General features: G+C 45.9%; 1 protein-coding gene and 1 non-coding gene across 3 annotated transcripts; one reads left to right on the forward strand and one right to left on the reverse strand.

Moving 5' to 3' along the window:
• Positions 1–14,446: 14,446 nt before the first annotated feature.
• LOC138638768 (cytochrome P450 2K4-like) lies at positions 14,447–241,088 on the reverse strand. 2 transcript variants are annotated; one of them, XM_069728338.1, is made up of 11 exons: positions 240,951–241,076; positions 240,547–240,653; positions 225,244–225,459; positions 191,239–191,401; positions 183,454–183,603; positions 161,782–161,942; positions 160,502–160,675; positions 157,239–157,380; positions 82,319–82,503; positions 15,662–15,803; positions 14,447–14,804 (listed from the first exon to the last, which is right to left on the reverse strand). In XM_069728338.1, the coding sequence occupies exons 3-11, from the start codon at positions 225,415–225,417 to the stop codon at positions 14,611–14,613; spliced, it is 1,485 nt and encodes a 494-aa protein (XP_069584439.1). In that variant the 5' UTR covers positions 225,418–225,459; positions 240,547–240,653; positions 240,951–241,076; the 3' UTR covers positions 14,447–14,610. The 2 variants fall into 2 exon arrangements, with proteins under 2 accessions (XP_069584439.1, XP_069584438.1); XM_069728337.1 differs by lacking the exon at positions 240,547–240,653 and having other exon boundaries at positions 240,951–241,088.
• TRNAV-UAC (transfer RNA valine (anticodon UAC)) lies at positions 226,994–227,066 on the forward strand. Its single transcript has one exon. It is a non-coding gene; the product is annotated as a tRNA-Val (tRNA).
• Positions 241,089–277,865: the final 36,777 nt, after the last annotated feature.

Here is a 277,865-nt window from a genome sequence, read left to right on the forward strand (position 1 = left end):
TTTGGCTCATCCTGGTCGGCCTGGGGGCTCTGGTGAGGGTTCGGTGACCCCTCCTCAAGGGGGGGTACTGTTGTGAATTCTGTTGTCGGGCTCCCTCCTGTGATCATGAATGGTGCTTCGGCTGGTTCTGTCCATGGACTTTCTCTGGTGGGTGTTTCTGAGTTTCCTTCCACAGGTGACGAGGTTAATTCGTAAGCTGGCTGCTCTATTTAACTCCACTTAGATCTTTGCTCCATGCCACCTGTCAATGTTCCAGTATTGGTCTAGTTCACTCCTGGATCGTTCTTGTGACCTGTCTTCCCAGCAGAAGCTAAGTTCCAGCTTGTATTTCTTTGGTTTGCTATTTTTCTGTCCAGCTTGCTATTTTTATTGTTTTCTTGCTTGCTGGAAGCTCTGGGACGCAGAGGGAGCGCCTCCGCACCGTGAATCGGTGCGGAGGGTCTTTTTTGCGCCCTTTGCGTGGTCTTTTTGTAGGTTTTTGTGCTGACCGCAAAGTAACCTTTCCTATCCTCGGTCTGTTCAGTAAGTCAGGCCTCACTTTGCTTTATCTATTTCATCTCTGTGTTTGTATTTTCATCTTTACTCACAGTCATTATATGTGGGGGGCTGCCTTTTCCTTTGGGGAATTTCTCTGAGGCAAGGTAGGCTTTATTTTTCTATCTTCAGAGCTAGCTAGTTCCTTAGGCTTGCCGAGTTGCATAGGGAGCGTTAGGCGCAATCCACGGCTATTTCTAGTGTGTTTGATAGGATTAGGGATTGCGGTCAGCAGAGTTCCCACGTCCCAGAACTCGTCGTATATTATCAGTAACTATCAGGTCATTCCGTTTGCTCTTAACCACCAGTTCCATTATTGTCCTGACCACCAGGTAATAACAAGATGGTATACAGGCAAGCACGGTAGGTGTGTCTGGTATACAGGCAGGCACACCAGGTGCAGACAGGTACTGATGGTATACAGGCAGGTAAGGCAGGTAAACAGGCAGGCACTGCAGATGCAAGCAGGTATGTCTAGCATACTGACTGGCACAGTAATTGAAAGCAGGTTTGGCTGATATACAGGCAGGCACGGCAGGTGCAGGCAGGTTTGTGTCTGAAGACATTTTAGAATATCCAACACACCCCAAGCTCAGTACCCAAGAGATCTGTTGGGCATGCATATACCCCCAAAGGCAACAGCTAAAAGAGGAAGCATGTGCAGAGGGCCAGGTCAGTGAAAGAGATGTCATCCCTGCGGTGGCAAAGGGAATGGGAAGCATGCATGGATGCAGACACTACAATCCCATTTGCACACTTGTGGACAAATCATAAAATTACTGTTGACATAAGGCACCAGTGATGCTGAGCCAGTGCGCACGAGCAAGAGAGAAGACAAGGTAGACAGGAGGTTCGAGGTCAGATACAGTGCCTTGCGAAAGTATTCGGCCCCCTGGAACTTTTCAACCTTCTCCCACATATCATGCTTCAAACATAAATATACCAAATGTAAATTTTTGGTCAAGAATCAGCAACAAGTGGAACACAATTGTGAAGTTGAACGAAAATTATTTTTTATTTTAAATTTTTGCGTAAATTCAAAAACTGAAAAGTGGGGCGTGCAATATTTTCCGGCCCCTTTAACTTAATACTTTGTTGCGCCACCTTTTGCTGCGATTATAGCTGCAAGTCACTTGGGGTATGTCTCTATCAGTTTTGTACTTCGAGAGACTGAAGTTCTTGTCCATTCTTCCTTGGCAAACAGCTCGAGCTCAGTGAGGTTTGATGGAGATCGTTTGTGAACAGCAGATTTCAGCTCTTTCCACCCACAGATTCTCGATTGGATTGAGGTCTGGACTTTGACTTGGCCATTCTAACACCTGGATACGTTTATTTGTGAACCATTCCATTGTAGATTTTGCTTTATGTTTGGGATCATTGTGTTGTTGGAAGACAAATCTCCGTCCCAGTCTCAGGTCTTTTGCAGACTCCAACAGGTTTTCTTCAAGAATGGTCCTGTATTTGGCTCCATCCATCTTCCCATAAATGATACACATTTTCCCTGTCCCTGATGAAGAAAAGCAGGCCCAAACTATGATGCTGCCTCCACCATGTTTGACAGTGGGTATGGTGTGTTCTGGGTGATGAGTTGTGTTGCCTTTATGCCAAACATATCGTTTGGCATTGTTGCCAAAAAGTTTGATTTTGGTTTCATCTGACCAGAGCACCTTCTTCCACAAGTTTGGTGTGTCTCCCAGGTGGCTTGTTGCAAACTTTAACCCCTTAATGACCGCCAATACGTCTTTTAACTGACCTGAGATATAAGAGAATAGCCTCCCCATACAGGTGACAATCCATCATCTGTCGGCTGTACACTATAGCTGACAACTTGCTGCACCAGCCACGATCAGTATTTGCACCATCTAAATCTGTTTAACCCCTTAGATGCTGCTGTCAATAGTGACTACATCATTATAAATGGTTAACAGAGTGTGGGGGCTTCTTTTTTGTCCCAATTGGTACCCTCATATCATGATTTTGTTGTCCTGATGTTTTCCATGGCAATTCATGACCAAAGAGTGGCCTTAGGGTCTGACGGCTGTAGTAATCTGTTTAGAAGTTAGCAACATTTAGGTGGTAAAAATACACATTTTCATTTCTGTCATACCACTTTGCATTAATTCCTGTAAAGCACCTGAAGGGTTAATAAACTACCTGACAGCAGTTTTCAATATGTCAGGGGGTGCTGTTTTTAAAATGGTATCACGTTTGGGGGTTTCCCAATATATGGGACCCCTAAAGTCACTTCAAACATGGATAAGTCCCTAAAAAAAAAAAATTTTGTAAATTTCTTTGAAAAAATGAAAAATTGCTGCTACATTTTTAAACCTCCTAAAATGCTAACAAAATAAAATAACATTTTACAAATGGTCCTGATGTAAAGCAGACATGTGGGAAATGTTATTTATTAATGGTTTGCTGTTGTATGACTATCTGGATTAAAGGGATAATCATTCAAATTTAGAAAATTGCTAATTTTTTAACATTTTTCTCAAATTTTTGATATTTTTTATAAATAAACACAAAAAATGTTGAACAAAATTTACCATTATCATAAAGTATAATGTGTCACAAAAAAACAATCTCAAAATCACTGGGATTTGTAGAAGCGTTGCAGAGTTATTACCACATAAAGTGACACTGGTCAGATTTCAAAAATTTGGCTCGGTCACTAAGGGGTTAAATGACACTTTTTATGGATATCTTTGAGAAATGGCTTTCTTCTTGCCACTCTCCCATAAAGGCCAGATTTGTGCAGTGTATGACTGATTGTTGTCCTATGGACAGACTATCCCACCTCAGCTGTAGATCTCTGCAGTTCACCCAGAGTGATCATGGGCCTCTTGGCTGCATCTCTGATCAGTCTCCTCCGTGTTTGAGATGAAAGTTTAGAGGGAAGGCCGGGTCTTGGCAGATTTGCAGTGGTATGATACTCCTTCCATTTCAATATGATCTCTTGCACAGTGCTCCTTGGGATATTTAAAGTTTGGGAAATCATTTTGTATCCAAACCTGGCTTTAAACTTCTCCACAGCAGTATCACAGACCAGCCTGCTGTGTTCCTTGGTCTTCATGATGCTCTCTGTGCTTCAAACAGAACCCTGAGACTATCACAGAACAGGTACATTTATACGGAGACTTGATTACACACAGGTGGATTATATTTATCATCATTAGGCATTTAGGACAACACTGAATCATTCAGAGATCCACAATGAACTTCAGGTGTGAGTTTGCTGCACTGAAAGTGTCGTGGTCGTCACGACAATACCCTTCATTCACCAGTCATCCCAAATTAGACTATGAGCATTGGTACCGGGTAAGAATGAGTCAGACAAAGTGCTGGTTCAATCTCAGTGCATGCTCGTGCTTCTACAAGTATTTGCAACGGTCACAGCAACTGAACTTTATTTCCTGATACACAGCATTATGTAGTGTATTAGGGGAAGGCGTACAATAGGTGGGGTTAGGTGAGGTTTAAGCAATATATGTCTAGTATCCGGTCTTTCTGGTTAGTCCTGACGTCATCTGGTGGATCGTCCTCTCTCCACGTATCTCAGGTTTCGACTTCAGCAGAAACGATACTTAGCTTCTCAGAAACGAAACTAGGGCATAGGTGAATACTGGCAGCCATTTTAAATACAGTTACATTTGCATCAGCAAGCAAAGGGGAAAACTTATTGTTTCACAGCATAAGGATATAAAAGTACAAAAAGTGTATAAAGATATATCTTTTCACCTTGACAATCCCCCTAAACACTAAGTTTTCCCCTAAAAAGAAAGATCCTTCAAGACTATCCATGTGATGGGGAAAGGGGAGGTGGATTTCTTCATCCAGACACCTCAGAAGCTCTCCCCTTGCGAGAGGCCTCCAGGCAGCTGAACCCTTCACTAGCCTCACATAGAGTTCTCCCGCTGTCCCTAGCGTAAGTCTCTTAGCTTCATCTGAGAGTAGGGGGTACTGTCTAATTTCTTGAGGGGGGGCGTACTTAGGGATCTCCCCTGGATCAGTGCCATCATACTCTAGTGGGTCCAATAACCTGACACATACCACCCTGTGCTGCTGTTAAGTAGTCCAGTACTACAGTGTATTGATTAGTGACTATGATAAGTTGGTTTTGGACAGCAGCAGTAGTATTAAGTATATCCAATATATCCCAAATTTGATCATTGGATAATCTGTGGCCCTAACCAATTTATCCCACATTTGTGTAACTGACAATTTTATTGGCTATACCCATCTGTACTACTAATCTTTCATGATATTGTACAAACTTATTATTCAAGGATGTTGGAGAATTTAGGCTGTCCCATGCGGTTACCAATATTATTAAATGGAAATACGAAAAACTAAAACATTATGTCCCCTTATTTGCTACTAGTCTGTTTGACCAGCTTGCAGTGCGATACGTGGATCCACGTCGGCCTTCCTTCCAGCTTTACTGACATAGGAGTAATGAGGAGGACTTGGTAGGGACCATCATTCAAGGGTTCTAGTCCGTGTTTTCTGACATAGCTTTTCACGACCACAAAATCACCAGACTTCAAGTTGTGACAAATATCGGTTTCTGCTGAATCTGGAAGGGAAGAAGAAACTAAAACATGGGTGTTAGCAAAATTTTTACTAAGCTGAATAACATATTGAACAGCATGGTCAGTTTCTTCTGACAACTACTGAGGCTTGAAATTTGCAACTGAGGGCCTAGCACCAAACAGTATCTCATATGGGGACAGGCCATGTTTTGCAATAGGGGTAGTACGAATGTGTAAGAGCCCTGGCCATGGAGCCGTAGTCTCCTGCATGATTTTGGTCAATTGTCCCTTCAGTGTGCCGTTCAGCCTCTTAACTTTCCCACTAGATTGTGGATGGTACAGAGTATGGAGGGCTACAGTGGATCCAAGCATTGTCAGAACCTCCTGATACACATGAGAAGAAAAGGCCGGGCCTTGGTCACTTTCATCAACTTCTAGAACACCATATCTGCATATAACTTCCATCACCAGTTTCTTTGCTGTGGTTTTTTTGCAGTCATGTTGGTAACGGGGAATGCTTCTGGCCAACTGGAGAACATGTCGACAACCACCAGACAATATTCATACCTTCCAGACTTAGGCAACGTGATGTGGTCCACTTGGAGCCTTTGGAAAGGATAGTCGGGCTTAGCAAGATGCTTCGGGGGTACAAGTTGAAGTTGACCGGGATTGCAGGTCTGATAGATATTACATGCACGGTTGAGTGCTGTCAGGACTGTAGAAATACCTGGAGCCCAGTAGAATTTTTGTACCAGGGCTAGGGCCTGTTCTTTCCTCGGTGTGTGGGCCCATGTGCCCACATGGCAATAGCAGGGTACATCCGCTTAGGGAAACACACAAGTTGGTCCTTTTTCCAGAGACCATGTCCATATATGCTCCATCAGCCTTTCACTGCTTCACTTCTTCCTTTGGGGACATTCTCTGCATCGTCATTAAACGGTCTCGTGGGGTCGACAGAAAACCTCAGTCTGTTGTGGATCATCAGGTTCCTATAGAGTCAGTGTTTCTTGTAACTGTTTACGCAGAGAGCGTATGGTCACCATAGTTGGTATGGTAAGTTCAACGGGTAGGAGAGCAGCAGCTTTTGCTTGCATATCCGCAAAGGTGTTACCAACAGTCTGTGGACTGTTCCATAGTACCGTGCTCCTTAACTTTGATAATAGCCACCTGAGTAGGTAATTTGATTGAGTCCATGAGGGTTTTAACAGCTTCAGCATTCTCCACTGGAGTCCTGGCAGTAGTAATAAACCCTCCATTGGCCCATAGGGCTCCGAAATCATGAGCAATATCAAATGCATACTGTGAGTCCGTGTATATACAGTGGGGCAAAAAAGTATTTAGTCAGTCAGCAATAGTGCAAGTTCCACCACTTAAAAAGATGAGAGGCGTCTGTAATTTACATCATAGGTAGACCTCAACTATGGGAGACAAACTGAGAAAAAAAAATCCAGAAAATCACATTGTCTGTTTTTTTATCATTTTATTTGCATATTATGGTGGAAAATAAGTATTTGGTCAGAAACAAACAATCCAGATTTCTGGCTCTCACAGACTGGTAACTTCTTCTTTAAGAGTCTCCTCTTTCCTCCACTCATTACCTGTAGTAATGGCACCTGTTTAAACTTGTTATCAGTATAAAAAGACACCTGTGCACACCCTCAAACAGTCTGACTCCAAACTCCACTATGGTGAAGACCAAAGAGCTGTCAAAGGACACCAGAAACAAAATTGTAGCCCTGCACCAGGCTGGGAAGACTGAATCTGCAATAGCCAACCAGCTTGGAGTGAAGAAATCAACAGTGGGAGCAATAATTAGAAAATGGAAGACATACAAAACCACTGATAATCTCCCTCGATCTGGGGCTCCACGCAAAATCCCACCCCGTGGGGTCAGAATGATCACAAGAACGGTGAGCAAAAATCCCAGAACCACGCGGGGGGACCTAGTGAATGAACTGCAGAGAGCTGGGACCAATGTAACAAGGCCTACCATAAGTAACACACTACGCCTCCATGGACTCAGATCCTGCAGTGCCAGACGTGTCCCACTGCTTAAGCCAGTACATGTCCGGGCCCATCTGAAGTTTGCTAGAGAGCATTTGGATGATCCAGAGGAGTTTTGGGAGAATGTCCTATGGTCTGATGAAACCAAACTGGAACTGTTTGGTAGAAACACAACTTGTCGTGTTTGGAGGAAAAAGAATACTGAGTTGCATCCATCAAACACCATACCTACTGTAAAGCATGGTGGTGGAAACATCATGCTTTGGGGCTGTTTCTCTGCAAAGGGGCCAGGACGACTGATCTGGGTACATGAAAGAATGAATGGGGCCATGTATCGTGAGATTTTGAGTGCAAACCTCCTTCCATCAGCAAGGACATTGAAGATGAAACGTGGCTGGGTCTATCAACATGACAATGATCCAAAGCACACTGCCAGGGCAACGAAGGAGTGGCTTCGTAAGAAGCATTTCAAGGTCCTGGAGTGGCCTAGCCAGTCTCCAGATCTCAACCCTATAGAAAACCTTTGGAGGGAGTTGAAAGTCCGTGTTGCCAAGCGAAAAGCCAAAAACATCACTGCTCTAGAGGAGATCTGCATGGAGGAATGGGCCAACATACCAACAACAGTGTGTGGCAACCTTGTGAAGACTTACAGAAAACGTTTGACCTCTGTCATTGCCAACAAAGGATATATTACAAAGTATTGAGATAAAATTTTGTTTCTGACCAAATACTTATTTTCCACCATAATATGCAAATAAAATGTTAAAAAAAACAGACAATGTGGTTTTCTGGGTTTTTTTTTCTCAGTTTGTCTCCCATAGTTGAGGTCTACCTATGATGTAAATTACAGACGCCTCTCATCTTTTTAAGTGGTGGAACTTGCACTATTGCTGACTGACTAAATACTTTTTTGCCCCACTGTATTAGCCCGCCTGTCTTTGGCCAGAACACATGCAGTAGACAGAGCCTGAAGTTCTACTTCTTGTGCTGACAGTGAGGGAGAGAGTGCAGCTGCGTGCACTACAGTGTCTTCCGTAGTAACAGTGTATCCTGTGTGGAATCTGCCAAAATCATCAGCATATCTTGAACAGTCTTTCAGGGCATTGTAGAGAGGTTTCATTATGCGGGATGCGTCCGGTATCCACTGTCAACAATAAGTACATAGTCCAAGAAAACGCTGGAGTTCAGTCTCATCTTTTGGGAAAGGAAGGGAGCTGACGGCTATTTTTTTTTTTTTTGTGAGGTGTCTGGCACCCTGAAGGAGACAGTGACCCAAAAATATCACTTGACCAAGGCAGAACCGAAGTTTCGAGGCCGAAACTCGACAGTTCAGATCTGCCAGATACTTGAGGAGGCTAACAGTGGCAACAATGGCATCCTGCTCTGTTGTGCACACAACAAAAGATTACCCACATACTGAAGCAGCGTGACATAAGGATATTCTAACTGCCAGGGTTAAAAACACTCGCCCATATTTTTTGCAAACTGATTGGGAAAGGGCGTGTAAGATACACATCTCATTATGTTCATCCGCATAGGGGTTATAATGTAAGGACCATCTGACCATCATCTTGGAATTGTATTCTGGAGTGGAACTGTGATAATAAATCTGCCCCCAGTAAATTTACCGGACATGAGGGAGAGATTACGAACTTAGCAGTAACTTCAGGGAAAGGTCCCACAGGGATGGGTTTTGTGAGAGTATATTTATTGGGTCTGCCATCTACTCTAATTAAAACAAGCTCTTGATCTGAGAATTGACATGGCAGGGCTTGGGAGGGAGATTTCCAGACATAGGGTCAAAAAGGGATATTGGAGTATGGGACTGGATTTGTGTAAGGCAGGAGGGCTGGAGCTGGAGTCTGGGCCACTGATAAGGAACCAGCTGTGTCCTTGCAGCTGTGGGGGGGGGGGGGCTGAGATTGGAGCAGAAATCGCTGTGGCTGCTGATTTAACCCTTGATTTCCCTGTTGATGCAGAGTGGGTTAAGTTCTTCTGAAAACTTTGTACTACTTTTTTCAATGCATCGTCCAGAATGGAAGTCTCACTATCGGATCTGACTGACATTATTGCCTCTTTCAATTCAGATTTAAGGCCGGACATCAAAGCTACTGCAAAAAGGTATGTATGGGCTTTATTATACAGTGAAAACCCCAGATCTTTAAATACTACCATAAGACGCCCATAGAACTTCTCGGCAGTCCTGGATATATTGGTGCTTTGGGGTTAAGGGGCATAGGACTTACAGTCGGGAGAAGAGGCTTAATTTCCTGGGGAGGGACCATATTACCTAACAGGGAGCCCCCCTGTTTCAGGTTATTGTTTTTAATTATTTTTCTTTCGAACACATTACCCTCAATCACTTTCTCAATTCCTTCTTGCACCACAAACATCCAGTTTTTGTCATGGTAATAGACAACTTTCCTTTTTCAACGTAACAAAAACAAATCAGAATTCACTTCCTCTGTTAATCCTTAATTAGCTATATATCAACCATTCAACTTGAAGCAGATGAATCTTTTACCAATCTTTCAATTACACTGATAACCAAACTATCAAGTTTCCTTCTAAAACAAGGTGCCATTTTTTACTTTAAACTTACAATATTTCTTTCTAATTCAATGCAATATTGTTGTTTTAAACAAAACACAGATCTCCCAGCGCGTTCTACACCAAAAACATAAAATTCCGAGAGAACGCAGCGACTTGCCCCCTCCATACCAGAGACACAGAACAGATAAGAACATCACATCCTCATCTAACTTGTGGGGCACGGACTTCTTCTGCTTTAAGAGATGCAACATGACTCACAGAATACTACGCCCTGCTGCAGCTCAGGCCACTGACAACGACAATCAACACTGTGTCCTAAAGCACGGAACCTCGCGTTCAACATACTATGAATATAGAGCCTCGCGCTCGATATTTCCTGTCCCTAACCTGAACAACAGTGATTACAGACTGTCCTGTCATGATATTCCAAACCGTTGGGAGGCAGTCTCCTAATGAGAGCCCTCCACTGAAATACAGGTGGTCCCCTCTCGGGACGTCTTAGTTACCTATCTATACAATATCACAGAGGCTGCTTCTCCTATCCCTTTCTCTAAGCCGCCCCCCAATCTATAACTTTCTCAATCTTTCACTCTATTTCGCTACTAGACAATAGTCACGGGTAGGGTGGTTGAATAGAGTGCGATGACCGGTGAAGGAGGTATGGTGTACACGAGGATGCGCAGAATGCGATGTCTCTCAGTTGCTGGTTCGAAGCGTGGCACAGGATCGCGCTCGGTCTCACCACTCGACCGGTCACCCCTCGGACCCAAGGAGACCACAGACAAACCAATAACGGCTGAAACACTAGCAAGTGTGACACATACAGAGTATATGATCTCCACTTACCGTGTTTGGAGGGTGATCAGTCCTCGAGGTCAGCCACTACGGGTGTCATCCACAGACATCCAGGGATGGGTCCAGGGGGTCTCGGATCGCTGGCCACGCCCCACGTTGGGCGCCAAGTTGTCGGGGTCGTCACGACAATACCCTTCATTCACCAGTCATCCCAAATTAGACTATGAGCATTGGTACCGGGTAAGAATGAGTCAGACAAAGTTCTGGTTCAATCTCAGTGCATGCTCGTGCTTCTACAAATATTTGCAATGGTCACAGCAACTGAACTTTATTTCCTGATACACAGCATTATGTAGTGTATTAGGGGAAGGCGTACAATAGGTTAGGTTAGGCAGGGTTTAAGCAATATATGTCTAGTATCCGGTCTTTCTGGTTAGTCCTGACGTCATCTGGTGGATCCTCCTCTCTCCACGTATCTCAGGTTTCGACTTCAGCAGAAACGATACTTAGCTTCTCAGAAACGAAACTAGGGCATAGGTGAATACTGGCAGCCATTTTAAATACAGTTACATTTGCATCAGCAAGCAAAGGGGAAAACTTATTGTTTCACAGCATAAGGATATAAAAGTACAAAAAGTGTATAAAGATATATCTTTTCACCTTGACAAAAGTTTTTGCATTTCCACAAAAATGTAAAATAACCAATAAATTTTGTTCAACTTCACAATTGTGTTCCTCTTGTTGTTGATTCTTCACCAAAAATTTACATTTGGTATCTTTATGTTTGAAGCATGATATGTGGGAAAAGGTTGAAAAGTTCCAGGGGGCCGAATACTTTCGCAAGGCACTGCATCAGAAGGGCTCATAGTACAGAGGGGTGAGACAAAGGAGTAACAGGTAACAGTACGGGGTCAAATGTCAGGAGGGTAGGTCAAAACCAGGAAATATAACAAATGGATAGTCAGAGGTGCAAATCTGTGGTTAGTTACCTGAATTCAGAGAGCGTTAACGCAGAAGTGATAATCTGCAAGAGTAGTTACAACAAAATACAGGGTTATCAACAAGATCAGATCAGAGCTGGAGGCTCTATCAGGAGACAGGCCTGTACACCAGGAGACATCGGGGGGGCCATAGGAGGGCAACAACCCAGCAGCAGTACTACTACCACTGGCTTTGTGCAGGGAGGAACAAGAGGAGCACTGCCAGAGCCCTGCAAAATGACTTCCAGCAGGCCACAAATGTGCATGTGTCTGCACAAACAATCAGAAACCAACTCCATGAGGATGGTCTGAGGGCCTGATGTCCACAGCTGGGGGTTGTGCTCACAGCCCAACACCGTGCAGGACGCTTGGCCTTTGCCACAGAACACCAGGATTGGCAAATTTGCCTCTGGTGCCCTGTGCTCTTCACAGATGAAAGCAGGTTCACACTGAGCACATGTGACAGACGTGACAGAGTCTGGAGTTGCCATGGAAAGCAATATGCTGCCTGCAACATCCTTCAGCATGACCTGTTTGGCAGATGGTCAGTAATGGTGTGGGTGGCACTTCTTTGGTGGGCCGCACAGCCGTCCTTGTGCTTGCCAGAGGTAGACTGACTGCCATTAGGTACCAAGATGAGATCCTCAGACCCCTTGTGAGACCATATCCTGGTGTGGTTGGCACTGGTTTTCCCCTAATGCAGGGCAATGCCAGACCTCATGAGGCTGGATTGTGTCAGCAGTTCCAGCAAGATGAAGGCATTGAAGCTATGGGCTGGCCCGCCCGTTCCCCAGACTTGAATCCGATTGAGCACATCTGGTGTCATGCCGATAACAGTGATAAGGGGCAGTATGGGGTACGGGGACCCGCACCTGTCCCTGCCACTATAAGGGGCCCTGGCTTTCCCTTATCTCAGGGGTATCTATGATGGTTAGGAGGCCTGAGCCGCCAGAGTATCCCTGTCTCCTGTGCAGGCCCTATTAGTGGCCCCCTCTCCCCCCCAGGGAGGAGGACTGCACCAGTGTATAAATATAACAATAAACAGGGTATACAGACAAGGCAACTTAAAGTCTCAAACTCACCAAGTGCTCACACAACTACAGAGGTAACACAGAGAAGGGAAGAGAAGGAAAAAACTAGGAAGGAAAAGAGGTTTAACATGCAACCAAAACAGCAGACACCAATCTCTGTAAATAAACCTCCAAGCTCCAAAACACCACTCTCCTTCAACCTCCAAGCCAGGCAGCAGAACTGATCACTGATAACAGTTGAAGACAAAGCTGAGTCTATATAGGAGCGGTGATTACCAAACCCTAATCAGCTGAGAGACCTAGCTCTCAGCACCTTCAGTAACAAGGTTTATCTCCTGCCCTGCTGGCACAAGACAGCCAGGTCAGAACTCTTCTGTGTGAATGAGGCTCAGAGCGCTGCGGTTCTCTGGAACCTCTCTGTCGCAGTAGCCCCATATGGGACATCATGTCTCGCTCCATCCACCAACGTCACGTTGCACCACAGACTGTCCAGGAGCTGGCGGATGCTTTAGTCCAGGTCTGAGAGGAGATTTCTCAGGAGACCATACACCACCTCATCAGGAGCATACTTAGGCATTGTAGGGAGGTCATACAGGCACGTGGAGGCCACACACAATACTGAGCATCTTTTTGTTGTCATGAGGCATTTCCACTGAAGTTGGATCAAACTGTAATTTGATTTTCCACTTTGATTTTGAGTATCATTCCAAATCCAGACCTCCGTGGGATATTCATTTTGATTTACATTGATAATTATAATGTTTTATTGTTCTGAACACATTCCACTATGCAATGAATACAAATTTGCAACTGTAATATTTCATTCAGAGATATCTAGCATGTGGTATTTTAGTATTCCCTTTATTTTTTTGAGTGGCATATATATATTTATATACATATGACCAATACCTGGTCTTAAAGTATTTTAGGATGATAAAAAGCTACCTGATAATAAGCAGCGAGAGCGCAGATGCAAAATACTGATAAAATAATCACACACACTTGCCAATCATGGGGGTTTGATTGTCTAACATTCTTAATGCAAATATATATGGCTTATAAAGGGTGCCAGTTACATAATCTATGTAACTCCAGTATATATCTGATATGCTATATATGGCTTCATTCAGCTAACAAGTTCATCCTTCCAATTTTAGAGTAGCATACCCACATAGAGATGAGGAAATTTCGTGGTTATGCCTAAATTGATAGGGAAAAATGCACCTAGGGTTTGCATATAGAAGGGCTTGATTTAATGGGGCTATTATTTGTGATCACATGGCAGTTTTAATAATGACTACTACAGACAGGCTTGGCTTTAGCCCTTTCATTTACCAGATCCCTGGGGTTCCCTGGCCTTACACATTTTACTTTTGTTTAGGGATCGGTACTTACACAGGGTTCCCTGGGTTGGGGCCATGGAGTAGATAGTTGACTGGTGGTGCAGGCTGAAAAGGATTGTTCAAGTCACCAATGTAGAATCAGGAGGGCAAAGATGGTACAAAATTGGAAGGCAGAAGAATCATTAGGAAAAGGTCTGACATCAAAACAAGTGTAACACTGGTTTAACATGCTGGAAAAGAGATGTAGATAAGGGCTAGTAAAACTATATCTTGCAGATACTCGCAGTAAACTGTGAGTATTAGAAGGGTGTTTTTGTCCCAATGGCCAAAGCAGGGAGGGACAGAATACACAGTCAAATTTCCAGACTGGACAGCATTACAGGTCCAACTTCTCCATCACCAGCGATGCACACAGAATGAATATGATGACAATGGTCTATGAAAACAGTGACTATGTTCTGCACCTTCTAGGAAATAGCATCATTCCTAAAAAGGCCCACTAACAATTCACAGGAATCAGTTTCATTTGTCTGTTTTATGAAAAGTTTTGGTGTACCTTGAGATTTCATAACACTGAACCTTCTCCACTGAAAAATCCTTTTAAATGAAGATTATTTAGAAATTTGCTTAACTTAGCATTTATAAAGCGATTGCGCAATGAATAGAGATCTGTGTGAGGATGATCATGGCCTTTAACATCAAAAATGTTTAATGGTTAACACAGCGTGGCATTCATTTTGCTTTACAACTGTACATCACACATAGATTACAGAAAAGTTCAATTTTTCTAGATACTGTATCATTCACAAATATTCCCATGTATTTTATAACTAGCTTTCTATGCATCTTCTTGGATCCGTGGAATAGCACAAATCTTTTGAGGAACTGGAGCTCGAGTAAATCGAACAGTTGCGGTTAGATTTGCCTCACTGACCCCAGGAGGAAGTCGGAAAGTAAATTTCTGTAAAAGACTGGTAAAAACGAGAAAAAGCTCCATTCTGGCCAAATTTTCTCCTGCACATACTCTACGACCTGCAGAATAAAGCAAAGGCAATAAATATGAAGTTAACAGCAAAGAAATGATTGCATTGCTTTGCAGATACAGTGAATCCTTTAAAAGTAAAAGATGGAGAGATGCGAAAGATAAATATGAGATAGATAGATAGATAGACTTTCTTTGTCTAGGTTACTCTTAAAGCTATTAAGGACCTCTTATGCAGATCTAAAACTATAGAGATTTCCCAATCTGGAGAAACAATGAATTAAAAGTTTATGAATTTTAAAGGGACTCTGTCACCTGATTTTGGCGGGACTGGTTTTGGGTCATATGGGCGGAGTTTTCGGGTGTTTGATTCACCCTTTCCTTACCCGCTGGCTGCATGCTGGCTGCAATATTGGATTGAAGTTCATTCTCTGTCCTCCATAGTACACGCCTGCGCAAAGCAATCTTGCCTTGTGCAGGCGTGTACTATGGAGGACAGAGAATGAACTTCAATCCAATATTGCAGCCAGCATGCAGCCAGCGGGTAAGGAAAGGGTGAATCAAACACCCGAAAACTCCGCCCATATGACCCAAAACCAGTCCCGCCAAATTCAGGTGACAGGTTCCCTTTAATGATCAGGAACCCACTGTTCCCATGCTTTACATATACTCTTTCTTCCTTCATAAAAATTCCCCCCTTACGATGTGTCTTTCTTGTAGTGAGATATGTGTATGTGAGACAAAATAGAGAAGGTAGTGGTGTCAAGATATTGGCGAGGTTACCTCTGAAAAATTCCATCTATGCCATGTAAATCTCATGTCTGGTTATGATGTCCTCCTCTAGACTTCCATTTGGCTAATGGCACCTAATTGTGACTGGAACTAAAGAAATGTATGAAGCGAATACCTGCTGAAAATGCCAAGAAGGCTTCATTCTTCACGAACTGCCCATTTGAGTCGAGGAAATTATTTGGGTCAAATTCTTTTGGGACTTTGAATTGTTTCTTGTCATGTAAGACAGATGTCAGCAATGTAATGACATACGTACCCTATAAAAAAGGCATGACATATATGATATATCTCTTATACTTGCTAACATTTATGACTATGGAATTTTTTATTTACTTAACTCTTTGTCGTACATTTTTTATGATTGGTCATTAAGGAAAGTATGGAGCCAGCCCAGGAGCTAAGTCTGGTTTATTTGTGGCAGATGTCTGCTGGGTTATGTTTATGATAATGTAGCCTACTCATGCCAAAGTCTTTGTTATCTTTAACCTAAATCTCTAAGAGTAAGGAGACACCCAATAGTCTCGCTGTACTTCTCTATTTTTGTTTCTTTTTTACCACTACTCGGCAAGATATCAGTCCTTGCCATAAGAAGTTTTTCTGTGTTATTAGAGAACCTACCCAAAGCAAGAAATGGTAAGAAAATAAGAAAATAATAAAAGAATCTGCGCTTCCCAATTTACTTTGCTGCTTAAATGCCATATCATTGTTCATCCAGCCACTTTTAGTGCACATACAGGCGCCTCTCACAAAATTACAATATCATCAAAAAGTTAATTTATTTCAGTTCTTCAATACAAAAAATGAAACTCATATATTAAATAGAGTCATTACAAACAGAGTTTTCTATTTCAAGTGTTTATTTCTGTTAATGTTGATGATTACGACTTACAGCCAATGAAAACCCAAAAGTCATTATCTCAGTAATTTAGAATGCTTTACAACACCATCTTGAAAAATGATTTTAAAATCTGAAATGTTGGCCTACTGAAAGGTATGTTCAGTAAATGCACTCAATACTTGGTCGGTGCTCCTTTTGCATCAATTACTGCATCAATGCGGCATGACATGAAGGCAAACAGCGTGCAAACAGGGTGCGACGTATCAATAGACAACCCTGACACAATAATACCACTAAAAAGCTCCGGCAACTGTCCAGGGTTGCAGAGCGGCATTGGAAGAAAACACATTGGCAAGACAACTTCACTGCATTCAAACAGGCAACACTCGCTTTTAAATCTGCTCTCACCTCTGCTAAACAGGCCTACTTCACAACCCTCATATCCTTCCTATCCTACCACCCCAAACAGTTATTCAAAACCTTTAACTCCCTCCTCTGCCCCCCACTGCCCCCTCCAACCTCCCTCATCTCTGCTGAGGACTTTGCCACACACTTTAAAAATAAGATTGACCAAACAATGCAAGTCTTCATTTTTCAACCACCACAACCCCTTTGTATACCAGACCAATGCCCAAACCCCATAACCTCCCTCTCCAAGATCACTAAAGGGGGCTTAATTGTCTCTTCTTCAAATCGCACCTCACCACCTGTGCTCTTGACCACACCCCATCCTACCTCCTCCCCAACCTCACCACCACACTTATCCCATATCTAACCCACCTCTTCAACCTATCACTAACATCTGGCACCTTCCCTTCTGCTTTCAAACATGCCACAAACACGCCTATCCTTAAAAAGCCAACCCTCGACCCAACAGCTATGTCTAGCTATCGCCCAATATCGCTGCTCCCATCCGCTTCCAAACTCCTGGAGCAGCACTTCCACGCTGAACTTACCTCCCACCTCTCATCTAACTTGCTCTTTCACAATCTACAATCTGGTTTCTGCCCCATCTCTCAAATGAGACAGCTCTGACCAAAATCACTAATGGCTAGTGTTGAGCGATACCTTCCAATATCCTTAAGTATCGGTATTGGATTTTATCGGCCGATATTCAAAAAATATCAGATATCGCCGATACCGATACCAATGCGAGTCAATGGGACAAAAATATCGGAATTAAAATAAACCCTTTATTTCCTTGTAGGTTAATTCTACATGAAGGAAAACAACTAAGAATAATGTAGGATGTATTGGGGGAGGTGGTGGAGACATTAAAGGCATAGAGGTTTAGCCCAATCAAATGGAATAGCAGGAATTAATGTTTTTTTAAGACGTTCGGAGTTACAAAGATATTGACTATGTTAAGATTTTTTATATTTTCTCAGATATTTAGGTTTCACTACTTCCATGCTGTTCACCTTCTTTTTAACTTCTCCCACTCTTTCTTATTCATCATCTTCAGCAGCATCATCTTTTCCATCAACTTCTCCTTCACCTTATTCATCTTCTTCTTCTTCACCTTCTTCGTATTATTTTTTTTTTTACATTCTTCATATTCTTTTTATTCAACTATTATTCTTCTTCATAATCAACTACTTCTTCATCTTCTTCACATTCTTCTTCTTCATCATATTCTTATTTGTGACAGCCAGGCCTTCCTGTAGTTGTTATCTATAAAAGTTTGAAGATTACACCTTCTGTTCTGCCTGTCAAAATAGATTTACAACAGGATATGTCCACATTCAGTTTGGCTTGCAGCAGCAGGTTTTTTCCAGGGGCACCACGAGGAGGAACGGACTGACCCCCATACACTGCTTAGTCTTCTTCTGCTTATAATTTAGGTAATATCTTTTGCTCTGATTTTTAGTCTTATGCTTAATGTTCTTCTGCTTTTTGTTCTGCAGCTTCTTGTTCTTCTGCTTCTCGGTCTTCAGGGTCGTCATCTTTAGGGTCTTGAACTTGGAAATGTAGCAGAAGGTACAAGAGCAAAAGACCCTTCTGAGAACCAGCTGATGGTACTGGAACCCGGATGGCTAGCCGAAGGTACAAGAGCCAATGGAACAACCGAGGACCAGCTGACATTACTGGAACCTTGTTACTAAGCAGGAGGTACCCGTGCAAGAAAGCAATACCAAGGACCACCTGACGTTGGTGGAACTTGGATACCCAGAAGGAGGCACCTAAGCCAAAGGCTCTGCCTGGAACCAGCTGACGGTACTGGAACAAGGATGGGGAGCAGAAGGTACAAGAGCAAAAGACCCTGCTGGGAACCAGCAGACAGCACTGGAACCCGGATGGCTAGCCAAAGGTACAAGAGCCAATGGAACTACCGAGGACCAGCTGATGTTACTGGAACCTGGTTACTAAGCATGAGGTATCCATGCCAGAAAGCACTACCAAGGACCACCTGATGTTGGTGCAACTCGGACACCCAGAAGGAGGCACCTAAGCCAAAGGCTCTGCCCGGAACCTGCTGACGGTACTGGAACAAGGATGGGGAGCAGAAGGTACAAGAGCAAAAGACCCTGCCGAGAACCAGCTGACCGTACTGGTACCCGGATGGCTAGCCGAAGTTACAAGAGCCAATGGAACTACCGAGGACCAGCTAACGTTACTGGAACCCGGTTACTAAGCAGGAGGTACCCGTGCCAGAAAGCACTACCAAGGACCACCTGAGGTTGGTGGAACTCAGACACCCAGAAGGAGGCACCTAAGCCAAAGGCTCTGCCTGGAACCAGCTGACGGTACTGGAACCAGGGGGACCTATTCAAGCTTGTGTTCCTAAGAACCAGCTAATGGTGCTGGAACTCAGATAGGCAGCAGAAGGTCCACAGGAAAAAAAAAATTGCTATGCCGCGAGCCGCCGTAGTTACCGAAAACCCACAGTCCTACAGGGGGAGCTTGTCCTATTGGCACAACGGAACCAGCCTTCATTGCCAGTTCCCGCAGCCCACATAGAAATCACCTAAACTCCAGGCACCATAGAGTTGGCTAACCAGACCTCAACACGACAGGACAACGTATTGGAGGCAACGTGACCTTGACACTACCCGGAAACAGCTGGCATGCTGGAATCGGGTTGGGCAGGAGGGAGTACCCGTGCCAAAGACACTTCTGAGCAGCAACTGGCAGTGTTGGAGCCCAGGGACAGCAGGAGGAGCAGAGTGTAGGCCGAAGCCTGCACTCGAGGCAGTTTAATATCTGTTGTGTCAGCGTGGCGGTCGCAGGACACATTGCAGGATACACAGCTGGGGATCAGCTGACATTACTGAACCCCACTAAAACATGAGCGAGTGGTTTTCTCTGTGCAGACAGCACTTCTGAGCACCAACTAGCGGTGTTGGTGCCCAGGGTTAATCAGGGTGTAGGCCGAGGCCAAATTGGAGCCAGTTTATTATCTGTTGTTTTGTCAGCGTGGTGGTCAGAGGACCCATTGCCGGATACACAGCAGGGGAGCAGCTGGCGTTACTGAACCCCACTAACACATGAGCGAGTGTTTTCCTCTGTGCAGTCAGCACTTCCGGGCACCAACTGGCGGTGTTTGCGCCCAGGGAATCCAGGAGCAGCAGAGTGTAGGCCACGGCCTGCACTGGAGGCAGTTTAATGTCTATTGTTGTGCCAACGTGGCGGTCGCAGGACTCGTTGCCGGATACACAGCAGGGGAGCAGCAGGCATTACTGAACCCCACTCACACATGAGCGAGTGTTTTTCTCTGTGCAGCCAGCACTTCCGGGCACCAACTGGCGGTGTTTGTGCCCAGGGAATCCAGGAGGAGCAGAGTGTAGGCCGAGGCCTGCACTGGAGGCAGTTTAATGTCTATTGTTGTGCCAGCGTGGCGGTCACAGGACACGTTGCCGGATACACAGCAGGGGAGCAGCTGGCGTCACTGAACCCCACTAACACATGAGCGAGTGTTTTTCTCTGTGCAGCCAGCACTTCCGGGCACCATCTTGCAGTGTTTGTGCCCAGGGAATTCAGGAGAAACAAAGTGTAGGCCAAGGCCTGCACTGAAGGCAGTTTAATGTCTGTTGTTGTGTCAGTGTGGCGGTCACAGGACACTTTGCCGGATATACAGCAGGGGAACAGCTGACGTTACTGAACCCCACTGACACATGAGCGAGTGTTTTTCTCTGCACAGCCAGCACTTCCGAGCAACAACTGGCGGTGTTGAAGCCCAGGGAAAGCAGAAGCAGACTTTAGTTATTGACGCACAAACAGCAGGGGAGCAGCTGACGGTACTGAACCCCAATAACAGAGGAGCGACTGTTGACTGTGCAGACAGCACTTCCAGGCAACAACTGGCGGTGTTGAGGCCCAAGGAAAGCAGGAGGAGCAAACTTTAGTTATTGCCGCACACACAGCAGGGGAACAGCTGACGTTACTGAACCCCAATAACAGAGGAGCGACTGTTGACTGTGCAGACAGCACTTCCGGGCAACAACTGGCAGTGTTGAAGCCCAGGGAAAGCAGGATGAGCAGACTTTACTTATTGCCGCACACACAGCAGGGGAACAGCTGACAATACTGAAACCCAATAACACTGGGTCATGTGTTGACTGTGCAGACGGCACTTCTGAGCAGCAACTGGCGGTGTTGGAGCCCAGGGATTACAGTTCAGGTGGTAGAAACATGAACACAACAGGAGACCTAGATTCTGTTGCCAACCAATTATTTAATCTGGAAGAGGAGTGGCAAATTCCTGCGAGATCCAGGCCTTCTTCATTTTCAGAAAAGTAAGCCGGTCAATGTTATCGGAGGATAGTCGCATGCGACGGTCTGTTAGTACACCACCTGCGGCACTAAAGAAGCATTCCAATAATACACTAGCAGCAGGGCAAGCCAGCATCTCCAATGCATACTGGCTTAGCTCTGGCCATGTATCCAGCTTAGAGACCCAAAACTTGAAGGGGGAATAGCCGTCTGGGAGTACACTGAGAGGGCAAGCCATGAAGTTGGTCACCATCTGACAGAAACGCTGCCTCCTGCTGACTGGAGCCGTATGTGATGGTGTAGACATTTGTTGCGGGCAAACAAAACTTTGCCACTGTTCTTGCCTTGTGCTGAGGCACTGCTTCTGCTCCCTCTTTGTGCAGAGCTTCCTCCACTGCCTCGACACACTGAGCTGCTTTGTAAAGCACTAGCAGCACTGCTCTCGCTTGGACTGGAGAAGATGATGGACTGCACCAGTGTGTACTCCCGCATTTTACGCTCCTGGTTCAACGGTGTTATGAGGCTTTGAAAGTTGTCCTGGTAGTGAGGATCTAGGAGGGTGTACACCCAATAATCAGCCGTGTTGAGAATGTGGGCAATGCGGCGGTCGTTTGTCAGGCACTGCAGCATGAAATCAACCATGAGCTGCAGACAGCCAACTGGCCAAGAAACGCTGTCCCCTGCTTGAGGCGTGACCTCTGCCTGCTCAGCATCACCCCACCCTCGCTCTACACACTGACAACTGGAGAATTGTGTAACTCCCTCCTCTGGATAGATGTCTTCCTCCTCAAAAGAATCCTCATCCTCCTCACAAAGTGTCCCCTGCCTAGGCCTTTGTGAGGAACCACGTCGCGCAGACTGTCCAGAAGCAGATGGCATTTGTGACTCCTCATCCTCCACCTCTTCCACAACATCATCCCTTAGTGCTTGCAGTGTTCTTTCAAGCAGGCAGATAAGGGGGACAGTCATGCTGACTAGTGTATCATCTGCACTCGCCATCCTCGTGGAATCATCAAAGGCACGCAAAACCTGGCAGATGTCCATCATAGTGGCCCACTCAGTGGTTGTGAAGTCTGAATGGCGTGCAGTGCGACTTCTTTGCACCTGATGCAGCTGGTAATCCATTACTGCTGGCTGCTGCTCTCACAACCGCTCCAACATATGTAATGTTGAATTCCACCTGGTGGATAGGTCACATATGATGCGATGTTCCAGAAGGCAGAATAGGTGCTGCAGAGCTTCAATGCGCGATCTTGCCAAGCTGCAATGCCGCAAGTGAGCACACTCTAGGCGGACCTTGTGCAGCAGTGCATCAAGATCTGGATAGTCCCTCAAAAAACTCTGCACGACCAAGTTGAGCACATGTGCCAGACATGGGATGTGAGTGAGGTTGCCTAGGGCCAGAGCTGCCACCAGATTTCGGCCATTGTCACACACTACCATGCCTGACTGGAGATTCGCTGGCCCAAACCACACGTTGCTCTCCTGCTTGATGGAATTCCAGAGCTCCTGCGCTGTGTGGCTTCGATTCCCCAAAGAAATTAATTTCAGTACGGCCTGTTGATGTTTGGCCACGGCTGTGCTCATATCGGTCATAACAGTGGACAGTGGATTCACGGGTTAAGGTGGAGGTAGACCGTGATGGCTCCTGCAGCGATACTGGATTCCTATAATGCCTGGAGTTGGCAGAACACATACAGCGCCACTCGCAAGATCTGTACCCAGCTCCACAACATTGACCCAATGGGCAGTGAGGGAAAGGTATCGTCCATGTCCATGGTGACTGGTCCACGCATTGGTGGTGAGGTGGACCTTGTTACTGACGGCGTTTAGTAGTGCATGTTTAATGTTTCCCTCCACATGCTTTTGCAGGGCAGGGACGGCTTGCCTGCTGAAATAAAAGCGGCTGGGTATGCTGTATTGTGGGACTGCCAATGCCATCAAGTTACAGAAGGTGTCAGTCTCCACCAGCCTGAAAGACAGCATTTCAAGGGACAGTAGTTTTGCAATGCCAGCATTCAGAGCCTGTGCTTGGGGGTGTTTTGCCGAGAATGGCCTCCTTTTCTCCCATACCTGTGCTACCGATGGCTGTAGACTGGGATGGGACTGTGAGGATGACTGGGAACGTGGTGCTGTGGGTGGAATTACACTGGGTCTCTGGACAACAGTGCCAGAGGTTCTTCCATGGTGATCCTGTGAAGAAGCCGAACCAGCTGTGTGTGAGCTGGAGGAAGAGGCAACAACACGAGCTGAAGATGTAGTAGGTGCCGCTGTAGGTTGGCCTAGGTCTTCAGTGTGTTTTTGTAACTCCACCGCGTGATTGGTCCGCACATGTTTCCACATATTTGTGGTATTGAGGTTGCTGACACTTTTCCCTCTTTTGACTTTCTGATGACACACCTTGCATTTGACTAAGCAAATGTCATGTGCAACTGTGTCAAAAAAGGACCAGGCACTGCAAGTCTTGGGAGCGCCCGTTTTGGTTTTTGGAAGAGGCATGCTCCTAATGGGTGCTGAAGTGGAGGCTACTAGGGTTGAGCAAAACGGATCAGACAAATTGAAAAATCGCCGACTTTCGGCACAGTTGGGTTTCATGAAACCCGACCCGATCCTAGTGTGGGATCGGCCATGAGGTCGGTGATCTACGCGCCAAAGTCGCGTTTCATATGACGTTTTCAGCGCCATTTTTCAGCCAATGAAGGAGGACGCAGCGTGTGGGCAGCGTAATGACATAGGTCTCAGTCCCCACCATCTTAGAGAAGGGCATGACAATGATTGGCTTGCTTTCTGCTTCGTCACAGGGGCTATAAAGGGGCGTGCACGCCGACCGCCATCTTACTTCTGCCAATCTTAGCATAGGGAGAGGTTGCTGCAGCTGTATCAGAATAAGGGATATAGTTAGGGAGGGATTAAGCCCCGAAACTGCTTGTGCTGTAACGATTTCCACTGTCCAACACCGCCTTTTCTTTGCAGGGACAATGGAGTTCATATTTTTGTGCATCAGCACTGTAGCTTATTAGGCTGCCTTACAAGGCTCCATAATAGCTGCATTGCTGTTTGTACGCTGCTGTGCAAACCAACTGCTTAAAAGCAAAAATCCTGTTGCTCCTTTCTGCACAGTTATCTTGTTTATTTTTCCACACTTTTGTGTGCAGCAGTCCTTTTTATTGATGCCATACTTGTCCTGAGATCATTGTAGGGAGATTGAAATTGTACTGCAGTCCTTGTATTTTTTGATATATCGTCCAGCCACGTTCTGCCACTTGCATTGTGTAGTGTTATACACTGTGCCTGAGTTTTGGTGCAGTCTCCCCCCAAAAAAGGGAGATTTAAATTGGCACTAAGTGGATCTACGTCAGTTCTGTTTGTCGTATATCTTCCAGCCACGTTCTGCCACTTACATTGTGTAGTATAATACACTGGGCCTGTGTTTTGGTGCAGTCTCCCCCCCAAAAAAGGGAGATTTAAATTGGCACTAAGTGGATCTACGTCAGTTCTGTTAGTTTGTCGTATATCTTCCAGCCACGTTCTGCCACTTACATTGTGTAGTGTAATACACTGGGCGTGAGTTTTGGTGCAGTCTCCCCCCCAAAAAAGGGAGATTTAAATTCTCAACAAGTTTATAAACACCTTCTACCTTGTTTTACAGTACCATATAACGGTTGTTATTTTGGTTAGATTTTTCCAAAAATTAGGAAGTCTGGTGGAAGAGGCCGTGGGCGGTCGTTGCCAGCTGGTACTGATGGTGGTGGTGGAGCATCTGGTGGTAGTGGGAAAAGCAAAATAGCACCAAAGGCTCAAGGTGTTGAGCCAGCGTCATCGTCTGGTTATCCAAGGCCTCGAAGGCTCCCTTATCTGGGAGTAGGAAAACAGCTTTTAAAGCCGGAGCAGCAGGAAAAAGTTTTGGCATTCCTTGCTGACTCAGCCTCTAGCTTTTTCGCCTCCTCTTCAGAAAGTCAGGTCAGGTCGGTCAAGTACAAGCCGCTTCCTTGTGTCCTTCAGCCAAACCAAAAGTGAAGGATGCGGCAGGCGACACTACAGTTTACTCCATGGAGCTTTTTACACATACCGTGCCTGGGTTAGAGAGGGAAATTGTTAACAGCCCATTACAAGATGAATCGGACATGGAGTGCACAGATGCACAGCCACAGATAAATTATTATGCTGTTCCATTGACTCAGATCACTACATTGCCCTCGCAGTGTACTGAGACAGAATCTGACCCTGATGAGACTATGGTGCTCCGTCACGAACGATATAGCACCTTACACGGTGACACAGAGGAAAGTGCACATGACATTGAAGAGGAGGTGATAGATGAAACAGTTGTTGACCCAGATTGGCAGACATTGGGGGAAGAGGGTGCCACTGCCAGTAGCTCAGAAGCGGGGGAGGATGATCCGCAGCAGCCATCTACATCGCAACAGCTTTCATCTGGCAGGCCCGTATCTGGCCAAAAACGTTTGTCAAAACCAAAAACAGTTTTAGGACAGCATGGCCATCCAGTGAAAGTAGCACAGCGTGCAATGCCTGAAAAGGTATTCCATAGTAGGAAGAGTGCAGTGTGGGAATTTTTTAACCAAGATCTGAATGATCAGTTCAAAGTTATCTGTAAGAAATGCTCAAAGACCTTTAGCAGAGGGAAGAATCTCCAAAATTTAAATACAACGTGCATGCATAGACATTTAACCAGCATGCACTTGCAAACCTGGACTAACTACCAAACATGCAGTACTGTTGGTGTACCTGCTCAGAATGAAGGTAGTCAGCAACGCTACATTTCTTCCCTCACTGTAAGCCCACCGATTAGGACACCACCAGCAGCAAATGTGGAGGTATCATCGCAAGGCCAAAGCAGTCAGGGAATCACAAGGTTCTTGGTAGGAAACACTGTATATAGGCCAACATCAAGAATACTCTCACCAACCCTCTCTCAATCTGCCATGTCCACCACCACCCACGCTAGTTCCACCATATGCAGCTCTCCAGTCCAGCTAACCCTGCAAGAGACTCTCGTTAGGAAAAGAAAGTACTCATCCTCTCATCCGCGTACACAGGGTTTGAACGCCCACATTGCTAGATTAATCTTGTTAGAGATGATGCCCTACTGGTTGGTCGAAAGCAAAGCTTTCAAAGCCCAGATGGCCTACGCAGTACCACGCTATGACCTACCCAGTCGACACTTCTTAGACCACATTGTCCATGCACTGAGGCAATCAGTCAGTAAAAAGGTGCACCTCACAAAAGATGCATGGACCAGTAAGCATAGTCAGGGTTATTACGTGTCCATCACGGCGCACTGGGTTAATGTGGTGGATGCAGGGTCCACAGTGGACAGCCATTGTTGGACAGTTCTGCCTAACCCACGGTCTAGAAAACAGTTGGCTGTAGGCGTTCAATGGGGGAGCATAGTCGGCAGTGAGTGGAGGCCAGGAAAACATGTACAGTGCACATTTTAATGGCAAAAACATCCATTCTTGTTACTGAAGCTTCTCAATCTTAATTTACCTTATAATAATAGTAAGGCATTGGAAATTGGGGGTCATTTGGCTAAAGTTGTGGGGGGTAGGGCTGGTTCAAGTATTTAGTGGGCCCAGGAAATCTGGACCACATCACGGCAGTGGAGCAGGGAGAGGTAAGTATTTCAACTTTGCAAGTGCTGTGATCCTGAGCAAGCAGGGGGGGCCCACTCGTTGGCATTGGCACTGGCAGAGGGCCCCTCAAAGTACGGCGGTGTGTTTGCACGGCGGGGGCGCCTCGCACCGGCAGCGACACTTTTGCGTACTATGAGGGGCCCTGTGCCAGTGACGTCGCCAACGAGTATTCCTCCCCCTACCTGATGAAGGAACCTGCACTTTCATCTGCACCTTCCTCTTTGTCCCCGTGTAAGGTGGTATGGTATGCGGGAAGAGGAACCTGACTTTCAGCAGGGTCACAATCTTGCTGTGTAGCGTGCACGGGGAATGTTGCGTTATGGTTCAATGTACCAGCAGACTCATCTATCACTGGCTGGGCAATGGGCAGGATGAGGAGGAAACACAGATATAGGCCCAAAGAATAAAGTGGGCTAAATGCAGTTCAAAATTGGTAGCAGGACTAACCAGGGGGCATTGCAGTGGAGGACAACTGTAATGAGAGGCTGACACAGAGAGTAGGCCCAAATCAGTAAGTAGTCTAAATGCAGTTCAAAATTGGCAACAGTAGTAAACAGGCGGCACAGCTTTGTTCAGTGGAGGAGAACAGCAAGGAGCGGCAGACACCGATAGTAGGCCCAAACCCAAATAGTAGGCCAAATGCAGTTGTTCCATTTAACAACTATTTAACAAGAGCCTGAAGATAGAAGCCCAGGAAAGGTAACCTGGAGAGCACCTTGGAGCGGAAAACACCGTCTCTACAACCCAGACCCAACTTGTAGGCCTAATGCAGTGTTGTTTCAACAACTACTGAACGAGAGCTAGAAGATCGAAGCGATGGAGAGGCAACCTGGAGAACACCTTTAAGCGGCAGACACCGTCTCTACAACCCAGACCCAACTTGTAGGCCTAATGCAGTGTTGTTTCAACAACTACTGAACGAGAGCTAGAAGAACGAAGCTATGGAGAGGCAACCTGGAGAACACCTTGGAGCGGCAGACACCGTCTCTACAACCCAGACCCAACTTGTAGGCCTAATGCAGTGTTGTTTCAACAACTACTGAACGAGAGCTAGAAGATCGAAGCTATGGAGAGGCAACCTGGAGAACACCTTGGAACGGCAGACACCGTCTCTACAACCCAGACCCAACTTGTAGGCCTAATGCAGTGTTGTTTCAACAACTACTGAATGAGAGCTAGAAGATCGAAGCGATGGAGAGGCAACCTGGAGAACATCTTGGAGCGGCAGACACCGTCTCTACAACCCAGACCCAACTTGTAGGCCTAATGCAGTGTTGTTTCAACAACTACTGAACGAGAGCTAGAAGATCGAAGCTATGGAGAGGCAACCTGGAGAACACCTTGGAGCGGCAGACACCATCTCTACAACCCAGACCCAACTTGTAGGCTTAATGCAGTGTTGTTTCAACAACTACTGAACGAGAGCTAGAAGATCGAAGCGATAGAGAGGCAACCTGGAGAACACCTTGGAGCGGTAGACACCATCTCTAAAACCCAGACCCAACTTGTAGGCCTAATGCAGTGTTGTTTCAACAACTACTGAACGAGAGCTAGAAGATTGAAGCGATGGAGAGGCAACCTGGAGAACACCTTTAAGCGGCAGACACCGTCTCTACAACCCAGACCCAACTTGTAGGCCTAATGCAGTGTTGTTTCAACAACTACTGAACGAGAGCTAGAAGATCAAAGCTATGGAGAGGCAACCTGGAGAACACCTTGGAGCGGCAGACACCGTCTCTACAACCCAAACCCAACTTGTAGGCCTAATGCAGTGTTGTTTCAACAACTACTGAACGAGAGATAGAAGATCGAAGCTATGGAGAGGCAGCCTGGAGAACACTTTGGAGTGGCAGACACCGTCTCTACAACCCAGACCCAACTTGCATGCCTAATGCAGTGTTGTTTCAACAACTACTGAACGAGAGCTAGAAGATCGAAGCGATGGAGAGGCAACCTGGAGAAAACCTTGGAGCGGCAGACACTATCTCAACAACCCAGACCCAACTTGTATGCCTAATGCAGTGTTGTTTCAACAACTACTGAACGAGAGCTAGAAGATCGAAGCTATGGAGAGGCAACCTGGAGAACACCTTGGAGCGGCAGACACCGTCTCTACAACCCAGACCCAACTTGTAGGCCTAATGCAGTGTTGTTTCAACAACTACTGAACGAGAGCTAGAAGATCGAAGCGATGGAGAGGCAACCTGGAGAACACCTTTAAGCGGCAGACACCGTCTCTACAACCCAGACCCAACTTGTAGGCCTAATGCAGTGTTGTTTCAACAACTACTGAACGAGAGCTAGAAGAACGAAGCTATGGAGAGGCAACCTGGAGAACACCTTGGAGCGGCAGACACCGTCTCTACAACCCAGACCCAACTTGTAGGCCTAATGCAGTGTTGTTTCAACAACTACTGAACGAGAGCTAGAAGATCGAAGCTATGGAGAGGCAACCTGGAGAACACCTTGGAGCGGCAGACACCGTCTCTACAACCCAGACCCAACTTGTAGGCCTAATGCAGTGTTGTTTCAACAACTACTGAACGAGAGCTAGAAGATCGAAGCGATGGAGAGGCAACCTGGAGAACATCTTGGAGCGGCAGACACCGTCTCTACAACCCAGACCCAACTTGTAGGCCTAATGCAGTGTTGTTTCAACAACTACTGAACGAGAGCTAGAAGATCGAAGCTATGGAGAGGCAACCTGGAGAACACCTTGGAGCGGCAGACACCATCTCTACAACCCAGACCCAACTTGTAGGCTTAATGCAGTGTTGTTTCAACAACTACTGAACGAGAGCTAGAAGATTGAAGCGATAGAGAGGCAACCTGGAGAACACCTTGGAGCGGTAGACACCATCTCTAAAACCCAGACCCAACTTGTAGGCCTAATGCAGTGTTGTTTCAACAACTACTGAACGAGAGCTAGAAGATTGAAGCGATGGAGAGGCAACCTGGAGAACACCTTTAAGCGGCAGACACCGTCTCTACAACCCAGACCCAACTTGTAGGCCTAATGCAGCGTTGTTTCAACAACTACTGAACGAGAGCTAGAAGATCGAAGCTATGGAGAGGCAACCTGGAGAACACCTTGGAGCGGCAGACACCGTCTCTACAACCCAAACCCAACTTGTAGGCCTAATGCAGTGTTGTTTCAACAACTACTGAACGAGAGATAGAAGATCGAAGCTATGGAGAGGCAGACTGGAGAACACTTTGGAGTGGCAGACACCGTCTCTACAACCTAGACCCAACTTGCATGCCTAATGCAGTGTTGTTTCAACAACTACTGAACGAGAGCTAGAAGATCGAAGCGATGGAGAGGCAACCTGGAGAAAACCTTGGAGCGGCAGACACTATCTCAACAACCCAGACCCAACTTGTAGGCCTAATGCAGTGTTGTTTCAACAACTACTGAACGAGAGCTAGAAGATCGAAGCTATGGAGAGGCAACCTGGAGAACACCTTGGAGCGGCAGACACCGTCTCTACAACCCAGACCCAACTTGTAGGCCTAATGCAGTGTTGTTTCAACAACTACTGAACGAGAGCTAGAAGATCGAAGCTATGGAGATCCAACCTGGAGAACACCTTTAAGCGGCAGACACCGTCTCTACAACCCAGACCCAATTTGTAGGCCTAATGCAGTGTTGTTTCAACAACTACTGAACGAGAGCTAGAAGAACGAAGCTATGGAGAGGCAACCTGGAGAACACCTTGGAGCGGCAGACACCGTCTCTACAACCCAGACCCAACTTGTAGGCCTAATGCAGTGTTGTTTCAACAACTACTGAACGAGAGCTAGAAGATCGAAGCTATGGAGAGGCAACCTGGAGAACACCTTGGAGCGGCAGACACCGTCTCTACAACCCAGACCCAACTTGTAGGCCTAATGCAGTGTTGTTTCAACAACTACTGAACGAGAGCTAGAAGATCGAAGCGATGGAGAGGCAACCTGGAGAACATCTTGGAGCGGCAGACACCGTCTCTACAACCCAGACCCAACTTGTAGGCCTAATGCAGTGTTGTTTCAACAACTACTGAACGAGAGCTAGAAGATCGAAGCTATGGAGAGGCAACCTGGAGAACACCTTGGAGCTGCAGACACCATCTCTACAACCCAGACCCAACTTGTAGGCTTAATGCAGTGTTGTTTCAACAACTACTGAACGAGAGCTAGAAGATCGAAGCGATAGAGAGGCAACCTGGAGAACACCTTGGAGCGGTAGACACCATCTCTAAAACCCAGACCCAACTTGTAGGCCTAATGCAGTGTTGTTTCAACAACTACTGAACGAGAGCTAGAAGATTGAAGCGATGGAGAGGCAACCTGGAGAACACCTTTAAGTGGCAGACACCGTCTCTACAACCCAGACCCAACTTGTAGGCCTAATGCAGCGTTGTTTCAACAACTACTGAACGAGAGCTAAAAGATCGAAGCTATGGAGAGGCAACCTGGAGAACACCTTGGAGCGGCAGACACCGTCTCTACAACTCAAACCCAACTTGTAGGCCTAATGCAGTGTTGTTTCAACAACTACTGAACGAGAGATAGAAGATCGAAGCTATGGAGAGGCAGCCTGGAGAACACTTTGGAGTGGCAGACACCGTCTCTACAACCCAGACCCAACTTGCATGCCTAATGCAGTGTTGTTTCAACAACTACTGAACGAGAGCTAGAAGATCGAAGCGATGGAGAGGCAACCTGAAGAAAACCTTGGAGCGGCAGACACTATCTCAACAACCCAGACCCAACTTGAAGGCCTAATGCAGTGTTGTTTCAACAACTACTGAACGAGAGCTAGAAGATCGAAGCTATGGAGAGGCAACCTGGAGAAAACCTTGGAGCGGCAGACACCGTCTCTACAACCCAGACCCAACTTGTAGGCCTAATGCAGTGTTGTTTCAACAACTACTGAACGAGAGCTAGAAGATCGAAGCTATGGAGAGCCAACCTGGAGAACACCTTGGAGCGGCAGACACCGTCTCTACAACCCAGACCCAACTTGTAGGCCTAATGCAGTGTTGTTTCAACAACTACTGAACGAGAGCTAGAAGATCGAAGCTATGGAGAGGCAACCTGGAGAACACCTTGGAGCAGCAGACACCGTCTCTACAACCCAGACCCAACTAGTAGGCCTAATGCAGTGTTGTTTCAACAACTACTGAATGAGAGCTAGAAGATCGAAGCTATGGAGAGGCAACCTGGAGAACACCTTGGAGCAGCAGACACCGTCTCTACAACCCAGACCCAACTTGTAGGCCTAATGCAGTGTTGTTTCAACAACTACTGAACGAGAGCTAGAAGATCGAAGCGATGGAGAGGCAACCTGGAGAACATCTTGGAGCGGCAGACACCGTCTCTACAACCCAGACCCAACTTGTAGGCCTAATGCAGTGTTGTTTCAACAACTACTGAACGAGAGCTAGAAGATCGAAGCGATAGAGAGGCAACCTGGAGAACACCTTGGAGCGGTAGACACCGTCTCTAAAACCCAGACCCAACTTGTAGGCCTAATGCAGTGTTGTTTCAACAACTACTGAACGAGAGCTAGAAGATCGAAGCGATGGAGAGGCAACCTGGAGAACATCTTGGAGCGGCAGACACCTTCTCTACAACCCAGACCCAACTTGTAGGCCTAATGCAGTGTTGTTTCAACAACTACTGAACGAGAGCTAGAAGATCGAAGCTATGGAGAGGCAACCTGGAGAACACCTTGGAGTGGCAGACACCATCTCTACAACCCAGACCCAACTTGTAGGCCTAATGCAGTGTTGTTTCAACAACTACTGAACGAGAGCTAGAAGATCGAAGCGATTGAGAGGCAACCTGGAGAACACCTTGGAGCGGTAGACACCGTTTCTACAACCCAAACCCAACTTGTAGGCCTAATGCAGTGTTGTTTCAACAACTACTGAACGAGAGCTAGAAGATCGAAGCTATGGAGAGGCAACCTGGAGAACACCTTGGAGCGGCAGACACCGTCTCTACAACCCAGACCCAACTTGTAGGCCTAATGCAGTGTTGTTTCAACAACTACTGAACGAGAGCTAGAAGATCAAAGCGATGGAGAGGCAACCTGGAGAACACCTTGGAGCGGCAGACACTATCTCAACAACCCAGACCCAACTTGTAGGCCTAATGCAGTGTTGTTTCAACAACTACTGAACGAGAGCTAGAAGATCGAAGCTATGGAGAGGCAACCTGGAGAACACCTTGGAGCGGCAGACACCGTCTCTACAACGCAAACCCAACTTGTAGGCCTAATGCAGTGTTGTTTCAACAACTACTGAACGAGAGCTAGAAGATCGAAGCTATGGAGAGGCAACCTGGAGAACACCTTGGAGCGGCAGACACCGTCTCTACAACGCAAACCCAACTTGTAGGCCTAATGCAGTGTTGTTTCAACAACTACTGAACGAGAGCTAGAAGATCGAAGCTATGGAGAGGCAACCTGGAGAACACCTTGGAGCGGCAGACACCGTCTCTACAACCCAGACCCAACTTGTAGGCCTAATGCAGTGTTGTTTCAACAACTACTGAACGAGAGCTAGAAGATCGAAGCGATGGAGAGGCAACCTGGAGAACACCTTGGAGCAGCAGACACCGTCTCTACAACCCGGACCCAACTTGTAGGCCTAATGCAGTGTTGTTTCAACAACTACTGAATGAGAGCTAGAAGATTGAAGCTATGGAGAGGCAACCTGGAGAACACCTTGGAGCGGCAGACACCGTCTCTACAACCCATACCCAACTTGTCGGCCTAATGCAGTGTTGTTTCAACAACTACTGAACGAGAGCTAGAAGATTGAAGCGATGGAGAGGCAACCTGGAGAACACCTTGGAGCGGCAGACACCGTCTCTACAACCCCGACCCAACTTATAGGCCTAATGCAGTGTTGATTCAACAACTACTGAACGAGAGCTAGAAGATCAAAGCTATGGAGAGGCAACCTGGAGAACTGTTATGAAAGGCAGTTCAGTACCACAATGGACATAGCGGTCAGAGCACATACAGTGATCTGACAATAACCCAAAATCATAGAACGAGCTCTGAGACGTGGGAACTCTGCAGACCGCAATCCCTAATCCTCTCCAAACAACACTAGAGGCAGCCGTGGATTGCGCCTAACACTGCCTATGCAACTCGGCACAGCCTGAGAAACTAACTAGCCTGAAGATAGAAAATAAGCCTACCTCGCCTCAGAGAAATACCCCAAAGGAAAAGGCAGCCCCCCACATATAATGACTGTGAGTTAAGATGAAAAGACAAACGTAGAGATGAAATAGATTCAGCAAAGTGAGGCCCGACTTTCTTAACAGAGCGAGGATAGAAAAGGTAACTTTGCGGTCTACACAAAACCCTAAAGAAAACCACGCAAAGGGGGCAAAAAGACCCTCCGTACCGAACTAACAGCACGGAGGTACACCCTTTGCGTCCCAGAGCTTCCAGCAACAAATTAGACAAGCTGGACAGAAAAAATAGCAAACAAATAGCAAAGAAGAACTTAGCTATGCAGAGCAGCAGGCCACAGGAATTATCCAGGGAAAAGCAAGTCCAACACTGGAACATTGACAGGAAGCCAGGATCAAAGCATTAGGTGGAGTTAAGTAGAGAAGCACCTAACGACCTCACCAGATCACCTGAGGGAGGAAACTCAGAAGCCGCAGTACCACTTCCCTCCACCAACAGAAGCTCACAGAGAGAATCAGCCGAAGTACCACTTGTGACCACAGGAGGGAGCTCTGCCACAGAATTCACAACAGTACCCCCCCTTGAGGAGGGGTCACCGAACCCTCACCAGAGCCCCCAGGCCAACCAGGATGAGCCACATGAAAGGCACAAACAAGATCGGGAGCATGGACATCAGAGGCAAAAACCCAGGAATTATCTTCCTGAGCATAACCCTTTCATTTAACCAGATACTGGAGTTTCCGTCTAGAAACACGAGAATCCAAAATCTTCTCCACAATATACTCCAATTCCCCCTCCACCAAAACCGGGGCAGGAGGATCAACAGATGGAACCATAGGTGCCACGTATCTCCGCAACAATGACCTATGGAATACGTTATGTATGGAAAAAGAATCTGGAAGGGTCAGACGAAAAGACACAGGATTAAGAACCTCAGAAATCCTATACGGACCAATGAAACGAGGTTTAAACTTAGGAGAGGAAACCTTCATAGGAATGTGACGAGAAGATAACCAAACCAGATCCCCAACACGAAGTCGGGGACCCACACGGCGTCTGCGATTAGCGAAACGTTGAGCCTTCTCCTGGGACAAGGTCAAATTGTCCACTACATGAGTCCAAATCTGCTGCAACCTGTCCACCACAGTATCCACACCAGGACAGTCCGAAGACTCAACCTGTCCTGAAGAGAAACGAGGATGGAACCCAGAATTGCAGAAAAATGGCGAAACCAAGGTAGCCGAGCGGGCCCGATTATTAAGGGCGAACTCAGCCAAAGGCAAAAAGGACACCCAGTCATCCTGATCGGCAGAAACAAAGCATCTCAGATATGTTTCCAAGGTCTGATTGGTTCGTTCGGTCTGGCCATTTGTCTGAGGATGGAAAGCCGAGGAAAAAGACAAGTCAATGCCCATCCTACCACAAAAGGCTTGCCAAAACCTTGAAACAAACTGGGAACCTCTGTCAGAAACGATATTCTCTGGAATGCCATGTAAACGAACCACATGCTGGAAGAACAATGGCACCAAATCAGAGGAGGAAGGCAATTTAGACAAGGGTACCAGATGGACCATCTTAGAAAAGCGATCACAGACCACCCAAATGACTGACATCTTTTGAGAAACGGGAAGATCAGAAATAAAATCCATAGAGATATGTGTCCAAGGCCTCTTCGGGACCGGCAAGGGCAAAAGCAACCCACTGGCTCGAGAACAGCAGGGCTTAGCCCGAGCACAAATCCCACAGGACTGCACAAAAGCACGCACATCCCGCGACAGAGACGGCCACCAAAAGGATCTAGCCACTAACTCTCTGGTACCAAAGATTCCAGGATGACCAGCCAACACCGAACAATGAACCTCAGAGATAACTTTATTGGTCCACCTATCAGGGACAAACAGTCTCTCCGCTGGACAACGATCAGGTTTATTAGCCTGAAATTTTTGCAGCACCCGCCGCAAATCAGGGGAGATGGCAGACACAATTACTCCTTCCTTGAGGATACCCGCCGGCTCAAACAAACCCGGAGAGTCGGCCACAAAACTCCTAGACAGAGCATCCGCCTTCACATTTTTAGAGCCCGGAAGGTACGAAATCACAAAGTCAAAACGGGCAAAAAACAGCAACCAACGAGCCTGTCTAGGATTCAACCGCTTAGCAGACTCAAGCTAAGTCAAGTTCTTATGATCAGTCAATACCACCACGCGATGCTTAGCTCCTTCAAGCCAATGACGCCACTCCTCGAATGCCCACTTCATGGCCAGCAACTCTCGGTTGCCCACATCATAATTTCGCTCAGCAGGCGAAAACTTCCTGGAAAAAAAAGCGCATGGTTTCATCACTGAGCAATCAGAACCTCTCTGCGACAAAACAGCCCCTGCTCCAATCTCAGAAGCATCAACCTCGACCTGGAACGGAAGAGAAACATCTGGTTGACACAACACAGGGGCAGAAGAAAAACGACGCTTCAACTCTTGAAAAGCTTCCACAGCAGCAGAAGACCAATTGACCAAATCAGCACCCTTCTTGGTCAAATCGGTCAATGGTTTGGCAATACTAGAAAAATTGCAGATGAAGCGACGATAAAAATTAGCAAAGCCCAGGAACTTTTGCAGACTTTTCAGAGATGTCGGCTGAGTCCAATCATGGATGGCTTGGACCTTAACAGGATCCATCTCGATAGTAGAAGGGGAAAAGATGAACCCCAAAAATGAAACCTTCTGCAAGCCAAAGAGACACTTTGATCCCTTCACAAAAAAAGAATTAGCACGCAGGACCTGAAAAACTGTTCTGACCTGCTTCACATGAGACTCCCAATGATCCGAGAAGATCAAAATGTCATCCAAGTACACAATCAGGAATTTATCCAGGTACTCTCGGAAGATGTCATGCATAAAGGAGTGAAACACTGATGGAGCATTGGCAAGTCCGAATGGCATCACTAGATACTCAAAATGACCCTCGGGCGTATTAAATGCAGTTTTCCATTCATCTCCTCGCCTGATACGCACCAGATTATACGCACCACGAAGATCTATCTTGGTGAACCAACTAGCCCCCTTAATCCGAGCAAACAAATCAGATAACAATGGCAAGGGGTACTGAAATTTAACCGTGATCTTATTTAGAAGGCGGTAATCTATACAAGGTCTCAGCGAACCATCCATCTTGGCTACAAAAAAGAACCCTGCTCCTAATGGTGACGATGACGGGCGAATATGCCCCTTCTCCAGGGATTCCTTCACATAACTGCGCATAGCGGCGTACTCAGGCACGGATAAATTAAACAGTCGACCTTTTGGGAATTTACTACCAAGAATCAAATTGATAGCACAATCACAATCCCTATGCGGAGGTAGGGCATCGGACTTGGGCTCATCAAATACATCCCGGTAATCAGACAAGAACTCTGGAACCTCAGAAGGGGTGGATGACGAAATTGACAGAAATGGAACATCACCATGTACCCCCTGACAACCCCAGCTGGACACCGACATGGATTTCCAATTTAATACTGGATTATGGGCTTGTAGCCATGGCAACCCCAACACGACCACATCATGCAGATTATGCAACACCAGAAAGCGAATAACCTCCTGATGTGCAGGAGCCATGCACATGGTCAGCTGGGTCCAGTATTGAGGCTTATTCTTGGCCACAGGCGTGGCATCAATTCCTCTCAATGGAATAGGACACTGCAAGGGCTCTAAGAGAAACCCACAATGCTTAGCATACTCCAAGTCCATCAAATTCAGGGCAGCGCCTGAATCCACAAATGCCATGACAGAATACGATGACAAAGAACAGATCAAGGTAACGGACAGAAGGAATTTTGACTGTACTGTACCAATGGTGGCAGACCTAGCGAACCGCTTAGTGCGCTTAGGACAATCAGAGATAGCATGAGTGGAATCACCACAGTAGAAACACAGCCCATGCAGACGTCTGTGTTCTTGCCGTTCAACTCTGGTCAAAGTCCTATCGCACTGCATAGGCTGAGGTTTAAGCTCAGGTAATACCGCCAAATGGTGCACAGATTTACGCTCACGCAAGCGTCGACCGATCTGAATGGCCAAAGACATAGACTCATTCAAACCAGCAGGCATAGGAAATCCCACCATGACATCCTTAAGGGCTTCAGAGAGACCTTTTCTGAACATAGCTGCCAGCGCAGATTCATTCCATTGAGTGAGCACGGACCACTTTCTAAATTTCTGACAATATACCTCTATATCATCCTGACCCTGACAAAGAGCCAGCAAATTTTTCTCTGCCTGATCCACTGAATTAGGTTCATCGTACAGCAATCCGAGCGCCAGGAAAAACGCATCGATATTACTCAATGCAGGATCTCCTGGCGCAAGAGAAAACGCCCAGTCCTGAGGGTCGCCGCGCAAAAAAGAAATAACAATCAAAACCTGTTGAACTGGATCACCAGATCAGCGAGGTTTCAAGGCCAGAAATAATTTACAATTATTTTGAAACTCAGAAACTTAGTTCTATCTCCAAAAAACAAATCAGGAATAGGAATTCTTGGTTCTAACATAGATTTCTGATCAATAGTGTCTTGAATCTTTTGTACACTTGCCGAGAGCTGATCCACAAATGAAGACAGACTTCTAATGTCCATCGCTACACCTGTGTACTGAACCACCCAAATCTCTAGGGGAAAAAAAAAGGCAAAACACAGTGCAAAGAAAAAAAAATGGTCTCAGAACTTCTTTTTTCCCTCTATTGAGAATCATTAGTACTTTTGTCTTCCTGTACTGTTATGAAAGGCAGTTCAGTACCACAATGGATATAGCGGTCAGAGCACATACAGTGATCTGACAATAACCCAAAATCATAGAACGAGCTCTGAGACGTGGGAACTCTGCAGACCGCAATCCCTAATCCTCTCCAAACAACACTAGAGGCAGCCGTGGATTGCGCCTAACACTGCCTATGCAACTCGGCACAGCCTGAGAAACTAACTAGCCTGAAGATAGAAAATAAGCCTACCTCGCCTCAGAGAAATACCCCAAAGGAAAAGGCAGCCCCCCACATATAATGACTGTGAGTTAAGATGAAAAGACAAACGTAGAGATGAAATAGATTCAGCAAAGTGAGGCCCGACTTTCTTAACAGAGCGAGGATAGAAAAGGTAACTTTGCGGTCTATACAAAACCCTAAAGAAAACCACGCAAAGGGGGCAAAAAGACCCTCCGTACCGAACTAACGGCACGGAGGTACCCCCTTTGCGTCCCAGAGCTTCCAGCAACAAATTAGACAAGCTGGACAGAAAAAATAGCAAACAAATAGCAAAGAAGAACTTAGCTATGCAGAGCAGCAGGCCACAGGAATGATCCAGGGAAAAGCAAGTCCAACACTGGAACATTGACAGGAAGCCAGGATCAAAGCATTAGGTGGAGTTAAGTAGAGAAGCACCTAACGACCTCACCAGATCACCTGAGGGAGGAAACTCAGAAGCCGCAGTACCACTTCCCTCCACCAACAGAAGCTCACAGAGAGAATCAGCCGAAGTACCACTTGTGACCACAGGAGGGAGCTCTGCCACAGAATTCACAACAGAGAACACCTTGGAGCGGCAGACACCGTCTCTACAACCCAGACCCAACTTGTGGGCCTAATGCAGTGTTGTTTCAACAACTACTGAGCGAGAGCTAGAAGATCGAAGCGATGGAGAGGCAACCTGGAGAACATCTTGGAGTGGCAGACACCGTCTCTACAACCCAGACCCAACTTGTAGGCCTAATGCAGTGTTGTTTCAACAACTACTGAATGAGAGCTAGAAGATTGAAGCGATGGAGAGGCAACCTGGAGAACACCTTGGAGCGGCAGACACCGTCTCTACAACCCAAACCCAACTTGTAGGCCTAATGCAGTGTTGTTTCAACAACTACTGAACGAGAGCTAGAAGATCGAAGCTATGGAGAGGCAACCTGGAGAAAACCTTGGAGCGGCAGACACCGTCTCTACAACCCAGACCCAACTTGCAGGCCTAATGCAGTGTTGTTTCAACAAATACTGAACGAGAGCTAGAAGATCGAAGCTATGGAGAGGCAACCTGGAGAACACCTTGGAGCGGCAGACACCGTCTCTACAACCCAGACCCAACTTGTAGGCCTAATGCAGTGTTGATTCAACAACTACTGAACGAGAGCTAGAAGATCGAAGCTATGGAGAGGCAACCTGGAGAACACCTTGGAGTGGCAGACACCGTCTCTACAACCCAGACCCAACTTGTAGACCTAATGCAGTGTTGTTTCAACAACTACTGAACGAGAGCTAGAAGATCGAAGCTATGGAGAGGCAACCTGGAGAACACCTTGGAGTGGCAGACACCGTCTCTACAACCCAGACCCAACTTGTAGGCCTAATGCAGTGTTGTTTCAACAACTACTGAACGAGAGCTAGAAGATCGAAGCGATGGAGAGGCAACCTGGAGAACACCTTGGAGCGGCAGACACTATCTCAACAACCCAGACCCAACTTGGAGGCCTAATGCAGTGTTGTTTCAACAACTACTGAACGAGAGCTAGAAGATCGAAGCTATGGAGAGGCAACCTGGAGAACACCTTGGAGTGGCAGACACCGTCTCTACAACCCAGACCCAACTTGTAGGCCTAATGCAGTGTTGTTTCAACAACTACTGAACGAGAGCTAGAAGATCGAAGCGATGGAGAGGCAACCTGGAGAACATCTTGGAGCGGCAGACATCGTCTCTACAACCCAGACCCAACTTGTAGGCCTAATGCAGTGTTGTTTCAACAACTACTGAACGAGAGCTAGAAGATCGAAGCTATGGAGAGGCAACCTGGAGAACACCTTGGAGCGGCAGACACCGTCTCTACAACCCAGACCCAACTTATAGGCCTAATGCAGTGTTGTTTCAACAACTACTGAACGAGAGCTAGAAGATCGAAGCTATGGAGAGGCAACCTGGAGAACACCTTGGAGCGGCAGACACCGTCTCTACAACCCAGACCCAACTTATAGGCCTAATGCAGTGTTGTTTCAACAACTACTGAATGAGAGCTAGAAGATCGAAGCTATGGAGAGGCAACCTGGAGAACACCTTGGAGCGGCAGACACCATCTCTACAACCCAAACCCAACTTGTAGGCCTAATGCAGTGTTGTTTCAACAACTACTGAACGAGAGCTAGAAGATCGAAGCTATGGAGAGGCAACCTGGAGAACACCTTGGAGCGGCAGACACCGTCTCTACAACCCAGACCCAACTTGTAGGCCTAATGCAGTGTTGTTTCAACAACTACTGAACGAGAGCTAGAAGATCGAAGCGATGGAGAGGCAACCTGGAGAACACCTTGGAGCGGCAGACACTATCTCAACAACCCAGACCCAACTTGTAGGCCTAATGCAGTGTTGTTTCAACAACTACTGAACGAGAGCTAGAGGATTGAAGCTATGGAGAGGCAACCTGGAGAACACCTTGGAGCGGCAGACACCGTCTCTACAACCCAAACCCAACTTGGAGGCCTAATGCAGTGTTGTTTCAACAACTACTGAACGAGAGCTAGAAGATCAAAGCTATGGAGAGGCAACCTGGAGAACACCTTGAAGCGGCAGACACCGTCTCTACAACCCAGACCCAACTTGTAGGCCTAATGCAGTGTTGTTTCAACAACTACTGAACGAGAGCTAGAAGATCGAAGCGATGGAGAGGCAACCTGGAGAACACCTTGGAGCGGCAGAAACCGTCTCTATAACCCAGACCCAACTTATAGGCCTAATGCAGTGTTGATTCAACAACTTCTGAACGAGAGCTAGAAGATCGAAGCTATGGAGAGGCAACCTGGAGAACACCTTGGAGCGGCAGACACCGTCTCTACAACCCAGACCCAACTTGTAGGCCTAATGCAGTGTTGTTTCAACAACTACTGAACGAGAGCTAGAAGATCGAAGCGATGGAGAGGCAACCTGGAGAACACCTTGGAGCGGCAGACACCGTCTCTACAACCCAGACGCAACTTGTAGGCCTAATGCAGTGTTGTTTCAACAACTACTGAACGACAGCTAGAAGATCGAAGCGATAGAGAGGCAACCTGGAGAACACCTTGGAGCAGTAGACACCGTCTCTAAAACCCAGACCCAACTTGTAGGCCTAATGCAGTGTTGTTTCAACAACTACTGAACGAGAGCTAGAAGATCGAAGCTATGGAGAGGCAACCTGGAGAATACCTTGGAGCGGCAGACACCGTCTCTACAACTCAGACCCAACTTGTAGGCCTAATGCAGTGTTGTTTCAACAACTACTGAACGAGAGCTAGAAGATCGACGCTATGGAGAGGCAACCTGGAGAACACCTTCGAGTGGCAGACACCGTCTCTACAACCCATACCCAACTTGTAGGCCTATTGCAGTGTTGTTTCAACAACTACTGAACGAGAGCTAGAAGATCGAAGCTATGGAGAGGCAACCTGGAGAACACCTTGGAGCGGCAGACACCGTCTCTACAACGCAAACCCAACTTGTAGGCCTAATGCAGTGTTGTTTCAACAACTACTGAACGAGAGCTAGAAGATCGAAGCTATGGAGAGGCAACCTGGAGAACACCTTGGAGCGGCAGACACCGTCTCTACAACCCAGACCCAACTTGTAGGCCTAATGCAGTGTTGGTTCAACAACTACTGAACGAGAGCTAGAAGATCGAAGCGATGGAGAGGCAACCTGGAGAACTCCTTGGAGCAGCAGACACCGTCTCTACAACCCAGACCCAACTTGTAGGCCTAATGCAGTGTTGTTTCAACAACTACTGAATGAGAGCTAGAAGATTGAAGCTATGGAGAGGCAACCTGGAGAACACCTTGGAGCGGCAGACACCGTCTCTACAACCCAAACCCAACTTGTAGGCCTAATGCAGTGTTGTTTCAACAACTACTGAACGAGAGCTAGAAGATCGAAGCTATGGAGAGGCAACCTGGAGAACACCTTGGAGCGGCAGACACTATCTCAACAACCCAGACCCAACTTGTAGGCCTAATGCAGTGTTGTTTCAACAACTACTGAACGAGAGCTAGAAGATCGAAGCTGTTTAGAGGCAACCTGGAGAACACCTTGGAGAGGCAGACACCGTCTCTACAACCCAGACCCAACTTGTAGGCCTAATGCAGTGTTGTTTCAACAACTACTGAACGAGAGCTAGAAGATCGAAGCGATGGAGAGGCAACCTGGAGAACATCTTGGAGCGGCAGACACCGTCTCTACAACCCAGACCCAACTTGTAGGCCTAATGCAGTGTTGTTTCAACAACTACTGAACGAGAGCTAGAAGATCGAAGCTATGGAGAGGCAACCTGGAGAACACCTTGGAGCGGCAGACACCATCTCTACAACCCAGACCCAACTTGTAGGCCTAATGCAGTGTTGTTTCAACAACTACTGAACGAGAGCTAAAAGATCGAAGCTATGGAGAGGCAACCTGGAGAACACCTTGGAGCGGCAGACACCGTCTCTACAACCCAAACCCAACTTGTAGACCTAATGCAGTGTTGTTTCAACAACTACTGAACGAGAGCTAGAAGATCGAAGCTATGGAGAGGCAACCTGGAGAACACCTTGGAGTGGCAGACACCGTCTCTACAACCCAGACCCAACTTGTAGGCCTAATGCAGTGTTGTTTCAACAACTACTGAACGAGAGCTAGAAGATCGAAGCGATGGAGAGGCAACCTGGAGAACACCTTGGAGCGGCAGACACTATCTCAACAACCCAGACCCAACTTGGAGGCCTAATGCAGTGTTGTTTCAACAACTACTGAACGAGAGCTAGAAGATCGAAGCTATGGAGAGGCAACCTGGAGAACACCTTGGAGTGGCAGACACCGTCTCTACAACCCAGACCCAACTTATAGGCCTAATGCAGTGTTGTTTCAACAACTACTGAATGAGAGCTAGAAGATCGAAGCTATGGAGAGGCAACCTGGAGAACACCTTGGAGCGGCAGACACCATCTCTACAACCCAAACCCAACTTGTAGGCCTAATGCAGTGTTGTTTCAACAACTACTGAACGAGAGCTAGAAGATCGAAGCTATGGAGAGGCAACCTGGAGAACACCTTGGAGCGGCAGACACCGTCTCTACAACCCAGACCCAACTTGTAGGCCTAATGCAGTGTTGTTTCAACAACTACTGAACGAGAGCTAGAAGATCGAAGCGATGGAGAGGCAACCTGGAGAACACCTTGGAGCGGCAGACACTATCTCAACAACCCAGACCCAACTTGTAGGCCTAATGCAGTGTTGTTTCAACAACTACTGAACGAGAGCTAGAGGATTGAAGCTATGGAGAGGCAACCTGGAGAACACCTTGGAGCGGCAGACACCGTCTCTACAACCCAAACCCAACTTGGAGGCCTAATGCAGTGTTGTTTCAACAACTACTGAACGAGAGCTAGAAGATCAAAGCTATGGAGAGGCAACCTGGAGAACACCTTGAAGCGGCAGACACCGTCTCTACAACCCAGACCCAACTTGTAGGCCTAATGCAGTGTTGTTTCAACAACTACTGAACGAGAGCTAGAAGATCGAAGCGATGGAGAGGCAACCTGGAGAACACCTTGGAGCGGCAGAAACCGTCTCTATAACCCAGACCCAACTTATAGGCCTAATGCAGTGTTGATTCAACAACTTCTGAACGAGAGCTAGAAGATCGAAGCTATGGAGAGGCAACCTGGAGAACACCTTGGAGCGGCAGACACCGTCTCTACAACCCAGACCCAACTTGTAGGCCTAATGCAGTGTTGTTTCAACAACTACTGAACGAGAGCTAGAAGATCGAAGCGATGGAGAGGCAACCTGGAGAACACCTTGGAGCGGCAGACACCGTCTCTACAACCCAGACGCAACTTGTAGGCCTAATGCAGTGTTGTTTCAACAACTACTGAACGACAGCTAGAAGATCGAAGCGATAGAGAGGCAACCTGGAGAACACCTTGGAGCAGTAGACACCGTCTCTAAAACCCAGACCCAACTTGTAGGCCTAATGCAGTGTTGTTTCAACAACTACTGAACGAGAGCTAGAAGATCGAAGCTATGGAGAGGCAACCTGGAGAATACCTTGGAGCGGCAGACACCGTCTCTACAACTCAGACCCAACTTGTAGGCCTAATGCAGTGTTGTTTCAACAACTACTGAACGAGAGCTAGAAGATCGACGCTATGGAGAGGCAACCTGGAGAACACCTTCGAGTGGCAGACACCGTCTCTACAACCCATACCCAACTTGTAGGCCTATTGCAGTGTTGTTTCAACAACTACTGAACGAGAGCTAGAAGATCGAAGCTATGGAGAGGCAACCTGGAGAACACCTTGGAGCGGCAGACACCGTCTCTACAACGCAAACCCAACTTGTAGGCCTAATGCAGTGTTGTTTCAACAACTACTGAACGAGAGCTAGAAGATCGAAGCTATGGAGAGGCAACCTGGAGAACACCTTGGAGCGGCAGACACCGTCTCTACAACCCAGACCCAACTTGTAGGCCTAATGCAGTGTTGGTTCAACAACTACTGAACGAGAGCTAGAAGATCGAAGCGATGGAGAGGCAACCTGGAGAACTCCTTGGAGCAGCAGACACCGTCTCTACAACCCAGACCCAACTTGTAGGCCTAATGCAGTGTTGTTTCAACAACTACTGAATGAGAGCTAGAAGATTGAAGCTATGGAGAGGCAACCTGGAGAACACCTTGGAGCGGCAGACACCGTCTCTACAACCCAAACCCAACTTGTAGGCCTAATGCAGTGTTGTTTCAACAACTACTGAACGAGAGCTAGAAGATCGAAGCTATGGAGAGGCAACCTGGAGAACACCTTGGAGCGGCAGACACTATCTCAACAACCCAGACCCAACTTGTAGGCCTAATGCAGTGTTGTTTCAACAACTACTGAACGAGAGCTAGAAGATCGAAGCTGTTTAGAGGCAACCTGGAGAACACCTTGGAGAGGCAGACACCGTCTCTACAACCCAGACCCAACTTGTAGGCCTAATGCAGTGTTGTTTCAACAACTACTGAACGAGAGCTAGAAGATCGAAGCGATGGAGAGGCAACCTGGAGAACATCTTGGAGCGGCAGACACCGTCTCTACAACCCAGACCCAACTTGTAGGCCTAATGCAGTGTTGTTTCAACAACTACTGAACGAGAGCTAGAAGATCGAAGCTATGGAGAGGCAACCTGGAGAACACCTTGGAGCGGCAGACACCATCTCTACAACCCAGACCCAACTTGTAGGCCTAATGCAGTGTTGTTTCAACAACTACTGAACGAGAGCTAGAAGATCGAAGCGATAGAGAGGCAACCTGGAGAACACCTTGGAGCGGTAGACACCGTCTCTAAAACCCAGACCCAACTTGTAGGCCTAATGCAGTGTTGTTTCAACAACTACTGAACGAGAGCTAGAAGATCGAAGCTATGGAGAGGCAACCTGGAGAACACCTTGGAGCGGCAGACACCGTCTCTACAACCCAGACCCAACTTGTAGGCCTAATGCAGTGTTGCATTGCAGTCCAATGGCAGGGGATCACAAAAGGGCAAGCACAAAAAACAAAACAAGCTCTAGGGTGATGGAAACTGAGCTGACCGCGATCCTGAACCTAAACACACAACTAGCTGTAGCCGGGGAACGTGCCTACGATGATTCCTAGACGTCTCGCGCCAGCCGAAAAACTAACTTTCCCTATTAGAAGAAACACAGACCTCTCTTGCCGCCAGAGAAACACCCCACAGAAATAGCAGCCCCCCACATGTAATGACGGTGAAATGAGAGGAAAGCACATACGTAGTTATGAAAACAGATTCAGCAAAATGATGCCTGCTAAAGCTAGATAGCAGAGGATACAAAAGTGAACTGCGCGGTCAGCGAAAAACCCTACAAAAAACCATCGTGAAATTACTAGAACTCATGTTCCAACTCATGGAACATGAGGAGTAATATCAGCGCACTAGAGCAGGGGTCCCCAACTCCAGTCCTCAAGGCCCACCAACATGTCATGTTTTCAGGATTTCCTTAGTCTTGCCCAGGTAATAATTGCAACACCTGTGCAATGCAAAGGAAATCCTGAAAACATGACCTGTTGGTGGGCCTTGAGGACTGGAGTTGGGGACCCCTGCACTAGAGCAACCAGCAAAAAGGAATCACAAATCTGCAAGCTGGACTAAGACAAAAATTAAGCAAAACGTGGAACAGGAAAACCAAAAACTTAGCTTGTCCTGAAGAATACAGAAGCGGGAAGCAGAGGTAACAAGACACACTGATTACATTGATAGCCGGCGAGGAAATGACAAGAAAGCCAGGTTAAATAGGAAACTCCCATATCCTGATAGAACAGGTGGACACCAGAGACCGCAGAGAACACAAGTCACCCAGTACCATCTGTAACCACCAGAGGGAGCCCAAAAACAGAATCCACAACAGTTGTTTCAACAACTACTGAACGAGAGCTAGAAGATCGAAGCGATGGAGAGGCAACCTGGAGAACATCTTGAAGCGGCAGACACCGTCTCTACAACCCAGACGCAACTTGTAGGCCTAATGCAGTGTTGTTTCAACAACTACTGAACGAGAGCTAGAAGATCGAAGCTATGGAGAGGCAACCTGGAGAACACCTTGGAGCGGCAGACACCATCTCTACAACCCAGACCCAACTTGTAGGCCTATTGCAGTGTTGTTTCAACAACTACTGAACGAGAGCTAGAAGATCGAAGCGATAGAGAGGCAACCTGGAGAACACCTTGGAGCGGTAGACACCGTCTCTAAAACCCAGACCCAACTTGTAGGCCTAATGCAGTGTTGTTTCAACAACTACTGAACGAGAGCTAGAAGATCGAAGCTATGGAGAGGCAACCTGGAGAACACCTTGGAGAGGCAGACACCGTCTCTACAACCCAGACCCAACTTGTAGGCCTAATGCAGTGTTGTTTCAACAACTACTGAACGAGAGCTAGAAGATCGAAGCTATGGAGAGGCAACCTGGAGAACACCTTGGAGCGGCAGACACCGTCTCTACAACCCTAACCCAACTTGTAGGCCTAATGCAGTGTTGTTTCAACAACTACTGAACGAGAGCTAGAAGATCGAAGCTATGGAGAGGCAACCTGGAGAACACCTTGGAGTGGCAGACACCGTCTCTACAACCCAGACCCAACTTGTAGGCCTAATGCAGTGTTGTTTCAACAACTACTGAACGAGAGCTAGAAGATCGAAGCTATGGAGAGACAACCTGGAGAACACCTTGGAGCGGCAGACACCGTCTCTACAACGCAAACCCAACTTGTAGGCCTAATGCAGTGTTGTTTCAACAACTACTGAACGAGAGCTAGAAGATCGAAGCTATGGAGAGGCAATCTGGAGAACACCTTGGAGCGGCAGACACCGTCTCTACAACCCAGACCCAACTTGTAGGTCTAATGCAGTGTTGTTTCAACAACTACTGAACGAGAGCTAGAAGATCGAAGCGATGGAGAGGCAACCTGGAGAACTCCTTGGAGCAGCAGACACCGTCTCTACAACCCAGACCCAACTTGTAGGCCTAATGCAGTGTTGTTTCAACAACTACTGAATGAGAGCTAGAAGATTGAAGCTATGGAGAGGCAACCTGGAGAACACCTTGGAGCGGCAGACACCGTCTCTACAACCCAAACCCAACTTGTAGGCCTAATGCAGTGTTGTTTCAACAACTACTGAACGAGAGCTAGAAGATCAAAGCTATGGAGAGGCAACCTGGAGAACACCTTGAAGCGGCAGACACCGTCTCTACAACCCAGACTCAACTTGTAGGCCTAATGCAGTGTTGTTTCAACAACTACTGAACGAGAGCTAGAAGATCGAAGCGATGGAGAGGCAACCTGGAGAACACCTTGGAGCGGCAGACACCGTCTCTACAACCCAGACCCAACTTATATGCCTAATGCAGTGTTGATTCAACAACTACTGAACGAGAGCTAGAAGATCGAAGCTATGGAGAGGCAACCTGGAGAACACCTTGGAGCGGCAGACACCATCTCCACAACCCAGACCCAACTTGTAGGCCTAATGCAGTGTTGATTCAACAACTACTGAACGAGAGCTAGAAGATCGAAGCTTTTGAGAGGCAACCTGGAGAACACCTTGGAGCGGCAGACACCGTCTCTACAACCCAGATCCAACTTGTAGGCCTAATGCAGTGTTGTTTCAACAACTACTGAACGAGAGTTAGAAGATCGAAGCTATGGAGAGGCAACCTGGAGAACACCTTGGAGCGGCAGACACCGTCACTACAACCCAGACCCAACTTGTAGGCCTAATGCAGTGTTGTTTCAACAACTACTGAACGAGAGCTAGAAGATCGAAGCGATGGATAGGCAACCTGGAGAACTCCTTGGAGCACCAGACACCGTCTCTACAACCCAGACCCAACTTGTAGGCCTAATGCAGTGTTGTTTCAACAACTACTGAATGAGAGCTAGAAGATTGATGCTATGGAGAGGCAACCTGGAGAACACCTTGGAGCGGCACACACCGTCTCTACAACCCAAACCCAACTTGTAGGCCTAATGCAGTGTTGTTTCAACAACTACTGAACGAGAGCTAGAAGATCAAAGCTATGGATAGGCAACCTGGAGAACACCTTGAAGTGGCAGACACCGTCTCTACAACCCAGACCCAACTTGTAGGCCTAATGCAGTGTTGTTTCAACAACTACTGAACGAGAGCTAGAAGATCGAAGCGATGGAGAGGCAACCTGGAGAACACCTTGGAGCGGCAGACACCGTCTCTACAACCCAGACCCAACTTATATGCCTAAAGCAGTGTTGAGTCAACAACTACTGAACGAGAGCTAGAAGATCGAAGCTATGGAGAGGCAACCTGGAGAACACCTTGGAGCGGCAGACACCATCTCCACAACCCAGACCCAACTTGTAGGCCTAATGCAGTGTTGATTCAACAACTACTGAACGAGAGCTAGAAGATCGAAGCTATGGAGAGGCAACCTGGAGAACACCTTGGAACGGCAGACACCGTCTCTACAACCCAGATCCAACTTGTAGGCCTAATGCAGTGTTGTTTCAACAACTACTGAACGAGAGCTAGAAGATCGACGCGATGGAGAGGCAACCTGGAGAACACCTTGGAACGGCAGACACCGTCTCTACAACCCAGACCCAACTTGTAGGCCTAATGCAGTGTTGTTTCAACAACTACTGAATGAGAGCTAGAAGATCGAAGCTATGGAGAGGCAACCTGGAGAACACCTTGGAGCGGCAGACACCGTCTCTACAACCCAAACCCAACTTGTAGGCCTAATGCAGTGTTGTTTCAACAACTACTGAACGAGAGCTAGAAGATCGAAGCTATGGAGAGGCAACCTGGAGAACACCTTGGAGCGGCAGACACCGTCTCTACAACCCAGACCCAACTTGTAGGCCTAATGCAGTGTTGTTTCATCAACTACTGAATGAGAGCTGGAAGATCGAAGCGATGGAGAGGCAACCTGGAGAACACCTTGGAGCGGCAGACACCGTCTCTACAACGCAAACCCACCTTGTAGGCCTAATGCAGTGTTGTTTCAACAACTACTGAATGAGAGCTGGAAGATCGAAGCTATGGAGAGGCAACCTGGAAAACACCTTGGAGCGGCAGACACCGTCTCTACAACCCAAACCCAACTTGTAGGCTTAATGCAGTATTGTTTCAACAACTACTGAACGAGAGCTAGAAGATCGAAGCTATGGAGAGGCAACCTGGAGAACACCATGGAGCGGCAGACACCGTCTCTACAACCCAGACCCAACTTGCAGGCCTAATGCAGTGTTGTTTCAACAACTACTGAACGAGAGCTAGAAGATCAAAGCTATGGAGAGGCAACCTGGAGAACACCTTTGAGCGGCAGACACCGTCTCTACAACCCAGACCCAACTTGTAGGCCTAATGCAGTGTTGTTTCAACAACTACTGAACGAGAGCTAGAAGATCGAAGCGATGGAGAGGCAACCTGGAGAACACCTTGGAGCGGCAGACACCGTCTCTACAACCCAGACCCAACTTGTAGGCCTAATGCAGTGTCGATTCAACAACTACTGAACGAGAGCTAGAAGATCGAAGCTATGGAGAGGCAACCTGGAGAACACCTTGGAGCGGCAGACACCGTTCGTAGGCCTTACCGAAGTAATAGCCCCAATGCAGTTTTCATAGGCTGAAAACCAGACTATTGACGCTCAGCTTTTTTCAGAGGAGGACAGCTGTATTGAGTGGCGCAGACAGACACAGGTAGTAGGCCTTAAACAAAAAATGTGGCTCAATGCAGTTTAAAAAAGGTTACAGGGGTACACAGGCAGCATTGCTCTGGTCAGTGAAGGACAATTTCAATTATGGACCGCAGACAGACTTAGTACGCCTACAATTAAAAAAAGGATGCTCTATGCAATTTAAAATAGGTTCCAGGGGTACACGGGCAGCAGTGGTATGGTCAGTGGAGGACTATTGGAAGGAGGGACCGCAGACAGGCTTATTAGGCCTAACATAACAAATTTAGGCTGTAGGCACTTTAAAACAGGTTCCAGGGGTACACGGGCAGCAGTGGTGTGGTCAGTGGAGGACTATTGGAAGGAGGGACCGCAGACAGGCTTAGTAGGCCTAACATAACAAATTTAGGCTGTAGGCACTTTAAAAAAGGTTCCAGGGGTACACGGGCAGCAGTGGTGTGGTCAGTGGAGGACTATTGGAAGGAGGGACCGCAGACAGGCTTAGTAGGCCTAACATTACAAATTTAGGCTGCAGACACTTTAAAATAGGTTCCAGGGGTACACGAGCATCAGTGGTCTGGTCAGTGGAGGACTATTGGAATGAAGGACCGCAGACAGGCTTAGTAGGCCTAACATAACAAATTTAGGCTGTAGGCACTTTAAAATAGGTTCCAGGGGTACACGGGCAGCAGTGGTGTGGTCAGTGAAGGACTCTTGGAAGGAGGGACCGCAGACAGGCTTAGTAGGACTAACATAACAAAAGTAGGCTGTAGACACTTTAAAATAGCTTCCAGGGGTACACGGGCAGCTGTGGTCTGGTCAGTGGAGGACTATTGGAAGGAGGGACTGCAGGCAGGCTTAGTAGGCCTAACATAACAAAAGTAGGCTCTATGCACTTGGAATTATCTTGCAGGGGTACACAGGCAGCATTGGTGTTGTCAGCGGAGGCCGATTGTAATGAGTGTCTGCCAGTTAGTACTCACAAAAAATAAATAGATGTTAATGTCTCGCAATACAACAAAACCAAAAAACAAAAGGGTGGCATACTTAGGTACAGGGGTGGGCTCCTCTGCTGAGTTTCAGACCTAGTAATTTGGCGCAAAGTATTTACTGGTGTAAATATAGGACACTGCCCCTGACTATTTTAAGTAGCATCATACATGTCAACACATTGCTATTGTCAATGCCAGGCATTGAAGGATGTCAGCGCATAGACTAAACATTGGTGGAGCTGTGAGAGATAATTTTGCAAATCGTAGAGCACTGTTTGAGCTGGGGGGGGGGAAACTGTCTTGTGGCCGGCGGTACAGGCCCAGGGCCCCTCATGTTACAAAGGTGTGTCTGACGTTGGTTGCGCGCCACCACCGCCAGAGACACTTTATTGTACTATGAGGGACCCAGTGGCAGTGCCGTCGACCAAAAGCGTGCACACCCACCTCTTCAGACAAACGGCACTCTCACGGGTGCTTGCGCCAAGTGGCGAGACCACGGCCCCGTGGGGGGAGTTTGGCCATTTAGGGAGGTGTGAACATGTCGTATGCTGGACAAACAGCTGCTGCAAATTACGAGATTGGAAAAGTTAGTCAGAGCAGTCCACAAGCAAGGCCTTTTCATAGGAAAGCTAGGTGTCAGCTGGGAAAGGTGGGGCAAAAGAATTCGAAATCCAGTAGTGGTTCATTTTAATGAAGGTTAGATCATCAACATTTTGGGTAGCCAGACGAGTCCTTTTTTCGGTTAATATTGAACCAGCAGCACTGAATACTCTTTCTGATAGCACACTAGCTGCTGTGCAAGCAAGCTCCTGCAATGCATATTCTGCCAATTCTGGCCAGGTATCTAATTTGGATGCCCAGTAATCAAATGGGAATGACGGTTGAGGGAGAATGTCGATAAGGGATGAAAAATAGTTAGTAACCATACTGGACAAATGTTGTCTCCTGTCACTTTGAATTGATGCTGCAGTACCTGTCCTGTCTGCGGTCATAGCAAAATCACTTCACAACCTGGTCAGAAAACCCCTCTGTCCAACGCCACTTCTGATTTGTGCACCTCTAACACCTCTGGCCTGCTGCCCCCTGCAGCTCGTGTGATAACGATCACCGGCGCTGTGTGCTGGGAATGCCTAAATCAAACAGTCAACAAGAGTTGATTGTTTGGTTGCTAATATTTGTTCCAGGTTTTCATGTGGCATAATATTTTGCAATTTGCCTTTATAGGAAGGATCAAGGAGGCAGGTCAACCAGTAAGCGTCATCGGTCATCATTTTAATAATGCATGGGTCCCTTTTCAGGATACGTAAGGCATAATCTGCCATGTGGGCCAAAGTTCCAGTTGTCAAATCTGCGGTTGTGCTGGGTTGAGGGGCAGTTTCAGGCAAATCTACGTCACTTGTCTCCCTAAAAAAACCTGAACCCGGCCTTGCAACGCCACCAGTTGCTATTGGCCCCGGAGAAGCTTCCTCATTAAAAAAATACTCATCCCCATCATCCTCCTCGTCCTCCTCCTCCTCCTGTTCGCCCGCTACCTCGTCCTGTAAACTGCCCTCACCAGACAATGGCTGACTGTCATCAAGGCTTTCCTCTTCCTCTGCTGCAGACGCCTGCTCCTTTATGTGCGTCAAACTTTGCATCAGCAGACGCATTAGGGGGATGCTCATGCTTATTATGGCGTTGTCTGCACTAACCAGCCATGTCCATTCCTCAAAACACTGAAGGACTTGACACATGTCTTGTACCTTCGACCACTGCACACCTGACAACTCCATGTCTGCCATCCTACTGCCTGCCCATGTATGTGTATACTCCCACAAAAACATAACAGCACGCCTCTGTTCGCACAGTCTCTGAAGCATGTGCAGTGTTGAGTTCCACCTTGTTGCAACGTCGATGATTAGGCAATGCTGGGGAAGGTTCAAAGACCGCTGATAGGTCTGCATACGGCTGGAGTGTACGGGCGAATGGCGGATATGCGAGCAAAGTCCGCGCACTTTGAGGAGCAGGTCGGATAACCCCTGATAACTTTTCAGGAAGCACTGCACCACCAGGTTTAAGGTGTGAGCCAGGCAAGGAATGTGTTTCATTTGGGAAAGGGAGATGGCAGCCATGAAATTCCTTCCGTTATCACTCACTACCTTGCCTGCCTCAAGATCTACAGTGCCCAGACACGACTGCGTTTCTTTCTGCAAGAACTCGGACAGAACTTCCGCGGTGTGTCTGTTGTCACCCAAACACTTCATAGCCAATACAGCCTGCTGACGCTTGCCAGTAGCTGCCCCATAATGGGACACCTGGTGTGCAACAGTGGCAGCTGCGGATGGAGTGGTTGTGCGACTGCGGTCTGTGGACGAGCTCTCGCTTCTGCAGGAGGATGAGGAGGAGGGGGTGCGAACGGCTACAGCCAACTGTTTCCTAGACCGTGGGCTAGACAGAACTGTCCCAATATTGCTGTCCCCTGTGGACCCTGCATCCACCACATTCACCCAGTGTGCCGTGATGGACACGTAATTTCCCTGGCCATGCCTACTGGTCCATGCATCTGTTGTCAGGTGCATCTTTGTACTCACAGATTGCCTGAGTGCATGGACGATGTGCTCTTTAACATGCTGGTGGAGGGCTGGGATGGCTTTTCTCGAAAAGAAGTGTCGACTGGGTAGCTCGTAGCGTGGTACAGCGTAGTCCATCAGGGCTTTGAAAGCTTCGCTTTCAACTAACCGATAGGGCATCATCTCTAACGAGATTAGTCTAGCTATGTGGGCGTTCAAACCCTGTGTACGCGGATGCGAGGCTAAGTACTTCCTTTTTCTAACAAGAGTCTCATGTAGAGTGAGCTGGACTGGAGAGCTGGAGATCGTGGAACTAGCGGGGGTGCCGGTGGACATGGAAGACTGAGAGATGGTTGGAGACGGTTTTCTTGCCGGTGCCCTACATGCAGTGTTTCCTACTACGACACTGGTGATTCCCTGACCCTGACTGCTTTGTCCTGGCAACGAAACCTGCACAGATACTGCAGGTGGTGCGGAAAATGGTGGCCTTACAGTGACGGAAGGGATGTAGTGTTGCTGACTAGCTTCATTGGCCGAGGGTGCTACAACCTTAAGGGATGTTTGGTAGTTAGTCCAGGCTTGCAAATGCATGGTGGTTAAATGTCTATGCATGCAACTTGTATTTAGACTTTTCAGATTCTGACCTCTGCTTAAGGTAGTTGAACATTTTTGACAGATGACTTTGCGCTGATCAATTGGATGTTGTTTAAAAAAATGCCAGACTGCACTCTTTCTAGCATCGGATACCTTTTCAGGCATTGCAGACTGAGCTTTAACCGGATGGCCACGCTGTCCTCCAACAGGTTTTGGCTTTGCCACGCGTTTTGGGCCAGTTACGGGCCCGGCAGATGGAACCTGTTGCGATGTTGATGCCTGCTGCGGCCCCTCCTCCTCCGCTTCAGAACTACTGCCGCCTGCACCCTGTTCCCCCAATGGCTGCCAATTGGGGTCAACAACTGGGTCATCTATGACCTCCTCTTCTATCTCATGTGCAACTTCGTCTGTGTTACCGTGTAAGCCGGTGGTATAGCGTTCGTGACGGGGCACCATAGTCTCATCAGGGTCTGATTCTGGATCAGTACACTGCGAGGGCAATGTTGTGGTCTCAGTCAAAGGAACAGCATAGTAATCTGGCTGTGGATGTGCATCTGTGCACTCCATGTCCGATTCAACTTGTAATGGGCATGGCCTGTTAACTGTTTCACTTTCTAACCCAGGAACGGTATGTGTAAAGAGCTCCATGGAGTAACCCGTTGTGTCGCCTGCTGCATCCTTCTCTGTTGTTGTTTTTGCTGAACAGGACAATGGAGCGACTTGTCCATGAGCGTGAACATCCACTAACGACGCGCTGCTTTTACATTTACCAGTTTCAGAAGAGGAGGCAAAAGAGCTAGAGGCTGAGTCAGCAAGGTAAGCCAAAACTTGCTCTTGCTGCTCCGGCTTTAAAAGCGGTTTTTGCTACTCCCAGAAAAGGGAGCATTCGAGGCCTTGTGTAGCCAGACGACGAACCTGGCTCCAAAGCTGGAGACTTAGGTGCTATATTGTTTTTCCCATGACCACCTGATGCTCCACCACCACTACCATCATTACCAGCTGGCAATGAACGCCCACGGCCACGACCTCTTCCACCAGACTTCCTCATTGTTTTAAAAACGTAACCAAAGTAACGGTATTTGTTACTGTAAAACAACTTACAAGGTGAACTCAAACTTCTGTAGGATTTAGATATCCCTTTATAGGTGGGTGAGACTGCAAGGAAAATCAGGCACAATGTTACACACTCGGTTTTCTGTGGCACTAAATGAGAGAGATGCCACACACGCAGGACTGTCACTCAAGCACAAATGCCAATATTAATCTCCCACTGTTTATTTTTTTTCAGGGAGAATTTAAAAACCAAAATAAAAAAAAAACAGACCCTAGGCTTTCTGTGGCCCACAATTTGAGAGAGATGGCACACACGACTGGCACTCAAGCACAAAGGCCAATATTAATCTCCCACTATTTATTTTTTTTCAGGGAGAATTTAAAAACCAAAATAAAATAAAAAAAAGACACTAGGCTTTCTGTGGCCCACAATTTGAGAGAGATGGAACACACGACTGGCACAGAAGCACAAAGGCCAATATTAATCTCCCACTATTTATTTTTTTTCAGGGAGAATTTAAAAACCAAAATAAAAAAAAACAGACACTAGGCTTTCTGTGGCCCACAATTTGAGACAGATGGCACACACGACTGGCACTGAAGCACAAATGCCAATATTAATCTCCCACTATTTTTTTTTTCAGGGAGAATTTAAAAATCAAAATTAAAAAAAAAAAACAGACACTAGGCTTTCTGTGGCCCATAATTTGAGAGGGATGGCACACACGACTGGCACAGAAGCACAAAGGCCAATATTAATCTCCCACTATTTATTTTTTTTCAGGGAGAATTTAACCCCCCCCCCCCAAAAAAAAAAACCAGACACTAGGCTTTCTGTGGCCAACAATTTGAGAGAGATGGCACACACGACTGGCACAGAAGCACAAAGGCCAATATTATGCTCCCACTATTTATTTTTTTTCAGGGAGAATTTAAAAACCAAAATAAAGAAAAACAGACACTAGGCTTTCTGTGGCCCACAATTTCAGAGAGATGGCACACACGACTGGCACTCAAGCACAAATGCCAATATTGCTCTAATTATAAGAGTTGCCTAACACACCCTGTTGCGGTGTTGTGTCAGCAAGTGGTCTAATCGGACTTCAATCCTGTGTCTTGGGGTTGTGTTCGCTGACTCCTTGCTTGCACTTTTTAGTGCGGTATTGCGGACCTGTGGTTTTACCGGGTTCGCTTCCACCGCCATATTACGCTGCCATTTACTAGCAGCAGGTTTTTACCTGCACGGTGGACCCCGGACTGCGAACGCATCTATTACATCTTTCTTGGTGCGTTCCGCCAGTCCTAACAGAATACTAGCGCCATGGTCTGGCTAGTAAATGGCAGACGATCAGCGTTTACAGCGGTACATCCAGCAGCTGGAGGGAAGGTTGGCGGCTCTAGAGCGTTCAACCTCAGCTGTGGATGTCACTGCTGTCGCTGTTCAGGCTGCAAGTGTAGCCGCAGCCAGTTTGTCCGCTGCCACCTCTGCCCCGACTTTATGCCGTCTCCCGCTTCCTGACAAGTTTGTTGGTGACAGTAAACAATGTCGCGGATTCGTAAGCCAGTGCTCCATACACCTTGAGCTCCTGGCGGCGCGTTTCCCTACGGAACGGGCGAAAGTGGGATTTATTTTATCTCTCTTGTCGGGCAGGGCGTTGGAGTGGGCAACGGCACTTTGGGAGCGTGATGACCGTGTGGTACAGAGTGCTCCGCTCTTTCTGGACGCTCTGAAGCAGGTCTTTTTGGGACCCCGTATTACACACGATACCGCGCTCCAGTTATTGACAATCACTCAGGGTTCGTCCGTGGTCAGTCAGTTTGCCATCCAGTTCCGGACTCTAGCCTCAGAGTTAGAGTGGTCGGATAAAGTTCTAATTCCGGTGTTCTGGAGGGGACTGGCAGACCACGTGAAGGACGCCTTAGCCACCAGGGAGATACCCGCCACACTGGAGGAGCTTATTTCTCTATCTACCCGCATCGACCTCCGTTTTCACGAACGAAGGTTAGAGCAGACCCAGTGTAGGCAGAGGTTTAAACTGGCTCCCACCTTCGCCAGACCTCTTGAATCTTCCGTTTTTGCGTCCGACTCCCATGAGCCCATAGAGGTTTCTCGAGCGGGACCTAAGTCTCAGGCCGCTCGAGTACCCATGGTTTGTAAAAATTGTCACCAACGAGGACATTACACTAATAAATGTCCACGGCGGTCGGGAAAACGATCGCGTCTAGTAACCTTAGGGGGAGGTTCACTAGACACAGCGGCTTTTTCCTCCAAACTGTCCTTTAAAGGGACAATCCTGTTTGACTCATCCACTCTACCAGTCGAGCTTTGTGTGGATTCAGGAGCAGAGGGAAATTTCATGTCCTCTGCTTTTGCTCTGCGCCACGCTGTACCACTTGTTATGCTCGCCAAACCTGTAACTGTTAGAGTTGTGAATGGGTCGACACTTCCACAACAAATCACACACCAGACTGTTCCATTCTCGTTGTCCATGTCCCCTTCTCACCAGGAGATTATTTCCCTTCTAGTCCTACCCGAGGGAATGGATGAGATTTTACTGGGAATACCCTGGCTCCGTTACCACTCCCCACATATTGAGTGGTCCTCTGGGAGAATATTGGGTTGGAGTAAGTCTTGTATGGGCAGGTGTGTGAGTGAGTGTGTACAGGTCTCTACTACCGAGGTACCCGCAGACCTTTCATCCCTTCCAAGGTACTATTGGTGCTATGCAGATGTATTCTCTAAAAAGGCAGCAGAGACTCTACCGCCTCATCGCCCCTATGACTGTCCTATTGACCTCTTGCCTGGAGCTGAACCTCCTCGGGGAAGGGTATATCCCCTCTCTCTCCCTGAGACGGAGGCTATGTCTCAATACATCCAGGAGAATTTGGCAAGAGTATTCATTAGGAAGTCAGTGTCTCCTGCAGGGGCGGGATTCTTCTTCGTACAGAAGAAGAACGGGGAATTACGTCCTTGCATCGATTACAGGGGTCTCAATGCTATCACCATTAAAAATAAGTACCCGTTGCCCCTGATATCGGAGCTCTTTGACAGGCTAAGGGGAGTAAAGATATTCACCAAACTAGATCTGCGGGGTGCCTACAACTTGATTCGCATCCATGAGGGGGACGAATGGAAAACGGCTTTCAATACCAGGGATGGGCACTATGAGTACCTGGTGATGCCCTTCGGGCTCTGTAATGCCCCAGCCGTTTTTCAGGACTTTGTCAACGATATCTTCCGGGATATGCTTTCCACCTCGGTTGTAGTCTATCTGGATGATATTCTCATCTTCTCTCCAGATATTGACTCCCACCGGAGAGATGTTGGCAGAGTCTTCGAACTCTTACGGGCGAATTCCTTATATGCAAAGTTGGAGAAGTGTGTGTTTGAACAGGAGTCCTTGCCTTTCCTGGGCTATATCATCTCGGCCCAGGGATTGGCTATGGATCCTGCCAAACTACAAGCAGTGATGGACTGGCAGGAACCCCATTCTCTTAAAGCGGTGCAGCGCTTTATGGGGTTCATAAATTACTATCGCCAGTTCATTCCCCACTTCTCAACTTTGGTAGCTCCCTTGGTATCCCTCACCAAGAAGGGAGTGAATCCCAAATCGTGGTCCGAAGGGGTCTCCAAGGCCTTCTCTTCTATAAAGTCCCATTTTGCCAGTGCTCCTATCTTACATCGTCCCGATGTGGGTAAGCCATTCCTTTTGGAAGTGGATGCCTCATCCGTTGGTGCTGGAGCAGTCCTCTATCAAAAGGATGCTCAGGGTCGGAAGCACCCATGCTTCTTTTTCTCAAAGACCTTCACACCAGCGGAGAGAAATTACTCCATCAGGGATAGAGAGTTGCTGGCAATGAAGTTGGCCTTTTCGGAGTGGAGACATCTCTTGGAGGGTGCTCGGTTCCCATTCCAAGTTTTCATGGATAACAAGAATTTGGTCTATTTACAAACAGCCCAGCGGCTGAATTCTCGTCAGGCCAGATGGTCCTTGTTTTTCTCCCGGTTCCACTTTACCCTACATTATCTCGCCGGGGAGAAGAACATTCGTGCTGACGCTCTCTCTCGCTCCTTCGTGTCAGCTGAGGAGGAGGAGGACGAGCCTCGGCTCATTGTCCCTTCGGAGAGTCTGAGAACTGTAGCTCCGGTTTCGCTGGAGTCTGTGCCCCCGGGCAAGACTTTTGTTCCCATCAATTTGCGTCCGGAGGTTCTCGCTTGGGCTCATTCATCCAGAGTGGGTGGACACTTTGGGGCAAAAAGGACATCTGAGCTACTGGCGAGGACGTACTGGTGGCCACATATGGTTCGTGACGTCGGAGACTACGTTCAGGCATGTGTCTCTTGTGCCAAGAATAAGTCTTCCCGACAACGGCCAGCTGGTTTGTTATACCCTCTGCCGGTGGCAGACAGGCCCTGGGAGATGGTCGGGATGGATTTTGTTGTGGGTCTGCCCAAGTCTCGTGGCTGTACCATTATTTGGGTAATCACCGGTTACCTTCTGCACGGGCCTTGGCAGCGTTGTTTGTCAAACACATCTTTGGTCTTCACGGTATGCCAGACAAAATTGTCAGTGACCGAGGTCCCCAGTTTGCGTCTCGGTTCTGGAGAGAGCTTTGTCGTCTTCTCAGTATCGAGTTGAATCTCTCTTCGGCTTATCATCCCGAGACGAATGGGTTGGTAGAGAGAGCCAACCAGACCTTGGTCACATATCTGCGACATTTTGTTTCGGCTAAGCAGGATGACTGGGCATCTTTGCTACTGTGGGCGGAGTTTGCTCTTAAAAATGCCATCGCTGATTCCACTGGACAGACTCCATTCCTCCTTAACTATGGTCAGCATCCGCGGGTACCTGTGCCCATGCCCGTGTCTTCCGCCGATTCCAGGGTGGCAGACTGGGCTGTGGAGGCACGGGACATTTGGGATCGCACTCAGGATGCCATTCAGGCTTCCAAGGAGAGAATGAGGTCCTCCGCCGACGCACATCGGTGCCCCGCTCCAACCTTTGCTCCTGGCGACTTAGTGTGGCTCTCCGCCCGTAACATCAGGCTGCGAGTTGAGTCTACCAAGTTTGCACCTTGCTACTTAGGTCCTTTTAAGGTCCTCGAACAGGTTAATCCTGTGGTTTACCGTCTGGCCCTTCCTCCACGCCTAGGTATCACCGACACCTTTCACGTGTCCCTCCTTAAGCCCGTCTACATGTCCCGGTTTTCTGAGTCATCTACTGGGACGTCGGGTTCGTCTACGAACGATTACGAGGTGAACGCTATCTTGGGGTACAAGGTGGTTCATGGCAAAAAATTTTATTTGGTGGATTTACGGTCCTGAGGATAGATCCTGGGAGCCTGCTGAGCACATTCGGGCTCCGCAGCTCATTGCTGCCTTCGTACGTAGCGAGGCCCAAGGAGGGAGGGGCATGTTAGGGGTCGAGTTCCCGCTTCTGCACAGGGGGAATCTCGAGCCACTTCCACTGCGGTCTCCCATTCTTGTCCAGCCGCAGTGGAGTCTGCTCAGCAAAGACGTCGGTCCCAGCGTCTTGCTCATTCTCACTCTGTTCTGAGAGTTACTGCTGCTTCTCCAGTCTCTGCCATTAAAGTCAGTGCTGGTCAGCAGCGAGCGGACTTCTCTGGGACTAAGTCCTTGTCTGCACGTACTGAGCATGTCCAGGGTAAGATCTCCCGTTGGAGATCGAGGGTCATGTGCTCAGGCTCTGCAGCACATTCCATTGGTCCTTTTGGCAGGTCTTGGAAGGGCAAAGGTACTGTAGCCACTTCCTATGCTGCCGCTATATAAACTGCGCATGACCGCATGGCCATGCGCTAGTATTGTCTTACAATTGAATACGTGTGTTTGTTGTGAGTGCAAGTCGTTCATTAAATACCACTACCCTATTGTATGACTTTTCGCGTATGGAGTATGGCTGCTATCTAGCGCCCGACTAATCACTGAACGTGTCACACACGTATCAGCGTCTATTGCTGTGACCGCCAGTGCGGCGCCACGCGCCAGTAGTGCGCTTCCTGACCCACGTCTGGGTGCTTAGTGGTGCCTGCCAGCACGGCACAGTTCGCACTTCGGTGCTCTAATTATAAGAGTTGCCTAACACACCCTGTTGCGGTGTTGTGTCAGCAAGTGGTCTAATCGGACTTCAATCCTGTGTCTTGGGGTTGTGTTCGCTGACTCCTTGCTTGCACTCTTTAGTGCGGTATTGCGAACCTGTGGTTTTACCGGGTTCGCTTCCACCGCCATATTACGCTGCCATTTACTAGCAGCAGGTTTTTACCTGCACGGTGGACCCCGGACTGCGAACGCATCTATTACATCTTTCTTGGTGCGTTCCTCAGTCCTAACAGACACTAGGCTTTCTGTGGCCCACAATTTGAGAGAGATGGCACACACGACTGGCACAGAAGCACAAAGACCAATATTAATCTCCCACTATTTATTTTTTTTCAGGGAGAATTTAAAAACCAAAATAAAAAAAACAGACACTAGGCTTTCTGTGGCCCACAATTTGAGAGAGATGGCACACACTACTGGCACTGAAGCACAAATGCCAATATTAATCTCCCACTATTTTTTTTTGTGAGGGAGAATTTAAAAACCAAAACAAAAAAAAAAAACAGACACTAGGCTTTCTGTGGCCCACAATTTGAGAGAGATGGCACACACGACTGGCACAGAAGCACAAAGGCCAATATTAATCTCCCACTATTTATTTTTTTTCAGGGAGAATTTAAAAACCAAAATAAAAAAAAACAGACACTAGGCTTTCTGTGCCCCACAATTTGAGAGAGATGGCACACACGACTGGCACTCAAGCACAAATGCCAATATTAATCTCCCACTATTTTGTTTTTTCAGGGAGAATTTAAAAACCAAAATAAAAAAAAAACGGCACTAGGCTTTCTGTGGCCCACAATTTGAGAGAGATGGCACACACGACTGGCACTCAAGCACAAATGCCAATCTTAATCTCCCACTTTTTTTTTGTTTCTGGGAGAATTGTCAAGAAATTTGGCCCAGTATTACACACTAGGCTTTCTGTGCCCCAAAATTGGAGAGAGATGGCACACACAGGACTGGCACTCTAGCAGAAATGCCAATCTTAATCTCCCACTACTTATTTTTGTTAGGGAGAATTGCCCAGAAATCAGGGCCTGTATTGCACACTAGGCTTTCTGTGTCCCAAAATTGGAGAGAGATGGCACACACAGGACTGGCACTCTAGCAGAAATGCCAATCTTATTCTCCCACTACTTTTTTTTGTTAGGGAGAATTGCCAAGAAATCAGGGCCAGTATTACACACTAGGCTTTCTGTGCCCCAAAATTGGAGAGAGATGGCACACACAGGACTGGCACTCTAGCAGAAATGCCAATCTTAATCTCCCACAACTTTTTTTTGTTAGGGAGAATTGCCAAGAAATCAGGGCCAGCATTACACACTAGGCTTTCTTTGCCCCAAAATTGGAGAGAGATGGCACACACAGGACTGGCACTCTAGCAGAAATGCCAATCTTAATCTCCCACTACTTTTTTTTGTTAGGGAGAATTGCCCAGAAATCAGGGCCTGTATTACACACTAGGCTTTCTGTGTCCCAAAATTGGAGAGAGATGGCACACACAGGACTGGCACTCTAGCAGAAATGCCAATCTTATTCTCCCACTACTTTTTTTTGTTAGGGAGAATTGCCAAGAAATCAGGGCCAGTATTACACACTAGGCTTTCTGTGCCCCAAAATTGGAGAGAGATGGCACACACAGGACTGGCACTCTAGCAGAAATGCCAATCTTATTCTCCCACTACTTTTTTTTGTTAGGGAGAATTGCCAAGAAATCAGGGCCAGTATTACACACTAGGCTTTCTGTGCCCCAAAATTGGAGAGAGATGGCACACACAGGACTGGCACTCTAGCAGAAATGCCAATCTTAATCTCCCACAACTTTTTTTTGTTAGGGAGAATTGCCAAGAAATCAGGGCCAGCATTACACACTAGGCTTTCTTTGCCCCAAAATTGGAGAGAGATGGCACACACAGGACTGGCACTCTAGCAGAAATGCCAATCTTAATCTCCCACTATTTTTTTTTTTAGGGAGAATTAAAAAAAAAAAAAAAAAGGATTATAGACACTAGGCTTTCTGTGCCCCACAATTGGAGAGAGATGGCACACACGACTGGCACTCAAGCACAAATGCCAAGGTTAATCTCCCACTATTTATTTTTTTTCAGGGAGAATTTAAAAAAAAAAATCTCCCTGCAGTAATCTCAGCAAGATATGGCAGGCAGCAATAACAAGGAGTGGACTGCTGCACAAATTAAATCAAAAGTGTGGACAAACGAACAAGATAGCTGTGCAGAAAGGAAGGAACAACAGGATTTGTGCTTTGAAAAAAGCAGTTGGTTTGCACAGCGGTGTACACACAGAAATGCAGCTATCAGGGAGCCTTCTAGTGCAGCCCAATGAGCTACAGCGCTGAGGAAAAAAAATGTAGCTTCCACTGTCCCTGCAAACAAAAGATGGTGTTGGACAGCGGAAATCACTTCAGCAAAAGCGGTTTGGGGGTTAATGGACCCTGCCTAACGCTATCCCTGCTTCTGACGAAGCGGGAGCAACCTCTTCCTATGCTCAGATCAGCAGCAGTAAGAAGGCGGTCGGCGGGAACGCCCCTTTCTAGCCCCTGTGACGCCGCAGACAGCAAGCCAATCACTGCAATGCCCTTCTGTAAGATGGTGGGGACCAGGACTTATGTCATCACGCTGCCCACACTCTGCGTCCACCTTCATTGGCTGAGAAATGGCGCTTTTCGCATCATTGAAACACGACTTTGGCGCGAAAGTTGCGTACCGCATGGCCGACCCCACACAGGGATCAGGTCTGGTTTCATGAAACCTGACTTTGCCAAAAGTCGGCGACTTTTGAAAATGAACGATCCGTTTCGCTCAACCCTAGCCATAGCCCTTTCAGAACTGAAACACATACCTTCTCTGGCTCACACCTTGAACCTGGTGGTGCAGTGCTTCCTGAAAAATTACCCGGAGTTACCAGCCCTGCTCCTGAAGGTGCAAAGCCTTTGCTCACACATCCGCCAGTCGCCCGTACACTCCAGCCGTATGCTGAACCATCGGCGATCGCTTAATCTTCCCCAGCACCGCCCAATAATCGCAGGCATTTGGAGATGGAAATAGGAATACTATCTTGCCTCAGAGAAAATCCCCAAAGGATAGACAGCCCCCCACAAATATTGGCGGTGAGTCGGAGAGGAAAAAACATACACAGGCAGAAAAACAGGATTTAGCACAGGAGGCCTCTCTAGCTAGATAGGACAGGATAGGATAGATTTTTGTGCGGTCAGTATTAAAACCCTTCAAAAATATCCACAGCAGAATATACAAAAACTTCCTACATCTAACTAAAGATGTAGGAGCGTATATCTGCAACTCCAGTGAATCCTACAATCAGAGCAGGAATACAAAGAAAAACAAGCACACAGCCGTGTGCCACAGAAACAAAAAGCAAACACTTATCTTTGCTGAATTTGGCAGCAAGCAGAAGAAGCCAGAAAGTGATACAACACTGAACAAGGAACATTGACAACTGGCAAGGGCTAAAGAATCCAGCACACCTAAATCTCCCAGTCAGAATTGTAATCAGTAGAAACACCTGGCCAGGACTGCGACTCAGAGACAACTGCATTCCCACCTACAACCACTGGAGGGAACCCAAGAGCAGAATTCACAACAGGGGGCAACATGGCAGAGGTGTTAGAGGTGCACAAATCCGAAGTGGCGTTGGACAGAGGGGTTTTCTGACCAGGTTGTGGAGTGATATCGCAATGACTGCAGAGACGACTGGTATTGCTGCATCGATTCAAAGTAACAGGAGACAGCATTTGTCCAGTATGGTTATGAACTATTTTTCCTCCCTTATCGATGTTCTCCCTCACAGGTCAATCCCTTTTGATTACTGGGCATCCAAAATAGACACCTCTCCTGAATTGGCAGAATATGCATTACAGGAGCTTGCTTGCCCAGCTGCTAGTGTGGTATCAGAAAGAGTCTTCAGTGCTGCTGGTTCAATACTGACCGAAAAAAGGACACATCTGGCTACCCGAAATCTTGATGATCTAACCTTCATTAAAATGAACCAATCATGGATTTCAAATTATTTTGCCCCACCTTCCCCTGCTGAGCTGACACGTAGCTTGCCTGAAAAATGTCTTGCTTTTGGCCTCCTCTTACTGGCTGCTCCAATTCCTCCATTTGCAGCTGCTGAATGTCCACCATAGGCCATTTTATACCTCCCTAAATAGGCTGACTCCCCCCACAGGGCCGTGGTCACCACCTGGCGCAAGCACCCGTGCGAGTGTCGTTTGCCTGGACAGGTGGGTGTGCCCACTCTTGGGCGACGGCACTGGCACAGGGTCCCTCATAGTACAATGAAGTGTCTCTGACGGTGGTGGTGCACAACCAACGTCAGACATACCGTCGTAATATGAGGGGGCCCTGTGCCAGTACCGCCACCCACGAGAGAGTGTTCCCCCCAACTCGAACAGTACTCTACCACTTGCAAAACTTACCTCTCTCTGCTCCACCACTGTGTAGTCTGTGCTGTTAAATGCTTCAATGGCACTGCCAATACAAATTTGTTGAAATGATAGATGATAGTAAAAATATACAGGGGCCCTGGCCTCCATTTAGACCAGTTAATATTTTGTGCCAACTACCACTGTCTGCTACTCAGCAGAGGAGCCCACCCCTGTACCTAGCTATGCCACCTGTTTATTTATGAACAATTTTTTGGCAGACATTTAGCCCACTTTATTATTTTGGCCTACTAACAGTGTCAGCCACTCATTACAGTTGTCCTCCACTGAATAAAGCAATGCTGCCAGTTTAGTCCTGTTACCAATTTTGAACTGCATTTAGCCTACTTTTTTATTTTGGACTTACTTAGTCTCTCTGCGCCACTCATTACAGTTGTCCTCCTCCACTGAACAAAGCAATGCTGCCTGTGTACTCCTGTTACCAATTCAGAACTGCATTTAGCCTACTTTTTTTATTTTTGGGCCTACTATGTCTGTCTGCGCCACTCATTACAGTTGTCCTCCACTGAACAAAGCAATGCCGCCTGTGTACTCCTGTTACCAATTGTGAACTGCATTTAGCCTACTTACTTATTTGGGCCTAGTAACTGTGTCAGCCACTCCTTACAGTTAACCTCCACTGAACCAAGCTATGCCGACTGTGTATCCTGTTACCCATTTTGAACTGCATTTAGCCTACTTTTTTATTTTAGGCCTACCAAGTCTGTCTGCGCCACTCATTACAGTTGTCCTCCTCCACTGAACAAAGCAATGCCGCCTGTGTACTCCTGTTACCAATTTAGAACTGCATTTAGCCTACGTTTTTATTTTGGGCCTACTAAGTCTGTCTGCACCACTCAATACAGTTGTCCTCCACTGAACAAAGCAATGCCGCCTGTGTACTCCTGTCACTAGGGTTGAGCGAAACGGATCGGTCATTTTCATAAGTCGCCGACTTTTGGCAAAGTCGGGTTTCATGAAACCCGATCCGATCCCAGCGTGGGATCGGCCATGCGGTACGCGACCTTCGCGCTAAAGTCGCGTTTCATATGACGCGTTCAGCGCCATTTCTCAGCCAATGAAGGAGGGCGCAGAGTGTGGGCAGCGTGATGACATAGTTCTCAGTCCCCACCATCTTAGAGAAGGGCATGGCAGTGATTGGCTTGCTTTCTGGGGCGTCACCCGCTTCGTCAGAAGCAGGGATAGCGTTAGGCAGGGAATATAAACCTCCAAACCGCTTGTGCTGTAGCGATTTCCACTGTCCAACACCACCTTTTCCTTGCAGGGACAGTGGAGGCTAGATTTCTGTGCATCAGCTCTGTAGGTTATTAGGCTGCCTTATAAGGCTCCGTGATAGCTGCATTGCTGTTTGTACGCCACTGTGCAAACTGCTTTTTTCAAAGCACAAATCCTGTTGCGCCTTCCTTTCTGCACAGCTATCTTGTTTATTTGTCCACACTTTTGTGTGCAGGAGTCCTTTTTATTGCTGCCGGCCATACTTTTCTGGGATTACTGTAGGGGGATAGTAATGGTAGTACAGTCCGTTTTTTATATATATATCTTCAAGCCACTTTCTGCCCCTGAAACTGTGTAGTGTGAAACAGTGGGCCTGTATTTTTCTGCACTGTCCCACACCAAAAAAGGGAGATTTATATTGCCAATCAGTGCATCTGTGCCAGTCCAGTCTGTGGTATCTGTCTGTCATTTTCTGCCACAGAAACTATACTGTAAAACAGTGGGCCAGATTTATTCACTAGTCTTCCATATAAAAACAAAAAGAAGGGGAGATTAATATTGGCAAATCTGTGCATCTCTGCCAGTCCAGTCTGTTGTATCTGTCTGTCATTTTCTGCCACAGAAACAATACTGTAAAACAGTGGGCCAGATTTAGGGTATCTGCACACGTCAGGATTATTTCCTGACAAAATCCTGCGAATTCTGCCAGAAATCCGCGTCTTTTTTCGCGTGGATTTCTCGTGGAATTTGCGCGTTTTTTTGCGAGGATTTTTTGCAGAATTTTTGCGGATTTTATTTTTTTTTCCTGAATGACCTTTTTGATAGCAAATCCGAAAAAAATCCGGAAAAAGAATGAGCATGTCCGGATTTTTTGCGGGATGTGTTTTTTTTGCGGAAAAAAACGCTAACATCTGCACAAAAAATGCGGAATGCCTTCTAAATGATAGGATGCATAATGTTAGCGTTTTTTTACCGGATTTATAGCGTTTTTATGGCGAAAATCCGCAAAAAAAACGCTAAAAATCCTGACGTGTGCACATACCCTTATTCACTAGTAGGGTTGAGCGAAACGGGTCGGCCAGATTCAGAAGTCGCCAACTTTTGGCAAAGTCGGGTTTCATGAAACCCGACCCGACCCCTGTGTGGGGTCGGCCATGAGGTTGGCGATCTTCTGAACTGGAATCGGAATTCGGATACCAATTCCCGATATGTTTAAGATATCGGGAATCGGTATCGGAATTCAGATTTAAGTGTAAAATAAAGAATAAAAAAAAAACACATTGCTATACTCACCCTCGGACGCGCCCTGGTTGTAACCGGGAGCCTTCCTTCCTAAGAATGAGCGCCTGAAAGACCTTTTGATGACGTCGCGGCTTGTGATTGGTCGCGTGAGCGGTCACATGGGCGTCACGCGACCAATCACAAGCCGCGACGTCATCGAAAAGTCCTTCAAGCGCTGATTCTTAGGAAGGAAGGCTGCGGGTTAGAACCAGGGCGCGTCCGAGGGTGAGTATATACCTATATATACCTATTAGGAAAATACTCACCCTCGGACGCGCCCTGGTTCTAACCCGCAGCCTTCCTTCCTAAGAATCAGCGCTTGAAGGACCTTTCGATGACGTTGTGGCTTGTGATTGGTCGCATGATGCCCATGTGACCGCTCACGCGACCAATCACAAGCCACGACGTAATCAAAAGGTCCTTCAGGCGCTCATTCTTAGGAAGAAAGGCTCCCGGTTACAACCAGGGCACGTCCGAGGGTGAGTATAGCAATATTTTTTTTTTAATTCTTTATTTTACACATTAATATGGATTGCAGGGCCTGAAGGAGAGTTTCCTCTCCTTCAGACCCTGGGAACCATTAGAAACCCAATGCACTGCATTGGGTTTCGTGTTTCAGCCGACCCCGTCCCCGACTTTTCTATAGGATCGGCCGATTTCACTCGACCCGACTTTTGAAAAAGTCGGGTTTCGTGAAATCCGACCCGATCCTATAAAAACAAAAGTCGCTCAACCCTATTCACTAGTCTTCCATATATAAACAAAAAGAAGGGGAGATTAATATTGGCAAATCTGTGCATCTCTGCCAGTCCAGTCTGTGGTATCTGTCTGTCATTTTCTGCCACAGAAACAATACTGTAAAAGAGTGGGCCAGATTTATTCACTAGTCTTCCATATAAAAACAAAAAGGGGAGATTAATATTGGCAAATCTGTGCATCTGTGCCAGTCCAGTCTGTGGTATCTGTCTGTCATTTTCTGCCACAGAAAATATACTGTAATACAGTGGGCCAGATTTATTCACTAGTCTTCCATATAAAAAAAAGAAGGGGAGATTTTTATTTCCAGTGTGTGCATCTGCGTCATTCCTGTTAGTGGCATATCTGTCAGCCACTGTCTGCCACTGAAACTGTGTACTGTAATACAGTGGGCCTGATTTTCCCTGCAGTCTCACACACCTATAAAGGGAGATTTAAATTCACAACAATTTTGCGCTTACCTTGTAACTGGTTTTACAGTACCAAATACCATTTGTTAGTTTGGTTACATATTTCCAAGAATGAGGAAGTCTGGTGGAAGAGGTCGTGGCCGTGGGCGGTCATTGCCAGCTGGTAATGATGGTAGTGGTGGTGGAGCATCAGGTGGTCGTGGGAAAAGCAATATAGCACCTAAGTCTCGAGTTGTTCAGCCACCATCATCGTCTGGCTACACAAGGCCTCAAACGCTCCCTTTTCTGGGAGTAGGAAAACCGCTTTTAAAGCTGGAGCAGCAGGAACAAGTTTTGGCTTTCCTTGCTGACTCTGCCTCTAGCTCTTTTGCCTTCTCTTCGGAAAGTGCAAAATGTAAAAGCAGCGCATCGTCAGTGGATGTTCCCGGTCAGGGACAAGTCACTTCCTTGCGTTCTTCACCCAGAACAACAAAGAAGGATGCGTCAGGCGACACAACGGGTTACTCCATGGAGCTCTTTACACATACCGTTCCTGCGTTAGAAAGGGAAATTGTTAACAGGCCATGCCCATTACAAGATGAATCGGACATGAAGTGCATAGATGCACAGCCACAGCCAGATTATTATGCTGTTCCTTTGACTCAGATCACAACATTGCCCTCGCAGTGTACTGATCCAGAATCTGACCCAGATGAGACTATGGAGCCCCGTCACGAATGCTATAGCACCGGCTTACACGGTGACACAGAGGAAGGTGCACAGGACATAGAAGAGGAGGTCATAGATGACCCAGTTGTTGACCCCGATTGGCAGTCATTGGAGGAACAGGGTGCAGCCGGCAGTAGCTCTGAAGCGGAGGAGGAGCGGCAGCAGGCATCAACATCACAAAAGGTTCCAACTGGCAGGCCCGTATCTGGGCAAAAACGTGTGGCAAAACCAAAACAAGTTGTAGGACAGCGTGGCCATCCGGATAAAGTAGCTCAGTGTGCAATGCCTGAAAAGGTATCCGATAGTAGGAAGAGTGCAGTCTGGCATTTTTTTAACCAAGATCCAAATGATCAGTGCAAAGTTTTCTGTAAGAAATGCTCACGGACCTTCAGCAGAGGTCAAGAATGTTAAAAATCTAAATACAAGTTGCATGCGTACACTTTTAAACACCATGCACTTGCAAGCCTGGACTAACTACCAAACGTCCCTTAACATTGTTGGCTGTTGCACCCTCTCACAATGAAGCTAGTCAGCAATGCTACATCCCTTCCCTCACTGTAAGTCCACCGTTTACCACACCACCTGCAGCAAATGTGGAGGTTTCGTCGCAAGGCCAAAGCAGTCAGGGAATCACCAGGTTCTTGGTAGGAAACACTGTATGTAGGCCAACAGCAAGAATACCATCACCAACCCTCTCTCAGTCTGCCATGTCCACCATCAACCCCACTAGTTCCACCATATGCAGCACTCCAGTCCAGCTCACCCTACAAGAGACTCTCGTTAGGAAAAGGAAGTACTCATCTCTTATCCACGTACACAGGGTTTGAACGGCCACATTGCTAGACTAATCTCGTTAGAGATGATGCCCTACCGGTTAGTTGAAAGCAAAGCTTTCAAAGCCCTGATGGACTATGCTGTACCACGCTACGAGCTACCCAGTCGAAACTTCTTTTCGAGAAAAGCCATCCCAGCCCACCACCAGCATGTTAAAGACCGCATTGTCCATGCACTCAGGCAATCTGTGAGTAGAAAGGTGCACCTGACAACAGATGCATGGACCAGTAGGCATGGCCAGGGGCATTACGTGTCCATCATGGCACACTGGTTTAATGTGGTGGATGCAGGGTCCACAGGGGACAGCAATATTGGGACAGTTCTGCCTAGCCTACGGTCTAGGAAACAGTTGGCTGTAGGCGTTCGCCCCCCCCTCCTCCTCGTCCACCAGCAGAAGCGAGAGCTCGTCCACAGACCGCAGTCGCACGACCTCTCCATCCGCAGCTGCCACTGTTGCACATGAGGTGTCCCATTATGGAACAGCTAGTGGCAAGCGTCAGCAGGCTGTATTGGCAAAGAAGTGTTTGGGCGACAACAGACACACCGCAGAAGTTCTGTCCGAGTTCTTGCAGCAAGAAACTCACTCATGGCTGGGCAGTGTACATCTTGAGGCAGGCAAGGTAGTCAGTGATAACGGAAGGAATTTTATGGCTGCCATAGCCCTTTCACAACTGAAACACATTCCTTGCCTGGCTCACACCTTAAACCTGGTGGTGCAGTGCTTCCTTAAAAGTTATCCGGGGTTACCCTACCTGCTCCTGAAGGTGCGCAGACTTTGCTCGCACATCTGCCGTTCGCCCATACACTCCAGCCGTATGCAGAACCATCAGCGATCTTTGAACCTTCCCCAGCATCGCCTAATCATCGACGTTGCAACAAGGTGGAAATCCACACTGCACATGCTTCAGAGACTGTGCGATCAGAGGCGTGCTGTTATGTATTTGTGGGATGATACACATACATGGGCAGGCAGTTGGATTGCAGACATGGAGTTGTCAGGTGTGCAGTGGTCGAAGCTACAAGACCTCTGTCAAGTCCTTCAGTGTTTTGAGGAATGCACACAGCTGGTTAGTGCAGACAACACCATAATAAGCATGAGCATCCCCCTAATGCGTCTGCTGATGCAAAGTTTGACGCACATAAAGGAGCAGGCGTCTGCAGCCGAGGACGAGGGAAGCCATGATGACAGTCAGCCATTGTCTGGTCAGGGAAGTCTACAGGACGAGGTGGCAGGTGAAGAGGAGGAGGACGAGGAGGATGATGGGGATGAGTATTTTTTGGATGAGGAAGCTTCTCAGGGGGCAATAGAAACTGGTGTCGTTGCAAGGCCAGGCTCAGGGTTTTTGAGGGAGGCTAGTGACGTTGATTTGCCCGAAAGTGCTCCTCAACCCAGCACAAGCAGTGAATTGACAACTGGAACATTGGCCCACATGGCGGATTATGCCTTGCGTATCCTAAAAAGGGACCCCCGCATTATAAAAATGATGACCGATGACGATTACTGGTTGGCCTGCCTCCTGGATCCACGCTATAAGGGGAAACTGCAAAACATCATGCCACATGAGAACCTTGAACAAATATTGGCAACCAAACAAGCAACTCTTGTTGACCGTTTGATTCAGGCATTCCCAGCACACAGCGCCGGTGATGGTTCTCACACGAGCTGCAAGGGGCAACAGGGCAGAGGTGTTAGAGGTGCACAAATCATAAGTGGTGTTGGACTGAGGGGTTTTCTGACCAGGTTGTGGAGTGATTTCGCAATGACCGCAGACAGGACAGGTAATGCAGCATCAATTCAAAGTGACAGGAGACAACATTTGTCCAGTATGGTTACTAACTATTTTTCCTCCCCTATCGATGTTCTCCCTCACCCGTCATTCCCATTTGATTACTGGGCATCCAAAATAGAAACCTGGCCTGAACTGTCCGAATATGCATTGCAGGAGCTTGCTTGCCCAGCAGCTAGTGTGCTATCAGAAAGAGTATTCAGTGCTGCTGGTTCAATACTGACCAAAAAAAGGACTCGTTTGGCTACCCAGAATGTTGACGATCTAACCTTCATTAAAATGAACCACTCATGGATTTCTAATTATTTTGCCCCACCTTTCCAAGCTGACACCTAGCTTTCCTTTAAAAAGGTCTTGCTTTTGGACTGGTCTTACTGAGTGTTCATATTTCTCCATTTGCAGCTGCTGTATGTCCAGCATACGACATGTTTACACCTCCCTAAATGGGCTGACTCCCCCCACGGGGCTGTGGTCTCGCCACTTGGCGAAAGCACCCGTGAGAGTGCAGTTTGTCTGAAGAGGTGGGTGTGCCCACTTTTGGTCGACGGCACTGGCACCGGGTCCCTCATAGTACAATGAAGTGTCTCTGGCAGTGGTGGCGCGCACTTAACGTCAGACACACCGTTGTAACATGAGGGGCCTTGGGCCAGTACCGCCGGGCACAAGAGAGTGCCCCCCACCCCCCAGCTCAAACTGTGCTCTACCACTTGCAAAATTATCTGTCACTGCTCCACCGCTGTTTAGTCTATGCGGTGAAATCCTTCAATGCCTGGCACTGACAATACCAATTTGTTGACATGTATGATGCTACTTAAAATATTCAGTGGCCCTGTCCTACATTTACATCAGTAAATACTTTGCGCCAAATAACTATGTCTGAAAGTCAACAGAGGAGCCCACCCCTGTACCGAAGTATGCCACCTTTTTTTTTGTTTTGTTTTTTTGAGAGACATTAATATCTATGTATTCTTTTGGAGTACTAACTGTGTCAGACACTCCTTCCAATAGTCCTCCACTGACCACACCAATGCTGCCTGTGTGCCCCTGCAAGATAATTGAAACTGCATTGAGCCTACTTTTTATTTTAGGCATACAAAGTCTGTCTGCGGTCCCTCCTTCCAATAGTCCTCCACTGACCACACCAATGCTGCCTGTGTACCCCTGCAAGATAATTGAAACTGCATTGAGCCTACTTTTTATGTTAGGCCTACTAAGTCTATCTGCGGTCCCTCCTTCCAATAGTCCTCCGCTGACCACACCAATGCTGCCTGTGTACCCCTGGAAACTAATTAAAAGTGCATAGAGCCTACTTTTTTTATTTTAGGCCTACTAAGTCTGTCTGCGGTCCCTCCTTCCAATAGTCCTCCACTGACCACACCAATGCTGCCTGTGTACACATGTACCCTTTTTTAAACTTGCTGCGAGCCAACTTTGTGGTGTAAGGCCCACTAGCAGTGTCTGTCTGTGCCACTTAATACAGCTGTCCTCTTTAAAAAAAAATGACCTGCAATTGTCAGGTTTTCAGCCTATCGGAATTTTAAAACTGCAGTGGGGCTACTAGTTTGGTTGGGGCTTACTAACAGTGTCTGCCGCTCCAAAGTGTTCTCCAGGTTGCCTTTCCTGAGCTTCTATCTTCAGGCTCTTGTTAAATAGTTGTTAAATGGAACAAATGCAGTGGGGCTCCAAGTTTGGTTGGGGCCTACTAAGAGTGTCTGCCGCTCCAAGGTGTTCTCCTGGTTGCCTTTCCTGAGCTTCTATCTTCAGGCTCTTGTTAAATAGTTGTTAAATGGAACAAATGCAGTGGGGCTACTAGTTTTGTTGTGGCCTACTAACGGTGTCTGCCGCTCCTTGCTGTTCTCCTGGTTTCCTGTCCTGAATTTCGATCTTCAGGCTCTCGTTAAGTAGTTGTTAATATTACACTGCATTTGGCCTACTAGTTTGGTTGGGGCCTACTAACGGTGTCTGCTGCTCCTTGCTGTTCTCCTCCACTGAACAAAGCAGTGCCGCCTGTTTACTACTGTTACCAATTTTGAACTGCATTTAGACTACAGTCATGGCCAAAAGTTTTGAGAATGACACCAAAATTATATTTTTACATGATCTGCTGGCCTCTGGTTTTTATTAGTGTTTGTCTGATGTTTATATCACATACAGAAATATAATTGCAATCATATTATGAGTACCAATAGGTTATATTGACAGTTAGAATGAGTTAATGCAGCAAGTCAATATTTGCAGTGTTGCCCCTTCTTCTTCAAGACCTCTGTAATTCTCCCTGGCATGCTCTCAATCAACTTTTGGACCAAATCCTGACTGATAGCCGTCCATTCTTGCATAATCAGTGCTTGCGTTTTGCCAGAATTTGTTGGTTTTTGTTTGTCCACCCGTCTCTTGATGACTGACCACAAGTTCTCAATGGGATTAAGATCTGGGGAGTTTCAAGGCCATGGACCCCAAATCTCTATGTTTTGTTCCATAAGCCATTTAGTTATCACCTTTGCTTTATGGCAAGGTGCTCCATCATGCTGGAAAAGGCATTGTTGGGCGCCAAACTGCTCTTGGACGGTTGGGAGAAGTTGCTCTTGGGGGACATTCTGGTACCATTCTTTATCCATGGCTGTGTTTTTAGGCAAGACTGTGAGTGAGCCGATTCCCTTGGCTGAGGAGCAACCCCACACATGAATGGTTTCAGGATGCTTTACAGTTGGCATGAGACAAGACTGGTGGTAGCACTCACCTCTTCTTCTCCGAATAAGCTGTTTTCCAGATGTCCCAAACAATTGAAAAGGGGATTATTCAGAGAAAATGACTTTGCCCCAGTCCTCAGGAGTCCACTCCCTGTACCTTTTGCAGAATATCAGTCGGTCCCTGATGTTTTTTCTGGAGAGAAGTGGCTTCTTTGTTGCCCTCCTTGAAACCAGGCCTTGCTCAAAGAGTCTCCGCCTCACAGTGCGTGCAGAAGCACTCACACCAGCCTGCTGCCATTCCTGAGCAAGCTCGGCACTGCTGGTAGTCCGATCCCACAGCTAAAACAGTTTTAAGATACGGTCCTGGCGCTTGCTGGTCTTTCTTGGGCGCCCTGGAGCCTTTTTGACAACAATGGAAGGTCTCTCCTTGAAGTTCTTGATGATGCGATAGATTGTTGACTGAGGTACAATCTTTGTAGCTGCGATACTCTTCCCTGTTAGGCCATATTTGTGCAGTGCAATGATGGCTGCACGTGTTTCTTTAGAGATAACCATGGTTAACTGAAAAGAAACAATGATACCAAGAACCAGCCTCTTTTTAAAGTGTCCAGTGATGTCATTCTTACTTTATCATGACTGATTGATCGCCAGCCCTGTCCTCATCAACACCCACACCTGTGTTAATGGATCAAGCACTAAAACGATGTTAGCTGCTCCTTTTAAGGCAGGACTGCAATGATGTTGAAATGTGTTTTGGTGGTTAAAAGTTCATTTTCTGGGCAAATATTGACTTTGCAAGTACAGTAATTGCTGTTAAGCTGATCACTCTTTGACATTCAGGAGTATATGCAAATTGCCATTACAAAAATGAAGCAGTAAACTTTGGAAAAATTACTATTTGTCTCATTCTCAATAGTTTTGGCCATGACTGTACTTACTGATTTGGGCCTAATCACTGTGTCAGCCTCTCATTACAGTTGTCCTCCACTGAACAAAGCAATGCCGCCTGGTTAGTCCTGTTACCAATTTTGAAATGCATTTAGCCCACTTTATTATTTGGGCCTATATCTGTGTTTCCTCCTCATCCTGCCCATTGCCCAGCCAGTGCTAGATGACTCTGCTGGTACATTGACCCAGACCGCTACATTCCCCTTGCACGCTACACAGCCAGATTCTGACCCTGCTGAAAGTGAGGTTCCCCTTCCCGCATATTATACCACCTTACACGGGCACAAAGAGGAAGGTGCAGATGAAAGTGCAGGTTCCTTCATCAGGTGGGGGAAAAATACTCGTTGGCGACGTCACTGGCACAGGGCCCCTCATAGTATGCAAAAGTGTCGCTGGGGAGGCGCCCCCGCCGTGCAAACACACCGCCGTATTTTGAGGGGCCCTGTGCCAGTGCCAATGCGAACGAGTGGGCCCTCCCTGCTTGCTCAGGATCACAGCACTTGCAAAGTTGAAATACTTACCTCTCCCTGCTCCAATGCCGTGACGTGGTCCACGTTTCCTGGGCCCACTAAATACTTGAACCAGCCCTACCCCCCACAACTTTAGCCAATTGACCCCCAATGTCCAATGCCTTACTATTATTATAAGGTAAATTAAGATTGACAAGCTTCAGTACCAAAAATGGATGTTTTTGCCATTAAAATGGGCACTGTAGGTGTTTTCCTGGCTTCCACTCACTGCCTCTATGCTTCCCCATTGACTTGCATTGGGTTTCGTGTTTCGGTCGATCCCCGACTTTTCGCGATAATCGGCCGATTGCACTCGACTCGACTTTTGAGATAGTCGGGTTTCACGAAACCCGACTCGACCCTAAAAAACTAAAAGTCGCTCAACCCTACCTGTCACCAATTTTGAACTGCATTTAGCCTACTTTTTTATTTTAGGCCTACTAAGTCTGTCTGCGCCACTCATTACAGTTGTCCTCCTCCACTGAACAAAGCAATGCTGCCTGTGTACTCCTGTTACTAATTTTGAACTGCATTTAGCCTACTTTTTTATTTTAGGCCTACTAAGTCCATCTGTGCCACTCATTACAGTTGTCCTCCTCCACTGAAAAAAGCAATGCCGCCTGTGTACTCCTGTTACCAATTTTGAACTGCATTTAGCCTACTTACTTATTTGGGCCTAGTAACTGTGTCAGCCACTCCTTACAGTTGTCCTCCACTGAACCAAGCTATGCCGCCAGTGTACTCCTGTTACCAATTTTGAATTGCTTTTAGCCTACTTTTTTATTTTGGGCCTATATCTGTGTTTCCTCTTCATTCTGCCCATTACCCAGCCACTGCTAGATGAGTCTGCTGGTACATTGACCCAGACCACTACATTCCCCTTGCACTTTACACAGCCAGAATTTTACCCTGCTAAAAGTCAGGTTCCCCTTCCCGCATACTATACCATGTTACATGGGGACAAAGAGGAAGGTGCAGATGGAAGTGCAGGTTCCTTCATCAGGTGGGAGGACATACTCATTGGCACTGGCACAGGGCCCCTCATAGTACGCAAAAGTGTCTCTGGCAGAGGGAGGCGCTGCCCGCCATCAAACACACCGCCGTACTTTGAAGGACCCTTTGCCAGTGCCAATGCGAATGAGTGGGCCCCCCCCTGCTTGCTCGGGATCACAGCACTTGCAAAGTTGAAATACTTACCTCTCCCTGCTCCACTGCCGTGACATATTCCGCGTTTCCTAGGCCCACGGAAATCTTGAGCCAGCCCTACCCCCCCCCCCACAGCTTTAGCCAAATGACCCCCTGTTTTCAATGCCTAAACTATTATTCTAAAGTAAATTAAGATTGACAAGCTTCAATAGTACGAATTGATGTTTTGGGCATTAAAATGGGCCCTGTAGGTGTTTTCCTGTCCTCCACTCACTGCCGAATTTGATTCCCCATTAAATTGCATTGGGTTTCGTGTTTCAGTCAGCCCCCGACTTTTCGCAATAATCGGCCGATTTCTCCCGACCCGACTTTTGACAAAGTCGGGTTTCGCGAAACCTGACTCGATCCTAAAAAAGTAAAAGTCGCTCAACTCTACTCAACACTAATCATAATATCTTCCCTTCTAAAATTCACCGTAACAGCCTAAAGCTGAGCACCTACTGTATATGTGCATCTATAGAAGTACACAGTAATGTACATGCCACGCCGGCAACAAAATCAGCAGTAAGTATATTAATTATGAGGTTCGTTCTGATAGACAATCTAAACTGATCAATATCTTGTTTAAAATAGGTGAATCCTACAGAAAAACACTTCTTCCACCTTCAGGATCCACATTGGTGCAGCGTACACAGAAAGTACCTACATATTACATTTTTCAGTATTCATCAAAAAAGATCACCATCCTATCACACCATCTATTGTGATCACAGTAAGTCCAATTGGATAAGTACTAGTACATTTTATTGATAGTGTCGCTGTTAAACCCCACTAAACTTTATTTATAGCATTCTCCCCCATTAGTGAACAACGCATCCCACTAAACTTCAGGAGCATCACTTCCTCTAACAAGCACTTGGAATCCAATCTGGATTTGTGCCGCACCTTCAGTAAGTTTTTCTCTCTTTAACTCCCGACAGTGTCACAGAATCAACTTGTATATTTCTTCACAACATGATCTGCATATAGCAGAGCGCGGCGTTTATTATTGTTTTTTATATAATTTTCTTAATAATCCTTTCAAAGCTGTGGTTATCATAGTTGCTTGTGCACCTATTTCTATCACACATTTTCCTTCCACTCAACTTTACATTAACATGCTTGGATACAGCACTCTGTGACCACCCAGCTTCTTTAGCAATGACCTTTTGTGTCTTACTCTTCTTTTGGAGTATGTCAATGACTGCTTTCTGGACATATGACAGGTCAGCAGCCTTCATCATGATTATGGAGCCTACTGTATCAGACTAAATGCTTTAAACGCTTAGCAAGCCTTTGCAGGTGTTTTTTGTTAATTATTCTAATTTGCTGAGATAATGACTCTTGGGCTTTCATTGGCTGTAAGCCATAATCATCAACATTAACAGAAATAAATAGTGATGAGTGAATATACTCGTTACTCGAGATTTCTCGAGCATGCTCGGGGGTCCTCTGAGTATTTTTTAGTGCTCAGAGATTTAGTTTTTCTTGCCGCAGCTGAATGATTTACATCTGTTAGCCAGCATAAGTACATGTGGGGGTTGCCTGGTTGCTAGGGAATCCCCACATGTACTTATGCTGGCTAACGGATGTAAATCATTCAGCTGCGGCAAGAAAAACTAAATCTCCGAGCACTAAAAAATACTCAGAGGACCCCCGAGCATTCTCGAGAAATTTCGAGTAACGAGTATATTTGCTCATCACTAGAAATAAACACTTGAATTAAATCACTCTGTTTGTAATGACTCTATATAATATATGAGCTTCACTTTTTGTATTGAAGAACTGAAATAAATTAACTTTTTGATGATATTCTAATTTTGTGAGAAGCACCAATATATATGAACCTTAAAGGGAATCTGTCACCTTCTTTTTCGTATATAAGCTTTGGCCACTGCCATCAGGGGTGGTCCTGTCATATGGGCATCGCGGTTTGGGTCTGGCACCTCCCATCTTCATGCGATGATGTCCTCTTCCTTGCTTCTGTCGCGGCTCCTGTGTAGGCATACTTTATTTGTCCTGTTGAGGGCAGATCAAAGTACTGAAGTGCACAGGTGCCAGGAAAAGTCAGAGAAGCCCAGTGCCTGCACACTGCAGTACTTTGCTCTGCCCTCAGCAGGGCAGATAAAGTACGCCTGGGCAGGAGTTGTGACAGAAGTAAGGAAGAAGACGTCAGCCAGACCCAGACCTGTGATGCTCATCAGACCGGACCGCACCGGACCGCCCCTGGGTGAGTATAATATAGCTTGTTTTTCTTATCTTTCAGGTTACATCGGGGACTTATTTACAGCATTACAGAATGCTGTAGATAAGCCCCTGATGGCGGTGGCCGAAGCTTATACACGAAAAAATAGGTGACAGATTCTTTTTAATGAGATGCAAATGTGTATGACTATGAAAATGTTTTAAATAAATAATTGTCATGATCCAGACCAGATTTTGAGTTCTGTTTTCACTTTTTTCTGGTCTGATCATGTCAAGAGCTAACATTTTCCAGCCTCAGTCAGGGCTAATGTTGGCTATTTATCGCTGCTGCTTCCTGCAGACGATGTCAGTTATAGTTTTTGCCTAGGGCTGCTGTAGCTGACTCCAATTGCTCTGATTTGCCCTGCTGCGTTTACAGTTTGAACCAGAGTCTCTGTTTTCCCCTATTCCCAGCTTGATTCAGTGTTTCCCTTTAGTGTGCCGACTTCCTGGTTTTGACTTGGCTTGTATCCTGACCTGCTTCTGTCTTTTGTCTTCTGGCTTATCTGCTCCTGACAGTTACTGATCCCCTGGCTTGTCTCTGACCGTGAGTTTGCTTATTCCTTTGGTACTGCGTTACAGTCTAGGATCTGCCACGGCATGTTTAACTATACTGCTGCCTCTTGTGGTAGTCTCACTGTTGCACTTACTGCCAGCTCTATTTAGGTGCACTCCTCCTTCCATTCTACTGTCATATATTGGAGCCTGCACCTACCTGCATTGCAGCAGCGTGACAACACTATTTTGAATTTTAGACCCAAAGAAATGGGAAAACTTACTTTTGGAAGATGGTAGCCTCTAAAGCTGACATCTCTTGTTGTTTCACGTGGCACACTCATTGGTAAAATGTCTGTAAATCTCTGGGTCTCGTGTATGACTGCATTGGTGAAGGGCATTTGTAAACGATGGCTACAATTGGGTTCAGCTACTCCAATTACTTTTGAAATTTCTTCTTGGACTTTTTCTAAAAAAAAAATAAATAGAATTAAGTGATTCATTGGATATGGATTGGCACAAACAAAACATTGAGAACACTCAACAACTGTATGTACTCTAGTATAAACCAAGTTTTTCAGCACATTTTTTAAGCTGAAAAAGCCCCCTCCTCTTATGCTTGAGTGAAGGTCCCACAATACGAGGAGGGAGTGGCATCTATGGAGCATTGGGTCACAAGAGGCAGGAGTCGGCTGCTGCGGCTAATGCCTGTGCCCATTGCAACTGTGTGCCACCCGTGTGCCACATCAGTACAACACGGACGGACTCCGGGGAAGAAGCGTTACAGTAAGTGCTGTTCCCCTGTGGCTGGTGCTGAAGCTGGCTCTCATCATTATCACCTGCTCTGCGGAGATCGGCATGAGCAGAGGAGAATGATGTCCGAACTATGACAGCAGGTGGGGGCTTTTTGGATACTTACTGTTAGGGCTAGCAGAACGCACCAAGCAAATATAGATGTCTTTATTGTTATTGGTGCATTCGCAGCCCGGGGTCCACCGTGCAGGAGAACCTGCCGCTAGCAAACGGCGGCACTATATGGCGGTACAATGAGAATACACACACGGGTTTTCTTCACCCTGTGTGAAGGAAGTGAACCCTGTTGCGTCACAGGGCCGCAGAACCGTACCAAGAGCGCAAGCAAGAAGTCTCGAACTCAATCCCAAGACACAGGAATAGAGTTCATAAAAACCTCATGCGCTCGACACCGCTACTGGGGTGTCAGAGTGACAGAAATAAATTAATTAAAGATGCACGTGAGTGCGTGCAGTGCCGCACTGGCAGACGCCACTAACCATCCAGGCTTGGGTCAGGAAAGCGCTGAGAAAGCGCACGGCGCTGCACTGGCGGTCATAGCAACTAGACGCTGTAATGTGTGTTTCGCGCTGATGGCTTAGTCGGGCACTAGATAGCTACCATTAGGGTTGAGCGAAACGGATCGTTCATTTTCAAAAGTCGCCGACTTTTGGCAAAGTCGGGTTTCATGAAACCCGACCCGACCCCTGTGTGTGGTCGGCCATGCGGTACGCGACTTTCGCGCCAAAGTCGCGTTTCAATGACGCGAAAAGCGCCATTTCTCAGCCATCGAAGGTGGACGCAGAGTGTGGGCAGCGTGATGACATAGGTCCTGGTCCCCACCATCTTAGAGAAGGGCATTGCAGTGATTGGCTTGCTGTCTGCGGCGTCACAGGGGCTACAAAGAGGCGTTCCCGCCGACCGCCATCTTACTGCTGCTGATCTGAGCCTAGGGAGAGGTTGCTGCCGCTTCGTCAGAAGCAAGGATAGCGTTAGGCAGAGTCCATTAACCACCAAACCACTTGTGCTGTAGCGATTTCCACTGTCCAACACCACCTTTTGTTTGCAGGGGTAGTGGAAGCTACATTTTTTTTCCTCAGCGCTGTAGCTCATTGGGCTGCCCTAGAAGGCTCCCTGATAGCTGCATTGCTGTGTGTACGCCGCTGTGCAAACCAACTGCTTTTTTCAAAGCACAAATCCTGTTGTTCCTTCCTTTCTGCACAGCTATCTTGTTTGTTTGTCCACACTTTTTATTTAATTTGTGCATCAGTCCACTCCTTATTGCTGCCTGCCATACCTGGCTGAGATTACTGCAGGGAGATAGTAATTGTAGGACAGTCCCTGTTTTTTTTTTTTTGTTTTTGTTTTTTTAATTCTCCCTAAAAAAATAAGTTGTGGGAGATTAAGATTGGCATTTCTGCTAGAGTGCCATCCCTGTGTGTGCCATCTCTCTCACATAGTGGGCCATAGAAAGCCTTTTTATTTTTCTGTTTTTTTTTGGGGGGGGGTTATAAATTCTCCCTGAAAAAAAAAAAACAGTGGGAGATTAATATTGGCCTTTGGGCTTGTGTGCCAGTCCTGAGTGTGACATCTCTCTCTCAAATAGTGGGCCATAGAAAGCCTATTTTTTTTTTTTTTTAAATTTGGTTTCTCAATTCTCCCTGAAAAAATAACAAAAAAACGTGGGAGATTAATATTGGCCTTTCTGCTTGTGTGCCAGTCCTGACTCCTGGGTGTGCCATCTCTCTCTCTCAAATAGTGGGCCATAGAAAGCCTATTTTTTTTTTAATTTGGTTTCTAAATTCTCTCTGAAAAAATAAAAAAACAGTGGGAGATTAATATTGGCCTTTCTGCTTGTGTGCCAGTCCTGACTTCTTGGTGTGCCGTCTCTCTCTCAAATAGTGGGCCATAGAAAGCCTATTTTTTTTATTTGGTTTCTAAATTCTCCCTGAAAAAATAAAAAAAAACAGTGGGAGATTAATATTGGCCTTTCTGCTTGTGTGCCAGTCCTGACTCCTGGGTGTGCCATCTCTCTCTCTCAAATAGTGGGCCATAGAAAGCCTATTTTTTTAATTTGGTTTCTAAATTCTCCCTGAAAATATCATTTTTTTTAATTTGGTTTCTAAATTCTCCCTGAAAAAATAAAAAAAAACAGTGGGAGATTAATATTGGCCTTTCTGCTTGTGTGCCAGTCCTGACTCCTGGGTGTGTCATCTCTCTCTCTCAAATAGTGGGCCATAGAAAGCCTATTTTTTTTTATTTTGTTTCTAAATTCTCCCTGAAAAAATAAAAAAAACAGTGGGAGATTAATATTGGCCTTTCTGCTTGTGTGCCAGTCCTGACTCCTGGGTGTGCCATCTCTCTCTCTCAAATAGTGGGCCATAGAAAGCCTTTTTTTTTTATTTGGTTTCTAAATTCTCCCTGAAAAAATAAAAATAACAGTGGGAGATTAATATTGGCCTTTCTGCTTGTGTGCCAGTCCAGACTCCTGGGTGTGCCATCTCTCTCTCTCAAATGGTGGGCAATAGAAAGCCTATTTTTTTTTGTTTCTAAATTCTCCCAGAAAAAATAAAAAAAAACAGTGGGAGATTAATATTGGCCTTTTCGCTTGTGTGCCAGTCCTGACTGCTGGGTGTGCCATCTCTCTCTCTCAAATAGTGGGCCATAGAAAGCCTATTTTTTTATTTGGTTTCTAAATTCTCCCTGAAAAAATAAAAAAAACAGTGGGAGATTAATATTGGCCTTTCTGCTTGTGTGCCAGTCCTGACTCCTGGGTGTGCCATCTCTCTCTCTCAAATAGTGGGCCATAGAAAGCCTATTTTTTTTTTATTTGGTTTCTAAATTCTCCCTGAAAAACTAAAAAAAAAAACAGTGGGAGATTAATATTGGCCTTTCTGCTTGTGTGCCAGTCCTGACTCCTGGGTGTGCCATCTCTCTCTTTCAAATAGTGGGCCATAGAAAGCCTATTTTTTTTTCATTTGGTTTCTAAATTCTCCCTGAAAAAATAAAAAAAACAGTGGGAGATTAATATTGGCCTTTCTGCTTGTGTGCCAGTCCAGACTCCTGGGTGTGCCATCTCTCTCTCTCAAATAGTGGGCAATAGAAAGCCTTTTTTTTTTTTGTTTCTAAATTCTCTCAGAAAAAATAAAAAAAAACAGTGGGAGATTAATATTGGCCTTTCTGCTTGTGTGCCAGTCCTGACTCCTGGGTGTGCCATCTCTCTCTCTCAAATAGTGGGCCATAGAAAGCCTATTTTTTTTTTTTGGTTTCTAAATTCTCCCTGAAAAAATAAAAAAAACAGTGGGAGATTAAACTTGGCCTTTCTGCTTGTGTGCCAGTCCAGACTCCTGGGTGTGCCATCTCTTTCTCTCAAATAGTGGGCCATAGAAAGCCTATTTTTTTTTTATTTGGTTTCTAAATTCTCCCTGTATAAATAAAAAAAAACAGTGTGTTAGGACTGGTGGAACGCACCAAGTATAAGGTGTAATGGTATTAGGTGCGTTCGCCGTCCGAGGTCCACCGTGCAGGTGAAAACCCTGCTGCTAGTACAGACGGACGAGATGGCGGTACAATATGAATACACACTTGGGTTAACTTCACCCAGTGTGAAGGAAGCGAACCCTGTTGAGTCACAGGGCCGCGGTACCGCACCAAGAGAATATATTTTAGAGGCACGAGAGTGCGTGCGGTGCCGCACTGGCGAACGCCACTAACCACCCAGGCTTGGGTTAGGAAAGCACAGAGAAAGCTCACGGCGCCACACTGGCGGTCACAGCAATAAGACGCTGTAATGTGTGTACCGTGCTGATGGCTAAGTCGGGCGCTAGGTAGCAATCACCCACCTTCCGCAAGCAGTCATACAATAGGGAGGGGATTTTAAAGAACGACTTTCACTCACAACACACACACATTTACAAAAGACAATACTAGCGCATGGCCGTGCGGCCATGCGAGGCTTAAATAGCTGCAGCATGTTTAGGACCTTCAAAAGAAGGACCAATGGAGTGCTGCAGCACCTGAGCATGTGACCCTGGATCTCCACTGAGAGATCTCGCCCTGGGCATGCTCAGAGTGCAAAGCAGGATTTAGTCCTAGCAGCTACAAGGACCTTAGCTGCAGTATCTGATCATGTGACCCTCGATCTCCACTGAGAGATCTTACTCTGTGCATGCTCAGAATGTGAAAAGCAGGACTTAGCCCCAGAAGTGTCCGCTCGCCGCTGCCCAGCACTGACTTCAATGGGAGAAGCAGGAAACGCAGCAGTAACTCTAAGCACAGAGTCAGACTGAGCGAGACGCTGGGATCGACGTCTCTGCTGAGCAAGCTCCACTGCGGCAGGAGAAGAATGGGAGACCGCAGCGGAGATGGCCCGAGATTCCCCCTGTGCAGAGGCAGAAACTCGACCCCTAACACAGTGGGAGATTAATATTGGCCTTTCTGCTTGTGTGCCAGTCCTGACTCCTGGGTGTGCCATCTCTCTCTCTCAAATAGTGGGCCATAGAAAGCCTATTTATTTTTTATTTGGTTTCTAAATTCTCCCTGAAAAAAAAAAAAAACAGTGGGAGATTAATATTGGCCTTTCTGCTTGTGTGCCAGTCCTGACTCCTGGGTGTGCCATCTCTCTCTCTCTCAAATAGTGGGCCATAGAAAGCCTATTTTTTTTTTATTTGGTTTCTAAATTCTCCCTGAAAAAATAAAAAAAAACAGTGGGAGATTAATATTGACATTTGTGCTTGAGTGACAGTCCTGCGTGTGTGGCATCTCTCTCATTTGGTGCCACCGAAAACAGAGTGTGTAACATTGTGCCTGATTTTCCTTGCGGTCTCACCTACCTGTAAAAGGATATCTAAATCATACTGAAGTTATAGCTCACCGTGTAAGTTGTTTGACAGCAACAAATACCGTTACTTTGGTTACGTTTTTAAAACAATGAGAAAGTCTGGTGGAAGAGGTCGTGGCCGTGGGCGTTCATTGTCAGCTGGTAATGATGGTAGTGGTAGTGGAGCATCAGGTGGTCGTGGGAAAAAAAATATAGCACCTAAGTCTGGAGCTGTGGAGCCAGGTTCGTCGTCTGGCTACACAAGGCCTCGAACGCTCCCTTTTCTGGGAGTAGGAAAACCGCTTTTAAAGCCGGAGCAGCAAGAGCAAGTTTTGGCTTACCTTGCTGACTCAGCCTCTAGCTCTTTTGCCTCCTCTTTTGAAACTGGTAAATGTAAAAGCAGCGCGTCGTTAGTGGATGTTCACGGTCAGGGACAAGTCGCTTCCTTGTCCTCTTCAGCAAAAACAACAACAGAGAAGGATGCAGCAGGCGAAACAACGGGTTACTCCATGGAGCTCTTTACACATATTGTCCCTGGCTTAGAAAGTGAAACAGTTAACAGGCCATGCCCATTACAAGTTGAATCTGACATGGAGTGCACAGCCAGACTACTATGCTGGTCCTTTGACTCAGACTACAACATTGCCCTCGCAGGGAACTGATCCAGAATCAGACCCTGATGAGACTATGTTGCCCCGTCACGAACGCTATACCACCGACTTACACGGTGACACAGACGAAGTTGCACACGAGCTAGAAGAGGAGGTTATAGATGACCCAGTTGTTGACCCCAATTGGCAGCCATTGGGGGAACAGGGTGCAGGCGGCAGTAGTTCTGAAGCGGAGGAGGAGGGGCCGCAGCAGGCATCAACATCGCAACAGGTTCCATCTGCCGGGCCCGTAGATGGGACAAAACGCGTGGCAAAGCCAAAACCTGTTGGAGGACAGTGTGGCCATCCGGTAAAGCTCAGTCTGCAATGCCTGAAAAGGGATCCGATGCTCGAAAGAGTGTAGTCTGGCATTTTTTTAAACAACATCCAATTGATCAGCGCAAAGTCATCTGTCAAAAATGTTCAACTACCTTAAGCAGAGGTCAGAATCTGAAAAGTCTCAATACAAGTTGCATGCATAGACATTTAACCACCATGCATTTGCAAGCCTTGACTAACTACCAAACGTCCCTTAAGGTTGTAGCACCCTCGGCCAATGAAGCTAGTCAGCAACGCTACATCCCTTCCGTCACTGTAAGGCCACCATTTTCCGCACCACCTGCAGTATCTGTGCAGGTTTCTTTGCCAGGCCAAAGCAGTCAGGGTCAGGGAATCGTAGTAGGAAACACTGCATCTAGGGCATCGGCGGAAACAATACCGTCTCCAACCGTCTCTCAGTCTGCCATGTCCACCGGCACCCCCGCTAGTTCCATGATCTCCAGCTCTCCAGTCCAGCTCACCCTACATGAGACTCTGGTTAGAAAAAGGAAGTACTTATCCTCGCATCCGCGTACACAGGATTTGAATGCCCACATAGCTAGACTAATCTCGTTAGAGATGATGCCCTACCGGTTACTTGAAAGCGAAGCTTTCAAAGCCCTGATGGACTACGCTGAACCACGCTACGAGCTACCCAGTCGACACTTCTTTTTGAGAAAAGCCATCCCAGCCCTCCACCAGCATGTTAAAGAGCGCATCGTCCATGCACTCAGGCAATCTGTGAGTACAAAGGTGCACCTGCCAACAGATGCATGGACCAGTAGGCATGGCCAAGGACGTTACGTGTTCATCACGGCACACTGGGTGAATGTGGTGGACAGTTCTGTCTAGCCCATGGTCTAGGAAACAGTTGGCTGTAGGCATTCGCACCTCCTCCTCCTCCTCCTCCTCGTCCTCCTGCAGAAGCGAGAGCTTGTCCACATACCGCAGTCACCCAACCACTCCATCCGCAGCTGCTAGGGTTGAGCGAAACGGGTCGAACATTTTCAAAAGTCGCCGACTTTTGACAAAGTCGGGTTTCATGAAACCCGATCCGACCCCTGTGCGGGGTCGGCCATGCGGTACGCGACTTTCGCGCCAAAGTCGCGTTTCAATGACGCGAAAAGCGCCATTTCTCAGCCAATGAAGGTAAACGCAGAGTGTGGGCAGCGTGATGACATAGGTCCTGGTCCCCACCATCTTAGAGAAGGGCATTGCAGTGATTGGCTTGCTGTCCGCGGCGTCACAGGGGCTATAAAGGGGCGTTCCCGCCGACCGCCATGTTACTGCTGCTGATCTGAGCCTAGGGAGAGGTTGCTGCCGCTTCGTCAGAAGCAGGGATAGCGTTAGGCAGGGTCCATTAACCACCAAACCGCTTGTGCTGTAGCGATTTCCACTGCCCAACACCACCTTCGGTGTGCAGGGACAGTGGAAGCTACATTTTTTTTTTTTTTCCCCTCAGCGCTGTAGCTCATTGGGCTGACCTAGAAGGCTCCCTGATAGCTGCATTGCTGTGTGTACGCCGCTGTGCAAACCAACTGCTTTTTTCAAAGCACAAATCCTCTTGTTCCTTCCTTTCTGCACAGCTATCTTGTTTGTTTGTCCACACTTTTTATTTAATTTGTGCATCAGTCCACTCCTTATTGCTGCCTGCCATACCTGGCTGAGATTACTGCAGGGAGATAGTAATTGAAGGACAGTTCCTTTTTTTTTTTTTTTTTTTGTGGGAGATTAAGATTGGCATTTCTGCTAGAGTGCCATCCCTGTCTGTGTCATCTCTCACTCAGTGGGCCATAGAAAGCCTATTTATTTTTTTGCTTGATTTGGGTTCTAAAATCTACCTGAAAAAATCACTACATCAATCAGTGGGAGAAAAATATTGGCCTCAGGGCTTGTGTGCCACTCCTTACTCCTGTGTGTGCCATCTCTCAGTGGGCCATAGAAAGCCTATTTATTTTTTTCTTGATTTGGGTTCCAAAATCTACCTGAAAAAATCAATAAATCAATCAGTGGGAGATTAATATTGGCCTTTGGGCTTGTGTGCCAGTCCTAAGCGTGCCATCTCTCTCTCTCAGATAGTGGGCCATAGAAAGCCTATTTATTATTTTTTTTATTGGGTTTATAAATTTTCCCTGGAAAAAAAAAAAAAGTGGGAGATTAATATTGGCCTCTGGGCTTGTGTGCCAGTCCTGAGCGTGCCATCTCTCTCACAAATAGTGGGCCATAGAAAGCCTATTTATTTTTTTGGTTGATTTGGGTTCTAAATTCTACCTGAAAAAATCAATAAATCAATCAGTGGGAGATAAATATTGGCCTCTGGGCTTGTGTGCCACTCCTGACTCCTGTGTGCATCCTCTCTCACTCAGTGGGCCCTAGAAAGCCTATTTTTTGTTTTATTTGTTTTCTAAATTCTCCCTGAAAAAATCATTTTATTTTATTTGGTTTCTAAATTATTCCTGAAAAAAAATCATTTTTTTTGTATTTTTTTTTCTAAAGTCTCCCTGAAAAAAACAAAAAAAACAAATCAGTGGGAGATTAATATTGCCCTTTCTGCTTGTGTGCCAGTCTTGACTCCTGGGTGTGCCATCTCTCTCTCTCCAATTGTGGGCCATAGAAAGCCTATTAATTTTTTTGCTTGATTTGGGTTCCAAAATCTACCTGAAAAAATCACTAAATCAATCAGTGGGAGATAAATATTGGCCTCTGGGCTTGTGTGCCACTCCTGACTCCTGTGTGCGTCCTCTCTCACTCAGTGGGCCCTAGAAAGCCTATTTTTTGTTTTATTTGTTTTCTAAATTCTCCCTGAAAAAATCATTTTATTTTATTTGGTTTCTAAATTATTCCTGAAAAAAAATCATTTTTTTTGTATTTTTTTTTTCTAAAGTCTCCCTGAAAAAAAACAAAAAAAACAAATCAGTGGGAGATTAATATTGCCCTTTCTGCTTGTGTGCCAGTCTTGACTCCTGGGTGTGCCATCTCTCTCTCTCCAATTGTGGGCCATAGAAAGCCTATTAATTTTTTTGCTTGATTTGGGTTCCAAAATCTACCTGAAAAAATCACTTAATCAATCAGTGGGAGATAAATATTGGCCTCTGGGCTTGTGTGCCACTCCTGACTCCTGTGTGCGTCCTCTCTCACTCAGTGGGCCCTAGAAAGCCTATTTTTTGTTTTATTTGTTTTCTAAATTCTCCCTGAAAAAATCATTTTATTTTATTTGGTTTCTAAATTATTCCTGAAAAAAATTATTTTTTTTGTATTTTTTTTTTCTAAAGTCTCCCTGAAAAAAAGAAAAAAAAAACAAATCAGTGAGAGATTAATATTGCCCTTTCTGCTTGTGTGCCAGTCTTGACTCCTGGGTGTGCCATCTCTCTCTTTCCAATTGTGGGCCATAGAAAGCCTATTAATTTTTTTGCTTGATTTGGGTTCCAAAATCTACCTGAAAAAATCACTTAATCAATCAGTGGGAGATAAATATTGGCCTCTGGGCTTGTGTGCCACTCCTGACTCCTGTGTGCGTCCTCTCTCACTCAGTGGGCCCTTGAAAGCCTATTTTTTGTTTTATTTGTTTTCTAAATTCTCCCTGAAAAAATCATTTTATTTTATTTGGTTTCTAAATTATTCCTGAAAAAAATCATTTTTTTTGTATTTTTTTTTTCTAAAGTCTCCCTGAAAAAAAAAAAAAATCAAATCAGTGGGAGATTAATATTGCCCTTTCTGCTTGTGTGCCAGTCTTGACTCCTGGGTGTGCCATCTCTCTCTCTCCAATTGTGGGCCATAGAAAGCCTATTAATTTTTTTGTTTGATTTGGGTTCCAAAATCTACCTGAAAAAATCACTAAATCAATCAGTGGGAGATAAATATTGGCCTCTGGGCTTGTGTGCCACTCCTGACTCCTGTGTGCGTCCTCTCTCACTCAGTGGGCCCTACAAAGCCTATTTTTTGTTTTATTTGTTTTCTAAATTCTCCCTGACACAATCATTTTATTTTATTTTGTTTTTAAATTCTTCCTGAAAAATTCATTTTTTTGTATTTTTTTTTCAAAAGTCTCCCTGAAAAAAAAAAAAAAAAATCAAATCAGTGGGAGATTAATATTGCCCTTTCTGCTTGTGTGCCAGTCTTGACTCCTGTGTGTGCCATCTCTCTCTATCCAATTGTGGGCCATAGAAAGCCTATTAATTTTTTTGCTTGATTTGGGTTCCAAAATCTACCTGAAAAAATCACTAAATCAATCAGTGGGAGATAAATATTGGCCTCTGGGCTTGTGTGCCACTCCTGACTCCTGTGTGCGTCCTTTCTCACTCACTGGGCCCTAGAAAGGCTATTTTATGTTTTATTTGTTTTCTAAATTCTCCCTGAAAAAATCATTTCATTTTATTTGGTTTATAAATTCTTCCTTAAAAAATCATTTTTTTTTTTTTTTCTAAAGTCTCCTTTTTAAAAAAAACCCACAAATCAGTGGGAGATTAATATTTACATTTGCGCTTCAGTGACAGTCCTGCGTGTGTGGCATCTCTCTCATTTGTTGCCACCAACAACAGAGTGTGTAACATTGTGCCTGATTTTCGTTGTGGTCTCACCCACCTGTAAAGGGGTAGCTAAATCATACTGAAGTTATAGCTCACCGTGTAAGTTGTGTGACTGCAACAAATACCGTTAGTTTGGTAACGTTTTTAAAACAATGAGGAAGTCTGGTGGAAGAGGTCGTGGCCGGGGGCGTTCATTGTCAGCTGGTAATGAGGGTAGTGGTAGTGGTGGAGCATCAGGTGGTCGTGGGAAAAAAAATATTGCACCTAAGTCTGGAGCTGTGGAGCCAGGTTCGTCGTCTGGCTACACAAGGCCTCGAACGCTCCCTTTTCTGGGAGTAGGAAAACCGCTTTTAAAGCCGGAGCAGCAAGAGCAAGTTTTGGCTTATCTTGCTAACTCAGCCTCTAGCTCTTTTGCCTCCTCTCGTGAAACTGGTAAAAGTAAAAGCAGCGCGTCGTTAGTGGATGTTCACGGTCAGGGACAAGTCGCTTCCTTGTCCTCTTCAGCAAAAACAACAACAGAGAAGAATGCAGCAGGCGACACAACGGGTTACTCCATGGAGCTCTTTACACATACCGTCCCTGGCTTAGAAAGTGAAGCAGTTAACAGTCCATGCCCATTACAAGTTGAATCTGACATGGAGTGCACTTATGCACAGCCACAGCAAGACTACTATGCTGGTCCTTTGACTCAGACCACAACATTGCCCTCGCAGGGTGCTGATCAAGAATCAGACCCTGATGAGACTATGTTGCCCCATCACGAACGCTATACCACCGACCGACAAGGTGACACAGACGAAGTTGCACACGAGCTACAAGAAGAGGTAATAGATGACCCAGTTCTTGACCCCGATTGGCAGCCATTGGGGTAACAGGGTGCAGGCGGCAGCAGTTCTGAAGCGGAGGAGGAGGGGCCGCAGCAGGCATCAACATCGCAACAGGTTCCATCTGCCGGGCCCGTATCTTGCCCAAAACGCGTGGCAAAGTCAAAACCTGTTGGAGGACAGCGTGGCCATCCGGTTAAAGCTCAGTCTGCAATGCCTGAAAAGGTATCCGATGCTAGAAAGAGTGCAGTCTGGCATTTTTTTTAAACAACATCCAATTGATCAGCGCAAAGTCATCTGTCAAAAATGTTCAACTACCTTAAGCAGAGGGCAGAATCTGAAAAGTCTCAATACAAGTTGCATGCATAGACATTTAACCACCATGCATTTGCAAGCTTGGACTAACTACCAAACGTCCCTTAAGGTTGTAGCACCCTCGGCCAATGAAGCTAGTCATCAACGCAACATCCCTTCCGGCAGTGTAGGGCCACCATTTTCCGCACCACCTGCAGTATCTGTGCAGGTTTCTTTGCCAGGCCAAAGCAGTCAGGGTCAGGGAATCACCAGTTTCGTAGTAGGAAACACTGCATCTAGGGCACCGGCGGCAACAATACCATCTCCCACCGTCTCAGTCTGCCATGTCCACCGGCACCCCCGCTAGTTCCACGATCTCCAGCTCTCCAGTCCAGCTCACCCTACATGAGACTATGGTTAGAAAATGGAAGTACTTAGCCTCGCATCCGCGTACACAGGGTTTGAACGCCCACATAGCTAGACTAATCTCGTTAGAGATGATGCCCTACCGGTTAGTTGAAAGCGAAGCTTTCAAAGCCCTGATGGACTACGCTGTACCACGCTACGAGCTACCCAGTCGACACTTTTTTTCCAGAAAAGCCATCCCAGCCCTCCACCAGCATGTTAAAGAGCGCATCGTCCATGCACTCAGGCAATCTGTGAGCACAAAGGTGCACCTGACAACAGATGCATGGACCAGTAGGCATGGCCAGGGACGTTACGTGTCCATCACGGCACACTGGGTAAATGTGGTGGATGCAGGGTCCACAGGGGACAGCAAGTTTGGGACAGTTCTGCCTAGCCCACTGTCTAGGAAACAGTTGGCTGTAGCCATTCGCACCCCCTCCTCCTCCTCCTCGTCCTCCTGCAGAAGCGAGACCTCGTCCACAGACCGCAGTCGCACAACCACTCCATCCGCAGCTGCCACTGTTGCACACCAGGTCTCCCATTATGGGGCAGCTACTGGCAAACGTCAGCAGGCTGTATTGGCTATGAAGTGTTTGGGCGACAACAGACACACCGCTGAAGTTCTGTCCGAGTTCTTGCAGAAAGAAACGCAGTCGTGGCTGGGCACTGTAGATCTTGAGGCAGGCAAGGTAGTGAGTGATAACGGAAGGAATTTCATGGTTGCCATCTCCATTTCCCAACTGAAACACATTCCTTGCCTGGCTCACACCTTAAACCTGGTGGTGCAGTGCTTCCTGAAAAGTTATCCGGGGTTATCCGACCTGCTCCTCAAAGTGCGTGGACTTTGCTCACATATCCGCCGTTCGCCCGTACACTCCAGCCGTATGCAGACCTATCAGCGTTCTTTGAACCTTCCCCAGCATCGCCTAATCATAGACGTTGCAACAAGGTGGAACTCAACACTGCACATGCTTCAGAGACTGTGTGAACAGAGGCGGGCTGTTATGTTTTTGTGGGAGGATACACATACACGGGCAGGCAGTAGGATGGCAGACATGGAGTTGTCAGGTGTGCAGTGGTCGAAGATACAAGACATGTGTCAAGTCCTTCAGTGTTTTGAGGAATGCACACGGCTGGTTAGTGCAGACAACGCCATAATAAGCATGAGCATCCCCCTAATGCGTCTGCTGATGCAAAGTTTGACGCACATAAAGGATCAGGCGTCTGCAGCTGAGGAAGAGGAAAGCCTTGATGACAGTCAGCCATTGTCTGGCCAGGGCAGTGTACAGGACGAGGTAGTGGGCGAAGAGGAGGAGGAGGACGAGGAGGATGATGGGGATTATTATATTTTTAATGAGGAAGCTTTTCCGGGGCCAGTGGAAATTGTTGGCGCGGCAAGGCCGGGTTCTGGTTTTTGGAGGGACACAAGTGACGTGGATTTGCCTGAAACTGCCCCTCAACCAAGCACAACCACAGATTTGAGAACTGGAACTTTGGCCCACATGGCGGATTATGCCTTACGTATCCTCAAAAGGGACACACACATAACAAAAATGATGAACGATGACGATTACTGGTTGGCCTGCCTCCTTGATCCTCGCTATAAAGGCAAATTGCAAAATATAATGCCACATGAGAACTTGGAACTAATATTAGCAACCAAACAATCAACTCTTGTTGACCGTTTGCTTCTGGCATTCCCTGCACACAGCGCCCGTGATCGTTCTAACACGAGCTGCAGGGGCCAGCAGACCAGAGGTGTTAGAGGGGCAGAAATCAGAAGTGTCGTTGGCCAGAGGGGTTTTCTGACCAGGTTGTGGAGTGATTTTGCTATGACCGCAGACAGGACAGGTACTGCTGCATCAATTCAAAGTGACAGGAGACAACATTTGTCCAGTATGGTTACTAACTATTTTTCATCCCTTATCGACGTTCTCCCTCAACCGTCATTCCCATTTGATTACTGGGCATCAAAATTAGACACCTGGCCAGAATTGGCAGAATATGCATTGCAGGAGCTTGCTTGCCCGGCAGCTAGTGTCCTATCAGAAAGAGTATTCAGTGCTGCAGGTTCAATACTAACAGAAAAAAGGACTCGTCTGGCTACCCAAAATGTAGATGATCTAACCTTCATTAAAATGAACCACAACTGGATTTCGAAATCTTTTGCCCCACCTTGCCCGGCTGACACCTAGTTTTCCTATGTAAAGGTCTTGCCTGTGGACTATTCTGAACGACTTTTCCAATCTCGTAATTTGCAGCACCTGATTGTCCAGCATCCGACATGTTAACACCTCCCTAAATGGCCAAAGTCCCCACACGGGGCCGTGGTATCGCCACTTGGTGCCAGCACCCGTGAGAGTACTGTTTGTCTGAAGAGGTGGGTGTGCCCGCTTTTGGTCGACGGCACTGCCACTAGGTCCCTCATAGTACAATAAAGTGTCTGGCGGTGGTGGTGCGCACCCAACGTCAGACACACCGTTGTAATATGAGGGGCCCTGGTCCTGTACCGCCGGCCACAAGACAGTCCCCCCCCCAGGTCAAACAGTGCTCTACCACTTGCAAAATTTTCTCTCACAGCTCCACCAATGTTTAGTCTATGCGCTGACATCCTTCAATGCCTGGCACTGTCAATACCATTGTATTGACATTTTTCTTATGTTAGGCCTTCGAAGCCTGTCTGCGGTCACTCCTTCCACTAGGCCTCCACTGACCTGTCTACTGCTGCCCGGGTTCCCCTGGAACCAATTTTAAATTGCCTACAGCCAGCCCAATTTATTATGTTAGGGCTTCGAAGCCTGTCTGCGGTCCCTCCTTCCACTAGGCCTCCACTGACCTGTCTACTGCTGCCCGGGTTCCCCTGGAACCAATTTTAAATTGCATACAGCCAGCCCAATTTATTATGTTAGGGCTTCGAAGCCTGTCTGCGGTCCCTCCTTCCACTAGGCCTCCACTGACCTGTCTATTGCTGCCCGGGTTCCCCTGGAACCAATTTTAAATTGCCTACAGCCAGCCCAATTTATTATGTTAGGGCTTCGAAGCCTGTCTGCGGTCCCTCCTTCCACTAGGCCTCCACTGACCTGTCTACTGCTGCCCGGGTTCCCCTGGAACCAATTTTAAATTGCCTACAGCCAGCCCAATTTATTATGTTAGGGCTTCGAAGCCTGTCTGCGGTCCCTCCTTCCACTAGGCCTCCACTGACCTGTCTACTGCTGCCCGGGTTCCCCTGGAACCAATTTTAAATTGCCTACAGCCAGCCCAATTTATTATGTTAGGGCTTCGAAGCCTGTCTGCGGTCCCTCCTTCCACTAGGCCTCCACTGACCTGTCTACTGCTGCCCGGGTTCCCCTGGAACCAATTTTAAATTGCCTACAGCCAGCCCAATTTATTATGTTAGGGCTTCGAAGCCTGTCTGCGGTCCCTCCTTCCACTAGGCCTCCACTGACCTGTCTACTGCTGCCCGGGTTCCCCTGGAACCAATTTTAAATTGCCTACAGCCCGCCCAATTTATTATGTTAGGGCTTCGAAGCCTGTCTGCGGTCCCTCCTTCCACTAGGCCTCCACTGACCTGTCTACTGCCGCCCGTGTTCCCCTGGAACCAATTGTAAATTGCCTACAGCCAGGCCAATTTATTATGTTAGGGCTTCGAAGCCTGTCTGCGGTCCCTCCTTCCACTTGGCCTCCACTGACCTGTCTACTGCTGCCCGGGTTCCCCTGGAACCAATTTTAAATTGCCTACAGCCAGGCCAATTTATTATGTTAGGGCTTCGGAGCCTGTCTGCGGTCCCTCCTTCCACTAGGCCTCCACTGACCTGTCTACTGCTGCCCGGGTTCCCCTGGAACCAATTTTAAATTGCCTACAGCCAGTCCAATTTATTATGTTAGGGCTTCGAAGCCTGTCTGCGGTCCCTCCTTCCACTAGGCCTCCACTGACCTGTCTACTGCTGCCCGGGTTCCCCTGGAACCAATTTTAAATAGCCTACAGCCAGCCCAATTTATTATGTTAGGGCTTCGAAGCCTGTCTGCGGTCCCTCCTTCCACTTGGCCTCCACTGACCTGTCTACTGCTGCCCGTGTTCCCCTGGAACCAATTTTAAATTGCCTACAGCCAGCCCAATTTATTATGTTAGGGCTTCGAAGCCTGTCTGCGGTCCCTCCTTCCACTAGGCCTCCACTGACCTGTCTACTGCGGCCCGTGTGCCCATGGAACCAATTTTAAATTGACTACAGCCAGCCCAATTTATTATGTTAGGGCTTCGAAGCCTGTCTGCGGTCCCTCCTTCCACTAGGCCTCCACTGACCTGTCTACTGCTGCCCGTGTTCCCCTGGAACCAATTTTAAATTGCCTACAGCCAGCCCAATTTATTATGTTAGGGCTTCGAAGCCTGTCTGCGGTCCCTCCTTCCACTAGGCCTCCACTGACCTGTCTACTGCCGCCCGTGTGCCCCTGGAACCAATTTTAAATTGCCTACAGCCAGCCCAATTTATTATGTTAGGGCTTCGAAGCCTGTCTGCGGTCCCTCCTTCCACTAGGCCTCCACTGACCTGTCTAGTGCTGCCCGTGTACCCCTTGAACCAACATCAGAAAATATAAAAATAAGTATTTTGCTTATAAAAAAGAAAATACTGGAGAGATATCAAATGCAGACATTTTAACATTAAAAACAAACACATACAACAAAAATCTGGTACAGTACTAAAAATGGCCACCAGCTACTAGGGTTGAGCGAAACGGGTCGAAATTGTTCAAAAGTCGCCGACTTTTGGCAAGGTCGGGTTTCATGAAACCCGACCCCAGTGGGGGGTCGGCCATGAAGTCGGCGATCTTTTGAATCTGGAATCGGAATTCCGATCCCGATTCCCGATATGTTTAAGATATCGGGAATTGGTATCGGAATTCAGATTAAAGTGTAAAATATAGAATTAAAATAAAAAATATTGCAATACTTACCCTCTGACGCGCCCTGGTACTAACCGGCAGCCTTCCTCCTTCGAATCCGCGCTTCTAGGACCTTGCCGTGACGTCGCGGTGACATCGCGGCTTGTGATTGGCCGCGCGGCCGCCCATGTGACCGCTCGCGCGGCCAATCACAAGCCGCGACGTCACCCGCGACGTCACCGAAGGTCCTGGAAGGGCTGATTCTTAGGAAGGAAGGCTGTCGGAAGGAAGCAGGGCGCTTCCGAGGGTGAGTATATACCTAATAGGAATATACTCACCCTCGGAAGCGCCCTGCTTCCTTCCGACAGCCTTCCTTCCTAAGAATCAGCCCTTCCAGGACCTTCGGTGACGTCGCGGGTGACGTCGCGGCTTGTGATTGGCCGCGCGAGCGGTCACATGGGCGGCCGCGCGGCCAATCACAAGCCGCGACGTCACCCGCGACGTCACCGAAGGTCCTGGAAGGCTGATTCTAAGGAAGGAAGGTTCCCGGTTAGTACCAGGGCGCGTCAAAGGGTAAGTATAAGGATATTTTTTATTTTAATTCTATATTTTACACTTAAATATGGATCCCAGGGCCTGAAGGAGAGTTTCCGCTCCTTCAGACCCTGGGAACCATGGAAACCCAATGCACTGCATTGGGTTTCGAGTTTTGGCCGACCCCGACCCCGACTTTTTTATAGGATCGGCCGATTTCACTCGACCCGACTTTTCCAAAAGTCGGGTTTCGTGAAACCCGACCCGATCCTATAAAAGTGAAGGTCGCTCAACCCTACCAGCTACAATAACTTTCTCCTGCAAGTAGTTAACTGAAAGTTTTTTTCAATTTAAAACACAGATATGGCATCCACCGAGTGTTGTCCTGTCGCGTCTTCTTTATATTATTGCCAAGAAGATGCAAAACAATGAAAATAATAAAATCATTATTTACCAAAAAAATAGAGTAAGTCAAAACAACATTGCAAATAAACATTCATTACAAATAAAGAAGCAGGGCGCGTCCGAGGGTGAGTATATACCTAATAAGAATATAATCACCCTCGGACGCGCCCTGCTTCTTTCCGACAGCCTTCCTTCCTAAGAATCAGCCCTTCCGTGGTGTAGAGAGAGGGCTTGTTACACTCCAAGGTGTTCCCCAGGTTGCCTTTCCTGAGCTTCGATCTTCATGCTCTCGTTTAGTAGTTGTTGGAAACTACACTGCATTAGGCCTACAAATTGGGTATGGGGTGTAGAGAGATGGTGTGTTCAACTCCAAGGTGTTCTCCAGGTTGCCTTTCCTGAGCTTCGATCTTCCGGCTCTCGTTTAGTAGTTCTTGGAAACTACACTGTATTAGGCCTACAAATTGGGTATGGGGTGTAGAGAGATGGTGTGTTCCACTCCAAGGTGTTCTCCAGGTTGCCTTTCCTGAGCTTCGATCTTCCGGCTCTCGTTTAGTAGTTGTTGGAAACTACACTGCATTAGGCCTACAAATTGGGTATGGGGTGTAGAGAGATGGTGTGTTCCACTCCAAGGTGTTCTCCAGGTTGCCTTTCCTGAGCTTCGATCTTCCGGCTCTCGTTTAGTAGTTGTTGGAAACTACACTGCATTAGGCCTACAAATTGGGTATGGGGTGTAGAGAGATGGTGTGTTCCACTCCAAGGTGTTCCCCAGGTTTTCTCGCCAATGCTTCGATCTTCATGCTCTCGTTTAGTAGTTGTTGGAAACTACGCTGCATTAGGCCTACAAATTGGATATGGGGTGTAGAGAGATGGTGTGTTCCACTCCAAGGTGTTCTCCAGGTTGCCTTTCCTGAGCTTCGATCTTCCGGCTCTCGTTTAGTAGTTCTTGGAAACTACGCTGCATTAGGCCTACAAATTGGGTATGGGGTGTAGAGAGATGGTGTGTTCCACTCCAAGGTGTTCCCCAGGTTTCCTCGCCAATGCTTCGATCTTCATGCTCTCGTTTAGTAGTTGTTGGAAACTACGCTGCATTAGGCCTACAAATTGGGTATGGGATGTAGAGAGATGGTGTGTTCCACTCCAAGGTGTTCTCCAGGTTGCCTTTCCCGAGCTTCGATCTTCCGGCTCTCGTTTATTAGTTCTTGCAAACTACACTGCATTAGGCCTACAAATTGGGTATGGGGTGTAGAGAGATGGTGTGTTCCACTCCAAGGTGTTCTCCAGGTTGCCTTTCCTGAGCTTCGATCTTCCGGCTCTCGTTTAGTAGTTGTTGGAAACTACGCTGCATTAGGCCTACAAATTGGGTATGGGGTGTAGAGAGATGGTGTGTTCCACTCCAAGGTGTTCCCCAGGTTTCCTCGCCAATGCTTCGATCTTCATGCTCTCGTTTAGTAGTTGTTGGAAACTACGCTGCATTAAGCCTACAAATTGGGTATGGGGTGTAAAGAGATGGTGTGTTCCACTCCAAGGTGTTCTCCAGGTTGCCTTTCCTGAGCTTCGATCTTCCGGCTCTCGTTTAGTGGTTGTTGGAAACTACGCTGCATTAGGCCTACAAATTGGGTATGGTGTGTAGAGAGATGGTGTGTTCCACTCCAAGGTGTTCCCCAGGTTTCCTCGCCAATGCTTCGATCTTCATGCTCTCGTTTAGTAGTTGTTGGAAACTACGCTGCATTAGGCCTACAAATTGGGTATGGGGTGTAGAGAGATGGTGTGTTCCACTCCAAGGTGTTCTCCAGGTTGCCTTTCCTGAGCTTCGATATTCCGGCTCTCATTTAGTAGTTGTTGGAAACTACGCTGCATTAGGCCTACAAATTGGGTATGGGGTGTAGAGAGATGGTGTGTTCCACTCCAAGGTGTTCCCCAGGTTTCCTCGCCAATGCTTCGATCTTCATGCTCTCGTTTAGTAGTTGTTGGAAACTACGCTGCATTAGGCCTACAAATTGGGTATGGGGTGTAGAGAGATGGTGTGTTCCACTCCAAGGTGTTCTCCAGGTTGCCTTTCCTGAGCTTCGATCTTCCGGCTCTCGTTTAGTAGTTCTTGGAAACTACACTGCATTAGGCCTACAAATTGGGTATGGGGTGTAGAGAGATGGTGTGTTCCACTCCAAGGTGTTCTCCAGGTTGCCTTTCCTGAGCTTCGATCTTCCAGCTCTCGTTTAGTAGTTCTTGGAAACTACACTGCATTAGGCCTACAAATTGGGTATGGGGTGTAGAGAGATGGTGTGTTCCACTCCAAGGTGTTCTCCAGGTTGCCTTTCCTGAACTTCTATCTTCAGGCTCTCATTATATTGTGGTTAAACGGAACAACTGCATTTGGCGTACTAGTTGGTTTGGGGCCTACTATCGGTGTCTGACACTCCTTGCTGTTCTCCTGGTTTCCTGTCCTGAAATTCCGTTTTCAGGCGCTCGTTAAGTAGTTGTTAATGTTAGACTGCATTTGGCCTACTAGTTGGGTTGGGGCCTACTATCGGTGTCTGCCACTCCTTGCTGTTCTCCTCCACTGAACAAAGCTGTGCCGCCTGTTTACTACGGTTGCCAATTTTGAACTGCATTTCGACTACTTACTGATTTGGGCCTACTCTCTGTGTCAGCCTCTCATTCCAGTTGTCCTCCACTGCAATGCCCCCTGGTTATTCCTGTGTTACCAATTTTGAACTGCATTTAGCCAACTTTATTCTTTGGGCCTATATCTGTGTTTCCTCCTCATCCTGCCCATTGCCCAGCCAGTGATAGATGAGTCTGCTGGTACATTGACCCATAACGCAACATTCCCCGTGCACGCTACACAACAACATTGTGACCCTGCTGAAAGTCAGGTTGCTCTTCCCGCATACCATACCACCTTACACGGGGACAAAGAGGAAGGTGCAGATGAAAGTGCAGGTTCCTTCATCAGGTGGGGGGAGGAATACTAGTTGGCGACGTCACTGGCACACGGCCTCTCATAGTACGCAAAAGTGTTGCTGCCGGTGGGAGGCGCCCCCGCCGTGCAAACACACCGCTGTACTTTGAGGGGCCCTGTGCCAGTGCCAATGCCAACGAGTGGGCCCCCCCTGCTTGCTCAGGTTCACAGCACTTGCAAAGTTGAAATACTTACCTCTCCCTGCTCCACTGCCGTGACGTGGTCCAGATTTCCTGGGCCCACTAATTACTTGAACCAGCCCTACCCACCACAACTTTAGCCAAATGACCCCCAATTTCAAATGCCTTCCAATTATTATAAGGTAAATTACGCTTGACAAGCTTCATTAAGAAGAATGGATGGTTTTGACATTAAAATGGGCACTCTAGGTGTTTTCCTGGCCCCCACTCACTGCCGACTATGCTGCCCCATTGACTTGCATTGGGTTTCGTGTTTCGGTCGATCCCGACTTTACGTCATAATCGGCCGATTTCACTCGACCCGACTTTTGAGATAGTCGGGTTTCGCGAAACCCGGCTCGACTCTAAAAAGGTCAAGGTCGCTCAACTCTAGCAGCTGCCACTGTTGCACACCAGTTGTCCCATTATGGGGCAGCTACTGGCAAGCGTCAGCAGGCTGTATTGGCTATGAAGTGTTTGGGCGACAACAGACACACCGCGGAAGTTCTGTCCGAGTTCTTGCAGAAAGAAACGCAGTCGTGGCTGGGCACAGTAGATCTTGAGGCAGGCAAGGTAGTGAGTGATAACGGAAGGAAATTCATGGCTGCCATCTCCCTTTCCCAACTGAAACACATTCCTTGCCTTGCTCACACCTTAAACCTGGTGGTGCAGTGCTTCCTGAAAAGTTATCCGGGTTATCCGACCTGCTCCTCAAAGTGCGCGGACTTTGCTCACATATCCGCCGTTCGCCCGTACACTCCAGCCGTATGCAGACCTATCAGCGGTCTTTGAACCTTCCCCAGCATCGCCTAATCATAGACGTTGCAACAAGGTGGAACTCAACACTGCACATGCTTCAGAGACAGTGCGAACAGAGGCGGGCTGTTATGTTTTTGTGGGAGGATACACATACACGGGCAGGCAGTAGGATGGCAGACATGGAGTTGTCAGGTGTGCAGTGGTCGAAGATACAAGACATGTGTCAAGTCCTTCAGTGTTTTGAGGAATGTACACGGCTGGTTAGTGCAGACAACGCCATAATAAGCATGAGCATCCCCCTAATGCGTCTGCTGATGCAAAGTTTGTCGCACATAAAGGATCAGGCGTCTGCAGCAGAGGAAGAGGAAAGCCTTGATGACAGTCAGCCATTGTCTGGTCAGGGCAGTGTACAGGACGAGGTAGCGGGCGAACATGAGGTGGAGGACGAGGAGGATGATGGGGATGAGTATATTTTTAATGAGGAAGCTTTCCCGGGGCCACTGGAAATTGGTGGCGTGGCAAGGCCAGGTTCTGTTTTTTTGAGGGACACAAGTGAAGTAGATTTGCCTGAAACTGCCTCTCAACCAAGCACAACCGCAGATTTGACAACTTGAACTTTGGCCCACATGGCGGATTATGCCTTACGTATCCTCAAAAGGGACACACGCATTACTAAAATGATGAACGATGACGATTACTGGTTGGCCTGCCTCCTTGATCCTCGCTATAAAGGCAAATTGCAAAATATTATGCCACATGAGAACTTGGAACTAATATTAGCAACCAAATAATCAACTCTTGTTGACCATTTGCTTCAGGCATTCCCAGCACACAGCGCCCGTGATAGTTCTCACACGAGCTGCAGGGGGCAGCAGACCAGAAGTGTTAGAGGTGCATAAATCAGAAGTGGCGTTGGACAGAGGGGTTTTCTGACCAGGTTGTGGAGTGATTTTGCTATGACCGCAGACAGGACAGGTACTGCGGCATCAATTCAAAGTGACAGGAGACAACATTTGTCCAGTATGGTTACTAACTATTTTTCATCCCTTATCGATGTTCTCCCTCAACCGTCATTCCCATTTGATTACTGGGCATCCAAATTAGACACCTGGCCAGAATTGGCAGAATATGCATTGCAGGAGCTTGCTTGCCCGGCAGCTAGTGTCCTATCAGAAAGAGTATTCAGTGCTGTAGGTTCAATATTAACCGAAAAAAGGACTCGTCTGGCTACCCAAAATGTTGATGATCTAACCTTCATTAAAATGAACCACAACTGGATTTCGAATTCTTTTGCCCCACCTTGCCCGGCCGACACCTAGCTTTCCTATGAAAAGGTCTTGCCTGTGGACTACTCTGAATGACTTTACCAATCTCGTAATTTGCAGCAGCTGATTGTCCAGCATACGACATGTTTACACTTCCCTAAATGGCCAAACTCCCCACACGGGGCCGTGGTATCGCGACTTGGCGCAAGCACCCGTGAGAGTGCTGTTTGTCTGAAGAGGTGGGTGTGCCCGCTTTTGGTCGACAGCACTGCCACTGGGTCCCTCATAGTACAATAAAGTGTCTCTGGCGGTGGTGGTGCGCACCCAATGTCAGACACACTGTTGTAACATGAGGGGCCCTGGGCCTGTACCGCCGGCCACAAGAGAGTTCACCCACCACCAGCTCAAACATTGCTCTACCACTTGCACAATTATCTCTCACAGTTCCACCAATGTTTAGTCTATGCTCTGACATCCTTAAATTCCTGCCACTGATAATACCATTGTGTTGACATGTATGATGTTACTTAACATAGTCAGGGGCAGTGTCCTTTATTTACCCAAGTAAATACTTTGCGCCAAATTACTAGGTCTGAAACTACGCAGAGGAGCCCACCCCTGTACCTACTGATTGCACCCTTTTGTGTTTTCGTTTTGTTGTAATGCGAGACATTAACATGTATTTATTGTTTGGGACTACTAACTGGCAGACACTCATTACAATCGGCCTCCGCTGACAACACCAATGCTGCCTGTGTACCCCTGCAAGAGAATTCCAAGTGTCTACAGCCAAATTTTATTATGTTAGGCCTACTCCGCCTGTCTGTGGTCCCTCCTTCCACTAGTCCTCCAGTGACCTGTCTACTGCTGCCCGTGTACCCCTGGAACCAATTTAAAGTGCCTACAGCCCAATTTTATTATGTTAGGCCTTCGAAGCCTGTCTGCGGTCCCTCCTTCCACTAGTCCTCCACTGACCAGACCACTGCTGCCCGTGTACCCCTGGAACCAATTTTAAAGTGCCTACAGCCATATTTTATTATGTTAGGCCTACTACGCCTGTCTGCGGTCCATCCTTACACTTGTCCTCCACTGACCAGACCACTGCTGCCCGTGTACCCCTGGAACCAATTTTAAAGTGCCTACAGCCATATTTTATTATGTTAGGCCTACTACGCCTGTCTGCGGTCCCTCCTTCCACTGGGCCTCCACTGACCAGACCACTGCTGCCCGTGTACCCCTGGAACCAATTTTAAAGTGCCTACAGCCATATTTTATTATGTTAGGCCTACTACGCCTGTCTGCAGTCCCTCCTTACACTTGTCCCCCACTGACCAGACCACTGCTGCCCGTGTACCCCTGGAACCAATTTTAAAGTGCCTACAGCCCAATTTTATTATGTTAGGCCTTCGAAGCCTGTCTGCGGTGCCACCTTCCACTAGTCCTCCACTGACCAGACCACTGCTGCCCGTGTACCCCTGGAACCAATTTTAAAGTGCCTACAGCCATATTTTATTATGTTAGGCCTACTACGCCTGTCTGCGGTCCATCCTTACACTTGTCCTCCACTGACCAGACCACTGCTGCCCGTGTACCCCTGGAACCAATTTTAAAGTGCCTACAGCCATATTTTATTATGTTAGGCCTACTACGCCTGTCTGCGGTCCCTCCTTCCACTGGGCCTCCACTGACCAGACCACTGCTGCCCGTGTACCCCTGGAACCAATTTTAAAGTGCCTACAGCCATATTTTATTATGTTAGGCCTACTACGCCTGTCTGCGGTCCCTCCTTACACTTGTCCCCCACTGACCAGACCACTGCTGCCCGTGTACCCCTGGAACCAATTTTAAAGTGCCTACAGCCCAATTTTATTATGTTAGGCCTTCGAAGCCTGTCTGCGGTGCCACCTTCCACTAGTCCTCCACTGACCAGACCACTGCTGCCCGTGTACCCCTGGAACCAATTTTAAAGTGCCTACAGCCATGTTTTATTATGTTAGGCCTACTACGCCTGTCTGCGGTCCCTCCTTCCACTAGGCCTCCACTGACCAGACGACTGCTGCCCGTGTACCAATGGAACCAATTATAAAGTGCCTACAGCTAGGGTTGAGCGACCTTTACTTTTATAGGATCGGGTCGGGTTTCACCAAACCCGACTTTTTCAAAAGTCGGGTCGAGTGAAATCGGCCGATCCTATAAAAAAGTCGGGGTCGGGGTCGGCCGAAACTCGAAACCCAAGGTAGTGCATTGGGTTTCCAATGGTTCCCAGGGTCTGAAGGAGCGGAAACTCTCCTTCAGGCCTTGGGATCCATAATTAAGTGTAAAATAAAGAATTAAAATAAAAAATATTGCCATACTTACCCTCTGACGCGCCCTGGTACTAACCGGGAACCTTCCTTCCTTAGAATCAGCCTTCCAGGACCTTGCGGTGATGTCGCGGTGACATCGCGGCTTGTGATTGGTCGCGCGGCCACCCATGTGACCGCTCGCGCGACCAATCACAAGCCGCGACGTCACCGCGACGTCACCGAAGGTCCTGGAAGGGCTGATTCTTAGGAAGGAAGGCTGCCGGAAAGAAGCAGGGCGCGTCCGAGGGTGAGTATATTCCTATTAGGTATATACTTACCCTTGGACGCGCCCTGCTTCTTTCCGGCAGCCTTCCTAGGTATATACTTACCCTCGGACGCGCCCTGCTTCTTTCCGGCAGCCTTCCTTCCTAAGAATCAGCCCTTCCAGGACCTTCGGTGATGACCAATCACAAGCCGCGACGTCACCGCGACGTCACCGCGACGTCACCGCAAGGTCTTGGAAGGCTGATTCTAAGGAAGGAAGGTTCCCGGTTAGTACCAGGGCGCGTCAGAGGGTAAGTATGGCGATATTTTTTATTTTAATTCTTTATTTTACACTTAAATCTGAATTCCGATACCAATTCCCGATATCTTAAACATATCGGGAATCGGTATCGGAATTCCAATTCCAGATTCAGAAGATCGCCGACTTCATGGCCGACCCCACACAGGGGTCGGGTCGGGTTTCATGAAACCCGTCTTTGCCAAAAGTTGGCGACTTCTGAAAATTTTCGACCCGTTTCGCTCAACCCTACCTACAGCCCAATTTTATTATGTTAGGCCTTCTAAGCCTGTCTGCGGTCCCTCCTTCCAATAGTTCTCCACTGACCAGACCAATGCTGGCCGTGTACCCCTGGAACCCAGCTGAAAGTGCATGGAGCCTACTTTTTTTCTTTGTTTTATATTTATAAAGCCCAGATGAACTACGCTGTACCACGGTTCAAGCTACCCAGTCGACACTTCTTTTGCGAGAAAAGCCATCCCAGCCCTCCACCGGCATGAAAAAATCTGCATTGTCATAGCACTCAGGCAATCAAACAGTAGAAAGGTGCACCTGATAAGAGACGCATGGACCAGTAGGCATGTCCACAAAAAGTTATGTGTCCATTACGGCGCACTGGGTTAATGTGTTGGATGCATGGTCCACAGGGGACAGCCTACAAAGTCTGTCTGCAGTCCCTAATTCAAATTGTCCTCCGCTGACCACACCACTGCTGCCTGTGTACCCCTGGAACCAATTTTAAAGTGCCTACAGCCTAATTTTGTTATGTTAGGCCTACTACGCCTGTCTGCGGTCCCTCCTTCCAATACTCCTCCACTGACCACACCACTGCTGCCCGTGGACCCCTGGAACCTATTTTTAATTGCATAGAGCATCCTTTTTTTAATAGTAGGCGTACAAAGTCTGTCTGCGGTCCATCATTGAAATTGTCCTCCACTGACCAGACCAATGCTGCCTGTGTACCCCTGTAACCTTTTTTAAACTGCATTGAGCCACATTTTTGGTTTAAGGCCTACTACCTGTGTCTGTCTGCGCCACTCAATACAGCTGTCCTCCTTTGAAAAAAGCTGAGCGTCAATAGTCTTGTTTTCAGCCTCTAGGAATTTGAAAACTGCATTGGGACTACTACTTTGGTAGGGCCTACTAACGGTGTCTGCTGCTCCAAGGTGTTCCCCAGGTTTCCTCGCCATTGCTTCGATCTTCTGACTCTCATTTAGTAGTTGTTGAAAACTACACTGCATTAGGCCTACAAATTGGGTATGGGGTGTAGAGACGGTGTGTTCCACTCCAACGTGTTCCCCAGGTTTCCTCTCCATTGCTTCGATCTTCCGACTCTCGTTTAGTAGTTGTTGAAAACTAGACTGCATTAGGCCTACAAATTGGGTATGGGGTGTAGAGACGGTGTGTTCCACTCCAAGGTGTTCCCCAGGTTTCCTCTCCATTGCTTCAATCTTCCGACTCTCGTTTAGTAGTTGTTGAAAACTACACTGCATTAGGCCTACAAATTGGGTATGGGGTGTAGAGACGGTGTGTTCCACTCCAAGGTGTTCCCCAGGTTTCGTCTACATTGCTTCGATCTTCTGACTCTCGTTTAGTAGTTGTTGAAAAATACACTGCATTAGGCCTACAAATTGGGTATGGGGTGTAGAGACGGTGTGTTCCACTCCAAGGTGTTCCCCAGGTTTCCTCTCCATTGCTTCAATCTTCCGACTCTCGTTTAGTAGTTGTTGAAAACTACACTGCATTAGGCCTACAAATTGGGTATGGGGTGTAGAGACGGTGTGTTCCACTCCAAGGTGTTCCCCAGGTTTCGTCTACATTGCTTCGATCTTCTGACTCTCGTTTAGTATTTGTTGAAAACTACACTGCATTAGGCCTACAAATTGGGTATGGGGTGTAGAGACGGTGTGTTCCACTCCAAGGTGTTCCCCAGGTTTCCTCTCCATTGCTTCGATCTTCCGACCCTCGTTTAGTAGTTGTTGAAAACTACACTGCATTAGGCCTACAAATTGGGTATGGGGTGTAGAGACGGTGTGTTCCACTCCAAGGTGTTCCCCAGGTTTCGTCTACATTGCTTCGATCTTCTGACTCTCATTTAGTAGTTGTTGAAAACTACACTGCATTAGACCTACAAATTGGGTATGGGTTGTAGAGACGGTGTGTTCCACTCCAAGGTGTTCCCCAGGTTTCGTCTACATTGCTTCGATCTTCTGACTCTCGTTTAGTAGTTGTTGAAAACTACACTGCATTAGGCCTACAAATTGGGTATGGGGTGTAGAGACGGTGTGTTCCACTCCAAGGTATTCCCCAGGTTGTGTCTCCATTGCTTCGATCTTCTGGCCCTTCTTAAGTAGTTGTTGAAAACAACACTGCATTAGGCCTACTAGTTGGGTTGGGGCCTTCTATCTGTGTCTGCCGCTCCTTGCTGTTCTCCTACAGTGAACAAAGCTGTGCCGCCGGTTTACTACTGTTGCCAATTTTGAACTGCATTTAGAATACTTACTGATTTGGGCCTACTCTCTGTGTCAGCCTCTCACTCCAGTTGTCCTCTACTGAACAAAGCAATGCCCCCTGGTTAGTCCTGTTACCAATTTTGAACTACATTTAGCCCACTTTATTCTTTGGGCCCATATCTGTTTCCCCCTCATCCTGCCCATTGCCCAGCCAGTGATAGATGAGTCTGCTGGTACATTGACCCATAACGCAACATTCCCCGTGCACGCTACACTGCAAGATTGTGACCCTGCTGAAAGTCAGGTCCCCCTTCCCGCATACCATACCACATTACACGGGGACAAAGAGGAAGGTGCAGATGAAGGTGCAGGTTCCTGTTATGAATAGGTAATTCAGAACCACAATGGACCTTGAAGTTCAGAGCACACAAGTGACCTGACAAAAACCACAATACATAGGACGAGCTCTGAGACGTGGGAACTCTGCTGACCGCAATCCCTAAACCTATCAAACCACACTAGAGGTAGCCGTGGATTGCGCCCAACGCTCCCTATGCAATTCAGCACAGCCTGAGAAACTAGCTAGTCCTGAAGATAGAAAAATAAGCCTACCTTGCCTCAGAGAAATTCCCCAAAGGAAAAGGCAGCCCCCCACATATAATGACTGTGAGTTAAGATGAAAATACAAACACAGAGATGAAATAGATTTAGCAAAGAGAGGCCCGACTTACTGAATAGACCGAGGATAGGAAAGATAGGTTTGCGGTCAACACAAAAACCTACAAACAACCACGCAGAGGGGCAAAAATACCCTCTGCACCGACTAACGGTACGGAGGTGCTCCCTCAGAGCTTCCAGCAAGCAAGCAAAACCAAAAAAGCAAGCTGGACAGAAAATATAGCAACAAAAGTAACACAAGCAGAACTTAGCTTATGCTGAGCAGACAGGCCACAGGAACGATCCAGGAGGAAGCAAGACCAATACTAGAACATAGACTGGAGGCCAGGATCAAAGCACTAGGTGGAGTTAAATAGAGCAGCACCTAACGACTTAACCTCATCACCTGAGGAAGGAAACTCAGAAGCCGCAGTATTATTATTATTATTATTATACATTTTTATAGCGCCATTTATTCCATGGCGCTTTACATGTGAATACGGGGCAAATATAGACAAATACATTAAACATGAGCAGATAACAAGGCACACGAGTACATAAGGAGGGAGGACCCTGCCCGCGAGGGCTCGCAGTCTGCAGGGGGTGGGTGAGGATACACTAGGAGAGGGAAGAGCTGGCTGTGCGGCTGTTCAGTAGGTTGAGGATCACTGCAGGCTGTAGGCTTGTCGGAAAAGATGAGTCTCAGTACCACTCGTGACCACAGGAGGGAGCTTGATCACAGAATTCACAACAGGTTCCTTCATCAGGTGGGGGGAGGAATACTCGTTGGCAACGTCACTGGCACAGGGCCTCTCATAGTACGCAAAAGTGTTGCTGCCGGTGGGAGGCGCCCCTGCCGTACAAACACACCGCTGTACTTTGAGGGGCCCTGTGCCAGTGCCAATGCCAACGAGTGGGCCCCCCCTGCTTGCTCAGGATCACAGCACTTGCAAAGTTGAAATACTTACCTCTCCCTGCTCCACTGCCGTGACGTGGTCCAGATGTCCTTGGCCCACTAATTGCTTGAACCAGCCCTACCTGTTGTGAATTCTGTGGCAGAGCTCCCTCCTGTGGTCACAAGTGGTACTTTGGCTGGTTCTCTCTGTGAGCTTCCGTTGGTGGAGGAAAGTGGTACTGCGGCTTCTGAGTTTCCTTCCTCAGGTGATGTGGTGAAGTCGTTAGGTGCTGCTCTATTTAACTCCACCTAGTGCTTTGATCCTGGCCTCCAGTCAATGTTCTAGTATTGGATCTGTTTCCTTCTGGATCGTTCCTGTGGCCTGCTGGTCTGCATAGCTAAGTTACTCTTTGCTATTTGTTTGCTGTTTTTTTCTGTCCAGATTGTCAATTTGTTTTTTACTGCTTGCTGGAAGCTCTGGGACGCAGAGGGTGTACCTCCGTGCCGTTAGTTCGGTACGGAGGGTCTTTTTGCCCCCTTTGCGTGGTTTTTGTAGGGTTTTGTGTTGACCGCAAAGTTACCTTTCCTATCCTCGCTCTGTTCAGAAAGTTGGGCCTCACTTTGCTAAATCTATTTCATCTCTACGTTTGTCTTTTCATCTTAACTCACAGTCATTATATGTGGGGGCTGCCTTTTCCTTTGGGGTATTTCTCTGAGGCAAGGTAGGCTTATTTTCTATCTTCAGGCTAGCTAGTTTCTCAGGCCGTGCCGAGTTGCATAGGGAGCGTTAGGCGCAATCCACGGCTGCCTTTAGTGTGGTTGGAGAGGATTAGGGATTGCGGTCAACAGAGTTTCCACGTCTCAGAGCTCGTTCTTGTTTTTTGGGTTATTGCCAGGTCACTGTATGTGCGCTGACCTCTATGTCCATTGTGGTACTGAATTACCTTTCATAACACCTACCACCCACAACTTTAGCCAAATAACCCCCAATTTCAAATGCCTTACAATTCTTATAAGCTAAATTACGATTGACAAGCTTCAGTAGCAAGAATGGATGTTTTTGCAAATACAATGGGCTCTGTACATGTTTTCCTGGCCTCTACTCACTGCCGACTATGCTCCCCCATTGACTTGCATTGGGTTTCGTGTTTCGGTCGATCCCCGACTTTTCGCGATAATCGGCCGATTCCACTCGACTCGACTTTTAAGATAGTCGGGTTTCGCGAAACCCGGCTCGACTCTAAAAAGGTCAAGGTCGCTCAACTCTAGCTACCATCATTCACGAACAGTCAACAACACTAGGAATGGGAATGATTTAGGAGCTTTCATCCATCGACATACATCCATCTACACACACATTATATCAAGTCAATACTAGCGCATGGCCGTGCGGTCATGCGCAGCTTATATAGTTGCAGCACGTTCAGGACCTTCCAATAAAGGACCAATGGGAAGCTGCTACCGAAGTTTTGCACTTTCAGGACCTTCCTGGAGGACCAATGGGATGTGCTGCAGTACCTGAGCATGTGACAGTTGATCTCCAACGTGAGATCTTGCCCTGGGCATGCTCAGAAAGAGAAAAGCAGGACAGTCCAAAAAGCATCCGCTCGCCGCTGCCTAACACTGACTTCAATGGCAGAAGCAGGAAAAGCAGCAGCAAGTCTTTGTATAGAGTGAGACTGAGCAAGACGCTGGGACCGACGTCTCCGCTGAGCAGACTCCACTGCGGCAGGAGAAGAATGGGAGACCGCAGCGGAGATGGCTCAAGATTCCCCCTGTGCAGAGATGGGAACTCGACCCCTAACATTACCCCCCCTCCTAGGGCCCCCCCCCCTTGGGCCTCGCTACGCTCGAAGGCGGCAATGAGCTGCAGAGCCTGAATGTGCTCAACAGGCTCCCAGGACCTATACTCAGGACCATAACCCTTCCAGTCCACCAAATAAAATTTTTTGCCACGTACCACCTTGCTCCCCAGAATAGCGTTCACCTCAAAATCGTCCGTAGACAAACCCGATGTCCCGGCAGATGACTCAGAAAACCGGGACATGTATACGGGCTTAAGGAGGGACACATGAAAGGTGTCGGTGATACCTAGGCGTGGAGGAAGGGCTAGACGGTAGACCACAGGGTTAACCTGTTTGAAGACCTTGAAGAGACCCAAGTAGTGAGGTGCAAACTTAGTGGACTCTACACGCAGCCTGATATTACGGGCGGAGAGCCACACCAAATCGCCAGGAGCAAAGGTCGGGGCAGGGTGCCGATGTGCATTGGCGGAGGACCTCATTCTCTCCTTGGAGGCCCAGATGGCATCCTGAGTGCGGTCCCAAATGTCCCGTGCCTCCACAGCCCAGTCTGACACCCTGGAGTCAGCAGAGGACCTGGGCATAGGCACAGGAACCCGCGGATGCTGGCCGTAATTGAGGAGGAAAGGATTCTGACCGGTGGATTCAGCTACAACGTTGTTAAGGGCAAACTCTGCCCATGGTAACAAAGATGCCCAGTCATCCTGCCTGGCAGAAACAAAATGTCGTAAATATGTGACCAGAGTCTGATTGGCCCTCTCTACCAACCCATTCGTCTCGGGATGATATGCGGAAGAGAGATTTAACTCAATGCTGAGAAGACGACACAGCTCTCTCCAGAACCGAGACGCAAACTGGGGACCCCGGTCACTGACAATTTTGTCCGGCATGCCGTGTAGGCGGAAGATATGTTTAATGAACAACACTGCCAAGGCCCGTGCAGAAGGTAACCGTGGAAGCGGCACCAAATGCACCATTTTCGAGAAATGATCGGTAATAACCCAAATGATGGTACAGGCACAAGACTTGGGCAAAACCACCACAAAGTCCATCCCGACCATCTCCCAGGGCCTATCTGCCACCGGCAAGGGATGGAGCAAGCCAGCTGGCCATTGTCGAGGAGACTTATTTTTGGCGCAGGAGACACACGCCAGAATGTAATCTCTAACATCTCGGAGCATATGCGGCCACCATTACGTCCTCGCCAGCAGCTCAGATGTCCTCTTTGTCCCAAAGTGTCTACCCACCCTGGACGAATGAGCCCAAGAGAGAACCTCCGGTCGCAAACTTATGGACACGAAAGTCTTGCCCGGAGGCACAGACTCTAGCGACACTAGAGCTACGGTTCTCAGGCTCTCAGAGGGGACAATAAGCCGAGGCTCTCCTTCCTCCTCCTCAGATGATACAACAGAGCGAGAAAGGGCATCAGCACGAATGTTCTTCTCCCCAGCGAGAAAATGGAGGGTGAAGTGGAACCAAGAGAAGAACAAGGACCATCTGCCCCGGCGAGAATTTAGCCACTGGGCTGTTTGCAAATATAGCAAATGTTTGTTGTCAGTGAAAACTTGAAAGGGAAAATGAGCCCCCTCCAAGAGATGTCTCCACTCCGAAAAGGACAACTTCATTGCTAGCAACTCCTTGTCCCTGATGGAATAATTCCTCTCCGCTGGTGTGAAGGTCTTGGAGAAGAAGAAGCAAGGATGCTTCCGACCTTGGGCATCCTTTTGGAAGAGGACTGCTCCTGCACCAACGGAAGAGGCATCCTCCTCTATTATAAACAGCTTATCCACATCGGGACGATGTAGAATGGGAGCGCTAGCAAAATGAGACTTAATAGAAGAAAAGGCCCTGGAGACCTCTTCAGACCACAACTTGGGATTTGCTCCCTTCTTGGTGAGGGCCACCAAGGGAGCTATCAAAGTTGAGAAGTGGGGAATGAACTGGCGGTAATAATTAATGAACCCCATGAAGCGCTGCACCGCCTTAAGAGAATGGGGCTCTTGCCAGTCCATCACAGCCTGTAGTTTGGCAGGATCCATAACCAATCCCTGGGTGGAGATGATATAGCCCAGGAAAGGTAAAGACTCCTGCTCAAACATACACTTCTCCAACTTTGCATAAAGAGAGTTTGCCCGTAGGAGGTCGAAGACTCTGCCAACATCTCTCCGGTGGGAGTCAATATCTGGAGAAAAGGTGAGAATATCATCCAGATAGACTACGACCGAGGTGGAAAGCATATCCCGGAAGATGTTGTTGACAAAGTCTTGGAAAACGGCTGGGGCATTACAGAGCCCGAAGGGCATAACCAGATACTCATAGTGCCCATCCCTGGTGTTAAACGCCGTTTTCCATTCGTCCCCCTCACGGATGCGAATCAGGTTGAAAGCACCCCGCAGATCTAGTTTAGTAAACACCCTTGCTCCCCGAAGCCTATCGCAGAGCTCAAATATCAAGGGCAAAGGATACTTATTCTTAACGGTGATGGCGTTAAGACCCCTGTAGTCTATGCATGGACGTAGTTCTCCATTCTTCTTCTGCACAAAAAAGAACCCTGCCCCAGCCGGTGACACTGACTTCCTGATGAACCCTCTTGCCACATTCTCTTGAATGTAGTGAGTCATTGCCTCCGTCTCTGGGAGAGATAACGGATAGACCCCGGGGAGGCTCAGCACCAGGCAAGAGATCAATAGGACATAGGGGTGATGGGGCGGAAGGGTCTCCACTGCCTTTTTAGAGAACACGTCTGCATAAGACCAATATTGCTTGGGGAGAGAGGATAGATCTGCGGGTACCTCTGTAGTAGCAACCTGAACGCACTCCCTATGACACCTACCCCCACAACATAGTAACATAGTAACATAGTTAGTAAGGCCGAAAAAAGACATTTGTCCATCCAGTTCAGCCTATATTCCATCATAGTAAATCCCCAGATCTACGTCCTTCTACAGAACCTAATTGTATGATACAATATTGTTCTGCTCCAGGAAGACATCCAGGCCTCTCTTGAACCCCTCGACTGAGTTCGCCATCACCACCTCCTCAGGCAAGCAATTCCAGATTCTCACTGCCCTAACAGTAAAGAATCCTCTTCTATGTTGGTGGAAAAACCTTCTCTCCTCCAGACGCAAAGAATGCCCCCTTGTGCCCGTCACCTTCCTTGGTATAAACAGATCCTCAGCGAGATATTTGTATTGTCCCCTTATATACTTATACATGGTTATTAGATCGCCCCTCAGTCGTCTTTTTTCTAGACTAAATAATCCTAATTTCGCTAATCTATCTGGGTATTGTAGTTCTCCCATCCCTTTATTAATTTTGTTGCCCTCCTTTGTACTCTCTCTAGTTCCATTATATCCTTCCTGAGCACCGGTGCCCAAAACTGGACACAGTACTCCATGTGCGGTCTAACTAGGGATTTGTACAGAGGCAGTATAATGCTCTCATCATGTGTATCCAGACCTCTTTTAATGCACCCCATGATCCTGTTTGCCTTGGCAGCTGCTGCCTGGCACTGGCTGCTCCAGGTAAGTTTATCATTAACTAGGATCCCCAAGTCCTTCTCCCTGTCAGATTTACCCAGTGGTTTCCCATTCAGTGTGTAATGGTGATATTGATTCCTTCTTCCCATGTGTATAACCTTACATTTATCATTGTTAAACCTCATCTGCCACCTTTCAGCCCAAGTTTCCAACTTATCCAGATCCATCTGTAGCAGAATACTATCTTCTCTTGTATTAACTGCTTTACATAGTTTTGTATCATCTGCAAATATCGATATTTTACTGTGTAAACCTTCTACCAGATCATTAATGAATATGTTGAAGAGAACAGGTCCCAATACTGACCCCTGCGGTACCCCACTGGTCACAGCGACCCAGTTAGAGACTATACCATTTATAACCACCCTCTGCTTTCTATCACTAAGCCAGTTACTAACCCATTTACACACATTTTCCCCCAGACCAAGCATTCTCATTTTGTGTACCAACCTCTTGTGCGGCACGGTATCAAATGCTTTGGAAAAATCGAGATATACCACGTCCAATGACTCACCGTGGTCCAGCCTATAGCTTACCTCTTCATAAAAACTGATTAGATTGGTTTGACAGGAGCGATTTCTCATAAACCCATGCTGATATGGAGTTAAACAGTTATTCTCATTGAGATAATCCAGAATAACATCCCTCAGAAACCCTTCAAATATTTTACCAACAATAGAGGTTAGACTTACTGGCCTATAATTTCCAGGTTCACTTTTAGAGCCCTTTTTGAATATTGGCACCACATTTGCTATGCGCCAATCCTGCGGAACAGACCCTGTCGCTATAGAGTCCCTAAAAATAAGAAATAATGGTTTATCTATTACATTACTTAGTTCTCTTAGTACTCGTGGGTGTATGCCATCAGGACCCAGAGATTTATCTATTTTAATCTTATTTAGCCGGTTTCGCACCTCTTCTTGGGTTAGATTGGTGACCCTTAATATAGGGTTTTCATTGTTTCTTGGGATTTCACCTAGCATTTCATTTTCCACCGTGAATACCGTGGAGAAGAAGGTGTTTAATATGTTAGCTTTTTCCTCGTCATCTACAACCATTCTTTCCTCACTATTTTTTAAGGGGCCTACATTTTCAGTTTTTATTCTTTTACTATTGATATAGTTGAAGAACAGTTTGGGATTAGTTTTACTCTCCTTAGCAATGTGCTTCTCTGTTTTCTTTTTGGCAGCTTTAATTAGTTTTTTAGATAAAGTATTTTTCTCCCTATAGTTTTTTAGAGCTTCAATGGTGCCATCCTGCTTTAGTAGTGCAAATGCTTTCTTTTTACTGTTAATTGCCTGTCTTACTTCTTTGTTTAGCCACATTGGGTTTTTCCTATTTCTAGTCCTTTTATTCCCACAAGGTATAAACCGCTTACACTGCCTATTTAGGATGTTCTTAAACATTTCCCATTTATTATCTGATTACAAGATTCACCCCATCCCAGAATCCTGCCTGAGGACCACTCGATGTGAGGAGAGTGGTACCGTAGCCAAGGTATCCCCAACAGGACCTCGTCAAGTCCCTCAGGAATGACGAGCAGAGATATAATCTCCTGATGGGATGGCGACATGGACAGAGTAAAAGGGATGGTCTGGTGTGTTATCTGTGAGGGCAGTGTCAACCCATTCACCACTCGTACTGTTACTGGTTGAGCTAGCATAACCAGGGGTATTGCGTGACGCTGGGCGAAGGCAGAAGACATAAAATTGCCCTCCGCCCCAGAATCCACGCAGAGCTCTACCGAGTGGGAGGATGAGCCTATAATTATTGTCCCCTTAAAGGACAATTTGGAGGCAAACGTCGCCGTGTCTAGTGTACCTCCACCTACTACCACTAGACGCTGACGTTTCCTCGACCGCTGGGGACATCTGGTGGCAAGATGTCCTGACTGCTGGAAAGCATGACAGACCTTGAGTGCACAAGCGGTCCGGGACTTAGATCCCGCTCGTAACACTTCCATGGACTCATGTGACTCAGGAACCTGGACCGGAGATTCCAGAGGTTTGGCGAAGGTGAGAGCCAGCCGAAACCTCTGCCTACACTGGGCTCGCTCTAACCTCCGCTCGTTAAAACGGATGTCAATTCGAGTAGAGACAGTTATTAATTCCTCCAGTGTGGCAGGAATCTCCCTAGTGGCCAGAGCGTCCTTAACGTGATCAGCCAGGCCCCTCCAAAACATGGGGATAAGGGCTTTATCCGACCACTCCAGCTCTGAAGCTAAAGTGTGAAAGCAGAAGGAAAAATGGCTGACCAAGGACTCACCCTGAGTTAATGCCAGCAGATGGAGCGCCGTGTCATGGGTGACTTGAGGTCCTAAAAAGACCTGCTTCAGAGTGCTCAGGAACAGCGGAGCACTCTGCACCACATGATCGCCACGCTCCCACAGCGGCGTAGCCCACTCCAACGCCCTGTCCGACAAGAGAGACACAATAAAATCCCACCTTAGCCCGCTCTGTGGGAAAACGTGCAGCCAGGAGCTCGAGGTGAATAGAGCACTGATTCACAAATCCCCTACAAGATTTGCTATCTCCAGAAAATTTTTCTGGCAGCGGGAGGCGAGATAATGTCGGAACAGGGGGGGGCAGTGGACAAGGTTGCTGCAGCCACGCTAGCAGCCTGTACAGCAACTGCGGTAACATCCACAGCTGAGGTTGAGCTCTCGAGAGCCGCCAACCTACCCTCCAGCTGCTGGATATACCGCAAAGATTGCTGAATGTCCGCAATTTACTAGCCAGACCCTGGCGCTAGTATTCTGTTAGGGCTAGCGGAATGCACCGAGCAAATATAGATGTCTTTATTGTTATTGGTCCACTATGCAGGAGAACCTGCTGCTAGCAAGCGGCGGCACTATATGGTGGTACAATGAGAATACACACACGGGTTTTCTTCACCCTGTGTGAAGGAAGCGAACCCTGTTGCATCACAGGGCCCCGATACCGCACCAAGAGAGCAAGCAAGGAGTCTCAGAACTCAATCCCAAGACACAGGAATAGAGTTCATAAAAACCTCATGCGCTCGACACCGCTACTGGGATGTCAGAGTGACAGAAATAAATGAATTAAAGATGCACATGAGTGCGTGCAATGCCGCACTGGCGGACGCCACTAACCACCCAGGCTTGGGTCAGGAAAGCGCTGAGAAAGCGCACGGCGCCACACTGGCTGTCACAGCAACTAGACGCTGTAATATGTGTTTCGTGCTGATGGCTTAGTCGGGCGCTAGAAAGCTACCATCATTCGCAAACAGTCATCAACACTAGGAATGGGAATGATTTAAGAGCTTTCATCCATCGACATACATCCATCTACACACACACATTATATCAAGTCAATACTAGCGCATGGCTGTGCGGTCATGCGCAGCTTATATAGTTGCAGCACGTTCAGGACTTTCCAATAAAGGACCAATGGGAAGCTGCTACCAAAGTTTTGCACTTTCAGGACCTTCCTGGAGGACCAATGGGATGTGCTGCAGTACCTGAGCATGTGACCCTCGATCTCCAACGGGAGATCTTGCCCTGGGCATGCTCAGAAAGAGAAAAGCAGGACTTAGTCCAAAAAGCATCCGCTCGCCACTGCCCAACACTTACTTCAATGGCAGAAGCAGGAAAAGCAGCAGCAAGTCTTTGTATAGAGTGAGACTGAGCAAGACGCTGGGACCGACGTCTCTGCTGAGCAGACTCCACTGCGGCAGGAGAAGAATGGGAGACCACAGCAGAGATGGCCCAAGATTCCCCCTGTGCAGAGGTGGGAACTTGACCCCTAACACTTACCCCATCATCCGACACCTGCTGCCTCTAATAAAAGTGGAGAGCAGGTGCGGATAATCGGTGTCTTCCACAGCCGCCACCTGCAATCTAAGTAAATAAATGAATGAAAAACCCGACATGGGTTTCCCCTTATTTTCTTGAACTAACCAGGCAAAACAAAAAGCTGGGGCTGCAACCCTCAGCTGTCAGCTTCTGCCAGGTTGGTTATCAAGAATAGAGGGGTCTCCAAGCTGTTTTTTAATTAATAATTAAAAAATAGTTGAACAAGAATGGTTTGGAGTCCCCATATTTAAAACAATCAGCTTTGCTAAAGCTAAAAGCTGGGGGGCTGCTATTCTCAGGCTGGTAAGGGGCCATAGATATTGGCACCCCCAGCCTAAAAACAGCTGGCCCACAGCTGCGCAGAAAAGGTGCGCTTTGCCCGGCTCTTCCCACTTGCCCTGCAGTGGTGACAATTGGGGTTCATATTTGTGGGGTTGTTGTCACCTCTGTAATTTCAGGTGACATCAAGCCCTGAAGTTAGTAATGGAGAGGCATCAATAAGACACCCCTATTACTTTTTAAATATTTTGAATAATTTTTTGAATAAAAACCAGGAATTGGGAATAGGGGAGGGAAAATATAACAGTGAAGAATGGGGAGAGGGAATGGAAAGGGATACAATTAAAGAAAACAAAAAAAAACTAGAGAACCAAATGTAATACAATAGTTCAACAGTAACAAAATGCATAAATACATTTAAATGAGTGCGATATTTTGGAAGGACAAGTAAATTACAATTATTTCTTTTATTTGAAAATCTATTAGGAGGTTAAGGAGTATAGAATTTATCAATCCAAATCTTCCATTTTTTCAAGAAATTTTTAATACCACAATTATTTACAGCGAATCTCCACTCCAAAAAATTGTGTTGGTGAATTTGATCTATAATATCTTCAAATTTAGGGAGATCTGGCTTATTCCACCAGAGTGCTAACATATATTTGACAACAAGAAATATGTGAATGATAATGAATTTAACCTGAGGGTCAACTATTTCCATGTCCAGGGAAAAGAGAGCTCTTTGTGGTGTAAGCACAATATTATCTGTGAGTGAATTAATATAATTAGAAACTTTTGACCATAGAAGTTTTACCTTCAGGCAACTCCATAAAAGATTATATAAATTACCTTGGTGGCCACATTTCCTCCAGCAAGTTGGTGAATAATCCGGAATTATGTGTGCTAATCTAATTGGGGTATAATACCACCTAGTAATTACCTTAAAGTAGGACTCATGTAAAGCTAACAAAATGATGGATTTGTAAGTGGTCTTAATAGCATTGTCCCAGCTCTCAGCCTGAAATGATTTATTGAGGTCAGATTCCCACCTCTTCAAGTAAACATTTTTGAAACCAACACCATCTTTATTGAAAATTCTATAGATGTTGTTTAGGCTCCATATATTTTTATTTTTAACCCCTTCATGACCCAGCCTATTTTGACCTTAAAGGGACTCTGTCACCTGAATTTGGCGGGACTGGTTTTGGGTCATATGGGCGGAGTTTTCGGGTGTTTGATTCACCCTTTCCTTACCCGCTGACTGCATGCTGGCTGCAATATTGGATTGAAGTTCATTCTCTGTCCTCCATAGTACATGCCTGCGCAAAGCAATCTTGCCTTGTGCAGGCGTGTACTATGGAGGACAGAGAATGACCTTCAATCCAATATTGCAGCCAGCATGCAGCCAGCGGGTAAGGAAAGGGTGAATCAAACACCCGAAAACTCCGCCCATATGACCCAAAACCAGTCCCGCCAAATTCAGATGACAGGTTCCCTTTAAAGACCTTGCCGTTTTTTGCAATTCTGACCAGTGTCCATTTATGAGGTAATAACTCAGGAACGCTTCAACGGATCCTAGCGGTTCTGAGATTGTTTTTTCGTGACATATTGGGCTTCATGTTAGGGGTAAATTTAGGTCAATAAATTCTGCGTTTATTTGTGATAAAAATGGAAATTTGGCGAAAATTTTGAAAATTTCGCAATTTTCACATTTTGAATTTTTATTCTGTTAAACCAGAGAGTTATGTGACAAAAAATAGTTAATAAATAACATTTCCCACATGTATACTTTACATGAGCACAATTTTGGAAACAAATTTTTTTTTTGCTAGGAAGTTATAAGGGTTAAAATTTGACCAGCGATTTCTCATTTTTACAACGAAATTTACAAAACCATTTTTTTTAGGAACCACCTCACATTTGAAGTCAGTTTGAGGGGTCTATATGGCTGAAAATACCCAAAAGTGACACCATTCTAAAACCTGCACCCCTCAAGGTACTCAAAACCACATTCAAGAAGTTTATTTACCCTTCAGGTACTTCACAGCAGCAGAAGCAACATGGAAGGAAAAAATGAACATTTAACTTTTTAGTCACAAAAATTATCTTTTAGCAACAATTTTTTTATTGTCCCAATGGTAAAAGGAGAAACTGAACCACGATCGTTGTTGTCCAATTTGTCCTGAGTACGCTGATACCTCATATGTTGGGGTAAACCACTGTTTGGGCGCACGGCAGGGCTTGGAAGGGAAGGAGCGCCATTTGACTTTTTGAATGAAAAATTGGCTGCACTCTTTAGCGGACACCATGTCACATTTGGAGAGCCCCCGTGTGCCTAAAAATTGGAACTCCCCCACACGTGACCCCATTTTGGAAACTAGACGCCCCAAGGAACTTATCTAGATGCATAGTAAGCACTTTAAACCCCCAGGTGCTTCACAAATTGATCCGTAAAAATGAAAAAGTACTTTTTTTTTCACAAAACAATTCTTTTAGCCTCAATTTTTTCATTTTCACATGGGCAACAGGATAAAATGGATCCTAAAATTTGTTGGGCAATTTCTCCTGAGTACACCGATACCTCACATGTGGGGGTAAACCTCTGTTTGGGCACATGGTAAGGCTCGGGAGGGAAGGAGCGCCATTTGACTTTTTGAATGAAAAATTATCTCCATCGTTAGCGGACACCATGTCGCGTTTGGAGAGACCCTGTGTGCCTAAACATTGGCGCTCCCCCACAAGTAACCCCATTTTGGAAACTGGACCCCCCAAGGAACTTATCTAGATGCCTAGTGAGCACTTTAAACCCTCAGGTACTTCACAAATTGATCCGTAAAAATGAAAAAGTACTTTTTTTTTCACAAAAAAATTCTTTTCGCCTCAGTTTTTTCATTTTCACATGGGCAATAGGATTAAATAGATCGTAAAATTTGTTGGGCTATTTCTCCCGAGTACGCCAATACATCATATGAGGGTGTAAACCACTGTTTGGGCACACGGCAGGGCTCGGAAGGGAAGGCGCGCCTTTTGACTTTTTGAATGGAAAATTAGCTCCAATTGTTAGCGGACACCATGTCGCGTTTGGAGAGCCCCTGTGTGCCTATGCATTGGAGCTCCCCCACAAGTGACCCCATTTTGGAAACTAGACCCCCCAAGGAACTTATCTAGATACATACTGAGTACTTTAAACCCCCAGGTGCTTCACAAAAGTTTATAACGCAGAGACATGAAAATAAAAAATAATTTTTCTTTCCTCAAAAATGATTTTTTAGCCTGGAATTTCCTATTTTGCCAACGGTAATAGGAGAAATTGGACCACAAATTTTGTTGTCCAGTTTGTTCTGAGTACGCAGATACCCCATATGTGGGGATAAACCACTGTTTGGGCGCACGGCAGGGCTCAGAAGGGAAGGCACGCCATTTGGCTTTTTAAATGGAAAATTAGTTCCAATCATTAGCGGACACCATGTCGCGTTTGGAGAGCCCCTGCGTGCCTAAACATTGGAGATCCCCCAGAAATGACCCGATTTTGGAAACTAGACCCCCAAAGGAACTAATCTAGACGTGTGGTGAGACTTTAAACCCTCAAGTGCTTCACAGAAGTTTATAACGCAGAGCCATGAAAATAAAAAAAAAAAATTCTTTTCTCAAAAATGATTTTTTAGCCCGCAATTTTTTATTTTCCCAAGGGTAACAGGAGAAATTTGACCCCAAAAGTTGTGGTCCAGTTTCTCCTAAGTACGCTGATACCCCATATGTGGGGGTAAACCACTGTTTGGGCACATGCTGGGGCTCGGAAGTGAAGTAGTGATGTTTTGAAATGCAGACTTTGATGGAATGCTCTGCGGGCATCACGTTGCGTTTGCAGAGCCCCTGATGTGGCTGAACAGTAGAAACCCCCCACAAGTGACCCCATTTTGGAAACTAAACCCCAAAAGGAACTTATCTAGATGTGAGTTGAGCACTTTGAACCCCCAAGTGCTTCACAGAAGTTTATAACACAGAGCAGTGAAAATAATAAATACGTTTTCTTTCCTCAAAAATAATTTTTTAGCCCAGAATTTTTTAATTTTCCCAAGGGTAACAGGAGAAATTTGACCCCAATATTTGTTGTCCAGTTTCTCCTGAGTATGGTGATATCCCATATGTGGGGGTAAACTACTGTTTGGGCACATGCCGGGGCTCGGAAGTGAAGTAGTGACGTTTTGAAATGCAGACTTTGATGGAATGCTCTACGGGCGTCACGTTGCGTTTGCAGAGCCCCTGATGTGGCTAAACAGTAGAAACCCCCCACAAGTGACCCTATTTTGGAAGCTAGACCCTGAAAGGAACTTGTCTAGATATGTGGTGAGCACTTTCAACCCCCAAGTGCTTCACAGAAGTTTATAACGCAGAGCCGTGAAAATAATAAATACGTTTTCTTTCCTCAAAAATAATATTTTAGCCCAGAATTTTTTATTTTCCCAAAAGTTACAGGAGAAATTGGACCCCAAAAGTTGTTGTCCAGTTTCTCCTGAGTACGCTGATACCCGATGTGTGGGGGTAAACCACTGTTTGGGCACACGTCGGGGCTCAGAAGGGAAGTAGTGACTTTTGAAATGCAGACTTTGATGGAATGGTCTGCGGACATCACGTTGCGTTTGCAGAGCCCCTGGTGTGCCTAAACAGTAGAAACCCCCCTCAAGTGACCCCATTTTAGAAACTAGACCCCCTAAGGAACTTATCTAGATATGTGGTGAGCACTTTGAACCCTCAAATGCTTCACAGACGTTTACAACGGAGAGCCGTGAAAATAAAAAATCATTTTTCTTTCCTCAAAAATTATGTTTTAGCAAGCAATTTTTTATTTTCTCAAGGGTAACAGGAGAAATTGGACCCCAATAATTGTTGCGCAGTTTGTCCTGAGTATGCTGGTACCCCATATGTGGGGGTAAACCACTGTTTGGGTGCACGTCGGGGCTCGGAAGTGAGGGAGCACCATTTGACTTTTTGAATACAAGATTGGCTGGAATCAATGGTGGCGCCATGTTGCGTTTGGAGACCCCTGATGTGCCTAAACAGTGGAAACCCCTCAATTCTACCTCCAACACTAACCCCAACACACCCCTAACCCTAATCCCAACTGTAGCCATAACCCTAATCACAACCCTAACCCCAACACACCCCTAACCACAACCCTAACCCCAACACACCCCTAACCCTAACCACAACCCTAATTCCAACCCTAACCCTAAGGCTATGTGCCCACGTTGCGGATTCGTGTGAGATTTTTCAGCACCATTTTTGAAAAATCCGCGGGTAAAAGGCACTGCGTTTTACCTGCGGATTTACCGCGGATTGCCAGTGTTTTTTGTGCGGATTTCACCTGCGGATTCCTATTGAGGATCAGGTGTAAAACGCTGCGGAATCCGCACAAAGAATTGACATGCTGCGGAAAATACAACGCAGCGTTTCCGCGTGGTATTTTCCGCACCATGGGCACAGCGGATTTGGTTTTCCATATGTTTACTTGGTACTGTAAACCTGATGGAACACTGCTGCGGATCTGCAGCAGCCAATCCGCTGCGGATCCGCAGCCAAATCCGCACCGTGTGCACATGGCCTAATTCTAAAGGTATGTGCACACGCTGCGAATCCGCAGCAGTTTCCCATGAGTTTACAGTTCAATGTAAACCTATGGGAAACAAAAATCGCTGTACACATGCTGAGGAAAACTGCACGGAAACGCAGCGGTTTACATTCCGCAGCATGCAGGGGCTGACTGGCAAATTTTGGCCTGGGGGGCAAGCACACAGCAGTGGCCCATGAGTAGCGGCTCATCCTTAAAGGGGTTGTCAGATCTTATGCTACATGTCTACAGACCCTATGTGTGAATCCTCATATCATGCGCTACGAAGATTCTCTGGTGCCGGCAACAGGTGGTCTTGTGACTGCAAGCATGCGATATATATATATTCCCAGCCACATTTCGACTAGACTGTTTTGGGCCTTGTTCAATACAGCTGCATTAGGCCATGCAAGCCTAGTCGGCATGTGACCGCATGTATGCAAATCACAAACTTACAGCCACACACCCGCAGAATAACCACAGCACTGCCAGCAATGTGAGAAGCACAAGTCTGCAGTCCAAAGAATGATAGAGTGAATGCACCAATGACACACACACACACACAGCCCCACTGTATAATGACAGACACACGCACAGCCCCACTGTATAATGACACACACAGCCACACTGTATAATGACACACACAGCCACACTGTATAATGACACACAGCCCCACTGTATAATGGCACCCACACAGCTCCACTGTATGACACACGCACAGCCCCACTGTATAATGACACACACACATACATACACAGCCCCACTGTATAATGACAGGCACACGCACAGCCCCACTGTATAATGACACACACACGCACAACCCCACTGTATAATGACACGCACACGCACAACCCCACTGTATAATGACACGCACACGCACGGCCCCACTGTATAATGACAGGCACATGCAGCTTACATGCACGCAGCTCACACGCACGCACGCAGCTCACACACACAGCTCACACGCACGCACACAGATCACACACACGCAGCTCACACGCACACACACACACACTCTCCTCACACACACACACACACTCTCCTCACACACACACACTCTCCTCACACACACACACTCTCCTCACACACACACACACTCTCCTCACACACACACTCTCCTCACACACGCACACTCTCCTCACACACACAAACATGCACGCAGCTCACATGCACGCAGCTCACACACGCTCTCCTCACACACACTCTCCTCACACACACACACTCTCCTCATACACACACTCACTCTCATATACACACACACACACTCCTCATACACACAAACACGCACGCACGCAGCTCACATGCACGCAGCTCACACACGCACACACACACCTCACATGCACGCACACAGCTCATACACACACATGCACGCAGCTCACATGCACACACACACGCACGCAGCTCACACGCACACGCAGCTCACACGCACACACACACGCACGCAGTGCACACACGCATGCAGCTCACACACGCACGCACACACACACGCAGCACACACACACTCTCCTCACACACACACTCTCCTCACACACACACACACACACTCCTCATATACACACACTCTCCACACACACACACACACTCTCCTCATATATACACACACTCTCCTCATACACACACACACACTCTCGTCATATACACACACACTCTCCTCATATACACACACACACACTCTCCTCACACACATCACACACTCTCCTCTGTGGTGCAGGGGCGGCTGATGTCCATGTGCAGCTCTTCAGTTTCTCCTGCTCACAGCTCTGCACTGTCCGGGCACCTCCCCCGTCTCTCCTTCTCTGCCGGGATAGCAGATAAGAGCAGGAGAAGCCGGGGCTCCGTGCACACACAGGCCGGTATGCCGGTATTCTGACCTTTCATCTTGGCTGCTGGCTCACTCCGTCAGAGTGACAGTGGCGCATAGGAGCTTGCTCATCACATACCCCTGCAGCCTGCATGTCAGGGCTGCTGGCGGGATGACACCACCGTGCACTACAGGTGCGCTATGTATTAGTCACTGCCAGTCCTCCAGCGGCTCTGTGCAGCTGCTTAGACACCGGCCCGGGGGGCATATACATTTCTGCCACCCGGCCCAGCCCGCGCCTGGCAGCATGTCACTTCTTTCTGCGGATTCCGCAGTGGTTTTACAACTGCTCCAATAGAAAATCGCAGTTGTAAAACCGCAGTGAAATGCGCAGAAAAACCGCGGTAAATCCGCGATAAATCCACAGCGGTTTAGCACTGCGGATTTATGAAATCCGCTGTGGAAAAATCCGCAGAGGACCAGAATACGTGTGCACATTCCTAAACCTAACCCTAGCCCTAACCCTAACTCTAGCCCTAGCCCTAACCCTAGCCCTAACCCTACCCCTAACCCTAATCCTACCCCTAACCCTACCCCTAACCCTAACCCTACCCCTAACCCTACCCCTAACCCTAACCCTAGTTCTAACTCCAACCTTAGTGGGAAAAAAAAAATTATTTATTTTTTTATTGTTCCTACCTATGGGGATGACAAAGGGGGGGGGTCATTTATTATTTTTTTTTATTTTGATCACTGAGATATAATCTATCTCAGTGATCAAAACTCACTATGGAACGAATCTGCCGGCTGGCAGATTCGGCGGGCGCACTGCGCATGCGCCCGCCATTTTGGAAGATGGCGGCGCCCAGGAAAGAAGACAGACGGACCCCGGGAGGCTCGGTAAGTATAAGGGGGGGAGATCAGGGCACGGGGGGGCGTCGGAGCACGGGGGGGAGGGATCGGAGCATGGGGGGTGGATCGGTGTGCGGGCGGGTGGATCGGTGTGCGGGCGGGTGGATCGGTGTGCGGGGGGGTGGATCGGTGTGCGGGGGGGTGGATCGCAGTGCGGGGGGTGGATCGGAGTGCAGGGGGGGTGGGATTGGAGCACGGGGGGAGCGGACAGGAGGACGGGAGAGCGGAGCACAGGACGGAGGGGAGCGGACCACAGATCGGGGGGCTGGGGGGGCGATCGGTGGGGTGGGGTGGCGGCACATTAGTGTTTCCAGCCATGGCCGATGATATTGCAGCATTGGCCATGGCTGGATTGTAATATTTCACCAGTTTTTTAGGTGAAATATTACAAATCGCTCTGATTGGCAGTTTCACTTTCAACAGCCAATCAGAGCGATCGTAGCCACGGGGGGGTGAAGCCACCCCCCTGGGCTAAAGTACAACTCCTCCTGTCCCTGCACGCCGGGTGAAATTACAGTTAACCCTTTCACCCGGCCTGCAGGAACGCGATTCCGACATGACGCATATGCTGCGTCATGGGTCGGAATGGCACCGACTTTCATGACGCAGCGTATGCGTCAAAGGTCGGGAAGGGGTTAAAAGGCAAATTTTAAAATTAGATTTGGAAAAAGGGACCCTTTTTAGTCTTTGGCCTTGAGGGCCATCTCCTCAAGGAGGAAGTTAATGAATCTAGAACCCTCCTGGGGAGAGCTAATTTGATAGTTTTTACTATTATACCAAACTATTAATTTAGTAGGAAACCCCCACCTCTATGGGATGTGTAATTCTCTCAGTTTAGATGTTGTTTCTCTATAACTTCTTCTTAGGTCCATTGTGGCCTTTGAGAAATCTGAAAATAATTTAATGTTATTAAATGGCTCTGGGAAGGACCCTCTTTCTCTGATGATTTTAAGGATCTTTTCTTTCGTCTCAAAAAAATGTATCCTGAGGATGACATCAGTAGCTTGTCTGTTGGAATTAATGTAATCATCTAAATTAATAGCTGGAGGCGAAATCTTTATTGGTAAAGGAGGTTCTGTATGATCTTTCTTAAACCTCTGTCTATCAGGGCTGCCGTTGGGTGAATGGTCATCCAGAGGAATTATCGAGTCCTCGAGGGAAGGGTCTAATTTGCTTTCCTGACTGACCAAACCCTTTCTTTTAGATGAACTGGACATATCCATTTCCTTTGTTTTTGGAGCATTCCATATTGGTGGTTTGAACGCCCCTTTATTATTCCCTTTTGGGGGGGGAATGTTAGATTGAGAATTGGAAGGTAAAGATTTCAGGTTACCCTCCCTTTTAAAAGCATTGCTATTTGAAGGGATGTGGGAAGGTCTTCCAGACATGAAATTTTGTTCCCCCTTACTGTGGGGAGATCTAGATTTTTCAGGACTATGTTGATTTGACATATCCCCACTTGAACTTGACTGAGTATTGTTGTAATGTTTAACACTTGCTCTTCTCCCCAACGACTCCATTTTGGATTAGAATACTTCCAAAATGAGTTTAGCCAAAATTAGGTATATAGAGTATCACGACACAATACAGTACAAATAAATATAATATACCTTATAACTTGTAGAGTAACCTAAGGAATAGAAAGAAACAATACATATATATATATATATATATATATATATATATATATATATATATATATATATATATATATATATATATATATATATATATATATATATATATACATATACATATGTCTCTTATAATTAGAATATATTCCAAACAGTAAAGTTCTATTTGGAGAGTGTAGAGAGGAGTGTATCGCAAACCTGTGCACAGGTAATAATCTTATTATCGTTATTGCAGTATTAAGTCACTGAAAGTTCTAATAGATTATGTACAGGTAATAGTTTCCAGGAGAGAGTCCACACACACACACACACACACACACACACACGGAATGAAAGAAAAAAAAAAAAAAAAACAAGAAAAGGGGATAGGTGAATATCACCCCGGGATCCAAGTCTCAGTTCTTCTTCTGTGGTGTTGCTGAATGTCTTTATATTAACCCCTTTACCCCCAAGGGTGGTTTGCACGTTAATGACCGGGCCAATTTTTACAATTCTGACCACTGTCCCTATATTGTACTTCATGAAAATGGTAAAAATTCTTTGATAGTACCTGCGTTTATTTGTGAAAAAAACGGAAATTTGGCGAAAATTATGAAAATTTCGCAATTTTCCAACTTTGAATTTTTATGCAATTAAATCACAGAGATATGTCACACAAAATACTTAATACGTAACATTTCCCACATGTCTACTTTACATCAGCACAATTTTGGAACCAAAATTTTTTTTTGTTAGGGAGTTATAAGGGTTAAAAGTTGACCAGCAATTTCTCATTTCTACAACACCATTTTATTTTAGGGACCACATCTCATTTGAAGTCATTTTGAGGGGTCTATATGATAGAAAATACCCAAGTGTGACACCATTCTAAAAACTGCACCCCTCAAGGTGCTCAAAACCATATTCAAGAAGTTTATTAACCCTTCTGGTGCTTCACAGGAATTTTTTGAATGTTTAAATAAAAATGAACATTTAACTTTTTTTTCACAAAAAATTTAATTCAGCTCCAATTTGTTTTATTTTACCAAGGGTAACAGGAGAAAATGGACCCCAAACATTGTTGTACAATTTGTCCTGAGTATGCCAATACCCCACATGTGGGGGTAAACCACTGTTTGGGCGCATGGCAGAGCTCGGAAGCGAAGGAGTGCCATTTGACTTTTCAATGCAAAATTGACTGGAATTGAGATGGGACGCCATGTTTCGTTTGGAGAGCCCCTGATGTGGCTAAACATTGAAACCCCCCACAAGTGACACCATTTTGGAAAGTAGACCCCCTAAGGAACTTATCTAGAGGTGTGGTGAGCACTTTGACCCACCAAGTGCTTCACAGAAGTTTATAATGTAGAACCGTAAAAATAAAAAATCATATTTTTTCACAAAAATTATGTTTTCGCCCCCAATTTTTTATTTTCCCAAGGGTAAGAGAAGAAATTGGACCCCAAAAGTTGTTGTACAATTTGTCCTGAGTACGCTGATAGCCCATATGTGGGGGTAAACCACTGTTTGGCGGATGGGAGAGCTCGGAAGGGAAGGAGCGCCGTTTGACTTTTCAATGCAAAATTGACAGGAATTGAGATGGGACGCCATGTTGCGTTTGAAGAGCCACTGATGTGCCTAAACATTGAAACCCCCCACAAGTGACACCATTTTGGAAAGTAGACCCCCTAAGGAACTTATCTAGAGGTGTGGTGAGCACTTTGACCCACCAAGTGCTTCACAGAAGTTTATAATGTAGAACCGTAAAAATAAAAAATCATATTTTTTCACAAAAATTATCTTTTCGCCCCCAATTTTTTATTTTCCCAAGGGTAAGAGATGAAATTGGACCCCAAAAGTTGTTGTACAATTTGTCCTGAGTACGCTGATACCCCATATGTGGGGGTAAACCACTGTTTGGGCGGATGGGAGAGCTCGGAAGGGAAGGAGCGCCGTTTGACTTTTCAAAGCAAAATTGACAGGAATTGAGATAGAACGCCATGTTGCGTTTGAAGAGCCACTGATGTGCCTAAACATTGAAACCCCCTACAAATGACACCATTTTGGAAAGTAGACCCCCTAAGGAACTTATCTAGAGGTGTGGTGAGCACTTTGACCCACCAAGTGCTTCACAGAAGTTTATAATGCAGACCCGTAAAAATAAAACAAAATTTTTTTCCCACAAAAATTATTTTTTTAGCCCCCAGTTTTGTATTTTCCTGAGGGTAACAGGAGAAATTGGACCCCAAAATTTGTTGCCCAATTTGTCCTGAGTGTGATGATACACCATATGTGGGGGGAACCACTGTTTGGGCACATGGGAGGGCTCAGAAGGGAAGGAGTGCCATTTGAATGCAGACTTAGATGGAATGGTCTGCAGGTGTCACATTGCGTTTGCAGAGCCCCTAATGTACCTAAACAGTAGAAACCCCCCACAAGTGACACCATTTTGGAAAGTAGACCCCCTTAGGAACTTATCTAGATGTGTGCTGAGCGCTTTGACCCACCAAGGGCTTCACAGAAGTTTATAATGGAGAGCCGTAAAAATAAAACAAAAATTTTTTCCCACAAAAATTATTTTTTAGCCCCCAGTTTTGTATTTTCCCGAGGGTAACAGGAGAAATTCGACCCCACAATTTGTTGTCCAATTTGTCCTGAGTGCGCTGATACCCCATATGTGGGGGGGGAACCACTGTTTGGGCGCATGGGAGGGCTCGGAAGGGAAGGAGCTCCATTTGGAATGAGGACTTAGATGGAATGGTTTGCAGGTGTCACATTGCATTTGCAGAGCCCCTAATGTACCTAAACAGTAGAAACCTCCCACAAGTGACACCATTTTGGAAACTAGACCCCCTAAGGAACTCATCTAGATGTGTTGTGATAGCTTTGAACCCCCAAGTGTTTCACTACAGTTTGTAACGCAGAGCCGTGAAAATTAAAAAAAAAAATCTTTCCCCCCAAAATTATTTTTTAGCCCCCAGTTTTGTATTTTCCCGAGGGTAAGAGGAGAAATTCGACCCCAAAAGTTGTTGTCCAATTTGTCCTGAGTACGCTGATAGCCCGTATGTTGGGGGAAACCACCGTTTGAGCGCATGGCAGAGCTCGGAAGGGAAGGAGCGCCATTTGGAATGCAGACTTAGATGGAATGGTCTGCAGACGTCACATTGCGTTTGCAGAACCCCTAATGTACCTAAACAGTAGAAACCCCCCACAAGTGACCCCATATTGGAAACTAGACCCCCCAGGGAACTAATCTAGATGTGTTGTAAGAACTTTGAACCCCCAAGTGTTTCACTACAGTTTATAACGCAGATCCGTGAAAATAAAAAATCTTTTTTTTTCCCACAAAAAATATGTTTTAGCCCCGAGTTTTGTATTTTCCCAAGGGTAACAGGAGAAATTGGACCCCAAAAGTTGTTGTCCTATTTGTTCTGAGTACGCTGATACCCCATATGTTGGGGTAAACCCCTGTTTGGGCACACGGGAGAGCTCGGAAGGGAAGAAGCACTGTTTTACTTTTTCAACGCAGAATTGGCTGAAATTGAGATCGGACGCCATGTCGCATTTGGAGAGCCCCTGATGTGCCTAAACAGTGGAAACCCCCCAATTATAACTGAAACCCTAATGCAAACACACCCCTAACCCTAATCCCAACAGTAACCCTAACCACACCTCTAACCCAGACACACCCCTAACCCTAATCCCAACCCTATTCCCAACCGTAAATGTAATCTAAACCCTAACTGTAACTTTAGCCCCAACCCAAACTGTAGCCCTAATCCTAACCCTAGCCCTAACCCTAGCCCTAACCCTAGCCCTAACCCTAGCCCTAACCCTAGCCCTAACCCTAGCCCTAACCCTAGCCCTAGCCCTAACCCTAGCCCTAACCCTAACCCTAGCCCTAACCCTAGCCCTAACCCTAACCCTAGCCCTAGCCCTAGCCCTAACCCTAACCCTAGCCCTAACCCTAGCCCTAACCCTAGCCCTAGCCCTAACCCTAGCCCTAACTCTAACCCTAGCCCTAATGGGAAAATGGAAATAAATACATTTTTTTAATTTTTCCCTAACTAAGGGGGTGATGAAGGGGGGTTTGATTTACTTTTATAGCGGGTTTTTTAGCGGATTTTTATGATTGGCAGCCGTCACACACTGAAAGACGCTTTTCATTGCAAAAAATATTTTTTGCGTTACCACATTTTGAGAGCTATAATTTTTCTATATTTTGGTCCACAGAGTCATGTGAGGTCTTGTTTTTTGCGGGACGAGTTGACGTTTTTATTGGTAACATTTTCGGGCACGTGACATTTTTTGATCGCTTTTTATTCCGATTTTTGTGAGGCAGAATGACCAAAAACCAGCTATTCATGAATTTCTTTTGGGGGAGGCGTTTATACCGTTCCGCGTTTGGTAAAATTGATAAAGCAGTTTTATTCATCAGGTCAGTACGATTACAGCGACACCTCATTTATATCATTTTTTTATGTTTTGGCGCTTTTATACGATAAAAACTATTTTACAGAAAAAATAATTATTTTGGCATCGCTTTATTCTCAGGACTATAACTTTTTTATTTTTTTGCTGATGATGCTGTATGGCAGCTCGTTTTTTGCGGGACAAGATGACGTTTTCAGCGGTACCATGGTTATTTATATCTGTCTTTTTGATCGCGTGTTATTCCACTTTTTGTTCGGCGGTATGATAATAAAGCGTTGTTTTTTGCCTCGTTTTTTTTTTTTTTTTTCTTACGGTGTTTACTGAAGGGGTTAACTAGTGGGACAGTTTTATAGGTTGGGCCGTTACGGATGCGGCGATACTAAATATTTGTACTTTTATTGTTTTTTTTTATTATTTAGATAAAGAAATGTATTTATGGGAATAATATTTTTTTTTTTTCATTATTTTGGAATATTTTTTTTTATTTTCTTTTACACATTTGAAAATTTTTTTTTTTACTTTTTTACTTTGTCCCAGGGGGGACATCACAGATCAGTGATTTGACAGTGTGCACAGCATTCTGTCAGATCACTGATCTGACATGCAGCGCTGCAGCCTTCACAGTGTCTGCTCTGAGCAGGCTCTGTGAAGCCACCTCCCTCCCTGCAGGACCCGGATCCGTGGCCATCTTGGATCCGGGGCTCGAGCAGGGAGGGAGGGAGGTAAGACCCTCGCAGCAACGCGATCACATCGCGTTGCTGCGGGGGGCTCAGGGAAGCCCGCAGGGAGCCCCCTCCCTGCGCGGTGCTTCCCTGCACCGCCGGCACATCGCGATCATCTTTGATCGCGGTGTGCCAGGGGTTAATGTGCCGGGGGCGGTCCGTGACCGCTCCTGGCACATAGTGCCGGATGTCAGCTGCGATAAGCAGCTGACACCCGGCCGCGATCGGCCGCGCTCCCCCCGTGAGCGCCGCCGATCGCGCTGGACGTACTATCCCGTCCGTGGTCATGGGGGCCCACCCCACATGGACGGGATAGTACGTCCGATGTCAGAAAGGGGTTAATAAAGACACAGTTACACACCTTTTCCTGAGGAGACCAATAAATCCCTGTAAAAAAATATTGATAAGGCAGATGGTATGAAGATAGGTTTTCCCTCACTCAGAGGAGCAGTCTGCTTGTTAATGAAGCGTCTATGGAGATGAGAAGCGGCCGGAACTCTTTACAAGCGCTGTCACTGGTATCAATGCACCCGCTTCCCACCTGAGGTAACTTTCAAAAACAGCATTGTGCCCTTATTTAATTTGTCTATTATAATGCGAAATGCGTCGGGCCAAGCCTGTGACCTCCGCAAATGAAAAAACTGCACTTGCCTCCAAATTGTTATGTCAATATGTAGATAGAGAGACACAAAAATCAGGACTATTTTTCCTCAAATGTTATAACCCCGTTCTTGTGGTCCTGTTAATAGCCAGGTTTTAGTGCTTAAATATTCTTTGTGACCCGTTGTAAATACTACATAATAGTAGAGAAAATGACTGAGGGGCCAGTATATAAGTTTTTGTTCAGATAAATAAGTGGTGAATATCCTGTCGCCAGCCTTTGTAAAGCCACGGTTTACCTCAGCTGAGGCAAATGAATTAAATTTCTTGAATTAAAGTCTTATACTTGCGTCCAATATGACCAGCCGTGTTCAGGAGTGGGTCAAAACACTGGTTATTAATAAAATATCATCCTCTTGTATATTTAGGAGTCGCTTGTGGATGTCTTATTCAGGAGCTCCGAACACTTGCCTCCTACATTGGCAGAGCTCAAGCCACCCAAGACACCCCCATTACTAACCCCATAGTCACAATGTATAAAAACACACACACCAAGAATAAAATACTTTAATTGAAAAAATGACACAGACTCCTTTAATATTCTCAATTAAACCATACTTTCTGCCTTGCCAAATTCCACCAAATCCTTCAGTCTCCAGTGATAAAAATAAAATAAAAAAGCAACAATATACCATGCATGTCCATTGTTCTGTCCCATGCTGTAACCCATGTCTGGGGGCTAAATAGTTTTCAACCTGGACGGTGCCAAGATGCGAACGTCCCAGCTGAAAACCACTGGTGAATGAGCTACTGCGGGAGCAGCATCATTGCCCAGCGGAGACATCGAGGTTCCCAGCCTCTTCCCTGGCGACCGTCCGTGTGGTACTGATACGGCACACTGGAGGCACATGGTTGCCACACATGTGTTGCAAGTATTATAGATGCAACACATCGACACACGGACACGGATATCTCCGGTACCGTTTTTTTGGGGCACTGGAATTAAACGGACGTGTGAAACAGACCTTACATTGCAAAGGATAAGAGAAGCTTTGTCATTTTTTATCAATGTATGAAAAACACTGAGGACACACTGAGCAAACACTGAGGACAGTCTGATCCAATACACTGGTGACACTCCTACTGGTATATCATATGTGTTTAAACATGAATGTGGCCTAACAGAGAATTCTGCAATGTCAGTGTAAGGCTTTGTTCACATTTTGGGCTTTTACAAATACCAGAGACCAGAGCATAGGGTTTGTATGGTTCACAGATGTGGAATGGTAGATACTAAACATACACATGCACGTGCACATACACCATGCACCTTATATTTGGTGCAATCTTTAGGGTATGTGCACACGTCAGGATTATTTCCTGACGAAATCCTGAGAATTCTGCCAGAAATCCGCGTCCTTTTTTCGCGTGGATTTCTCACAGAATTTGCGCGTCTTTTGCGCGGATTTTGCGCGGATTTTTTGCGGATTTTCTTTTTTTTCCGGAATGTCCTTTTTGATAGGAAGTCCGCAAAAAATCCGCAAAAAGATAGAGCATGTCAGTTTTTTTTTGCGGAATGCGTTTTTTTTTGCGGAAAAAATGCGGAATGCATTCTAAAAGATAGGATGCATAATGTTAGCGTTTTTTTTACCTGATTTATAGCGTTTTTATAGCGAAATTCCGCAAAAAAAAAACCGCTAAAAATCCTGACGTGTGCACATACCCTCTTAGAAGCATATCTACGCAATTAAAGGGAATCTGTCAACCGCATTGAAAGACCTACTGCTAGAAGGAAATTAAATGTATGGTTTCCAGTCTTACGGATGTGCCAGAGCAACTTCAGTCACTACTCAGAGCCTAGTGGGGGCACAGTTACAGCTGGTGCTTACTATGTGCTGAGCAGCGACCGCACGTCAGCACCATAGCTATGACTGAAAACCTGAGGCTGCCACAAGGAATAAAGGACATTTCCTCCCTGGTTCTTGGCTTTCGGCGCAGGTGCCAGGCAGCTTGAGAATGATAATGATCTTCAGATTAACCCCATATCTGCAGGTTAATAGTGATTTTTTTTTTACAAAAGTTCCCTTTACATGCCGCAGTTTCTCAAAAAATATAATGCTGAAAGCATAGTAACAATTCTAATAGCAGATTTACAATGGTGTGGTTATTTGCAGCGATGGTACAAAAATATCCTTAATAAGTGCAGGAGCTCACCAGTGATATACGTGAAGGCTGCATGATTATTGCATTTCGTATTTTTTTGGTGCATTCAGGCGTCCATGCAAATTGGTCCAAGATTGGACAGCTATACATTGACTGGCCATGGATCTCCCATCTTGAGAGTGACTGCTTCATACATTTCAGTGAACCTGTTACGCTCCGATCAGGAGACCCTTGGCCAGTCCATGCATTGCCATCTGATCTTGGACCGATTTGTACAGACGTCTGAATGTGCCCTTTTACAGATTGTGTTTTTGATGCTATACGTAATGGTGAAGACTCTTACTTACCCTTTACATATACAGCTCTGGCAAAAATTAAGAGGCCACTGCAAAATGTTCAGTTTGTCTGATTTTTCTCTTTATCGGTAGCTGATAAGTTAAAGCCAGGTATCATTATACCACGGACCTAAAACCCCATTCTGCCTCCATACAGCAGGATTACAACCGACATTTGCAGACTGGCGAGTGATAACACTGCTTCTTTGCATTGTAATTTATTCTATGCTGTATATAAATATATCACTTAAAGCTAAATATTAAATGAGTCTTACTACATGTTGTGAGGTGGATCTCATATTTACACGTTTTGACACCAAAATGTATGCTAGTGAAGGTACTGCTCATATTTGCGTCATTTGCTCCATCACAGATTATGTCATCTTTATGTGAATAAAAGTGCTATATGAGGAAACTGACGGTCACCTCGGCAGAGTGTGACAGACAACCATAGAGGTGAATATGTCCGTTAGTGTCCATCATGTGATGAATGTACCGCTGTATTGTGCTTTCCGATTATGTCCTCCCTCCTCTTCCCCAACCAACATTATTTTTGTAAATTAACATAGGCTTCCGGCAGCTTTTTGGTGTGATATCATTGCTTTTAGTTTATAATATTTTTTTTTATCATGGATAAATCTAGAGTAGCTTGAAGCAATATATTTTTAAGTGACATGCCCAATTTATTGTATGGGTTGTTATGTTTATGGGAATACCAATTTCGTGTATGTACCTCTGTGGTTATATGTAAATAAAACATTTAGGGTATGTTCACACGTTCCTGATTTCCATCCTTTTTTTTTCAGGACTGAAACCGCAGCTCTTTGCAGAAAACGCAGGTCCTTTTTTTGGTGCTTTTTTGATGCGTTTTTTGATGCGTTTTTTGATGCTTTTTTTATGCAGTTTTCTATGCAGTCTGTGTGTTTTCTAGGAAGTTTTTTAGGGTTAAAATGGCTGAAAATACCCTACCCCTACCCCTACCCCTACCCCTAACCCTACCCCTAACCCTACCCCTAACCCTACTCCTAACCCTAACCCTACCCCTAACCCTACCACTAACCCTACCCCTAACCCTAACCCTACCCCTAACCCTACCCCTAACCCTACCCCTAACCCTAACCCTATTCTAACCTTAGTGGAAAAAAAAAATTCTTAATTTTTTTATTGTCCCTACCTATGGGGGTGACAAAGGGGGGGGGGGTGTCATTTACTATTTTTTTTATTTTGATCACTGAGATAGGTTATATCTCAGTGATCAAAATGCACTTTGGAACGAATCTGCCTGCCGGCAGATTCGGCGGGCGCACTGCGCATGCGCCTGCCATTTTGCAAGATGGCGGCGCCCAGGGAGAAGACGGCCGGACGGACACCGGGAGGCCGGGTAAGTAGATGGGGGGGAGATTAGGGCACGGGGGGGCATCGGAGCACGGGGGGGGCATCGGAGCATGGGGGGGCATCGGAGCATGGGGGGGTGGGATCGGGGCAGCCACACTCCGCCCACGCACTTCCTCCCGCTTCCCCGCACTTCCTGCTGCAGCGGTTCGACACCACAAACCGCAATAAAACCCGCAGATATATTTTTGATCTGCGGGTTTTACTGCGGGTTTGACCTCACAATGGAGGTCTATGGGTGCAGAACCGCTGCGGCTCCGAAAAAAGAAGTGACATGGTACTTCTTTTTTACCGTGGCTATTCAGCGCGGCTTTTTTTCCCGATTCCCGCATCATGTGCACAGTGGTTCCTGCTTTCCATAGGGTACATTGTACTGTACCCTGCATGGAAAACAGCTGCGGAACCGCAGCGGCAAAAACGCTGCGGTTCCGCAGAAAAAAACGCACTGTGTGAACATGGCCTTAAAACGTGCATTTTTTAAAGTCTTTATTTATTTTTTTTTATTGTTCTCAAATGTGTATTTGTTTGATTTATTTATTGAAGGGGTTGTCCACTACTAGGACAACCCTGTCTTAAACTAAATGTTCAGCCTCGATAAAATAAAAAAAGCCTATACTCACCTCCCATGGTGTCACCCACTCACCCTCCACAGGGCTGTGATGCGGTTTTGTGCCAATCAGCGCTGGTGTCATTGGACAAACTGAACAAGAGGGAAGCCAGAGATCAGCTAAAGCCTGGACTTCCTCTTCGTATTCAGTTTGTCTGAAGGCGGAGACAGTGACACCAGCACTGATTAGGCGCTGGGCATCACGTGTCATTCCACTGCATCACAGCAGGATCCATTGGTTCTTCAGGGGGTTGTCACAGCAGCAGTGACCTGGTCCGTGGCCCTTGGCATCCAATAAAATGAATGAAATGAAGGGTAAATAGAGTTTATAGGGTGTGTTCGTGATGCCACCCTTGGTGCTCGGCAATAAAGAAAATTGCAGACGCTGCGGTTCAGGTCCACTGGGGCAGTTGGTGATGCAGCAGAGATGTTACAGCTCTCCTCGGGTAGAGCTAGGCCCCAGGGCAGTTAAAGAACTAATGTCAATGATGGTGAATGTTCTGATGCAGGGTAGGTGACGCAGTAATAATTCAGAAGACACAGCAGGGTGCAATTTCTGTTGTGAATTCTGTGGCTGAATTCACTCCTGTGGTCACAAGTGGTACTGCAGCTTCTGAGCTTCCTCTCTCAGGTGTTCTGGTGAGCTCGTTGGCTGCTTTGTTATTTAACTCCACCTGATTCTGTCTTCCTTGCTCCTTGTCAATGTTCCAGTGTTGGATCTGAGCTTCTGGATCTTTCCTGTGGCCTGCTGCTCTGCTTAGATAAGTGCTTTTTGCTTTTGTTGCTACTTTTTCTGTCCAGCTTGTCATTTCGTTTTGCTGGAAGCTCTGAGACGCAAAGGGTGTACCGCCGTGCCGTTAGTTCGGCACGGTGGGTCTTTTTGCCCCCTTTGCGTGTTTTTTTGCTTTAGGGTTTTTTGTAGACTGCAAAGTTCTCTTTGCTATCCTCGCTCTATCTAGAATATCGGGCCTCACTTTGCTGAATCTATTTCATCCCTACGTTTGTCTTTTCATCTTGCTAACAGTCATTATATGTGGGGGGCTGCCTTTTCCTTTGGGGTATTTCTCTGAGGCAAGTCAGGCTTGTTTTTCTATCTTCAGGCTAGTCAGCTCCTCAGGCTGTGCCGAGTTGCATAGGTAGTGTCAGGCGCAATCCACAGCTGCCTTTAGTTGTGTTTAGGTTAGGTTCAGGTATTGCGGTCTACAGAGATTCCACTTCTCAGAGCTCGTTCTATTGTTTTTGGGTTATTGTCAGATCACTGTATGTGCTCTGATTGCTGGCACACTGTGTCACTGGATTGCCTACAGAACAGTACAAGGAGCCAACCTAATGATTCTCAATAGAGGGAAAAAAGAAGTTCTGACATCATTTTTTTTTTCTCAGCTCTGTGTTCAGTCTTTTTTTTCCCCTAGACATTTGGGTGTTTCAGGACACAGGTGTGGACATGGATATTCAGGGTCTGTGCTCTTCAATGGATAATCTCGTTACACATGTACAAAGGATTCAAGACACTATTGATCAGAAATCTATGTTAGAACCAAGAATTCCTATTCTTGATTTGTTTTTTGGTGATAGAACTAAGTTTCTTAATTTCAAAAATAATTGTAAGCTATTTCTGGCCTTGAAACCTCATTCTTCTGGTTATCCTATTCAATAGGTTTTGATTATTATTTCTTTTTTGCGCGGCGACCCTCAGGACTGGGCATTTTCTCTTGCACCAGGAGACCCTGCGTTGAGTAATGTCAATGCGTTTTTCCTGGCGCTCGGATTACTTTACGATGAGCCTAATTCAGTGGATCAGGCTGAGAAAAATTTGCTGGCTTTGTGCCAGGGTCAGGATGATATAGAAGTATATTGTCAGAAATTTAGGAAGTGGTCAGTACTCACTCTGTGGAATGAATCTGCGCTGGCAGCTTTGTTCAGAAAGGGTCTCTCTGAGGCTCTTAAGGATGTCATGGTGGGTTTTCCTATGCCTGCTGGTTTGAATGAGTCTATGTCTTTGGCCATTCAGATCGGTCGACGCTTGCGCGAGCGTAAATCTGTGCACCATTTGGCGGTATTGTCTAAGATTAAACCTGAGCCTATGCAGTGCGATAGGACTATGACCAGAGTTGAACGGCAAGAACACAGACGTCTGAATGGTCTGTGTTTCTACTGTGGTGATTCCACTCATGCTATTTCTGATTGTCCTAAGCGCACTAAGCGGTTCGATAGGTCTGCCGTCATTGGTACTGTACAATCCAAATTCCTTCTGTCCATTACCTTGATATGCTCTTTGTCATCGTATTCTGTCATGGCGTTTGTGGATTCAGGCGCTGCCCTGAATCTGATGGATTTGGATTATGCTAAACGTTGTGGGTTTTTCTTGGAGCCATTGCGGTGTCCTATTCCGTTGAGAGGAATTGATGCTACACCTTTGGCCAAGAATAAACCTCAGTACTGGACCCAGCTGACCATGTGCATGGCTCCTGCACATCAGGAAGTTATTCGCTTTCTGGTGCTACATAATCTGCATGATGTGGTCGTGTTGGGGTTGCCATGGCTGCAAACCCATAATCCAGTATTGGATTGGAACTCTATGTCGGTATCCAGCTTGGGTTGTCAGGGGGTACATGGTGATGTTCCATTTTTGTCTATTTCGTCATCCACTCCTTCTGAGGTCCCAGAGTTCTTGTCTGATTATCAGGATGTATTTGAAGAGCACAAGTCCGATGCCCTACCTCCGCATAGGGATTGTGATTGTGCTATCAATTTGATTCCTGGTAGTAAATTCCCTAAAGGTCGATTATTTAATTTATCCGTGCCTGAACACGCCGCTATGCGCAGTTATGTGAAGGAATCCCTGGAGAAGGGACATATTCGCCCATCGTCATCACCACTGGGAGCAGGGTTCTTTTTTGTAGCCAAGAAGGATGGTTCGCTGAGACCGTGTATTGATTACCGCCTTCTTAATAAGATCACTGTGAAATTTCAGTATCCCTTGCCATTGTTATCTGACTTGTTTGCTCGGATTAAGGGGGCTAGTTGGTTCACTAAGATAGATCTTCGTGGTGCGTATAATCTGGTGAGAATCAGGCAAGGAGATGAATGGAAAACTGCATTTAATACGCCCGAGGGTCATTTTGAGTATCTAGTGATGCCGTTCGGACTTGCCAATGCTCCATCTGTGTTTCAGTCTTTTATGCATGACATCTTCCGTGAGTATCTGGATAAATTCCTGATTGTTTACTTGGATGACATTTTGATCTTCTTAAATGATTGGGACTCTCATGTGAAGCAGGTCAGAATGGTTTTCCAGGTCCTGCGTGCTAATTCTTTGTTTGTGAAGGGATCAAAGTGTCTCTTCGGTGTGCAGAAAGTTTCATTTTTGGGGTTCATCTTTACCCCTTCTACTATCGAGATGGATCCGGTTAAGGTCCAAGCCATCCAGGATTGGACTCAGCCGACATCTCTGAAAAGTCTGCAAAAATTCCTGGGCTTTGCTAATTTTTATCGTCGCTTCATCTGTAATTTTTCTAGCATTGCCAAACCATTGACCGATTTGACCAAGAAGGGTGCTGATTTGGTTAATTGGTCTTCTGCTGCTGTGGAAGCTTTTCAGGAGTTGAAGCATCGTTTTTGTTCTGCCCCTGTGTTGTGTCAACCAGATGTTTCTCTTCCGTTCCAGGTCGAGGTTGATGCTTCTGAGATTGCAGCAGGGGCGGTTTTGTCACAGAGAGGTTCTGGTTGTTCAGTGCTGAAACCATGTGCTTTCTTTTCCAGGAAGTTTTCGGCTGCTGAGCGTAATTATGATGTGGGCAACCGAGAGTTGCTGGCCATGAAGTGGGCATTCGAGGAATGGCGTAATTGGCTTGAAGGAGCTAAGCATCGCGTGGTGGTATTGACTGATCATAAGAACCTTACTTATCTCGAGTCTGCCAAGCGCTTGAATCCTAGACAGGCCCGTTGGTCGTTATTTTTTGCCCGCTTCGATTTTGTGATTTCGTACCTTCCGGGCTCTAAAAATGTGAACGCGGATGCTCTGTCTAGGAGTTTTGTGCCTGACTCTCCAGGTTCATCTGAGCCGACGAGTATCCTCAAGGAAGGAGTCATTGTGTCTGCCATCTCCCCTGATTTGCGGCGAGTGTTGCAAAAATTTCAGGCGAATAAACCTGATCGTTGTCCGGCGGAGAAACTGTTCGTCCCTGATAGGTGGACTAGTAAAGTTATCTCTGAACTTCATTGTTCGGTGTTGGCTGGTCATCCTGGAATCTTTGGTACCAGAGAGTTAGTGGCTAGATCCTTCTGGTGGCCATCTCTGTCACGGGATGTACGTACTTTTGTGCAGTTCTGTGGGATTTGTGCTAGGGCTAAGCCCTGCTGTTCACGTGCCAATGGGTTGCTTTTGCCCTTGCCGGTCCCGAAGAGGCCTTGGACACATATTTCGATGGATTTCATTTCTGACCTTCCCGTTTCTCAAAAGATGTCAGTCATTTGGGTGGTCTGTGATCGCTTTTCTAAAATGGTCCATCTGGTGCCCTTGGTTAAATTGCCTTCCTCCTCTGATTTGGTGCCTCTGTTCTTCCAGCATGTGGTTCGTTTGCATGGCATTCCTGAGAATATTGTTTCTGACAGAGGTTCCCAGTTTGTTTCAAGGTTTTGGCGAGCCTTTTGTGGTAGGATGGGCATTGACCTATCTTTTTCCTCGGCTTTCCATCCTCAGACTAATGGCCAGACCGAACGAACCAATCAGACCTTGGAAACATATCTGAGATGTTTTGTTTCTGCAGACCAGGATGATTGGGTGTCCTTTTTGCCGTTGGCTGAGTTCGCCCTTAATAATCGGGCCAGCTCGGCTACCTTGGTCTCTCCATTTTTCTGCAATTCTGGGTTCCATCCTCGTTTCTCTTCAGGACAGGTTGAGTCTTCGGACTGTCCTGGTGTGGATTCTGTGGTGGACAGGTTGCAGCAGATCTGGACTCAGGTAGTGGACAATTTGACCTTGTCCCAGGAGAAGGCTCAACTTTTCGCTAATCGCAGACGCCGTGTGGGTCCCCGACTTCGTGTTGGGGATCTGGTTTGGTTATCTTCTCGTCATATTCCTATGAAGGTTTCCTCTCCTAAATTTAAACCTCGTTTTATTGGTCCGTATAGGATTTCTGAGATTCTCAATCCTGTGTCTTTTCGTCTGACCCTCCCAGACTCCTTTTCCATACATAATGTATTCCATAGGTCATTGTTGCGGAGATACGTGGCACCTATGGTTCCATCTGTTGAGCCTCCTGCCCCGGTTTTGGTGGAGGGGGAAATGGAGTATATTGTGGAGAAAATTTTGGATTCTCGTGTTTCTAGACGGAAACTCCAGTATCTGGTTAAATGGAAGGGTTATGCTCAGGAAGATAATTCCTGGGTTTTTGCCTCTGATGTCCATGCTCCAGATCTTGTTCGTGCCTTTCATGTGGCTCATCCTGGTCGGCCTGGGGGCTCTGGTGAGGGTTCGGTGACCCCTCCTCAAGGGGGGGGGGGGGTACTGTTGTGAATTCTGTGGCTGAATTCACTCCTGTGGTCACAAGTGGTACTGCAGCTTCTGAGCTTCCTCTCTCAGGTGTTCTGGTGAGCTCGTTGGCTGCTTTGTTATTTAACTCCACCTGATTCTGTCTTCCTTGCTCCTTGTCAATGTTCCAGTGTTGGATCTGAGCTTCTGGATCTTTCCTGTGGCCTGCTGCTCTGCTTAGATAAGTGCTTTTTGCTTTTGTTGCTACTTTTTCTGTCCAGCTTGTCATTTCGTTTTGCTGGAAGCTCTGAGACGCAAAGGGTGTACCGCCGTGCCGTTAGTTCGGCACGGTGGGTCTTTTTGCCCCCTTTGCGTGTTTTTTTGCTTTAGGGTTTTTTGTAGACTGCAAAGTTCTCTTTGCTATCCTCGCTCTATCTAGAATATCGGGCCTCACTTTGCTGAATCTATTTCATCCCTACGTTTGTCTTTTCATCTTGCTAACAGTCATTATATGTGGGGGGCTGCCTTTTCCTTTGGGGTATTTCTCTGAGGCAAGTCAGGCTTGTTTTTCTATCTTCAGGCTAGTCAGCTCCTCAGGCTGTGCCGAGTTGCATAGGTAGTGTCAGGCGCAATCCACAGCTGCCTTTAGTTGTGTTTAGGTTAGGTTCAGGTATTGCGGTCTACAGAGATTCCACTTCTCAGAGCTCGTTCTATTGTTTTTGGGTTATTGTCAGATCACTGTATGTGCTCTGATTGCTGGCACACTGTGTTACTGGATTGCCTACATAACAAATTTCCACTTTTTACTCACAGTTCTTATATGCAATCCCCAGTTGGGTGCTGTGTCCTCCGGGTCTGTGGTCCAGCCAGCTCTCAGGTAGTTTGGAGTACACTTTGCGAAGACCCCCTTCTTATGTTCCTTTCCTAGCTGTCTCACTACGCTGGCTCCCGTCTCTCCTGCTCTGCACCTTCACACACACAGTGTCAAAAGCCAGCAGCACCTTGTCGGGCGACGTCCTCCTGGTTCCCTTGATACTATGTGGCCGCCTTTTTGGCAAATGTGTGTGGCTGTGGCACATACAGTTACCCCAGCCTCTGGCTTGCTAGCTGAGCCTTATAGTTTTCCACTAGTCTGGAGGCCGGTTCCCCCACTGTGACTTGGTCCCTCCACCCAACTACAGTTGGCGTGGATTTGGGCCCCATGGGTGGATTCCTCACTACCCATGCCCCTAGAGCACATTCTCTTCTTCCTGTCAGGAGCTTCTCTCTATCTTCCTTGTTCTCTCTCTCCGTCCTCTGGTGCTGGGACGAGCTCCTCTCTGCTCAGGTCCCCAGCTCCAACTGACTAACTCCCTAAATGACTCCTCCCTCTTGTTTCTATGACAACTCCACTCTCTCCACCCACAGCCTCTACCTAGTTCCCTCCAGACCTATAGAGGCCTAGTGTTGGATGCCAGTGTGTGGGTACTGGGTAGTGTCCCCTCCTTGCCCGAGAGCGGAGTACCACACCTCTGGCTGAGGTGCAGTACCTCTGTGGTGACTGGACCCTCAGGGGCACCACATGTACAATGGGAAAAGAAAGGCTAAGTGGTGAAGCTATGCAGTCCATAGAAAATTACCGTGCTAGAATGATTAACTTAAATAAAATTATTGATGAATTTTCAGAAAAGAAGGCCAGAAGAATGAGTTTTAAGTCAATTGTTCACACCTCCACAGGGTTTTGCTGTTTGAAATACATTTTTCAGTGAACATTTCTAAATTCAAGCATGTAAATGGCTGACTAAAGCCTAGGTGTCTTGATTTGAATTAGTAAAATGTTTTTTAGTATTTTGGCAATAAAGGGTAAAATTGTTTACTAATTATTATTAAATGGGTTGTCCAAAACCATTCTATTTTTTACTATAGGCCTCACATCTAGCAAGCAGGTATTACTAACTAACTGCCTGTTTTCCCCTTGCAGATCTCTGCCAGATCAGGGTAGTCACAGATCACTACTGTTGCTTCTGTTGACGCCACATCAACAGAACAGCAGCTTCTCTTCTGCTCTGTTGAAGGGCTGTGACTTCCAGCCACTGGCGTATCTAGGGGGGGCAGCCGGGGCATGTGCCCCGGGCGCAGCCGACAGGGGGGCGCCAGCGGGCCGCCTGATGATGCGGCGGTCCAAGGAGGCTCGGGTGGGACTGCACTTGTCCTCCACTGCAGAGAGCCGCACACCACAGCTATTGCTGCTGCAGCTCTATGCGCACAGGACCTGTGATGAGGTCACAGGAGGGGAGGAGTCAGGAGTCACATGAGGAAGAGCCTCCGTATAGTGCAGGACTCTGCTGGTTCTCATGGTGCTCAGTGCTGGACGAGGGTAAGGGTAAGGGTCAGGAGTAGTTTGTGTGGATGTAGCAGAGCCATGTGTGTACGAGGTGTACAGAGCGGAAGCCATGTGTGCAAGGTGTATGGAGCAGAGCCGTGTGTGTACGGAGCGGAGCCGTGTGTGTACGAGGTGTACAGAGCGGAACTGGGTGTGTGCAAGGTGTATGGAGCGGAGCCGTGTGTGTACGAGGTGTACAGAGCAGAGCCGTGTGTGTACGGAGTGGAACTGGGTGTGTGCAAGGTGTATGGAGCAGAGCCGTGTGTGTATGAGGTGTACAGAGCGGAGCCGTGTGTGTACGAGGTGTACAGAGCGGAGCCGTGTGTGTACAGAGTGGAACTGGGTGTGTGCAAGGTGTATGGAGCGGAGCCGTGTGTGTACGAGGTGTACAGAGCAGAGCCGTGTGTGTACGGAGTGGAACTGGGTGTGTGCAAGGTGTATGGAGCAGAGCCGTGTGTGTACGAGGTGTACAGAGCGGAACTGGGTGTGTGCAAGGTATATGGAGCGGAGCTGTGTGTGTACGAGGTGTACGGAGCAGAACTAGGTGTGTGCAAGGTGTATGGAGCAGAGCCGTGTGTGTACGGAGCGGAGCCATGTGTGTATGATGTGTACGGAGTGGAACTGGGTGTGTGCAAGGTATATGGAGCGGAGCTGTGTGTGTACGAGGTGTACAGAGCGGAACTGCATGTGTGCAAGGTGTATGGAGCGAAGCCGTGTGTGTATGAGGTGTACAGAGCAGAGCCGTGTGTGTACGAGGAGTACAGAGCGGAGTCATGTGTGTACACGGTGTACAGAGCGGAGCCGTGTGTGTGCGAGGTGTACAGAGCGGAACCGTGTGTGTACGAGGTGTACAGAGCGGAGCCGTGTGTGTACGAGGTGTACAGAGCGGAGCCGTGTGTGTACGGAGTGGAACTGGGTGTGTGAAAGGTGTATGGAGCAGAGCCGTGTGTGTACGAGGTGTACAGAGCAGAACTGGCTGTGTGCAAGGTATATAGAGCGGAGCTGTGTGTGTATGAGGTGTACATAGTGGAGCCGTGTGTGTACGGAGTGGAACTGAGTGTGTGCAAGGTGTATGGAGCTGAGCGTGTGTGTACGAGGTGTACAGAGCGGAGCCGTGTGTACGGAGTGGAACTGGGTGTGTGCAAGGTGTATGGAGCAGAGCTGTGTGTGTGCAACGTGTACAGAGCGGAACTGGGTGTGTGCAAGGTATATGGAGCGGAGCTGTGTGTGTATGAGGTGTACGGAGCAGAACTAGGTGTGTGCAAGGTGTATGGAGCAGAGCCGTGTGTGTACGGAGCGGAGCCATGTGTGTACGATGTGTACGGAGTGGAACTGGGTGTGTGCAAGGTGTATGGAGCGAAGCCGTGTGTGTACGAGGTGTACAGAGCGGAGCCGTGTGTGTACAAGGAGTACAGAGCGGAGCCGTGTGTGCAAGGTGTACGGAGCTCAGCCGCGTGTGTGCAAGGTGTATGGAGTGGAGCCACGTGTGTACAAGCTGTACGGAGTGGAGCCGCATGTGTACAAGATGTATGGAGTGGAGCCACGTGTGTTCGAGGTGTACGGAGCGGAGCCGTGTCTGCAAGGTGTACGGAGCTCATCCGCATGTGTAGGAGTAACTAGGTGTGGCCATTATACTGTACACGATATGTGTGTGTTTGTGCGTGCATGCGTAGCGCTGCGGGTGAATGTGCAGAGACGTAAATGGTTTTGTGTGTGTGTGTACGGGGGGGAGAGGCAAGGGCAATGATGGGGCTGACGGGGAGAGGGCAATGATGGAGAGGGATGGAGGGGGAGGACTAAATGATGGATGCGGTGGAATGGGCAATGATGGAGGTGGAATGGGCAATGATGGTGGTGGGGGGAGAATGCAATGATGGTAGGGAGGAGGAAATCATCGAGGTGGTGGAAAGGGCAATAATGAGGGGGGGAGAAAAGATGGAGGTGGTAGAATGGACAAGGATGGTGGTGGTGGAAAGCACACTGATGATATTGGAGGGGGAGAAAATGATGGAGGTGGTGGAATGGGCAAGTATGGTGATGGCGGCGGAAAGGACAAAGATGGGGATGGTGGGGGAAAAGAAAATGATGGATATGGTGGAAAAGGCAAAGGAGGAAATGATGGAGGTGGTGGAATGGGAAATTATGGGGTGGTGGGGGAGAAAGCAATGATAGTGGTGGTGGAGAAGGAAGAGATGGAGGTTGTGAAGAGAGCAATGATGGGGTGGGGTAGAGGAAAATAATGGCCATATGTGAGGAAACAGTTCAGGAGAATGGGGGGCATGTATGAGGAAACAGTGCTGGGAAATTGGGGGCATGTATGAGGAAACAGTACAGAAGAATGGGGGGCATACAGTGGGGCAAAAAAGTATTTAGTCAGTCAGCAATAGTGCAAGTTCCACCACTTAAAAAGATGAGAGGCGTCTGTAATTTACATCATAGGTAGACCTCAACTATGGGAGACAAACTGAGAAAAAAAAATCCAGAAAATCACATTGTCTGTTTTTTTAACATTTTATTTGCATATTATGGTGGAAAATAAGTATTTGGTTAGAAACAAACAATCAAGATTTCTGGCTCTCACAGACCTGTAACTTCTTCTTTACGAGTCTCCTCTTTCCTCCACTCATTACCTGTAGTAATGGCACCTGTTAAAACTTGTTATCAGTATAAAAAGACACCTGTGCACACCCTCAAACAGTCTGACTCCAAACTCCACTATGGTGAAGACCAAAGAGCTGTCAAAGGACACCAGAAACAAAATTGTAGCCCTGCACCAGGCTGGGAAGACTGAATCTGCAATAGCCAACCAGCTTGGAGTGAAGAAATCAACAGTGGGAGCAATAATTAGAAAATGGAAGACATACAAGACCACTGATAATCTCCCTCGATCTGGGGCTCCACGCAAAATCCCACCCCGTGGGGTCAGAATGATCACAAGAACGGTGAGAAAAAATCCCAGAACCACGCGGGGGGACCTAGTGAATGAACTGCAGAGAGCTGGGACCAATGTAACAAGGCCTACCATAAGTAACACACTACGCCACCATGGACTCAGATCCTGCAGTGCCAGACGTGTCCCACTGCTTAAGCCAGTACATGTCCGGGCCCGTCTGAAGTTTGCTAGAGAGCATTTGGATGATCCAGAGGAGTTTTGGGAGAATGTCCTATGGTCTGATGAAACCAAACTGGAACTGTTTGGTAGAAACACAACTTGTCGTGTTTGGAGGAAAAAGAATACGGAGTTGCATCCATCAAACACCATACCTACTGTAAAGCATGGTGGTGGAAACATCATGCTTTGGGGCTGTGTCTCTGCAAAGGGGTCAGGACGACTGATCCAGGTACATGAAAGAATGAATTGGGCCATGTATCGTGAGATTTTGAGTGCAAACCTCCTTCTATCAGCAAGGGCATTGAAGATGAAACGTGGCTGGGTCTTTCAACATGACAATGATCCAAAGCACACCGCCAGGGCAACGAAGGAGTGGCTTCGTAAGAAGCATTTCAAGGTCCTGGAGTGGCCTAGCCAGTCTCCAGATCTCAACCCTATAGAAAACCTTTGGAGGGAGTTGAAAGTCCGTGTTGCCAAGCGAAAAGCCAAAAACATCACTGCTCTAGAGGAGATCTGCATGGAGGAATGGGCCAACATACCAACAACAGTGTGTGGCAACCTTGTGAAGACTTACAGAAAACGTTTGACCTCTGTCATTGCCAACAAAGGATATATTACAAAGTATTGAGATGAAATTTTGTTTCTGACCAAATACTTATTTTCCACCATAATATGCAAATAAATTGTTAAAAAAACAGACAATGTGATTTTCTGGATTTTTTTTTCTCAGTTTGTCTCCCATAGTTGAGGTCTACCTATGATGTAAATTACAGACGCCTCTCATCTTTTTAAGTGGTGGAACTTGCACTATTGCTGACTGACTAAATACTTTTTTGCCCCACTGTATCTGAGGAAACAGTATGGGGGATGGGTGCAGACAGCATGAGGAGCGAACGGGGGAATGTATGTGGACACAGTATGAGTAGTGATGTGAAAAACGTATGTGTACAGAGTATGGGGAGTGAGGGTGATGGGATGTGTGCAGACACAGTATTGGGAGTCAGGTGAGCAGGCAGTATAGAAAGCGAGGGGGTAAATATATGAGGAGACAGTTTGGTGAACAGGAGGGATGTGAGAGGAGACAGTATGAGGAGGGAGGGGAATAGTGTGAGGAGACAGTATGGGGGAGAAAAGTGAGTGGGCACAGAATAGAAACTGAGTAGTGGGGGCGTAGCATGGAAGGACAGTGTAAGGGCACAGCCAGGAGCGGACAGTATACCAAGAAGGGGGGTCTGATGATAGAGTACAGTTTATATACTGGGCCCTATAGAGGGGGACACAGTGTGAGAGGACAGTGTGAAGAGGGGGCCGGTATGGAAAGGAGAGGTCAGTGTGAAGAGCATGTACCATAAGAGGGACAGTGTGGGGGTCATATTTTGGGCAGACAATATAGTGAGGGGCAATTTTTTATTCAGGAGCATTATAATGACACTTGTATCTTTAAGGGCGTCATGTGAAGATTTTCTGCAAAAGAGCGGAGAAGATAGAGGTCTGCAGAGACGGCTGTGGATGAGAAAACTCATCATGGGGTCTGGACAAGATGAAGAAAAGGAGAACGACTCCAGAGGTGACATCATCTATAAGGTACCTGGATGTAAATGTTATTTGTGATGCTGACTAACTCTCATGTTTTTATTTATGTTAGGAGCATTAAAGGGGATGTCCAGGTTTGTGATGAGTCTGCAGTCATTCTTTGTGACTGCAGACTTCTGAGTTCTCACAGTGAGCACTGCACGCTGTCAGGATTCTCTCGTGCTGGTGATTTACATTAATGCGGTCACGTGCTGACTAGACATGTGTGACCTCAGTCAATGAAAATGAACTGAGCGAGGCCGGGCACGTCTAGTCGGAATGTGGTCAGAAGTATACAAATCGCATACACTGGCAAGGGAGAATCCTAAAAGTGTGCAGTTGTGAGAATTCAGAAGCTGCGATGTCAGGATTCAGCTCTGCAGGTTCCAGTACTCATCATTGGACACTTCACTCATATGCGACTTTCATACTTATGGTCCTGTGACATCGAGCTTCTCTTCTGCTTCTCTCAGTTTTTCACTGAATATTGAGAGCATTAGGGAGAGAGGCTCTTGGGTACATGACTAAGTGTGCAAATCACATATGTCCTGGGGGGTGGGGGGGGAGGGCGCCAAAATGAATTCTTGCCCCGGGTGCCAGAAGCCCTAGATACGCCTCTGCTTCCAGCGTTATGCTGATTGACAGCCATCTCCCCATTGCATAACTACGGGGAGCCAGCTGTTGATCAGCATGAGGTCAGTAGTCATGCCCCGTAAACAGGCAAGCCCAGAACATGAGGAAGAGCTCTATTGACATGAAGCAGCAGGAGCGGTGGCAGGAGCAGTCCCTGACCACTGTATGCCAGCACAGAATAGATGGGTAGTTAGCAACTACCTGCCTATCAGTTCATAGGATCATAGTAAAATAATAAAACGGTCCTGGACAACCCCTTTAAGTTTTGAAAAAAAAAATCAAATTCTCCTCACTACAGTATTATTTCCTCCAATTTATAAAGTAATAACAGTCTGTGCTGCTTGATAAGTCAGAGGCCACAGTAAGCAAATCCAGATATGCCAGATATGGCATCAATTACTTGTCTGCTTTGTGTTATACCGAATTGTTAAATATGGAACTTAAATGTATTATTTAGATTTGATTGTTGTGTTCTAAACTGGTAATAAATATTACAACCTACTGTATATATATGTTTACATAACTTTCTTGCGGTATGGGGGGGCCCGGGAAGGTTTCTTGCACAGGGGCCCTCTGCAGTCTGTGTCTCCCTCTGGAGATTTAGATAGTTTGCAACTAAACTTGCTTGGCCTTACTCAATACAAATGAATTGAGCTAAGCCACGGTCTTCTAGTCGGAAATTGCATGCAAATTGCACAGTTGACTCACGAAACCCCTACAGGACTTACTGTCACCAGAAAATTTCTCTGGTAGCGGGAGGCGAGATAGCGTCGGTACAGGAGCGGCAGAGGACAAACTGGCTGCAGCTACACTTGCAGCCTGAACAGCGATTGCAGTAACATCCACAGATGAGGTTGTGCGCTCAAGAGCCGCCAAGCTACCCTCCAGCTGCTGGATGTACCACTGTAAACGCTGATCGTCCGTCATTTACTAGCCAGACCCTGGTGCTAGTATTCTGTTAGGGCTGGTGGAACGCACTGAGTAAATAGACAGATGTTGTTTGGTGCGTTTGCAGCCCGGGGTCCACCGTGCAGGAATAAACCTGCTGCTGGCAAATGGCGGCCATATATGGCGGTAGAAGCGAACTCTGTTACTTCACAGAGTCGCCTAAAGAAAGCACTGTGTCCTGTTAACCTCAAAGGAGTACACAGCGACTGCCGAGCAGATAGCAGTTCATGGTTACGCATTCGTTCAATCTCCTCACCGGAGGAGCCAGAATTCTAGGGGCTTATTTCAGCCGGGGCCCAGAATCCATATACACAATCTCCTCACCGGAGGTGCCTGTATTCCAGGTCCCTGAACACATACAAACGTAACAACACTGGCACAAAGCACATAACTTAGATTTGATACTAGCGCATGGCCGTGCGGCCATGCAAACTTTTTATAGCTGCAGCAAGTACAGGACCTTCCTAGAAGGACCAATGAGAGACTGCCACAGAGCCTGTGGAACTTCAGGACCTTCCTGGAGAACCAATGGGTTTTGCTGCAGTATCTAAGCATGGGACCCTCGATCTCCAATGAGAGATCTTACTCTGGGCATGCTCAGAAGGGAAAAAGCAGGACTTAGTCCCAAAAACGTCTGTTCGCCGCTGCCCAGAACTGGCTTCAATGGCAGGAGCTGGAAAAGCAGCAGTAACCCTTTGCACAGAGTCAGACTGAGCGAGACACTGGGACTGACGTCTCCGCTGAGCAGGCTCCACTGCGGCAGGAGAAGAATAGGAGACCGCAGCGGAGATGGTCCGAGATTCCCCCTGTGCAGAGGCGGGAACTCGACTCCTAACAAAAGACTTGACAACTTTGACCCTATAAAAACAGTTTTGGACTTTGTTATATTTCTGAAAAAAATCAATTACAAATACAATTTCTTGCCCTAAGCCCAATCCATTAAACCTTACCCTGTCCATAAGTTGTTTTTCCTAGTTTGTATAAAATTATTGCGCAAGCCATGCCATCATAAATAAATTACCTTGATAGAGAGGATATTTAATCATCATTAGTATACACCAGCGGATTGTGGTAGATGTGGTCTCTGTCCCCACAGTCATAATAGATCTTATCAAACTGGTCAGGTTGTCATTATGAAAATACGACTGGGCATTTGCCTTTTCCTAAAATATCCAGAAATAAAAGTTTTAGATTTTTTTCAAACATTTCCATTGAAAATTTCTAATGTGTCTTTTAGTAATTACTTATTAAGACATATCATTGTAAAAAAGATTATCTTGGAACTTTAAATGGAAGAATTGAAAAACAAAAAAGAAAGTAGCCAACTATCTTTTCCAGGTTAGAGTGGGGAGGTTAAAGATGCAGATCCTAATTAAACATTGGAATTCCACCAGTTTCTTTTACATGAAATGTAAATCGAATGTGTCCTCATTGCCTCTACAAACGCTGCTTTCTAATACACTAAGGTATCCTGACCCAAAAAATAATTAACAGATGTAAAGAATTTCACTGCGATGAATTTGGCCCAGCTGGAAATGCAGCCTCTTTTACCTGCGGTAACCTCGATGAGGACACTGCTGCTCACTAATGCTGCGCTTTCTGCGCTTTCAGCATCTCATTCATCAGTGGTTCTCAGCTTGGACGGTCACATCTTGGCACCCTCCAGGTTGAAAACTATTTATCCCCCAGACATGGATTACGGCATGGGACAAACATCAGATAGGTGAGGATATTGTTTTGTTTTGTTTTTTATTACAGGTGACAAGGGATTCCATTGGAATGGATGTTAGATGAGTATAACTGTGTTGGTTATTTTTAAATAAAAAAGGGAAAAGTGTGGTTTGTATTTAGTTCAAATAAAATATATCATTCTGGCTGTGTCTTTATTTACCATGTAACTATTAGATTAGACTAATTCATGGGCTTGATGTCACCAGAAAATACAAAGGTGACATCAACCCCACAAATATGAACCCTTCTAGCCACCATTATAGGGCAAGTGGGAAGAGCAGGGCAAAGCACCAGAATTGGCCCAGCTAATAGATGTGCCTTTTTCTGGGGCATCTCCGGGCTGTTATTTTTAGGTGGGGAGTTCAATATCCATGGCCATTACCAGCTGAGAATACCAGCCCTGAGATATCTGCTTAAGCAAAGCTGGCTGTCAAACATGGGGGGGACCCTACGCCGATTTTTTTAAATTATTTATTTAAATAATTAAAAAAACAGCTTGGGGAATCCTCTATTCTTGAAAACCAACCTTGCTAATACTGACAGCTGAGGGTGGCTGATTATAAAAATACAGGGGAACCCACGTTGTTTTTTTTTATTATTTATTTAGAGCGCAGGCGCCGGCTAATGAATATTCCCATCAGCCGCCACCTGCTCTCACTGTTATTAGCAGCAGCAGGCTTTGGTTTGATGGGAGCAGTTGTCCCATCAGCCGACACCAGTGACTGGAGGTAAACTTTATAGCTCCAATCACAGCGACGGGCTCACGCTGTTATTTGGCAGCGTGGGAACTGCAGCTGTCTGACTGGCGGTAATGATTTTACTGTCTATCAGAAACAGAGTTTTCTACACTGTCATGTACATGACAGCGTAGCAAACACTGGTTGTTTGGGCCCCCTATTCAAGCGAATGGGGTTCGGGTCCGGGTACTGTTCTGGTTCCTGAACCCAAACTTTTTTTTTAACTGTTTGGCAGAATCCGCCAGACCCAATCATACATCCAGAGGTCCACCCATCTCTAACAGGGACACCATATTATGTGCCTAAGATACAAACAAGAGCCCTTTTGAAGTGAAAATTCTTACAACAATGGGTTTTTAATCTGTGAAGAGACTTTGAGTGCAACACTAAAGAGCATGTTATAGAGTAGGAGGAACTGACTAGAATAATATAGAAATATATTTTTGTGTGAGAAGATTCACTATAACTTGTGTTATATTCACAGCAGTGGTCCCATTTAGTGGTGAGCGAGTATACTCGTTGCTTGGGTTTTCCCGAGCACGCTTGGGTGATCTCCGAGCATTTGTTAGTGTTCAGAGATTTAGTTTTTGCTGATGCAATTGCATGATTTATGTCTGTTAGCCAGCTTGAGTACATGTGGGGGTTGCCTGTTTGCTAGGGAATCCCCACATATAATCAAGCTGTCTATTAGTCGCAAATCATGCAGCTGCTGCAAGGAAAACTAAATCTCCGAACACTAGTGTTGAGCGATACCGTCCGATACTTGAAAGTATCGGTATCGGATAGTATCGGCCGATACCCGAAAAATATCGGATATCGCCGATACCGATATCCGATACCAATACAAGTCAATGGGACACCAAGTATTGGAAGGTATTGTGATGGTTCCCAGGGTCTGAAGGAGAGGAAACTCTCCTTCAGGCCCTGGGATCCATATTAAGGTGTAAAATAAAGAATTAAAATAAAAAATATTGATATATTCACCTCTCCGGCGGCCCCTGGACTTCACGCTGGTAACCGGCAGGCTTCTTTGTTTAAAATGAGCGCCTCTAGGACCTGCGAATGACGTCGCGGGTTCTGATTGGTCGTGTGCCGCCCATGTGACCGCCACGCGACCAATCAGAAGCCGCGACGTCATTCGCAGGTCCTTAATTCCTAGAATTAGGAGTTTAGTGAATGAGAATGACGTCGCGGCTTCTGATTGGTCGCGTGGCGGTCACATGAGCGGCACGCAACCAATCAGAACCCGCGACGTCATTCGCAGGTCCTAAAGGCGCTCATTTTAAACAAAGAAGCCGGCCGGTTACCAGCGTGATGTCCAGGGGCCGCCGGAGAGGTGAGCATATCAATATTTTTTATTTTAATTCTTTATTTTACACATCCCTATGGATCCGATACCGATACCCGATACCACAAAAGTATCGGATCTCGGTATCGGAATTCCGATACCGCAAGTATCGGCCGATACCCGATACTTGCGGTATCGGAATGCTCAACACTACCGAACACTAATAAATACTCGGAGACAACACGAGCAATGAGTACACTCGCTCATCACTAGTCCCATCAGCTGGCATCAGTGGCTGGAGGTAAACTTTATACCTCCGACCACAGCTGCGGGCTCATACTGTCATTTGACAGCATGGGAACCGCGGATGATTGACTGGTAGTAATCAATTTACTGCCACGGTAGATATTCGGTACAGATGCCAAACTTTACTGATCGGGTTCGCCCATCTCTAGTCCCTATATTAAGGAAAATAACAATGAATTGACAAGTGTGTCAGCAGTCCTAGACAAAAAAAAATTAGTGTACCATGCTCTGCTTTGCAAGAAATGCATCAATGAAGCTTCGCTGATCATTCATGTCCAACTCTTTAAGATTCTTCATAAATGTGCACTGAATGAACGTATGCAGCTCCTTGACATTCTTCTGAAATCTTTTGTGGCTTCCTGGTAAAATACCCAGAACTGGATATAAATTGTATAACTGGAATGATACAATGTTGAAAAAAGATGTATAAAGTAAACCATACATGATAGTGTAAAACAACATGGACACCTCTCCTAATATATGTATGCTGGAATTAAAAATCTGCTCGATCTGCCATGGTCACCTGTGTTATTATTGTTAAGTGTTTAGGAGTTACAACAGTTTAAAGGGTTATTCCTAGTGATCAGACACTCTGAGGTCTCTTACGACTGTATCTATTCCCTTTCAAGTTATTAGCACAAGAACAATTTTAGTAATGTCAAAGTGATGTTCAACATAATTTTTTTTTCTTTCCGCAATATTGATGGCTTGCTTCAACATAAATGCAAAGATAATGTGTGACTGAATTGCAGCAGCACTATAACCTCACTCGAAAAGCAAGCAGCAGCTTTGTTTCCCTTCCTGGTCATGCTTCACAGACAAAAAGACTTTGCAATGCCTCACCCTTACAATTAAATCTGTGTTATTCTCTTTCCTCATGTCGTAATCTTCTTTACTGTTCTGCTGTCACACATGATTTGCACAGTTTTTCAGTGATTTATGGCTTTCTCTCCCCATATTTATGTCTAAGTTGTGAGTTATGATATTGTTTTACTATCCAGATTCACCACAGAATGGCTGCTGCATTCCCTGCTTCAGTTTTTACACAGGCTATGATACTAACTGCTGTATAGATGGGCTTTGACATGTGATGAGGTAGCTGCAAAGTATTATGGGGATTCACAGATTCTTTACATTTCACAGCTTTGATTTATTTGTAAAAAAAAGAGACCTGATTCACATCAAATCAACCTGCAAATATATATATATATATATATATATATATATATATATATATTTATATATATATCCAAAGTCAATCCTGAGAACGCGTCTTCATGCAGACAAGGGCATGTCAGATCTTCCATCACAGAACTGGTAGAGGTTCCAGTATTTGGATCACAACTAATTCTTTGTTGCTGACCCTAATTGGTAGTTTTTGAACAAACCAAGTTAAATTATCCATAGGTAGAACTGTCCATTGCCATTATATAATGACATTTATATTAGAAATATTATATTATAAGAAAATAAATCAAGAAAAATAAAAAGAGTAACCTAACTAAAACCATTTTGTCTGCCAGAAGCTGAATATTTTCATTAATTAAATCCAAGAGCCTGTTAAGTTGTGGATCTTCATAATCCATACGATTCCCAAATAACATTGAGACGATGATATTGGAAACTGCTGAGGATATGATCCTGGTGTTATCAAATGGCTCTCCTGGAAATACAGAAATCCAAGTTATAAAATATGTTCATACTCCTATAAAACATATTGCAGATTAGACCATTTACCTTTTGTTAATGACCAAAGTTGGGAAAATTGTCTCAGCTAAATGCGTCAGAATTTTAGCTCAACTGTTGTAAGAAAACTGAAAAACATATCTTTGTCTAATTTTGAGTAGAAAAATCAGAAATGACACTCTGGTGTAGATAGATGAGGTGCCTGAGCCAATCCGTATGCATAGTAGTAGTAAAACTCGGCACTCAAGAGGATATGTTGCAAAACATGGTGAATTGATTTACAAGGAATCAGTCTGTAGATAACAGCTAGTAGATATAACTAGGGTTGAGCGACTTTTAGTTTTTTAGGATCGAGTCGGGTTTCGCGAAACCCGACTATCTCAAAATTCGAGTCAAGTGAAATCGGCCGATTATCGCGAAAAGTCAGGGATCGACCGAAACACAAAACCCAATGCAAGTCAATGGGGAAGCATAGTCGGCAGTGAGTGGAGGCCAGGAGAACACCTACAGTGCCCACTTTAATGGCAAAAACATCCATTCTTGTTACTGAAGCTTGTCAATCTAAATTTACCTTATAATAATAGTTAGGCATTGGAAATTGGGGGTCATTTGGCTAAAGTTGTGGGGGGCATGGCTGGTTCAAGTATTTAGTGGGCCCAGGAAACTTGGACCACGTCACGGCAGTGGAGCAGGGAGAGGTAAGTATTTCAACTTTGCAAGTGCTGTGATCCTGAGCAAGCAGAGGGGGCCCACTCGTTGGCATTGGCACTGGCACAGGGCCCCTCAAAGTACGGCGGTGTGTTTGCACGGCGGGCGTGCTTCTCACCGGCAGCGACACTTTTGCGTACTATGAGGGGCCCTGTGCCAGTGACGTCGCCAACGAGTATTCCCCCCCACCTGATGAAGGAACCTGCACTTTCATCTGCACCTTCCTCTTTGTCCCCGTGTAAGGTGGTATGGTATGCGGGAAGAGGAACCTGACTTTCAGCAGGGTCAGATTCTGGCTGTGTAGCGTGCAAGGGGAATGTAGTGGTCTGGGTCAATATACCAGCAGACTCATCTAGCACTGGCTGGGCAATGGGCAGGATGAGGAGGAAACACAGATATAGGCCCAAATAATAAAGTGGGCTAAATGCATTTCAAAATTGGTAACAGGACTAACCAGGCGGCATTGCTTTGTTCAGTGGAGGGCAACTGCAATGAGAGGCTGACACAGTGAATAGGCCCAAATCAGTAAGTAGGCTAAATGCAGTTCAAAAATGGTAACAGGAGTACACAGGCGGCACTGCTTTGTTCAGTGGAGGAGAACAGCAAGGAGCGGCAGACACCGTTAGTAGGCCCCAACCAAACAAGTAGGCCAAATGTAGTGTAATATTAAAACTACTTAATAAAAGCCTGAAGATAGAAGCTCAGGAAAGAAAACCTTGAAGCGGCAGACACCGTTAGTAGGCCCCAACCAAACTAGTGGGCCAAATGCAGTGTAATCTAAAAACAACTTAATGAAAGCCTGAAGATAGAAGCTCAGTAAAGGAAACCAGGAGAACACCTAGGAGCGGCAGACACCGTTAGTAGGCCCCAACCAAACTAGTAGGCCAAATGCAGTGTAATCTAAAAACTACTTAATGAAAGCCTGAAGATAGAAGCTCTGGAATGGAAACCAGGAGAACACCTTGGAGCAGCAAACACCGTTAGTAGGCCCCAACCAAACTAGGAGGCCAAATGCAGTGTAATATTAAAACTACTTAATGAAAGCCTGAAGATAGAAGCTCAGGAAAGGAAACCAGGAGATAACCTTGGAGCGGCAGACACCGTTAGTAGGCCCCAACCAAACTAGTAGACCAAATGTAGTGTAATATTAAAACTACTTAATGAAAGCCTGAAGATAGAAGCTCAAGAAAGTAAACCAGGAGAAAATGTTGGAGCGGCAGACACCGTTAGTAGGCCCCAACCAAAGTAATAGGCCAAATGCAATTCAATATTAAAACTACTTAATGAAAGCCTGAAGATTGAAGCTCAGGAAAGTAAACCAGGAGAAAACCTTGGAGCGGCAGACACCGTTAGTAGGCCCCAACCAAACTAGTAGGTCAAATGCAGTGTAATATTAAAACTACTTACCGTATATACTCGAGTATAAGCCGACCCGAGTATAAGCCGCCCCCCTAATTTTGCCACAAAAAACTGGGAAAACTTATTGACTCGAGTATAAGCCTAGGGTGGAAATGCAGCATTTACCGGTGAATTTCTATAATAAAAATAGATCATTATTTCCCCATAGCTGTGCCATATAGTGCTCTGCACCGTTCATTATTTCCCCATAGCTGTGCCACATAGTGCTCTGCACCGTTCATTATTGCCCCATAGCTGTGTCATATAGTGCTCTGCACCGTTCATTATTGCCCCATAGCTGTGCCATATAGTGCTCTGCACCGTTCATTATTTCCCCATAGCTGTGCCATATAGTGCTCTGCACCGTTCATTATTTCCCCATAACTGTGCCATATAGTGCTCTGCACTGTTCATTATTGCCCTATAGCTGTGCCATATAGTGCACTGCACCGTTCATTATTGTCCTATAGCTGTGCCCCATATAGTGCTCTGCACCGTTCATTATTGCCCTATAGCTGTGCCCCATATAGTGCTCTGCACCGTTCATTATTGCCCTATAGCTGTGCCCCATATAGTGCTCTGCACCGTTCATTATTGCCCTATAGCTCTGCCCCATATAGTGCTCTGCACCGTTCATATTGCCCTATAGCTGTGCCCCATATAGTGCTCTGTACCGTTCATTATTGCCCCATAGCTGTGCCCCATATAGTGCTCTGCACCATTCATATTTCCCCATAGAAAGCTCTGCCATTGTCGCTGCTGCTGCAGTAAAAAAAAAAAAAACACATACTCACCTCTCTTGCTTGCAGCTCCCAGCGTCCGGTCCCGGCGTCTCTCTCCGCACTGACTGATCAGGCAGAGGGCGGCGCGCACACTATATGCGTCATCGCGCCCTCTGACCTGAACAGTCAGAGCGCAGAGACGCCGGGAAGATGGAGCGGCGCCGGGAAGATGGAGCGGCGCCCGGCGGCTGGAACGTGGACAGGTGACTATGCGATACTCACCTGGTCCTGGCGTCCGGCTCCTTCTCCCGTACAGCTGTCTTCGGTGCCGCAGCTTCTTCCTCTATCAGCGGTCACCGTTACCGCTGATTAGAGAAATGAATAGGCGGCTCCACCCCTATGGGAGGTGGAGCCGCCTATTCATTTCTCTAATGAGCGGTCCCACGTGACCGCTGAAGAGGGGAAGAACTGCAGCACCGAAGACCGTGGGACGGCAGGGGGAGCGTCAGGATCGCTGGAAGCAGGTAAGTATGCCTCAGCGCCCTCACCCCCTCACCCGCCGACCCTGCCATCCACCTTGACTCGAGTATAAGCCGAGAGGGGCACTTTCAGCCCAAAAATTTGGGCTGAAAATCTCTGCTTATACTCGAGTATATACGGTAATGAAAGCCTGAAGATTGTAGCTCAGGAAAGGAAACCAGGAGAAAACCTTGGAGTGGCAGACACCGTTAGTAGGCCCCAACAAAACTAGTAGGGCAAATGCAGTGTAATATTAAAACCACTTAATGAAAGCCTTAAGATTAAAGCTAAGGAAAGTAAACCAGGAGAACACCTTGGAGCGGCAGACACCGTTAGTAGGCCCCAACCAAAGTAGTAGGCCAAATGCAGTTCAATATTAAAACTACTTAACGAAAGCCTGAAGATTGAAGCTCGGGAAAGTAAACCAGGAGAACACCTAGGAGCGGCAGACACCGTTAGTAGGCCCCAACCAAAGTAGTAGGCCAAATGCAATTCAATATGAAAACTACTTAACGAAAGCCTGAAGATTGAAGCTCGGGAAAGTAAACCAGGAGAACACCTAGGAGCGGCAGACACCGTTAGTAGGCCCCAACCAAACTAGTAGGCCAAATGCAGTTTAATATTTAAAAAAAAACATAGGATGAAAGCCTGAAGATTAGTGTTAAGCATTCCGATACCGAAAGTATCGGCCATCGGCCGATATTTGCGGTATCGGAATTCCGACACCGAGTTCCGATATTTTTGCGATGTCGTGAATCGGGATCGGGATGAATATTCATTTGTAAAATAAAGAATAAAAATAAAAAATATGGATATACTCACCCTCGGACGCGCCCTGGTTGTAACCGCTGCAACCGGCAGCCTCCGTTCCTAAGAATGAGCGAGTGATGACCTGCGATGACGTCGCGGCTTGTCATTGGTCGCGTGAGCGGTCACATGAGCGGTCACGCGACCAATCACAAGCCGCGACGTCATCGAAGGTCCTTTACCCTGCATTCTTAGGAACGGATGCTGCCGGTTACACCGCTAAGGTCCAGGGTCCGCTGGAGGGGTGAGTATATCCATATTTTTTATTTTTATTCTTTATTTTTTACATGAATATGGATCCCAGGGCCTGAAGGAGTGTTTCCTCTCCTTCAAACCCTGGGAACCATTCCAGGATCACTTCCGATATTTGTGTCCCATTGACTTGTATTGGTATCGGGTATCGGTATCGGCGATATCCGATATTTTTCGGATATCGGCCGATACAGTCCGATACCGATACTTTCACATATCGGAAGGTATCGCTCAACACTACTGGAGTAATCCCTTTTGATCAATTGGCTAATAAATATACTAGAATACGAAAATATTTTTATCAGTATTTACAAATTAGGGATTTTCTAAATAAAATTGTAATAGCGAGACACTCCGGTACTACGGGAGAGGGAAAGATGGGAAAACTTATAGTAACAGTAGGTCCAATTATAAAAGGAATATCGGTGTTTTATAGAGCTTTAGTTAATCCAGTGGAAGAGATTAAACTGCCCTATATGACAATATGGGAATTAGAGTTAGGGGTTGGTATTAGAATTGAAACGATGGGGAAATAGCATAAAGGAGGTTAAGAGAGTGTCAGCCTGTATAAATCACGTGGAACAATTAAAGAAAACTCAAAAGAGATGGTATCTATGCCCAGAGAGAATTGCAAAATTTGATCCGCAATCCTCCCATTTATGTTGGCGAGGATGTGGACTAGTAGGCAACCAGAGACATATCCGGTACTTGTGCCCGAAGCTTTTATCCTTCTGGGGTGATGTGTTGAAACTGAGTATGGAGATTACGGGTTAATGGTACAAATTACTCCATCAATGGCGATTTTACACATCGGTTTGGAAATATTTCCTAAACAAATTAGAGGGTTGATATCACATATATTGATAGCGGCTCTGATATTGTTGACTAGAAAATGGATGGAGACCTCTCCTCCAACCCTAAAAGAGCTGACCGAAAGGCTGAACGTGAACTGTAAATATGAATTAATGTTGTCTCAGTCTCGTACTAGGAGAAAAAAGGTAGCAATGATTTGGCAAACCTGGACTGTGAGTAAATATTATTTGTCTTAACATAGCTGTTAAATTTTTATTTTTTTTTCTCTCTTCTTTTGTGATGTAATTATAATTTGTAATGGAAATAATCTATGTTTTTGTTGTTATGTGTAACTTTGTGAAAATAAAATAAATATTAAACAGTACTGAAGATTGAAGCTAATGAAAAAAAAACAGGAGAACACCAAGGAGCGGCAGACACCGTTAGTAGGCCCCAACCAAACTAGTAGTTCCAATGCAATTTTAAAATTCTGATAGGCTGAAAACCTGACAATTGAAGCTCAGCTTTTTTAAGAGGAGGACAGCTGTATTGAGTGGCAAAGACAGACACAGGTAGTAGACCTCAAACCAAAAAGTTGGCTCAAAGCAGTTTAAAAAAGGTTCCAGGGGTACACGGGCAGCATTGGTGTGGTCAGCGGAGGACAATTGGAAGGAGGGACCGCAGACAGACTTACTAGGCCTAAAATAAAAAAGTAGGCTCTATGCACTTTTAAATAGGTTCCAGGGGTACACAGGCAGCATTGGTGTGGTCAGTGGAGGACAATTGGAAGGAGGGACCGCAGACAGACTTACTAGGCCTAAAATAAAAAAGTAGGCTCTATGCACTTTTAAATAGGTTCCAGGGGTACACAGGCAGCATTGGTGTGGTCAGTGGAGGACAATTGGAAGGAGGGACCGCAGACAGACTTACTAGGCCTAAAATAAAAAAAAAATTGGCTCTATGCAGATTTACATAGGTTCCATGGGTACACAGGCAGCATTGGTGTGGTCAGTGGAGGACAATTGGAAGGAGGGACCGCAGACAGACTTACTAGGCCTAAAATAAAAAAGTAGGCTCTATGCACTTTTAAATAGGTTCCAGGGGTACACAGGCAGCATTGCTGTGGTCAGTGGAGGACAATTGGAAGGAGGGACCACAGACAGACTTACTAGGCCTAAAACAAAAAAAGTTGGCTCTATGCAGATTTACATAGGTTCCATGGGTACACAGGCAGCATTGATGTGGTCAGTGGAGGACAATTGGAAGGAGGGACCGCAGACAGACTTACTAGGCCTAAAATAAAAAAAGTAGTCTCTATGCACTTTTAAATAGGTTCCAGGGGTACACAGGCAGCATTGGTGTGGTCAGTGGACGACAATTGGAAGGAGGGACCGCAGACAGACTTACCAGGCCTAAAATAAAAAAAGTAGGCTGTATGCACTTTTAAATAGGTTCCAGGGGTACACAGGCAGCATTGGTGTGGTCAGTGGAGGACAATTGGAAGTAGGGACTGCAGACAGACTTACTAAGCCTAAAATAAAAAAGTAGGCTCTATGCACTTTTAAATAGGTTCCAGGGGTACACAGGCAGCATTGGTGTGGTCAGTGAAGGACAATTGGAAGGAGGGACCGCAGACAGACTTACTAGGCCTAAAATTAAAAAAGTAGGCTCTATGCAGATTTACATAGGTTCCATGGGTACCCAGGCAGCATTGGTGTGGTCAGTGGAGGACAATTGGAAAGAGGGACCGCAGACAGACTTACTAGGCCTAAAATAAAAAAAGTAGGCTCTATGCACTTTTAGATAGGTTCCAGGGGTACACAGGCAGCATTGGTGTGGTCAGCGGAGGACAATTGGTAGGAGTGTCTGACACAGTTAGTAGGCCAAAATAATAAATTGAGGTTAATGTCTGGCAAAAAAAAAATTAACAAATAAACAGGTGGCATACCTAGGTACAGGGGTGGGCTCCTCTGCTGACTTGCAGACAGTGGTATTTGGCGCAAAGCATTAACTGGTGTAGATGTAGGACAGGACCCCTGAATATTTTTACTAGCATTATATATGTCAACAAATTGGTATTGGCAGTGCCATTGAAGGATTTAACCGCATAGACTAAACAGTGGTGGAGCAGTGAGAGATAATTTGCAAGTGGTAGAGCACTGTTTGAGCTTGGGGGGGACATTCTCTCGTGGCCGGCGGTACTGGCCCAGGGCCCCTCATGTTACAACGGTGTGTCTGACATTGGCTGAGCACCACCACCACCAGAGACACTTCATTGTACTATGAGGGACCATGTGCCAGTGCCGTCGACCAAAAGTGGGCACACCCACCTCTTCAGACAAACGGCACTCTCACGGGTGCTTGCGCCAAGTGGTGACCACAGCCCCTTGGGGGGGTTCAGCCCATTTAGGGAGGTGTAAAAATGTCGTATGGTGGACATACAGCAGATGCAAATGGAAAATTGGAACAGTCAGTAAGACCAGTCCAAAAGCAAGACCTTTTTACAGGAAAGCTAGGTGTCAGCCCGTAAAGGTGGGGCAAAATAATTAGAAATCCATGATTGGTTAATTTTAATAAAGGTTAGATCATTAACATTTTGGGTAGCCAGACAACTCCTTTTTTCGGTCAGTATTGAACCAGCAGCACTGAATACTCTTTCTGATAGCACACTAGCTGCTGGGCAATCAAGATCCTGCAATGCTTATTCTGCCAATTCAGGCCAGGTGTCTATTTTGGATGCCCAGTAATCAAAAGGGAATGACAGGTGAGGGAGAACATCAATAAGGGAGGAAAAATAGTTAGTAACCATACTGGACAAATGTTGTCTCCTGTCACTTTGAATTGATGCTGCAGTACCTGTCCTGTCTGCGGTCATTGAGAAATCACTCCACAACCTGGTCAGAAAACCCCTCTGTCCAACGCCACTTCTGATTTGTGCACCTCTAACACCTCTGCCATGTTGCCCCCTGCAGCTAGTGTGAGAACCATCACCGCCGCTGTGTGCTGGGAATGCCTGAATCAAATGGTCTACAAGAGTTGCTTGTTTGGTTGCCAATATTTGCTCAAGGTTCTCATGTGGCATGATATTTTGCAATTTCCCTTTATAGCATGGATCCAGGAGGCAGGCCAACCAGTAATCGTCATCAGTTATCATTGTTATAATGCGGGGGTCCCTTTTTAGGATACGCAAGGCATAATCTGCCATGTGGGCCAATGTTCCAGGTGTCAATTCACTACCTGTGCTGGTTTGAGGAGCACTTTCTGGCAAATCAACGTCACTTGTCTCCCTCAAAAACCCTGTACCTGACCTTGCAACTCCACCAGTTTCTAATGCCCACTGAGAAGCTTCCTCCTCCCATAAATATTCATCCCCATCATCCTCCTCGTCCTCCGCCACCTCGTCCAGGAGACTCCCCTGAGCAGACAGTGGCTGACTGTCATCAAGGCTAGCCTCATCCTCGGTTGCAGACGCCTGCTCCTTTATGTGCGTCAAACTTTGCATCAGCAGATTGTAGCGTGGCTAAAGGTCATGTGATTAATGGACGGTATGTATCGCAGAGGTGGGTGACCCTGTGATGGAAGCCTGGGTATGTTTTGCTCAAGCAGATCTACTGCTGAGGGATTTGTTTACATTGGGAAGGCTTCCAGGTGATTGGAGAGATGGGTGGGTTCAGTCACCTACAAACCCACCCTAAGAGGCGTGTTTGAATACCTAAGATGGTTTTGTGTTGAAGGACCTGTGGTGATGTCACATTTACCTGACTGGCCATGTGACAGGTATCTGGGTGTGGTTACACTTATGTAGAGGTGTGTGTAGCCCAAGGAGTGAGAGTGTTTGGAAGTCTGTTAAGGTGGACAAACTTCCATGTGTCCTGGCTGGACACTGCAGAGTGGCCTGTGTGTTGGACGGTTCCACGTGGGGACAGGCGTTCTGAACAACACACAGAGACCATCTTTAGGCTGGAGAGCCTATGTGCTGGACATAGCACAGTCTGTGCGCCCACAGACCTGAGAGAGCGGAGCTCTACTATGTACACTAAGGACTTTTCCGTCTAATGTAAGACTGTTTACCCTTGTGTTGCTGACTTAAATGGTTTATGGAGTGAATAAACCTATATGAACGCTGAAGAGAATGTGCCTCCTGTTTCCTCCTATGCATCCGAGCGAGTTCAACCCCTACAATTGGTGTTTCGAATGCGGGCAACGATCCAGGGAGCACATGTTGCAGCGCTGGCTGGACTGAGCCAGAGGAGTGGACGGTCTTGACAACCGTGAGAAAATACTGATCGGGATCAGTTAGAACTGCTGTTTATGGGATACCTCTGAGGAGAAGAGGGATCTGGGAACCTGTGTGGCCGGCAGGTAACGGACAGGAGTCCGTGTGATACTGATTGGGATCAGTGAGAAAATATGTTTGGGCTGTAAAGCTGAGAACGGATGGAGATCCGTGGTGTGCTGACCGGGGTCATTGTGAAACAAAGAAAGAGACATTGTGTCTGGGGCACCTCTGAGGCCAAGAGGTGTCCAGAACCCGTGCAGGTTGCCAGAGGGTAACGGTCTGAAAACCGTGTGTTGTGCTGATCGGGATCAGTGATTTTTTTTGTAACAGACAGGAGTCTGTGCTATGCTGACCAGAGGTCAGTGAGAGACTGAGTTTTTTTTTCCTGAGAGTCAGCTTGCTGTGGCTTGGTGAGGTCACGAAGTTTGCTGTGGCTCGGTGGAGGCACGAAGGTGACAAGCGGCTTGCTGTGGATCGGCGGGTCCACAAAGGTGACAAGCGGCTTGCTGTGGATCGGCGGGTTCACGAAGTCTGCGGTGCAGAGCCTTGGGAAGTGTAGCTGCAGTTGCAGCAAAAAGAAAAAACAAAAAAAGGACATTGCTGATTTAGGTCGTGCAGACTCTTAAAGGGCCAGTCCTGGGCTAAAGAGACATATACTGTGGAACTATTGGGGCTTGAGAGTACTGTGGGGAAGTCCACAGGGTGTACCCCAGAGTGGTGTGGTGTCCCAAGAAGTGGGGTGGAGACCCAAAACAGAGCGGTGACCCCAAATAATTATGGTTGGCCAAAAAGGGGCTGCGTCTCAAAAGGGGGTAGTTGCCCAAAAGGGGGTGGAGTCCCTAAAAGGGGTGGTGGCCCTAAAGGAGAAAATGTCCACAAGGGGGCGGTAACCCAAAAGGGGGTGGAGTCCAAAAAGGGGCGGTGACCCAAATAAGGGTGGTGGCTCAAAAAGGGGCGGCGGCGAATGTGCTGATGGACTGTTGCCGGGTTCAGTGTTCAAATAGCACATGTCCAGAATATTGTACTGACTTTCCATCTGACAAGATGTCACAGAGCTGTTCTGTAGAAGTCAATGGAGTGTGCGTAACTGGACTTCTGGACTCAGGGAGCCTGGTGACGCTGGTGAGCGCCACACTCCCTGTCTATCTGATTCCCGGAAGGAAGATGGAAGTTCACTGCAGTCATGGGGTCGCTAGGGATTATCCGGTGTCCAGGGTAATCTTTGAGTCGCCCACGATTATTGCCAGCCATGATGTACCTGTAGTTCCAGACTTGCCATTCCCTGTTGTAATAGGCCAGGACTTTGAAAGGTTTTGGGACTTGTGGGAGGAAAGGGGAGTGTCTGACTGCTCTGAACGGAGTCGGAATGACTCTAAGGGAGCCCCACCACAACAGGCGGCTGTAGTGATTCCAGATTGTGTGATGTGTGAAAAGGAGATGGCGACACCTAAGGTCGATAGTCCAGAGTTCCAGGTGACTAGAAGAAAGTGTGCGTCTGACACGTGTTTAAATGGGGAATTACTGTTCCAGGATGACAGTGTGAGAGGGGGTGACTCTCATTCAGACGATGACACCAGTGGAAAAGAGTGCAGTAAGGCTGACTCAGGTGCAGCTGGCAAGTCTACCTCCCATCGCCGGAGACATAGAAAAGGCAAAGGGGCGGAATCAGTTGCACCTTGTGAAGGTTTGACGGAAGATGGTAAAGGCTCCAGAAAACCTGGTGCTGAGGACTTGGAGTTTCTGAAGTACTTTAAAGTCCCAGGGAAAAGGGACGAAACTAAAGATGTCACTACTGAGACCCAAGAGAGGGCTGACGCTGACAGTGCAAAGTCTGGGGGTGCAGAAGTGGAGAAAGCCACCAAAGAAGTGGTGCCTGAAGTAAATACCTCCTCAAGTGGTGGATGCTCTACCAATCCAGAGGACGGGAGAAGCGAGATAGAGCTGCTTAAAGAGTCTATCGAACAAGAAAGGGTCCTGAGGCAAGCAATTGAGCACAAAGTGGGTGACCTAGAGAAGGAGGTCTTTGAACTCAGACGTCACCTGTCGGTGTGTCAGGCCATGAATAGGGCCATATTAAAAGATATGGACGTGCTCAGAATGGCTCAAGAAAAGCATCAGCAGGAGCTTCTCCAGAGAGAGGAGGAGGGTCGCTGCCTGGCAGAGGAGTTGCCAATGCCCATCTTGGCAAAGGCTCAAGCAGAAGAAAAGACTGAGGAAGAGTTCGTGCTAAAAGCGGAACAAGACAGTCTCCCGGTCGTGGCAGATGTCCGTGAAGATGAGACCCCGCTTTTCAAGAGCATAATAGAAGTACCCGAAGACATGCGAGAAGCATGCGCCAGGAAGGGTGTGCATGAGGCATTTAGAAAGGCAGTAGAGGCGTGTAGTGTGCACTGGGCGCCTGAGACTCAGCAGTTGGTCATACTGTCGACTAGTGAAGTCACAGTGAAGCAGGTGGCTGTCCTGAGGGATATGCACCTACACTGCCTCCGTGCAAAACAGAGGATCATTTTGAAGAATGATGAAGCCGTTCGACGTTTGGAGCGTGAAAGGAGATCTCTTAGTCGACTGGGCTTAGTGGAAGACACAGTCCAAGTACCCAAAGTTCTGGTGGCGAAAGTCATTGGGAAACTTGGGAGAGTGATGCAGGAGATGTTGGATAAATCCGGTCTGAAGAGACTAAGGGTACCGGCTGATGAAGAGGTCCAGGTCATGGGTGAAGATGGGATGGTTCCGTTCCTGGTTGTCGGATCCAAAGAGAGTCTTAGGAATATCCGCATGCTCCTGGAATATTGCATGGCATACCTAAGGGAGGTAGAGCAGCTGAGACTTGAGAGACTGTAAGTTAATAAACAGTTGCCAGAGACGCGAAGAAGTTTGCGTAAGACCAGAAGTCCTCAAGATGAAGCTAACAGAGGACATAGTGAAAAGTGGATGGATTGCTCTTCAGGCAATAAAGACCATGGGAGAAGGTGGCCTGATGAAACAGGTAGAAGCAGTGATGCCTCAGTTAGCTCAGGGTTAAGTGACCTAAGCAGGAGATCCTATAGCAGACGAGATGACAAGGGGACATCGTTATCAAAGGATGTGATGGAAAGGGATGATGAATGCCGACGAAAGGGTTCAATAATAGTCCCTGACTTAGACAGATGGTTTGACTGTCAGGGATGACTGAGAGGGGTCTCTAGTCGGTTTAGGACAAGTGCCAAGCCCCACGGCTTTAGGCAGAGGGGGGAGGTATGTAGCATGGCTAAAGGTCATGTGATTAATGGACAGTATGTATCGCAGAGGTGTATGGCCCTGTGATGGAAGCCTGGGTATGTTTTGCTCAAGCAGATCTACTGCTGAGGGATTTGTTTACATTGGGAAGGCTTCCAGGTGATTGGAGAGATGGGTGGGTTCAGTCACCTACAAACCCACCTTAAGAGGCGTGTTTGAATACCTAAGATGGTTTTGTGTTGAAGGACCTGTGGTGATGTCACACTCACCTGACTGGCCATGTGACAGGTATCTGGGTGTGGTTACACTTATGTAAAGAGGTGTGTGTAGCCTAAGGAGTGAGAGTGTTTGGAAGTCTGTCAGGGTGGACAAACTTCCATGTGTCCTGGCTGGACACTGCAGAGTGGCCTGTTTGTTGGACAGTTCCACGTGGGGACAGGCGTCCTGAACAACACACAGAGACCATCTTTAGGCTGGAGAGCCTACGTGCTGGACATAGCACAGTCTGTGCGCCCACAGACCTGAGAGAGCGGAGCTCTACTATGGACACTAAGGACTTTTCCGTCTAATGTAAGACTGTTTACCCTTGTGTTGCTGACTTAAATGGTTTATGGAGTGAATAAACCTACATGAATGCTGAAGAGAATGTGCCTCCTGTTTCCTCCTATGCATCCGAGCGAGTACAACCCCTACAAGACGCATTAGGGGGATGCTCATGCTTATGATGGCGTCGCCTGCACTAACCAGGCGTGTGCATTCCTCAAAACGCTGAAGGACTTGACACAGATCTTGTAGCTTCGACCACTGCACACCTGACAACTCCATGTCTGCCATCCAACTGCCTGCCTGCGTATGTGTATCCTCCCACAAATACGTAACAGCACACCTCTGTTTGCAAAAGCCTCTGAAGCATGTGCAGTGTGGAGTTCCACCTTGTTGCAACGTCGATTATTAGGCAGTGCTCGGGAAGATTCAAAGATCGCTGATGGTTCTGCATACGGCTGGAGTGTACGGGCGAACGGCAGATGTGCGAGCAAAGTCTTCGCACCTTCAGGAGCAGGGCGGGTAACCCCGGATAACTTTTCAGGAAGCACTACACTACCAGGTTCAAGGTGTGAGCCAGGCAAGGAATGTGTTTCAGTTATGAAAGGGCTATGGCAGCCATAAAATTCCTTCCGTTATCACTGACTACCTTGCCTGCCTCAAGATGTCCACTGCCCAGCCATGACTTAGTTTCTTGCTGCAAGAAGTCGGACAGAACTTCCGCAGTGTGTGTGTTGTTGCTAGTGTTGAGCGATACCGTCCGATACTTGAAAGTATCGGTATCGGATAGTATCGGCCGATACCCGAAAAATATCGGATATCGCCGATACCGATATCCGATACCAATACAAGTCAATGGGACATCAAGTATCGGAATGTATCCTCATGGATCCCAGGGTCTGAAGGAGAGGAAACTCTCCTTCAGGCCCTGGGATCCATATTAAAGTGTAAAATAAAGAATTAAAATAAAAAATATTGTTATATTCACCTCTCCGGCGGCCCCTGGACATCAGCGGGAGGATCCGGCGTCCGGCACGGCTTCTTTCTTCAAAATGCGCGCCTTTAGGACCTGTGGAATGACGTCCCGGCTTCTGATTGGTCGCGTGCCGCCCATGTGACCGCCACGCGACCAATCAGAAGCCGCGACGTCATTCCTCAGGTCCTAAAAGGCGCTCATTCTAGGACTTTAGCTGAGGAATGACGTCGCGGCTTCTGATTGGTCGCGTGGCGGTCACATGGGCGGCACGCGACCAATCAGAAGCCGGGACGTCATACCACAGGTCCTAAAGGCGCGCATTTTGAAGAAAGAAGCCGTGCCGGACGCCGGTTCCTCGCGCAGATGTCCAGGGGCCGCCGGAGAGGTGAATATAACAATATTTTTTATTTTAATTCTTTATTTTACACTTCCGATACCGATACCCGATATCACAAAAATATCGGATCTCGGTATCGGAATTCCGATACCGCAAGTATCGGCCGATACCCGATACTTGCGGTATCGGAATGCTCAACACTAGTTGTTGCCCAAACACTTCATTTCCAACACAGCCTGCTGACGCTTCCCACAAGCTGTTCCATAATGGGACACCACGGTTGCAACACTGGCAGCTGCGGATGGAGTGGTTGTGCGACTGCACTCTGTGGACGAGCTTTCGCTTCTGGAGGAGCAGGAGGAGGAGGAGGAGCAAATGCCTACAGCCAACTGTTTCCTAGACCATGGGCTAGGCAGAACTGTGCCACTATGGCTGTCCCCTGTGTACCCTGCATCCACCACAATAACCCAGTGCGCCGTGATAGAGACGTAACTTCCCTGGCCATGCCTACTGGTCCATGCATCTGTTGTGAGGTGCACCTTTCTACTGATGATTGCCTGAGTGCATGGACAATGCGGTCTTTGACAGTCTGGTGGAGGGCTGGGATGGCTTTTCTCGCAAAGAAGTGTCGACTGGGAAGGTCATAGTGTGGTACTGCGTAGGCCATCAGGGCTTTGAAAGCTACACTTTCAACCAACTGGTAGAGCATCATCTCTAACGAGATTAGTCTAGCAATGTGAGCGTTCAAACCCTGTGCACGCGGATGAGAGGATGAGTACATCCTTTTCCTAAGGAGAGTTTCTTGTGGGGTGAGCTGGACTGTAGAGCTGCATATGGTGGAACTAGCGGGGGTGGTGGTGGACATGGCAGACTGAGAGAGGGTTGGTGATGGTATTCTTGCTGTTAGCCTACATACAGTGTTTCCTACCAAGAACCTGGTGATTCCCTGACTGCTTTGGCCTTGTGACGATACCTCCACATTTGCTGCAGGTGGTGTCATAAACGGTGGGCTTACAGTGAGGGAAGGAATGTAGCGTTGCTGACTAGCTTCATTGTGAGCAGGTGCAACAACTTTACGGGACGTTTGATCGTTAGTCCAGGCTTGCAAGTGCATGGTGGTTAAATGTCTACGCATGCAACTTGTATTTAAATTTTTGACATTCTGACCTCTGCTAAAGGTCCTTGAGCATTTCTTACAGATCACTTTGCACCGATCATTCAGATCTTGGTTAAAAAATTGCCAGACTTCACCCTTCCTACTATCGAATACCTTTTCAGGCATTGCACACTGAGCTACTGTAACCGGATGACCACGCTGTCCTACAACTGTTTTTGGTTTTGACAAACGTTTTTGGCCAGATTCGGGCCTGCCAGCTGAAAGCTGTAATGGGCATGGCCTGTTAACAATGTCCCTTTCTAACCCAGGAACGGTATGTGTAAAGAGCTCCATGGAGTAACCCGTTGTGTCCCCTGACGCATCCTTCCCTGTTGTTCTGGGTGAAGAACGCAAGGAAGCGACTTGTCCGTGACTGGGAACATTCACTGACGACGCGTTGCTTTTACATTTTGCACTTTCCGAAGAGAAGGCAAAAGAGCTAGTCAGCAAGGAAAGCCAAAACTTGTTCCTGCTGCTCCGGCTTTAAAAGCGGTTTTCCTACTCCCAGAAAAGGGAGCGATCGAGGCCTTGTGTAGCCAGACGATGACGGTGGCTGAACAACTCGAGACTTAGGTGCTATATTGCTTTTCCCACGACCACCTGATGCTCCACCACCACTACCATCATTACCAGCTGGCAATGACCGCCCACGGCCACGACCTCTTCCACCAGACTTCCTCATTCTTGGAAAAATGTAACCATACTAACAAACGTTATATGGTACTGTAAAACCAGTTAGAAGGTGTACGTAAACTTGTTGTGAGTTTAAATCTCCCTTTATAGGTGTGTGAGACTGCTGGGAAAATCAGGCCCACTGTATTACACAACACAGTTTGAGTGGCAGAAAGTGGATGACAGATATGCCACAAACAGGACTGACGCAGATGCACTTAGTGGCAATACAAATCTCCCTTTTTTAGGTGTGGGAGAATGCAGGAAAAAATCAGGCCCACTGTATTACACTACACAGTTTGAGTGGCAGAAAGTTGATGACAGATATGCCACAAACAGGACTGACGCAGATGCACTCAGTGGCAATATAATCTCCCTTTTTACGTGTGGGAGAATGCAGGAAAAAATCAGGCCCACTGTATTACACTATACAGTTTGCGTGGCAGAAAGTGGATGACAGATATGCCACAAACAGGACTGACACAGATGCACTCAGTGGCAATATAAATCTCCATTTTTTAGGTGTGGGAGAATGCAGGAAAAATCAGGCCCAGTGTATTACATTACACAGTTTGAGTGGCAGAAAGTGGATGACAGATGCCACAAACAGGACTGACGCAGATGCACTCAGTGGCAATATAAATCTCCATTTTTTAGGTGTGGGAGACAGCAGAAAAAAATCAGGCCCACTGTATTACATTACACAGTTTGAGTGGCAGAAAGTGGTTGGCAGATATATCAAAAATACAAGGGCTGTAGTAGCATTTCAATCTCCCTACAATGATCAAAGGACAAGTATGGCAGCAATAAAAAGGACTGCTGCACACAATAGTGTGTAACAGAACTGACGTAGATCCACTTAGTGCAATTTAAATCTCCCTTTTTTTGGGGGGAGACTGCACCAAAACTCAGGCTCAGTGTATTACACTACACAATGCAAGTGGCAGAACGTGGCTGGAAGATATGTAAAAAAATACAAGGACTGTAGTACAATTTCAATCTCCCTACAATGATCTCAGGACAAGTATGGCAGCAATAAAAAGGACTGCTGCACACAAAAGTTTGGAAAAATAAACAAGATAACTGTGCAGAAAGGAGCAACAGGATTTTTGCTTTGAAAAAAGCAGTTGGTTTGCACAGCGGCGTACAAACAGCAATGCAGCTATCAGGGAGCCTTATAAGCTAAAGAGCTGATGCACAAAAATCTAGCCTCCACTGTCCCTGCAAAGAAAAGGTGATGTTGGACAGTGGAAATCGGTACAGCACAAGCGGTTTGGGGGGTTAATCTTCCCTCCCTAACAATATCCCTGCTTCAGACGAAGCTACAGCAACCTCTCCCTATGCTCAGATCAGCAGCAGTAAGATGGCGGTCGGCGTGCACGCTCCTTTATAGCCCCTGTGATGCCGCAGAAAGCAAGCCAATCACTGTAATACCCTTCTCTAAGATGGTGGGGGAGTAGGCCCCGGAAGTAGGCATTCAGCTGAAACATACGTAGGGACTGAGCACTTATAGGTATGTGGAGCCTCTGTTAGCTATCTAACTCTTACTTATGCTACCTATGCTGCTGCTAGGGTACAATAGCGGCGGTCTCATTTAGGCACTGTTTGCACTTTAGTACCTTGGTTATATTATCCTATCTTATTGTTGCACTACCTTTTATTGTTGTTTAATGCGTGGTATTGTGCAATATAGGGACCCAGTATTGGTCATCAGCACGTCTGCACTTTATAGCAGCAAACCTTATATAATATGCAGGGATTGTAATATTGCTTACACCTTTTTGCACTTTCTAGCGCCTAGATTTTTATTTAGCACTATTTGCACATATATACATATATATATATATATATATATATATATATATTTAGTTGGGTTGTGCAATATATTGGATATATTTAGCATTATTCATTTCCCGCTTTTTCTTTTTTTTGGTCTATTAGTTTTTTCACATACACCGCTTCATAGTACTTTGGCATTTTTTGTGTTTATATTTTGCACATTTTTGCATTTTTGCACATATTATTCATAGAACTTTTTATTTTTATAATATGTATATTTTTTGCACTATTTTTCATCTGGGTATATATGACTATATATTTATCATAATTTTTGTGCAATATTTGTGCCATATGAGTATAGGTATTATTTATTTAGTTTGTATATTTTGAGGTGTCCTATTATACCACTATAGTGTGTTCAATATCTACTTTTGTATATTATTATTTTTTACTTTATATTACTATTAATAAAATTAATTTTAATACAGTGTCTTTGTGTTGCACGTTTCCTCCTGTATATAGTATATACCTGTGTGTCATCTCCTCCTGTATATAGTATATACCTGTGTGTCATCTCCCCTGTATATAGTATGTACCTGTGTGTCCTCTCCTCCTGTATATAGTATATATCTATGTGTCATCTCCTCCTGTATTAGACCTTGTTCACACGTTATTTGGTCAGTATTTTTACCTCAGTATTTGTAAGCTAAATTGGCCGCCTGATAAATCCCCAGCCAACAGGAAGCCCTCCCCCTGGCAGTATATATTAGCTCACACATACACCTAATAGACAGGTCATGTGACTGACAGCTGCCGTATTTCCTATATGGAACATTTGTTGCTCTTGTAGTTTGTCTGCTTATTAATTAGATTTTTATTTTTGAAGGATAATACCAGACTTGTGTGTGTTTTAGGGCGAGTTTTGTTTGTCAAGTTGTGTGTGTTGAGTTGCGTGTGGCGTCATGCATGCGACTTTTCTGAGATGAGTTTTGTGTGGTGACATGCGTGTAGCAACTTTTTTTGTGTCGAGTTGCATGTGACAAGTTAGTGTAGCAAGTTGTGTGCAGCAAGTTTTGAGTGTGTAGAGTTTTCCATGAGATGAGTTTTGCATGTGTGGCGAGTTTTGCGTGAGCCTAGTTTTGCATGTGGCGAGTTTTGCGCGTGGCGAGTTTTGAGTGGCGAGTTTTGTGTTTCGACTTTTATGTGGCGAGGTTGGTGTATGTGTGGTGAAATGTGTGCTGAGGGTGGTATATGTGTTCAAGTACGTGGTAGTGAGTGGCACATTTTGTGTGTGTGTTCATATCCCCGTGTGTGGTGAGTATCCCATGTCGGGGCCCCACCTTAGCAACTGTACGGTATATACTCTTTGGCGCCATCGCTCTCATTCTTTAAGTCCCCCTTGTTCACATCTAGCAGCTGTCAATTTGCCTCCAACACTTTTCCTTTCACTTTTTCCCCACTATGTAGATAGGGGCAAAATTGTTTGGTGAATTCGAATGCGCGGGGTTAAAATTTCGCCTCACAACATAGCCTATGACGATCTCGGGGTCCAGACGTGTGACTGTGGAAAATTTTGTGGCTGTAGCTGCGACGGTGCAGATGCCAATCCCGGACATATACACATACACACACACAGATTCAGCTTTATATATTAGATATAAAAAACCTCCTTCTCACCCTCAATGGGGGTGGTGAGTGTCGTTCTTTCTCATTCTTGGGTCCTCTACCAGAGGCCTGGGAGTTTGTGGGTTCTGCGCAGCATCTTAGTTGTTCCCAGCATTGCGCCTTTCAGGACAGAGAGCTCAGATGTTGCTCCTGGGATCTGTTGTAGCCATTCTTCTAACTTAGGGGTCACTGCTCCAAGTGCTCCTATTAACACTGGAATCTATGTTGCCTTCACAACATATATATACATATATATACATACAACCAATCCAGGTATATATCCCCATCTTGGTTTGTATCCCCCATTCTGATGTTATTTTTTAATGTATAGAAGAAAATAAACCATTAAACACACCAGGGGCATACATAGCATGGGGGCTCAATAGAATAAGTATAATGCACCCTCCATAGTCATTCATGTAGCATAATGCACAGACCATAGTCATCCATATTAGTATAATATACAGCCATTATCCTTCATGTAATATAATGCACAGGCCATTGTCAACCATATAGTATAATATGCAACTCATAGTCCACCATAAAGAATAATGTACATCCAATAGTCTTACATAAAGTATACTGCACCTCATAGTCATCTATAAAGTATAATGCATAGTCCATAGTCATCCATAAAGTTTATTGTACTCCTTACTCTTCAATAAAACATAATTCACCCCATAGTCATTTACAAAGTATAATGTACCACATAGTCATCCATAATGTATAATCCACCCCATAGTCATCCATAAAGTATAATGTACCCCATAGTCATTGAGAAAGTATAATGAACACCCGTAGTCATCCATGAACTAGCATGGCCACTGATTTAAAAAAATATAAATTGCGAAATACTCACCTTCTCTTCACTTCTCTGCCAAACGCATCCTCTTGTGAAGTCAGCAATTGACTTCGGTGTCCGACAGGAGCGTAAGACGTCAATGCCATGCGCTCGTCACACGCATGCCAATGTCAGCTGCTAGCCTCTGATTGTACAACAGCATGTATTGTAGCACACATTCCCGATACACCACTTCAGCTGGATGTGCTTCCAAGGACGTACATCCAGTTGAAGTCGGCAGGCCCCTGATCCTCCAGACCAGGTCGCAGCGGTGACTACTGCGACTGTGGTCATTACGCCCCTGACAGAGGAGAAAACTGCAAATGAAAAAATGAAAAGATGCAGGGTACAAGTTATACTATGACCAAACATGGGATAGCTCCTCATATATACACATCACAGTTTATTCTGTAAAGTCATCTCAAACTATAAGTAGACTTTATATCATGCTGCCTAAATATTAGTATTTACATGGTCAATAAATCGGAATGAGAAAAAAAGAAAAGTCAACAAATGTGACAGAATGTTTATATTTTAGTGATGTTTATATTGCATGTGTCATTTATGGCTTTTCAAAGCACTGAAATTCAAAATATCATAAGAGTTTTTCTGTTTATATAAAAAAGGGTGCATTTTCCCCCCAAAAAAACTGCCCCAGTCTTGTCTGGTTTTGATGATCACACCCATTCATTTTACTTGACAAATTTAATAATTACCATAGTGAAGTATGCCCTGGGGCGACCTCCCTGAAATCTTCCTTCTGCTACAAAAAGGATTCTATAAATCTTTTTAATAAACTTAATATATGCTTATTTATACTACAAACCTTTAAAATTTTTAATGTTCTTTATTAAGTGCGATGACTCCTCTGTTATTTTCTCCTCTAGGCTCCTCTTGCCCATCCCGAGGTCTTTTAGAGTGGAAATGGTGAATCTTCTCATGATCCTCCAGTTTTCACCATGAGAAAAACCAAGACCTGGAGAACAAAGGAGCCATCAGATTTCACTTTGGCATTAACTCAACTCGCTGTTTTTGGAGGAAGAGAAATGCCGTTTATGACCCAACGAAAACTGTCCCCACTGTCCCAAGCATGGAGATGGAAACATTATGTTTTGTGGTCCTTCTCTGCTAATGGCACAGGACTACTTAACCACATCAATGGGAGAATGGATGGAGACATGTACCGTAAAATCCTGAGTGACAACCTCCTTCCTTATGCCAGGACATTAAAAATGAGTCATGACTGAGTCTTGTCTTCCAGCAAGACAATGACCCAAAACATACAGTCAATGCTACAAAGAAGTGGCTCAAAAAGAGCACATTAAGGTCATGGAGTGGCCTAGCCAGTCTCCAGACCTTAATCCCAAAGAAAACTTATGGAGGAAGTTGAAGTGACAGCCTCTCCTTTTGTCAAAACCATGATACAAAGAGATCACATTTTTTTAGAAGTCAACCAGCTGAGATCAGATTTTCTTTTTCATTATGGATGTGCCCTTCCTCATTCATTCCTTTTGCAATAATAAATTTCAAGATTAATGACTTTGTGATGATTTGTAGGGAGATGATTGTTATATACAGTGGGGCAAAAAAGTATTTAGTCAGTCAGCAATAGTGCAAGTTCCACCACTTAAAAAGATGAGAGGCGTCTGTAATTTACATCATAGGTAGACCTCAACTATGGGAGACAAACTGAGAAAAAAAAATCCAGAAAATCACATTGTCTGTTTTTTTTAACATTTTATTTGCATATTATGGTGGAAAATAAGTATTTGGTCAGAAACAAAATTTCATCTCAATACTTTGTAATATATCCTTTGTTGGCAATGACAGAGGTCAAACGTTTTCTGTAAGTCTTCACAAGGTTGCCACACACTGTTGTTGGTATGTTGGCCCATTCCTCCATGCAGATCTCCTCTAGAGCAGTGATGTTTTTGGCTTTTCGCTTGGCAACACAGACTTTCAACTCCCTCCAAAGGTTTTCTATAGGGTTGAGATCTGGAGACTGGCTAGGCCACTCCAGGACCTTGAAATGCTTCTTACAAAGCCACTCCTTCGTTGCCCTGGCGGTGTGCTTTGGATCATTGTCATGTTGAAAGACCCAGCCACGTTTCATCTTCAATGCCCTTGCTGATGGAAGGAGGTTTGCACTCAAAATCTCACGATACATGGCCCCATTCATTCTTTCATGTACCCGGATCAGTCGTCCTGGTCCCTTTGCAGAGAAACAGCACCAAAGTATGATGTTTCCACCACCATGCTTTACAGTAGGTATGATGTTTGATGGATGCAACTCAGTATTCTTTTTCCTCCAAACACGACAAGTTGTGTTTCTACCAAACAGTTCCAGTTTGGTTTCATCAGACCATAGGACATTCTCCCAAAACTCCTCTGGATCATTCCAAATGCTCTCTAGCAAACTTCAGATGGGCCCGGACATGTACTGGCTTAAGCAGTGGGACACATCTGGCACTGCAGGATCTGAGTCCATGGTGGCGTAGTGTGTTACTTATGGTAGGCCTTGTTACATTGGTCCCAGCTCTCTGCAGTTCATTCACTAGGTCCCCCCGCGTGGTTCTGGGATTTTTGCTCACCGTTCTTGTGATCATTCTGACCCCACGGGGTGGGATTTTGCGTGGAGCCCCAGATCGAGGGAGATTATCAGTGGTCTTGTAACATAGTAACATAGTAACATAGTTAGTAAGGCCGAAAAAAGACATTTGTCCATCCAGTTCAGCCTATATTCCATCATAATAAATACCCAGATCTACGTCCTTCTACAGAACCTAATAATTGTATGATACAATATTGTTCTGCTCCAGGAAGACATCCAGGCCTCTCTTGAACCCCTCGACTGAGTTCGCCATCACCACCTCCTCAGGCAAGCAATTCCAGATTCTCACTGCCCTAACAGTAAAGAATCCTCTTCTATGTTGGTGGAAAAACCTTCTCTCCTCCAGACGCAAAGAATGCCCCCTTGTGCCCGTCACCTTCCTTGGTATAAACAGATCCTCAGCGAGATATTTGTATTGTCCCCTTATATACTTATACATGGTTATTAGATCGCCCCTCAGTCGTCTTTTTTCTAGACTAAATAATCCTAATTTCGCTAATCTATCTGGGTATTGTAGTTCTCCCATCCCCTTTATTAATTTTGTTGCCCTCCTTTGTACTCTCTCTAGTTCCATTATATCCTTCCTGAGCACCGGTGCCCAAAACTGGACACAGTACTCCATGTGCGGTCTAACTAGGGATTTGTACAGAGGCAGTATAATGCTCTCATCATGTGTATCCAGACCTCTTTTAATGCACCCCATGATCCTGTTTGCCTTGGCAGCTGCTGCCTGGCACTGGCTGCTCCAGGTAAGTTTATCATTAACTAGGATCCCCAAGTCCTTCTCCCTGTCAGATTTACCCAGTGGTTTCCCGTTCAGTGTGTAATGGTGATATTGATTCCCTCTTCCCATGTGTATAACCTTACATTTATCATTGTTAAACCTCATCTGCCACCTTTCAGCCCAAGTTTCCAACTTATCCAGATCCATCTGTAGCAGAATACTATCTTCTCTTGTATTAACTGCTTTACATAGTTTTGTATCATCTGCAAATATCGATATTTTACTGTGTAAACCTTCTACCAGATCATTAATGAATATGTTGAAGAGAACAGGTCCCAATACTGACCCCTGCGGTACCCCACTGGTCACAGCGACCCAGTTAGAGACTATACCATTTATAACCACCCTCTGCTTTCTATCACTAAGCCAGTTACTAACCCATTTACACACATTTTCCCCCAGACCAAGCATTCTCATTTTGTGTACCAACCTCTTGTGCGGCACGGTATCAAACGCTTTGGAAAAATCGAGATATACCACGTCCAATGACTCACCGTGGTCCAGTCTATAGCTTACCTCTTCATAAAAACTGATTAGATTGGTTTGACAGGAGCGATTTCTCATAAACCCATGCTGATATGGAGTTAAACAGTTATTCTCATTGAGATAATCCAGAATAACATCCCTCAGAAACCCTTCAAATATTTTACCAACAATAGAGGTTAGACTTACTGGCCTATAATTTCCAGGTTCACTTTTAGAGCCCTTTTTGAATATTGGCACCACATTTGCTATGCGCCAGTCCTGCGGAACAGACCCTGTCGCTATAGAGTCACTAAAAATAAGAAATAATGGTTTATCTATTACATTACTTAGTTCTCTTAGTACTCGTGGGTGTATGCCATCCGGACCCGGAGATTTATCTATTTTAATCTTATTTAGCCGGTTTCGCACCTCTTCTTGGGTTAGATTGGTGACCCTTAATATAGGGTTTTCATTGTTTCTTGGGATTTCACCTAGCATTTCATTTTCCACCGTGAATACCGTGGAGAAGAAGGTGTTTAATATGTTAGCTTTTTCCTCGTCATCTACAACCATTCTTTCCTCACTATTTTTTAAGGGGCCTACATTTTCAGTTTTTATTCTTTTACTATTGATATAGTTGAAGAACAGTTTGGGATTAGTTTTACTCTCCTTAGCAATGTGCTTCTCTGTTTCCTTTTTGGCAGCTTTAATTAGTTTTTTAGATAAAGTATTTTTCTCCCTATAGTTTTTTAGAGCTTCAATGGTGCCATCCTGCTTTAGTAGTGCAAATGCTTTCTTTTTACTGTTAATTGCCTGTCTTACTTCTTTGTTTAGCCACATTGGGTTTTTCCTATTTCTAGTCCTTTTATTCCCACAAGGTATAAACCGCTTACACTGCCTATTTAGGATGTTCTTAAACATTTCCCATTTATTATCTGTATTCTCATTTCTGAGGATATTGTCCCAGTCTACCAGATTAAGGGCATCTCTAAGCTGTTCAAACTTTGCCTTCCTAAAGTTCAATGTTTTTGTGACTCCCTGACAAGTCCCCCTAGTGAAAGACAGGTGAAACTGCACAATATTGTGGTCGCTATTTCCTAAATGCCCAACCACCTGCAGATTTGTTATTCTGTCAGGTCTATTAGATAGTATTAGGTCTAAAAGTGCTGCTCCTCTGGTTGGATTCTGCACCAATTGTGAAAGATAATTTTTCTTGGTTATTAGCAGAAACCTGTTGCCTTTATGGGTTTCACAGGTTTCTGTTTCCCAGTTAATATCCGGGTAGTTCAAGTCCCCCATAACCAGGACCTCATTATGGGTTGCAGCTTCATCTATCTGCTTTAGAAGTAGACTTTCCATGCTTTCTGTTATATTTGGGGGTTTGTAACAGACCCCAATGAGAATTTTGTTACCATTTTTCCCTCCATGAATTTCAACCCATATGGACTCGACATCCTCATTCCCTTCGCTAATATCCTCCCTTAAAGTGGACTTTAGACAAGACTTTACATAGAGACAAACCCCTCCTCCTCTCCGATTTTTACGATCCTTTCTAAACAGACTGTAACCCTGTAAGTTAACTGCCCAGTCATAGCTTTCATCTAACCATGTCTCGGTTATTCCCACTATGTCAAAGTTACCTGTAGATATTTCTGCTTCTAGTTCTTCCATCTTGTTTGTCAGGCTTCTGGCGTTTGCGAGCATGCAGTTTAGAGGATTTTGTTTTGTTCCAATCTCCTCACTGTGGATTGTTTTAGAAATGTTCTTACCTCCCTTCTGAGTATGTTTTCCTGGGTCGTCTTTGTTCGAGTCTAATGTTTTTCTTCCCGTCCCCTCTTCTTCTAGTTTAACGCCCTCCTGATGAGTGTAGCGAGTCTTCTGGCGAATGTGTGTTTCCCAGGTTTGTTGAGGTGTAGTCCGTCTCTGGCGAGGAGTCCATCATACCAGTAATTCACACCGTGGTCCAGGAATCCAAATCCTTGTTGTCTGCACCATCGTCTTAGCCAGTTGTTTGCATCAAGGATCCTGTTCCATCTCCTGGTGCCATGCCCGTCTACTGGAAGGATAGAAGAAAAAACTACCTGTGCATCCAGTTCCTTTACTTTCTTCCCCAACTCTTCAAAGTCCTTGCAGATTGTCGGTAGGTCCTTCCTTGCCGTGTCATTGGTGCCAACATGTATCAGAAGAAATGGGTGGACGTCCTTGGAGCTGAAGAGCTTTGGTATCCTATCGGTCACATCCTTGATCATCGCACCTGGAAGGCAGCATACTTCTCTTGCAGTTATGTCCGGTCTGCAGATGGCTGCTTCGGTGCCTCTCAGTAGTGAGTCTCCCACCACCACCACTCTTCGTTGCTTCTTGGCTGTACTTTTTGCTGTCACTTGTTGCTGTGTGCCCTTTTCTTTTTTGCTTGCTGGTATTGCTTCATTCTTAGGTGTGCCATCTTCATCCCTACAAAGATTTGATATCGGTTCTTCAGTTGTGTGGTTGGTGATTTCTCCATGGTCTTCTTGCTTCTTTTGGTCACATAATTCCACTCATCTGCTTTTGGAGGTTCTCTGACACTTTTTGCACCTTCTGTGACCAGTAGAGATGCTTCTGTTCTGTCTAGAAAGTCTTCATTCTCTTTGATGAGTTTCAAAGTTGCTATTCTTTCTTCCAGACCCCGCACCTTTTCTTCTAAAAGGGCCACTAGTCTACACTTCTGACAGGTGAAATTGGATTCTTCTTCTGGTCGATCTGTGAACATGTAGCACATGCTGCAGCTCACCATGTAGGTTGTCACATCTGCCATGTTGCTCCTAGATCCTGCTGACTTGCTGTGTGTTTTCCTTCTTGTGTAATCTACTCAGCCAAGCTCTCTTGCAATAATGTCCTACAGGCAAAAATTCGCGCGCCGTAAGGCGCGCAGTTTGGTGATGCTTTCGAAGCAGCTGGTCCCGGCTGTACCCAACGATCTTCTAGCTTAGGGAGACTTCGCTTCTCCCAGAAGGCACCTGGAATATGCAAATTAGCCTCCTGAATATTGAATCCCTGGTTTGGTGATGCTTTCGAAGCAGCTGGTCCCGGCTGTACCCAACGATCTTCTAGCTTAGGGAGACTTTGCTTCTCCCAGAAGGCACCTGGAATATGCAAATTAGCCTCCTGAAGCTTGAATCCCTGGTTTGGTGATGCTTTCGAAGCAGCTGGTCCCGGCTGTACCCAACGATCTTCTAGCTTAGGGAGACTTCGCTTCTCCCAGAAGGCACCTGGAATATGCAAATTAGCCTCCTGAAGCTTGAATCCCTGGTTTGGTGATGCTTTCGAAGCAGCTGGTCCCGGCTGTACCCAACAATCTTCTAGCTTAGGGAGACTTCGCTTCTCCCAGAAGGCACCTGGAATATGCAAATTAGCCTCCTGAAGCTTGAATCCCTGGTTTGGTGATGCTTTCGAAGCAGCTGGTCCCGGCTGTACCCAACGATCTTCTAGCTTAGGGAGACTTCGCTTCTCCCAGAAGGCACCTGGAATATGCAAATTAGCCTCCTGAAGCTTGTATGTCTTCCATTTTCTAATTATTGCTGCCACTGTTGATTTCTTCACTCCAAGCTGGTTGGCTATTGCAGATTCAGTCTTCCCAGCCTGGTGCAGGGCTACAATTTTTTTTCCACCATAGTGGAGTTTGGAGTCAGACTGTTTGAGGGTGTGCACAGGTGTCTTTTTATACTGATAACAAGTTTAAACAGGTGCCATTACTACAGGTAATGAGTGGAGGAAAGAGGAGACTCTTAAAGAAGAAGTTACAGGTCTGTGAGAGCCAGAAATCTTGATTGTTTGTTTCTGACCAAATACTTATTTTGCACCATAATATGCAAATAAAATGTTAAAAAAACAGACAATATGATTTTCTGGATTTTTTTTCTCAGTTTGTCTACCATAGTTGAGGTCTAACTATGATGTAAATTACAGACGCCTCTCATCTTTTTAAGTGGTGGAATTTAAAGCCTTCCTCTAGCGCACTGGTGTTGTAGTCCCTTACTGCCTATGGCTTCAGATAACGTCCTCACAGTTCATCTCTCTGTCCCCCATATAGGATAGAACATAACCCATATAACTGGTGATTTGAGCCTTTTTAGAGGGACTGTAGCACACCCCGGGCTCTATAGATGTCACAGTGCCTCCTGGGTATTAAGGCGGACAGGTTCATCTGTCGTGCCGGTCTCTGCTGTAAATCGTAGAGTCCCTTACAACCTCGGTGGTTTGGCTACTGGTTGTCTGCACTTCAGAGGGAGGCAGCTTGTTCGCAGCTGGTCTCCCTTGATGTCACTCTCCTGTACTTCGCTCTCCTGCATGCTCACTGAACAATGTTAGGCTTTCTGTATGTCTCTTTCTAGGAGCTGTGGAACTTCAGACCACACGGCCCCTTTAGACCTTCTTCCTGCCTCAGACTGCTCCAGTGTGCTGTCTGGCACTAACTAACTTTCCCTCCAAAACCACAATATATATGCATATGCAGGGGAGTCACCTACTAAATAGGATCAAAAGCTCCCCCTTGTGGCCTGGAATGTGAACATGTTGTGTGCATTGTGATTACCTGATGAGAGTTATCCTTCATCTCTTCCAAACGTAACATCACTCACCCCATGAGGAATGCAATGCTACTGTGATGATCAGGACCCTGGGGCGCCACAATAGTATGTTCCATAGGATGGTAAAGTATGATGAACTGATGAAGTACGAGTGTATAGGATACTTTTTTCTTGTTACTGTCTTACCCATTCCTTTAATGATCTTCTCAAATATTGGAAAATTAGGTCGTTTTTCAAAAACTTCAGCATGCGTTATCAGGGCATCTTTAACAGCATCATATCCAGCTAACACCACAATCTTCGTCATACCCATCTGAATACTAAACACCGGACCGTAGATCTTTGAGAGCTTCAAAAAGGCAATCATAGTAAAATAAATACTAGATAACTTCATTATGTTGAATTCATGATATGAGACACAGCAGGCCATGAAGAAGTGAATATTATACTGTATATATTTATATGGTGGCTGCCAAACACATAGTGTATGAGAGATATGTATCACAGATGTGGATGTCCTCTGTGATGTAAACCTGGAGTAATGCTCTAGTACGCAAAGTACAAAGAGGGGTTATTCGGCCTTGAGAAGGCTAGTTTTAACCCCTTAACGACTTGTGGTATTTTTGGTTTTGCATTTTATTTTTTTGCTTCCCTTCTTCCCAGAGCCATAACTTTTTTATTTTTGGGTGAAAATGGCCATTTGATGGCTTGTTTTTTATGGAACAAGTTGTACTTTTGAACAACAGCATCAGTTTTACCATGTCATATACTTGACAACAGGAAAATAATACTAAGTGCGGTGAAATTGCAAAAACAGTGCAATCCCACAGTTTTTTTTTTCCTTCACCATGTTCACTAAATGCTAAAACTAACCTGACATTATGATTCTCCAGGTCATTACGAGATAATAGATGCTAAACATGTATAGGCTCTTTTTATTTAAATGGTGGATAAAAAACTCAAGTTTATTTAAAAAAAAAAATTGGGTCATTTTCCGATACCCATAGCGTCTCCATTTTTCGTTATCTCGGGTTGGCTGTGGGCTTATTTTTTGTGTGCTGAGCTGGTGTTTCTAATTATACCATTTTGGTGCCGATATGATATTTTGATCGCCTCTTACTGCATTTTAATGCTATGTGCGGCAAGCAAAAAAACATAATTCTGGCATTTTTAATTTTTTTCTTGTTACGTTGTTTAGCGATCGGGTTAATTTTTTTTATATTGATAGATCGGGCAATTTTGAACTTAGTGATACCAAATATTTATATGTTTGATTTTTTATTGTTTTATTTTGAATGGGGCAAAAAGGGGATGATTTGAACTTTTATTTATTTATTTTTTTTTTTTTAATATTTAGAATACATTTTTTTACTTTTTGCACCTTTTCAATAGTCTCCAAGGGTACACCAGCAGCTGCACTTGTCCGATCGGCTCTGCTACATAGTGGCGATGATCATATCACCTGTATGTAGCAGAATTGCTGACTTACTATGAGCCCCGACCACCAGGCGACGCTCATTGCAATGCAAAAGGGACAACAACAGAGGCCTGTAAGAGACCTCTCTTTATCATTCCAACCCATTGGTGACCCGTGATCACATGATGGGGGTCACCGATGGGTGGAATTCCGGCGCGATTGCTGTAAGCGCATGCTAAGTGCTGCTGTAAGAATTTGACAGTGGCATTTAATGGGTTAATAGCCACAGGTGGATCGTCATCTCCCAGCTGACATGCGCTGGGAAAGATGTGGGCTCACCTCCGGAGCCCGCATCAAAGGGAGGTTGTCTGACATCGGCATACATTTACGCCCGATGTCGGAAAAGGGTTAATGTGTCCAGATGATAAGTTTGGTTGGACAGCTGTTCACAGTATCTCCACCCCTGGGTGTGGATCCCATTGCTAAATGGGGCCTGTTTGTCTCACACATGTTCTGTGTATAGAGGTGTGCGGATCTCTAGGATTGTGTGACTTTGCTAAAGGACTAAGAAGCTGAACTCTTACCCAAGTTGGCAAACCCGCACTATTGTATGGAATTTTTACTTCATGTTTAATTTTGTGCAGGCTGTATTTAAGTTTTCCTGTGATGTTGTTTATGAGGAGTGAAATAAACCAGCATGACTGTTAAATAGAAATGGTTCCTGATATACCTCATCCCACTGTTACAGAACGGTAGCACAGAACTAGGATAGAAGGGGTAAAACTGACCCTGCACTGAGACTAGGCTGATACCATACGATGGAGTGGGCGACCCATTCCTTGCGAATAGACCCACCGACGATCCTAGGCTAATCTCAAGCAAATACCTATATATAGGGGGAAAGAGGTTTCTAAAAGATCTAAGAACTGGGTATAAAAACAGGTCACCTCCTTATAGAAAATACAGAGAAGACTGCAGAAACCAACAGAAAACAGAAACTAAGGATAGCAGAAACGGGGGTTCCAGAACTGCACAATATCAAACACAGAAAGCTATCAAAGCACCTACCCAGCTTAACACTGTTGTCCAGCAAGGACTGGGAGGCAGGTGCTGGGTAATAAAGGGTGATACAATCACCTGACCTAAAACAACCCAGCACCAGGGGAAAAAGACCAGCAGCCAGAAAACCACAACAAGATGGCGGATGGTCAAAAACAAATCAGATTCTAACACCCACTCCCAAGTGAGTAGCATTGATTCAATTGATATATAGTGGGGGAAATAAGTATTTGATCCCTTGCTGATTTTGTAAGTTTGTCCACTGACAAAGACATGAACAGTCTATAACTTTAAGGGTAGGTTAATTTTAACATTGAGAGATAAAATTTACAAAAATAAAATCCTAGAAAATCACATTGTATAAATTATATAAATGTATTTGCAATTTGCTGCGAGAAATACAGTATACACATGCTCCTGATGAGGAGGCGTATGGTCTCCTGAGGGATTTCCTGCCAGACCTGGACAAAAGCATCTGCCAACTCCTGGACAGTCTGTGGTGCAACGTGACGTTAGTGGATGGTGCGAGACATTATGTCCCAGATATGTTCAATCAGATTCAGTTCTGGGGAACGGGAAGGTCAGTCCATAGCTTCAATGCCTTCATCTTGCAGGAACTGCTGACACACTCCAGCCACATGAGGTCTGGCATTGCCCTGCATTAGGAGGAACCCAGGGCCAACCGCACCAGCATATGGTCTCACAAGGGGTCTGAGGATCTCATCTCGGTACCTAATGGTAGTCAGGATACCTCTGGCGAGCACATGGAGGGCTGTGCGGCCCTCCAAAGAAATGCCACCCCACACCATTACTGACCCACTGCCAAACCGGTCATGCTGAAGGATGATTCAGGCAGCAGATTGCTCTCCACGGCGTCTCCAGACTCTATCACATCTATCACATGTGCTCAGTGTGAACCTGCTTTCATCTCTGAAGAGCACAGGGTGCCAGTGGCAAACTTGCCAATCCTGGTGTTCTGTGGCAAATGCCAAGCATGTGCACGGTGTTGGGCTGTGAGCACAACCCCCAATCTGTGAACGTTGGGCACTCAGACCATCCCCATGGAGTCGGTTTCTAACCGTGTTTGCAGACACATGCACATTTGTGGCCTGCTGGAGGTCATATTGCAGGGCTCTGGCAGTGCTCCTCCTGTTCCTTTTTGCACAAAGGCTAAGGTAGCGGTTCTGCTGCTGGGTTGTTGCTCCCCTATGGCCCCCTCCACGTCTCCTGGTGTACTAGCATGTCTCCTGGTAGCGCCTCCAGCCTCTGGACATTTACACTCACAGACACAGCAAATCTTCTTGCCACAGCTTGCATTGATGTGCCATCCTGGAATAGCTGCACTACCTGAGCCACTTGTGTGGGTTGTAGAGTCCGTCTCATGCTACCAAGAGTGTGAAAGCACAACCAACATTCAAAAGTGACCAAAACATCAGCCAGAAAGCATTGGTACTGAGATGTGGTCTGTTGTCCCCACCTGCAGAACCACTCCTATATTGACTGTGACTTGATAATTGCCAATAATTTCCATCTGTTGTCTATTTCATTTGCACAACAGCATGTGAAATTGATTGTCAATCAGTGTTGCTTCCTAAGCGTACAGTTTGATTTCACAGAAGTTTGATCTATTTGGAGTTATATTCTGTTAAATAAGTGTTCCCTTCTTTTTTTGAGCAGTGTATATATATATATATATATATATATATATATATATATATATATATATATATTAGGTGGGCCATTTATATGGATACACCCAAATAAAATGGGAATGGTTGGTGATATCAACTTCCTGTTTGTGGCACATTAGTATATGGGAGGGGGGAAACTTTTCAAGATGGGTAGTGACCATGGTGTCCATTTTGAAATTGGCCATTTTGGATCCAACTTTATTTTTTCCAATGGGTCATGTGTTGTGAATTCCGCTCTTGGGCTCCCTCCGGTGGTTGTAAGTAGCATTTTTGTGAGTTCTGCTCTTGGGCTCCCTCCTGTGGTTTTGAGTGGTATGGCTGCTTCTTGGATTGAGCTTCAGCAGCTGTTTTCACTGATCGTCTTTCTGGCTCGGCTATATTAGTCTGGCCTTATCCCTCATTCAATGCCCCTTGTCAATTGTTCCTGCCTGGAGTCATTGCTCTTAGGATTTTCCTGACACTCTGACCAGTTCAACAAAGCTAAGTCCTTGCTTGTCCTTTTGCAGTTCACTTGTTGTGGACTTTTGTTGTTCAGCACTTTCTATGTTTTGCTCATTTGTCCAGCTTATCAGTATGGATCTATTCAGCTAAGCTGGAAGCTCTGGGCAGCAGAGTTTGCCCTCCACACCTTTAGTCAGGTGTGGAGATTTTTGCATTTCTCTGCGGTGGACTTTTTCTAGCTTTTATTACTGACCGCACAGCGTTCTGTCCTGTACTATTTCTATCTAGCTAGAAGTGGCCTCCTGTGCTAAATCTTGTTTCATACTACGTATGTCATTTCCTTCTCCTCTCACAGTCATTATATGTGGGGGGCTAATCTATCCTTTGGGGATTTTCTCTGAGGCAAGATAGTTTTCCTGCTTCTATCTTTAGGGGTAGTTAGCTCTTAGGCTGTGACGAGGTGCCTAGGGAGAGTTAGGAGCATCCCACGGCTACTTCTAGTGTTGTGTTGAGCTTAGGGACTGCGGTCAGTATAGTTACCACCTGCTCAGAGCTAGTCGCATGTCGCTCCTTAATCACCAGATCATAACAGTCATGTGCCACAACAAACTTATTGAGAATTTCACAAGAAAAACAATGGCGTGCTTCTTTTTAACATAACTTTATACTTATAAAATGTATTCAAAGTGCTGCCCATTGTGTTGGATGGTCAATGTAACCCAGTTCTCCCACTCTTGACACACTGATAGCAAAACACTACAGAAGAAATGCTAGCAAAGGCTTCCAGTATCCGTTGTTTCAGATTCTGCACATCTCGTATCTTCACAGTATAAACAATTGCCTTCAGATGATCACAAAGATAAAAGCCTAAGGGGGTCAGATCAGGAGACCTTGGTGGCCATTCAACTGGCCCACAACGAACAATCCACTTTCCATGAAACTGTTCATGGCATGTTCCTTTAGCTTTTCCAGCAAGATGGTGCACAACCACATTACATGAACAGTTTTATGGATTGGTTGGATACAAAATGGCCGACTTCAAAATGTCCGCTATGGTCACCAACCACCTATCTTGAACATTTTCACCTCCCATAAACTAATGTGGCACAAACATGATGTTCATATCACCAACCATTCCCATTTTATTTAGGTGTGTCCATATAAATGTTAATGTATATATAAAGATAGCAAAGTGTTTTCAAGTTGCCCTTTCCTTAGTTCGAAATGTAATTAAGAAATTGAAATTAAGAGAAACGTGGAGGTCAAGATAAGGTCTGGAAGACCAAGCAAAATCTCAGTGAGAGCTGCTTGTAAGATTTTTAAAGAGAGAAATGAGAACCCTCTCTTGACTACAAAAGACCTTCAGAAAGATTTACCAGACTCTGGAGTTGTGGTACATTGTTCTAATGTTCAGAGACACCTGTACAAATATGGCCTTCATGGAAGAGTCATTAGAAGAAAACCTCTCCTTCATCCTTACCCTAATATCTATAATCAGAAGTATGCAAAAGAACACCGAAACAAGCCTGATGCATTTTGGCAATAAGTCCTATGGACTGATGAGGTTAAAATATAATGCTTTGGTCACAATGATCAAAGGTATGTGTGAAGAAAAAAGGACACAGAATATTAGGAAAGGAACATCTCACCAACCATTAAGTATGGGGCTGGAACAATATTGTTTTGGAGTTGTGTTGCAGCTAATGGCACAAGGATATTTTCATAGGTAGAAGAAAGACTGGATTTAATGAAATTTCAACAAATTATTGATGCAAACATAACACTATCTATAAAAAAAAGCTGAAGGTTAAAAGGTGAAATCCACAACAGACTACCTCAAAATGTGCAAGCTGAAGGTTTTACAATGGCCCTCACAGTCAACTGATCTGATCATAATTAAAATCTGTGGCTATACCTCAAAATAGCGCTGCATGCAAGACGACCCAGGAATCTCACAGAACTGAAATAATTTTTCCGAGGAAGAATGGATGAAAATCCCTAAAACAAGAAGTGATAGACTTTTGGCTGGCTGCAAAAAGTGTTTACATTTTCTCCAACATACAAAGGAAATGTGTAGTGATGAGCGAACGTGCCCGCCACCACTCGTTACTCGCCCGAGTATCACTATGCTCGGTGTACTCGACGAACACCGAGCATTTCCGGGATTACCGTATTTTCCGCTTTGTAAGACGCACTTTATTTCCCCCAAATTTGGGGGGGAAATGTGGGTGCGTCTAACAAAGCGGATATCACCCACACATGCCAGAGAACAAAAACAGAAGGGAGGGCACCATCAACACTAGTAAAAAAGACGATAAAGGGGATCTACCCAGAGATATGTCAAATAAGGGTATACAAAGCACAAAAAGAAAAGAGACATACCAAAACCTGGGGACCACCCTAAATATAAATATATGTATAAATTTTATTTATATGAATCCGAACAACACATACCACATAGACAGTAGAAAAAATATAAAACCAAAAGGATTAAAAACACCAATACTAGAGACCATCCCAAAGAGAGAAGGTGAAAATAAGACCCCCTGGACCCCAAACAATGGGTCTAGTATGCACTTGACAAAGAATACATCATATATGAGTAGCTATACAATAAATAGTTGTAGGACATGGGACAAGAAAAAAGGGGGTACTGGTAATGTCAGTATGGACAGAGTATTATGCCCATAAACCTAATGAAAACCAATACAACAAAGTGGTTGGTTGATCAAAGTGCTACAATAACATTTATATGCACATATATGAAAAGCCCACCCAAAAGAAAAAATAAAAAATAAATAAATGGTAGACCTTATATAACCAGCCAAACTGTACAAAAACATCCAGTACCCAGGTATTGACAACTGAATAAATTGATTCAACTGCTAGAGGACACATACATATATATCCAGCATATAGCCGTAATGCATGAAGAGTGGGGAACTAACCCCATCAGTACAAATAAATGCCAAATATATCTACCACAGTCGGATGCATAGTGTCAAACCACAAAAAACAAAAGGTGTAGTACCCACACAAAACTATCCATGAGGAAAATGCGCTGTAAGGCCAGAATATGTATAACAATAAATAAATAACAGAGTAGATTGCTGTCATCCACAGCGCATATACACATGGAGAGAGAGTGGATACATAACCTATTGAAGCGTGGTAGGGGAGCCCGAGAAGACCAATAACGGCTGCTGATCTAAAAAATCATGCTCCAAGTCCCATGTCCGAACAAAAAGGAAGTGCGAGACCCGAAGGAGGGGTCCGGGGGGGGTTAAACACCCGACGCGTGTCGCCACATCTGTGGCTTCATCAGGGGTAGAAAGTGGTATACCACTTCCTACCCCTGATGAAGCCACAGATGTGGCGACACGCGTCGGGTGTTTAACCCCCCCCGGACCCCTCCTTCGGGTCTCGCACTTCCTTTTTGTTCGGACATGGGACTTGGAGCATGATTTTTTAGATCAGCAGCCGTTATTGGTCTTCTCGGGCTCCCCTACCACGCTTCAATAGGTTATGTATCCACTCTCTCTCCATGTGTATATGCGCTGTGGATGACAGCAATCTACTCTGTTATTTATTTATTGTTATACATATTCTGGCCTTACAGCGCATTTTCCTCATGGATAGTTTTGTGTGGGTACTACACCTTTTGTTTTTTGTGGTTTGACACTATGCATCCGACTGTGGTAGATATATTTGGCATTTATTTGTACTGATGGGGTTAGTTCCCCACTCTTCATGCATTACGGCTATATGCTGGATATATATGTATGTGTCCTCTAGCAGTTGAATCAATTTATTCAGTTGTCAATACCTGGGTACTGGATGTTTTTGTACAGTTTGGCTGGTTATATAAGGTCTACCATTTATTTATTTTTTATTTTTTCTTTTGGGTGGGCTTTTCATATATGTGCATATAAATGTTATTGTAGCACTTTGATCAACCAACCACTTTGTTGTATTGGTTTTCATTAGGTTTATGGGCATAATACTCTGTCCATACTGACATTACCAGTACCCCCTTTTTTCTTGTCCCATGTCCTACAACTATTTATTGTATAGCTACTCATATATGATGTATTCTTTGTCAAGTGCATACTAGACCCATTGTTTGGGGTCCAGGGGGTCTTATTTTCACCTTCTCTCTTTGGGATGGTCTCTAGTATTGGTGTTTTTAATCCTTTTGGTTTTATATTTTTTCTACTGTCTATGTGGTATGTGTTGTTCGGATTCATATAAATAAAATTTATACATATATTTATATTTAGGGTGGTCCCCAGGTTTTGGTATGTCTCTTTTCTTTTTGTGCTTTGTAACAAAGCGGATATACCGCTTACCATTACAGGCTGGGAGGAGGGGGTGTCCGCCGCCGCTACCGCCTGCCGCCGCTGTCGTCCGCCGCCACTGCCGGGGTTGTCCGCTGCTGCCCCGGGTGATGCTGAAGGCTCCGGTGCTGCGGGGGGCTCTGGCGACATATTGTGAAAGACCAGAGCCCCCCGGCAGTTCTTCCATGCGTTCCAGTATGACTAATTCCGGGAAAATGGCCGCCGGAATCTCGGGAGATGAGATTTCAGCGCTGAGATCTCATCTCTCGAGATTCCGGCGGCCATTTTCCCGGAGTTAGTTCCAGTATGACTGACTCCGGGAAAATGGCCGCCGGAATCTCGGGAGATGAGATCTCAGCGCTGAGATCTCATCTCTCGAGATTCCGGCGGCCATTTTCCCGGAATTAGTCATACTGGAACGCATGGAAGAACTGCCGGGGGGCTCTGGTCTTTCACAAAATGTCGCCAGAGCCCCCCGCAGCACCGGAGACAGCCCTACAGCACAGGAGCCCCCTGCAGATCCCTCATCCCAGCCTGCAGCAAAGGAGCCCCCTGCAGACCCCTCATCCCAGCCTGCAGCAAAGGAGCCCCCTGCAGACCCCTCATCCCAGGCTGCAGCACAGGAGCCCCCCTGCAGCACAGGAGCCCCCTGCAGACCCCCTCATCCCAGCCTGCAGCAATGCTCCACTCCTGCCTCCGGCAACGAGCCTGGGACCCTGATCCACCACAACCACAACCTCTGGTAAGTAATAAGACGCATGGATTATAAGACGCCCCACCAATTTATTAAAAAATAGTTTTTTCCTATTTTTCTCCTCAAAATTTGGGGTGCGTCTTATAATCCGGAGCGTCTTACAAAGCGAAAAATACGGTATTTGGGGGTAACTGGTGTCTCCACCCAGCATTTTTTGCAGACTTTAGAGACCCAATCACACTGCAAGGATTGTCTGCCAGGCCATGAAATGCTGCAGCCATCTTTGTTGTGGTCGTGCAGTGATTGGCTGGGCCGCACAGCATCATCTCGAGTATAAGAGACCTGGCACCGCCCTGCTCGCCGCATTCAGCTCCGGATTCAGCGAGAGTACGGAGAGCTGCTGCCAAGATAGGGTCAGAATTGTGGTTTTAATAGTTAGTGTAGGTCTGCAACTGTTAATTCCACAACTCCTCAGAAACCAACAGTCCTTTTTAGGGCTAATTCGTGGGTCCCGATATTGCAGTGCTAGGCAGGCAGGGCACAGCATATCCACATCAGTGCAAGGCCTGCAGGCGCTGTATTTGCGCATTAGCTTCAACTGCATCTCTCCCAAAGCTCCATAACTGTCTACTGCTGCTGCTTTACTATATACCTACTTCCAGTTCTCTTTTTTTTTTCAAAAATTCCCCCCCCCCCAAAAAAAAATACAGTCTGATATGTCAGACTGTGTCCTAGCGCATCTGTAGAAAAATCATAGTTTGTCAGGCATACAGTACATAGCACAGTTGTGTGTGCTAGCCTTGTTCTACTATTTTTTTTTTTTTTTTAGAAATTCACCCAAATGCCCCCCCCAAAAAAATTAATACAGTCTGGTATGTCAGGCTGAGTTCTGGTGTTTACCCTCCCAAAAAATTAAGACAGTCTGTTATGTCAGACTTAGCCAAGAAAACATGTGATAAAGACCGCGTGGTCGAAACGCGTCGCTCGCCTTACTATGTGTATGATGCTGTCCCAGGAGTTATTATTATTATTATTATTTATTATTATAGCGCCATTTATTCCATGGCGCTTTACATGTGAGGAGGGGTATACATAATAAAACAAGTACAATAATCTTGAAAAATACAAGTCACAACTGGTACAGGAGGAGAGAGGACCCTGCCCGCGAGGGCTCACAATCTACAAGGAATGGGTGAGGATACAGTAGGTGAGGGTAGAGCTGGCCGTGCAGCGGTTTGGTCAATCGGTGGTTACTGCAGGTTGTAGGCTTGTCGGAAGAGGTGGGTCTTCAGGTTCTTTTTGAAGGTTTCGATGGTAGGCGAGAGTCTGATATGTTGTGGTAGAGCATTCCAGAGTAGGGGGGATGCACGAGAGAAATCTTGTATGCGATTGTGGGAAGAGGAGATAATAGGGGAGTAGAGAAGGAGATCTTGTGAGGATCGGAGGTTGCGTGCAGGAAAGTACCGGTAGACGAGGTCACAGATGTATGGAGGAGACAGGTTGTGGATGGCTTTATATGTCATGGTTAGGCTTTTGTACTGGAGTCTCTGGGTGATGGGGAGCCAGTGCAGGGATTGACAGAGGGGAGAGGCCGGGGAATAGCGGGGGGACAGGTGGATTAGTTGGGCAGCAGAGTTTAGAATAGATTGGAGGGGTGCAAGAGTGTTAGAGGGGAGGCCACAGAGTAGGAGGTTACAGTAGTCAAGGCGGGAGATGATGAGGGCATGGACTAGGGTTTTTGCAGATTCTTGGTTTAGGAATGTGCGGATCCGTGAAATATTTTTGAGTTGGAGGCGGCAGGAAGTGGAAAGGGTTTGGATATGTGGTTTAAAGGAGAGATCAGTGTCAAGGATTACCCCAAGACAGCGGGCTTGTGGGACTGGGGAGAGTGGGCAGCCGTTTACTGTAATGGATAGGTTCGTTGGGGAGATCGCGTGAGATGGGGGAAAGATGATGAATTCTGTTTTGTCCATGTTAAGTTTTAGAAATCTAGTGGAGAAGAAGGATGAAATAGCAGACAGACATTGAGGGATTCTGGTTAGTAGGGAGGTGATATCTGGTCCAGAGATGTAGATCTGTGTGTCGTCAGCATAGAGATGATACTGAAAGCCGTGAGATTCTATGAGCTGTCCCAGGCCAAAGGTGTAGATGGAGAAGAGCAGGGGTCCTAGAACTGAACCTTGCGGGACTCCGACAGATAGGGGCCGAGGTGAGGAGGTGGTGTGTGAGTGGGAGACGCTGAATGTACGGTCAGTTAGGTATGATGAGATCCAGGATAGGGCCAATTCTGTGATGCCAAGGGATGAGAGGGTCTGCAGCAGCAGGGAATGGTCCACTGTGTCAAAGGCAGAGGACAGGTCCAGGAGGAGGAGGACAGAGTAGTGTCGCTTGCTCTTGGCGGTTAATAGGTCATTGGTGACCTTAGTTAGGGCAGTTTCAGTGGAGTGGTGTGACCGGAAGCCTGATTGAAAGCGGTCGAAGAAGGAGCAGGAAGATAGATGGGAGGACAGTTCAATATGGACATGTTGTTCCAGTAGTTTTGAGGCAAAGGGGAGAAGTGATATAGGGCGATAGCTAGATACAGAGGATGGGTTAAGAGAGGGCTTTTTGAGGATAGGTGTGATTGTGGCATGTTTAAAGCTTGAGGGGAAAATGCCAGTTGTTAGTGATAGGTTAAAGAGATGGGTTAGGGTTGGGATGAAGACTGTGGTGAGGTTTGGGATGAAGTGGGATGGGAGTGGGTCAAGTGCACAGATGGTGAGATGCGATCTTGAGAGTAGAGTGGAGAGTCCGTCTTCTGTAATGGTGGAGAAGTTGGTTTTGGAGGTGGAGGGCTGGGTAGTTGGGAGGAAGGGTTCTGGGGGTTGTTTACTAAAATTGTCTCTGATGTTCTCAATTTTCTGCTTGAAAAATGAGGCGAAGTCTTCAGCTGAGATGAGTGGGGAGGGAGGAGGTGCTGGGGGACGGAGGAGAGAGTTGAAGGTGTTGAATAACTGTTTGGGGTTGTGAGACAGGGAGGATATGAGAGATGAGAAGTAGGTTTGTTTTGCTGTGGCGAGCATGGTTTTGAAAGCAGTGAGGGACTGTTTGAATGCGATGAAGTGCTCGATGGAGTGGGATCTTTTCCATCTGCGCTCAGCAGCTCTGGAAGCTCGCCTCAGTTCTTTTGTCATGCTGGTGTGCCAGGGTTGTCTGTTGATTTTGCGAGCTTTGGTATGTGTGAGAGGGGCAAGAGATTCCAAAGCTGCAGCTATTGTGGTGTTATATAGAGCGGCAGCATCATCCGCATTGTGTAGGGAGCTTATGTCTGTGAGAGGGAGGAGGGATTCAGAGAGTGAGTGAAGATCAAGGTGTTTAAGATTTCTGCGAGGGTGTGAGAGTTTGTGGGGTGGGGGTTGTAGACAAGGAGTGGAAAGGGAAGAGAATGTAAGTAGGTTGTGGTCAGAAAGAGGAAGAGGTGAGTTTGAGAGGTTAGGTAGGGAGCAGAGGCGGGTGAAGATGAGGTCCAGTGTGTGACCATCTTTGTGGGTGGCTGTAGAAGACCATTGAGTGAGGCCAAAGGAGGAAGTGAGAGATAGAGGTTTAGTGGCAGCTGAGAGGGAAGTGTCAATGGGGATGTTGAAGTCGCCCATGATGATAGTGGGGATGTCAGCGGCGAGGAAGTGGAGTAGCCAGGTGGTGAAGTGGTCGAAGAAGGTGGTGGCTGGCCCTGGGGGACGGTAGATGACAGCCAGTTGGAGGTTGGAGGGGGAGTAGATGCGCACAGAGTGCACCTCAAAGGAAGGGAGGATAACAGAGGGTGGCAGTGGGATTGGGGTGAAGGAGCAGTTATCTGACAGGAGAAAACCAACTCCTCCGCCATGTTTGCTGCTGGGGCGGGGTGTGTGAGAAAGGTGGAAGCCACCGTAGGAGAGTGCCGCAGGGGAGGCTGTGTCAGAAGGGGTGAGCCAGGTTTCAGTGATGCCGAGGAAGGAGAGTTTGTTATTGATAAAGAGGTCATGGATAAATGGAAGTTTATTGCAGACAGAGCGTGCGTTCCATAGTGCTCCAGATAGGGAAATTGGGGGAGTGGGGGCAGGATGAATGGGTATGAGGTTACTGTGGTTGCGAGGACGTGTAGAGGATCGTGGCAGGGGATTAGAAATGAATGTGGGGATGTGATGAGGAGGGCCAGGATTTGGGGATATGTCGCCAGCAATGAGGAGCAGCAGACAGAGCGTTAGGAGGTGTGAGCTGGATAGGTCATGATGTGGCCGTGTGTGCCTGGCGAGAAAGGATTGTATGTGGAGGAATAGTTCTGTGGAGGAGGTGAGATGACTGGGGAGGATGGAGGGAGAAATGACTAGTTCTTTACTGGGTGGAGGGACTACAGGAGATAGGAAGAAATAGAGTAGTATGGGGGTGAATGTGAAAAGAAACCGAAACATTATAGTGGTTTTCTATTCCTTTACCTTCCAGTCAATTCCAGTCCAATTCTAGTCTAATTCATAGCAATTAAAAAACTGCAATTTAAAAATGCAATTTCTAAGATGGTCAGACACGTCTGGTCAGACTCATGGCTATGAATTTATGTGCACCTAAGGGCTCGCAGCTGAGAGGGAGGATGTGGGCGTGTGTGTCTAGAGCACATGTTCACAGTTAAGCCAGGTCATAAAGAGGGGAGTTGTCTCCTTATTTTAATATGTTGGATTAAACTTTTATATTTTATTTGGAAGCTGAATCATCTTTTCGTTTTCTTGGATATTCTTCACGTCACGTCAGGACGGAGATCCGTGCTTCCTGCATTTCCTCGGTGTGCTGGCTCCCTGTCTTTTGTCCATGTCAGACTTAGGCCTGTTGTTTCTGTGGTGGAAAAATTGTAGTTTGACAGGCATACGTTTCATAGTTTTGTCTGCTAGCCTTGTTCTTTTTTGTTTTTAAAATTATACAAAACCATAAAAAAAGTCTCACCGAGACAAGCGGTGGATGCCGCGTCGGGGAGCACTACAGCTCCAGGAATCTTCCTATTTGCTCATAGGAGGTTTGCCTACAACAACCACGCTGAACTAATTTTTATATATGATCGTGGAGCGATTATAATTCCCGTTATCGGCTTTTATTTAACAGCCTCCTGTAACTGATGAAGGTCATAATTGACCAAAACGTTTTCCTGTATTTACTACAATATATTTTTCCTGCTGCATGTTACCTAAAGTTGAGTGCTAGGTCTCTTACTATTAGACCTCATATATCGGCGTGCTCGAAGTTTGGGCATTTTTGGCCAATGTTCCACTATTTTTGCTGTCTGTTACTCTACTTATATACAGCACTATTTTGCATAAAAAAAAATATAGGCCACATATTTGTCAGTGTGGTATTTCAGTGACAGGCCTCATATATCTCTGTGCTCCAAATTGTGCTTTCTTGGCCAGTTTCCCACATTTTTAGCTGTCTCTTACTCTACTTATATACAGCACTATTTTGCATTTAAAAAAATACAGGCCACATATTTGGCAGTGTGATATTTCTGTGACAGGTCTAATATATCTGCGTGCTCCAAGTTTGGCCATTTTAGGCCTGTTTTCCACTGTTTTTGTGTCTGTTACTCTATTTATATACAGCACTATTTTGCATTAAAAAATACAGGCCACATATTTGGCAGTGTGTTATTTCCGTGACAGGCCTCATATATCTGCGTGCTCCAAGTTTGGGCATTTTAGGCCGGTTTTCCACTGTTTTGGTGTCTGTTACTCTACTTATATACAGCACTATATTGCATTTAAAAAAATTCTAACCCCCCAAAAAAAAACTTAAGACAGTCTGTTATGACTGAAGCCTGTTGTATCTGTGGTTGAAAAAAATTGTAGCTTGACAGGCATAAGTTTCATATTTCTGTCCGCTAGCCTTTTTTTTTTTTAAATTATACAAAACCCCCCCAAAAAAGTTAATACGGTCTGTTATGTCAGGCTGAGTTCTGTTGTATCTGGTTTAGAAAAATTGTATTTCAGCAGGCGTACGTAGCATAGTTCTGTGTGCTAGCCTTGTGCCACTCTTTTTTTTGGGAGGGGGGGGTTAAATGCAGCAAAAAGCCCCCCAAAATGTAATCTGTTATGTCACACTGAGGCCTGGTGTTTGTGTTTGAAAAATCATAGCTTTGCAGGCATACTGATCAGATATAAAGCTCCAAATAAATACATTTGCATTGAGCTTTTGAAATAGTGCAGTAGTCCATTTAAAATGGGCAATGCAAAAGACGGGGATGTGGATGTGATGCTGATGGTGCATGCAGAGGATGAGGCCGTGGTCAAGGTGAAAGTGGGCCACAACAAAGACCCACATCTTCTCGCTCAACCTTCCTGTCCCAGTTTCTAGGGGACCGCATCTCATCACTATTGAAGCTAGAACTGTTGTTGGTTGGATAGCGGATAATGCTTCCATTCACTTAGCCACCACCACCACCAAGTCTTCCACATGGTCAAGTTTGAGTAGCTATGAGTGTGGACCGGATATTCCTCACCTGATCCTCCTTCCTCCCACCATGCTGAGAGCCCTGAGACAACTGATCCAACACTTGGACACTCAGAAGAGCTGTTCCGTTTTCCATTTCAAGATACCGGACTCAAGGCCAGTCAACTTGAAGTGGTGACAGATGAAATCGCATGTAGAGCTGCCCAAAGCTTTGACCAGCCCCATTCACACAAAGGTGATGATGGGAAAAAGTCACAAGAGGTCTATGATGATGAGACACAATTGCCAGAAAGTCAGGAGGAGGAGCAGGGTGCGGATGTAGAAGATGAGGTGGTGGATGACAAAGTGACAGACCCAACCTGGCAGGAGGACATGCATAGCGAGGACACCAGCACAAATGGGGAAGGAGGCATATCCCCCCAACAGGCAGGAAGAAGCAGTGTGGTGGCCTCAAAAAGAAGGCGTGCATCCGTTCCTCGTAACACCAGCATGAGTGAAGTTGCCATTACAACTGTTAGATTTTCCCAAGTCTGGTTATTTTTTAAAGACTCTGCCAATAACCCCAAACAGGCCATGTTCATCACCTACCATGCCTGCATCAGCAGGTGTAGCAAAACAACCAGCCTGACCACCAGCATGATTAGGCACATGGCAGCAAAGCACCCAATTTTGTGGGCCAAACCCCAGGCTCCAGGAACACTGTCTGCAGGTGATACCACTGCTTCTTCCACTGTTTTGCATAGAAGGCAAAGCCAATCCCCAGTCCACCGTGCATGTAAAGATGCCTCTACCCTGCACCTGTTGTTGCCCACAGTCAAGCAACATCATCATCACGCCCGTCTACGTCCTTGTCCCAGCACTGCCTTCAGTAGTCTATACCCCAGTCTTTGGGACACAAGTGGAAATATCCAGCCAACGCCCCACAGGCCACAGTCCTAAATTCTAACATTTCTCTTCTGCTTGCACTCAAAATGCAGCCTTTTAGGCTCGTTGAGACTGAAGCTTTTCGCAACCTGATGGTGGCGACGGTCCCAAGGTACTCGGTCTCCAGTCGCCACTATTTCTCCCAGTGTGCCGTACCGCCATTACACCAGCATGTATCCCACAACATTACCCATGCCCTCAGCAATGCTGTGACAGGGAAAATCCACCTAACCACGCATTGTGTACATCTTACTGATGGCACACTGGGTTAACTGTTATGATCTGTTGATTAAGGAGCGACATGTGACTAGCTCTGAGCAGGTGGTAGCTATACTGACCGCAGTCCCTAAGCTCAACACAACAGTAGAAGTAGCCGTGGGGGGTACCTGACACTCCCTAGACCCCTCGACACAGCCAAAGAGCTAACTACCCCTAAAGACAGAAGCAGGAAAACTATCTTGCCTCAGAGAAAATCCCCAAAGGATAGATAGCCCCCCACATGTAATGACTGTGAGAGGAGAAGGAAATGACATACGTAGTATGAAACAAGATTTAGCACAGGAGGCCACTTCTAGCTAGATAGAAAAAGTACAGAAAAGAGCTTTGTGCGGTCAGTAAAAAAAAACTAGAAAAAGTCCACCGCAGAGAAATGCAAAAAGTCTCCACACCTAACTAAAGGTGTGGAGGGCAAACTCTGCTGCCCAGAGCTTCCAGCTAGCTGAATAGATCCATATTGATAAGCTGGACAAAAGAGCAAAATGCTGATCAACAAAGTCCACAACAAGTGAACTGCAAAAAGACAAGCAAGGACTTAGCTTTGCAGAGCTGGTCAGAGTGTCAGGAAATCCTAAGAGCAATGACTCCAGGCATGAACAATTGCCAGCTGGCAATGAATGAGAGAAAAGGCCAGACTAATATAGCCGAGCCAAGAAGACGATCAGTGAAAACAGCTGCAGAAGCTAAATCCAAGAAGCAGCCATACCACTCAAAACCACAGGAGGGAGCCCAAGAGCAGAACTCACAAAAATGCTACTTACAACCACCGGATGGAGCCCAAGAGCGGAATTCACAACAGTACCCCCCCTTGAGGAGGGGTCACCGAACCCTCACCAGAGCCCACAGGCCGATCAGGGCGAGCCAAATGAAAAGCACGAACCAAATCGGCGGCATGAACATCGGAGGCAATAACCCAAGAATTATCCTCCTGGCCATAACCCTTCCACTTGACAAGATCCTGAAGCTTCCGCCTCGAAAAACGAGAATCCAAAATTTTCTCAACCACATATTCCAACTCCCCCTCAACCAACACCGGGGCAGGAGGATGAACAGATGGAACAACGGGCACCACATATCTCCACAACAAAGATCTATGGAAAACATTGTGGATGGCAAAAGAGGCTTGATAATCTCAGAAATCTTATAAGGACCAATAAACCGAGGCTTGAACTTAGGGGAAGAAACCTTCAGGAACATGACGAGAGGACAACCAGACCAAATCCCCTACACGAAGCCGAGGACCAACACACCGACGGCGGTTAGCAAAACGCTGAGCCTTTTCCTGGGACAACGTCAAATTGTCCACCACATGAGTCCAAATCTGCTGTAACCTGTCCATCACAGAATCCACACCAGGACAATCAGAAGGCTCAACCTGCCCTGAAGAAAAACGAGGATGGAAACCAAAATTACAAAAGAAAGGCGAAACCAAAGTAGCTGAACTGGCCCGATTATTAAGGGCAAACTCGGCCAACGGCAAAAAAGTCACCCAATCATCCTGATCAGCAGACACAAAGCATCTCAAATAGGTTTCCAAGGTTTGATTAGTTCGCTCAGTTTGGCCATTTGTCTGAGGATGGAACGCCGAAGAAAAAGACAAATCAATACCCATCCTAGCACAAAAGGCCCGCCAAAACCTGGAAACAAACTGGGAACCTCTGTCAGACACAATATTCTCCGGAATGCCATGCAAACGAACCACATGTTGAAAAAACAATGGAACCAAATCAGAGGAGGAAGGCAATTTAGGTAAAGGTAATAAATGGACCATTTTAGAGAACCGGTCACAAACCACCCAGATAACAGACATCCTCTGGGACACAGGAAGATCCGAAATAAAATCCATGGAAATATGCGTCCAAGGCCTCTCCGGAATGGGCAAAGACAAAAGCAACCCACTAGCGTGGGAACAGCAAGGCTTGGCCCGGGCACAAATCCCACAGGACTGCACAAAAGATCGCACATCCCGTGACAAGGAAGGCCACCAAAAGGACCTAGCAACCAAATCTCTGGTACCAAAAATCCCAGGATGGCCAGCCAACACAGAACAATGGACCTCAGAAATTACCTTACTTGTCCATCTATCAGGAACAAACAGCTTCCCTACAGGACAGCGGTCAGGTTTATTAGCCTGAAATTCCTGAAGCGCCCGCCGCAAATCAGGGGAGATGGCAGACAGAATCACCCCTTCCTTAAGAATACCAACCGGCTCAAGGACTCCAGGGGAATCAGGCAAAAAACTCCGAGAGAGGGCATCCGCTTTAACATTCTTAGATCCTGGAAGATATGAGACCACAAAATCAAAACGGGAGAAAAACAGGGACCACCGAGCCTGTCTAGGGTTCAGCCGCTTGGCCGACTCAAGGTAAATCAGATTCTTATGATCGGTCAAGACCACAATGCGGTGCTTGGCTCCCTCAAGCCAATGTCGCCACTCCTCAAATGCCCACTTCATAGCCAACAACTCCTGATTGCCGACATCATAATTGCGTTCCGCAGGCGAAAACTTTCGGGAAAAGAAGGTACATGGCTTCATCAAGGAACCATCAGAATTCCTCTGTGACAAAACGGCCCCTGCCCCAATCTCAGAAGCGTCAACCTCAACCTGAAAAGGAAGAGAAACATCCGGCTGACGCAAGACAGGGGCAGAAGTAAATCGGCGTTTAAGCTCCTGAAAGGCCTCAACAGCCTCAGAGGACCAATTAGTCACATCAGCGCCTTTCTTCGTCAAATCGGTCAGGGGTTTAACCACACTAGAGAAGTTGGCAATGAAACGGCGATAAAAATTAGCAAAGCCCAAAAATTTCTGAAGGCTCTTCACAGATGTGGGTTGAATCCAGTCATGAATGGCTTGGACCTTAACAGGATCCATTTCTATAGATGAAGGAGAAAAAATAAACCCCAAAAAAGAGACCTTCTGAACTCCAAATAGGCACTTAGACACCTTCACAAATAGAGTATTATCACGAAGGATCTGGAATACCATCCCGACCTGCTTCACATGAGACTCCCAATCATCGGAAAAAATCAAAATATCATCCAAATACACAATCAAGAATTTGTCAAGATAATTGCGGAAAATATCATGCATAAAGGACTGAAATACAGAAGGGGCATTAGAAAGCCCGAAAGGCATCACTAGGTATTCAAAATGGCCTTCGGGCGTATTAAATGCAGTTTTCCATTCGTCACCCTGTTTAATATGAACAAGATTATATGCCCCTCGAAGGTCAATCTTGGTAAACCAACTAGCCCCCTTAATCCTAGCAAACAAATCGGAGAGCAAAGGTAAAGGGTATTGGAATTTGACCGTGATTTTATTAAGAAGGCGATAATCAATACAGGGTCTTAAGGAACCATCCTTCTTGGCAACAAAAAAGAATCCCGCTCCCAATGGTGACGAAGACGGACGAATATGCCCCTTCTCTAATGACTCCTTGACGTAGCTCCGCATGGCGGCATGCTCTGGCACAGACAGATTGAAAAGTCGGCCCTTAGGGAACTTACAGCCAGGAATCAAGTCAATAACACAATCACAGTCCATATGTGGAAGAAGGGAACTGGACTTGGGCTCATCGAATACATCCTGGAAGTCTGACAAAATTTCAGGAACATCAGAAGAGGGGGAAGAGGAAATTGACATTAAAGGAACGTCACTATGTACCCCTTAACAACCCCAACTAGTCACAGACATTGATTTCCAATCCATCACTGGATTGTGTACTTGTAACCATGGAAAACCCAGTACAACAACATCATGTAAATTATGCAACACCAGAAAACGGCAATCTTCCTGATGTGCAGGAGCCATGCACATAGTCAGCTGAGTCCAATACTGAGGTTTATTCTTGGCCAATGGTGTAGCATCAATACCCCTCAAGGGTATGGGACTCTGCAAAGGCTGCAAAGAAAAACCACAGCGCTTAGCGAATTCTAAGTCCATTAAGATCAGAGCATCGCCTGTTATGACCTGGTGGTTAGGAGCACCCGACCTGATAGTTAAACTCATACAGGACAAGCTCTGGGATGTGGGAGCTCTGCTGACCGCAAGCCCTAATCCTATCGCACACACTAAAAATAGCCGTGGAGCGCTCCTGACGCTCCCTAGGCGCCTCGTCACAGCCTAAGGACTAGCTAGCCCTAGAGATAGAAAATAAAGCCTACCTTGCCTCAGAGAAATTCCCCAAAGGAATAAGCAGCCCCCCACATATAATGACTGTGAGTAAAGATGAAAGTCACAAACGCAGAAATGAAACAGGTTTCAGCAAAGGGAGGCCAGACTTACTAAATAGACAGAGGATAAGAAAGGTAACTTTGCGATCAGCACAAAAACCTACAAAAGACCACGCAGAGTGTGCAAAAAAGACCTCCGCACCGACTCACGGTGCGGAGGGGCCACTCTGCATCCCAGAGCTTCCAGCTAGCAAGACAAAATCATGATAACCAGCTGGACAAGAAAACAGTGAACAAATAATGACTATCAGGAACTTAGCTTCTGCAGGAGAAGGCAGGTCACCAGAGAGATCCAGGAGCGAACTGAACCAATGCAAAAACATTGACAGCTGGCATGGAGTAACGATCTGAGAGGAGTTAAATAGAGCAGCCAACCAATGGATAAACCACGTCACCTGTGTAAGGAACCTCAGAAGCAGCAGCTTCACTCATAGCCACCAGAGGGAGCCCATAGACAGAACTCGCCGAAGTACCGTTCACGACCACAGGAGGGAGTTCGACAACAGAATTCACAACAGTACCCCCCCTTGAGGAGGGGTCACCGAACCCTCACCAGAGCCCCCAGGCCGATCAGGATGAGCCAAATGAAAGGCACGAACAAGATCGGCAGCATGAACATCAGAGGCAAAAACCCAGGAATTATCTTCCTGACCATAACCCTTCCACTTGATCAGGTACTGGAGTTTCCGTCTCGAAATACGAGAATCCAAAATCTTCTCCACCACATACTCCAACTCCCCCTCGACCAACACCGGGGCAGGATGATCAACGGAGGGAACCATAGGCGCCACGTATCTCCGCAACAACGACCTATTGAACAGATTATGGATGGCAAAAGAAGCTGGAAGGTCCAAACAAAATGACACAGGATTAAGAACTTCAGAAATCTTATATGGCCCAATGAAACGAGGCTTAAACTTAGGAGAGGAAACCTTCATAGGAACGTGACGAGATGACAACCAAACCAAATCCCAAACACGAAGTCGGGGACCAACACAACGCCGGCAGTTAGCGAAACGTTGAGCCTTCTCCTGGGACAATGTCAAATTGTCCACCACATGAGTCCAAATCTGCTGCAACCTGTCCACCACCGCATCCACACCAGGACAGTCCGAAGGCTCAACCTGCCCTGAAGAGAAACGAGGATGGAAACCAGAATTACAGAAAAAAGGAGAAACTAAAGTAGCCGAGCTGGCCCGATTATTAAGGGCGAACTCAGCCAAAGGCAAGAAGGACACCCAATCATCCTGATCAGCAGAAACAAAGCATTTCAGATATGTCTCCAAAGTCTGATTAGTGCGTTCAGTTTGGCCATTAGTCTGAGGATGGAAAGCCGAAGAAAAAGACAAATCAATGCCCATCTTAGCGCAAAAGGACCGCCAAAACCTCAAAACAAACTGGGAACCTCTGTCCGAGACGATGTTCTCTGGAATGCCATGCAAACGAACCACATGCTGGAAAAACAATGGCACCAAATCAGAGGAGGAAGGCAATTTAGATAAGGGTACCAAATAGACCATCTTAGAGAAGTGATCACAAACCACCCAAATGACCGACATCTTTTGAGAAACAGGGAGATCAGAAATAAAATCCATGGAAATATGTGTCCAGGGCCTCTTCGGGATCGGCAAGGGCAAAAGCAACCCACTGGCACGAGAACAGCAGGGCTTAGCCCAAGCACAAGTCCCACAGGACTGCAGAAAAGAACGCACATCCCGTGACAAAGAAGGCCACCAAAAGGATCTAGCCACCAAATCTCTGGTACCAAAGATTCCAGGATGACCCGCCAACACCGAACAATGAACCTCCGAGATAACTCTACTAGTCCATCTATCAGGGACAAACAGTTTCTCCGTAGGACAACGGTCAGGTCTATCAGCCTGAAACTTTTGCAGCACACGCCGCAAATCAGGGGAAATGGCAGACAAAATTACCCCTCTTTAAGAATACCCGCCGGCTCCGGAACACCCGGAGAGTCAGGCACAAAACTCCTTGACAGGGCATCAGCCTTCACATTCTTAGATCCCGGAAGGTATGAAACCACAAAATCAAAATGGGAGAAAAAGAGCGACCATCGAGCCTGTCTAGGATTCAACCGTTTGGCAGACTCGAGATAAGTCAAATTCTTGTGATCCGTCAAGACCACCACGCGATGTTTAGCTCCTTCAAGCCAATGTCGCCACTCCTTGAATGCCCACTTCATGGCCAACAACTCCCGATTGCCCACATCATAATTGTGCTCAGCAGGCGAGAATTTTCTAGAAAAGAAGGCACAGGGTTTCATCACCGAGCCATCAGAACTTCTTTGCGACAAAACAGCCCCTGCTCCAATTTCAGAAGCATCAACCTCAAAGCGAAACATCTGGCTGGCACAACACAGGGGCAGAAGCAAAACGACGCTTCAACTCCTGAAAAGCCTCTACAGCCGCAGAGGACCAATTGACCACATCAGCACCTTTCTTGGTCAAATCAGTCAACGGTTTAGCAATACTGGAAAAATTAATGATGAAGCGACGATAAAAATTAGCAAAGCCCAGGAACTTCTGCAAGCTCTTCACAGATGTCGGTTGAGTCCAATCGTAAATGGCCTGAACTTTAACAGGGTCCATCTCGATAGTAGAAGGGGAAAAAATGAAACCCAAAAATTAAACCTTCTGAACTCCAAAGAGACACTTTGACCCCTTCACAAACAAGGAATTCGCACGAAGGACCTGGAACACCATTCTGACCTGCTTCACATGAGACTCCCAATCATCCGAAAAGACCAAAATGTCATCCAAATATACAATCATGAATCTATCCAGGTACTCTCGGAAGATGTCATGCATAAAGGACTGAAACACAGATGGAGCATTAGAAAGCCCGAATGGCATAACCAAGTACTCAAAATGGCCCTTGGGCGTATTAAATGCCGTTTTCCATTCATCACCCTGTTTAATTCGCACAAGATTATACGCACCACGACGATCTATCTTGGTGAACCAACTAGCCCCCTTAATCCGAGCAAATAAATCAGACAGCAGCGGCAAAGGATACTGAAATTTGACTGTAATTTTATTAAGAAGGCGGTAATCAATACAAGGTCTCAAAGAACCATCCTTCTTGGCCACAAAAAAGAACCCTGCTCCCAATGGTGACGACGGACGAATATGACCCTTCTCCAAGGATTCCTTTATATAACTCCGCATAGCGGCGTGCTCTGGCACAGATAAATTAAACAGACGGCCCTTAGGAAACTTACCACCAGGAATCAAATTAATAGCACAGTCGCAATCCCTATGAGGAGGTAGGGCACCAGATTTGGGCTCTTCAAATACATCCCGGTAATCTGATAAAAACTCAGAGACTTCAGAAGGAGTGGAAGGCGAAATTGACAGCAATGGAACATCACCATGTACCCCCTGACAACACCAGCTGGACACAGACATAGATTTCCAATCCAACACTGGATTATGGACCAGTAGCCATGGCAACCCCAAAACGACCACATCATGCAGATTATGCGACACCAAAAAGCGAATATCCTCCTGATGTGCAGGAGCCATGCACATGGTCAATTGAGTCCAGTACTGAGGCTTATTCTTGGCCAAAGGCGTAGCATCAATTCCTCTCAATGGAATAGGATACTGCAAACCACAGCACCTGGCAAACTCCAAGTCCATCAAATTCAGGGCAGCGCCTGAATCCACAAATGCCATTACAGAATAGGACGACAGAGAGCAAATCAGAGTAACGGACAAAAGAAATTTAGACTGTACCATACCAATGGTGGCAGATCTAGCGAACCGCTTAGTGTGCTTAGGACAATCGGAGATAGCATGAGTGGATTCACCACAGTAAAAACACAGCCCATTCCGATGTCTGTGTTCTTGCCGTTCAGCTCTGGTCAAAGTCCTATCACACTGCATAGGCTCAGGCCTATGCTCAGAGAATACCGCCAGATGGTGCACAGCTTTGCGCTCACGCATGCGCCGATCGATCTGAATGGCCAAGGACATAGACTCATTCAGACCAGCAGGCGTGGGAAATCCCACCATGACATCCTTAAGGGCCTCAGAAAGACCCTTTCTGAAAATTGCCGCCAGGGCACATTCATTCCACTGAGTAAGCACAGACCACTTTCTAAACTTCTGACAGTACACCTCCGCTTCATCCTGACCCTGACACAAAGCCAGCAAGATTTTCTCTGCCTGATCCACTGAATTTGGCTCATCATAAAGCAATCCAAGCGCCAGAAAAAATGCATCAACATCACGCAATGCAGGATCTCCTGGCACAAGGGAAAATGCCCAGTCTTGAGGGTCACCACGCAACAAAGAAATTATGATTTTTACTTGTTGAACGGGGTCACCAGAGGAGCGGGGTTTCAAAGCTAGAAACAGTTTACAATTATTTTTGAAACTCAAGAACCTAGATCTATCCCCAGAAAATAAATCAGGAATAGGAATTCTAGGCTCTAAGGCTACGTTCACATTGGCGTTCCGCCAATGTGCGTCGCTGTTGCGCTGGTGACGCAGCGGCGACGCAGCGGCGACGCGCCCCTATGTTTAACATAGGGGACGCGTGCGTTTTTTGGGTGGCGTTTTTCGACACTTGCGTCGTTTTCGACGCTAGCGTCGGACGCAAGAAAATGCAACAAGTTGCATTTTCTGTGCGTCTGATTTTGGTCAAAAAACGACGCACGCGTCGCATAACGCGCGCGTTTTTGCGTGCGTTTGCGCGCGTTTTTGCGTGCGTCTCGCGTTGCGTCGCCGACGCAGGGCGGCGCAACGCTAGTGTGAACGTAGCCTTTCATAGGATTCTGAACCACTAAATCTTGAATGTTTTGTACCCTTGCAGTGAGATGATCCACACAAGAGGACAGACCCTGAATGTCCATATCTACACCTGTGTCCTGAACCACCCAAAGGTCTAGGGGAAAAGAAAGACAAAACACAGTGCAAAGAAAAAAAATGGTCTCAGAAGTTCTCTTATCCCTCTATTGAGATGCATTAATACTTTGGGCCAGCTGTACTGTTATGACCTGGTGGTTAGGAGCACCCGACCTGATAGTTAAACTCATACAGGACAAGCTCTGGGATGTGAGAGCTCTGCTGACTGCAAGCCCTAATCCTATCGCACACACAAAAAAAAGCCGTGGAGCGCTCATGACGCTCCCTAGGCGCCTCGTCACAGCCTAAGGACTAGCTAGCCCTAGAGATAGAAAATATTCCCCAAAGGAATAGGCAGCCCCCCACATATAATGACTGTGAGTAAAAATGAAAGTCACAAACGCAGAAATGAAACAGGTTTCAGCAAAGGGAGGCCAGACTTACTAAATAGACAGAGGATAGGAAAGGTAACTTTGCGATCAGCACAAAAACCTACAAAAGACCACGCAGAGTGTGCAAAAAAGACCTCCGCACCGACTCACGGTGCGGAGGGGCCACTCTGCATCCCAGAGCTTCCAGCTAGCAAGACAAAATCATGATAACCAGCTGGACAAGAAAACAGTGAACAAATAATGACTATCAGGAACTTAGCTTCTGCAGGAGAAGGCAGGTCACCAGAGAGATCCAGGAGCGAACTGAACCAATGCAAAAACATTGACAGCTGGCATGGAGTAACGATCTGAGAGGAGTTAAATAGAGCAGCCAACCAAAGGATAAACCACGTCACCTGTGTAAGCAACCTCAGAAGCAGCAGCTTCACTCATAGCCACCAGAGGGAGCCCATAGACAGAACTCGCCGAAGTACCGTTCACGACCACAGGAGGGAGTTCGACAACAGAATTCACAACAAGCGCCTGAATCCACAAATGCCATGACAGAAAAAGATGACAATGAGCAAATCAGGGTCACAGACAGGAGAAACTTAGGCTGCACAGTACTAATGGTAACAGATCTAGCGACCCTTACGCTTAGGGCAATCAGAAATAACATGAGCAGAATCACCACATTAAAAACACAGCCCATTCTGACGTCTGTATCCCCTCTGTTCCGCTCTAGTCAAAATCCTATCACATTGCATGGGCTCAGGGCTCTGCTCAGAGGACACTGCCATATGGTGCACCACTTTGCGTTCGCGGAGGCGCCGATCAATCTGAATGGCCAGAGACATAGATTCGCTCAAACCGACAGGCGTGGGAAACCCCACCATAACATCTTTAAGGGCTTCAGAAAGACCCTTTCTGAAAATTGCTGCCAGAGCATCCTCATTCCATTTAGTGAGCACAGACCATTTTCTAAATTTCTGGCAGTATAATTCTGCCGCTTCCTGACCCTGACACAGGGCCAACAGTGTTTTCTCAGCATGCTCTACAGAGTTAGGTTCATCATACAATAATCCGAGCGATTGAAAAAATGCATCCACATTAAGCAATGCCGGATTCCCTGACTCAAGAGAGAATGCCCAGTCCTGAGGGTCACCACGCAGCAGAGAAATAACTATCTTCACTTGCTGAATAGGATCACCAGAGGAACGGGGTTTCAGAGCAAAAAACAATTTGCAGTTATTTTTAAAGTTCAAAAACTTAGATCTATCCCCGTAAAACAAATCCGGAGTAGGAATTCTAGTCTCTAAGGCCGGAGTCTGAACAACATAATCTTGAATACTCTGTACTCTTGCAGCAAGCTGATCCACATGAGAAAATAACCCCTGCACATCCATGCCTGCATCCAAATCCTGAATCACCCAGAAATTAAGAGAAAGAAAAAAGACAAAACAAACCAAAGAAAAAAAAAATGGCTCAGAACTCCTTTTCTTTTCCTTCTTTTGAGATGCATTCAGCTCATTTTTGGCCAGTTGTACTGTTATGATCTGGTGATTAAGGAGCGACATGTGACTAGCTCTGAGCAGGTGGTAGCTATACTGACCGCAGTCCCTAAGCTCAACACAACACTAAAAGTAGCCGTGGGGGGTACCTGACACTCCCTAGACCCCTCGACACAGCCTAAGAGCTAACTACCCCTAAAGACAGAAGCAGGAAAACTATCTTGCCTCAGAGAAAATCCCCAAAGGATAGATAGCCCCCCACACGTAATGACTGTGAGAGGAGAAGGAAATGACATACGTAGTATGAAACAAGATTTAGCACAGGAGGCCACTTCTAGCTAGATAGAAAAAGTACAGAAAAGAGCACTGTGCGGTCAGTAAGAAAAACTAGAAAAAGTCCACCGCAGAGAAATGCAAAAAGTCTCCACACCTAACTAAAGGTGTGGAGGGCAAACTCTGCTGCCCAGAGCTTCCAGCTAGCTGAATAGATCCATATTGATAAGCTGGACAAAAGAGCAAAAACTACAAAATGCTGATCAACAAAGTCCACAACAAGTGAACTGCAAAAAGACAAGCAAGGACTTAGCTTTGCAGAGCTGGTCAGAGTGTCAGGAAATCCTAAGAGCAATGACTCCAGGCAGGAACAATTGCCAACTGGCAATGAATGAGAGAAAAAGCCAGACTAATATAGCCGAGCCAAGAAGACGATCAGTGAAAACAGCTGCAGAAGCTAAATCCAAGAAGCAGTCATACCACTCAAAACCACAGGAGGGAGCCCAAGAGCAGTACTCACAAAAATGCTACTTACAACCACCGGAGGGAGCCCAAGAGCGGAATTCACAACAGTTAACATAGTGGAAGCTGGGACCCAGTCGGACCTTGGGATGGCACACATCCTCCCCACAACGAGGATTGCAGGCCCTGTCAATCAGGGTTGTCCCCACAGTCTACAACTCCTGCACCTCCTCCTCTTCATCCTCCATCCCTAAAATCAACACATCAGTCAGAAGCTGGAAGCACTGCAGCATTGCCTCAGCCAAGTGGCAACAGGCTGTGCTGAAGCTAATCTGCATAGGTGACAAACCGCACAATGCAGAAGAGTTGTGGACAGCGCTGAAATAGCAGTCAGATATTTGGATGACACCGCCGAACCTACAGCCAGCCATGGTCGTGTGTGACAATGGCCGTATCCTGGTGGCGGCTCTGATGCAAGGTGAGACCACACACTTACCTTGCTTGGCCCATGTGCTTAACCTCGTGGTTCAATGTTTTCTGAAAAGTTACTTGGAGCTGGTGGATCTGCTAGTGAAAGTACGCAATCTGTCTGCCCATTTTAGAAAGTCAGCTACAGCTTCAGCCTCCCTTGCCGTGCTTCAGCAGCATTTGCAGCTTCCAGCTCACCGACTGTTGTGTGATGTCCCCAAGATCTGGAACTTTATGCTGCATATGTTGGAAAGGATTTGTGAGCAGAAGAGGGCAGTTGTTGACTACCAACATCAACAAGGCCATCGATATTCAGTTCAGACTCCACATATAAGACCTCAGGAGTGGACATGGATGTCAGACATGTGTACCATCCTCCAAAACTTTGAGGACTGCACAAAGATGTTGAGCGGCGATGACGCCATAATTAGCATCACCATCCCACTTCTCAGCATTCTGAAAATCTCTCTGCTCATAATTAAAGAGGATGCATTGCAGGCAGAGCACGAGGACATGGAGCAAGGAACCATATAGTGGGATTACACTCAGCCCAGCCTCATGTCTTGTCAACGTGGATTGTTAGGCAATGAGGAGGAGGAGGAAGAAGAACAGGAGCTACTTTCATGCGCTATAGATGGTACTACAAGCACAGCTTTCATACCATCTGCTCAGCGTGGATGGCCTGAGGACAGGGAGGAGGAGGATCAGGATGATGAGGAGGAGGACAGCATGGTCAGCCATCCTATTGGTGAGGACACAGAAGTCTTGCCTGTTAGCAGTCTGGCACTCATGGCTGACTTTATGTTAGGCTGCGTTTCACATGACCCTCACATTATAAAAATTTTGGGTGACACTCATTACTGGTTGGTGACACTTCTAGACCCATGCTACAAGGAGAAGTTTCAATCTCTTTTGCCAGAGGCAGAGAGGTGTTCTAAAATGTTGCAGTACCAGAGGTCCCGGAAGTAGCGGAATTACTTAGAAAATTCCTATGTGAGAATGCTGTCAGCAGTTGTAAGAGTTTGGTGTACAAGTGAGAGAGACAGAAGTACAATCCAGCTCAGGCAGGGGAACAATGGCAAAGTTCTGTTCAGTTTTCTCAGACCCTCCCATCGTGATGGCACAGAGGCAGGGAGTGCTGTCTCAAGAAGTGCAATGTTTGGGAAGATGTTGAGGGAGTGCCTTGCAGATCGTGCAAACGTCCTCCATGATTGCTCTATGCCTTTAACCCCTTAAGCCCCGAGGGTGGTTTGCACGTTAATGACCGGGCCAATTTTTACAATTCTGACCACTGTCCCTTTATGAGGTTATAACTCTGGAATGCTTCAACGGATCTTGGGGATTCTGACATTGTTTTCTCGAGACGTATTGTACTTCATGATAGTGGTAAAATTTATTCGATATAACTTGCGTTTATTTGAGAAAAAAATGGAAATTTGGTGAAAATTTTGAAAATTTCACAATTTTTCAAATTTGAATTTTTATACCCTTAAATGACAGAGATATGTCATGCAAAATACTTAATAAGTAACATTTCCCACATGTCTACTTTACATCAGCACAATTTTGGAACCAAATTTTTTTTTTGTTAGGGAGTTATAAGGGTAAAAAGTTGACCAGCAATTTCTAATTTTTACAACACCATTTTTTTTTAGGGACCACATCTCATTTGAAGTCATTTTGAGGGGTCTATATGATAGAAAATACCCAAGTGTGACACCATTCTAAAAACTGCACCCCTCAAGGTGCTCAAAACCACATTCAAGAAGTTTATTAACCCTTCAGGTGTTTTACAGGAATTTTTGGAATGTTTAAATAAAAATGAACATTTAACTTTTTTTCACACAAAATTTATTTCAGCTCCAATTTGTTTTATTTTACCAAGGGTAACAGGAGAAAATGGACCCCAAATGTTGTTGTACAATTTGTGCTGAGTACGTTGATACCCAATATGTGGGGATAAACCACTGTTTGGGCGCATGGCAGAGCTTGGAAGGAAAGCTATAATTTTTCCATATTTTGGTCCACAGAGTCATGTGAGGTCTTGTTTTTTGCGGGGTGAGTTCACATTTTTATTGGTAGCATTTTCGGGCATGTGACCTTTTTTGATCGCTTTTTATTCCGATTTTTGTGAGGCAGTATGACCATAAAACAGCTATTCATGAATTTCGTTTTGTGGGGGCGTTTATACCGTTCTGCGTTTGGTAAAATGGATGAAGCAGTTTTATTCTTTTGGTCAGTACGATTACAGCGATACCTCATTTATATCTTTTTCTATGTTTTGGCGCGTTTATACAATAAAAACTATTTTATAGAAAAAACAATTATTTTTGCATCTCTTTATTCTGAGGACTATAACTTTTTTATTTTTTCGCTTATAATGCTGTATGGCGGCTCGCTTTTTTGCGGGACAAGATGAAGTTTTCAGTGGTATCATGGTTATTTATATCCGTCTTTCTGATCGCGCGCTATTCCACTTTTTGTGGACAGGACTTTGCTGTGCACTGTGTCAGATCAGCGATCACACAGCACAGCAGGGAGGCTTGCTCGGAGCAGGCGCTGGTAAACCACCTTCCTTCAGGACCAGGATACAGCCCCGCAGCCATTTTGGATCCGGGGCCTGCAGGGAGAAGACGGTAGGAGACCCTCGGAGCAACGCGATCACATTGCGTTGCTCCGAGGGTCTCAGGGAAACCCGCAGGGAGCCCCCTCCATGTGCAATGCTTCCCTATACCGCCGGAACACTGCGGGAGTTAATGTGCCGGGGGCGGTCCGTGACCGCTTCTGGCACGTAGTACCGGATGTCAGCTGCGATAGTCAGCTGACACCCGGCCGCGCTTCCCCGGAAGCGCAGCTGATCGCACTGGACGTACTATCCCGTCACTGGGAATTAAGTCCCAGGTCACCTTGATGGGATAGTACATCCAATGGCATTAAGGGGTTAAAGAGCTCACTTGAAAAGCTCCTTTTTGTGTTGCCTGGTTGCTCACAATGTACAAAATACACTTCATATAAATTTGATAAAGCAATGCTGATAGTTTAGCTCAGTAGTTCATTACAAATAATTCTTTGTCCACTATATTAGTTTCTTTCCTTGAGAGCAATAACTTTGGCTTCATCAAATGTACAAATGTCAAATATACAAATGACGATTTGGAATCCAGATTAAAATACTGTATACCGAATGCATGCAGTGTAGGTAATCTCCCAGGGGTTCTTTGTCTTGGTGTTGCTTCTTTGATATTCCAGATGGATGATGTTTAAAAGCCTCTTGATGATGATCTAAGTATACTGTATGTAGTTAAACTTTATATATACGTATAATCACTATATGTATTTAATCTTTGTATGTACTTAATAACCTTTGTATGTTAACATATACAAAAGTGTAGGCACTCACACTATTCAATCATAATATTCCTTGAATTTTGTAGTTTGCAATAAAATTGCGTTGTATTGCAAGTGTTAGCCTTATTTAAAGCCGTATCTGAACCTTAGTGTTAAAAACATGGCAAATAAAATTGCCAAATTCTCCTGTAAATTATTCTGCAAAGAGGGAACCATCATACCTTTAAAAAATACAAGTGTATTTTCATGAGACCATCCAGTATGTGGGTTCCAAGGCCTAATGGGGTGCATATGACTATGCAGCAGGGCTGGCCTTCGAGCCAATGTGTAAAACAAAGGAGTGGGTTTTCATGGGCCCATCCAGTATGTGGGTTTAAAGGCTTATTGGGGTGCAAATGACTTGGTGGCAGGGCAGGCCTTGCATTCAATGCAACACTTTTTCAGGAGGCCCTCCTGGACATCTTATGAAAGGGGTATTGTAGTGCGTAGTAATTCTTGGCAGCCCATCCACTGACAGCCTAGGCTACAACAGTCAAGGAGACTCACTGTTTAATAATAGCTCTGTGACTTTAAGAGTCCCCCCCTTCATAAATGAAACAAGATGTGTCTCCTTATGTGTCACACACCACATGGCCAGCTAGGGTTGTTAAAACTTACAATGACATTTCCCAGTGAATGCATTTGTAGTGGTTGAAAGCAATGTTAAAGTTGAAAAACGCTTCAAAAACGCTGCGTCTGAACTAAGCCCAAGTGGGGGAGGAAATTTTCGGTCCCGGGTTAATAATTTGGCCTTACAGGCAAGTCATTCACCTACAAAGGATGTACCTTAACATATTTACCAGCAAAATCAGTTTTGGTTTCGTTTTAGTGTTTTTTTGTGGCACCGGGAAAAATGGCATGAATCTCGAAAAAAATTATTAAGGCTGTGAACTAGGGGACAGGAATGCTTCCACGGGCGATTCCCATGAGGTCCCTGTGTCATTTGAGTAGTGTTTACATGATTTTAAGACGTTTTTAGGCCTTAAAAGAACCACCGAGGGGGGGGGGGGTCCCGGTAAAAATACTCGGGTCTCTAATACACTTACATTGGGCTCGTTGTTCTGGCCGAGTACCCGAGTATTCCAATTTGCTTGACCCGAGCACCCGAGCATTTTAGTGCTCACCTATCACTAGAAATGTGTCATCTTTGACTTTAGCCCTTTTAGAGATCATTTCATGTTCAGCTTGCTTATCCGTTTACAACAATAATTTTGACCAGAGGTGCCGAAACTTTTACATGCCACTTTAATATTGGCGAGCACTTCTAATAAATCCCTTAGTTACCTCTTTAACTGTGTAAAAAGTGATATAAGATAGATTGCGACTTACCTTTAATAAAGTTTGATGAAGCCCGTTTAAGAACACAATATGCAGATTTCCAATCAGTGGCAGTTTTCTGGGTCCCGGAGGAAATTTTTTGTTCTTATTATTCATCCAGTTGTATAAATAATGTATAATATATAGAGTGAATAATGTTATTAACACAATAGCTATGATCTCCATTTGTAACTCTGGATCTGGATGAATTTACTCGGGATTTGAAATCTAAAAGGATTATAAATTAAGGACTATAAATAATTAATCTTTTTTTAATAATAACATAGTAACATAGTAACATAGTAACATAGTTAGTAAGGCCGAAAAAATACATTTGTCCATCCAGTTCAGCCTATATTCCATCATAATAAATACCCAGATCTACGTCCTTCTACAGAACCTAATAATTGTATGATACAATATTGTTCTGCTCCAGGAAGACATCCAGGCCTCTCTTGAACCCCTCGACTGAGTTCGCCATCACCACCTCCTCAGGCAAGCAATTCCAGATTCTCACTGCCCTAACAGTAAAGAATCCTCTTCTATGTTGGTGGAAAAACCTTCTCTCCTCCAGACGCAAAGAATGCCCCCTTGTGCCCGTCACCTTCCTTGGTATAAACAGATCCTCAGCGAGATATTTGTATTGTCCCCTTATATACTTATACATGGTTATTAGATCGCCCCTCAGTCGTCTTTTTTCTAGACTAAATAATCCTAATTTCGCTAATCTATCTGGGTATTGTAGTTCTCCCATCCCCTTTATTAATTTTGTTGCCCTCCTTTGTACTCTCTCTAGTTCCATTATATCCTTCCTGAGCACCGGTGCCCAAAACTGGACACAGTACTCCATGTGCGGTCTAACTAGGGATTTGTACAGAGGCAGTATAATGCTCTCATCATGTGTATCCAGACCTCTTTTAATGCACCCCATGATCCTGTTTGCCTTGGCAGCTGCTGCCTGGCACTGGCTGCTCCAGGTAAGTTTATCATTAACTAGGATCCCCAAGTCCTTCTCCCTGTCAGATTTACCCAGTGGTTTCCCGTTCAGTGTGTAATGGTGATATTGATTCCCTCTTCCCATGTGTATAACCTTACATTTATCATTGTTAAACCTCATCTGCCACCTTTCAGCCCAAGTTTCCAACTTATCCAGATCCATCTGTAGCAGAATACTATCTTCTCTTGTATTAACTGCTTTACATAGTTTTGTATCATCTGCAAATATCGATATTTTACTGTGTAAACCTTCTACCAGATCATTAATGAATATGTTGAAGAGAACAGGTCCCAATACTGACCCCTGCGGTACCCCACTGGTCACAGCGACCCAGTTAGAGACTATACCATTTATAACCACCCTCTGCTTTCTATCACTAAGCCAGTTACTAACCCATTTACACACATTTTCCCCCAGACCAAGCATTCTCATTTTGTGTACCAACCTCTTGTGCGGCACGGTATCAAACGCTTTGGAAAAATCGAGATATACCACGTCCAATGACTCACCGTGGTCCAGTCTATAGCTTACCTCTTCATAAAAACTGATTAGATTGGTTTGACAGGAGCGATTTCTCATAAACCCATGCTGATATGGAGTTAAACAGTTATTCTCATTGAGATAATCCAGAATAACATCCCTCAGAAACCCTTCAAATATTTTACCAACAATAGAGGTTAGACTTACTGGCCTATAATTTCCAGGTTCACTTTTAGAGCCCTTTTTGAATATTGGCACCACATTTGCTATGCGCCAAATTATCTAGTTTCTGTAGTGTAGTGGTTATCACGTTCGCTTTACACGCGAAAGGTCTCCGGTTCGATCCCGGGCAGAAGCATGCGGTTTCTCTTTAATAATAACCTTTATTTTTTATATAGCGCTAACATATTACTCAGCTCTTTACAGTTTGCACACATTATCATCGCTGTCCCCGATGGGGCTCACAATTTGTGATGCTGCAATTAGCAATTTTCGTATAGGCAACTTTTGGTGTGGGCAATTTTCCATGTTGGTAATTTTTCGTGTGGGGAATTTTTTGTGTGGGCAATTTTCCATGTGGGCAATTTTCTGTGTGGGCAATTTTCATGTGGGCAATTTTCCTGTAGGCAATATTCCTGTGGGCAATTTTCCATGTGGGCATTTTTCAGGGAACCTCCCTTTACACGTCCCAGTTAAATAGTTATTTCACTGATCTGTAAATGTGACTGCTATGTGTAATATATATATATAGTTATCTGCAATGTTTTACATGTGATTGTTGCTGTGAAGACTTCATGCCCTGTTTGTTGTGTATGAAGCATTTAAATGGGTATTGTTTCATAGGGAAAGTGCAGAACCCGAGTTTTGCCACAAGATGGGGTAATATATAGTTTCAGATATAGCACTATGAATAGTTAAGCGTAGGAGGGGTCACTGTAGTTAGGGGAACGTAGCTTCCTGGTTAGGGTCAGTAGGGCCTTGGAGCCCATAGAGTTCGGGTGGGCTATTAGCCCGAGCAGCTTAGGTACCTCGCAATGTTACATTTAGCCCTAAAATGTGTGATGTCACAAATCTTCACTCTTACGTAATGGGGGCTTTTCAGGCCCCCGTGCAAATCAAATGGAGAAACTCACATAAATATCTTTTACAAGTTTATTTCAAAATTGCAAAATAAGATAGGAATAATGCACAACATTTTAATTATAATTTTTTGTAGAAAGCACAAAAAAACATTTTTTTTCCAAATTTCAAGCAAAGATATGAAAAACACACAAAGGTATATAAGTCTAGAGTAAACTAACTGCAGCTACATTTCTTTTCTAACTTTTTCTTTTAAATTTTATTGGTCTTCCAAACAATCGTCACATGTTATCTTTTCTGAAGAATGTTCTTTACAGACATTTTCCCCACAAGTAGTAGAATATTGCTCAGTTTTCCTCTCTAAGTTTCTTGGACAAATGAATCAACGCTTTTGTTTTCTTTCTCCTGGCCCTGGAATATCCTGAAACTGTACGCCACACTGTTTCGTTGCTTCTTTACTTCACTTTGGCAAGCATTTCATGTTGCTTCGCTCCATCATATGAGGCATTACAAGTTCATGACAAAGGTCCTTCAAGAATAGGCTTCTCCTGTCCTTCCTCCTTGCATGGAATTCTGGATGAGTTTCTATATGAATAATGAATGAATTCAGGGCTGCTACATCAAACATATTTGAAAAAATTACTACAGGCCAACGTCTTGTTTGTCTCTTGCATGAACATTCTCCCACCATTTCATCCATTTTGTCTACACCTCCTTTAGTTTTATTGTAATACAGGATGATTTCTGGTTTCAATTCCCGTCATTGCTGTCAATACTGCAATCAGAATGCATGGTACTGAGTAATATAACGTATTTCTCCTTCGCTTTGTAAGATACCAGTGTCGCTTTGTTGTTGAAATCAAAGACACTCTCATAAAGTGCTCGCTGTGGATTGTGTTTCATTGCTTGAGGAATTTCTTGTCGGTTTGGCATCATAGTACCAACAAGTGTAACAACTTTTTCAAGCAAAAAATTGCCCAGTGCAACATTGGTAATATAATTGTCCATGGTAATGTTTCTACCTGAATTGTATATTGGTACAGCAAGTGCTTTCACAATCTCAGACCCTAGATCTTTCTGTACTGGTGCATCAACTTCTTTGCCACAGTAGATTACGCCATTTATGCCATAATAATTTGCAGAATCACACATCCAGAAGATTTTGATTCCATATTTGGCTGGTTTACTGGGCATGTATTGTATGGACTAGTAACGTCCTCTGAACAGTACAAGTTGCTCATCTACTGTAACATTAGTACTAGGACTGTAAAGTTTGGTGCAATTTTTGATAAATATGTTCCAGATATAACTGATAGGGGCTAACTTGTCTGTTTGCAAGCTCGCCGCACGAGTTCGCTTATCATCAAATCGAATGTTTCTTCTAATGATCCACCCCCTGGCTCCTCCACCAGCAAAAGTATTGCTACACCAAAATGCCTATCAAAAAAATTATATGAACAACTGGATATTACCGACAACTACATATTTGAGGAATACCTAGAGTTTCAAAACTCTAACTAAAGTCATTTTGCAGATAATAGCAAAACAGTAAGCACCAGGGCCTAAAAGGCCCCCGATACGCATTCTAGGGTTAAGAAAGGAGCCCAGCCATCCAGAACCAGGGGGCTAGCATAGCCCCAGCAACACTAGCATCAGCAGCTTCAGGAACGAAAGCTATAGTGAAAGGACCCGGAAGAAAGATGGGCAGGTTGCTCACCATGGGGCAAATGATAGCATGGGCTGAGGGAATTCCCAAATGTGGAAAATCTGGACAGGGAGGACGGTGAGATACCGTGTGATACGGTAGGACCCGGTCTCGAGCCGTGTCATTACGAGAGGAGTGAATGGAAAGCTGAAGTGACGTGTAATATGAAATCTGATGTTATCGATGTACCCGGTATGGATGTGCTGTGAAGAAGTGAGAGTAAAGTTTTGCTTTTTGAGTTGTACCTGGACTGTGTCTCTGTTTATTCACAAGCGACTGGAGGAGTCCTACAGGAACAGAGGAAAGGCCCTGACGGTGCAGGCAATGGAGAGGCAAGTAAGCTACCAGGGAAACATGATTTTTATAAAAAGGGGAGGCCATGGCACACAAAGCCCAATAAGCTCAGCCATGACTACAGTTCTGGCCGACCTTTACATGTGCAAACTGTTGACGGTGTTTTATGTAGTGCTCTGCTTACATATGCATTAGTATGGGCTTATGGCAGGTCACTGATCCTTCACTGACCTGCCCCCTATTTTACATACTTACATATTGTGGGGTTACAAAAAACAATTACATTCATTAAAATGGTCGCGGCAGCGGCACATTTGTTGTGCCATGATGCATGCCTAATATTCATATATATCAAAAAAGAGGTTATAAGGGTGCTCACTGTCAAGAGGAAGGTGCTCTGGAGAAAATAAGTCCAATATAGTATAAGTAGACTCCGGCACACTAAAGTTGCTTTTAAAGATGGATATTATTTTATTTCAAAAAATATATATGATGGTAGGATTCCACTCAAAAAATTCTTCAATTTATACGATAGACATATGTGAAATGTTCCCAACGTTTTGGCACATTTAGCCTTTCTCAAGGGACATCTGTCTTTCTGCAATATATACAAATAAATAGAACTTAAACATAAAACAAGGACCATAACAATACATGATACATAAGAGAATCATATTCTATACAATATATAGGATCCAACCATCTGTATAGATATCTGTATGGACATAAGATATTAACTACATGAAATCCTTCACAGTATATATATGGGAAGTCTCATCTAGTATGTATTTTTCTAATATTCATATATGCATTTATGCTTTAGTCCTATGCTATTGAGGGGAAAAATATACACTGCGTGCAGAATTATTAGGCAAGATGTATTTTAGAGGATTATTTTTATTATTGATCAACAACTATGTTCTCAATCACCCCAAAAGACTCATAAATATCAAAGCTTAATATTTTTGGAAGTTGGAGTGTTTTTTTTTTAGATTTGGCTATCTGGAGGATATCTGTTTGTGCAGGTAACTATTACTGTGCAGAATTATTAAGCAACTTAATAAAAACCAAATAAATTCCCATCTCACTTGTTTATTTTCACAAGGTAAACCAATATAACTGCACAAAAATGAGAAAAAACATTTCTGACATGCAAAAATAAAACCCAAAAAATTAGTTACCAATATAGCCACCTTTTTTTATGATGACACTCAGCAGCCTCCATCCATAGATTCTGTCGGTTGCTTGATCTGTTTATGATCAACATTGCGTGCAGCAGCCACCACAGCCTCCAGACACTGTTCCGAGAGGTGGACTGTTCTCCCTCCCTGTAGATCTCACATTTTATGAGGGACCACAGGTTCACTATGGGGTTCAGATCAGGTGAACAAGGGGGCCATGTCATTATTTTTTCTTCTTTGAGACCTTTACTGGCCAGTCACGCTGTGGAGTAGTTGGAGGCATGTGATGGAGCCTTGTCCTGCATGAAAATCATGCTTTTCTTGAACGATGTCAACTTCTTCCTGTACCACTGCATGAAGAAGTTGTCTTCCAGAAACTGGCAGTAGGTCTGGGAGTTGAGCTTCACTCCATCCTCAACCCGAAAAGGTCCAACAAGTTCATCTTTGATGATACCATCCTATACCAGTATCACATCTCCACCTTCCTGGCATCTGAGTCGGAGTGGAGCTCTATGCCCTTTACTGATCCAGCCTCTGGTCCGTCCATCTGGCCCATCAAGAGTCACTCTCATTTCATCAGTCCATAAAACCTTTGAAAAGTCAGTCTTAAGATATTTCTTGGCCCGGTCTTGATGTTTTATCTTATGTTTCTTGTACAAAGGTGGTCGTTTTCCAGCCTTCCTTACCTTGGCCATGTCCCAGAGTATCACACACCTTGTGCTTTTTGTTACTCCAGTAACTTTGCAGCTCTGAAATATGGCAAAACTGGTGGCAAATGGCATCTTAGCAGCTTCACGTTTGATTTTCCTTAATTCATGGACAGTTATTTTGCACTTTTTTTCCCAACACGCTTCTTGCGACCCTGTTGGCTATTTGCCATGAAACGCTTGATTGTTCGGTGATAACGCTTCAAAGGTTTGGCAATTTCAAGACTGTTGCATCCCTCTGCAAGATATCTCACAATTTTGGACTTTCCAGAGCCCGTCAAACCTCTCTTCTGACCCATTTTGCCAAAGGAAAGGAAGTTGCCTAATAATTAAGCACACCTCATGTAGGGTTTTGATGTCATTAGACAACACCCCTCCTCATTACAGAGATGCACATCACCTGATTTACTTTATTGGTAGTTGGCTCTCAAGCCTGAACAGCTTGGAGTAGGACAACATGTATAAAAAGTATCATGTGATCAAAATACAACTTGCCTAATAATTCTGCACACAGTGTACAAATACATAATCTTCATCAAAATGGCTGCAGGCACAATTTTTTATTTCACCAGCAAAATGGCACTGATGCTTGAGCAATAGCATCTATCGAAAAGTAGCAATAGATGCTACAGTGCAGGCGCTACCACCGCCAGCACCATTTTGATGAAGATATTTCGCCCCCCCCCAAGATAGTATACAGCTCTGGCAAAAATTAAGAGACCACTTGTTAGGAGTCGAGTTTCCTCTGCTGCACAGGGGGAATCTCGATCCGTCTCCGCTGCGGTCTCCCATTCTCCTCCAGCCGCAGTGGAGTCTGCTCAGCAGGGACGTCGCTCCCAGTGTCTTGCTCGCTCTCACTCTGTACAGAGAGTTACTGCTGCTTCTTCAGCTCCTGCCATTAAAGTCAGTGCTGGTCAGCGGCGAGCGGACTTCCTTGGGACTAAGTCCTTGTTTGCGCACACTGAGCATGCCCAGAGCAAGATATCCCGTTGGAGATCGAGGGTCATGTGCTCTGGCTCTGCAGCGCATTCCATTGGTCCTCTTGGCAGGTCTTGGAAGGGCAAAGTTTCTGTGGCCACTTCCTGTCCTGCAATTATATAAACTGCGCATGACCGCACGGCCATGCGCTAGTGTACAATTGAATACGTGTGTTTGTTGTGAGTGCAAGTCGTTCATTAAATACCCCTACCCTATTGTATGACTGTTCGCGTATGGAGTATGGCTGCTATCTAGCGCCCGACAAATCACTCAACGTGTCACACACGTATCAGCGTCTATTGCTGTGACCGCCAGTGCGGCGCCACGCGCCAGTAGTGCGCTTCCTGACCCACGTCTGGGTGCTTAGTGGTGCCTGCCAGCACGGCACAGTTCGCACTTCGGTGCTCTAATTATAAGAGTTGCCTAACACACCCTGTTGCGGTGTTGTGTCAGCAAGTGGTCTAATTGGACTTCAATCCTAGTTGGGGTTAAATTCGCTGACTGCTTGCTCGCCTTCTATGTGCGGTACCGCGATCCTGTGACGCAACAGGATCGCTTCCTTCACGTTGGGTGAAGTTTAACCCACGCGAGTATACTTATGAGTACCGCCATATAGTCCGTCATTACTCAGCAGCAGGTTCCATCTCTGCACGGTGGACCCCGGGCTACGAACGCACCGTACACTATCAGTCTTATTATTTGGTGCGTTCCGCTAGCCCTAACATTACACTAGCGCCAGGGTCTGGCTAGTGATGACAGACAAACAGCAATCCCTGCGGTATATACAGCAGCTGGAGGGTAGGTTGGCGGTTCTCGAGAGCGCAACTCCAGCTGTGGATGTTACCACAGTTGCTGTACAGGCTGCCAGCGTGGCTGCAGCAACTTTGTCCATTGCCACCCCTGTTCCGACATTTTCTCGCCTCCCGCTGCCAGAAAAATTTGGCCTTGGAATGGGCTACGCCGCTGTGGGAGCGTGGTGATCATGTGGTGCAGAGTGCTCCTCTGTTTTTGAGCACTTTAAAACAGGTCTTTTTAGGACCTCAAGTCACCCATGACACTGCACTTCAACTGCTGGCATTAACTCAGGGTGAGTCCTTGGTCAGTCATTTTGCCGTCCAATTCCGCACTTTAGCATCTGAGCTGGAATGGTCGGATAAAGCTCTTATCCCCATATTTTGGAGGGGCTTGGCTGACCATGTAAAGGACGCTCTGGCCACTAGGGAGATTCCTGCCACACTGGAGGAGTTAATAACAGTCTCCACTCGAATTGACCTCCGTTTTAACGAGCGGAGGTTAGAGCGAGCCCAGTGTAGGCAGAGGTTTCGGCTGGCTCCTACTTTCGCCAAACCTCTGGAATCTCCGGTCCTGGTTCCTGAGTCACATGAGGCCAGGGAAGTGTCACAAGCGGGACCTAAGTCCCGCTTGTGCACTCAGGGTCTGTCATGTTTGCCAGCAGTCTGGACATTTAGCCACCAGATGTCCTCAGCGGTCGAGGAAACGTCAGCGTCTAGTGGTCGTAGGTGGAGGTACACTAGACACGGCGACGTTTGCCTCTAAATTGTCCTTTAAGGGGACAATTACTTTAGCCTCATTCTCCCACTCGGTAGAGCTCTGCGTGGATTCTGGGGCGGAGGGCAATTTTATGTCTTCTGCCTTCGCCCAACGCCACGCAATACCTCTGGTTATGCTAGCTCAACCTGTAACGGTACGAGTGGTGAATGGGTCGACTCTGCCCTCACAGATAACTCACCAGACCATCCCTTTTACTCTGTCCATGTCGCCATCTCATCAGGAGATTATTTCTCTGCTCATCATTCCAGAGGGAATTGATGAAGTCCTGTTGGGAATACCTTGGCTACGGTACCACTCTCCTCATATCGAGTGGTCCTCAGGCAGAATTCTTGGATGGGGTGAATCTTGTGGGGGTAGGTGTCAGAGGGAGTGCATTCAGGTAGCTACAACTGAGGTACCCGCAGATCTTTCCTCTCTCCCCAAGCAGTATTGGTCGTATGCAGACGTATTCTCCAAAAAGACGGCGGAGACTCTTCCGCCCCATCGCCCCTATGACTGTCCTATTGACCTCTTGCCTGGTGCTGAGCCTCCCCGGGGTCGAGTCTATCCGCTATCTCTCCCGGAGACGGAGGCAATGTCACAGTACATCCAGGAAAATCTGGCAAGAGGGTTCATCAGGAAGTCAGTGTCACCTGCTGGGGCAGGGTTCTTCTTCGTGCAGAAGAAGAGTGGGGAATTGCGTCCATGCATAGACTACAGGGGTCTTAACGCCATCACCGTTAAGAATAAATACCCTTTGCCTTTGATATCTGAACTGTTTGATAGGCTTCGGGGAGCAAGGGTATTTACTAAATTAGATCTGCGGGGTGCTTACAACCTGATTCGCATCCGTGAGGGGGACAAATGGAAGACGGCTTTTAACACCAGGGATGGGCACTATGAATATCTGGTGATGCCCTTTGGGCTCTGTAATGCCCCAGCCGTTTTCCAAGACTTTGTGAACGATATCTTCCGGGATATGCTTTCCACCTCGGTCGTAGTCTATCTGGATGATATTCTCATCTACTCTCCAGATATTGACTCCCACCGGAGAGATGTTTGCAAAGTCTTCGACCTCCTACGGGCAAACTCCCTCTATGCCAAGTTGGAGAAGTGTATGTTTGAGCAGGAGTCCTTACCTTTCCTAGGCTACATCATCTCAGCCCAGGGATTGGCTATGGATCCTGCCAAACTACAGGCTGTGATGGACTGGCAGGAACCCCATTCTCTTAAAGCGGTGCAGCGCTTTATGGGGTTCATCAATTATTATCGCCAGTTCATCCCGCATTTCTCAACTTTGGTAGCTCCCTTGGTTGCCCTCACCAAAAAGGGGGCGAATCCCAAATTGTGGTCTGAGGAGGTCTCCAAGGCTTTTATCTCTATAAAGTCACACTTCGCTAGCGCTCCCATTCTTCATCGCCCCGATGTTGATAAGCCATTTATCATGGAGGTGGATGCCTCTTCTGTTGGTGCTGGAGCAGTCCTCTTCCAAAAGGATGCTCAAGGTCGGAAGCATCCTTGCTTCTTTTTCTCCAAGACCTTCGCACCAGCAGAGAGGAATTATTCCATCGGGGACAGGGAGTTGCTAGCCATGAAGTTGGCTTTCTCGGAGTGGAGACATCTCTTGGAGGGAGCACGTTTTCCCTTCCAAGTCTTCACAGATCACAAAAATTTGGTGTATCTGCAGACAGCTCAGCGGTTGAATTCTCGCCAGGCCAGATGGTCCTTGTTCTTCTCCCGGTTTCATTTCACCCTCCATTTCCTTTCTGGGGAGAAGAACATTCGGGCCGACGCTCTCTCTCGCTCCGTTGTGTCATCTGCGGAGGAGGAGGAGGAGCCTCGGCTTATTGTCCCCACCGAGAGTTTGAGAACCGTGGCCCCGGTTTCGCTGGAGTCTGTGCCCCCGGGCAAGACTTTTGTTCCATCTAGTTTGCGACCGGAGGTTCTCTCTTGGGCGCACTCGTCCAGGGTGGGTGGACATTTTGGTACTAAAAGGACATCAGAGTTACTGGCGAGGACATACTGGTGGCCGCATATGGCTCGTGATGTCGCGGAGTACGTTCGGGCGTGTGTCTCTTGCGCCAGGAACAAGACTCCTCGGCAACGGCCAGCTGGTTTGCTTTATCCTCTGCCCGTGGCTGACAGGCCCTGGGAGATGGTCGGGATGGACTTTGTGGTTGACTTACCCAAGTCTCGTAATTGCACCATTATCTGGGTGATCACCGATCATTTTTCCAAAATGGTGCATTTGGTGCCTCTTCCACGGCTACCATCTGCACGGGCGTTGGCTGTCTTGTTTATCAAGCATATCTTTCGCTTACACGGTATGCCAGACAAAATTGTTAGTGACCGGGGTCCCCAGTTTGCGTCTCGATTCTGGAGGGAGCTATGTCGTCTACTCAGTATTGAGTTAAATCTCTCTTCGGCATATCATCCCGAGACGAATGGGTTGGTAGAAAGGGCCAACCAGACCTTGGTCACATATCTGCGACATTTTGTTTCTGCCAGACAGGATGACTGGGCATCCTTGCTACCGTGGGCAGAGTTTGCACTTAACAATGCCGTAGCCGACTCCATCGGTCAGACTCCATTCCTCTTAAATTACGGCCAGCATCCGCGTGTTCCTGTGCCCATGCCTGTGTCTTCCGCTGATCCCAGGGTGGCAGACTGGGCTGTGGAGGCACGGGACATTTGGGATCGCACGCAGGATGCCATTCGGGCCTCCAAGGAGAGAATGAGGTCCTCCGCCGATGTTCATCGGTGCCCCGCTCCGACTTTTGCCCCTGGCGACTTGGTGTGGCTCTCCGCCCGTAACATCAGGCTGCGAGTTGAGTCCACTAAGTTTGCTCCTCGCTACTTGGGTCCCTTCAAGGTTCTCGAACAGGTTAATCCTGTGGTGTACCGCCTGGCTCTTCCTCCACGCTTGGGTATCACCGACACCTTTCATGTGTCGCTCTTGAAACCCGTATACATGTCCCGGTTTTCCGAGTCATCTGCCGGGACATCGGGTTCGTCTACGGACGATTACGAGGTGAACGCTATTTTGGGGTGCAAGGTGGTACGCGGCAAAAGGTTTTATTTGGTGGATTGGAAGGGTTATGGTCCAGAGGACAGGTCTTGGGAGCCTGCTGAAAACATTTGGGCCTCACAGTTCATTGCTGCCTTCGAGCGTAGCGAGGCCCAAGGAGGGGGGGTAATGTTAGGAGTCGAGTTTCCTCTGCTGCACAGGGGGAATCTCGATCCGTCTCCGCTGCGGTCTCCCATTCTTCTCCAGCCGCAGTGGAGTCTGCTCAGCAGGGACGTCGCTCCCAGTGTCTTGCTCGCTCTCACTCTGTACAGAGAGTTACTGCTGCTTCTTCAGCTCCTGCCATTAAAGTCAGTGCTGGTCAGCGGCGAGCGGACTTCCCTGGGACTAAGTCCTTGTTTGTGCACACTGAGCATGCCCAGAGCAAGATCTCCCGTTGGAGATCGAGGGTCATGTGCTCTGGCTCTGCAGCGCATTCCATTGGTCCTCTTGGCAGGCCCTGGAAGGGCAAAGTTTCTGTGGCCACTTCCTGTCCTGCAATTATATAAACTGCGCATGACCGCACGGCCATGCGCTAGTGTACAATTGAATACGTGTGTTTGTTGTGAGTGCAAGTCGTTCATTAAATACCCCTACCCTATTGTATGACTGTTCTCGTATGGAGTATGGCTGCTATCTAGCGCCCGACAAATCACTCAACGTGTCACACACGTATCAGCGTCTATTGCTGTGACCGCCAGTGCGGCGCCATGCGCCAGTATTGCGCTTCCTGACCCACGTCTGGGTGCTTAGTGGTGCCTGCCAGCACGGCACAGTTCGCAATTCGGTGCTCTAATTATAAGAGTTGCCTAACACACCCTGTTGCGGTGTTGTGTCAGCAAGTGGTCTAATCAGACTTCAATCCTAGTTGGGGTTAAGTTCGCTGACTGCTTGCTCGCCTTCTATGTGCGGTACCGCGATCCTGTGACGCAACAGGATCGCTTCCTTCACGTTGGGTGAAGTTTAACCCACGCGAGTATACTTATGAGTACCGCCATATAGTCCGTCATTACTCAGCAGCAGGTTTCATCTCTGCACGGTGGACCCCGGGCTACGAACGCACCGTACACTATCAGTCTTATTATTTGGTGCGTTCCGCTAGCCCTAACACCACTGCACAGTTTTATAAAAATACGCTACTTTCCATGTCTGACAGCCATTCCATTCCATTCCAGTGTCCGTTGAATTCCAACCATAGTACACTGGCTTTGGCTTGTCAAAGTAAGGAGGCTTATTTGCCATGCAATGCTCCTCTGGGAATTTTAATAAGCAAATTGCCTCTCCAGAGGAGCATTGCACGGCAAGTAAGCCTCCTTACCTTGACAAGCCAGAGCTGGTATGTCACTCTCCATAAGGAGAAACGTTACCCCTTAGACTCCAGACCATAGCCTCTCACCTAGCCAAATTAGTTCTCATGCTTCACACTGACGAGGGCCAACAGCCCAAAACACCGTGTCTGCGAATTGAGATACTGATTTGGTTTCTATCCTAAGTCATATTGCATGACTCGTTAAAGGATTGATTATGACTTGTAGGATCGCTACTTCCAACAGGTGGCGCTATAGGGTTTAAGTCCTCTTTTTCTCTGAAGAGGCAATTTGCATATTAAACTATAGTACACCTCATTCTTCTAAATGTACTTCTGAATAAGTGATCACCTGAACCATATCTTATTTAATGAAGGAAAGTATAAAAAAAACCCTGCTGTAGTGTTCACAGTCCTCTTGCAGTAGGACAAGCTGAATAGCAAAACAAGTGCTAGTAATATTCCAAAAGTAATAGGAATGAAAAAATAACTTTTAACCATGTCAAAGGAGTTGAAAAGAAAAGTCTTGAGTGAGGAAAAGAAGGGCTCAATTCGGGCTTTACTAGCAGAGGGACACAGAGAGCGTCATGTTGCCTCCATACTTAAAATTTCTAAGAGCGCAGTCCATTACAACAAGGTCAAGCAGCAGAGATTGAGGACAACAAAGCTACACACCGGCAGAGTGCGAAAAAGACTCTCAACTGACCGGGATGACCGTCATCTTATTTGAATGTCACTCAGCAAACAGGATGACATCAAGAGACCTACAAAAGGAATGGCAATGGCAGCTGGGGTGAAGTGCACGGCAAAAACAGTTCGTAACAGGCTCCTAGAGGCAGGACTCAAGTCATGTAAAGCTAGAGAAAAGCCTTTCATCAACGAGAAGCAAAGGAGAGCCAGGCTGAAACTTGCCAAAGACCATAAGGATTGGACCATAGAGAACTGGAGTAAGGTAATATTCTCTGATGAGTCTAATTTTCAGCTTTGCCCGACACCTGGTTATCTAATGGTTAGACGGAGACCTGGAGACGTGTTCAAGCCACAGTGTCTTGTACCCACTGGGAAATTTGGTGGAGGATCGGTGATGATCTTGGGAGGCTTCATCAAGGCTGGAATTGGGCAGGTTGTTATTTGCGAAGGATGTATGAATCAAGCCGCATACAAGGTTATCCTGGAAAAACAGTTGATTCCTTCTGCTCAGGCAATGTTCCCCAACCCTGAGGACTAGTTTTTCCAACTGCACAATGTGCCATACCACACAGCTAGGTCAATCAAGGTGTCGATGAAGGACCGCCAAATCAATTCCCTGTCATGGCCAGCCCAATGTCCAGACCTGAACCCCATTGAAAACCTCTGGAATGTAATCAAGAGGAAGATGGATAGTCACAAGTCATCAAACAAAGAAGATCTAACTGCTTCAATTTTTGTTGAGGTAGTGAAAACATGGCACTCATACAAAATAGGATGGGAGGTGCTCAAGTAGGGCATCCAGCCTGAAGCAGTCCAAAAATAGAAAAGAACTTGGCACTCAAATAGTATTGTGGCTTGAAAAGACAAATTGGTTACTGTGCATCCATAAAGCAAAAAGGTTGAACGTTTTCGGTCCTCATCCGGACCTTCATCAGAACAATTTTACTGATAAAACACAAAAATACAGAAAACGCATATATACGTTAGAATTTAAAAAAATAGACATATGTTGTACATCTCAGTTAACATCTACATAGATATAACAAAGAAACAAAAAACATAACGTGTCAGTGAAAAGAGGAACAAAGTGAACTGGGGTAACCGTGCCGATTGTGTTCAGAGTTGAGGCAATACTTGTCCGGCGGAGTATATCCAAGGCTATTGGCGAATAACAGATAAGGATGTAATTTAAAAAGGAATGTGAACTGGTGAAAGGAAAAATGGAAAAAACGGAAAAAAAAGGGGGTGATTATGTATGAGACATATTATGGTAAAAGGATACAGGTACATCAACATATAAGTGCCACAGAAAGAGAGTTCAAAAAGACCTGGTATAGTCGTAATTTATAAATGTCCTGCTATTTGCAGATCCAATGGTTTTTAGGTTGCCTGGAGGGACGGAATAAATTGCTAATTAGCTTGGGAAAAAGGATCTGAAATAACCACACTGTATGAATTCCCCAGAGTTACACATGGTTAATAACAAGGTTCTTTAGAAAGTACTAAGGTGCCAGAATGCTTAATGTTACTTGTAGTAAATGCTGCAGTGTGGCTAAGGGCCTCATTAAACATTATTAGTGATACTGCTCCATGCTACCATGTTGCCGTGTGGGGACGTGGGGATGAAGGAGTTAAATAGCATGAGGGTGTAAAAGGAATGCTAGCTACAGCTCTCAGACACGTTACCTGGATGCTCAGGAATGTCCTGTGTGTGTCAGCGGAGAACGGTATGAGACCGAGGTCGCTGGAGAAGAGCGCGGTGGACCTGGCGTGCTCTTCAGGTTTATGAAGAGCTAGACTCCTGAAAATTCTGACCGTGTCATCACGATCACATGTTGGCATCGCATCTCCCTGTGAGAGGAGGATATGCTAATGCAGTGGAGATCCGGGGTTTAGAGCATGTGCGATAGGTAAAGGGGAGAGAATAACCCTTTGCTAGTCTTGTATGCCAACCAAGAGTGCTGCAGTATGTATTAAAGTTGTGCCTTTGTGAATGAGTGTCCCTGGTATAAAATTGTCATTGCAGGTGTTCGCATTCTACAGTACATGAAAGAATACATGACCATGCTATAGTTTATTCAAAGGGGTGGTGCATTTATACTATACCATAAACAATAGAAGGGTGCTCTGTGGTAGATAAAGGAGTCAACGATTCTAGAAGTGAGAGAAAGACAAAGACAAAATTATTATATTGGCAATAACGGGAAAAAGGAAGTCATAAGTTCTTTTTACATTGCGGTATCTTAAATGTCCAAATCAATATGCATCCAATTCCTGATGCAAGAAGAATTTCAATGTTATGCAAGTTTCAAGTTCAATATGATAACACATCCGTTGAAGGTTCATCGCACAAAGCTTGAGGTGTCATATTCCCTATTAAAGGAAACCTGTCACCCCCAAAATCGAAGGTGAGCTAAGGCCACCAGCATCAGAGGCTTATCTACAGCATTCTGGAATGCATTCTGGAATGCTGTAGATAAGCCCCTGATGTATCCTGAAAGATGAGAAAAAGAGGTTAGATTATACTCACCTGGACGGGCGGTCCGATCCGATGGGCATCGCGGTCCAGTCCAGCGCCTCCCATCTTGCTACAATGACGTGCTCTTCTTGTCTTCATGCTGTGGCTCCGGCGCAGGCGTACTTTGTCTGCCCTGTTGAGGGCAGAGCAAAGTACTGCAGTGCGAAGTTGCCAGGCCTCTCTGACCTTTCCCGGTGACTGCGCACTGCAGTACTTTGCTCTGCCCTCAAAAGGGCAGACAAAGTATGCCTGTGCCGGAGCTGCAGCATAAAGACAAGAAGAGGACATCATCCTATGAAGATGTGAGGCCCGGGTTCAGACCGTGACACCCATCGGACCCGAACAGAACCGGGACCGCCCCTGGGTGAGTATAATATAACGTCTTTTTCTCATTTGTCTGGTTACATTGGTGACTTATCTACAGCATTACAGAATGCTGTAGATAAGCCCCTGATTCCGGTGGCCTTAGCTCACCTTCGATTTTGGGGGTGACAGGTTCCCTTTAAGTACTCTGGGTTCCAAAGTTTGTAGCGTAAAGATCCAATACGCTTCTCTTTAGGATTTTGGCTCTGTTCTGACCCTTTCTGCATGGGTCTATCTGCTCAATCACTTGAAACTTCAATTGTGCAATGTTGTGCCCCATTTTATAAAAATGAAAGGGCAGGGGAAGATGATTTCTAGAACAGAACAGGAAAAAAAATCCAGCTTCCAAAAATAGTCCAATTTATTGAGAGTAAAATGCAAAGTCCAAAAACATGGTGAATAAGAGAGTGAGTAGCAGCAGGCTACGCATTTCGAACAGTGTGTTCTTTTTCAAAGAAGATGATTTCTGTTGCACCTAATGTTCCATTTGTGCTGTGATATCCTATCCCTATTGGTTTGCGTTGTTTCCCCCACATAAATAAGGCCACAGGGGCATTTTATGACATACACTACATATGTGAAAAACCTGGCCCATGTGGGGGTGAAAGATGAGATGGCTGTTCTGTATATTGTTGCACTGTAGGCAATTTAAGCAGGGGAAAGTACCCCATTTCTGGGTCTGTAGGAAAGTCTGTTTAGAAGTATATTGGATCGTATATCTGCCTTCCCTAATTTGTCTTTTAAATTGGTGGGGCGGCGGTAGCATGGCATAAAAGGTTGTTGAAATTCTGGTATGTGTGTGTAGCTTCAGCTAAGGATATTCCAATGTCTCCTGATGATGGCATGGACCCTGTTGGAATAAGGATGGTACGTATGAACGAAGAGAATACGTTTATTCATTTCCCTTCTAGTCGTGGTAGGTGTGCCCTTTCTGACTGACTGAAGTACATTAGTTGGGTAACCCCTAGCGATAAATGTTGTGTTGTGTTCCATTGTGTTCCATTTCACCCAGCCTCTGTTGTTTTAGTTGTTCGTTGGTCACTATCCTTTCTACTGTTTGAAATTGTGATTTTGGAATAGATTTTTTTTATCGCAGGGTGATTGAAACTGGCATAATGTAGTAGACTGTTTCTGTCTGTATCCTTGGTGTAAAGGTCGATGAAGAGGTGACCTTCCCCATTCTTATTGACCAGCGTGTCCAAAAAATTGATGATGTCTGTTCTGTATGTCAATGTAAATTTAAGTTCCAGCCAAATGCTGTTAATATGCTTATCAAAGGAAAGTAAGGTTTCTACAGGTCCGTCCCAAATACAGAAAATATCGTCTATATATCTGCGCCATAAAATGGCATGTTGTTGAAATAAGGGACTTGTATAGACATAATCATCTTCGAATGCCTCCATATAGGCAACTGCATAAGAGGGTGCTACATGAAACCCCATTGCGGTGCCGTGACTGGATGTAAAAAGTGTCCTGAAACGAAGTAATTTTTTTTAAAAACCAGATTTAACAGATCTGAGCAGAAGGACCTAATTTGGGGGTTTATGTTAGCCTCGGTCAGTAACCTGTCTGTGACTCTAAGACCTTTATCGTGGATGATCAATGTATAGAGGCTAGTGACATCCCAAGTGGCCAAAAAGGATGCATGAGACAGGGGGCCCATTGATGTAATCAGCCCTATGAATTCACCTGCATCCGGAAGAAAGGACTTGCATTTTTTGACCAGTGGTGTCATGAATTTCTCTAGAACCATAGCTCATGGAGAGAGTATAGAATCCGAGGATGATACTATGGGGCATCCCGGGGTTTGTGTAACCTTTTATGAATTTTTGGTAGGATATAAAAGACTGGGATGATAGGATCTGATTTGGAGAGAAATTCCTTAAGTTTCTTATCAATGGTACCTTTTTGTATATGATCATCAAAAACGACACTTATTTTAGTAGCTATTGAATTCGTAGGGTTATGGGAGACTGCCTTAAGGATTTGGGTGTCACTGGGTTGCCTAAGAATCTCCTCCATATATTCTTTTTTATCCATGATGACCACGGCATCCCCTTGTCTGCTTGTTTAATAACCAGTGAATTATCAGACAACAGTTTGTCAAGAGCTGCTCTCTCAAATATAGAGAGATTTGGTTGAAAGTGTAATTTGCCCTGATATATCTCCCTACTAAATATATTGATAAATACAAAGCTGTCCAAAAACATAATAATGCTAAATATATAGGAACGTCCAGCAAGGAAGGTTTATCCATCAAAGCATTAAATATAGGAGTGTGTTAACCTATCATAATCTAACAACCGGGTACCAAGTACCCAAACACACCACTCTCACAAAAAGTGTTTAGAAAAATTAAAAAATTTTATTATTAAAAGCACAGAAAATATCAAAATGTCGAATTCATTAAGAGGAAAGGATGAGTACCCAAGTACATAGCACAAAAATGTGATACAGGAAATAGTATACAGGCTTCTGGGATCATATAGTCTGTGTCATAGCATATGGGCATCCCAAATATATAAGCCCTAGTATAAATAGTCCTAAAGTGCATAGTGCCAAGTTCCCAGTCCAGTTTAACACATATAGAATGCCTGACACATACCCATGTGGTGAGCCCGTCCTTAGTATCACACACGTCCCGACGTACGTTTCGCGTCTTCCGCTTTCTCAAGGGAGAAAAACATAATTGTGCATGTCATGTCTACATAGTTGCTGGTTTACATGGTATCCGTACTCACCTATTGCCCAATAGTGTGTCGCGCACGGCGCCGCCGCCCCCGGATCTCAGGTGCATCTAATGCCGGCACTCAGCTTCAGCGTGCAGGGAGGAAATCCCCCGTGACTTCATATCTGCACGCCGGAGTTAAGAGGCCTTCAAAAAGATGTCGGATCCCGGAGTGTGGTGCACATGTGCGTCGCCATTTTGTTGAAGTCCAACTATCCCACACTCCAGCCTCTAATGCGCAAGTGCGCAGCCCTTTCGCTTGATGGATTAAGGTGGCGCAGAGATCCCGCCATGACCTGTGCATACTAATGAGAAGGATCGCATATCTCCCTACGCTTTCCCTATGTTGATGATTAGATCATTTAGATGTCCAAATTGCTAAAAAAATACAAGCAGTGATATATCACACCAAAAAAAAAAAAAGCGAGAAAGATCATATATAATCAAAATAAACAAACACAGATTTATAGCCTCCAGGTTAATTCGGGGGATTCTTCAAACATATAGTGCAACCAAGTCGGCTTTCATGCGATCTTCAGATCAGTGAGTTGTCAGTGAGTGCAGGATCTTAATCATCATAGGGGAATTAAACCAGCGGACAAGGGGGGAAATGTCGTGATCTGGCCTATGGACAAATATGAGAAGGAAGTATTTAAACAACTTAGAGATAAAAATAACTATACCCTTCTCCCTCAAAACCCTTTGACCACGTTCTCTTTAAAACTTGACTGAATCCTGACCCATGCATGGGAAAAGGGGATTATTCCCAAAAAAGTGCTGGATGGGCTGGTGACAAAATTTCCCAAAGTCCCTACCTTTTACCTCACAAGGACCCTACGGACCCCCCGGAGCATCCGATAGTCTCTGGCATAGGAGGGCTTTGCGATCCAATATGTAAATTTATTGATTACTATCTAAAACCTCTGGTGGAGACGCTGCCCTCCTATGTCAGGGACTCTGCGGACATCCTGGTGAGGGTCGATGGTCTCTCTTTGTTCTCCGATATGCTCTTTGTCACCGCGGATGTCGAGTCCTTATACACGTGCATTGACCATGATCATGGCCTGCGTGCAGTAAAATTCTTCTTGGAGATGAGTAGTTTGGACGGACCCCTTGTCGATCTACTACTGGAACTTTTGCAATTTCTACTATACCATAATTTCTTCACCTTCAGGGACCGGTTCTACTTGCAGAGGCGCGGAACTGCCATGGGGGCGGCATGTGCGCCCGCTTACGCAAACCTCTTCCTCGGCCTATGGGAGAGGGAGGTGTTTCGCGGGGAGGGGGCATATGCCGCCGACCATGTGCAGTGCTGGTTTCGTTATATCGACGACCTCTTCATTATTTGGCAAGTTCCGGTCCCTGAGCTGGAGATGTTCATGTCCACTCTGAACAATAACAATTATAATACCAGGTTAACGTACAAGTGGCATGAACGTAAAATAGACTTTCTAGATATTGCATTGATGGTGGATGACCTTGAGTTCGTCCAGACCGACATCTACCGAAAGGAGACATCGGTCAATTCGCTTCTGCCCGCCTCCTCTGGACATACCCATTCCACGATTAGAGCCATCCCCACAGGCCAATTCTTGAGGGCCAAACGGACGTGCTCTACTGTGGATGGGTTTGAGGCACTGGCTAGGGATTTGAGAGCCTGTTACCAGGAGAGAGGCTATAGTCGAAGGTATATAAAACAGGGATACCATCGGGCTAAATATACCCCACGACAAGGCCTACTCGGTAGCTGTGGTAAAGTGAAGGATAAGAGTGACCCCCAAACGAGATTTATCTCAACTTTTATTTGCCAGTGGGACACTATTCGCCAGATTCTCACTAAACATTGGCCCATCCTCCAAACTGATCCGATCTTGAGGAAAGACATTTCCACAAGACCATTGATCACGGCTAGGAGAAACAAAAATATCAAGGATCAACTGGTGAAGAGCCACATTGTGGTTCCCCAGAAAAGTCCCTTTGACAATTCAAAACAAAGGTGGGGATGTTCCACCTGCGGGAATTGTTTGGCGTGCAATTTGCATAACATCATAAGGGCTTACAAATATGGATGGTACTCGGGAATACACTATTAACCATTACATTTCCTGTACCACTTCATATGTGATTAATTTTGCGCAGTGTCCCTGTGCTAAGATCTATATTGGGCTAACTTCCAGGGAACTGCGCATTAGGGTAAGGGAGCACATGAAGGACATACTCGCGGCAAAGGAGGTGGAGGACCTTTTGCTGTTGAAGACCCTGCCCAAACACTTCAGGCTATATCACAACTCTGACCCACGTGGCCTTAAAGTGAAGGGAATCGATAGAATACATGGGGGGCATAAGAGGTGGAAATCTGAAGCAGATGCTAGCACAGGCCGAAACCAGATCGATCGTGGAGGTTGGCACTATGTCCCCCAGTGGCTTAAACGAGAAATTGAGCTTTGCCCCGTACCTGTAATCCATGCTTGTTTTTAATTCTATTGTGTCTTTAGTAAATGTGTTTTATTGTTATATTTTATTTTAGTAATCCAGTTATGTGAAACCTCATATTTTACTATGGCTTAAGATATGGTTCCCCTATGATGATTAAGATCCTGCACTCACTGACAACCTCTGAAGATCGCATGAAAGCCGACATGGTTGCACTATATGTTTGAAGAATCCCCCAAATTAACCTGGAGGCTATAAATCTGTGTTTGTTTATTTTGATTATATATGATCTTTCTCGCTTTTTTTTTTTTTTGGTGTGATATATCACTGCTTGTATTTTTTGAGCAATTTGGACATCTAAATGATCTAAACATCAACATAGGGAAAGCGTAGGGAGATATGCGATCCTTCTCGTTAGTATGCACAGGTCAGGGCGGGGTCTCTGCACCACCTTAATCCATCAAGAGAAAGGGCTGCGCACTTGCGCATTAGAGGCTGGTGTGTGTGATAGTTGGACTTCAACAAAATGGCGTCGCACATGTGCACCACACTCCGGGATCCAACATCTTTTTGAAGGAACTCTTTTAACTCCGGCGTGCATATATGACGTCACGGGGGATTTCCTCCCTGCACGCTGAAGCTGAGTGCCGACATTAGATGCACCTGAGACCCGGGGGCGGCGGCGCCGTGCGCGACACACTATTGGGCAATAGGTGAGTAAGGATACCATGTAAGCCAGCAACTATGTAGACATGACATGCACAATTATGTTTTTCTCCCTTGAGAAAGCAGAAGACGCGAAACGTACGTCGGGACGTGTGTGATACTAATGATGGGCTCACCACATGGGTATGTGTCAGGCATTCTATATGTGTTGAACTGGACTGGGAAATTGGCACTATGCACTTTAGGTCTATTTATACTAGGGCTTATAAATTTGGGATGCCCATATGCTATGACACAGACTATACGATCCCAGAAGCCTGTATACTATTTCCTGTATCACTTTTTTGTGCTATGTACTTGGGTACTCATCCTTTCCTCTTAATGAATACGTCATTTTGATATTTTCTGTGTTTTTAATAATAAAATTTGTTAATTTTTCTAAACACTTTTTGTGAGAGTGGTGAGTTTGGGTACTTGGTACCCGGTTGTTAGATAAAGATATTGATATCCTTTTCTACCAAGGAGACAAAGGTTTCAATAGGGAGGTTGTCCTTGGGGGGCATAAGCGAGCTGGGGTTACGTAGTCCAAGTTGGTTCAAAGTGAGTAGCGTAGAATCAACCAATATTGAGGGTTCTGGATATGGCAACTGTTTTGAGAAGTGGGCCAGAAGGCTTAAGTTACGAAAGAATCTCTGGAGATCCATGTTTAGCTCAAATGTGTTAAATTTATATGAGGGGCAAAATGATAGGCCTTTTTGTAGAAGGGCCAATTGACTAGGATCCAGGTTTTGGATGAGATATTAATCACCAAAGGTAGCTGCTTACTTGGGATCTTGTCATCACATTGGTTCTTGTGTCCCCAGTGACATTGGCCACCCCGCTGCGTCTTCCTTTTTGTCGACATCGATTCAGTCCTAAAAAAGCAATAGTAGAGGTGTTTGCAGGGCCCCACCTGCTTTCTGCTGAACTATAGGAGCTTTGGGAGGCCCGTCTTCTGGAATAGCAATTTGAGTCTCTCCATTGGTACACCCTGTTTTGTTGGTAGTCTTCAATGTCCCTGATGAATTTTGTTCTCTTCCTATTTTCCAATTCCCTTCGGAAAGACTGTAGGGTCTCTTGGTTCTTAGTTTTCACTTCTTCACTGCTTACATTTTTGTACCAGGAGTAGCATAATGTCACCGAAAAGCAGTGTGAAAGACTGGTGCAAAGCATGCCGAGACGCATGAAAGCTGGGATTAAAATCATTGTTATTCCACAAAATATTGATTTCTGAACTCCTCCTGAGTTAAAACATTAGTATTGTTGTTTCTAAATGATTATGAACTTTTTTTTCTTTGCATTATTTGAGGTCTGCAAGCAATGCATTTTTTTGTTATTTTATTATTATTATTATTATTATTATTATACATTTTTATAGCGCCATTTATTCCATGGCGCTTTACATGTGAATACGGGGCAAATATAGACAAATACATTAAACATGAGCAGATAAAAAGGCACACGAGTACATAAGGAGGGAGGACCCTGCCCGCGAGGGCTCACAGTCTGCAGGGGGTGGGTGAGGATACACTAGGAGAGGGGACAGCTGGCTGTGCGGCTGTTCAGTAGGTTGAGGATCACTGCAGGCTGTAGGCTTGTCGGAAGAGATGAGTCTTCAGGTTCTTTTTGAAGGTTTCTATGGTAGGCGCAAGTCTGATGTGTTGGGGTAGAGAGTTCCAGAGTATGGGGGAAGCACGGGAGAAGTCTTGGATGCGGTTATGGGAAGAAGAGATGAGAGGGGAGTAGAGAAGGAGGTACGTCGGGACCATTTTTTGACCATTTCTCATTTTCAGAAATTAAATACAAAATGTATTGCTTGGAACTTCGGAGACATGTTGTCAGTAGTTTATAGAATAAAAGAATAGTTTACATTTTACCCAAAAAATATATCTATAAAGAGAAAAATCAGACTGAAAATGTTGCAGTGGTCTCTTAATTTTTGCCAGAGCTGTAGGTATAAAGCATATATGCATATATGCATAATAAGCATGTATCATGCTACTGCGCAGGCACCACTTTGATGACAGTAATTTTTTTCTTGTAACTATACTATAGTTTATGCAATATGTAAAATTGGGGGACAGGTCGGTGAAGGATGAGTGACCTGTCATAAAGTGACCTGTCATAGAGATGTACTCACACTAATGCCAGAAATGCATCAGAATGTTTCCTGCTAACATGTGGAGATTTTATCTTTTTGAATGTGAAATAAAGCCTTGAGGAAATTTTAAAGGGAACCTGTCACTTGAATTTGGCGGGACCAGTTTTTGGTCATATGGGCGGAGTTTTCGGGTGTTTGATTCACCCTTTCCTTACCCGCTGGTTGCATGCTGGCCACAATATTGGATTGAAGTTCATTCTATGTCCTCCGTAGTACATGCCTGCGCAAGGTGCCTTCCTCCTTCATACATTTTTGGGGACTTGTCATAAGCCTATACAGATGCATATCTAAGCAGAGCACCACAAAGCCCTGTCCACAGTCCCGCCCATAGCCTATCCCACAGTCCGCCCTGGAGCACCAGAATTTCATTCACTGAAAACTGCAAATAAAGATTAAGCAACAACCACAAGACGGATTTCATCAACCAAGGTATAATTTTATTCAGTATAATGGCACCAACCTGACAGTGTCAGTAGATTACTGAGCAAAATTCAGCGGACAGGTTTGCTTTAAGGTTTAACGCTTTCCCAAAATATAACATTTCAGTAAGTTCTACATTGGGTCTAGGGGAACCAGCTGTGTGATACAACCTGTACCTGCCTCAAACAGCCACTGGAGATATCTACAACCCCTGGCAAAAATTATGTAATTACCGGCCTTGGAGGATGTTTATTCAGTTGTTTAATTTTGTAGAAAAAAAGCAGATCACAGATAAAGCACCAAACTAAAGTCATTTCAAATGGCAACTTTCTGGCTTCAAGAAACAATAAAAGAAATCACGAACAAAAAATTTGGTAGTCAGTAATGGTTATTTTTTTGGAATGAAGCATAAGGTAAAACTTATGGAGACACTCAATTTTGGGGGAAAAAATTCTGGAATCATGAAAAACAAACAAAAAAAACCACTCCAAAACATCTCTAGTATTTTGTTGCACCACCTGTGACTTTTATAACAGCTTGCAGTCTCTGAGGCATGGACTTAATGAGTGTCACACAGGACTCTTCATCAATCTGGCTCCAACTTTCTCTGATTGCTGTCCCCAGATCAGCTTTGCAGGTTGGAGTCTTGTCATGGACCATTTTCTTCAACTTCCACCAAAGATTTTCAATTGGGTTGAGATACGGACTATTTGCAGGCCATGACATTGACCTTATGTGTCTATTTTCAAGGAATGTTTTCACAGTTTTTGCTCTATGGCAGGATGCATTACCATTGTGAAAAATGATTTCATCATCCCCAAACATCCTTTCAATTGATGGGATAAGAAAAGTGTCCAAAATATCAACATAAACTTGTGCATTTATTGATGATGTAATGACAGCCATCTCCCCAGTGCCTTTACCTGACATGCAGCCCCATATCATCAATGACTGTGGAAATTTGCATATTCTCTTCAGGCAGTCATCTTTATAAATCTCATTGGAATGGCACTAGTGATGAGCGAGCACTAAAATGCTCGGGTGCTCGATGCTTGGGTCGAGCAGATTGGAATAGTCAGGTACACGACCCGAGCAGCAAGCACAATATAAGTCTATGGGAGACCCGAGTATTTTTACGGCGATTTCCCCCCCCCCCCCCCGCAGGTCCTTTTAAGGTCTAAAAATGCCTGAAAATGATGGAAATACTGCTCAAATGACACAGGAACATCATGAGGATCGCCCCTGGAAGCATTCCTGACTCCTAGTTCACAGCTTTAAACCTTTTTTTCCCCGAGATTCAGGTCATTTTTCCTGATGCCACAAAACACACACTAAAACGAAACCAAAATGGATTTTGCTGGGAAATATGTCAAGGTACATCCTTTGCAGGTTAATGAATTGCCTGTAAGGCCAAATAATTAACCCCAGACTGAAAATTTCCTCCCCCATTAAGGCTTAGTTCAGACGCTGTGTTTTTTAAGCGTTTTTCAACTTTAACATTGCTTTCAACCACTACAAATGCATTCACTGGGAAATGTCAATGTAACATTTAACACCCTTAGCTGGCCATGTTGTGTGTGACACATAAGCAGACCCATCTTGTTTCATTTATGAAGAAGGGACTCTTAAAGTCACAGGGCCTATTTTCACTGGTACATCAGGCAGTATTAATCTTCTTAATGGGCCATTATGAAACAGTGGGTCTCCTAGACTGTTGTAGCTTACGCTGTGAGTGGATGGGCTGACAAGAATCACTATGCACCACAATACCTCTTTCATAAGATGTCCAGAAATAATGTTGCATTGAATGCAAGGCCTGCCCTGCTACCAAATCATATTCACCCCAATAAGCCTTTGAACCCACATACTGGATGGGCCCATGAAAATCTGCTTCACAATATGCATTTTGTACTCCCGTACTTTTTTGGTTTAAACATTGGAACCAAGGCCAGCCCTGCTGCATAGTCAGTCAAATGCCCCCCCTTTACACCTTGGAACCCACATACTGGATGGGCCCATGAAAATCCACTTGTATTTTGTAATGGTATGATGGTTCCCTCTTTGCAGAATTATTTACAGGAGAATTTTGCAATTGAATTTGCCATGCATATGCCATGTGCCAAGTGTATGAACTGACAAACATTTCCCCAAGGGGGATACATTGATTAAAAACAGACTATGGGCATCCTAGACACCCTTGCCAAAAAGTTGACTGTCTGTAGCAGAGTGGAACACATGAAGCTTGGTGATCTAGTGATGGAAAATGATGAGAGGTGAAGGAAGGCCTCATTAAAACCTAGGCCCAATTGAAAGGAGTGTTTCTCCAACACTTGTAATGCCCATACACTAAGAGTATGGGCTGACAAACATTTCCCCAAGGGGGATACATTGATTAAAACCATACTATGTGCTTCGTAGACACCCTTGCCAAAAATTTGACTGTCTGTAGTAGCACGGAACACACGAACCCTGGTGATCTAGTGTTGGAGAATGAGGAGACATTACTGAAGGCCTCATTAAAACCTAGGCCCAGTGTAAAGGATGGTGTCTCCTGCACTTGTAATGTCCATACACTAAGTGCCTTTGGGCTGACAAACATTTCTCCAAGGGGCATACATTTATTAAAAACATACTATGCCTATCCTAGACACCCTTGCCAAAAAATTGACTGTCTGTTGCAGCGGGAACACATGAACCCTTGTGATCTAGTGTTGGAGAACGAGGAGACATTGCTGAAGGCCGCAATAAAACCTAGGCCCAATGTAAAGGATTGTGTCTCCGACACTTATAATGCCCATACACTAAGTGCATATGGGCTGACAAACATTTGCCCAAGCGGGATACATTTATTAAAAGCATACTATAGGCATCCAAGACACCCTTGCCAAAAAAAATGACTGTCTGTAGCAGTACGGAACACGTGAACACGTGGTGATCTAGTGGTGGAAAATGATGAGAGGCGGAGGAAAGCCTCATTAAAACCTAGGCCCAATTGAAAGGAGCATTTCTCCTACACTTGTAATGCCCATACACTAAGTGTATAGGCTGACAAACATTTCCCCAAGGGGGGTACATTGATTAAAAACATACTATGGGCATCATAGACACTCTTGCCAAAAAATTGACTGCCTGTTGTGGTCCAGGGGCCGATTAGCCTGGTGATCTAGTGGTGGAGAATGAGGAGACATAAAGCTAAATCATAATGAAATTAAACAAATAAATAAAATATGTGAATACACCGTTGAAAGTAAATAACAAAAGGGAGGGGCAAACACAGGTTCATAGATTTGAAGCCTTAATGTGTCCAACGAGATATGTTTGTCCCTAGCAACAGCTCAGAGACAGATCTATAAATAAAAATATAATTTAAAAGTCTTTGAATAATTTTCTATTGTTGAGCTATGCACTACCTCATAACAGGACTGTCCAGAGATTGTGAACATGGAAAATATAAGGGGGAGTGGCCTGACTGCACAAGAGATCAAACGCACATGCGAAGAGCTCCTGCACACAATAGGGATTTTGGGCAAAAATCTACCCTAAAAGTGGCACTCAAACTCCCTGCACAGATCTGCCAACAATAACTGACCCTGGGGGAAACCTCTAAGAAGATGTGCCCTCCTACCACAGCCTGAGTCAGGATCTTTAGTCTGGAGGTGAAGACAGCAGAGGAGAGATCCGCCATATTAAACCTGCTCACGGCAGCAGGCGGAGGGAAAAAGACTTTACTGAGTCACTGCCTGCTCTATCCTCTGGCCTCAATCCCCCACTCCATCTCCCCTCTAATTAATACCGACCAAGGAGGTTGGTGGAGCAACCACCGCAACACTGACATTCCCACCAGAGCAGCCGTCTTGAAGGGAGACTGTCCGCGCTAAAAGCCTCCCTCTCCCTCTGCATCAGCGGCGGACACCAGCATCTTTCACTAGCCCCTGCTCCAAATACCCAGCCGCCGAGAGAAGATCAGGATCACTCACCTGGCGCTGGTTTATCCTGGGCTGTTTCCATGCTGAGGGCTACTCCTGGAGGCTGCTCCCCTACATTTTGTCCTCGGCCGACCAAAGGGCACCGGAGCTGGAGTGCTGATACGTGGCCCCTGACCTCCGCCCTGACATGCTGCTCGCTGGCGCTGACTTTCCACCGCTGAGGAGGACTCTGGTAAGGTGGGCACTGCGACTTGCAGCACAGCTGAGCGCGGCCATTGCTGACACTGAGCGCCTGTAGTGCTCCTGTGGGGCAACCCAAGGGGTTTGTGAAATATCTGCGGTCCGGGGAGGAGGCCAAGGGGTCTGTTAGTTTTGAAGCCCGGTGCCTTGCCTGCTGACAGGGTGGCTTTTGGATGGCCACCTAAGGTGAGAGACTCATTAAAGAGGCGGCTTCCCACCCAAATTGGGGCCATCTTCTTCTACACCATGCCACAGACAAACCGGGCTGCTTTTAGAACTGAGGGGAGGACAAATTAACCCTACAGGCACCCACAGAGGGGATCTACCTTTACTGCCCCTGCTCTGTCCCCACTGGACATAAAAATAAAAGGTCTTTCGCTAGTCTCTTGTAAATAGTGCCTACACGACTATACACGCTTAACCTAATACTAAATAGGCGCTATTGGCTGCAGTGTATTCTACACATTGAAAGAACCTGAGATAGTTTCCTTCTATCAGAAATCTCCTTAGAACTAAAATTAGAGGAACTAAGCCTACCCAAGGAAATGTAATAGCCTTTGGCTGACATCTAGTGGGCACACATGAGATCCGTTTATTGTTTCCTCTTTTAAATGCTCTTAATAATCTTTGGGCATATATCGCACTAGCTTCAATAATAGATCAGTCATTCTCGCATCCTTGAATAACACACTAACCAAATGACCATCTATTAACCCACTCCTGATAGCTGGGGGAGGAATTAGAAGCTTCTCTTTTTTCTATTCACATTTCAGCATACCACACAATGGTGAAGTCAGGCACTAAGACACCCAAGTCAATCAAAGTTAATGCCCCGACCTCTCAATCAGATCTGGATAAATACTTAACCCCTTCATGACCCAGCCTATTTTGACCTTAATGACCTTGCCGTTTTTTGCAATTCTGACTAGTGTTCTTTTATGAGGTAATAACTCAGGAACGCTTCAACGGATCCTAACGGTTCTGAGATTGTTTTTTCATGACACATTGGGCTTCATGGTAGTGGTAAATTTAGGTCAATTTTTGCGCTTATTTGTGAAAAAAATGGAAATTTGGCTAAAATGTTGAAAATTTTGCAATTTTTAAATTTTGAATTTTTATTCTGTTAAACCAGAGAGTTATGACACAAAATAGTTAATAAATAACATTTCCCACATGTCTACTTTACATCAGCACAATTTTGGAAACAATTTTTTTTTTTTTCTAGGAAGTTATAAGGATTACAACTTGACCAGCGATTTCTCATTTTTACAACGAAATTTACAAAACCATTTTTTTAGGGACCACCTCACATTTGAAGTCAGTTTGAGGGGTCTGTGTGGCTGAAAAATCCCAAAAGTGACACCATTCTAAAAACTGCACCCCTCAAGGTACTCAAAACCACATTCAAGAAGTTTATTAACCCTTCATTTACTTCATAGCAGCAGAAGCAACATGGAAGGAAAAAATGAACATTTAACTTTTTAGTCACAAAAATGATGTTTTAGCAACAATTTTTTTATTTTCCCAAGGGTAAAAAGAGAAACTGGATGCCAAAGCTTATTGAACAATTTGTTCTGAGTACGCTGATACCTCATATGTGGGGAAGAACCACTGTTTGGGTGCACGACAAGGCTCGGAAGGGAAGGAGCACCATTTGACTTTCTCATTGAAAAATTGGCTCCAATCTTTAGCGGACACCATGTCGTGTTTGGAGAGCCCCTGTGTGCCTAAACATTGGAGCTTCCCCACAAGTGACCCCATTTTGGAAACTAGACCCCCAAGGAGCTTATCTAGATGCATAGTGAGCACTTTGAACCCCCAGGTGCTTCACAAATTGATTCGTTAAAATAAAAAAGTACTTTTTTTTCACAAAAAATATATTTTAGCCTCAATTTTTTCATTTTCACATGGGCAACAGGATAAAATGGATTCTAAAATGTGTTGGGCAATTTCCCTGAGTACATCGATACCTCATATGTGGTCACTAGGGTTGAGCGAAACGGGTCGAAAATATTCAAAAGTCGCCGACTTTTGGCAAGGTCGGGTTTCATGAAACCCGACCCGACCCCTGTGTGGGGTCGGCCATGAAGTCGGCGATCTTTTGAATCTAGAATCGGAATTCCGATACCGATTCTCGATATGTTTAAGATATCGGGAATTGGTATCGGAATTCAGATTTAAGTGTAAAATAAAGAATTAAAATAAAAAATATCGCAATACTTACCCTCTGACGCGCCCTGGTACTAACCGGGAACCTTCCTTCCTTAGAATCAGCCTTCCAGGACCTTGCGGTGACGTCGCGGTGACGTCGCGGTTTGTGATTGGCCGCGCGGCCGCCCATGTGACCGCTCGCGCGACCAATCACAAGCCGCGACGTCACCGCGACGTCACCGAAGGTCCTGGAAGGGCTGATTCTTAGGAAGGAAAGCTGCCGGAAAGAAGCAGGGCGCGTCCGAGGGTGAGTATATACCTAATAGGAATATACTCACCCTCGGACGCGCCCTGCTTCTTTCCGGCAGCCTTCCTTCCTAAGAATCAGCCCTTCCAGGACCTTCGGTGACGTCGCGGTGACGTCGCGGCTTGTGATTGGTCGCGCGAGCGGTCACATGGGCGGCCGCGCGGCCAATCACAAGCCGCGACGTCACCGCGACGTCACCGCAAGGTCCTGGAAGGCTGATTCTAAGGAAGGAAGGTTCCCGGTTAGTACCAGGGCGCGTCAGAGGGTAAGTATTGCGATATTTTTTATTTTAATTCTTTATTTTACACTAAAATATGGATCGCAGGGCCTGAAGGAGAGTTTCCGCTCCTTCAGACCCTGGAAACCATGGAAACCCAATGCACTGCATTGGGTTTCAGGTTTCGGCCGACCCCGACTTTTTTATAGGATCGGCCGATTTCACTCGACCCGACTTTTGCAAAAGTCGGGTTTCGTGAAACCCGACCCGATCCTATAAAAGTAAAGGTCGCTCAACTCTAGTGGTCACAAACCACTGTTTGTGCACACAGCAAAGCTCGGAAGGGAAGGAGCACCATTTGACTTTTGAATGAAAAATTAGCTCCAATCGTTACCGGACACCATGTCAAGTTTGGAGAGCCCCTGTGTGCCTAAACATTGGAGCTCCCCCACATTTGACCCCATTTTGGAAACTAGACCTCCCATGGAACTAATCTAGATGTGCGGTGACCACTTTAAACCCCCAAGTGCTTCATAGAAGTCTATAACACAGAGCCGTGAAAATAAAAAATCATTTTTCTTTCCTCAAAAATTATTTTTTAGCCTGCAATTTTTTATTTTAACAAGAGTAACAGGAGAAATTGGACCCCAAATGTTGTTTTCCAGTTTGTCCTGAGTACGCTTATGCCCCACATGTGGGGGTAAACCATTGTTTGGGCACACGTCGGGGCTCAGAAGGGAAGTAGTGACTTTTGAAATGCAGACTTTGATGGAATGGTCTGCGGGCGTCACGTTGTGTTTGCAGAGCCCCTGATGTGCCTAAACAGTAGAAACCCCCCACAATTGACCCCAATTTGGAAACTAGACCATCCAAGGAACTTATCTAGATATGTGGTGAGCACTTTGAACCCCCAAGTGCTTTACAGAAGTTTATAATGCAGAGCTGTGAAAATAAAAAATAATTTTTCTTTCCTCAATAATAATGTTTTAGCAAGCAATTTTTTATTTTCGAAAGGATAACAGGAGAAATTGGACACCAATAGTTGTTGCCCAGTTTGTCCTGAGTATGCTGGTACCCCATATGTGGGGGTAAACCACTGTTTGGGCGCACATCGGGGCTCGGAAGGGAGGGAGCACTATTTAACTTTTTGAATGCAAGATTGGCTGGAATCAATGGTGGCGCCATGTTGCGTTTGGAGACCCCTGATGTGCCTAAACAGTGGAAACCCCTCAATTCTAACTTCAACACTAACCCCAACACACCCCTTACCCTTATCCCAATTGTAGCCATAACCCAAATGTAGCCATAAAACTAACATGCTGCGGAAAATACAACGCAGCATTTCCGCACGGGATTTTCCGCACCATGGGCACAGCGGATTTGGTTTTCCATAGGTTTACATGGTACTGTAAACCTGATGGAAAACTGCTACAAATTTGCAGCGGCCAATCCACTGCGGATCCGCGGCCAATCCGTTGCGGATCCGCAGCCAAATCCGCACCGTGTGCACATACCCTAACCCTAGCCCTAACCCTAGCCCTAACCGTAACCCTAGTTCTAACCCTAACCCTAGTGGGAAAAAACAAACAAAACTATTTTCTTTATTTTATTATTGTCCCTACCTATGGGGGTGATAAAGGGGGGGGTCATTTACTATTTTTTTTTATTTTGATCCCTGTGATAGGTTATATCACAGTGATCAAAATATACCTGGAACGAATCTGCCAGCCGGCAGATTCGGCGGGCGCATTGCGCATGCGCCCACCATTTTGGAAGATGGCGGCACCCATGGAGAAGACACTGGGAGGCTCGGTAAGTATGAGGGGGGAGATCGGAGCATGGGGGGTGGATCGAAGGACGGGGGGTGGCATCGGAACACGGGGGAGTGGGCAGGAGAACGGGGAGCAGACAGGACGACGGAGGGGAGCGGAGCACAGGACGGAGGACCGGGGAGGAGATCGGTGGTGGTGGGGGGGCACATCAGGGTTTCCATTGGCACCGACTTTCATGAGGCCTACGTGGCATTAAAGGTCGGGAAGGGGTTAAAAAATGCCTTACAACCTCTAGCATTGCCAAAACAAACTATCCATCAAGCTCCGCCCGAGAAGGATAAACAGACACAGATATGAAGAGCGACTCTGATATTGGATCTGGCAGCAAAGATCAACCAGTGACACGCTCCTTCATCAAACGTATATTATCCAAAGCCTTAGAGCTCATTGGAAAGCAATTTACGGACATCAAACAAGAAATAACACAACAGGATCATAGACTAAAATCCTTGGAAAATGCGCAGACTAGCTACACCGAACACTCTAATGCTATACTCTCTTGCATTAAGGCCCAGGAGGAACAACTGCAAACTATCCACTCCACTTTAGAGGACCATAAAAATAGAGAGTGCAGAAACAACATTCGGATAAAGGGAGGGACTACCCAAATCCGTTGCCTTTGAGGCCTTAAACAAGGCTTCCACTGAGACTTTCCGTTCAAAAACTGTCCTAGAACTTTGCCATTGTTCCCCTGCCTGAGCTGGATGGTACTTCTATCTCTCTCGGTTGGACTCCTTGGTTGAACAACAAACTCTGACATCTGCTGCCAGTGTTCTCACATGGGAATTTTCTAAGTAATTCTGCTACCAGGGCCCTCTAGTACTGCAACATTTTAGTACACTTCTCTGCCTCTGGCAGAAGAGATTGAAAGTTCTCCTTGTAGCCATTACTAACCAGTAATGAGTGTCACCCAAAATTTTTATAATGCGAGGGTCATGTGAAATGCAGCGCAACATAAAGTCAGCCATGCATGCCAGACTGCTAACAGGCAAGACTTCCGTGTCCTCACCAACAGGACGACTGACCATGCTGTCTTCCTCCTCCTCATCCTCCTCCTTTCTGTCTTCAGGCCATCCTAGCTGAACAGACGATAATAGAACTGTGTTTGTAGTACCATCTTTAGCATATGAAAGTAGCTCCTGTTCTTCCTCCTCCTCATTGCCTACCAATCTACGTTGAGAAGACTTGAGGCTGGGCTGAGTGTAATCCCCCTGTATGGTTCCTTGCTCCATGTCCTCGTGCTCTGCCTGCAATGCATCCTCTTTAATTGTGAGCAGATAGGTTTTCAGAATCCTGAGAAACGGGATGGTGACGCTAATTATGGCTTCATCGCCGCTCACCATCTTGGTGCAGTCCTCAAAGTTTTGTAGGATGGTACATATGTCTGACATCTATGTCCATTCCTGAGGTCTTATGTGTGAAGTCTGAACTGAATATCGACCGCCTTGTTGATGTTGGTAGTCAAATCCTTTCGAACACATGCAGTGTAGAGTTCCAGCGTGTGGGGACATTACACACCCGTCGGTGAGCTGGAAGCTGCAAATGCTGCTGAAGCACGTCAGGGGCAGTTCAGCGGTGTCATCCAAATATCTGACTGCTCTTTCAGCACTTTCCACAACTCTTCTGCATTGTGCGGTTTGTCATCTATGCAAATTAGCTTAAGCACAGCCTGTTGCCTCTTGGCTGAGGCAGTGCTGCGGTGCTTCCAGCTTATGACTGATGTGCTGATTTCAGAGATGGTGGATGAAGAGGAGGAGGTGCAGGAGCTGTAGACTGTGGGGGCAACACTGATTGAAGTAGGGCCAGCAATCCTCAGCATGGGGATGATGTGTTCCATTCTAAGATCCAACTGGGTCCCAGCTTCCACTATGTTAACCCAGTGTGCCGTCAGTCAGATGTACCATCCCTGCCCACAAGCACTTGTCCACGTGTCCATAGTTAGGTGGACTTTCCCTTTAACAGCATTGTTGAGGGCACGGACAATGTTGTGGGACACATGCTGGTGTAATTCCGGTACGGCACACCGGGAGAAAAAGTGGCTACTTGAGACTGAGTACCTTGGGATGGCCGCCGTCATCAGGTTGCGGAATGCTTCCGTCTCTATGAGCCTAAAAGCCAACATTTCTGCCACAAGCAGAAGAGAAATGTTAGAATTTAGGACTGTGGCCTGTGGGGCGTTGGCTGGGTATTTCTATTTGCGTTCAAAAGACTGGGCTGTAGACAACTGATGGCTGTGCTGGGACCAGGACGTGGACGGGTTTGATGATGGTGCTGCTTGACTGTGGGCAACAACAGGTGCAGGGCTGGAGGCTTCTTCACATGCATGGTGGACTGGGGATTGGCATCTATGCAAAACAGTGGAAGAAGCAGTGGTAACACCTGCAGACAGTTGTCCTGGAGCCTGGGGTTCAGCTCACAAAGTCGGGTGCTTTGCTGCCATGTGCCTGATCATGCTGGTGGTGGTCAGGATGGTTGTTTTGCTACACCTGCTGATGCGGGCATGGTAGGTGCTGCACATGGCCTGTTTGGGGTTATCGGCAGAGTCTTTAAAAAATAACCAGACTCGGGAAGATCTAACAGTTGGAATGGCAACTTCATTCATGTTGGTGTTACGGGGAACGGATGCACGCCTTCTGTCTGTGGCCACCACACTGCTTCTTCCTGCCTGTTGGGGGAATATGCCTCCTTCCCCATGTGTGCTGCTGCCCTCACTCTGAATGTTCTCCTGCCAGGTTGGGTCAGTCACATAGTCATCCACCACCTCGTCTTCCACATCTGCACCCTGCTCCTCCTGACTTTCTGGCAATTGTGCCTCATCATCGTCCACTTCTTGTGACACTTTCCCACCATCACCTTCATGTGACCGGGGCTGGTGAAAGCTTTGGGCATCTGTACATGCGATCTCATCTGTCCCCACTTCAAGTTGACCGGCCAAGAGTTCAGAATCCTGAAATGGAAAACCCAACAGCTATTCAGAGTGTCCCAAGTGTGGGATCAGTTGTCTCATGTCACTCGGCATGGTGGGAGGAAGGAGGATTTGGGTGAGGAAAATCTAGGCCACACTCACGGCTACTCAGACTTGACCGTGTTGAAGACATGGTGGTGGCGGTGGCTAAGTGACTGGAAGCATTATCCGCTATTCAACCAACGACCGTTTCACACTGGTCTGGCTTCAATAGTGGTGTGCTGCGGTCACCTAGAAAATGGGACAGGAAGGTCTTTCTTGTGGCCGACTTTCACCTTGGCCACGGCTTCATCCTCAGCATCCACCATCAGCATCCCGTTCACTTCCCCATCCCTTGTCCCGCCCATTTTATATGTACTGCTTCACTATTTCAAAAACTCAACACAAATGTATTTATTTGGAGAGAAATTATATCTGATCAGTATGCCTGCAAATCTACAATTTTTCAAACACAAATACCAGGCCTCAGCCTGACATAACATACTGTATTACATTTTTGGTGTGGACTTTGAGTTTTTTTTTTTTAAATGCAAATAGTGCTGTATAGTCACAGACAGCAAAAACAGTTGAAAACCGGCCTAAATGCCCAAACTTGGAGCACGTAGATATGAGGCATGTCACGAAAATACCACACTGCCAAATATGTGGCCTTTTTTTTTGTTTTCAGGCAAAATAGTGCTGTATATAATTAGAGCAACAGACAGCTATAGCAGTGGAAAAACGGCCTAAAATGCGCAAACTTAGAGCACGCAGTTATATGAGGCCTGTCACGAAAATACCACACTGCCAAATATGTGACCCTTTTTTATGGAAAATAGTGCTGGGTATAATTAGGGTAACAGACAGCTAAAACAGTGGAAAAACGGCCTAAAATGGCCAAACTTGGAGAACGCAGGTATATGAGGCCTGTCACAGAAATACCACACTGCCAAATATATGGCCTGTTTTTTTTTTAATGAAAAATAGTTCTGTATATAACTAGAGTAACAGACAGCAAAAACAGTGGCAAAACGGCCTAAAATGCCCAATCTTGGAGCACGCTAATATACGAGGCCTCTTTTGATGAATTTAATACCCCCCCAAAAAAAAAAAGTGGCACAAGGCTAGCACACACAACTATGCTACGTATGCCTGACAAACTAAGATTTTTAAACAGGCCAAAGTTGTTCATCAATTTGTCCTGAGTACGCTGATACCCCATATATGGAGGTAAACCACTGTTTGAGCACATGGCAGAGCTCTGAAGGGAAGGAGGGCCGTTTGACTTTTCAATGCAAAATTGTCTGGAATTGAGATCGGAACCCATGTCACGTTTGGAGAGCCCCTGATGTGCCTAAACAGTGGAAACACCCCACCATTGACCCCATTTTGGAAAGAATACCCCCTAAGGAACTTATCTAAATGTGTAATTGTTTCACTAAAGTTTAGAATGTAGAGCCGTGAAAATTAAAAAATCATTTTTTATTTCCACAAAAAGATATTTTAGCCCGCAATTTTTTTCCAACGGTATCAGGAGATATTGGACCTCCAATGTTGTTGTCCAATTTGTGCTGAGTATGCTGATATCCCATATGTGGGGGGGAACCACTGTTTGGGCACACGGCAGAGATCGGAAGGGAAGGAGCACCGTTTGGAATGCAGACTTAGATGGATTGGTCTGCAGGTGTCACGTTGCATTTGCAGAGCTCCTGATGTACCTAAACAGTAGAACCCCCCACTAGTGACTCCATAATGGAAACTAGACCCCAAAAGGAACTTATCTAGATTTGTTGTGAGAACTTTGAACCCCCAAGTGTTTTGCTAAAGCTTACAACGCAGAGCCGTGAAAATAAAAAATATATTTTTTTCCATGAAAATGAAATTTTAGCCCCCAAATTTGTATTTTCCCAAGGGTAACAGGACAATTTGGACCCCAGAAGTTGTTGCCCAATTTGTCCTGAGTACGGTGATACCCCATATGTGGGGGGAACCACTGTTTGGTTGCACGGCAGAGCTTGGAAGGGAAGGAGCACCGTTTGGAATGCAGACTTAGATGGAATTGTCTGCAGGCATCATGTTGCATTGGCAGAGCCCCTGATGTACCTAAACAGTAGAAACCCCCTACAAGTGACCCCATACTAGAAAATAGACCCCCCAAGGAACTTATCTAGATGTGTTGTGAGAACTTTGAACCCCCAAGTGTTTCACTACAGTTTATAACGCAGAGCCGTGAAAATAAAAAATATTTTTTTCCCACAAAAAATTATTTTTTAGCCTCCGGTTTTGTATTTTCCCAAGGGTAACAGGAGAATTTGGACCCCAAAATTTGTTTTCCATTTTGTCCTGAGTAAGCAGATTCTCCATATGTATGGATATACCCCTATTTGGGCGCACGGGAGAGCTCGAAAAGGAAGGAGCACTGTTTTAGTTTTTCAACGCAGAATTGGCTGGATTTGAGATCGGACACCATGTCGCGTTTGGAGAGCCCCTAATGTACCTAAACAGTGGAAACCCCCCAATTCTAACTGAACCTCTAACCCAAACACTCACCTAACCCAAATTCTAACCATAACCCTAACCACACCCCTAACCCTAATCTCAACCGTAAATGTAATCCAAACCCTAACTTTAGCCCCAACCCTAACTTTAACCCCAACCCTAACCCTAACCCTAGCCTTAACCCTAGCCCTAACCATAGCTCTAACCCTAACCCTAATTGAAAAATGGAAATAAATACATTTTTTTAAATTTTATTATTTTTCCCTAATTAAGGGGGTGATGAAGGGGGGTTTGATTTACTTTTATAGCGTTTTTTGGGCGGATTTATATGTATATATATTTATATATATAGTCTGCATTCCAAACGGTGCTCCTTCCCTTCCAAGCTCTGCCGTGCAACCAAACAGTGGTTCCCCCCACATATGGGGGGGCAAATTTTGTAGATGTCATGCCCAGATTGCAGAGTTGGCTTGATGATGGCTATTTCACCGGAAGGATGGTGGATCGTAAAAACGGTACATCCTGGCTATAGCCAAGAGAACACTGGGTTTGGACCTCTGTCAGAAAGATTCCCTGAGTTGAAGTGTTTCCGACTTAACGTTCACGGGACCATTCTGTGGACCCCGGGAACCTTGTTGAGTCACATAGAGGACAATAATCTCTGCTATCCCAGTGACATACCATTCAGGTGCCCCCTGAACAGAGGGAGACCAGAAGATTACATCCAGATTGCAAAACACTTTGCTCTCCTCTGTGGATTTCAAATGTAGAACCTATCACAGGCACAGATCGATAGAGGGCAATGTCGTGTTTATTTAGAATGTATAAGCATGTTGATAAGAAGGAACTACTGCATATGTTGTAAAGAAATGTTCACTGTACACGGATAAGATAAATTGTAAAAGGGAAAGTTGTTTGAAAGAACTCGGAGAGCAATAAAAGGTGTCAGATAAGACAGCCCAGTAAATGTACGAAGAATTGGCACTCTGCCAACTGTCCAAAATTTGCACATAGGTTCTATGCCCCAAGCACGTGGTGCCCTATGAACAAAATTTTCTGTTTTTGCTTAGTTGTTAAGTTGTAGAAGTTTCAAATTTTTGGCTCTGTGCCAGGAAAACTTTTTCTTCTCTTTCTTGGAAGTTTGAATCCAACCACTCTTCTGCACTAAGGTAGTGGATTCAAAAGGGGGGAGGAGTACTAGTAAATCACTGTGTTTTTGCTGTTTTGTATAGCCTTTATGGATCAAACCACTGCAGTTTTCTCTTATGTCTCTCGTGTACCTCTCATTAATCCAGATGTTGAGCTTTTTGTAGATGGTGGAAGAAGCATCGGAAAGGATGGACGGTTCTATGCTGGGTATACAGTGGTCACACAGCATGAGGTAATAGAAGCAGAACCACTCCCTTCTTACATGACCAAAAAAGAAGTGGAGTTGACGGCACTCATTGAGGCGCTTAGAGGGGCAAAAGGGAAGCAATGCAACATTAATGTGACATCTGAGTATCTTTTTGGAGTGACCCACAAGTTTGGCCCCATATGGCGGGCAAGAGGTTTTCTTACAGCAACAGGCATTCCTGTCAAACACTGGTACCTCATTAAGCAGGTGATGGACGCACTACTGCTCCCGAAAGAGGTTGCCATAGTTGAGGTAAGGTCACACAGGAAACTCCCTACCAACAAGGCACGAGGCACCAACAAGGAGGACCAAGTAGCCACAGGAGCTGCTGGAATATGGCGACACGAGACCCCTGAGGCACCTCTACGGACCATGGTAAGCACTGAGTATAACCAGTTGACCTTCAGTATCTTGCAGGCTCTGACTCGGGGATCCACCGGGAAGGGGTCAAAGGTCTGGTCACAGAGTGGTACTTGGGACCATGCAGGTTTGTGGAAGGTGGGACAGCGGGCGTGTCTGCCAAGATCTGTGTACTCTGTGACGACCCAAGGGGCTCACAACCCAATACACTGGTCTAAGAACATTTGTGCCACGAAGGAGAAAAGGGTCACTCACAATTTCATAATGCTCCCTTTTGGATTCTACTCAGGCATGTACCCCATTGCACAACACAGGTAGTATAGGCAATGCACCATAGACACATGCCCAAGCCTCTCTACCCGTTTCAATGACTGTAGACTGCCATCATACAACTACCACCAGGTAGAAAGGTATGTGCTCGTGTGTGTTGATCTCTTCCCAGGATGACCAGAAGCCTTCCAGGTGCCAAGAAGCTACAACAACAGGGAGGTAATACGCAATGTTGTGTACCTAAGGTCACATAGGGAAAATGTCCCCTTCCAGGCAACCATATAGCCGTGTCCAGTACCTCAGAGGGAGACTGTTGCTTATGCATGAATAAGTTTTTGATTCTGTTTTAGGAGGTTGAGTAGTAATCAAAAGACACACCAGGAGACCTCTGGAGCCAGAATCACACGGTCCTCTTGCTACAGCTACATCCGTACCGCTTGAGGGAGACCCTGCTTGGAAACATGCAAGCCAGTGTACTGTCGGGAAGTGGAACAATGATAATCCTGCTCCTGATGATGTTGACAGCCTCACAGCAAGAAGAAGAATGGACACCGACTATGCCTATGCTGACTAGGGATGCCTCGGGGATGCCAACAATTTGGTTTGATACCTCTGAGAAAATGGCTACTTTTAGAATTGACTTTTGAGAAATAGTAAAATGTCATGGCTAAATAAGTAATATGGCTAAATAAGATTAAAATAGATAAATCTCCGGGTCCGGATGGCATACACCCACGAGTACTAAGGGAACTAAGTAATGTAATAGATAAACCATTATTTCTTATTTTTAGGGACTCTATAGCGACAGGATCTGTTCCGCAGGACTGGCGCATAGCAAATGTGGTGCCAATATTCAAAAAGGGCTCTAAAAGTGAACCTGGAAATTATAGGCCAGTAAGTCTAACCTCTATTGTTGGTAAAATATTTGAAGGGTTTCTGAGGGATGTTATTCTGGATTATCTCAATGAGAATAACTGTTTAACTCCATATCAGCATGGGTTTATGAGAAATCGCTCCTGTCAAACCAATCTAATCAGTTTTTATGAAGAGGTAAGCTATAGGCTGGACCACGGTGAGTCATTGGACGTGGTATATCTCGATTTTTCCAAAGCGTTTGATACCGTGCCGCACAAGAGGTTGGTACACAAAATGAGAATGCTTGGTCTGGGGGAAAATGTGTGTAAATGGGTTAGTAACTGGCTTAGTGATAGAAAGCAGAGGGTGGTTATAAATGGTATAGTCTCTAACTGGGTCGCTGTGACCAGTGGGGTACCGCAGGGGTCAGTATTGGGACCTTTTCTCTTCAACATATTCATTAATGATCTGGTAGAAGGTTTACACAGTAAAATATCGATATTTGCAGATGATACAAAACTATGTAAAGCAGTTAATACAAGAGAAGATAGTATTCTGCTACAGATGGATCTGGATAAGTTGGAAACTTGGGCTGAAAGGTGGCAGATGAGGTTTAACAATGATAAATGTAAGGTTATACACATGGGAATAAGGAATCAATATCACCATTACACACTGAATGGGAAACCACTGGGTAAATCTGACAGGGAGAAGGACTTGGGGATCCTAGTTAATGATAAACTTACCTGGAGCAGCCAGTGCCAGGCAGCAGCTGCCAAGGCAAACAGGATCATGGGGTGCATTAAAAGAGGTCTGGATACACATGATGAGAGCATTATACTGCCTCTGTACAAATCCCTAGTTAGACCGCACATGGAGTACTGTGTCCAGTTTTGGGCACCGGTGCTCATGAAGGATATAATGGAACTAGAGAGAGTACAAAGGAGGGCAACAAAATTAATAAAGGGGATGGGAGAACTACAATACCCAGATAGATTAGCGAAATTAGGATTATTTAGTCTAGAAAAAAGACGACTGAGGGGCGATCTAATAACCATGTATAAGTATATAAGGGGACAACACAAATATCTCGCTGAGGATCTGTTTATACCAAGGAAGGTTACGGGCACAAGGGGGCATTCTTTGCGTCTGGAGGAGAGAAGGTTTTTCCACCAACATAGAAGAGGATTCTTTACTGTTAGGGCAGTGAGAATCTGGAATTGCTTGCCTGAGGAGGTGGTGATGGCGAACTCAGTCGAGAGGTTCAAGAGAGGCCTGGATGTCTTCCTGGAGCAGAACAATATTGTATCATACAATTATTAGGTTCTGTAGAAGGACGTAGATCTGGGGATTTATTATGATGGAATATAGGCTGAACTGGATGGACAAATGTCTTTTTTCGGCCTTACTAACTATGTTAATATGTTACTATGTCAATGGAATCTTAAATTTGGGAAAAAGAGAAGTAATCCCAGTTATAAGTTTATAACAGCGGTTGAAGGGGCTGCGGTGTATATCTGTGTAACTAGACCAGGGAATGAGAACTGTGCTTCATGGTCTGATGCAGCTTGGAATACAGGAAATCCATGGGGATATAAGCCAGAGGAAGCTAAGACTCGCCTTAGTGCATCAGGGGAGCCAGGTGGGATTGCAAGGAAGAGGACCCTCGCAACTTTCCATGTAACCCTCTTCTCATAACCATTAGGGAACCCTCTCGGGTGGACGAAGGTCTTTATGTACTGGGACTACATTCCCCGGGAAAAAGGGCTCAGTTAGGACAATTTTGGCTAAGGGCTATCCGTCAGCAGAATAAGACTGAAGGGAAGGAGCCTCAAGCAACAACAGTAGAAAGGCCAAAATTCAACATGTTTGGGGAAGTGAGCTACGAGGAGAAGGTGGCCATAGAAACAGGCTACACTGAAAGGAATGAATGGCTCATGTGGATGAGATTCACCGCAGGGCAGCATAATAAGTCTAACTGTATTGCATGTGCTACTGCCAGACCTCACTTGGGGACTATTCCTCTCACATCCTCAGAACCAGACCAAATTGACTTGCAGTGCATTTTAGCCTTATATGATGCCGCATATGACCCCTCTGACAATGCTTTGTGTTATGCTCTTTCAGCTTTGCATCCACATGTAAAGATGGATCAGATACCTCCTAGGGTGTTTGCATATCCGGGAAATTACACCTGTTTCCAGAGACAAGGGACGGGAACAGAGAAAACAATATTCGTAGGAAACCTAACGTCAGAATTCTGTAACACTGCCACTTCCATAGATCACGATACAGGGAGCTTCAAGGCTAAGTGGTTTAAGGGACAAACTGCAGCAAGGAGTGACATATGGTGGATATGTGGAGATATGCAACTTAAAGCCAGATTGCCACCAGATTGGGCTGGCACCTGTGCCCTAACACAGATCCTCACGCCATTTCAAATAATCTCATCAGAAGAAATACAAAAAGGTAAACTGAATGCTGACACTCTACGCAGAAATAAGAGATCAGCACCTGCTGGATCCTTTGACCCAAGGATCTACATAGATAACATAGGGGTTCCTCGAGGTGTGCCAGATGAATACAAAGCTAGGAACCAGATCGCAGCAGGGTTTGAGTCAGTTTTCTTCTGGTGGGTTACCCTTAATAAAAATGTGGATTGGATAAATTATATATATTATAATCAACAAAGGTTTATAAATTATACAAGAGATGCTGTAAAGGGAATAGCAGAACAATTAGGCCCTACTTCCTTAATGACATGGCAGAATAGGATGGCTTTAGATATGTTACTAGCAGAGAAAGGAGGTGTATGTAAAATGTTTGGCACTTACTGTTGTACTTTCATCCCAAACAACACAGACCCAGACGGGAGCATCACTAAAGCACTGGAGGGTCTTACATCATTGTCTGAGGAGCTGGCAGAGAACTCGGGTATCGACAACCCCTTCACAGATTGGCTCGAGTCATGGTTCGGAAAATGGAGTCACCTGGTGTCCAGTTTCCTCATATCTCTTGTCGTCATCACTGCAATACTTATGGTTGTCGGATGCTGTTGCATACCTTGCATTAGAGGACTCCTCCAGAGACTGATCGATACTTCCATTACAAAGACTATGTACATGCAGATGAGACCCCTTAATGATGATTATGAACGAATGCTATGATTGAGAATAGGATATGATCTCCCCATCCTATGGGGGATTCGGCAGAAGAATTGACAAGAAAGTCCGACATTGGCGTTAGGCCAGTGACAGCACCTATGGGTTAGGGGTAGAATCATATCTAATCTCAAAAGGGGGGACTGATAGGGAAATCAGGGACCACCTTAATGTATTCTCATAATTCATTCATATGTCCAGGCAGGCCTGACTTTGCTAAGTCATGTTGTTGACTATTAGGAACTGCTGAGATAGGTAACACCTAACCTAGAAAGGAGACTTAGGACATTAGCCCCTACGTGTCTCAACTCAAGTCACCTTTTGGTATCAATCACCTGATTGATTAAGAATGATCTCATATGTAATAAACAGTTGATTTGCGCACGAACATGATGTATACGCCTACTCAAAAAGTGTATATAACTGAAGGTCCGTTCCTGTAATAAAACGCAGCTCATACAGATACCACATCTGATCTCTGTCCGTCATTTCTCTGGAGAAACTCACACATTTGGCAGCCATCCAATATCCCTGAAGGTCTGACTTGCAGACCACCCCAACACAGCCGTCACACTCTAAAAGACGTTTTTTATTGCAAAAAATAGTTTTTGCATCACCACATTTTGAGAGCTATAATTTATCCATATTTTGGCCCACAGAGTTATGTGAGGTCTTGTTTATTGCGGGACGAGTTGAAGTTTCTTTAGTACCATTTTTTGGGCACATGACATTTTTTGATCACTTTTTATTCCGATTTTTGGGAGGCAGAATGAACAAAAATCAGCAATTCCTGAATTTAGGGGGGCATTTATACCGTTCCACATGTGGTAAAATTGATAAAGCAGCTTTATTCTACAGGTCAGTACGATTACAGCAACACCTCATTTATATTTTGCCGCTTTTACACAATAAAAACTATTTTTTATAAAAAATAATTGTTTTTGCACCGCTTTATTCTGAGAGCTATAACTTTTTTACTTATCTGCTGATGATGCTGTATGGTGGCTTTTTTTTGCGGGACAAGATGACGTTTTCAGCGGTACCATGTTTATTTATATCCTTCTTTTTGATCGCGTGTTAGTCCACTTTTTGTTCGCCGGTATGATAATAAAGCGCTGGTTTTTGCCTCATTTTTTATTTTAATTTTTTGCGGTGTTCACTGAAGGGGTTAACTAGTGAGATCGTTTTATAGAGCAGGTCATTACGGATACCAAATACGTGTACATTTATAGTTTTTTTTTATTTACATAAATAAATGGATTTTTTGGGAATTTTTTTTTTCTTCTTTATTTGTGGATTTTTTTTGTACATTCTATTTTTTTTGTGACTTTCTAACATTGTCCCAGGGTGGGACATCACTATATTAGATCAGATCGCTGATCTGACACTTTACATAGCACTGTGTCAGATCAGCGATCTGACGGGCAGTGCAGGAGGCTAGCCACCTCACTTCATGACCTGGATGTAATCCTGTGGCCATCTTGGATCCGGGGACTCCTTCCGGAACATCGGAACAACGTGATCGCATTGCGTTGTTTCAGTGGGAGAGCGCAGGGAGCCGCCATCCCTGCTTGATGCGCCTCTATGTTGCTGTCACTACTGACAGCGGCATCAGAGGGGTTAAATGCCCACAATCGGCACTAGCGCCAGTCGTGGGCATTGCTGCGGGGTGTCAGCTGTCATATACAGCTGACACCCGCACGCGATCGCCGCGGCACTCACTGTGAGGCCGCCGTACTGGTACTGCAGTTTGTGGGAACTCAGTTCCCGCAGAGCAGTACTAGTACGGCGCATGTCAGGAAGGGGTTAAATAGACAAACAGTTCAAATAACAGTCACCTGAACAGTAGTGTCAAAGTTCATTGACAAGACACATGATGAGCAATGTTATTTATAACTATTTTTATAATGTTGCTCATAAATTTTTTTAGTCCCATCCTCCCCTGATAAATTACACAAGTTTTATAAATAACCATCCACAACTGATTTTTTAATGCAATTTATTTTTAAGAAATAATTCTTAATAAAAAAAAAAAAAAATATATATATATATATATATATATATATATATATATATATAGTAACCCTTTTTATTAGTTTCTAGAAAGTTAAAATATATTTTATCAATGGTGGCATTGTTAATGTATTGTTATATATTAATATGCATTTTGCACAAATATTTTCCACTGACATCCCTGCTTATCCAGATCCTTTTGATATAAGTCCTCATATCTGCATATTGATTGTGGCTGCAACAAACCTTGCCTCCCTTGAAATGCACTCTCTGTAAGGCCGGTTTCACACGTCAGTGGCTCCGGTACGTGAGGTGACAGTTTCCTCACGCACACGAGAAACAAAAAAAAAAGGAATATTCATATCTTCTCTACAGCAAACGCTGCTGCATATGAATGGGGCTTCAGCACCAGATGCAGGGGACAGTGCTAAACTTTAGTGCTGTCTCCTGCACGGTGCGTGTGGTACCCAGTGGGCACACGGGCGGCACACGTGTGCCACACTGATGTGCCACAGAAACGCATGGGCACACGGACACGGATAATTCCGGTACCGGAATTATCTGGACGTGTGGGACTGCCCTAATGCATTTCTCTTTCGGGACTTTGGGTTCTCGCCTCCTGTTTTTTCATTCTGTTCATCTTTTTTTTTTTTTCTCTCTCTCTCTTTCTTCTTTTCCTTATGGTAACACCCAGATACTATAATAAAACAATAAAAATAATAATAGATTAACCTATCATCATAAAGCTTTTTAGTAAATTCTAATTGTCCATTCATTGTAACCTATTTAACCCCTTTACCCCCAAGGGTGGTTTGCACGTCAATGACCAGGCCAATTTTTACAATTCTGACCACTGTCCCTTTATGAGGTTATAACTCCGAAACGCTTCAACGGATCCTGGGGATTCTGACACTGTTTTCTCGTGACATATTGTACTTCATGATAGTAGTAAAATTTCTTTGATAGTACCTGCGTTTATTTGTGAAAAAAACGGAAATTTGGCGAAAATTTTGAAAATTTCGCAATTTTCAAACTTTGAATTTTTATGCAATTAAATCACAGAGATATGTCACACAAAATACTTAATAAGTAACATTTCCCACATGTCTCCTTTACATCAGCATAATTTTGGAACCAATTTTTTTTTTTGTTAGGGAGTTATAAGGGTTAAAAGTTGACCAGCAATTTCTCATTTTTACAACACCATTTTTTTTTAGGGACCACGTCTCATTTGAAGTCATTTTGAGGGGTCTATATGATAGAAAATGCCCAAGTGTGACACCATTCTAAAAACTGCACCCCTCAAGGTGCTCAAAACCACATTCAAGAAGTTTATTAACCCTTCAGGTGTTTAATAGGAATTTTTGCAATGTTTAAATAAAAATAAACATTTAATTTTTTTTCACAAAAAGTTTATTTCAGCTCCAATTTGTTTTATTTTACCAAGGGTAACAGGAGAAAATGGACCCCAAAAGTTGTTGTCCAATTTGTCCTGAGTACGCTGATACCCCATATGTGGCAGTAAACCATTGTTTGGGCGCATGGGAGAGCTCGGAAGGAGCGCCGTTTGTCTTTTCAATGCAAAATTGACAGAAATTGAGATGGGACACCATGTTGCGTTTGGAGAGCCACTGATGTGCCTAAACATTGAAACCCCCCACAAGTGACACCATTTTGGAAAGTAGACCCCCTAAGGAACTTATCTAGAGGTGTGGTGAGCACTTTGACCCACCAAGTGCTTCACAGAAGTTTATAATGCAGAACCGTAAAAATAAAAAATCATATTTTTTCACAAAAATTATATTTTTGCCCCCAATTTTTTATTTTTCCAAGGGTAAGAGAAGAAATTGGACCTCAAAAGTTGTTGTCCAATTTGTCCTGAGTACGCTGATACCCCATATGTGGCAGTAAACCACTGTTTGGGCGCATGGGAGAGCTCGGAAGGGAAGGAGCGCCGTTTGACTTTTCAATGCAAAATTGACAGGAATTGAGATGGGACGCCATGTTGCGTTTGGAGAGCCACTGATGTGCCTAAACATTGAAACCCCCCACAAGTGACACCATTTTGGAAAGTAGACCCCCTAAGGAACTTATCTGGATGTGTGGTGAGCACTTTGACCCAACAAGGGCTTCACAGAAGTTTATAATGCAGAGCCATAAAAATAAAACAAAATTTTTTTCCCACAAAAATTATTTTTTAGCCCCCAGTTTTGTATTTTCCCTAGGGTAACAGGAGAAATTGGACCCCAAAAGTTGTTGTCCAATTTGTCCTGAGTACGCTGATACCCCATATGTGGGGGGGAACCACCGTTTGGGCGCATGGGAGGGCTCGGAAAGGAAGGAGCGCCATTTGGAATGCAGACTTAGATGGAATGGTCTGCAGGCGTCACATTGCGTTTGCAGAGCCCCTAATGTACCTAAACAGTAGAAACCCCCCACAAGTGACCCCATTTTGGAAAGTAGACCCCCTAAGGAACTCATCTTGATGTGTTGTGAGAGCTTTGAACCCCCAAGTATTTCACTACAGTTTATAACGCAGAGCCGTGCAAATAAAAAATATTTTTTTTCCACAAAAATTATATTTTAGCCCCCAGTTTTGTATTTTTCCAAGGTTAGCAGGAGAAATTGGACCCTAAATGTTGTTGTCCAATTTGTCCTGAGTACGCTGATACCCGATATGTGGGGGGGAACCACCGTTTGGGCGCATGGGAGGGCTCGGAAGGGAAGGAGCATCATTTGGAATGCAGACTTAGATGGATTGGTCTGCAGGCGTCACATTGCGTTTGCAGAGCCCCTAATGTACCTAAACAGTAGAAACCCCTCACAAGTGACCCCATATTGGAAACTAGACCCCTCAAAGAACTTATCTAGATGTGTTGTGAGAACTTTGAACCCCCAAGTGTTTCACTACAATTTATAACGCAGAGCCGTGAAAATAAAAAATCTTTTTGTTTTCCCACAAAAATTATTTTTTAGCCCCCAGTTTTGTATTTTCCCAAGGGTAACAGGAGAAATTGGTCCACAAAAGTTGTTGTCCAATTTGTCCTGAGTACGCTGATACCCCATATGTGAGGGTAAACCCCTGTTTGGGCACACAGGAGAGCTCGGAATGGAAGGAGCACTGTTTTACTTTTTCAACGCAGAATTGGCTGGAATTGAGATCGGACGCCATGTCGTGTTTGGAGAGCCCCTGATGTGCCGAAACAGTGGAAACCCCCCAATTATAACTGAAACCCTAATCTAAACACACCCCTAACCCTAATTCCAACGGTAACCCTAACCACACCTCTAACCCTGACACACCCCTAACCCTAATCCCAACCCTATTCCCAACTGTAAATGTAATCTAAACCCTAACCCTAACTTTAGCCCCAACCCTAACTGTAGCCCCAACCCTAACCCTAACCCTAGCCCTAACCCTAGCCCTAACCCTAGCCCTAACCCTAGCCCTAGCCCTAACCCTAGCCCTAACCCTAACCCTAACCCTAGCCCTAACCCTAACCCTAGCCCTAAACCTAGCCCTAGCCCTAACCCTAACCCTAGCCCTAGCCCTCACCCTAGCCCTAACCCTAACCCTAGCCCTAACCCTAGCCCTAGCCCTAACCCTAACCCTAGCCCTAACCCTAGCCCTAGCCCTAACCCTAGCCCTAACCCTAGCCCTAATGGGAAAATGGAAATAAATACATTTTTTTTTATTTTTCCCTAACTAAGGGGGTGATGAATGGGGGTTTGATTTACTTTTATAGCGAGTTTTTTAGCGGATTTTTATGATTGGCTGCCGTCACACACTGAAAGACCCTTTTTATTGCAAAAAATATTTTTTGCAATACCACATTTTGAGAGCTATAATTTTTCCATATTTTGGTCCACAGAGTCATGTGAGGTCTTGTTTTTTGTGGGACGAGTTGACGTTTTTATTGAAACCATTTTCGGGCACGTGACATTTTTTGATCGCTTTTTATTCCGATTTTTGTGAGGAAGAATGACCAAAAACCAGCTATTCATGAATTTCTATTGGGGAAGGCGTTTATACCGTTCCGCGTTTGATAAAATTGATAAATCAGTTTTATTCTTCGGGTCAGTACGATTACAGCGATACCTCATTTATATCTTTTTTTATGGTTTGGCGCTTTTATACGATAAAAACTATTTTACAGAAAAAATAATTATTTTTGCATCGCTTTATTCTCAGGACTATAACTTTTTTATTTTTTTGCTGATGATGCTGTTTGGCAGCTCGTTTTTTGCGGGACAATATGACGCTTTCAGCGGTATCATGGTTATTTATATCTGTTCTTTTGATCGCGTGTTATTCCACTTTTTGTTCGGCGGTATGATAATAAAGCGTTGTTTTTTGCCTCTTTTTTTTTTTTTTTTCTTACGGTGTTTACTGAAGGGGTTAACTAGTGGGACAGTTTTATAGGTCGGGTCATTACGGACGCGGCGATACTAAATATGTGTACTTTTATTGGGTTTGTTTTTTATTTAGATGAAGAAATATATTTATGGGAATAATATTTTTTTTTTTCATTATTTTGGAATATTTTTTTTTATTTTTTTTACACATTTGGAAAATTTTTTTTTTACTTTTTTACTTTGTCCCAGGGGAAGACATCACAGATCAGTGATCTGACAGTTTGCACAGCACTCTGTCAGATCACTGATCTGACATGCAGCGCTGCAGCCTTCACAGTGCCTGCTCTGAGCAGGCTCTGTGAAGCCACCTCCCTCCCTGCAGGACCCGGATCCGCGGCCATCTTGGATCCGGGGCTGGAGGGAGCAGGGAGGGAGGTGAGACCCTCGCAGCAACGCGATCACATCGCGTTGCTCAGGGGGTCTCAGGGAAGCCCGCAGGGAGCCTCCTCCCTGCGCGGTGCTTCCCTGCACCGCCGGCACATTGCGATCATCTTTGATCGCGGTGTGCCAGGGGTTAATGTGCCGGGGGCGGTCCGTGACCGCTCCTGGCACATAGTGCCGGATGTCAGCTGCGATAAACAGCTGACACCCGGCCGCGATCGGCCGCGCTCCCCCCGTGAGCGCGGCCGATCGGCTATGACGTACTATCCCGTCCAGGGTCAGATAAGCCCAGGGCACCTCGACGG

This window comes from Ranitomeya imitator, chromosome 5, assembly GCF_032444005.1.
Source record: "Ranitomeya imitator isolate aRanImi1 chromosome 5, aRanImi1.pri, whole genome shotgun sequence".
Classification (NCBI taxonomy): domain Eukaryota; kingdom Metazoa; phylum Chordata; class Amphibia; order Anura; family Dendrobatidae; genus Ranitomeya; species Ranitomeya imitator.

Bases quoted from the DNA above. Each gene is read 5' to 3' on its own strand.
- LOC138638768 (XM_069728337.1), bottom strand. From the start codon at position 225,417: ATGGAGATCATAGCTATTGTGTTAATAACATTATTCACTCTATATATT. The intron at 157,381-160,501 runs GTACACTAATTT...TGGATATTTTAG, and splicing joins TTCTTGCAAAGCAGAGCATG to GAAAAGGCAAATGCCCAGTC. The intron at 82,504-157,238 runs GTAATTTATTTA...TTTTTTTTTTAG, and splicing joins TAAATATCCTCTCTATCAAG to AAAAAGTCCAAGAAGAAATT.